General features: G+C 32.6%; 10 protein-coding genes across 12 annotated transcripts; 6 read left to right on the forward strand and 4 right to left on the reverse strand.

Annotated features, from left to right (window-relative positions):
• Positions 1-213: 213 nt before the first annotated feature.
• On the reverse strand, positions 214-30,270 carry LOC139514135 (uncharacterized). The gene is made up of 5 exons (XM_071302902.1): positions 30,075-30,270; positions 23,064-23,476; positions 21,216-21,445; positions 15,622-15,916; positions 214-2,617 (listed from the first exon to the last, which is right to left on the reverse strand). Exons 2-5 carry the CDS (start codon positions 23,296-23,298, stop codon positions 291-293), a joined length of 3,087 nt encoding a protein of 1,028 aa, XP_071159003.1. The 5' UTR covers positions 23,299-23,476; positions 30,075-30,270; the 3' UTR covers positions 214-290.
• A 12,289-nt stretch (positions 30,271-42,559) lies between these two features.
• Positions 42,560-44,979, reverse strand: LOC139514137 (ankyrin repeat domain-containing protein 50-like). The gene has a single exon (XM_071302907.1). It carries the CDS (start codon positions 44,961-44,963, stop codon positions 43,011-43,013), a length of 1,953 nt encoding a protein of 650 aa, XP_071159008.1. The 5' UTR covers positions 44,964-44,979; the 3' UTR covers positions 42,560-43,010.
• Positions 44,980-46,226: 1,247 nt separating this feature from the next.
• On the reverse strand, positions 46,227-50,319 carry LOC139514145 (uncharacterized). Its single transcript, XM_071302927.1, has 4 exons — positions 50,187-50,319; positions 48,829-49,058; positions 47,169-47,466; positions 46,227-46,725 (listed from the first exon to the last, which is right to left on the reverse strand). The coding sequence occupies exons 2-4, from the start codon at positions 49,000-49,002 to the stop codon at positions 46,232-46,234; spliced, it is 966 nt and encodes a 321-aa protein (XP_071159028.1). The 5' UTR covers positions 49,003-49,058; positions 50,187-50,319; the 3' UTR covers positions 46,227-46,231.
• A 6,985-nt stretch (positions 50,320-57,304) lies between these two features.
• Positions 57,305-72,609, forward strand: LOC139514141 (sphingosine-1-phosphate phosphatase 2-like). The gene is made up of 4 exons (XM_071302917.1): positions 57,305-58,074; positions 63,043-63,132; positions 64,917-68,225; positions 69,054-72,609. The coding sequence occupies exons 1-3, from the start codon at positions 57,412-57,414 to the stop codon at positions 65,490-65,492; spliced, it is 1,329 nt and encodes a 442-aa protein (XP_071159018.1). The 5' UTR covers positions 57,305-57,411; the 3' UTR covers positions 65,493-68,225; positions 69,054-72,609.
• A 1,101-nt stretch (positions 72,610-73,710) lies between these two features.
• On the reverse strand, positions 73,711-104,932 carry LOC139514134 (tyrosine-protein phosphatase non-receptor type 14-like). 2 transcript variants are annotated; one of them, XM_071302900.1, is made up of 20 exons: positions 104,773-104,932; positions 102,589-102,812; positions 100,427-100,605; positions 99,630-99,727; positions 98,812-98,882; positions 97,985-98,143; positions 96,821-96,909; positions 95,309-95,390; positions 94,839-94,921; positions 93,942-93,995; positions 89,535-89,559; positions 88,276-88,345; positions 86,060-87,231; positions 84,899-85,021; positions 83,231-83,449; positions 82,399-82,527; positions 81,758-81,832; positions 80,690-80,849; positions 78,378-78,535; positions 73,711-76,178 (listed from the first exon to the last, which is right to left on the reverse strand). In XM_071302900.1, the coding sequence occupies exons 2-20, from the start codon at positions 102,760-102,762 to the stop codon at positions 76,050-76,052; spliced, it is 3,249 nt and encodes a 1,082-aa protein (XP_071159001.1). In that variant the 5' UTR covers positions 102,763-102,812; positions 104,773-104,932; the 3' UTR covers positions 73,711-76,049. The 2 variants fall into 2 exon arrangements, with proteins under 2 accessions (XP_071159001.1, XP_071159002.1); XM_071302901.1 differs by lacking the exon at positions 93,942-93,995.
• Positions 104,933-105,085: 153 nt separating this feature from the next.
• On the forward strand, positions 105,086-136,741 carry LOC139514128 (centromere protein F-like). 2 transcript variants are annotated; one of them, XM_071302881.1, is made up of 17 exons: positions 105,086-105,159; positions 110,233-110,395; positions 111,311-111,523; positions 112,037-112,247; positions 112,672-112,793; positions 113,562-113,910; positions 115,065-115,216; positions 115,429-115,641; positions 118,251-118,402; positions 118,886-119,013; positions 119,539-128,582; positions 129,528-129,719; positions 130,588-130,974; positions 133,404-133,523; positions 134,457-134,613; positions 135,267-135,719; positions 136,430-136,741. In XM_071302881.1, exons 2-17 carry the CDS (start codon positions 110,258-110,260, stop codon positions 136,624-136,626), a joined length of 12,228 nt encoding a protein of 4,075 aa, XP_071158982.1. In that variant the 5' UTR covers positions 105,086-105,159; positions 110,233-110,257; the 3' UTR covers positions 136,627-136,741. The 2 variants fall into 2 exon arrangements, with proteins under 2 accessions (XP_071158982.1, XP_071158983.1); XM_071302882.1 differs by having other exon boundaries at positions 115,068-115,216.
• Positions 136,742-142,222: 5,481 nt separating this feature from the next.
• LOC139514771 (adhesive plaque matrix protein-like) lies at positions 142,223-152,757 on the forward strand. The gene is made up of 4 exons (XM_071304400.1): positions 142,223-142,285; positions 149,454-149,557; positions 151,029-151,163; positions 152,244-152,757. Exons 1-4 carry the CDS (start codon positions 142,239-142,241, stop codon positions 152,651-152,653), a joined length of 696 nt encoding a protein of 231 aa, XP_071160501.1. The 5' UTR covers positions 142,223-142,238; the 3' UTR covers positions 152,654-152,757.
• Positions 152,758-167,130: 14,373 nt separating this feature from the next.
• LOC139514147 (E3 ubiquitin-protein ligase DZIP3-like) lies at positions 167,131-185,134 on the forward strand. Its single transcript, XM_071302929.1, has 5 exons — positions 167,131-167,303; positions 172,199-172,615; positions 175,805-176,034; positions 180,118-180,412; positions 183,899-185,134. The coding sequence occupies exons 2-4, from the start codon at positions 172,399-172,401 to the stop codon at positions 180,244-180,246; spliced, it is 576 nt and encodes a 191-aa protein (XP_071159030.1). The 5' UTR covers positions 167,131-167,303; positions 172,199-172,398; the 3' UTR covers positions 180,247-180,412; positions 183,899-185,134.
• Positions 185,135-251,580: 66,446 nt separating this feature from the next.
• Positions 251,581-260,414, forward strand: LOC139514139 (E3 ubiquitin-protein ligase DZIP3-like). The gene is made up of 4 exons (XM_071302915.1): positions 251,581-251,991; positions 254,724-254,953; positions 257,826-258,099; positions 258,975-260,414. The coding sequence occupies exons 1-4, from the start codon at positions 251,775-251,777 to the stop codon at positions 259,850-259,852; spliced, it is 1,599 nt and encodes a 532-aa protein (XP_071159016.1). The 5' UTR covers positions 251,581-251,774; the 3' UTR covers positions 259,853-260,414.
• Positions 260,415-260,472: 58 nt separating this feature from the next.
• LOC139514146 (ankyrin repeat domain-containing protein 50-like) lies at positions 260,473-261,653 on the forward strand. The gene has a single exon (XM_071302928.1). The coding sequence runs from the start codon at positions 260,595-260,597 to the stop codon at positions 261,540-261,542; it is 948 nt and encodes a 315-aa protein (XP_071159029.1). The 5' UTR covers positions 260,473-260,594; the 3' UTR covers positions 261,543-261,653.
• The last annotated feature ends 26,705 nt before the right edge of the window (positions 261,654-288,358 follow it).

Genomic DNA, 288,358 nt, shown 5'->3' on the forward strand with positions numbered 1-288,358 from the left:
CTTATAACAACGCCGAAGGATTTATAACTCAGTTATATCACGATGATTTCATCATATAACAATTTTCGCATTGCATTTTTTCTTAATCCTTGGTAATTAGAAATAAATAGATGCAGTGAGAGTGCCAATGAGACGACACACCATCCAAGAAATAATGTATAAAAAATAAGCAATTATAGGTCAAAGAACCGGTCTTGAGTAAAAAGCCTTGGCTCAATCCGAACAGTAATGTTTATTTTAAATTTCAACTTTAATCATAGATATAAACTATAGTTTTACACTATTTATCATTAAGCTGACTGATCATCACATTTATTGCAGTTTGCTACTCTGTCTAACAACAACTTTTCTATTTCTGTATGACTTTGTGCACAAGCCTTCATTAAAGGTGACTGTCCCTCATCATCACATTTATTATAGTCTGCCCCTCTGTCTAACAACAACTTTACTATTTCGGTATGACCTTGTGCACAAGCCTTCATAACAGATGAATGACTTAATTTGTCACATTTATCATATTCTGCCCCTCTGTCTAACAACATCGTTACTATTTCTGTATGACCATGTGCACAAGCTATCATTAGAGGTGACTGTCCACATTTGTCACCCTTATTACAGTCTACTCCTCTGTTCAACAACAACTTTACTATGTCTGTCTTATCATGTTTACAAGACATCATTAAAGGTGAATCACCATAACGGTCACACTCATCACACTCTGCTTCTCTTTCTAACAAGATCTTTACTATTTCTGTATGACCATGTGCACAAGCCATCATTAGAGGTGACTGTCCATGTCCGTCACATTTATTAAAGTTTGCCCTTCTGTCTAGCAACATCTTTACTACTTCTGTATGCCCATGTGCACAAGCCATCATTAGAGGTGACTGTCCACGTTCATCGCATTTATTAAAGTCTGCCCTTCTGTCTAGCAACATCTTAACTACTTCTGTATGCCCATGTTTACAAGACATCATTACGGGTGACTGACCACACATGTCACATTCATCATAGGCTGCCCCTCTGTCTAATAAGATCTTTACAACTTCTGTATGACCATGTTCACAAGACATCGTTACAGGTGATTCACCATACCAATCACATTTATTACAGTCTGCTCCTCCATCCAACAACATCTTTACTATTTCTGTGTGACCATGTTCACACGCCTTCATTAAAGATGACACGCCATAAAAATTACGTTTGTTAACATCCACACCAAGATTAAAACACCATCGAACCAAACCAATATCACCAATAATACAACATTTCAAAAGAACACTATCATCATCACCATTATCATTATCGTCATCCTCGTTGTCCTCCTCCTCCTCCTCCTCCTCCTCCTCATTATTATCATCATAATTCTCATCATCAATGCTTTCCCTATGTTTGGGTTTATTACAGATGTGTGCAAGCTGTCTTTGGTGAAATTTATCAAGTTTCAATAAATGAATAAGAAATTGCTGTCTGAAATTAGACATTTTCATATTTATATTATTAAATACATCTTGAATTTTTCCATTTGACCAATCACTGATCATTCTCTGGATATATGACTGATGATACTCTTGAGGTATGACAGTAATAAACTCATCCAAGCAATCTGTTTTTTCTAGTGAAAATCTCTCCTTGATCAAACCACTGTTTGCATTTTTTATTAAGCAAGTAATTATTTTTTGTCCAAAGAAGTAAGTTAGAAAGTCAAATATTTTATCATGTATGATCTTGTATATGTTTTTTGATTTCTTAATGAATGTATCTTTAAGTGAGTTTAGTTCATCCAGTAATACAAGTCTTGATGTTCCCCTGTCTAATCTACATGCCTCAAATGTGTTCTCAAAGATAATCTTTGTTTCTTCATTTACCTCTTCTGTCAACATTTCATCTTTTAGTTTGTTGTTAAATATCACGCATAAAGCCAAAGCACAGTATTTAGTGTGATGTCCTTTTTTATGGAGCTTTTCAATCTCCGCTTCATAAACTGAAAAAGGTTTTCGAAAGAATTTTGTAACATTAAGATTAGGATTATCATGGTACAGTTTACATAAAAGAGGGAAACAATCATATAAGTTGTAATAGTCAGTAATAGCCGAGGCTTCTGTTTTCAGATATAATTCTGCAATTGACTGTTTTTCAGTTTTTGACAAACACATGTTCTCTGATAACAAATTACAAACACACGATTTGGTGAAAACTGATAACGATTCAAACTTCTCATCCTGATACACTTGCAACCGACATGCTGCTATTATTTTGGTTTGTTGTTTATCAATAATTCGGTTTATATCCTCAATGACTGGTTCCCAACTTTTAATATCATTCTGGTTAACAGAAAAATTTCCACATAAATCATCAACAACAAACAATGTTTTCTTATTTGAATTGTTAAACTTGACAATATCGCCGGGATCTGTCACCAGAAGAACATCATACTCTTCTTCTGCCATTTGTAAAGCTACATGTCGGAGAGTGACTGTTTTTCCTACACCAGAACTAGCAGTTATAGTAACACAACTGTTTTCCTTTATTGATTTAAGTACTTTTTGAGCAGCTCTTGTGGTTATAAACATCTTATCATTTTCCTTCCAGGCTTTAAGTGTTTCTTTAATTCTTTCTGAAATATAAATTAAGGAATATTTTAATCTTATAAAGGTGTAGGTTGTACATTGTTGTGGTTTATGGATATAGTTATCAAAAGTACCAGGATTATAATGGACCCTGAATATAAATTAACAAAAATCTGTATATAAACATTTACCTAAAAATTATGCGAGTTGTTTTATCATCTTTAAACATAAAAAGAAATGATTAAAATTCACAAACAGATATAATTACAAATTAACCATTGTGTTTTTACTCTAAAAATAGTAATATGCTTAGCAGAACGATGCCTGACAAGACAGCAGAGGTTGAACCCTCAACAATTGGAGCAAGTTTGGACACACCAGTCAATCTTGATACTGTCTGTATTTGGATTTTGAAACACTCATTTTTGACATGATATTAGTTTCTGACACAAAATAAATATGGTCAAAGTTCTAAACAATTTGAAATGGAACATTTAATTTACCTAGTATGACTTGATATCCGAAATCTAAACATCTAATTTAGTTTGAAATCAACTTTGTTTTTGGACCTTTGTAATGAAATATGGACTAACAAGCATGATAACAGGGCTTAAAATAAAAAAACAAAGATGCACAACTAGATTCAGCATACTATAGAGCTGCTACAATTCACTTTTTGATGAAATCAAACAGAGAGAATTTTAGATACTTTGAACCTGAATTTAAAAATGGGGTCAAATATCCATATAATACCAAAAAGTTAAACTACAAAAAAAAAAAAAAAAACTCTGAGTAAAATTCAAAACGGAAAGTCTATAGTTAAATGTAGTGAGTAATGCCGTGTAGCTCAATCAGCGCATGGCAATTTTTAATTGACAATTTCTACATTTACATGTGGTCATCTTAAAGTAAAATTGAGAATGGAAATGGGGAATGTGCCAAAGAGACAACAACCCGACCATAGAAAAAAAAACAACAGCAGAAGGTCACCAACAGGTCTTCAATGTAGCGAGAAATTCCCGCACCTGGAGGCGTCCTTCAACTAGCCCCTAAACAAATATATACTAGTTCAGTGATAATGAACGCCATACTAATTTCAAAATTGTACACAAGAAACTAAAATTAAAATAATACAAGACTAACAAAGGCCAGAGGCTCCTGACTTGGGACAGGCGCAAAAATGCGGCGGGGTTAAACATGTTTGTGAGATCTCAACCCTCCTCCTATACCTCTAGCAAATGTAGAAAAGTAAACGCATAGCAATACGCACATTAAAATTCAGTTCAAGAGAAGTCCGAGTCTGATGTCAGAAGATGTAACCAAAGAAAATAAACAAAATGACAATAATACATAAATAACAACAGACTACTAGCAGTTAACTGACATGCCAGCTCCAGACTTCAATTAAACTGACTGAAAGATTATGATTTCATCATATGAACATCAGGCACAATCCTTCCCGTTAGGGGTTTAGTATCATACCATCATAACATATATGAGAAGAACATAACCCGTGTCATGCCAACAACTGGTTTTTGAATAAATGTGTTTAGTTAAGATGCAAAGACCCTATAAGTGAATCAATATTAATGCCAAAATATGCAATCTTTAATGACCTGACAACAGTATCGTAACTATATCCCTTCTTAATAAGTCTATTCAAAGGTTTTGTTAGTTTTTGAGGTGAATACTGACACCTTTGTGCTTTATAAAGAATATTTCCATAAAAAATTCGATGTGAAATACCTGAACGTATAAGAAGTCTGCATGTTGAGCTATATTTACGAATGATGCCCTTATACCGATGATAAAATTTAGTAAATGTTTTGACTAGTTTGTGATATCGAAAACCCTGGTGTAATAATTTTTCAGTGATACATAAATTTCTCTCGTTAAAATCTAAAACATTGTTACATATACGAGCGATTCGTACAAGTTGAGATATATAAACACCGTAAGATGGTGACAAGGGAACGTCACCATCTAAAAATGGATAATAACGATAGGAAATGAAAAATCATCTCTTTTATCATAAATTTTAGTATTCAGCTTTCCGTTAGTGATATAGATATCAAGATCGAGGAAAGGGCAGTGGTCATTGATATTATTAGCTTTATTTAAAGTAAGTTCAACAGGATAAATTTCTTTAATATACATACTGAAGTCGTCATTATTGAGAGCCAAAATATCATCCAAATATCTAAAAGGCAAATTTTGATTGGATGCAGCAAGTTACGACTGAGACCAATGGCAATCATTACCTCATGTCACTGAAATTCTAGCTTATTCCGCCAAGGGTGAAGAGAAGGGGTCTCGATCGTAAACCTTGGCTAGCGAAGATGAAAAGTACCAAAACTCCAAAGAAAATTCAAAACGAAATGTCCCTTTTCAAATGGCAAAATCAAAAGCTCAAACACATCAAACAAATGGATAACAACTGTTACATTTCACTTGGTACAGGCATTTGTGTGTGAAAAAAATGGTGGATTAAACCTGGTTTTATAGCTAGCTAAACCTCTCACTTGTTTAACAGTCACATAAAATGCGATTATATATCACAAAGATATGTGAATAAATAAACAAGGATAATAGGGGAAAAGCAGTCAACATTATGTTATAATCTTAATCACTATAAAAACAAACAATTATGTAACAAAGAAACACAATAAGGCATCTAGACATAGCACATTAAAAAAACTGAAAGAAAAGAATACAAAAACTGACCACAGCACAACAAGACTATGACGGGATGTACAAGTACAGAGCCATGCCATATGTAACAAAGAAACACAACTAGAGGCTCTCGAGAGCCTGTGTCGCTCACCTGACTCTACTTGGGATTTTGAAATCATATAAAACAAGATAAAATCATAACAGATACTAAATATTGATTGAGGCAAAATTTTGTTTAATATTGCATTCCATTCTGTGGTTCTCTAAGAGATGACATTTGTACGTATTTCTTATAGTGTCCTATGTTATCTTGGATGATGGATTGGCTACAAAGTAACAACACTTGGTCAGCACCTCATAAGGAACAGTCATGCTATTTTTGGTTCCATTCCATTCAGTTGTTCTCTAAAAGAAGTCATTTGTATGTATTTCCCAAGGGATCCTATGTTAAACTAAGTCCCCAGCTGGTGGCAATCTTGAATGATGGATCAACTACAAAGTAACAACACTTGGTCAGCACTTCATAAGGGACATTCATGCTATATTTTGCTTCATTCCATTCAGTGGTTCTCTAAAAGAAGACATTTGTATGTATTTCCCGTAGGGTCCTATGTTAAACTAAGTCCCCCGCTGGTGGCCATCTTGGATGATGGATCGGCTACAAAGTAACAGCACTTGTTCAGCACCTCATAAGGAACATTCATGCCATGTTTGGTTCAATTCCATTCAATGGATCTCTTTAAAAATGTAAAACAATAATGACGACAAAACGGACGACGGACGCCAATTGATGAGAATAGCTCACCTGGCTCTTCGGACAAGGTGAGCTAAAAAGGCATATAAACAAAGCCCACAATTTAACACGAAAGACTACTAGAATAAAAGTAATACATGTAATTCAAGGGTAGAACCCCAAAAAATTTAAGAATAAAAAAAATTATCTGATTGATATTTGTTAAAAGATTTGTTATATTTTCAATTGAAGATTTCTTACTATTGCGCAAGGCTGATATTGCATAATACTGTGTCGTTGAACAATATTTGCATTTACATATCCTATTTAGTGTGCATCTCCTGCCCTATTAGTATTTGTTGCTTTATGTACAAATTCGAAATAATCAATGAAAATTTTGGTGAAAAAAAAGTGCAAAAATTATGAAACAAGGATGTGTCCATTGTACTCCCGTACGAAAAACATGACACGTACTCCGGCTGGACATTAGCCGTACTGAGAACCGTACTTATAATAATTATTTGGAATTTTCTTTGAATGTGTTATAATGGATAACCCGGCTGGACTTTCAGCGAAATTAGCCGTAAACCGGCTCGAAATATTTAAATTAGCAGGAGTCCGGTTCAGAAAGTCCAACTGGACTTTCATAAAAGTACGTCTGAAAAAATCCAACCGGCATTTCTGGAAAAAATATGGCCTCTATAAAGTTCAGCTGGACTTTACAAAGTCCGGCTGAACTTTAAGAAGTCCAGCTGAACTCATAAAAGTTCAGCTGGACTTCAAAAAGTTCTGTTTGACCTTTAAAGATGATCTTAGCAGGGGCTGATCCACAAAAAAGGGGGGGTTCCACCCCTGCAGAACCCTTCCTCTTGATTACTACTGCTTAGTTTTTCTTCAGATGGTGGATTCGTCTGTTATGATATGCATCCCTTGTTATAATCTGAAAATAAAAAAAATAAAACCAGATGGCATTATATACAATGTATATGCATATACTGCTTATTTCTTTTTCTTTTTTTTACTGTCTTACTGGCAAAATCAAGAAACGGGGAATTGTGAAGCTAAATGCTTACTCCTAAAAATGTGTGGTTATAATTATCATGATTTATATATATTAAGACTTCTGTCTAAATAAATCTAAAGTGCATAATATGCAGTAAAGCTTTGAAAATCACTGAAACTGAAATATTTTGCATAATTAAGTATTTAATGTAGTTTTTTTAATTCTTTTTACTCTTCAAAAATAAAAATTAAGCTATTTATAATGTTGTAATCATTTCATCAATATGTTGAAGAAAAAAGAGCATATCAGATTGTACTTACCAGAATATGCAATCCAAAATACATGCAAACAGCAATCTTCCTAAATTGAAATTGATGCCAGTCAGAAGGATCCATCTTCTCTAATATAATGTGAAAAGAACTTCTTCCAAACATTTTCTTAATACATCCAATTTAAATTTCTCATTTTGTTTAAGAAAGAAGACACATCTTCCTGTTTATTCCAAATTCAAATTTTGTTGTATTGCAATACATGAGGTTGTTTGAGGAGCTGTGCAAATTTTTCTTCTTATGACTTCTTGCATATGTCTTAATTTTGAATATGTGATATATTAAAAAAAAAGAAAATCGATTATTAATTTGTTCAATTATGAAATGTTTAATAAAAGTGATAGTTATTGCAGATATATGTATTTAGAAATGTGTTATCCTTCAAATGGCCTCATGATCAACCTCTGTGTAGATGCTACTTCCTGTGGCCTGTCCAGACTGCGGTTAATTGAAAACAGATGGCACTCTCTACAAGACTACTGCTATTAAATCACTGTTATGGCTCAAGTTTCTAATTGATATTAAAGAATGATGATAATTATTTATTTAATGCATTCATCATGTTCATCTTATTAAATATAAATATACTAGAAAATGTATAAAGTTAACCTATTAATAGATGTAATTTTGCTAGGGGTTTTATTTCATGAAAAAGTAAAAATGTTAAATAATTGTTGAAAACATATTTAACTGGGATATAATTCAATCAAAATTATATCACCTATATTAAATTTCAACTTTCCATTTACAGTCTATTTTAAATATTTTATAATGGAATTGAAAATTTTAGGGGAAAAGATCACATCTTATAGTTTGATCTTAAAGTATATATATTGTAAAAAAAATATGATATCATTATTATAACTTGCAAATTTTCATTTATAACTCTTTTCCATTTTGATAGAAATTGTTCCTTTCAAAGAACAGACAAACTTTTTATTTCTGTAAGGGAAGATTTGGCTGATGAAAATTTTCTAAGTCTTAATTCCTGCTCATAAATGACTGTAAAATTTTCTAAGACAAAAATCCTGCTGATCATTCTACAGAAAGAATAATTTCCCTCAAAAGTCCAGCCGTGTTTATTTTTTTGTCAGAATTACAAAAAGTGCGGTTGGACTTTTAAGAAAATACCGGCTGGCAAATAACCGAAGTATAAGAAAAAGTACGTGTACGGCTCATGTCAGACTGGACTTTTCAAAGTCAGACTGGAATACGTCTCAAGTCCAGCTGAAATCCAGTTGAACTCCTGTTGAAATTTTCGTACGGGCACGCATGCCCCACTTGCACTATCATTTTCTATGTTCAATAGGCTTGGAATTTTGGGTCAAATCTCTAATTTTGCATTAAAATTAGAAAATAATATCATAGGGAACATGTGTACTTAGTTTAAAGTTGATTGGACTTCAACTTCATCAAAAACTACCTGGACCAAAATTTAAACCTGAAGTGGGACAGACGCATTTTCTATGTTCAGTAGACAATGATATTGTAGTAAAAACTCTAATTTGGCATTAATACTAAAAAGATCATAACAAAGTGAACATGATTCAAGTTTCAAGTTGATTGGACTTAAACTTCATCAAAAACTACCTTGACCAAAAACTTTAACCTGAAGCTTTAAACAGACAAATTCCTTTTGAAAGAAAATTGAAATGTCGAAAAATCTAGAAGAAAAAAAATATCGTTCCCCAAAAAATTTGAAACACTCCCCATAAACTTTCTGAAACACCCCAATTTTATTTTTCGATTTTGAAGAATATTTTCTTTTCAGGAAGATTGTAAAATTTTAGAGAGTTCCATAAAGTTTAACACAAGTGATGGTCTAGCAACTATAAAATTAACAATTATTTTGGCCCTTTTTTCCACTACTTTTTAAACGTATGTGGCAATTACCCTCAAACTTAATCCAAACCTCCGAATTCCCTTTGTGGTATGAAACTTTCAGAGGGATCCATACACATTAACATAAGTTACTGTGTGTGAACTAAAACAAGAGGCTCTAAAGAGCCTGAATTGCTCACCTCTTATTGTTATACTCAAATCTTTCATCAATGATTATTTTTGCTTTTCAACATATATTTGTAACACTCCCAAACGTGTCCATAATGTTCAATATTATCCAAACGTGTCCGATTTCATAACCCCCTAACGTGTCCAATAATTGTTATTCGCCCAAACGTGTCCACTTTTAAACGCCAGAACTTCTCACATTTTTAAGCGCTGTATACATGTATGTCCTAAATGAAATCGATAACGTTTACGGCAATTCTATGATTGGGGACACACATTTATTAGCATTATTTAGTTTAATGCCGGTTTTTAATGATTATCATAATTCCAAATTTGATATGTAATTGTGAATTAACTTTTGACTGAAATTGCTTATTGTCCAGTTGCAAAGATTCTTTTATATTTATTCGAATATTGCACAGCTGGCTTTCAGCAGCATTGTTTTCACTTTTGTCAACAGCTTTGATATTTTACACGCTCTTCAAATCATAAACTAGTTATCTGTTTTTTTTTTAATAAATTCTAGGTTTAATTCCAGCATCACTCAATACACACGATCAAGAGACATAACGGCCAGTGCCAAATACTTCATGCATTATTTGAACATCATGTTAACAATAAATACTGAAGATAGGTTCTATTATCATACCGGGAATTTAGGATTGGGTCTAAATTTTTACAGTTATTCATGATTAACTCTAATTGTTGTTGAATTTTTAAAAAAAACAGATGCTCCGCAGGGCGCAGCTTTATACGACCGCAGAGGTTGAACCCTGAACGGTTGGGGCAAGTATGGACACAACATTCAAGCTGGATTCAGCTCTAAATTTGGATTGTGATTAAATAGTTGAGCAATTCACTATGCTGTTGAATATTAATCCTCTCAAAAAAATGTTTGAAGAAATTTTATTTTTATTTATGAAATCTGAAATGAGAAAAATTAACCCCCCCCCCCCAATTTTTTTTTCACATCCCCCTTTCCCTTATTCCAAAACTGATCTCATTTCAAATTTCTAATGGAGTTTGCAACAATAACTACTCATTTAAATACATCATAAAATATTAAAATGTAAAAAAAGTGCTTGTTATCACTGAATGGTAAAGATTATTTTAATTTATCAGTTGGTAGTAAAAGTGAATTTACATTGTATATTGTATAAAACAATGATTTAAGTTGTTTCAACTACTATTCTGGACAAAGAAAGATAACTCCAATTGAAAATTTCTTGCTATTGCGCAATTAGATATTTCTGGCTATTGCGCAAAACTGTGCAATTGAAAATACTTGCTATTGCACAATACTGTGCAATTGAAGATTTCTTGCTATTGCGCAATACTGTGCAATTGAAAATTTCTTGCTATTGCACAATACTGTGCAATTGAAGATTTCTTGCTATTACTGAATACTGTGCAATTGAACATTTCTTGCTACTGCACAATACTTAATATAATAATTTTTGATCCTGATTTGGACCAACTTGAAAACTGAGAATCTACATACACAGTTAGATTTGGCATATCAAAGAACCCCAATTATTAAATTTTTGATAAAATCAAACAAAGTTTAATTTTGGACCCTTTGGGTCCCTTATTCCTAAACTGTTGGGACCAAAACTCCCAAAATCAATCCCAACCTTCCTTTTGTGGTCATAAACCTTGTGTTTAAATTTCATTGATTTCTATTCACTTATACTAAAGTTATTGTGCGAAAACCAAGAATAATGCTTATTTGGGGCCTTTTTTGGCCCTTAAATCCTAAACTGTTGGAATAAAACTCCCAAAATTAATCCCAACCTTCCTTTGGTGGTCATAAACCTTTTGTCAAAATTTCATTGATTTCTATTTACTTATACTAAAGTTATAGTGCGAAAACCAAATGTCTTCGGACGACGACGACAACTACGACGACAACGACGACGCCAACGTGATACCAATATACGACAAAAAAATTTCAATTTTTGCGGTCGTATAATAAGAGCGAGTAAAGATTTTTATGACTTCAGTAAGAAACTATTTCAATCTCCATTATGTAATAGATATAATAATAATAAAGAAGATGTGGTATGATGACCAATGAGACATTACTCTCCACAAGAGGCCATTTTAAATAAAAATAATGCGGAAATCATAAAAAATTTTGCTATCTAAAATACAACTGATGGCACCATAAAAGAGTAAATTGCTTCAAAGGTTTTAATGCACAGAGAAAGGGACATTCACCTACATGAGGTACCTTATTTAATATCTACAACTTAACTGAGCATGGCTACTTACATTTACATCAAACATAGCCGAATGGACGCCCCCACTTTTACCCAGGTTATATATACTGCCGGTTTAAAATGACCTTAAGTGATTTATTTTAATTTTTTTATGAAAAAGTCAAATGAGTATACGTTAATGAAAAAGCAATAACAAAATAACCTACATAGTTATTATATGGACACGAATAATAGTTCCAGTAAAAGAAGAAGAAGAAAATGATACGGACTTGTTTGAGGGATTAGACATGTTTGGGCGATTATACATATGACAAGCGCTGGCGCACTTTTACAACTAAACATGTTTTGCAGTTCAGTGACATCGATATAGAGACATTTGGGGGAATCAGCCACGTTTGGGGGGAAGGACACGTTTCTGAGTGTTACATATTAATGTCAGAATGACTTAAAAATGCCATTTAATGTTCTTTGTATCAGCCATTTTTTCTTCCAAACCACCCAAAATGCAAAACTGGATTAGTACTTGTTTACTGCCCTTTTTAAGCTTCTTATTATTGTGGATTCATTATTATTCGTTGGATACAAATTTTCGTGGGTTTCGTGGGTACAGGTGAACCACGAATTCAAATGTTCAACGAATTGCAAATTTTCAATAGGCTCTGTGTATAGCTATAGAGACTGGCATAACAACGAAATCAAATATCAATGAATATGCAAGTTTTTAGCAATCCACGAAAATTGATACCCACGAAAATAAATGAATCCACAGTATTTAACAACATTTCCAATGGTCCTCCAATAATCATTCCAAACTTTCCTTTTGAAGGATGGTACCTTGAGGTAATATTCCATTGAAATCTATACTCTTTTACATCAATTATTGTCCTGAAACTAGAAAAATGCATGTTTTTTGTCTCTTCTTTGGCCCCTTATTCCTAAACAGCTAAGACAATACCCCCCCCCCTCCCCCCGAAAAAAAAAAAAAGAAAAAGAAAAAGAAGATTTGTTAGGAAGTCTTCATAACAGAGCTCCCATAATTCCTCATTCCCATAGTCATCTGACATTGGGCAAAGTCCAGTACAAATTGGTAAGGTCTAGTAAAATGAAATGCATATGTGACGCCTAGGAGATTGACCCTTTATATTATTCAAATCTTCTTGAAATGACTAACAGGAGTTAATATGGTTATCTAACTGTTTACAAGTTCTCAAAAAGGGATTTAGTTTATTGTCCCATACACGAATATATATGGTTTTAGGATGTGGGATCTAAACCGTTTACAAGTTTTCAAAAAGAAGGGGGTTGGGTTGACTCGCCCTATATTTCATTTGATTTGATTTATTGTCCCATACCTGAATATATGTAGTGATGGGGTGGTGATCTTGACTGTTTAAAAGTTTTCTATAAACGAAAATAATATTCGTGCTTGAATTCAGGTCTGAATTTGGATTGTAGGAATAGGTTTCTGACACAAAATAACTGTAGTCAAAGAACTTTGAATTTATATTCAATTATATGCTATTGTTCAAAACACCAAGCTGTTGCAAATTGACCATCCCCCCCCCCAATTTTTTTTTTATTACCCCCCCTTTTTTTTTTTTGCTTTTGTGCATACACTATGCTGTTTAGAAATGACCCCCCCCCCCCCAAAAAAAAAAAATTAAATATTTTACTCAACCCCATCCACCCTTTTTTTGGCCCAAAAAAATATTTAAAGAAATTTTCTTTTTAATTTTTTAAATCTTAAAAAAAAAAATTGTCACTCCCATTTCTTTTTTACCCCCCTCCCCCAAATTTGGGGTGAGAACTGCAACTGTTTACAAGATAAAGGCACATTTTTAAATTGAAGGGGGTGGGTTAACCCCCAGGGACTCACCCTATATTTTATTTGGTAAAAAATAAAATCCCATAGAGTTCTATAGTATGAATACACAAATGAAAGATTCATCGTTTCACTAGACATGTTAGTTTAACATGGATCCACTAAAAATGTTAGTCTAACATTTTATGTAACCCTAAGTAAATCTGACAAGCGGTCCGAGTTGTCTTCTTAGACGGTCCGAGTGGACTTGGTACATTTTGTATCAGACAAGTTGTACACATTTCTTAAAACATCCCATCAATGTCGATTTTCATTCATAAAACAACAACAACTTTTGCAAGTTCAGTGATAAATGGAATAATATATTACAAGAAAGCAATTTAAATGTACATACATCATGATTAACAAAACTTACTTTATAACACCAGAATACTTACAAGCTTACGTTTCATGTAAGTTAAAATTACCGCCAACTAAGACTACTATAATATATAACTTTATTTCCTCTATCATAGAGATTTGAGGTACATGAACAATATTCCTGCACCTTTTGCCTTTTGGGAAATGTAAACTACTTGTAATTAGAGGTTTTCGCCAATGAAATATTTCATATAATTGCTCTTGACATCGAAGCCCAAAGTATGGTGGCTGGTTAAGGCCATTTTGCGTTTTCGCCCTTTATATTCTATAGGGCGAAAACGCGAAATCGAAAATACAAACCTCAAGGTCGAAAATGCGAAACGCTATATACATGTTATTTTAACATATCATTTTAAATACAATTGGAGACAAGACTACAAAGTATGAGTCCATCAAATGATTGTCATATAAATTTCATATCTGTGATGCACTTAAAATATTTTCGTAAATTAGACAATTCCTTTACATTCTTTGTTGACTGAACAAATTTAAAAACAGATACATTTGTATAAAATGCCTTTTAATATACAATTATTAAAAAAAAAATATTTTGCCTTTTCACTTTTCCAACTTCGTGTTTTTCGCATTTTCCACCTCGCCTTTTCACGTTTTCAACTTCACGTTTTTTTACTTCGTGTTTTCGTTTTTGAGTTTTCACGTTTTTGCCCTATAGAATATGAAGGGCGAAAACACGAAAACGAGAAATAGCCTTAATCGGCCACCATACAAAAATACATGGGATAATAAACTACATACAGATTTCTATTGAGCACTACTTCCTATGTGCAGCTAAAAAAAAATTTGAGCAGTTTGACGATTATTTAAGGTTTTTCTAATAATAATTTTTGTATTCCAGAATTGAAAGTATGAAAAAAGTGCCCAATTAGTTGTTAATAACATAATAAACCAGCTAGATAACAACAATAGCACTTTTTACACCATTCAGTAGGAAGAACACAAATCTAGGGTGGTAGCATAAGGCAGCTTAACTGCCTAAAAACAATCCCAACCTTAAAAGCAAGTCAGAACATGTATATATATGTCATTTAATCTGCACGGCTTGGTAAACTGCTCAACCCAAACGACTTAGGATGTGCAGATGAAATGATATAAACTGATTTGATAGGTCAATATCTTTTTTAACGCCATCAATTTACATGAAGGTTTTGAAAAATATTCAGACAAAATTTAATCTTCTGCTCTTGGGAAAGTTTTCTTGTAGGATAAAGAACAACAAGACATTTCACTTTAAAATCTGTAACTTCCCCTGCCAGGTATTTGGATTTTTTGCATGAAATAAAAACAAAAAATGATCTTAATTTGAGGAATGGAACCTTGTACTTGAAAGTCTTACACATCCATACACTTTAATTAAAGTTATTGTGACAGTCTGTGAACCAATTTATTTCCCATGAACCAGTAAAACTTACCTTTTTTGGACCAATTATAAAAAGAAAATATCCAACCACTAATATCCAAACCATTTTTTATTGGTGTAGAAACTAATGCTTAAATTTCATAGATATCCATGAACTTAAACTCAAGTTATTGCTTTTGAACCAAAATGTGTTGAGACGCAGAAGCAGACAACACCATAACACCTTCAAGGTCATATTAAAACAACTGCCATATTCCTAACTTGGTACAGGCATTTCAAAACGAGAAAGATGGGTCAACCTACATTTGTTATTAAAGAGTGTTGTACCAATATTGTGCTGAAATTTAAAATTAATTGTTAATTTTAAGTTTGCAGTTGTATTACAACAAAGATGGTTTGCACTGTCAAATACTTCCAAAGTATAATACTTATTTAGTCAGCTTAATAAAACAATTGTTTACCTCTAACATTCCAGGGTACTGTATCATTTTGAACACTTTTCAATCTTTTCACTTCTTTTGTCATTTCTGTATGATTATTTTGAAGGACTTCATTAGATCTTTTCATATCAGAATGAGCTTTTTGCAGATCATCATGGGATCTTTTTAAACTATCAAGTGACTCTCTCAGTTCCCTGATTTCATCATTAGAACGTTTGATATCCATCATGATTTCTTTGTTTGTCTGGTCCAGTGTTTTGGTTCTTAGTTGATCACACTCCTCCTTCATATGCTGTCCTCCTAATCTTTCTATGGCCTAATTATCAATTAGAACAATCTTAATTTGTGTGTTTATCAAATTAACATATACACTGATAGATATATCATCACAAACGAAACCTGATTACTTTGCATTGCCAACAATTTCATATGATTGTAATAAATAATAAAGACGACTTCAGTATGTATAATAAAGAAATTTATCCTGTTGAACTAACTTTAAATAAAGCTAATACTAACAATGACCACTGTCCTTTCGTCAATCTTGATATCTATATTATAAACAGGAAGCTTTATACAAAAATTTATGATAAAAGAGATGATTTTTCATTATCTATCATTAATAATCCATTTTTAGATGGTGACGTTCCCTTGTTACCATCTTATGGTGTTTATATATTTCAACTTGTATGATACAGTCATGTATGTAACAACATATATTACATTTTAGGGAGAGAAATTTATGTATTACTGAAAAATTATTACACCAGGGTTTTCGATATCACAAACTAGTCAAAACATTTACTTAATTTTATTATCGGTACAAGGACATCATTTGTAAATATAACTCAACATGCAGACATCTTATATGGTCAGGTATTTCACATCCAATCTTTTATGGTAATATTCTTTACAAAGCACAAAAATGTCAGATTAACTTCAAAAGCTAAAAAAACCTTTCAACAGATTTATTAAGAAGGGATTTATAGTTACGATACTGTTGTGAGGTCATTAAAGATGGTATATTTGGCTTTGATATTGATTCACTTATTGGGTCTTTGCATCGGAATTAAACACATTTATCCTAAAACCAGTTGTTGGCATGACACGGGTTATGTTCTTCTCATTTATTTTATGATGGTATAATACTAAACCCGTCATGGGAGGTATTGTGCTTAATATTCATATGATGAAGACTTAATCTTTCAATCAGTATAATTGAGGTCTGGAGCTGGCTTGTCTGCAACTGCTAGTTAAGTCCTTTGTTAATGTATGTATTATTGTCATTTTGTTTAGTTTCTTTTGTTACCTTTTCTGACATCAGACTCAGACTTCACTTAAACTGAGTTTTACTGTGCATTTTGTTGTGTGTTTGATTTTCTACATTGGCTAAAGGTATAGGGGAGGGTTGAGATCTCAAAAAACATGTTTAACCTGCCATATTTTTGCGCCTGTCCCAAGTCAGGAGCCTCTGGCCTTTGTTAGTCTTGTATGATTTTAAATTTTAGTTTCTTGTGTATAACTCGGAGTTTAGTATGACGTCCATTATCACTGTACGGGAGTTTCTCGCTACATTGAAGACCCATTGGTGGCCTTCGGCTGTTGTCTGTTCTGTGGTCGGGTTGTTGTCGCTTTGACACATTCCCTATTTCCTTTCTCATTTTTATCATAGACTGTGCCACTCACCTTGGTCTATTGCATATTTAATAAAGGACAGTAAAGTTGACAAGAATAGAATTCATGACAAAAATCTCTGTTTTGTTAATATTGTTTTACTAATCAATGAGTGATTAGTTTCTCTTTATCTTCTTTTGTCATGTAAGTTTTTGCTCAAAACACATCTTCTTTTGTATCGTATATTTCCACCTTTAGAGTAGATCCTGTCTTGGTGATCATTTTTCATTTTGCTCATTCTAGTTTTTTTCCTTTATAATTTTTAAAGTAAAAGGCAAAAAACACCAAAAAAAGGTCATCACAGGGCAAACACTTCAGGGATGAGTTTCCTCCAAATTGTCTCAATAGTAAATCTTGTCTTGCTAATCATTTTTGCTTAAGTTTCCTGTTTTCAATTATATTTTTTGAAAGATAGAAGGTAAAACGCAAAAAAATGTTAAAATTGTGATCAAAGGGCAATAACTCTTATACATTTGTAATATTGAATCTATATACTGTTACAGGTTACAAGAGCGCAATTATTCGTAATGCATTTTCCATAGGGTACCACTAGTGTTCCGTATTTTTTTCTCAAAGACTACGCAAACTAGCGAAAAACGGGTGGCAGTTCCTGTTACTAGAAATACCAGTGTTGCATTACAACCAAAAAAAAATATAGGGTCATGCGGCTCAAATTGCCTTAAAATGCAGTTGAAAAAAATCGTCTACTTTTTTCGCTTAATGAAAAAGGCATATTTTTAATGGCTCCGACGTGCAGAAATTGAAGATATTTTCTATACTTCGTAAAATGTGAATATGATTTTCGGCAATTTTTAAACCTAATTGGATAAGCTTTCGATTAAATGTAATTCCAATCCTGTATCAACCAATCAGAAGCCGTATAGGATTCTATTCTGAGTACCATCTTGGGGTAAAAAACTCTCCAGTTAAATGTAAACAAATAATTGCGCTCTTGTAACCTACACCACTGTCCCAGGTAAGGTGAGGGTTGGGATCCCCTTAACATGTTTAACCCAGCCACATTATATATTATGTATGTGCTTCTTCCAAGTCAAGAGCCCGTAATTTTTAGTGTTGTCCTTTGTTGCTGTTTTACAAATTTTGTTCTTTCATTTTTTTATTCATTTATTAGGCCATTAGTTTTTTCATTTGAATTAATATTGTTTTGCATTTGTGATTTCATGGCCTTTTATAGCTGACTTAGCGGTATGGGCTTTGTTGAAGGTCATACGGTGTCCTGTAGCTATTAAATTCTGAGCTATTTTAAGTCTCTTGTGGTAAGTTGTCTCATTTGCAATAATGATATTATACTGGCTAGAATAACATCAGTACCTTTATAATCATCTTATACACTAAATATAGTTGACCAGATACTTAAAGAACTTAAACAGACAAAAACACAAATGAGTTCAAGGTCAGATGATACCTGCCAGACAGACATGTACACCTTATAATTATTTCATACACCAGATAGAGTCCTATTGCTTATAGTAATTGAAAAACAGACCAAAACACCAAAACTTAACATTGACCAATGAACAATGAAAATGAGGTAAAGTTCAGATGAAACCTGACATACTGACATGTAACCATTATACAGTTATTCCATGCATCACATAGAGTTTTCCTACTGCTTATAGAGAAATGGACCTAATCATGCAACTTTAACCTTGATCACTGTTCCATGAAATGAGGTCAAGGTCAGGTGAATCCTGTCTGATGGACATACAGACATTGCAATTTAATAACCCATATACCAAGTACATTAATTCTATTACTCATTATAAGTGATGGGGAATAAACTAATAAACAATGGTTTGTTATAATTAAAAGTTTTAAAATTTTAAAACTGTTTCAAGCCAATTCCTGATAAAAAAAAAAATAAGTGAACTAATCAAAATTGTTGATTAATTACAGATGATAATAGGAAATTTATTTTAGTAAATTATAGGCCTTACTTGAATACCATTTAATAATGATTTATATATTCATATTTATATTCATATTTCATTTTTTTTTAAAAAGATCTTGTTAATCCATTAATCGTTATAAATCTTACAGACATAATTTGCAGAATCCCCCAAGGGTGACTGGGGTATAGAAATATGGTCACTTGGTCTTCTCCCGACCGACAGTAAAACGCTTGCCGAAGTGGGGCGTCCTTTTGGCTGTGCGGGCTGTATCAAGTTTGTAGTCACGTCCGGTCAGAAGGGGGACGTTAAATCCGATGCCTCGCGTAAGGAGAATGCCACGCTCTTTGCACATTAAGAACCCTTGCAACAACTCTTTGAGGGGTCCGTAGGTGGCCTGTTGCAAGGCCAAAATTCTGTCCCTATCCAATATACCCTCATTTTCCAGTGGCAGTCAAATTTTCCTGACCATCATCCCAGATGGCCTCTATTGTATCAACCTACATATTGTATTTATTGTGAACTTGTTCTCGTCCTGAATATGCATGAAATATTTGCCACTGGACATTAAGCAACCAACAATCAATCAATCAATAATTTGCAGAATCACTTTATGTAACGTAGATCAAAAGAAATAGGCAATAAATAAATCTATCATCCTTATATAAGTCAAGCATCTAATATATACATTTGTGTATTCAATTATAAGGTCAAATATTTGTATATTGAATTGTATATTGATGGGTATGTATAATTATGTAAGACAGAGGTTGAAAGGTAATGTGGTCAATTTGATTGACAGTTTAGGAGATGGGGCATTGTAATTAAAGGTCTACCTTGTCTCTGATTGTTTGTTGAAAATCACAGTTGTCAATCATACTAGTACTGTATCAATACCCAATTACCTAATCAAAATGTTTTTTAAAAAAGCCTGCACATCAACACACCTTTATGACATACATTCTTAAATGAATTGCTCTAAAAATATACCCATTTTGTCAGTTTATACAATGTTATATGTGTATTATGTGCACATACATGGAACTATAGGGAACTATATTTCAGTGTGAATACATTTAGTAATAGTAGCTAACCTGTCATGTTGTTAGGGAGGCCAGTGCCTAAGTAAAGATGTAGAACAAGTTTTAATCTTTCCAAAAACCCATAACTCAGAAATATATAATATTAAATTTATAAAAAATAAATGTCAATAGATATAAACCATATACCAAAATTTCCCACTTACTGTCTGACATGTCGAAGACGGAGGGACAGACGGACAGACAAAGGTATACCATACATGTAATACCCCCAGTAAAGGGGCATAAAAAATTAACTTCTACTTAGTTTTTATACCAATGAGAAATTATAGGTGGCTCTGTTTCCACAAAATGGAGGCTTAAGGATGTTTGCTTGTCATGTTTTGGAATTTTTGGCAGATTTTCAAAATCTTCTGGTTTTATCCATTTAATTGCCTTAAAAAAATTTGCCCATGAACCCCTATTTTTCTTTTTATAAATCTTTTACATGTATAATTATAAGCCATTTGAAAAAGTCTTATAAAATCTAATTTATTTTTTAATAGTGTTTGGGAACTTTAACTGGTCAATGATAAAGCTGTAAAAAATCAAGAGAGGACATTTTCCCGCCAAAATTCTGATGGCTTATATCTCGAAAAACAAGCACATTGACCCCTATGTTTTTCTTGTTTTTTTTATTCCTCAATTAATCCCCTATCAATATACTAGTTTTATGGAAAGTTATTTATTTTGAAACTGAGCAGCAAACATCCTTAAAGTTTGAAGTGAGTTCTTTATATTTAAACACATTTATGCCATGCCGCTATACATTACATTATTACATATCACATTGCAGACTGTTGTTAGTGATGATAAAAACAAATTCTTAATAGCAAAATGTTTATCAATTCAGGAAAATACTCAGCTGAACAAAATTCAAACCTGTTTTCTCAAAATTTAATTATCTTCAAGTTTGATTAGCGTTTGTTGTAGACAGATTGATAATACCTACCCCAGATATAATGTCCCATGCTATGTTGAAGTATGTAGTTCCTACTTTTACATCATGCAGGTGAGCCAAGTAGTTCCTGTAGTATTTAATTCTAGCCAAATCGGCTCCTGGTGTGGTTTCGATGTCAGTAGGTAAACAGTCAAATCCACCATGAGGATGGGTTATATTAGTGAAGTTTCTAAGAAGTGTTATCATCAATTGAATGTCAAATGTCTTGGAATCTGGAACATCTGAAAAAATAATAATTTCAACATTGATGACTGGTAGTTTAAGGTCACAATGTAATGTTTATTAACAGTCATAAAAAATTCTAATCTAATAATATTAATCTAGTTATGTTAATCTAGTTATGCAATAATCTTTCGGTGTTTAATCTACTTTTCTTGTGGTTTATATTGCTCTTTTATTCACTTTTCTTGAATCTACTATTCATACAGCAAGAATGTAAATTTATATCATAATACTCCAAGAAGACTGCGTCCCTAGAAAAGCATTTAGGCATAACAAAAATGCAGGGTTTATTGTGCAAGAATTGAAATTTGAAATTCTATAAGAACAGAAAATGTTTAAATATTTAGCCTACACACATTACAAAAGATGCTTTCTAAATATTAAGTTACATTTTAGTATGTTCAGTAATACTAGCGAAATGTTTTTATTTTAATAAAACATATTGAAAAATTCAAATTTTGACACACAACAGCTTTGTTTTCCCCCCTTCTTTATTAACATTGACTTTTTTTTAATGGTAAGAGCAGGGATTTCAAAATCTTTCCCAAACTGTGGTATCTTTAAATTTGTGACGGAGACAGTGTACTGTGGATTCATTTTTTTTTTCATGGTTGCCAATTTTCCTGGGTTGATGAAAATGTATATTATTGTGGATACTTGAATTAATGAGATAACTGTATTGTATTTTAAGCTCCGACGGCATCAATTGGGGATTTGATGGTCGTAAATTAAGTTTACTGGTGACGTGTTAGCGGAGACAGTAAACGTGTATTTGCAACCATCAAATCCATAATTGATGCAGTCGGAGCTTAAAATACAATATTGTTATCACCATCCTAATGAAACTGACAGAAAACAACGTTAAAACATGCATTTAAAATCTGTCATATGCTGTCTGCGCTTGCGCTTACGTCCCATAGCATCAATTGTCAATTGATGCCATGTATAAAAGTGACGTTATCCAATCAAAATTAACGTTACAAACGTTGTTGCATTAGAACTATGCTTTTACTTATCAAGCTTATGTCTGCAAACCTATAGAATATTTGAACTTCATTGAACATTTAAATTTTAGAATTACCAAAGAAATTAAAAAAAAATGGTATCTAACTGTGTTTACACAAATAATAACAATTCCACAGTATTCACATGAAAAATATGGCACAATGCCAAATAAGTGCAAATTTACATAGCATAGTGTAGATATGAATGTTTTTAATAGTGGAACATATAATTTTTGACTTGATAAATTTCATTGTAGTATGTCCTAAATAAACTCCAAACTGCACGACTGTCTTAGTTACTGTGATTACCTTTCAATGAAGTGACACCCAAAAAATGTCTTTAAAAATATAACAGTAGCCAAGAATATTTCATGTGCATATATTTAGGAGATAACTGTATTGTATTTTAAGCTCCGACGGCATCAATTGGGGATTTGATGGTCGCAAATTAAGTTTACTGGCGACGTGTTAGCGGAGACAGTAAATAGGTATTTGCGACCATCAAATCCCCAATTGATGCCGTCAGAGCTTAAAATACAATATTGTTATCTCCATTCTAATGAAACTGACAGAAAACAACAGTAGGTTATAAGATTTGGCTTTCTGTACTAACCAGGATATCTTGGGAACATGTGATTCCATTGTGATTGGTTGATTCTGTGTTTGCTTTTTAAGTCCTTCAAGTTGCAATGCTCTTTTTTCAGTGAGGCATATAAACATGTTGGATCAAATTCACTATCGAAGAAAGTTCTAGCTGCCCGTGGAGAAATTCCTGTTAGTAACAAACTCATTCTAACATAGTTTTCTTCCTCTGTTGAAAGCGAGGCCATCCTGTTGGATGTGCTCATCAGAGGAATGAACTGGTATAACAAAGTTATAGACTGGCTCCTTTGGCACAGGAGATTGGATGAGCATTAGCTGATATTTAATTAACAGATACTGATCTATAATTGGCTGTCATGATGAAAACTGTCTAGATGAACTGCACCCTTTATGATGACATCTGACAAAAATCTGGAACTATTCCTGAAAAAGAATGTTTTGAAATTACTTAACTGATGGCTATATGATCTCCTTCATAATTTTTAAGTCTTCTTTTAATGGAAGTAGCTGTATAGACCATACATAAGGAGGTCTTATCCCAAAATCCTCAGTTTATCTTTGCTTTATCTCTAATTTTTTCAATTTTAATTCAAAATGTGCCCTCTTTAGGTTTGTGGTATGAGTGATCACTGCCACAGTGACTGGCATTATTCTGTAAATGAATTGCTGACGGACCTTGTTTCATTCGGTATTGTTTCTGTGTAAAAATATCCTCTGGTTTATTGATTTTTAATTTAAGGGCATCCGATACAGTTTCTCGATATAATGTCATTTTTATAATTTTGAAATATGTTGTAGGCCTTGGCGAGTTATAAAATAAAACACAAAATAAAACATAGGTTACCGTGCTTGTTTTCGAGAAAATTGAGGCTGAAAATTGGGGATTTGTGCAATTTTGTAAAAAAATTAGGTAATGTTATAAAATTTTTGGAGCAGATATTCTTCGTCGTAAATTATTAAGATCGGGTTCAATCTGAAGCTGTGATAAGTGGCAATAAGGAAAAAAATAAATCACTATACGAATAACTATAAAATTATTCAAGTCTTGCTTGACATTGCGGACCAGATGCTCAAAGTGGTATTTTTCTAAACCTAAAAAAATGGAAAAAAACTGTTTCTGAAAATGTCATTTTTATCATTTTTCTGCATAAACTGCATTTTGTCATGCTTTCTCTAAATCTCAAATAAAAAAATATAGGTCACCGTGCTGGATTCCATGATAATCACGATTTATCCTAAAAAATTGCGTCACCCCTTTGTAACCTCAACGTTAGCGCTAAAGTGCATGACGTGGCTGGCAGACAATTTCGACGTTATCGCTTCAAATTACCGGCGATATTTTTCAGATGTATAAATGTTACTTGTAAAGTACTATCTATAAATTGGTAACATTGTTTTCGGAAGTAAAATCATGTGAATAACAAATACCTCTCTGTGTTTGTGGTCTAAGTGAGAAACTTCTCAAGAAAAGTTATTACGGACTGTTGATTATTTTTTACTGCTTTCAAAAATTTAAGACTCGGCAATTTAGAACATGACATACAGGTACATTTACTGTACACACTCGTATATTATTTCATACTGTATGATGACCTCTAGATGTTGTTCTTTGTTTTGTTTTGTTTGGTTGGCTGCTGTTTCATTACACATACTCCTTAATTAATATCCTTTAATTCACGTTTTTATCACTGAGAAAATCCGTTTTTGTTGATACGAATTTTAAAAAAGTTAGCGTCGTTTGGACAGTAATCAAATTTGCCGTTTCTTTTCTCGTTTGAGTTGTTTTACCTTGTCATTTCGGGACCTTGTATAGCTGACTATGCGGTATGGGCTTTGCTCATTGTTGAAGACCTATAGTTGTTAATTTCTGTGTCATGTTTGTCTCTTGATGAGAGTTGTCTAATTGGCAATTATACCACATCTTCTGTTTTATGTGGTCAGAAAACAGAAGCAAAATCTTACAAAGGAGAATCTTCAATTTGCTAATGGATGCTTTTGTCCAGACAGAAAAACTATAATTTTGAAATTTTTGATTTGGCAAAAAATGACTGAATTAATAGCGAGAGGACTGGATATATTACGGTTAGTTGCAATTAAAATCATTCTCTCATAGCGTAATTTTATTGGTAAATAACTATATATATTTTTCACCACAGCGCGTACATAAAATACCGCATGTCCATTCCCCTGTCTGTCCTTCCGGACTTCTGGTTAATCAGATTTTTCAAATGTACAATTCTTGCCAACTTTCTATAAAACTGATATCGTATGGACACGTTCGAAAATCAGTGCATATCAACTATTCTTTAAAAGAGTTATGCCATTCGGAAATATTAATTATATTGAAAATTGCATTGTATTTTCTGTCATTCCGTCATTTCTATAATATATCTATAAAAAAAAATAAAGAAAAAATAAACAGCTGCGCTAAGAGCGCATGATACGCCCTTCGTCTCATGAAAAAAAAAACCAACATAATATATGTTTTTAAAATATAACACGGGGGTTGTACGGAAGTCATGCTAGGTATATCCTGACTCATTCATTATTCTTGCTCAATAATAAGTTTATATATCACAACATGTTTTATATGATCCCCAAATTGAAGCTCAATAAAAATTCAAGAACTCAAAAATGAATTAAAGAATCATCACAAAAAAGTATACAGATCTTAAGAATAATTTAACTAAAAAGTATGTGAAGTTCTATGCAATTATTATAGATAGTTTCTGAGATACGGCGCGACATGTGAACCCCCAGCCCCTTTTTGTCATAAACTCAATAACTCTAAAATCAAATTCTGAATCATTCTCAAAAGTATATACAAGTTCTTCAGAATTATATAACTAAGAAGTGCGTAAAGTTTAGAGCAATAGTCATAAAACGTTTTCTAGATGCAGCGCAAACTGTAAAAAAACCTGTTCTAGTTACAAAGTCCTGTAACTTATAAAGTTCACCAAAAATGATACAGACCGTTTGACCATCATGACTGAAAAAAACAACCATGTTCAGTTTAATGATAATATGATGTACCATATTTACGACGGACAGACGGACGCGGGCATTTCTATACCATTTTACGTCCCGTAAATTTTTTTACGGGTGCATAAACATATTGTTTGCTATTGCCTTTTGTTAGATAAACTACGTGCAACGTGGAGGAAATAGAAACTTTATTCTTTTATAAAAGTTGTATCATATTGTTTGTATTAGCGGCAGTCCATTATTTTTTGTTTACATAAATAAATTAAATAAATTTTTCAGAAAGGAAATTGACTTCTTCGTGTACATACATTTTCGGTATTAGTTTTTAAATATCATTGGTTTTCTGTGCTGTAATAAAAAATCGGATCCGGACCAAATCCGATGCATGATAATAAAATTTTAATTGACATGCATGATATTAGGAACACCAAAAGGGTCAGTCGTCTTGAGATTGCTCACTATACGATATTTGTTGAAGATCTCAAGGAAACAGTAATGTGTTTTATTTCTTATTATGTTATTAGACTGTTATCCTGGTATAATCAAATGCACTGACTAATATTAATGGCGTAGAAATTAGCATGCGGGAGAAACAGAAATTGGAGCATGGAAATTCCACATTACGTTTCGTATTACGGAAAATGACACGCATTACGTCCCGCAAAAAGTGACGTTTTGCGGGAATTCAAACGCTTAACGTCGCGCCAAGAGTTAACTCCCTTGAAACTGTATCGGATGCCCTTAATGCTTTATTACATTTATAACTTTGATCAAGATGTACAAAATTATCTTTGGAGTAATCCATAGACTATAAACCACAGCACACACAATGTTTGACAAAATAGAAAATAAAACACAAACTTTATACAAGATACCCTAAGGATCATTCGGCTCAAGTTTGGTTAGAATTGGTTAAGTAAGTAAGTAAGTTATGAAGTTATATAAAGAGGGTGACTCAATTACCATTCACTTTGAGGTCCTCACTAAGAACAAACAGTAAAAATATTATAAAGCTTAAAGTTTTTAACATATTTACAGATGCAATATTTATGCTAACTATACATGGTTTGTAGAACAAGAGAAAATTTAATCACATATATAATCATAAAATACAAAATCATTAGAATATATATATTTATATGAGTGAGTAAATTGTTATAAATCATTAACAGTAAAGAAATCTACACATCTTTGTTTAAAAGTGTCAAGGTTTTCACAACATTTTATTTCAATTGGTAGTTTATCTCAAAGTATTGAGGAGCTATATCATGTATATGCAAATGATTTCTTCATTGAATGTTTTTGGTCGCACAACAGCCAAATTATTATTTGCAGATGACCAAATATTTTTCCTATGTAGGCTAACAATTGGACAACAGAGAACCTTTTATGAACAAGAAATTATAAGTTATGAAATTAAATTATAGATTTGAAATATAACCACTTTAGATCTAGGTATTAGTATTGGTGCATCAGGTATAATCCTTGCAGCTCTTTTCTTGATTTTAAGAATTTTTTAGAAGAGATTTCTTAAAAATTAGAAAACATGATAAACAAATATTTAAAATAGTCCTTAAAGGGCTATAACTCCTTAATGGGTCAATTGATAATTTTGACCATATAAATTCCACGAATTTAAAGAATTTGCAAAAAATGCTCCTCTGGCTGTGTTGAAGATGAAATACATTTTTTAACTTCATGTGAAAAATTTGAGTCTGATAGGGATGATCTCTTTGATTTTGTTTGCCATAATATACCGAATTTTATTTTACTAAACAATCAAGATTCGGATATTTTGACGAATCACAGTAAAATTAATCAATTTGACGCTAAATGTAGCCGAAAATGGCTGTTTGACGCCTGACGGTAAAGGGCATTACTACCCTCCTATATGGTATGCGTTTTCTCATTATTGAAAGCCATAGAGTTGCAAATAGTTACAACTGGTTACATCCACTACATTGAAATTTGGAGGATAGTTGTCTCACATCTCCTTGTTTTTATTTACTGGATTTTTTTATTTTTGCTGGGCAATATTTTCATTCCTACAGGTGCAAAGAGGTTTGAGATTTCCCCAAAAGTAGTGATATGAACAATGAGGGGGGATAGAACCTTGATCGGGACTCCAGAATCAGGTGTTTTTAAGCTTGGGATTTTGGGATTGACCCTTTTGGGATCCAGGAGTTCTTTTTCAAATTTCGGGATGTCAGGATTTAAATTTATTTAACTTCGGGACCTCGGGATTTCATGTTAATAAGCCCAGGATTTCGGGATCAGGACTCCTCCTACCTCCTTTAACAATAGATAGAGGAAGGTTCATTGACTGATACAATTAGATCTACAGTGGCGGATCCAGCCATTTTAAAAAGAGGGGTTCCCAACCCAGAGTAAAGGGGGGGTTCCAACTATAGGCTCCCATTCAAATGCATTGATCGGCCAAAAAAAAGGTTCCAACCCCCCGAACCCCCCCTGGATCCGCCACCGATCTATATGACCTGGGAACAGAATAATTGGGGTGGGGGGTCAATCCCAATCTTAATCCCAATCCCAGACTTAAAAACATGAAATCCTGAGATCTGAATTTAAAAATTAATTCTGACTCAGCCATTTGAACTTTTGATGCATACAACAATCACTTTTCCATTGGGGCGTCAGATATTTTGTTTTATGATGTCAAAATTTTATGGGGAACCTGTGTGATATTCAGTAATGGCAGACAAATAGCGATAAAATGTTTTATTTGGACTAGGGGTCAGTAGTTAACCGTATATAACGAATTAATCGCAAACTGGATTTTTTCTGCTGCGTTTTGTTGTAAAATATACAATGAAACACAACAACATAAATAGATGACGTCACCATTAACGCATCATGAACCCCCTTATGAAATTTACTAACCCCCTACGGTCTCATAGGGGGTCCCCACGTGACGGCTTTAAACCAATCACAATGTGATAATTTACCAGCAGTGCGATTGTAAAGCTAAATATTGTCCTCTGAAATATTGTACCACAAGACAATATTTCATAACTATGTATCATGAAATATTGTCCTTGTCTATGGAAAAATGTCCAGAGAAGGACAAATTTTCATAGTGAAATTTTGTCTGTATATAGACAATTTATTTCACAGATGAAAACTGTTGAACTTTGTCTTGTTAAAGGGAGGTTATATTTTGTGTGAATTGAGACAATATTTCACAGATGTATATTATGAAACTTTGTCCTGTTAGAGGGAGGTTATATTTTGTAAGTATTAAAACAATATTTCATACAGATTGCATTGTCATGGAATTTTGTCACATGAAGGGGAGTTTATCAACATATATTCATGTTAGAGATTTTCTATAGGAATTTTTATGTATATATTTACAAAATAAGTAATTGTCAGTATATTACTTATATTTGTTCAGTATAATGTAATATAATACAATGAAACATGCGATGGAGAGTTGTCTCATTGCCATTCATACCACATCTTCCTTTATCTATTTGACAATTCTTTATTCTATAACATGTATTAATTCATTTGTAAAGTATCTATGCAAATTTGAAACTCACTATAAGTAATAATATACATTCCTTACAAAACCATTTTAGTTATAAATGTAGAAATGTGCATGATGCATGCTTGTGTACTATTTCTAATTGTGTAAAAAATTCGATTAAAAAAGATTTTCAAAGCCAGAATTAATCAGTATTTCATAGTGAAGTATTGTCATGAACAGAATTTCATAGTGAAATATTGTCCAGAAGGAGGTGACAAAATTTCATGGACAAGGACACTATATATAATCATAATAAAATATTGTCATATGAAATATCCGACAGACAATTTTTCATGGAGGACAATATTTTATGTTACACGATAACAACGTACAATCAAGGATTTGTATACTATACAAATCCTTGGTACAATATATATTTACTGACTGACAACAGTCTTTTTTATTTACACAGGTTGGACTTTGAACAAATAAAAAAAAATCACTACGCTACAAAGGGTCTTCAAAGGTTATGATGAACCTTAAACCTACCAGAGCGTCTCCATTTCAATTTAAAATTATTTTGATAATTCCTTGAGACTCAGTGTTTTGTTAAAGTTCTCAAAAATATTATATAATCAATCAAACGACCTGGATAACGACATGTTTATTGTTACATAACATACGGGCCGTTACATAACATTTGATTTCCTCCTTTGTTTCGTCTCTGATCAAAATACCGAAAAGTAATAACAGACTACAATGCAACGTCACGATACCCAAATTACAGAGTACCCAAATTGCACTTTAATATTTAGCAAAAATAGCAGCAGACCGGCGATGGCGGAGTTAAAGTTATTATTCTTTTTTTCTAGAACAGTTACACCTTATCTTATTAATCAATTTAACTATTGTCAGTTTATTGTCTTAATTTTGTATGTCATAACCATTTAATGTAAAATAAATGTGTTTGTGCGAATAAAATATTGTCTATTGTCTATATTGTCTATTGTCTATTTATTCTTTTTCTTTCTTTCAGAGACATCACTATTTTGTCCTTTGTTTGCATGTTTATATTTATTATGATTTTCAAGATATCAGAAAAAACCTGGTTTAAACAAAATTAAACATGAAACAAAGTCTCAGTTGGCCGGAGCAGCAGCAGTAGTTGGTCCGTAAAAAAGTCTGTTGTAGATAAAGTTGTTCTTCATCCTGTTGTTATAGGCTCTAGCATACTGATTGATCACTGCACTCAAGTTTTGTAAATTTCTGTGCTCCTATGAATATGCAATAATATTAATGCAAGACCATTGAGTTTATCGCTTGTCATGGTTGATCGCAAATAGGTCTTAAGAGTTTGAGAGAGCTGAAAGACCTTTCACATTCTTTAATTGTAACTGGTAGTATACATGAAATTTTAAGAAGCGCAAAAATGTTCGGATAAAATCGGATAAAATCCCCAGTATTCTTATAGGAGTTTTTTTTTTACAACTGAGTCTTATTCTCATTACAGGGTCGGCAGTGAAATTAAAGAAGATAAAGCCTTTAAGAACACAGTTCTTTCATCGGGATAGTTCTTACAATTGGCTTTCTTAGATATTGTTGCCACCTCTGAAGTCTTCTAATGACGCCCTTGAAAACTCAGTACCAGAATCTATGACAAACGAGACGATTTTAATTTTTAAATTATCAATAACCCCCACCTTAGGAGCAATATACCAACTTCACTAAGCTCACTTGTATATCCGATATATACTTCCAAACTTATTCGGTATTCAAGAGCTTGCAGTTGCTACTCAGACTTTGTTAAACGTAATTAGTGTCTGATCAGAAAATTGACAAACCAGGGGTAAGTCAAAGAACGTCTCGTCCTTTTTCTAGAAAAAAAATATCGCCGGTACCAAGATTGTTTTGATAAATATTCTGTATCAACCTCACAAATAATACACGATGGTCTTGACGTAAAGATTCTGGGTACCAACATTATTTATTATCTTAATAACGTGTTATAGTATTCTTTTATTTGTCTTTTTGAATATTACTTTTATTGTTTAGTCTGTTTTTGGTGCTATCCATTTGACGTGGTTCTGTACTTATACTATGATACATCCCGTCATTGGGTTATTGTGCTATGGTTAATTGTGTATTCTGGTGTTTCATTTTAGCGTACATGCTTTGTCTATATGTATTTGTTTCTTTGTTACATACTTTTTGATTTTATAGAGATTAAGACTATGACACAATGTTGACTGATGTATCCATATTTTGACATGTTTACCAATAATGTCTGTTTGTTTTGATTACAGATCGATTTTACGTTTTCAATATAATAGAATTTTATGCGACTGTCATATAAGTGAGAGGTTTATGTTGCTATAAAACCAGGTTTAATCCTCCATTTTCTACATAAGGAAATGCCTTTATCAAGTCAGGAATAAGACAGTTGTTTGATGTGTTTGAGCTTTTGATTTTGTCACTTGATTATAAGAAACTCTTCATTTTAAATTTTCCTCGGAGTATTTTTCGTGGTTTAACATTTTTCTCAGTTGTCAGTTTATTTTAGATCTATGAATTTGAAAGTCCCCCTCGTATCTTTCGCCCCTTTTTTACTATAACTCACATGTAAAAACTTTCAAATATTTTTTTTATGCATATTTACATCATGTAAGACTACCATGACTATCGTGGTAATAGTTGTCATCAGCCAAGGCCTCTATGACTTTAATTTGAACTGCTCTCTCCAACAAAAAACTTTAGAATGACTTTTATAATTGTTCTCAATATTAATTATTCTCAATCGATTTATGAATTGCGAACAGCGGTATACTACTGTTGCCTTTATTTATAATATTCTTATTGGAATTTTTCACACCAATAAATATAGAAAAGAAGATGTGGTATGATTACCAATGAGACAACTGTCCACAAGAGACCAAAATAACACAGACATTAACAACTATATGTCACCGTAAGGCCTTCAACAATGAGCAAAGCCCATACCGCATAGTCAGCTATAAAAGGCCCCGATATGACAATGTAAAACAATTCAAACGAGAAAACAAACGGCCTATTTGTGTACAAAAAATGAATAAAAACAAATATGTAACACATAAACAAACGACAACCAATGAATTACAGGCTCCTGACTTGGGACAGGCACATACATAGATAATGGGGCGGGGTTAAACATGTTAGTTGATGCAAACGTTCCGAGAGGCCACGAGGAGACCTTTCGGATACCTTCTGGTGGATCTGAAGGCCGCTACATCCGAACACTTGAGATTACGTAGCGACGTCTTGGGCGGAGGCGAGGACGACGCCGAAGCCGAGGACGAAGACGTCGATTCCACCGGAAGCGAATCGAACACCATGGAACTCGGGGAAGAAGACGTCGGAAGCGAATTGGACCTGATGGCTTGCCGCGCATGCGGACTGGTATTTGCGCACGCCCGGGGACTCGAGATCCATCAAGAGAGGGACTGTGGCGACGAACCATCCGCCAAACGATGCAGAACGGAAGACGACGGCGTGGAGGGAACCTACGTATACGAACTGGAGTGTTATCTCGAAGACCTGCCGGCAACCGTGTGTTGTATCGATGAACTGCCGGATGAAGTTTCGAACAGGCCCCGCAGTTTCGTCGTCAACACGGACGACTGCGACGGCAAGGGCATTCACTGGGTGGCGTTCCACTTCCCGCGAGAGGGACCCGTCGAATTTTTCGATTCGTTCGGACGTTCTCCGGAGTATTACCTTCGTCGCTTCAGGAACGTGCTCATCGCCAATGGACCTAAATACAGATTCAGTACGACTCAAGTGCAACCGGGATCATCCGATACGTGCGGACTCTATTGTGTACATTTCGTGAAGATGAGACATAGAACCATTAGCATGGAAGACATTGTGAAAGATTTTCGTCTAGAGACTTGATGAGTAACGACGACAAACTGCTTGCATTGTACGAATGAATGTAATAAATATATATGAAACTGACATCTGCGTTGGTATTTTTTCTATTTGCCCCGAACACGATACGATTAATCGGTGATTGATGTTCACATCATGAAGAGTTGCTTCCCTTTTTTGTATCAGAGTTCCTCGATACGATCACGTGACCTTGCCTCGTTGAATTGTCACTCCACGAGAGATATATATATGTTACAGGCATTTTTCTAAATTTAGGCATTTTGTAAAATGACTGAAATTTTTAGGCATTTTCTAAAATGCCTGCATGATTTAGGCATTTTACAAATTGACTATTTTTTTCAGGCATTTTATAAAATGCCTGAAAAAAATGTAAGGCATTTTACAAAATGCCTAAAAGACTAAAAACTGAATGGAATGCACTCAAAATTTAACGACTTGAAATATCAAATAGATAATTCTATTATATCATTTAATATAGCATGCAATTTAAACAGTTGCAGTTTTATAATTGTAATTAAATCATTTACATAAACACTGAAGATGACAATTAGTGTTGCTACATGTAATGTTTGGGTGACAGCGACTGTTACATATTTGTTCTGACTTTTTGCAAAGACAACTCTTAGTGTTACATCTAGTCTAACCACTAGCACTACAGCCACATTTTGTGTAACCCTGACCATCACACAAAGAAACTTTACTGAAAGCTTTTTTAAAGGATATTTCATTATCATAATTGCAGATTGAATAGCAATAAAGTTCCTGCCAGACAGTTCAAACTGAATCCTGGTGTAACTTGAGTCCACGTAGTATTCCCAGTTCAATGAATTGGTGCATGCTAAATTTCCAGTGGCAAATATGTCATGCATATTCAATAGGCCTATGAGACAACTTAATGGTAAAAGAAGTTGTTAACTCATTTTTTATGTGATTATGTCCTTGTTTTTACTTGACCAATTGTTAAAATATTACTTGAGTGCATCATATTTTTATTTTCAATATTTTGCAAGATGAGCAATTCAGGAGTAGTTTCACAAAAAAATTACGACTAAGATTGATCGTAGGTCATGAACAATCCAGTATACTTACGATCAATCTTATTAATAAGTTTTTTGGTTGTGAAACCGACTCCTGGCTCCTAGGAGTCTACAGAATTGACACTTGTTTTGAAAACTTTTAAATAAGTTATAGCTCAAGAGAAGAAATGCACCTATTTTTGCATATGATAATAATCCGAGGAATGTCCTTTTATTCCAATCTTAACTTTGTTCAAAATAGTTTCATATTTTTCTCTGTTCCATATAACACGTTTCAATTAGTTGGTTTATAAATCTTTGTTCTGGTGTAAGAACAACATGCCCTTCTGTCATAATGAAAGAAGATCATTAATGAAATACAGAGTGAGTACTAACTCATAGTTGTTGCTCTATGGAGTTTCTAATTACAGACATTAAAACTAATAAAACATGAAAATTTAACCTGCAGACTACATTTTTAAAGAATAATCTTAACTTTATTTTACTCAACCCTTCTTTGTAGCTTTACAATATATTTCTATCATCTATTTCATGTATTTCATATTTACACAATTTGGTTGGATAAGGCAATTTGTGAAATTTTCATTAAAAATTTCAGGCATTTTACAAAATGACTAGTTTTTTTTAGGCATTTTCTAAAATGCCTGTCAACTTTAGGCATTTTAGAAAATGCCTGAAAATTCAGTCATTTTACAAAATGCCTAAATTTAGAAAATGCCTGTAACATATATATACAGAGTTGCTTTCCTTGTTTTGTACCAGAGTTAACGTTCCTCGATACGATCACGTGACCTGCTGTCCATATATGGTCATATATGTTTATTTTGATTTTTGAGTGAAAATAAAAGTGTTTTTTTCCAAATTTGGTCATCATTTCCATATATGATCATAGGGTATCTGGTCGGTTTCCATATATGGTCATGTATTTTATTTTGATTTTTCAACGGAAATAAGGTTTTTACCAAATTTGGTCATGATTTCCATATATGGTCATAGGTCGTTTTGTCGATTTCCATATATGGTCATGTATGTTTATTTTGAGTGAATATAAGGTTCTTACCAAATTTGGTCATAATTTCCATATATGGTCATAGGGTATTGTGGTCGCTTTCCATATATGGAATTCATCATATGGTGTCCAAGAGTCATAATCCGACATCTGGTGCTTCCGTTTTGATATATAGCCCTTCATACTAGAATTGGCAAAGATCTACGTGAGTCATACTGTTCATATGACGTCAGCGCCTTAGCGCCTTGCGTTTTTGTGGTTGCATAAAACATCATAACGAACAGAAAAAATACTTCTCGAATTTTCATACGTACATCATGGTATTGTCATGTAGTGAGTCATGTCCTGATCTTGCATCCTGATGATTCATGGTTGCGTCATGACCAAATATGACCGGCGTCCATCCGTCGTGATTCATCTTCCTTACTTCCGCTGACGTTATTAGGGCTAGTATATGCCCATATATCATATTGGGGGCGGGGCATGCGCATATGACGTCAGCGCCCTAGCGCCCTGTGTTTTTGGGGTGGCTCAAACTGAACCGTCCCTACTACTTGTGATGAGATGATTGAAGCTGTTAATTTTCTCCTTGTTAATATTTATGTACCTTTCGGCAACAAAGTTAATTGACAGGTTGTAGGTATCCCCATGGGCACTAATTGTGTCCCTTTAATAGCAGACTTGTTTTTGTACAGTTTATGACTTAACTCAGTAAAGACCCGTAAAAAAGGCATTTAATTGATAAATTCAACAACATTTACCGTTATCTTGATATTTTTTCGTTAAATATTCAAGAATTTTCTCAATATACCGCTAAAATTTACCCCAAGGAACTTACTTTAAGTAAATCAAATTTATACGGGAATAACTGTCCTTTCCTTGATTTCGATATTTCGGTTTTAAACGGGAAACTCAACACTAAAATTTACGACAAAAGGGACGATTTTTCGTTCCCTATTGTTAGTTTTCCAATTTTAGATGGTGATGTTCCTTTGGCACCATTTTACGGTGTTTATATTTCACAGCTCGTTCGCTATGCCTGTGTCTGTTGTGACGTTTTTGATTTTAACGAACGCAATCTATGTATTACTCGTAATCGATATTGGATATCGTTACCAATAAATTACTTAAAACTTTACTAAATTTTTCAATAGATATAAAGATTTGGTTTTGAAGTTTGGTTGTACCTGTAGAAAACTTATTTCAAACGGGATAGCACAACCTCATTTTTACGGAAATGATGCTAACCGTGCCCGGAAATTTAGAAATGATCCTTGTAAACTTATCGCTTTTTAAAATAAACTTATTCTTAAAGGTTATCAATCCAACACTGTAATAAGATCATTGAATATTTTTTTTATTGGTATATATATTGATTTTGTTAGGGACGACATCAAAAGTTCAATGTAGGATAAAAAAAAAAACTTAATTCACATAGTTTTTTCACTGACCCCCCCCCCCCCCCCCCCCCCACCACACCCCCTTCTTAACTTAATTTGGGAAAAATTGATTTACCAATAGGGATATATGTATAAATCGATTTTAGATATACAAAACAGAATTTTACCCCCCCCCCCCCCCCACCCCCAAACTATTTGATTTAAAGTTTTTTTTATATTTCATCGATCTTTTGATGTCGTCCCTTATCAGTAAATTGAAAGCAAACTAAATCTTACTAGTATGTTATATGCATATACACATTCATGGATCTACAGTCTGTCGATACCTGTCACTTGGCATTGTACAAGGTCATGTTTTTCTCTGAATATTTATGACGTCTTTACACTAAATCAATTGGATGTTGGATGTGTACCTATTGATAGTTTAGTCTTAGATGCATGATTTTTTTATTAGTTGTTAGTGGCTTTGAACTAGCTGTCAGATAACTGCGAACACTCTCAGATCTGTTCCTAGTGTCTTTTTGTTGTCGGGATGTACAAGTACCAGGCCACGTCCAATTGTATTTTTGTCATTCTGATGAGGTAAGCCTTTTCAACTGATTTTTATAGTTCGTTTTTATGTTGTACTGTTATACCACTGTCCCAGGTTAGGGGAGGGTTGAGATCCCACTCGGATATATCTGTCTACCTAGCGTGGCGACGGGCTGGCGATCGACCACAAATATAATATAATACAACTATAAGAACTAAACTACATAAAGAAAGTAATTAGTGGTAAGGAGAGGGACTCTTTTCTATGCGCATGATATTACTTTCAATTATACACTTCGTGTTATTTTGGTTTTATTTTTATATTATAAGTTTTTATAAAAGATTTTAAAAATACAAACAATTATAAATCAAATTCTAACAATTCATTCTACTGTCTAGTTTAAATTGAGTTTCAAATATCATTCTTTAACAAAATCTATATTATCATACATATAAAGCAAGTTATTTGGGGTGAGGAAAGGGGACTCTCAATTCATATGCTATGTTTTTTTAATTATTAACGCCACGCCATTTTCTAAACTCATAAAAAATACTAGGTTTATAAAGTTGTTATAAATATTATAAAAAAATAAAGATTCAATTGTAATTAAAGTTCTTTCCACCATTGATATGAAAATATTAAATTTTGGATTTAAAATATTAATTTCAGCGTCAAATGATAACTTTCCAAAAAATATAAGGTGTCTATACAAAAAGATATAAATAACGGAGATAATTTTCTACTTCCGGTTTAAAATATGTTACTTCCGGTTCTGTCTTATAGTTTACTTGACGCCGATTCCAAAAATATATGGTTTTACATACTTTTACAATAATTTATTACAACAATTAGCTACTTCCGGTTTACAAAAGGTCACTTCCGGTTAGATTTTTCAACGTCATATTGCTTGCAATCTAATCCTACATGCCTTACACGTGTTGCTTAGTTCGTCTCCAAAACTATGTTTGACAGTTTCCCAGAGGACCAGGTAGTGACAGTTTCTCCTCTGAGTCGGATCTTTCCCGAAATACAGGTTCTGATTCACAGCCACCACCGACAGGTTCTAATGATGCGATCCTTCCGTGAACAAGTCGTTGATGCGACGGTCTTTGGCCGAGGTCGACATCAGGTCGTCCAGCACGAGTAAGTTTCTGGTCCGTGCATCGAAGAAGTGGTCGGCTTCCAACTTGGTCGGGATACCGCGAACGAATTCCACGGTGGGCACCACCGTCTTTCGAATCTCGTCGTAGAGGGGTTGCCATCGTCGGTACAGCCAGACGATCCTCTCCGGCACCGGGTTGCACATGGATCTTCGCAATGCTTCCTTCACGAAAAACGTCTTGCCGCAGGAAGTCGGACCGGAGACGATCATGGTGAACGGGTGTTGAAAACGAAATATTTCTTGCGTCGCATTTTGCGGTGGCGGCGGCGGCGGTGGTGGTTCGCCAGTACCATGCTTATTTCGATGATGTCTCAACATGACGTCTCTTTCGAAAACATTCTTTGACAGTTAGGACACTCCATCCTCACTTCAAGGGTGGAACTTTCCCTCTTATAACTTTTGTCGGAAATGAAGCAAGCAGAACACGTGATCATCTTTCAACGGCACACGCGAAGTCGATCGTCTCTCAAGGTGATTTCCAATATTTCCGTCTCGCCTCCCCTCGACGCGAGGTAGAGCGGTCTCTCGAAAATTATCTCCGTGGTCTCTTCTTTTCTGATGGCTACGGATTGAAGCAGGGGCAGGTAAGTGTCTCTGACGTAAGATTCATCCCTTACCAGATCGCAACACACGTACATCCTCTGCGTAGACGTTTCAAAAGCCGGTACAAAGGTCATCTCCAACAGAGCACACTCCCACGTTCCTTTCATTAAGTGTGATCTAGGTAAACGTATTCTGAACTGTCCTCCCCTATTCTGGGGGAAAAGTTGGAGCGAGTCTCCACTATTGACGAATAAGTAAAACTCGTCCATGGTTTTGATTAAGCATTCGATCCTCTTCCTCTTATAACCATCGCCGCCGCCGCCGCCGCAACCGCCGCAGCCACCTCGGACGTTCTCCGGAGTATTACCTTCGTCGCTTCAGGAACGTGCTCATCGCCAATGGACCTCAATACAGATTCAGTACGACTCAAGTGCAACCGGGATCATCCGATACGTGCGGACTCTATTGTGTACATTTCGTGAAGATGAGATATAGAAACATTAGCATGGAAGACATTGTGAAAGATTTTTCGTCTAGAGACTTGATGAATAACGACGACAAACTGCTTGCATTGTACGAATGAATGTAATAAATATATATGAAACTGACATCTGCGATGGTATTTTTTCTATTTGCCCCGAACACGATACGATTAATCGGTGATTGATGTTCACATCGTGAAGAGTTGCTTCCTTTTTTTGTATCAGAGTTCCTCGATACGATCACGTGACCTTGCCTCGTTGAATTGTCACTCCACGAGAGATATATATACAGAGTTGCTTCCCTTGTTTTGTACCAGAGTTAACGTTCATCGATACGATCACGTGACCTGCTGTCCATATATGGTCATATATGTTTATTTTGATTTTTGAGTGAAAATAAAAGTTGTTTTCCAAATTTGGTCATCATTTCCATATATGATCATAGGGTATCTGGTCGGTTTCCATATATGGTCATGTATTATATTTTGATTTTTCAACGTCAATAAGGTTTTTACCACATTTGGTCATGATTTCCATATATGGTCATAGGTCGTTTTGTCGATTTCCATATATGGTCATGTATGTTTATTTTGAGTGAAAATAAGGTTCTTACCAAATTTGGTCATAATTTCCATATATGGTCATAGGGTATTGTGGTCGCTTTCCATATATGGAATTCATCATATGGTGGTCCAAGAGTCATAATCCGACATCTGGTGCTTCCGTTTTGATATATAGCCCTTCATACTAGAATTGGCAAAGATCTACGTGAGTCATACTGTTCATATGACGTCAGCGCATTAGCGCCTTGCGTTTTTGTGGTTGCATAAAACATCATAACGAACAGAAAAAAATACTTCTCGAATTTTCATACGTACATCATGGTATTGTCATGTAGTGAGTCATGTCCCCGATCTTGCATTCTGATGACTCATGGTTGCGTCATGACCAAATATGACCGGCGTCCATCCGTCGTGACTCATCTTCCTTACTTCCGCTGACGTCATTAGGGCTAGTATATGCCCATATATCATATGGGGGCGGGGCATGCGCATATGACGTCAGCGCCCTAGCGCCCTGTGTTTTTGTGGTGCCTCAAACACCTCACTCCCTACTACTATCACACCTCCAGTAAGTATATCTACCATATTTACCTTTCTCATTAGAGAAGAAGGCTTTAAATGAGTTGCAGCAAATATATTTGCATTCAGATTTACCAAACGACCATTTAATTAAATAGGAAAACTTTTGTGTAATAAGATAGTGTGGAATTGCAGTGTAAAGAGTAGAAAAATCAAAACTGTCAACCGAACAAAAAGGACCATCAAAAACACGTAATTTATCTAAAACATCCAAAGATTTTTTTACACTCCAAAAAAGGTTTATATCACTATGTTCATATATTTTTGCTCTTCTACTTCGCACTTTATTTGACCTTTTTAACTTTTTTGGATTCGAGCGTCACTGGTGAGTCTTTTGTAGACGAAACGCGCGTCTGGCGTATATACTTAATTTAGTCCTGGTATCTATGATGAGTTTATTTATTACAATAGTTTATGATAAGCTCTTTAATAGTAGTTAATGAACTTGTTAAAAGCACTGAAAGATTAGTTGTAGATAAAGGCAACAGTAGTATACGGCTGTTCAAAACTCGCGTAAACGATGGACAAAAAATAAAATCGGGGTAACAAACTAAAACTGAGGAAAACGCATTAAATATAAGAGGAGAACAACGACACAACATTAAAATCAAACACACACAGAAACGGACTAAGCATTAGACAAAATCCGATGTAGAACACTTACTAGAGGCCGAGATGAAACGATATTTAAATGGTTTTTTGTTGTTGTGTAGTTTAGGTAGCCAATACATAGTAGAAACCTTCAAATGTTCAGAAGAAGTCTTAAGCTTTGATGTGGTTGTGATATGTTTGTTTACTATATGACTCTCTGTGGAGCGGATGGACTTCAATGTAGATAAATTTGAAATTTCATTCTTAAGAACGTCCGTGTAGTAATTACGGCATACCACCACATTGTTGTCTGCTTGGTAGGCCGGTACAAACACAACCCGCTTTGAAATTTCTTTAAGTTTATTTCTTATTCTGGAAATCGGTGTATTATGTACTCTATTATTTAATTCTAAATTATTTTCAAAATGTAATATTCTCTTATCTACCACATTCATACATTTATTTAAATAAGAATCGAGAGGTTTTTTTTTATCAGATTTTCCTTGTTTACACCACTTTTTACAAAACGAGGAAAGAGCATCGTTGGTGACTTGACTACACTCTTTCCAATCTATTTTAGATGGAAAACGATATTTTGGTCCTTTTTTCAAAACGTTTTTAACCTCTCTGTCCTGGACGATATTGAGATCCCCTGTAATAACATGGCCATAAGGGACATATCTAAATTTCGACAATTCACAGTTTCAAGTTAAGGGAGTATTATTATCTATATTCACGTCTGATGTAACCGATGTATAATTAAAAATTAAACTTCTGCTGGTTTTTTTTGTATGTGTATAAAATTATAGGTGGTTCATCAAACAACTTTAGTCCTTGTTATAATAGTTATCAAAGTTACCAGGATTATAATTTAGTACGCCAGACGCGCGTTTCGTCTACACAAGACTCATCAGTGACGCTCATATCAAAATAGTTATAAAGCCAAACAAATACAAAGTTGAAGAGCATTGAGGATCCAAAATTCCAAAAAGTTGTGCCAAATACGGCTAAGGTAATCTATGACTAACATTGGAATTACTCTCATTACAGAAGACCTTATGGAAACTCAAAGGATAATTTCTAATGAAAAAAGACCTCACCATTACCCTTATAAAGGGCTTATAATGACTGGTGCCAGTGCTACATATATATCTACATTTCCCCTATATTCATATATTGGAACAAACATAAAAAAATCTTTCTCAAAATAAGAAAAGTACAAATATTTTACTGATAAGACAACAAATACATAGTAATATATGCTTGACATAATAACATAAATAATGTGATCATTGAATACGTTAAACATTTACAGGACAACTATATTTTTGAAAACTATTCCCTCCTCTGTTTCAAAATAAGAAGCTTGATAAAAGACTTTTAACACTGGAAGGTCGTCAGTATCATTGTTTTTGCGATAAAACTAATTGAAAATTTGGCGGGAAAAGATTATCTCTGGATTTTTTCATTCATTTGATAATGGCACTTATTTTCTTTCAAACACAATGATTAGTTGGTCTTTTGAAAAGTGGCGGTATTTCCCTTCCATTTTTTTCAACAGCAATATAATCCTGTTTAACCACAGGTATCTATAGTTTCTACACAATTTTGCCTGTAAAATAGGAGATTATTTGCAACTTCCACCTGATCGAAAGACATTATTTCACATTTTTTTCTGACTTGAATGTTGATTAATAATATTAACTATATCTTTGTAACCTTTTCTAGTAGCAAAAGTTAAAGCTGATTGACCCTCAGAGTCACATCTATTATAGTTTATCCCTCTTTCTAGCAACAACTTTACTATGTCTTCATGTCCGAGCTCACAAGCCTTCATTAAAAGAGACGCACCCTCATCATCAAATAAATTCTGGTCTCCACCTCTATCTAATAATATTGATACTACTTCTGCATGACCATTATCACATGCCTGCAATATATGTGATTGGCTTATCCTCTCACATTTATTATAATCTGTGCCTCTGTCTAACAACAACTTTACTATTTCTATATGTCCCTGTTCACAAGCTATCATTAACGGCGACTCATGCCAATCATCACATTTATTATAGTCTGCTCCTCTGTCTAATAGCAACGTTACTATTTCTGAATAATCATTTTCACAAGCCACCATTAAAGGTGATTTACCGCCCCTGTCACATTCATTACAGTCTGCTCCCTTGTCTAACAATATCTTTACTATGTCTGAATGATCATTTCCACATGCCTTCATTATAGGTGACTCAGCCCACATGTTACATCCATCACAGTCTGATCCTCTGTCTAACAACATCATAACTATTTCTGTCTGACCATGTTCACATGCCTTAAGTAAGAGAGACTCACCATCATCGTCCCATATATTATGGTCAGCTCCTCTGTCCAATAACATCATAACTATTTCTGTATGGCCTTGCTCATAGGCGATCATTATCGGAGATTGACCCAACCTGTCACATTTGTCATAGTCGGCTCCTTTGTCTAACAACATTTTGGCTACTTCTATTTCACCACGTTCACAAGCTTTCACTAAAGTTGGCTCTTCCGAACTGTTACATTTATTATAGTCTGCTCCTCTATCAACCAACATCTTCACTATTTCGGTATGACCATGTTCAAACGCTTTCCTTATAGGTGACTTATTAATATCATCGCATTTATTAAAGTCTGCTCCTCTGTCCAACAACATTTTTACTATTTCTGTGTGACCATATTCACAAGCCTTCATTAAAGGTGACTCGCCGTCATTATCACACTTAGTATAGTCTGCTCTTTTGTTCAACATTATCTTTACAATTTCTGTATGACCATTTTTGCAAGCTGTCATTACGGGTGACTCGCCATATAAACTGCATCGTTGACTGTCTGCTCCACTGTCTAACAACATCATTACTATTTTTGTATGCCCATTTTTACAAGCTTTCATTGCAAGTGACTGACCATAATCATCATATTTATTGTAGTCTGCTCCTCCTTTTAACAACATTTTTGCGATTTGCGTATGACCATATTCACACGCCACCATCAAAGGCGACTGTCCCCATATATCACATTCGTTACAGTCAGCTCTTTTGTCTACCAATTTCTTTACTATTTCTGTATGACCAAGTACACAGGCCTTCATTAATAGTGACTGGGCCAAGTTATCACATCTAATAAAGTCTGCTCCTCTATCCAACAGTAACTTTATTATTTCTGTATGACCATGCTCACAAGCCTTCATAACAGGTGACTTCCCATCATTATCACGCACATTACAGTCTGCTCCTGTGTCTAATAACATCCGTACAATTTTTGTATAACCACGCTCACAAGCCTTCATTACAGGTGACTCATTTTCACCATATGTATTATAGTCTACTCCCCTGTTTAACAATATCTGTACTATTTCAGCATGATTATGTTCACAAGCTTTCAATAAAGGTGAATGACTATAATCATCTGTTTTATTACCGTCTGCTCCTCTTTCTAACAAGATCTTTACTATTTCTGTATGACCGTGTTCACATGCTTTCATTAAAGGTGACTGGCTATCATAATCGCATATATTAAAGTTTGCTCCTCTTTCTAACAAGATCTTTACTATTTCTGTATGACTGTGTTCACAGGCTTTCATTTAAGGTGACTGGTTATCATAACTGCATCTATTAAAGTCTGCTCCTCTTTCTAACAAGATCTTTACTATTTCTGTATGACCGTGTTCACATGCTTTCATTAAAGGTGACTGGCTGTCATAATCGCATATATTAAAGTCTGCTCCTCTTTCTAACAAGATCTTTACTATTTCTGTATAACTGTGTTCACAGGCTTTCGTTAAAGGTGACTGGTTATCATAACTGCATCTATTAAAGTCTGCTCCTCTTTCTATCAAGATCTTTACTATTTCTGTATGACCATGTTCACAAGCCTTCATTACGGGTGACGCACTTTCATCATCACATCTATTAAAGTCTGCTCCTCTTTCAAACAAGATCTTGACTATTTCTGTATGCCCGTGTTCACAGGCTTTCATTAAAGGGGACTCATCAAAATAAATATAGTTGTTAACATCCACACCCAAATCACAACACCATAAAACCAAAGAAATGTCACCCATAATGCAGCATTTTAAAAGAACATCATAACCGTCATCATGAAGAATATTTGTTTTAAGTTTAGGCTGATCACAAATATGTGCTAGCTGTCTCTGGTGAGTTATATCTAATGTATCTAAATGAAGCATAAAGTGTCGTCTGAATTGTTGCATCTTCATATTGATGTTACTAAATACATCTTGAACTTTCCCTTTTGACCAGTCATCAATCATTCTCTGTATGTACATTTGGTGATATGTTGGTGGTATAATAGTTAAAAACTGATCCATCTCATCGGTGCATGCTAATAAAAACCTCTCCTGGATCAGACTACTATCTGCATTCTTTATCAAACATTGTATTATTTTCTGTCCAAAGAAGTAAGCAAGAAAGTCAAATATTTTATCATGTATTATCTTGTACATGTTTCCGACTTTCCTGATGAATGTATCTTTAAGCGAGTTCAGTTCATGCCGTAATAAAAGCCTTGGTGTTGTCCTATCCAGTCTACATGCTTCACATGTGTCTTCAATAATAATCCTAGTTTCTACATTTACCTCATCTACCAATATTTCATCGTTCAATTTGTTGTTAAATATGACACATAAAGCCAGAGCACAATATTTAGTGTAATGCCCTTTCTTGAGTAGCTGGTCAATTTCTGCTTCATAAACTGTAAATGGATTCTGGAAGAAATCTTTAACGTTAGGTCTAGGACTATCATGGTATAATTTACATAAAAGAGGAAAACAATCATATAAATCACTATATCCAGTAATCTCAGGAACTTTCGTGTTTAGATATAAATCTGCTATTGATTGTTTTTCAGTTTTAACAAACATATATTTTCTGACAAGAGGTTACATTCACATGACTTGAAAACTGACAAAGATTCAAATTGTTTATCCTTATATACGTGTAAGTGACAAGCAGCAATAATTCTTGTTCGTTTATTTCCAAGAAGCTTTTTGATATCCTCCATGACAGGTTCCCAACGTTTAATGTCACGCTGTTTAACAGAAAAGTTTCCGCAGAAATCATCAATAACAAACAATATTTTTTCTCTAGGATTGTAAAACCTCACAATGTCACATGGCTCTGTAACCAGAAGAACATTAAACTCTTCCTCGGCCATTTGTAAAGCTACATGTCGGAGAATGGCTGTTTTTCCTACACCAGAGCTAGCAGTAATCGTGACACAGTTGTGTTCCTTTATACATTTGAATACAAGCTTGGCAGCTCTTGTTTTTATAAACATCTTATCATCATTTTCCTTCCAGGCTTTAAGCGTTTCTTTAAATCTTGCTAAAATATGAACAAGGAACATTTCCTTATAATTTTCATTTATACAAGTAATAGCCCGAGATTAAAATATTTGTATTGACATATTCATGTGCCAAAAAAAACCCTTAAATAATCAATGTCGTTCAAAAAATAATCTTCTAACAATTTCAAAACATTAGCACATTAAGTTAAAACATCTAACATTCAAAATATTAACCTGTTTGACTGTTTACGTTTAACAGTTTATTCTCTTAGCGTTAACCTTCGACATTCAAAAAGATAATATGTTCTCACAAAGTCTACCTTTATAGCTCCTTCATTATTACCCGACTTGAATTTAAAAGAAGTAAATCACCTAAAACTATACTATTTTATTTCTTGTAAGACTTCATAGAACCTGCAAATTCAACCTTCATTTTTTTATATATATAAAACACATGTCATAAAAATAATCTCAAACTTACCTCTTATATTACAAGGAACTGTATCATCGTAGGACGTTTTCAACCTTTTAATTTCATCTGTCATTTCAGTATGATCCTCTTGGAGTTCTTCATAAGATCTTTTCAGTTCTCTATGGTCTCCTTCGAGTAGAAGTTCATGATATATTTTCAAACTGTTTAGTGACTCTTTTAGATTCTTAATTTCATCGTTAGAGCATTTAATATCCTCTATTATTTCTTTGTTTGTTTGATCCAGTGTTCTGATTCTTAGATGATCACAGTCCTGTTTTATTTTCTGTCCACCTAATCTCCCAATGGCCTATAAAAATAGAATCCAAAAAAATACTGAACTCCGACGAAAATTGAAAAAGGAAGTCACTTATCAAATGGCAAAATCAAAAGCTCAAACACATCAAACGGATTGATAACAACTGTCATATTCCTGACTTCGTACAGGCATTTTCTTATGAAGAAAATGTGGGATTCTTCCTGGTTTTATAGCTAGCTAAACATCCCACTTGTATGACAGTCGCATCGAATTCCATTATATCGATAACAATGTGTAAACAAAACAAGCAGACATAAATAAATGGGTAACAATGTAAAATAATAGGCATATAGCAGTCAACATTGTGTTATAAACTTAATCACTGTGAAAACAAACAAATATGTAACAAAAGAGCACATAAAGGCATATAGACAAAGCACATAAGCAAACATTAAAGATTAGAATACAAAAATAAATCTAAAGTACAATAACACAATGACGGGATGTATGAGTAGTTTGTGGGGTTCGTATTGCTTATTCTTTAGTTTTCTATGTTGTGTCATGTGTTCTATTGTTTATCTGTTTGTCTTCTTTCATTTTTAGCCAGGCGTGATCAGTTTATTTTCGATTTATGAGTTTGACTGTCCTTCTGGTATCTTTCGTCTCTCTTTTATTAATCTATAATTTTCACAAAAAATAAAAACTGTCTTTGCATGTCCTATTACTAATAATAAATTTCATGTCAATTTATAGACAATTTAAATGCATGATACAACTCCGTATATGTCTTTTTTTGTACATCTGTAAATAAAAAGTTCATTGCATTGTTTTGTATACAAGAGTATATATAAACAAAAAAACGATTTAGTATATCTTTCCTTTATGAATAAAAGTATAACAAAAGTTTATGAGAAACTGGTGTTAATGCTGGTATCACATAAAGTAAAACTTCACATTATTAATAATCTATAAAAACGAGGCCAGGGTCAAAAACGCATTTTAGCGACAGTAAGTGCATACGTCTATTTACTGTGGGTTCATTTCTTTTGGTGGATAGAGGAAAAACTTGCATGTTCGTGGATATTTGATTACGTGGTTTTGGCGAAATCTGCATTCACACCGTCAGCAAATTTGTAATTCGTTGAACTTTTAAATTCGTAGTTTCCCTATATACACGAAATCCACGAAAACTGGTATCCAACGAATACTTCTAGTACAATTAATCCACAGTAGATCCCAGCAGTTGGCATCATAATTGTTATCCAGTTGAAAAAAATAATTCTGAAAACCTGTATTTGCAATCAAGAAAAACAAATGTTTAATCATGAACAAACTGGAAACTTGTCTATAACAGAGCAGATCTGATAGCTTTAATAGCACTTAATGGAAACAGGTTTCACTAATATATCTTACTCCAGTTATAATGTCCCACGCAGCGTTGAAGTCTATGCTTCTTACTTTCCCACCATCCAGTTGAGCCAGGTAGTTCCGATAGTATTCGATTCTAGCTAAATCTGTACCTGGTGTGGTTTCCATGGCAGTGGGTAAACAGCCAAATCCACCCTGATGATTGGTTATGTTCTTCATGTGTCATAGAAGTGTAATCATTAATGTAATGTCAAATGTCTTGGATTTCGGATCATCTGAAAAAAATCAATAATTACATCATTCATAAGTGTTTGTTCTTTGTATTGATGAATTAAGTATTTACCAACTGATTTTTTTTTTGGTTTGTTGTTATGTTGTGCTGTTACACTACTGTCCGGGGGTTGATTGCTCCACACATGTTTAACCCCACTACGTTCTATATGTGTCTGTCCCAAGTCTGTAGTTTGGTCGTTGTCATAGGTTCATGTTTGTCATATTCGCTTTTCGTTAATTGTTTTATTGTTCAATTATGCCGTTATATAAAACATGATTTTAGCATGATTAAATAATTTCTCTTTCGATCATACTACTGACTCAGTGGTAATTGTAATTGTATGAGCTCTTATCTAGTTTATTTGTTCATGCTAATACAATAGAGCATTATTCATTTGTTGAGCTAAGTAAATCTCTTACTTGAAATTCAAAATAATGAAAACAGGAAGTAGGCGTCTAAAAGGCTTTTTTTTTATAGCTGACTCTGCGGTATGGGCTTTGCTCATTTTTAAAGGCTGTACGGTGACCTATATTTGTTAATTTCTGTGTCATTTTGGTCTCTTCTGGAGGGTTGTATCATTGGCAATCATACCACATCTTCTTTTTTTTATATCTCCATCAAAGTCACAATGTATCAAAGGTTGACAATTACAGGATAAAGTGCGGTCGTCAACTCAAGCCTTAACTCACACCGAACAGCAACGTTTAAAGGGTCCCAAAATTGAGATTCTTACACAAGATCTTATAAAAAAGTAAAATCACAAAAATAACTTCCAGGAAAATTCAACAGGAAAGTCTCTAATCAAATGGTAAAATCAAAAGCTCAAACACATCAAACGAATGGACAACAACTGTCATATTCCTGACTTGGTACCGGTATTTTCTTGCATAGAAAATGATGGATTAAACCTGATTTTATAGCTAGTTAAACTTCTCACTTGTATTACAGTCAAATTAAATCCCATTATATAGATAACAATGTGTGAACATACAGACACAATAGGTTAAAATGTCAATACTAGGGACCCGAACAGCAGTCAACATTGTGTTATTGTCTTATTCACTTTTAAAACAAAAAAAAGATATTAACAAACATTAAAAAGGTGATTAATCTTGCTTTGTGAACTTACGAGGATATCTTGGAAACAGGAGGTTCCACTGTGATCGGTTAATAAGGTGTTTCGTTTTTAAGAAAAGCAATTTGTTGTACTCTCAATGAAGCAGATAAATATCTTGGAGAAAATTCACTATCAAATAATTTTCTAGCTGCTCGTTTAGAAATTCCTGTTAGTAATAAACTCATTCGAATATAGTTTTCTTCCTCTACAGAAAGGGAGGCCATCCTGTTTGAGAAATGAGTTAGATCAAGAGATGGTATATTTAACTATGGTAGGTACTCGGTTAACAGTTTTGGATTTATATTTGACTTTCATGCCAAAAAACAATTAAATTACTGTCCATTTCATGATGACATCTGATCAAATCTGGAATATTTCCTGAAAAAGATTGAAAAAATCTAAGTAATTAAGGTTAATGTGAACACACCTTCTTTATTTACTTCATATGGAAATGGTTGTAGAGCCTAAAGTATATCAAAAGTTTCCTCTAAACTAGCTGATTTAAAAATAAAATAATGGAGTGCCTTCGTACAAAATTTTAATCAAGCTAAATACTGTTTTAAATGTTAATTTGAGCTTAGTATGGTTGATTCTAACGAGTTTTATGTAATACAAAAACCTCTTATTCTCAGAATATCGTCTATGAAAAGTTAAAGATGACTGAATAAATTATATGCAGAAAATATGTGATAAAAACTACACGTACCAAACTAACAGAGGGAGTTAGCTATGGCATATACCAAACAATACTATTTTTTCTGAATATTTCACAGCTTCACAGCAATCTCCTCCCTCCCCCCTCCCAAAAAAATCACATTATCAAACAAACAAGGGTCTAAAAGTTTTTACCAAACAATTGATATAAAAACTTAGGAAAAACAATAAAATAGAACTCTGAGATCTTTGATTCTACAAATTAAGATTGTGTTTTAATCTACTCCTCTTCAACTATAACTTATTAGACAAAATTGATATTTAAGAGACAATTGAAAAACCAAAAACCTTTGAAGCAATTTGTGAGAAGTTATCTTTGATTTAGTTATACAGGGACAAAAATACATTTGGTTTAAATCACCTTAAATTCCTGTTTTCTATTCTTTAGAAAAAAGAGGACTCTATAGATTCTTTATACCTACAAAATATAATTAGAATTGCATAATTATTCTCTAAGAAGATTTTTTAATAAAAATGACGATTTTCTCAAGGAGCTGTATATGGTTAGTCTTTTTTGTATTTATTCTATTTCTAAGATATCTTATAAACTAATAGTATGCTTTATACTGGAAGATGAACAGTACTCAGAAGTTGACATTTTTGCAATTAATCTGATTTCGTCAATAAACAATGCTGCTTAGGGAACATGCATAAACATGACACCAACACTTTATGACATATGTATCTATATATTTAGCGATCAAACATTAAACTTCAATGGGAAAAGAGGGGGGTATGTTTTTTTTTCTCTCGCCAAAAGCGGGAACGTATTTTTTTAAAATTTTCAATGCTATCCATCAAATTACAAAAATATAATACTTTAATGTATGATGAAAATCTGGATTCAGAATATTTTTTATGGCTTGAACAGAATATTTTTTTTTCAATTTGGAATCAAAATATTTTTTTAGAAAACACAATACCCCCACTACTTTTAAAGTTAAATGGTTGTTGCCTTACTATTTACAGACAAAGTTATCATAATATAACCATTAAAGGTATTTACACCAATTGTATCATACATCAAGATAAAAACGAAAAATGTTAAGATAGGTAAAAGTCTTCATTTGTTGGCAAATAAAATTCCAAACAGAAATCAGTCTTGGAGAGATCTTGTATTGCTACTGAATAATTGGAGTATAGCCTATTTACTTTTTCTGTTCCCCTTTTATACTTTCCATGATAAACCCAAAAGCATTTAAATTTTTTGTTTACTCTGCTTATTATCCCCCCTTTTTACCCACTTGCAACCAAGGATTTCCACTGTATAATGGCTTATCCAGTGAGATGGTTCTTGTTTTAATCCCCCGTTTTTACGATCATTGCTTTGGCATGGGTACATTTGGTTGAAGCCCCCATTTTTTATCTTTAGTTTGAACACCCATGCAGCTCCCTTCTTTTTTTTTAAAGTATAAATCCTTGTTGCAACCCAACCAAACAACAAAAGGCCACTTGTGTTTTGAGAGATTGTTAAAATTTATCAATAAAGCTAAACACATACAGATAACAGTAAACTTAGTCTTCAATCAATTCGATCGACTGACCATACATACATATTAAATAAACTGCATTCCTAGTGCATTCCTATACCGTACACTGCACTTCAGTCAAAGAATAAAATCCCCCAAGAATGTTTCCATTTGAAGCTTATTTCTATTCTAATCATTCCTAGAAAATAAGTGTTTTATTAACATAAAAACTGGAAATATAGTAAGCACAGTGGATTGCGAAATCCTTTGTTTATCTTAGTTACATTTCCTACTTTCGTTTCTGATGGTCCGTTCGCCCTAATTACACGTTCGCCCTAGATCTGTTCGTCCATAGAATCCGTTCGCCCCATGAAATAAAATATGTATATTAAGAAATACCTAAGTATCATATGCAAATTTATTTTGTAAATATCAAAGAAAATACCAATAGTTTTAAGCATAGTGTTTGTTAGCGGACAATGCACGACTATGCAATTGTTACATTTTTTTTTAAATTTAAAATTAATTTTGAATAATGTTGATCTTTAACGCTGATTTATAGCCAGAGACATGTATTTATATGTCTCTGTTTATAGCTAAACATTTTTTTTTTTAAATTATTTTGACATCGATAGTAGGTGTGATTATGTCTGTAAATGTGTGGGGTGACACGCTTTTAGTTTTGGGGATGTGGTCTATGTGTTTTCTGAGCACTGTTTTAAACTTAGTATGGTTTCGAGACGTTTCGCTCTGGCATTTCAATTATATTTATGTAACTTTATTGTTTTGCGAGAACTAGTAATGCATTCAATAAATAGGGCTCCTTGGCTCCTTCACAAATTAAGTTTCAATTGTAAAGTAGCATTTCGTTTCAAAGTCATTTCGTTTACTTTAAAACTTTATTTAAATCAAACTTAATAAGCATGTGACAACAGTAGTTTGATATTTCCGTAAACTAAAAGATATTGGCTTTCAGTTTATTAAACAATATAATAAAAAAAGCTCTTTGTACCGCATGATCTTAATAAATTGTGGCAGAGATATTTCATGCGAATTATCTATATAATGCCTCTCCCTTTTCTATTTCAAAGTTGTGTTCACTGAATAATTCTCGTTTTAAGTGATTGTTTTCCCTACATTTAAAAGTGAGTGGGTCTTCCGCATCTTTCAAATTAGAGTTGTCTCTCTTTACACATTTTACCAACCTTGACGAGACAACCCCCCCCCCCTTTTTCCATCTTTCCATTACAACCCGTTTATATATAATATAGATAATATGTATAAGATTAGATTTCAGATGTGTGCAAATTAGTGTGAATCAGTGATATTTCAGTTCCATGACATGATGAAAAAAGACGACGACATCACAAACACTACATCTTTTTATTCATTAGACCAAAGATCCTTTGATGAAGAACTCACTCATTTAGGACCTGCCTGGGTCGCAAGAGATAGCTTACATCTATTGACAGCAATATGCTTAGCCTACTGGTATGTTAGAAATCGTGGATTCTTGCATCGTTATTTTGACGGCTATGTCATGTGCTCTTTGTTGTTGTTTGGGGTTAGTGTGGTCAATTCACGATGTTGTCAATCCCCCCGACTAAAATTGTAATTTTAGTTATGTACAACCAGTGGTCAAAACGTGTTGCACCGTTCGCAAATTCTAATATATTTTTGATATAAAATACATGCATTTTTAAATAAGATTGCAATGAACTTTTAAAAGTGTCTTAAGATGTTTATAGTCATATTATATTTAATTAAACTCCGAAAGTATCATTTCAAACAAAAAATGAAATAAAATGTATGCCGTTTTCATATTGACAAGTGTGGACACAAATCAGTGTGTATAGTATGGTAAGATGTTTGACAGTGTGTTCTGACTAAAAGAGTTCTCTATTTCCCCCATAGGTTTTTTTTTAAACTGGTTTGCTCAGTGACAGTCAGCCTGTTCCAAATACTCAATAGCAGTGTGGTGAATATAATATTTAGTTACAATGTTCATTTTTGTAATAGTGGATGATATAACAATTGCATTTGTTACCAAATGATTCTGATAGATATGTTCGACAACTTTGAATTTGGTTAGCAGCAAAATCTTAAAATAAGGAGAGGAACACATTGGGTACATGATCACACATTTCTGCCTGATGTGATTTTAATATGAGTGATAGTATCTGCGTGAATGTACTATTTGTATGGCTCTATCTATGTTCCTTCGTGGTGGTCATTTCTAACTTAGTTTGTTCACAAAAACTGTAAATTAGGTCTCCCCAATTTGATTCCTAGTTACTTGCATTTTTTTATATGTAACGATGCATATTGATTTGTGCAGAAGTTCCCTTAAGATTAAATCAAACAAGCAATGACAGAAGGAGAAGATCCAGATACATGCCAACATCATTGACTTCAGATCTGACGTTTATAAAGCATTTTAATCTTGAATCTAAAAGTATAAAACATGACCCAATAAAGGAAGTATCAGTGACAAGAATATTTCACCCTTTTGAGTGCATTATGATATGACCTAACATAATAGTCGAAAAGGTTCACTTCAAGCAAATTTTAATGCAATGTGTATTTTGAACTTTTGTGTAGGAGCTCTACGGATTGACACATGGCGACAATAGAGAGGCGGAGTTTCAGTCTGAAAACATGGTAAACATAATAACGCCCTGAAATTATATCAATTCATTGATATGATTTGATCTTGAAAACTTTTAGGATTGTTTTGTAAGAAACGATTTGAATTTTCGTGATATTAGAAATTACGTGGTTTGTAATGTTAACATGGTATGTGCAGAATAGCAGAAAAAAGGAAAGGAGGAAGATATCAAACGGACACTAATAAGTCCTAGACAAACTGACGGTGTCATAGAAGAAAATCATGATACCAAAAGACAAACCCATTAACATGAGCAAGTCAAAATATAAATAAAAATCCACAAGTGATATTATCATGAAGACAAAATTTTGTCACATCAAATTAGAAATGACGAAGTATTTACTCCTTACGTATGCATTGTTTGCGTTGGAACGTTTGGTCAAATTTTGTATAACTCTTAACAGTTTTTAGCATAATTTACTTTGGCCGTCACTCATGATCTAGAAAGTTTGGGTTTCTATGGATTCAATATCATCATTGACAACTTTTGGTTATGAAACATTTTGGATCCTAGGTTGCGACATTTAAGGGTTTTCTCGAGCGTTTAGGTTAGAAAAATGCACAACATTATAGTATTTTGACAAGATCTAAAACAAATGTGCTGATTTTGAAGACACGAACGTTCTTACGAAGATATTTATTAAACCAAGAAGTAGGGCTCAGTTTGAAATAGGTCCATTTTAGAACCAAATTCTAGCCACTTTGAAATATTCTGATAAAGTTGAAATTCCAAGCCTTACTAGGCCTAAAGTGAACCTTGTCCTTTAAACCATCGGTCATTTACATTTTCTAATCTTAAAACCTGACCGATTGTGAAATTTTTAGATACAAGCACATTTAGCATGACAAAGGATACACAAGACTTTTCAGGTTGTAAACAAAACCGACATTAAGAAAACTAAAACCAAAACACACACACACACAATTGAAAAACAATACTAAAGCTAAGCCAACACGAACAGCTCTTAAAAAACAGGGGTCGTGTCAGGCGCTACGGAATGGTGAGCAGAACATGCTCCACATATGTCACCTGTCGTGTTTCTCATGGAAATACACATCCGCGGTGATCGGTCTCGGCAAAATTCGGTTGTATTTTTTGTCAAGGTAACTGTAGTTGTCGTCTGCAATAGTTAAAGTGATAAAGGACAATTTCCAACAAATCTGAGACTAACTTGACAAATTATTTTCCATATAGGATATATGTGGTTTTAATAGGGTATTTATCATTAAAAAGAAAGCAAATTTAATTAATTTGACGTCATCAGATTTCAAATAAAAAAATGCCCCTGCTTTAAATTGTTAGTCACATGCACTTGACTCTGAAGGTTGTTTTAATTCCATAGTCACAACTGTATGTTTTTTTTTAAATAATTATTATTACTGCAGGAATCTAAATTATATATTTTTCTTTTATTTTTATACATTTTCTTCTCATAATTATCCACTGTCACATCTTCAATGTACATGTATATCTGCATATGTTATTGTAGTATTTCTGTAATTTGTTGCCATAACCATCTATTCACTCACGTTAATGTGTTAGATATGTCAGATACTGCTAATAGATGGTCATAGATCATATCCTAATAAGAGGGTGGTAAAGGGTTATTTTCGTGCAACGTGATCGTCGTTTTTTATTTCACGTTCAACGTGTTTTCACTTTTTTATTTGACGTTCAACGTGTTCTGCTTATTTAATTTTACGTGCATCGTGATTTTTAAAGTCTTATTTTGCGTGCTCGGTATTTTTCAAATAAAATTCAAACACTTGGCAGGGATCGTCAAGAAATAATTTTTTAAAAGCCGTAAACCAATTATGTCATAAATGTGTATACTAAATCGGGAATATCAAGTAAAACAAAGAGTTAATATATACAAGAAGACAGTGACTCAGTCACCAAAGGTTCAAATAAAAGTATTTATTTTTCGTGCAACGTTCATTACAGAAATTATTTCACGTTCAACGTGAAATTATGTTTTATTTCACGTTTTTTTCGTGCCCCCCCTTTACCACCCTCTAATAAGTTATCTTAGCTATAAATTTGGAAAATAAAAATATTGTATTGTATTGTATTGTATAAAGCCTTTCAACCCTTTAAGTATGTTTTAAAACTAATTAGTTTGTGAAATACATATCTTTTTTATTGTGCACATAAAATCATCGATAAGAGTTTAACACGTTAAAGATCGTTAAAGATTCATATTAATATTGAACCACTAACTGAGCACAACGCGCTGTAAAATTGAATGCCCCGATTATCAAACAGAGTTATCTCCCATATTTATGAATTGTCGCTGTTGCTTGGGTCAAGATTAGTCACATCGGGACCTACACACAGTTTACATTGTACACTCCTGCAAGGGAAGTATATATTTACAAAGTGAAAATGGGTTCCGTTATAAAATATTTATTAGGACTGAAAAACCCATCTCTTGTGGCTAATTTTCAGAAATTTTGTCAAATAGAAATTTTACCTGGAACTGAGTCTGAAAAAAAGGATTCTGAGTCTGACTACCTGTCATCCTCATCTCATGACAGTCATGTGCCCAATGGAGATTTACACCAAAGACTTGCCAAAACCAATGGGTTTGTTCAGAATAATAGCAATAGTGTCATTAATAACGAACACTGTAGTCAAAATGGCTCTATACACTCAAATAATGTTGACCACATGGAAAATGTGCAAAAAGACTGTATACAATCAGAGGATAAACAAGAGACCAAGTATATTGTGCATAGCAAATTTCTATATTGGACTTTTCGATTGGGAGCAGGATTTGGAAATGAATTCTTTTATTTGACATTTTTCACATTCTGCTTATGGAATCTCAACAGCTTAGTAATGCGACAAATGGTCATTATTTGGAACGCCGGAATGTATTTAGGGCAAGCAGCAAAAGATATAATTGAATGGCCTCGTCCATCTTCACCACCATGTGCCAGGTTAGAGAATAGATACTTGGAAGAATATGGAATGCCGTCAACCCATGCGACTGTTGGGGTTATAATTCCCTTTGGACTAATTATTATTGGCCATAGACATTATGAGGTAACTATAGACAACTTTCAAGTTTGTGCACTTTCCTATATAAATTTCCTACATGCATGTCACAATGCATATGTTATTAGGTTACAGTAAGAACATGAAGAACGTTCAACGTGTTCAATGACGTTGTTTTTGCCGATTAACATGATTAAGTTGTAAATCATTCATAAAAAACAACTCGAGATCGGTCATGGTAAAAATGTACAAAATGTAGCTATGCATACTTTAAACATGTGTAACTTACAAATGTAGCAACCTTAATTGCATGTATTGAGTAAAAGCCCAGAACATCATAAAATGGCCAGCACTTTAGTTTAGAATTTCCTTAACATTATGTCGTTATGAACCAATTCAACTACATTTTTGTACAATGAAACATACATTGTGCATCAGTATGTATATATATAAAGACCAATTAGGCAACACATCTTTGTGAACAATATCATTACATGTAGGTAAGGTCTAAAAGCCCAAAAGTGGGCTTAGTATAAAAAAAAGTAGCTACAACGTACATGTACATGTACAAGTATTTTGTTTTTATGAGCTGCTGATTTATATATAATATATAGGTGTCTTCAGAGAAGTGTCTATTTTTCTTGATACATAACCTACAACTGCAACTGTAATGTGTTTTTCTAGGATGTGGAAATTTCTTTTCACCAATTGTCATGGAGTCGATTCTTAAGTTGCTGAAATGTCTAAAGAAAACGTGCTAAAAAACACATTACCTCCAGCATTTGTACATGTTCTTACATGTACAAAATGTACAATATACATGTACTTTACATAAATTTGTAATGAATTAAATATTACAGGTCAAAACATACATATGTACATGTATGCTACAGTTTCATTTTTTAATTACTCAATGTCCATGATGTCTGTTGCAGATTTACAAAATGTATACATGTTACAAATTGTATGTATCAGAAAACAAGTTATTAATCATACTACATGTACATGTACATTTATATAAATTTTGTTTAGAGGCCAGCTGAAGCCCAACTCAACATGCTCAAGGTGTTGGATTTTCTTGCTGTGTTGAAGACCCATTGGTAGCTTTCAAGGCCTTTTTAGGGCCTTTGGTCAGATTAATGTTGTTTCTTAGACCCATTCTCCATTTCCATTCTCAATTTTAAGGCAACTACAATGTGTACTGATCTTATTCTTGATTTTTAACATTTTCAAAGGTCTTCTAAATGAACATTGTAATTAAAAGACCTGTCAAATTAGATGCAAAGTTGCCTGTAAAAAAACCATGGTCCTCAGGTCCTAGATTGGATTTGACCATCATGATGTTTATGATGTTGGAGTCTCATTATTGTTTGAGGAAAGATTTCTTCAGTCATTTGTTTTTCAGTGTTTCTTAAAAATAGCACTAATAAATCATGTTCAATGATGTAGACTAAAGATTGTTCAGTGAATGGGATAAGACCATTGGTTTTCCAGTTTGAATGGTTTTACACTAGTAAATTTTTTAAGCCCTTTATACATTTTGTAGCTTGCTGTTAGTTGTGAGCCAAGGCTGCGTGTTGAAAACTTAACTTTGACCTATAATGGTTTACTTTTACAAATTGTGACCTGGATCATGTGGATAGAAGGTTGTCTTGTTGGCACTCATACGTCATCTTCTTAAATATCTAATTTATAGATATTTAAATTTCATTTCATGGCTCAAAATTTCTTCAAGCCTTCAAAAAAAAGATTAATTTTTGTTGAAAATTCAAATGCATAAATTCTTTGTTGACTTGTGACCCATCAAATCCCCAAAAATTGGTATCCCATGAAAAATAAGGAATCAACAGTCATGACAGTCCTGCATCATTATTTTGATATACTGTTGTAGAAAATCTTAAATAAAAAGCAGAACACTGACTGTCATGACTGGAGAACAAGATTTCCCACTTGTTGAGGAAATAACAGAAAGTTTTGTCATCCACTATACCTAAAGGGTTTAACATCCTCTTCCTATAATAATGGAAATTACATATAGTTTTCTGATTTGTAATGCAATCACAACAAATCTCCTTATTTTGATATTCAAAGAAACCAAAGTAAAAGATTGCTTGTTAATTCAATTCAAAACTGGAAAATAAATACTGAACGGTCTGACCCAAGTTTTAAATGCAAGACAAACAAACAAAGAATTATGAAGAAAGTAAGGCAGTCACACATGTTATGCATGTAGAAAATTTTCTTTCATGGGTTATCGGTATGTCCATACATAACAATATTAGGTATACATGTTCTAACATTAAATGTGAAGGATAAACTCTCTGAAGTGTAGCATGCTGTAAGAGTACAAAATCTTCAGGAAAAACTTTGTCACAAAATATTCATAAAAATTAGTAGTAATATTTCAAACACCCACATGGGGGATGATACAATGCACTTGTATAAGTACAACATATGAATAGTACTAGGAATTAAATGTGAAATAATGTCAACATAATTTAAATGCCACAGACAGTATTAGCATTTTTATCATTGTGATCAATATGGTGAATTTTAAACCCATGATTGATCAAATTTTATTGATAACAATATATCGATGTTTTGTCCTTGGTGGTTCTTTATACATGTATTTGCTTTCTTTGAAAAAAAGAAGTGCATGAATATTTTATTCAGGTCATACCCTCTCTTTTGTGTTACAACTGACACAATTTTTGATAATGAAATAAAAAGTAGGAAACCAATGTAGAACCCTAGTTTACAGACACTTAATATACATATTTTATACCTGTAGACAGTTGACATAGATTTTGTACAAATGTATATATAACTGTGTATACAAACAATATAAACAATTGATATAGATTTTACATATAGGTTAGCATAATTAATTTAATTTTCCATTTGAACATGTTATAAACCACTTTCAATAATTGATTGATACTTGAGTATATTTAATAGTTATCCCTTAAGGACGCGGTGTGTCAGTGTAAGATCACCCCGATGGCCGGAGGCCAGAGGGTGATCTAACACTGACACACCAAGTCCGAGTGGGATAACTATTTTACATCCCAGCTGTTTTAGATTAGACGAAAAAACATTTACAATTCATAAAATCTAGTTTAGAACGCCACACAACCATTAAAAAATACTTTCTATATTACTTTATGATGTATACCCGTTATGACCCCAAAACACGATGAGTAGATATCAAACAATATCAACTCGCCCCACTTGCCAATTGGCCCACACTGTATCGCCACTTTATAAAAAAAAATCTCCCCACTCTTGTTTACCGACTCGCCCCACTTTTGAAAAAGTGTAAAATTAAATTGAACAATCAGTCTGAAAACTCACTTATTAACGAAAAAGGTTAAAACCCCACTGAATAAAGGTATGACAACTCGCCTCACTTAGAAAAAGATATTGCTTCCTTTAAGTATGTCAAATTACTATTAGTTCGTATCCAGTCGTCCTGGTTTAGTGGTATGTGTCGTGGCTTGATATGCTAAAGGTCTTGAGTTCGAATCCCAGCATATACACTGGATTTTTTCTACGTGAATTTTGATAGATAGACTGTTCCGTGTAGTTGTATGTTTAATTATAAGTTTTATAGTGGATTTGACATTCCCGCCAAAATGTTACAGAACAAAGGAAAGCATGCATAACAAAGAAACTCAAACTGGGGTGATCTGGTAGGGGTGATCCGGCTCAGATCACCCCTGTTAGAACAAAGGAGCTGGGATGTAAAAATAGATATCATCAGGCTGTCTGTGGGTGATGACCAACTTCTGTTCACACAAAATTAATCATGATATATATACAACATAATATTTACAAACAGGGTCAAGGATTAAAGTCTTCTATTAGAGTATATAATAACATTATATATATATATAAATTGAAATTATAATCATGATAATACATTTTAGTCCACAGAAGAACATGTATAAATCTGCTTTTGCAGTTGGGTGCTCTGGAATTGGGTACATGTACATGATGTGAATATCGTTTTTGTCAATTTTAGCCTAAAATATTAAATTTTCTATGCTTAAACCACATTATCAATTTTGGGAATGTACATGAATCACCTAGTTTCAAGTAATTTTACTATCTCTGATCGATACAAACCCTTATTTTACTACATTTGTTCATGCACATCCATAATGATATTTTTTATAAATAAGGTTGTATCAGAGTTGGTAGATTCACCTAAAACTACATATGTCATGTATGTAGGTGAGGCATGCACATTAGTGATAGATACATACATGTACATGTACATGCTTGTTGCTACTTTACATGACAGTATTTGTCATTAGCTGGGCCAGATGGGCAGCGGTAGAGATCTCTAGAGTTCTCTGTCTATTCCCTAAATGCAGTGTTTACTAATTATTGGTCCTGAATTGTGCTAGATAGGTTTCTATAGCTAAAGGGGTTCCCTATTTTGCTTATGTGGAGTTTTTACTGAATTTGGTATATATCAAGTTCGTAACCCTTAGCTAGCAAAAATGCCATATATGTAGCTTCATAATGGACATGATGGAGGGGAACTTCCCCTAAGCCCCTTTAAATTCACCTCTGGTATACTGTAAATTCAGAAATTGTTGCATGGCGTCAGAGTTGTAAACACAATAATTTAAACTCGCATTTTCAAATATTTTGTATGAATTAAACAGGATTTTTCTCAAATTTGTAAAATTAAAATCACCTTTAACTCTAAAATGACAAAATCGCAATAATAAATGCACACAATATTTTCAAAATTTTAGAGTATATTATCAAGTAATTTCAACAGTTCCACAAAAAATAGAAAATTTCAAACAAAAACAACTATAGGAAACAACATTGATTAGGTCAAAGACTCTAAGGTGATATTGACTTCTCAAAAACTGTAGAGTACATGTATGTTTAGTTAGAAACAATGTGTTTATATGAAATTGAATGTTTTATAAATTTATGTTATCATAGTTGTAAAAGTTAAAAATAATCTAATTGCATGTGTTGTTTTTTTTTCAGTTTGATTTCCCCCTTCCATTAATAGTTGCATTTTTTTGGGCAACAGTTTGTGGACTGAGCAGAATTTATTTGGGAATGCATTCAGTTTTGGTAAGTTTCTGGTCAAATAACAAGTAATAAAATAAGTAGTTGTGGTATGATTGTCAATGAGACAACTATCCACCAATTTGAAAGTTAAAATGAAGTGGATGTAGGCAATTAAAGGCAACGGTATGGCCTTCAGAAAAATTCCGATATGGTATAGTTGCCTATAAAAGGCCCTGACAGGAAAAAAAAAAGAACAAGTCAACATGTTCAACTGAGAAAACTAATTTTATGAAAAACAAATATGATGGACCTAAACCAATGACAACAGCTGAACTACAGGCTCCTGTCTTTGGCACATAAAGAATGTTGCAGGGATAAACATGTATGTGAGTGGTCAACCCTCCCCTTTCATTATTATTAATATTGTGTTAGGAATCCAAAATTATTAGACAGCAATAATTAATAATAATGGTGTAATTTTGTATATGTTTAAAAAGAAGAATAAAGTAACATACTTTCCCTTATGAATAAAAGAATGAGTTGGGAATTCGCCAGTGAGAGAGCATAAAGTACCTGTGCATACATGTATCATATGCAGCTTCTATACATATTCTGTCACAGTGTTTGTGAGTTCCAACCCTGAACATGGCAGGTGGGAATGACTCCAAACAAGATAGAGTAGTTTTCTAGCCTAGGGTTACTTTTTCTCTCCTTGCATTCTGGCTTCCCTCATCAATAAGAAACCACCAAATATTCAAAAGTAGTGTAAAACACCAATAAGGAAATGTGGTATTATTTTCATTGAGACATGCAAACACATGTCTGTTTGGTTTGTTGGTGTTGTTAAGTTACTGCCTTATGACACCATATAGTTTGCCTTATAATTGTAATAGGATACATGTGAAAGCATAAGAATATAGTGTGCCAATGTAGATTTAGGACCCTAGTTGTGTGTGGCGTTTTATACATACATGAAATGATTAGTGTTTGTTCATGAGAGGCTTTAATAATTAGCATAATTTTTGAACAATTTAACATAGATAGGAAGATGTGGTGTGAGTGCCAATGAGACAACTCTCCATCCAAATAACAATTTAAAAAAATAAACCATTATAGGTCAATGTACGGCCTTCAACACGGAGCCTTGGCTCACACCGAACAACAAGCTATAAAGGGCCCCAAAATTACTAGTGTAAAACCATTCAAACGGGAAAACCAACAGTCTTATCTATATAAATAAACGAGAAACACTTATAAACTACATAAACAGACGACAACTACTGTAAATTAGATTCCTGACTTAGGACAGGTGCAAAGATTTGCAGCGGGATTAAACCTTTTAACATGTTTAATGGTACCAAACCTTCTCCCTTTTTCTGAAACAATAGCATAACATCACAACATAGAAAAACACACGATAAAATATCAATTGTCAGGCTTAACTCAATCAAAAAACGTAAATTAATACATTATGAACGAATAAATTTGATCTGTGATATCTGAATGCAAATGCACAGTTAATAAAATATTAGGGACAAACATTCAAGGCCAAAAACCAAACAAACAAGTCCAAAAAAAGCCATGGCAAGACACCACTGCGAAATATTTAACCCTTCGAAGTTTTCACTTTTGTTTTAATAATACAGGTTAATCTTGAAGTTTATACAAATGAAGTAAGAGAGAATTAGAAGATATTCCAAATAATCAAAGCTGGTATATAGACAAGATCCATATTACATGTATTAATATAAAATATGCCTAGAATTTTTCTCTACAATTATACACAATTGCCATACCATTGACTTTTGACTATTTAAAAGTCTGTAAACATTTGTATTTGTTTTCAGGATGTCATTGTTGGAGCAGCCATTGGAATAATCCTGATCCCACTCATGTTACCATATGTAGAAGCCCTGGATAATTTCCAGGTTACCAGCATGTATAGCCCTCTAGTTGTGGTGGGAGGAGAAATATTTTTATTGTACATATACCCAAATGCAACAATTTGGAACACAGCCAAGGGGGATACGGCTACAGTGGTCGGCATCGGAGCAGGTATAGCGGTTGCCACATGGTTGAACTATCAACTAGGTTTTATGATCCCGTCGGAGGTGGCTAAACCATATCATATACCATCGCTATTTACAATAATTTCAATGATACCTTTAGCTGAAGTCAGACATTTAATAGGTATCCTAGTTCTAGTCATTACAAGGGCTGTTGCCAAGCCAATCACTCACAAACTATTCTGTCTATATTATAATGTAGATAGCAAAGACGAAGAAACACAGAGGAAAATAGGCATGGAAAAACCACAAAAATTTGTTGCCTACTTTTGTGTGGGTTTCGCCGCTATATTTATAGTCCCTAATCTGTTGCGGCCTTTGGGCTTAATGAGAATGTCATTTTATACAGAAATGTAAATGTGTATTGAAACAGTGCAATCAATTAGTTTGTGTTTTTATTTTTTACTTGTAGACTTAGCTGTTTATATATTTGCATTAATTTTTTAATGTTTTATAATTATCTAGAGCCCTGATATTAATGCATGATTAATGTTGGACTACTGTGACTACCCTTATAGGAATGATCAAACTGTGGATTCATTTATTTGTGGATTCAGGAAAATTTACAATTGTGGCTAAAAGTAAATTAATTTAGTGGTTCACCTTTATCATGTTTACCAGCAAAATCCATAAAAAGAGGACTCTCATGATAAATAATAAATCCATACTATAAGTTGTTTAGCTTTTCCTGGGTAATCCACTAACAATTGATATCCCCTGAAAAGAATGCACATTGTACAAATGTTGTATTAGACGTAATGGCTAGCACCATTTGATACTTATATTATACCCTGACAGAAGGGTTTCATATTCAAATTTGTTAAAGAAATTTTACCTCATCTGCACCAGTTGTGGTACAAAGTCCATTTAATTTAGAATAACGATGATAAAGACAATAATCAGACTTGAGGTACAATTTCACAGATAATCTCTGAAATTTTTTTGGAGAACCAATTTAAAGTGGATTGACATGATTGAAGAAAATTTTCTTTGATGTCCTGGTTTTGCAAATATAGCCTTAAAAAAATTGTGTACGTCCTTTATCAATTGAATTCATAGTTCACCTTTTACCCTCCATTTCTGTGAAAATAGGGTATCATAGGAATAATAAGGAATCCCCAGAACAAGTAATTGAAATGGTGATTTATCATTTTGAAAAATTTTGGACGAGCTAAAAGGGAGTTTTCTATGTTGAAAACACTCAAATGCTGCATGCCCAAGGCCAGTATATTCATGTCATGTTTTAATAGGATTTATGACTAGTAAAATTAAATTCATTTTAATTCATCAGATCAAGGATTTCATACAAAGTATCTGTTAATGATCCTTTGTAAATTATTGTATATACTCAACACAGTACACACAAGTGTAGTAGAGCATTGAACATATTTTTCATAAATAAAGACTTATTTTTAGAATATATGATAACGGGATACTTTGTATAATTATAAGTTATTTTTCAAACATGAAAAAGTACTGTAATGAAATAAAAAAATTAAAAATAAATTGAAATCCCAAATTCAAAGTTCCATTTAAGAAATTTCTGTTTTACAATAACAACATGAAAGAGCTAACATAAAAGTCTTCAAAGTTAAACAGAAAGAGATCATTTTCCTGGTAATACTCAACAAGTTCATGGTTACCTGGCTTGTACAATGAATTGGAACAGTTATGTGATATTAATCAATTTAAAATGATCTGGTTTAAAGACCTTCAAATAGTACTACCTGAACTTTGAGTTTAGATTATTACAAAAACTGTTTTAAATTTCTTCCTGTTATTTAATAAACTTATATAAGACAGTTGAGTAATTTCTTTGTAAAGGTAACGTTCTTTCAATGAATACTTCCTTTCAATGCTAAGTAGCTTGATTTGATAATTTTTTCAACAATATATACATGTACAAAACTGTCACAAATACTATGAAAATTTTATATAAAATCATAAATAAATATACACATGTATCAAACTGTAATATACTGTGATAATTTTTATGTTTAAATTCATGAAGAACTAGATACTGGTATAAAATTTTCAAAAATTAATTAAATCTGGAGGTAGATGCTGGTTATTCAAAAATTTGATTATTTTGTGAGCCATTTTTATACTACATTCCTTCTGTTCTGATAGCAATTGATATTTCACACTGTCCTTTTTCTAGATGTGTCAATTGTTGACTTAGATTTTGTTCAATAAATGTGATATAATGTTTCTCATTTGTGTATTATATACATGTACATTTGTACCATGACCTCATAAACTTGATCACATGCTTAATCCTGAAAAAAAATAAAGAACTGCATTAACATTTATAAGTTATTTTTTATGTTGCTTGTACTTATAAGGTCATATATATTTAACACAAAACACATTAAATTAAATATTAAAATATATTTTCCTCAAGTAACTGTAAGATGTATTTTACATTTTTTTAGTCTGGTTGCTGTCTAATAGATATATAATTAACTATACAACCCATTTACTTGGCACAATGGTGCCATTATATGTATTTGAATATCATGCATTTGTCATGCTTTAATCATAATATCAGGTAAAATTGCTATAAGCACCCCCTTCAAAATTAAATGGATCATTCTGTTTTCAAATAAAAAAAAAATTATATTGAATATCTCTGTCATAAAAGTTAATGTCACCTTGGATTTTAAATTGGTTTTATTCACCCAATGTACTGATAAAAAGTTACAACAGGTGAGGTACTATGGGCTGACTTTAGTAACCCAGTTTTGTAATCAAAACTGTTATAAACTTTGCACATGGTGTCATTACTTAACTTATTGAACTTTGAACCTTTGTATGTAAGCTTTGATTTGCTATGATCAGGTGATATTCAACACAGGTATTTGCCTCACCTTTGACCTTTAGGTTATATAACATGACATGATATATTTCTGTGTTATATTGTTATAGATAATAGAAAGTAGGTCTATTGGAAACATCGGAAATCTGATTAAAACAATTTTGATTTGATTATTGTAAAAACTCATTCATAAGTACATTTAATAAAACCTATTAGAGAAATGTTTTGCATGTCCATAATTCCTAAATATTCATTAGATAATTATGCAGTTTGTGATCTTCCGGTGATTATTCCTATAGACATGATAGATATGCATGTGTACATAAAAATTAGGACCATATATATTTGCCTGATAGATAAGTGTCATGAAACATGGACAAAAGATTGTATTCGACCAATTTGTTCTTGATAAAGAAGAGCCATAAAAAGAAGCATCTCATGAAAAATACTGAATCCACATTATAAGTTGTTTATCTTTACCTGGGAAATCCACTAACAATACACCTTATCGCTATTTGTCCGCCATTACTGGATATCACAAAGGTTCCCGTAAAATTTTGACGTCATAAAACAAAATATCTGACACCACAATGGAAGAGTGATTGTTGTATGACGTTAAAAGTTCAAGCGGCCGGGTCAGTCGGGATTAGCGATAAGGTGTATTGATATCCCCTGAAAAGAATGCACATTGTATTAGACGTAATGTCTAGCACCATTTGATACTTATATTATACCCCGACAGAAGGGTTTCATATTCAAATTTGTAAGAAATTTTACCTCATCTGCACCAGTTGTGGTACAAAGTCCATTTAATTTAGAATAACGATGATAAAGGCAATAATCAGACTTGAAGAACAATTTCACAGATAATCTCTGAAATTTTTTTGGAGAACCAATTTAAAGTGGATTGACATGATTGAGGAAAATTTTGTTTGATGTCCTGATTTTGCAAATATAGCCTTTAAAAAAAATTGTGTACGTCCTTTATCAATTAAATTCATAGTTCACCTTTTACCCTCCATTTCTGTGAAAATAGGGTATCATAGGAATAAGAAGGAATCCCCAGAATATTCCTAAATATTCATTAGATAATTATGCAGTTTGTGATCTTCCGGTGATTATTCCTATAGACATGATAGATATGCATGTGTACATAAAAATTAGGACCATATATATTTGCCTGATAGATAAGTGTCATGAAACATGGACAAAAGATTGTATTCGACCAATTTGTTCTTGATAAAGAAGAGCCAGTGTAACAATAGTTGTATGGTCAAATTAGACTTGTATCTTTTATGTAACATATAAGCTCCTTATAGAGATTTTATGTATTAATGAGGTCAGGTGATAAATGGACAAAAGATTATATTTGACTAATTATTTACTGAGAAATAAGAGCTAGTAGACGGACTTAGATGTATCTTTTCCGTAAGAATTAAGCTTCTTATAGAGATTGTGTTTTGAGGCCATGTGAAATTAGTTCCTTGATTTTTTTCTAACTCATCAATGATGTAAAATTTTAAAATAAGAACAATTTTTTTTTCAAGCATAAAAGTGAATAATTGATAAATACACATTACTTTTTTTGGGGACGCCTGTTTGCGTTGAAGGATAAGTTTCTCATAAATGATTTTAAAGAAGAGGTTATAATGAACAAGTAGTGAACTGGAATTTTATTTTAAAAAGGTATTATTCCATGAAATTATACATGCATATATATATATATATGGATTTAAGGCATTATTGAACATGTTGAATGAAATATAAAAAGACCTCTCCCAATTTTTAATTCTTTGAAATAATTTTCACTTAAGAACAAATAACAGACATGAACTATTAAAACATATACATATATTATAGAATATATTGATGTAAAGTCTTTCAGTCAGAAGATACTCATTATAAATTCATCATTAATAATTTTTGCTTTGAACCATGTCTTATTTATGGATTTCTTTTTTACATGTTTGTTTTGCTATACAAAATGTAAATATATGAAGTAAGACGGGAATGTTTCAGTTTCAGCAAGTATACATTCAAATGTTTGATTGATAAATAGCTTAACAAGATGGCTGCCATCAAGGTTAATGGAGGCCAGAGAGTTTGTGATAGGAAAAAGGGAGGGAAAACAAAAGCTTGCTTTACGGTTAGATGCTTATTGTCCAGGTACACATGTTACATCGTAACATGGTAATTTCCAATCAAAACCTTTGTTTCCAATTACAGGGTATATGAAGAGCATATAAGGTCCACTGGAAGAAAATGTTACCCAACATGTTCACATTATTTTAAAGCCTCCAAGTTTTTGGCAAAGAAATAGCTAATTTTAAAATCTTAAATGTGATCCTCAAAGTTTGCAAACAACAGCCTCCTTGCACTTGAGTTAAGCAGGCTATCACAAAACCAAAGAAGCAGTTCATAGATAAATCTGCTTTGTTTGATACCTTGTTTATTGCCAGTATTTTAAAGTAAAAAATGCTTGAAGCTTTTCATTACTATCAATTGATCAACTTAAGTCAAACCTATATATAAAGTTCATCCTTGGGACAAGAGAAAATTGACATGTCCATGTGATTGAGGTTCAAATGTATAAAGATTACTACAGCGGGACAAGGAGAGTATGACCTGACAAAACAAGTTTCAACTATATGTTAAAAGAAATTGAAGTAATTTCATTCTTTATAAGAATTTCCTTCTTCCCAAAGAAAGAAAACCCAGTTGATATTGAGTGTGTTTTTGCTTGTTATGATCTTGACCAGTTATTATATATGTATGTGAAAGTCTATTGTATGTAAATTTTACATTGTATATTGTTCAGGCTTATGATTGTACAAATTCATATGGTTAATTCATTTATTTATTTTTGTCTCTGTCAAAAAATGTCTCATTGATTTTTCATTCCCAAAATAACCTTGTGTTTATGTCAATTTTTTTATGAAAAGAAAATGAGTTGTTATATTTAGAATTATTAAAGTCTAACACAGGAAGTAGATATCAGATAATTTTTTTACGGTTTTAAGTGCAACAAAGGAAGTTAACATTGATAAGGCCGTTCTAAATTATTTCTAGGTTTAAAAGTTGACACGGCAATACCCGCAATTAAAGGTAGAAGCTAAACAATTTATAAAAAATATTAAATCTGGAAAGAATGACAAAATTAACTGTTGAATGACATTACTTTTCATTTTTTAATTTGAATAAAACCCAAGTAAAATAGTTTTTAAATGAAATATAAATGGATTTTTTTGTGTTTTTATGTTTTTAATATTTAACCTTTTTTTTAAAGTCTAAAAATTGAATTTATTAAGTGACATTTTAAACTATTATGACTGTGTAAACAAGTAATTAGATATAAATAGTTCGACCTTATTTAAGTTCAACATAATATCATTTTTTCTTTCTTTCTGAACCCTATTATGACAGGATTTTAAACATAGAATTATTTTTGGGTGATAATAATTATTAGGTAATAGTATGTGAACCTTATCCTTCATTGTTTACATACAACATTAGTACATATAACTCCCAATATTTAAGTCAATCAGGACACTGACAGGGAAAAGGACATCCTAAATAGGTTTATATGTTTTAGATCAACATATTTCTTTTCTGTTATTTCTTTTTTTTTTAATTTTTTTTTGGTACATGCAGCATTATGCATGATCAGGATAAACAGTAAAATTTTGAAAAGCAAAATAAAATGTCTATATCTTAATGAATTTTGATTGGCTATTTTCCTGCTGAAAGTTTGGGTGTCGCCTACCAGTACTCGAGCATCCTCCATTAATAAAATCTTCCCACCATAATAGACAAGAGTGCAATAAATTGTGTTAAACTCCAAAAATCAATCAATCAAGCAAGTAAACCAGTTACTTTTAAATTGTAAATGTTAGTCTTCAAATGGAGGTTTTTGAATTTTCTGCTAAGCAAGGAGGATAAATGTCTGTGTAAACAAGTCTATTATATAATGTATAGCTTGAAAGGCAAAAGTTAAATGACAATTATTTTTTTTTTTGATTTCAAAAGCGTAATAAAGTTGTTAAAATGAGACGTTTTTTAAATTTTAGAATTGTGTGGTTTCATGACGGCATTGAAAAAACCAAAGAACATAAAAATGAAATATTAGATCTTGAAAAAAAGATGAGATTAAGATCCTAGAGGTGCCCTCTATGATGGGCAAATAACCTTTGGATATTTTTGTGGTGAGAATAGCATGATTGTGAAATAGATGATGTTCCTGAAAGAGAGTGGCAAGAAGAAAAATAAAAAAAGAAAAAAGTTGATTTAAATATTAATGAAAAACAGTTTAAGGTTGAATGATACTTTTGTAATTATTGGCAATCAAAATATGCTATAAACATTAAGCTTTACCATCCTAGTATTAAAATCAGAACACAATTATTTTCTTTTTAAATATTATTTGACTTGGTCAAAGTTCATAATTTAAAATTTATTGTACATTGTTTCATTTAAATAAATTATACTATAAGGAACAACAGACACTATAGAGAGGTTATGTATATATATAAGAAATCCTTTGTAGTAAAAATGCCTTGAAGAAGTAAGAAAGATATGTCAATACTTCTTGCTGTGATATGTGTGACTGGCAATGTATTTGTTTTTACTGTGAACAAAGTTAATAAAATTCATATCGTTGTTTCTTACTTGATTATTCTTTTCGCCATGAATGAGATATGATAGAAAAGTAGAAAGATAGTGATGATGAATTTGATGTCCTGATGAGAACATGTTATTGTCATATAAATATTGACCCAACAGACAGCATCAGTGTTCTCTCCAGGCTGTCGCTCATCCAGATTTTTAACATGCTAGTTTACAAAATACAGTCTGTAAGAAGACATGCAACCTACGAGGTGGAGTTGTTATGACTGAGCCTCAACCACCTTTAATCTTATCATTAATTGCTGTATGCTTAGCTCATAAGAGGCAAACACCAATTTTCAAGTTTTTTTTTAATTTTCACTTCAGTGATGCTGAAGTCTGAAATATTTGAAAGTCCAAAACCTATTACATGTTGGAAAGCTTATAAGATTCTTATAAAACTTAAACAGACCAAAAGTAAGGCCAAACTCAAACAAGGAATCAGAGCTATGCGTAAGAGAGATACATTCCTTTATTTAAAAGGTTTTGAAATTTTATAAAAGCAAATCTATATAGAACACAATATCCATAGTTTGAAGACTGTACCAAAAAAATAATATATGTGCCTCATTGGGGGACATTGGGATGTTGTTCCTTTATATGTTTAATAGTGAAAGATGGTCAAAATCAAAACCCTGAATTTACTGCATTTAAAAATCTTGTAAGTTATGAATTTATCTACATCGGGAAAATATGGAGCAAATCTTTGAAGATGTCTTTATGAACGAATACATAATGAACAAAGGGATCCACAGAATTTTTTTAAAAGGTCTCAATGCCATTAATTAAGTTTTCTTGTCCTCTTGACATGCATGAAATATTTGCAACTGGACATTAAGGAAAGCTTCAATAAAATTGAAACTATTAGACCACTCCTTGATCTTCTCATGCCTTTGGTAAATTATATTCCTAATTGCACTCATACCACTTCAGCTTCATACTTTATTTGGCCTTTTAACTTTTTTTTATTTGAGCGTCGCTGATGAGTGATGAAACACATGCCTGGCATACACAATTTTAATCCTGGTTACAGGTATCGATGATCATCTTATTTAACCACATTTCTGTCATGCAATGAAGAAAGACACATAATAAGTATTTTAAATATTTTATTTCAACAAGAACAACTTATTTATTAAAATAAGAATTTAAAATGTGTATTACACAGTAAAACAAGATCTAGCACCATAAATCAATTATGTTTTGCATGAATAAAGCATATATCTACACATGTGTAAAGCTTAATAAAAAACGTTTATACAAATAAAATAGTATATTGGAATAAAAAATCTATATACAATTACAACCTATTACAAGTTCTTGTCGTGACCTTCATTACCGAAAATCTACTGGCCTTGACCTTCATTACTGAAAATCTAAGGCCTGAAATAAGAATCTTTTAGTACCGGTATGTATTTTGCTTGTCAGGCTAGACATTCAACCTTTTTTTCTCTCTCAAAAATAAATTCTATGTGAAAAATATATAAATATTTACAATTACTGACCATAGATGAATGTACAATACAATTGTGCAAGAACTAAAATACATATTGAGTACATTTGTTAGTCAAAATTTATATATAATTTAATTTCAAAACCATTTCACCCTCGAAATAAAGTTTACTGGTGGTATATATATATTTCTTTAGAAAAGATAAACACATGTTATATATATAAACACTATAAGTAAAGAGCTCTTGGCACTAAAAGCCATGTATTCCATGAAAAATTGCATACAATCAAATGGACTCATATATGTTTTCAGTGTTTTAAAATTGATTGTTGTATTGTATATAATTGAACCCTTTGCCGTCTATCAACTACACATTCTTATTTCAGGTGAAGAAAAAGTAAAAATACAAAATAAACAAGAATGTGTCCATTATACATGGATGCCCAATTGGTGCTTTCATTTTCTATGTTCAGTGGACCATGAAAAACTCTTATTTGGAATTAAAATTGAAAAGATCATATCATAGGGAACATGTGTACTAAGTTTCAAGTTGATTGGACTCCAACTTCATCAAAAACTACCTTGACCAAAAACTTTAACCTGAAGAGGGACAGACGGATAAAAGAACAGATGGATGAACGGATGCACAAACCAAAAAACAATGCCCCTCTACTTTCGTAGGTGGGGCATAAAAAAAATGTAACAATTAAACTAAGTATCACATTTCTCGCACTGTTTGCTTGAACATGGATATATCACATTCTTTTCTTACCCAAATAACTATACTTGCTGAACGTTAGACAAGAATGTAAAATTAATTCAAGACATTTTGGAAATTACACAAAAACATAATGATATCAGCTGAGCATTACAATGCATTCCTTTTTAAAGAAACCTTTCCAGACACAATTTCTGCAGTCATCAAAATGATCTCAAAAAATTTATAAATTTACAGTATAGATTATATTCTATGCCTCTGAAAGTAGTAAATGCTAAATACAATACAAGCTGTTGCCCTGATAGCATCATTTCAAATATGTAACCAGTTATCTAAGATATAATGCTGATACTAAAGGATGTAACAAACTGAAAGTTCAACATGAAAAAGAGTCAAGGTTTCTTGCTACATTGAAGACCCATTGGTGGCCTTCGGCTGTTGTCGGCTCTATGTTCGGTTTGTTTTGTCACTTTGACACATTCCCCATTTTCATTCTCAATTTTATCATAGAAAATATACATATAGAGATTATAATGGAAATGCACAACATAATCATTCATATATATAGTAGTAATAAAAAAACATTTAAAAATTTAGACAGCTTAGAGATTCATTCAATAGCATGAATATCTATAATATTTTTAAATTATTATGACCTCTTGACCTCTGACAAAAATGCGAAATATACTTAATGTGATTGCAATATTTTATGAAGCAAAATCACTTCTGAAATCATAAATGCCAATTCTTTTTATTGTAAAACCGTTAGTCACATCTTATCCTTAATAAAAACATCAACAAATTTCTGAATTTACAGTAATTTTAAAAATGTCATTTCTGTTTGTAACTGCAGTGATTAATTCTTGTAAATGTCTAAATCAATGTTGATAAATTTAAGACTTTTTGTGACGATTTATATATGTCATTTCTATTATTCTATAATATTAAAAAAAATGAATTGCTTACAAATTTTAAATTTTTTTTTTTTTTACAGTACTAGCTTCCTTACAAGCTAAGTTCCAGTGGGTGCCTTTATGTCAATGCTAAATAATCCAATTATACGAAAAACAAATCCAAGACTACATGATTATTTTCCACGTATTGTATTTACCTTCTCCAACATTATGAGGTTGTTCTTTCTAGTTTAATGTATGGAGTATAAATTCTATATATTATCACTGGCTTAGATCAGATCGATGATTTAATTTATGGAATTTTAATCTTCCATTGTAAACACCATAGTAAATGTTTTATACAAATGTCTCAAATCAACCTTGTGTTTTTAAGGTACTGTATTAATGTTTTATGTATAAAATTATATTGTCCTAAAGTCTGCACCATGAACATTCTTTGGTTTCGGATTCCTGCAAGGGCTTTTGGCAAATCAATATCCTGAAAAAAATAATTTATACAAAATATAAAATTAAGTTGCATATCTTTACAATGTACCTTTTTTCTTAATAAACTACAGTCAGAGTATTTTAAAATTATTAACACAAATTCCCTGCAACAACTAATAAATTATTTCATACATCTTTCAGTTAAGCAGATAGTTTTTTGCCATACTATAAATAAGGTAATACATTTTTATCCATGTAAAATTACCAATTTAATTTAAATTTTATCAAACAAGAATGTGTCCTCAGTACACGAATGCCCCACTCGCACTATCATTTTCTATGTTCAGTGGACCGTGAAATTCAGGTAAAATCTCTAATTTGGCATTAAAATTAAAAAGATCATATCATAGGGAACATGTGTACCAAGTTTGAAGTCAATTGGACTTCAACTTCATCAAAAACTACCTTGACCAAAAACTTTAACCTGAAGCGGGACAGACGGACGAACAGACAGACAGACAGACAGACAGACAGACAGACAGACAGACAGACAGACAGACGGACGGACGAACGGACGGACGAACGGACGCACAGACCAGAAAACATAATGCCCCTCTACTATCGTAGGTGGGGCATAAAAATTTATTCAAATTCAAATGTATATCAAACATTCAGCTTTATATACATATCTAAAGACATCAGAGGATTATTTGTGGACCCTCCATACCCCTTTCTATCTCTGTTCACAGATTAACATCAAGTTTGAAGTATTATTCTTTTTTTTTTAAATACAGTCTACTAGTTAAATGATAGGTTTTCAATCTTCCTACCATTTCACTGGACATATATCAATTCAATCATTATTTAGAATAATGACTGAAAATGGCTAAACAATTTTTTCTAATTTCTGAAATACTTTTTTAATGAGATAGGGGAGATAATCATAACATTTTTTTTTCTCCAAAATTCTGTTTTAACATACAGTCGACTCTCGTTATGTCGAAGTCAGCCGGACCAGAGAAATATTTCGAGATACACGTAGTTCGACTCAAACGAACACCGGAAGTTCGACAATCTAAGGGACACAACTCTTGCTTAGCTTGGTAAAGCTAAAATAAATCCGGGTGAATATGACAAGGGGATCGATATCCTAGTATCGGATCGATGTATTTGTATGTCACAGTCTTTTATTATTATAATGACTGTTATTTTTACTTATTCAATTGTTTCAATTAAAAAAAAATCCTATGGCTTTTCCAAGAGAGTAATTTCCAATCGACAGTTTCGTAATTCAGGTCGCTAATAGCTGACAAAATTGTTTATTCTCGGATACAAGAGATTTAAGAAAATTTTGATTTCTATTCATTTTGTTTTATCTCACTCTTTGTTTTCAAAAGAACATATAATAAGATTAAAGACGCCGTTTGAGTAGTTTTTAGGTGATCATCAACGGAAGCCATAATCCTCACTTTATACACACCCAAGCTCATTAGTGTAAATCACAAATTAATTGTTTTGTAAACAATTTAAATACTTTTTCATGAACATTAACAATTTATCACTAATTATTTATAAAAATTCTATAAAAGATAATCTTAGGTAAACACTCATGGAAATAGCATGTCATAAATCAATACAGTGGTCAGTGACCGGAAATTTAATTACACGTGTATTGTCAGATTAACTCTTCAATCCATTTAAATCCCGGAGGTCATGTTTTGACATATGTGTATTAGTTCGAGATAAAAAATGAATTTGAATGCTTTTGTTAACCTTGGGACCGTAAATTTAGTTCGACTCAACCGAAATTTCGACTCATCCAATTTCGACTCATCAGGAGTCGAATTACATACTTTTGTATGGAATAAAGTTTGGGACCACGTGAAAACTTCGACTCATCCGAAATTTCGAGTCAACCGAGTTCGAGACAACGAGAGTTAACTGTATCTCAACATCTTGAGGCAAACTGAAGTAACAAAATGGAAACTATAACTTTTGCAATTTTTCCATTTATAAAGGGGCATTACTCTAAAACAATTAAAGTGACACCACCAAAATTCAAACTTGATTTGTGTTTTGCAGTAATAAGCATTGTGTATCAGTTTCGTAACATTTAGTCAAGGCATACTCAAGTTAAAGAACCGAAACCAATTTTTCGGACAAATGTATGTACAGACAGAAAAGGGTAAAACGTAATGCCCCCTTCGCTACAGTGGGGGCATAAAAATTCAAACATTGAATGTAAACTTACATGATTATGTTCTAAGCACCACTTCATAACCTGTGTAAGTATGACCACGCCTGTTCTCCCTACTCCAGCACTACAATGTACCACTATGGGGGATTTTTTACCACTACCCTCCTCACTTTCTGCTAATCTTTGTACTGAGTCAACTTCATCTAAGAATCCTGTAATAAAGACAAGAAAATGATATTTTTCTCTAATTATCTCCCCTGAATTTTACCTGTCAGCAAAACACTTGGAGACCAATGCTTATAGGGTATATGTAGAAAATAACAACAGCATTGCTGTATGCAATGTTTTTTTATGGAATTCAAAGAAAACAAAAACATACATAACTTCATCAACAATAAATACTCATTTATATTTGTTGAGTTTGGAGGTAGACTTTTCCAACAAATTGTCGGCATTCCTATGGAAACAAACTGTGCGCCTCTTCTTGCCGACCTCTTCTTATTTTCATATGAATCGGAGTTCCTCCAGACACTTGTAAAAAACAAGAGAATCAAAGAAGCCAGATTATTTAATTTCACTTTCAGATATATTGATGATGTTCTTTCCATAAACAATCCGAACTTTTCTGATTGGGTTCCATTAATATATCCCCCAGAACTAGAGATTAAAGAAACAACAGACACGGCTTCCTCCGCCTCATTTTTAGACTTATATATCGAATTTGACTTACACAGTCATCTCAGTACCAGAATCTATGACAAACGAGACGATTTTAATTTTGAAATCATAAATTTCCCCCACCTTAGTAGCAATATACCAACTTCACCTATGGGATATATATTTCCCAACTTATTCGATATTCTAGAGCTTGCAGCTCCTACTCAGACTTTGTAATACGTCATCAGTGTCTGAGTAGAAAGTTGATGAAACAGGGGTATGTCAAAGAACGTCTCGTTCTTTTTCTAAAAAAGTTCATCGGAAGGTACCAAGACCTTGTTGATAAATATTCCGTATCAACTTCTAAAATAATACACAATGGTCTTGATGTATAGATTCTTTGTACTGATGTTGTTTATCATCTTAACAATGTGTTTTATAGTTCTTTCATTTGTCTTTGTTCTATTATTAATATTACTTTTACTGTTGAATGGTTTCATGTGATATCCGTTTCACGTGGCTCGGTACTTATACATCTCATCAATGTGTTTGTATTGGCTTTCATTTTTTTGTGGTTTGTTTTGTATTTGCGACTTTTTGTATTTCTTTTGTTCTTATAACGTGACTCTGTACTTTAAAAGATCCCGTCAGTATGATATTGTTCTATTATATGTCATTATGATATATTTCTATTATGAATTACAACATACGTTGAACCACAAACGTCAAAATCATTCAATCGCGTAGTGGAATTAACTATTTTTGGATTCTTATAAATTCTATATATAACTTTTGGACTAGTTTAAATCTCGGTCTATTTCTTAAATTTATTCTTACATACTTTTGATTTTTTAACCCTGTATGCTAACATTCCCATGAAAATTTTAAAATTGTTTGTACGCACATTGAACGACAAATTTATGTGACGTATAAAATTTTCTGACGTCAGACACTCAAATCAATAAATGTGTTCGTAGATAGTAGATGTTTTTGTGTTCTGTTAAATTGTTCCTTTTTAAATTGTTAAACGATGATGACTGATGTACCCATATTTTGACTATTATATTTATTGTGTCTGTTTATTTAACGCATCAATGTAAAAATATCGGAAATTGATGAGACTGTCATTAAAGTGAGAGGGTTAGCGCTATAGAACCAGGTTTAATCCACCATTTTCTACATTTGAAAATGCCTGTACCAAGTCAGGAATATGACAGTTTTTGTCCATTCGTTTTTGATGGGTTTTGTTATTTGATTTTGCCATGTGATTATGGACTTTCCCAATTGATCTTCCTCTAAGTTCAGTATTTTTGTGATTTTACTTTTTCATGGAATATATGTTGACAGTTTTTGCTTTAAATAGCAGAGATAAGAAAACCTTTAGTTGATAACTTCTACCTCATTTGATCTCTGGTGAAGATTTGTCTCATAAGCAATCATACCACATCTTATTATTTTTAAATAGAAACTTAATGCATGGACAGTAATTACAATTATTTACCCCCTATTCTCAACCTAATAAATGGGATTTGTATTCTATCTTTTGGTGTGTCAGTTACTTTTTGGTTTCTAGTTGGTTTTTAGTACTGTGTGACTAGGTATTTTGAATTCATGTCACATCCCATACATCTTCACCACAAAATCATTTGACCACTAACATGAAGAAGTTAGATAAACATGCAAGATTTGTCTCCCCTTACTTCACTTACCCAGAAATCCATACATATCGTCAGGACAACCATGATCTGGCCAATCAGTGTACTGTAAATGCCATATCTGCCTTTCCTTTTTAGAATTAGTATGGACTACAGAAATTCTGTTTGTGATATAACACAAGGAATCATTGCAAAACAACAGGGTCACCTCAAACTGAAAAAAATAAAACAGCTCATTATAAGTTTTGTTTTCAAATATTATTGAAACCTTTTCATGTACAATGTATTTATTTTAAAAGCAATCCTTTAAAGTCATTTTAATTTGTTTTGTTAGATTGTAAATGTTTAATGCAATATTAAACTCTAGAAAAATAATCAGATTGACTGAGCAAACCAACCATGCCGAATCAAATAGTTGAAAAAGTAAAGAACATCAGCAGTGGTTCAGACTAATCATGTCATAATTATAGTATTTGTCAGTCTAAGATATCCTGGATAATGAATAATATTCACAATGTTGTGTCCAAACAAGAATGTGTCCATAGTAAACGGATGCCCCACTCCCACTATCATTTTCTATGTTCAGTGGACCATGAAATTGGGGTCAAAACTTTAATTTGGAATTAAAATTAGAAAGATCATATCATAGGGAACATGTGTACTAAGTTTCAAGTTGATGTAACTTTAACTTCATCAAAAACTACCTTGACCAAAAACTTTAACCTGAACTTTGCACTATCATTTTCTATGTTCAGTGGACCATGAAATTGGGGTCAAAACTATAATTTGGCATTAAAATTAGAAAGATCATATCATGGGGAACATGTGTATTAAGTTTCAAGTTGATTGGACTTCAGCTTCATCAAAAACTACCTCAACCAAAAACTTTAACCGGACGGACGAATGGAGGCACAGACCAGAAAACATAATGCCCCTCTACTATCGTAGGTTGGGCATAAAAAAATGACTATAAAGCATAACCTATTAATGTTGTATACATGTCTACTGTGGAGAGTTGTCTCATTGGCAATAATACCACATCTTCTTATTTTTATATAACCTTAAAATTTTTAACTGTAAATCATATTTTATATCAAATCAGTATTAGTAATCATAACTTACAGGTCCAAATGTAATTGTATGCTCTGGTCCAACCTCTTGTGGCCAGTAAGGAAAACATTTCTGTCTACCCATCTCCTGCAAAAAAGTTAAATACTTTATTTTAATTTATGCAGAGGGCAGAACATTGATTTGGGAGTATAGATAATAGACTAGAGTTATAACGACCAGGCTGTTCAAGAATTGAATGCATTTAGGAGAAGGCTTTTTTTTGTTTTTTTTATCATTATCAAATTTATATTACATAATTCTATTTTACTTACACTATTTTAACCAAATTTGATTGAAAATGCAACCATTCACAATTAATCTACTTGAGTGTCTCCAAACAACCCCAACAATGAATTTGGAAAAAACCCTTATGAAAATTGGTCTAAAGTATTATTTGTAGAATATGCAACCATAATATGAAATTTTAAAATATTACTGATTAGGTCAGCTCAACCTGTGTCCATAAATGGAACAAATCACAAGAGATAAAATTGCAGACTTACATGTATAAAGGAGTTTGCCGGAAAATTTTATTTACAGCGCTAAGACATACATATTCTGCACATGCAATTTTTTTTTAAGAATCATAATTCATATAAAAAGGTTTAAAAAAAAATTCTCCACTGCATAAATGTGAAAATCAATCAGCTTACCACTAAATCTGTCAGCATGGCTATTACATCAACTTCTTGTTCCCAAATCAGCTGCCAGAAATCTATACAGGTGTTCGGAAGTGGTGCTTGTGTGGCTATATACCACCAGACACGATCCCCAACTGAAAGCTGAAACATAACACAAATTTGTTATAACTTGTGTGGAACTTCATGTAATGATATATGAAACAGAAATAACATAGTCAAAACAACTGAAGTCCACAAATTTTTCAAACATGAGTTGAACTGTCTTCGACTGCTACATTGGACAGAAAAAGTTATTAACTGACCTCTGATTGGTAAATTAAACATAACTTTATATAGTGTTATTAAAATTAGCTGTTACAAAATGATAGCAATTATTATAAATTACAGAATGTATCTCCCTCATGCAAAGCTCTGATTCCTTTTACGGATTTGGCTATACTTTTTGGACCTTTTGGATTATAGCTCTTCATCTTTTATATAAGCTTTGGATTTCAAATATTTTGGCCACGAGCATCACTGAAGAGACATGTATTGTCGAAATGTGCATCCTGGTGCAAGAAAATTGGTACCGTTAATTTTATTGCATTCATAAGACTTGTTGTTTTGTTTGCTTTATCCATACTATGCATATCACATAACAAGGATATAAATTTTAGCATGAAAATTCATTCTCTGTAAGAAAGAATACTATTGTTTTCCCCATCATATCATCACTTTTTTATGAAGTTTTTCCTTTGATCTTACTGACTGACAATTTCCTTTCTCAGCAGAGTAGAGTGATATGAAAAATTATCGCTACAAACTAAGGACACATGTGTAGTTGTCAATGTTAACATGTTTTTACCTTTATATGAGAACCATTAACATATCCAGAGTGATTGTCTTTCCTTGGAGCAAGTTTTACACGGGATGCATCATAAGGTAGAACATCTTTAAACCGATTTCTTGGCCCATTTTCTGGAAGTTTGGCCACAGAACAATCATTGTTTGGATTTTTCTTCGGAATTTCCTCAAATTCTTTAAAAACTAAATTTTCAGATAATTTTGTTTCCAAAAGTTTTCTCTGTAAAAAAAGCAGAATTCATTAACATTTAAATGGCATTTCCACATTAAATAAGTCTACAAATGAAGTTAATATAGTTTAACCATAATTTAAATGTTCTACATATATAGATTTGCATGCAGATTTTGGAAAACAATAAAATAAAATATTAACAAACATATAATTTTTGCTCAATCTCTCTAAATTGCACCAATGATAGGAAAATAATTTTATACAGTGTAATTTAATTTATTACTTATTACACTAAATAAACCCGAACTTTTCGGGGAAAAAGAGATTCAATAATTTATGAAAATATTTAACATAAATCTACTGTAGATACATGTATTTTCGTGTGTACCAATTTCAAGGATTACACAAAATTTGCATGTTCATGGATACTTAAGGAAATTGGCTTGGCATGTTTTGGAATTTTGGTCAGATTTTCTGAATCCTCTGGTTTTATCCATTTTAATGCCTTAACAAATTTTGTCCAGTGACCCCCATTTTTCTTTTTATAATTCTTTTAAATGTATAATGATAAGCTGTCTGATAAAAACTTGTAGAATTTTTATTATTTTTTGATAGTTTTTGAGGACTTAAACTTGTCAATGATAAAGCTATGAAAAGTAGAGAGAGAACATTTTCCTGCCAAAATTTCAATGGCCAATATATCAAAAACAAGCACGGTGACCTGTATTTTTTTTATCTCTTTGTATTCCTTTATTAATCTCCTATCAGTATAAACTAGTGTTTTGAAGAGTTAATTACTTTGAAACTGAGAAGCGAACTCCCTTAATTTTGGAGTTTTGCCTAGGTGAACATACATGCTTTAAGAAATTTCTTATTTGTTGAACATTTAATTTTGTGGTTCACCTGTACCCCTGAAATCCAAAGAATAATTATGAATGGACAGTATTAAATATAGATTCTACCATTGCATCGAGTGTAATACGATATTTATCCACTTCAGACAGTTAAATTTTCAAATTTAAAATGTGAGGCTTGCCCGAGCGTTTTAAATATTTGAAATTTAACTGTCGAGAGTGGATAAATGTGGTATTACACAAGATTTGGTGGTGGAATCTGTTTCTCTAATGATTTTCTAACATTATGCAGGCAAACTTATTACTTCTTTTCGAATGAACTGCAAAAAGATGTGTTCTTTCTATGTGACGTCATCAGGCATGGTCGCCTTTTTCATGCCATCACAATAGGAATTTCAGAGGAAAGCAAGAAAATTTGACGTCATAATCGGATTTTAACCAATGAAGTACTGAGATCAAACTAACCACATGTTGATTAAATTTTTTTTATACAATGGGTGCAGAAAGGGATAAATTGACGAAGAATTAGAGAAATGTAAATATTACATTGCACAGTACTTTATTGAGAAGTTTAAAATTATTTATTATGGCTTTTTTTTATATTGCTTTATATTTTTTACTCAATACATGTAAGTAAACAAACCCTTTCATCCTTTGGTGCTCTACTTTCATCATTCATCAAAGCTAGAACCATTGGTCTTGACATTGACAAACCATTCATGGCAGCCATCTTTAATGGTCCCATTCTCAACTTAATAGTACCATCCTATATAAACAATACAAATTATTCATTTTATACAGATTTTACAAAAACACTTTATTGATTACCTAAGTATGACAGTGCCAGACCCACTTAAAATACAATATATATAAACAGCTCAAATGGAGCAGAAACTGCTAACCCTTATGAAGCACTCACAGTTTCAATGAGGTTTAATTGACATTTTAATTTGGTGTTTTGTTCATTGTAAAAGTCATGCTTTCAATTGAACACTTATGATTTTTTAATTTTTTTTCAAAGACTTCCTCTATTATTTTTTTTTTGATAATGTGAACACTCAATTATTTCATTTTTAATAAAAAAATAAAATCTGACATCAATCTTTAGCCATTGGTTAACTTGTACATAATTAACTTTGATCAGATCTGTATGTATTTTTCACGATTATATAAATGTGAACTAACACTCAAGTTATTCTTAACGCATATGTATATGAAATGACATACACATTTCATTCATAGAATAACTTTTTTTTATTGCATAGCAATATAATATTTCCCACAGAAAGTAACTAAAAGTTAGCATGCAATAAATTCCAATATTGCACTAGTGCAATAAATCTTTTAAACTAATGACGTCATCAACGACAAAATTTTAGTTTAAACCAATTTTTTACTTTCAAATATTATATTGCTATGCAATAAAAAGGTTATTGCATGAATATTGGGGAATATTGTCTCTCATAGAACACATATTGCACTCGCAAACTCGTGCAATATAAATTCTAATCGGGATAATATTCCCCAATATTCATGCAATAACCCTATAATATAAATAAGGCTGTTAGTTTTCTCGTTTGAATTGTTTAACATTGTCTTATCCGGGCCTTTTATAGCTGACTGTGCGGTATGAGCTTTGCTCATTGTTGAAGGCTGTACGGTGACCTATAGTTGTTAATGTCTGTGTCATTTTGGTCTCTTGTGGACAGGTGTCTCATTGGCAATCATACCACATTTTCTTTTTTTATATTTACCTTGTACAATTTTTGAGAGACTAAACATCATCAAATAAACAATAAATTACCTGATCAGAATCAGAATCTGTGTCTCTTTCAGCTTCTTGATCTGGTTCCAGCTGTGTGCTATCACTTTTAACCAGAGCATCAACTGGATTCTCTAATCCTAATGCTTTCTCTGCTGTAACTTCAGGTATAACAGATTTATCAGAGGAACCAGTTGCAGAGTTGTCAGCAGAACTCAATGAATTAGGATTAAACTGACCAGACCTATTAGCAATCATTAAACGACGGAAACTCTCTCTCCGTACCACAACCTCTTTAGACGTAGAAGGAGGAGGTGCTTTGTTAGGGGCCACATATTTTATTTGGATGGGTGTGTCCTCGGCAGGTTTATTATGAGCATCTTCTATTTCACTGTCCGTCTCCTTCATATGAAATGTTGTTTCTGAATACTCACTAGAAGTGTCATCTGTTTCCACATGACTGATTATAATCGGAGGTGGATTTGTAATCGGTTCACTTGCAGGATTTATTTCTTCCACATTCTCTGTAGGAAAGTCATGATCTCTGACCTCTTCAATAGATTCTGCATCAGGGGGAGGTAATCCCATATTTTTGCGAGAAATAAGATCGGGACTATCACTAACATTAGTTCTGATTGTCTGAACTGCCAGATCTGGTGTACTACTACTTGTCCTTGGATATGGGGGTGGGGGTTTATATTGAAAAGGTAAAGGGTCATGGAATATATTTTCTGTAGGATATTCCTGTGGAAGTCCCGTAAGTTCTGGAGAACTGTATGTGGGCTGTATTATAAGATTACTAGTTCGTTCTCTATATTGCATGTAATTCTGTTTTTCCTCTTGAAACACATTTGCATATAATGTATTATTGTTGTAGTTGTGTATCGTCTCACTATTTACATAATCACTTTCTTGCCGACTATAATTAGAAACATCTGACCCAATGTCAGGGTGACTGTATGTTATATTTTCCTGAGGGGCAGAATACATTTGTGAGTTAGATATATTTCCTTTCTGTTGTTGCACACGGTGTCTCATGACTTGATCATAACTAGGACTTGGCCTATAAGCTGGTAACATTGCCTGTCGTGGATCAGGCTGTGTGGGACTGTTCTGAGATTCTGCACTATTGTATTTACGACTGCCTGTCTCTAAACTTTGCTGTGATTGTCTGAAAAAATCCTCTGCTGATGTCGTTGTTGATTGGGACAATTCTGTAAAAAAATAATAATGAGCATTTTTGAAGCCTTTTATATGCCAAAGTATAACCTGAATTATTTACTAATCGATTGCTACTAAATGTCTAGCAGAAAATATAACATACATGTTCAGGACAAAAATAAAACATATTTTATATCCTGAAATGTTTCTGATTGACAGGCTGAAGTTCTGTTTAATACATATTATTATGCACCATTGTTTGTAACATTCATTTTGATTTGATAAAATTACCATTTTCATGACATCAATTCGCAATGCTATGAAAATGTACGCGGCAGCACAGACAACGTATGACAGATTTAAATGAATGATTTGATGTTTGTTTTCTGTTATTTTTATTAGAATGCCAATAACAATATTATGTTTTAAGGCATCAATTGGTGATTTGATGGTCGCAAATACCCATTTATTGTCTCCGCTTACATGTGGTCATTAAACTTAATTTGCCACCATCTAATCATCACTGATGCCATATGAGCTTAAATACAATAGTTATCTCTTAAAGTCACAAGGTAAAAGTCAGCTTGAAATATGTTACCCTTCTCAGGTAAATTATATCATATTTCATGCAATTAAATTGAGAATAGAAATGGGGAATTTGCCAAAGAGACAACAACCCCAACCATTGAAAAAAACAACAGCAGAAGGTCACCAACAGGTCTTCAATGTAGCAAGAAATTCCCGCACCCGGAGGCGTCCTTCAGCTGGCCCCTAAACAAATATATACTAATAATATAAACCAACTTTAGCTCTTACTCTAAATGCAGCATGCTTGGCAGAGAAGCAGTGATTAACTATTTTAAAATTTTACCCAATCATGACATTTAGCACTAAAGGCAAGCATGGTACATATACTGTAAGACCACTGAGTGACTTGCCTAACATTTTTGAATCATATAGCTTTAAGATTCAAAACTTTTTATAAATTGGTGACAAAATTCTTTTTTTCTTTAAAAACTTATACATGTAAACTGTTAAAACATCATTATCATATTACTTTAAAACTGCTCCAGTCCACCCTCTGACAGCTAACTTACCTTGATCAAATCTTTGGTCCTGTGATTGATAAGAAAGCTGTGAATAGGTTAATGAAGTCTGTGATTGGGTCTGCAATGAAAATGTCAGATTTTTTCAAACAATATTGAGAAAATTGGTCTAAAATGAGTAAGTAAAATACCTTTGTCCTTTGAGTTATCATAATATCACATTTGTAAGTAACATTTTAATTTAACTAAGTCAAACATAGTGATTAAATTAAAACATTTATTTCTTCTCCAATCATTCCTATTTTCTTTAATGATTGTATAAAAAACAAGTGAATCTGTGAGTAACTGCTCACTAATGATACCCCGGACACTTAAAGTTTACAGTAAACAGCAAGTTATTGAGTGATTAATCTGAAAAATGCATGACTTGGTATAGCTGACTTATATAAACCCTGAAACCAAATTTCAGAAATCCTTGTATTGTATTTACTGAACATCATTATCATATTACTTATCATATTAAAAAAATGTGACAAAAATGTTCAACTTGGCTATCATATGTGTAGAAGATACTGTGTTTGGTAAAAAGGAAGTGTTGAGTGATGAATCTGAAAACCCATCACACAGTATAGCCAACTTACATAAATCCTGAAACCAAATGTCAGAAATCCTCATGATGTAGTTCCTGATAAAGATGGGACAGACGGACTGACCGTTGGACTGAATATTAGATGAACTGATGGACAATCAGATAGAGGTAAAACAGTTTACCCCCACTTTTTTACAGCAGGGAATACAGAAATGATGTATGATGGCTTATGAGACAGCAGTGGTGTAGTGGTTAGTGCATCGGACTACTAACACAAAGGTTCCTGGTGTGATTCCCATTCAGGAAGAAAATTTCAGGAACTCAATTTTCGGCTCTCCCTTGACACCATTTGCGAGTATGGTCTTGAGGAAACGATGATAGTCCGTTGGAAGGGGACGATAAATGGCTGACCCGTGTTAAGAGAGAGCCATATCTCTTGCATGTTAAAGACACCCTTGTAGATTTCGAAAAAGAGTAGGCTAATGCCGCTACAAGGCAGCATTCACACCCGAAAAGTGGAAAGGGATTAATATAAGTTGCAAAACTTGTTTCCCAATCTACTATAAATAAATATGTTTAAACTAATGAGACAACTATTAGTTATCAAACTGTCATAGAATTAAAAGTGTCAGTTTTAATATTCCTCTTCAATCAAGGAAAAAGTAAACAAAATACAGTCAAATGATATACTATTAATAATTAATAAAAACACAAATCTTACCAGAGGGTCCATTGGAGGTAAATCTCTGAAAAAGATAAAACAGAATACTAAAATGGGACATAATTTATAATTATGATCACTGAAAAACTGGCTGAAATTTTTTAATCTTCACATAAAAAATCACAAATATGAAAACTACAATGTTTATGTACTATTTATTAAAACAAGAATAATAGAATGTACTTTATTGAAAAAAATCCATTTTCCAAATTACCTACCTTTGTTTTAAATAAACACATCAGTTTTATACATTATATAAAGTATCATAAACCATATTGGGTTATTTCCCCTTTTTAAAATGTTAAATTTTTTTTAAAATCTTTTATAGTTGACATTTAATTTAATATAGTTTTCAAGTGATTCTCCAAATTTAGTCATTTCCATTTATTTAATCTCCTTTGAAACTAAAAATCAAAAATAAGTTTGAGGGTAACTTTGTGGATAGTGTAACAGGTTCAAAATCTAGTGCTAAAAAGATTTTTTTTAAAACACTTAGATACATCATATTGATTCAACTTTCTTAGAATCCTATTTGTCAACAAGAGGCTCTCAAGAGCCTGAATCGCTCACCTTAATTCTTTTGGTTAAATCTCTCATCAATGATTATTTTGGCTTTTCAATTTATTTAAATGTTTTTTGGATCGTCCTATTTTCTTCAAAAGCCAAAAAAAATAATCATTTTCTCCTATGTTCTATTTTAGCCATAGGAGCTGTGTTTCTTGACATACAAGGAAATAAAATATAAAATTTATACTAGATACTCTGAAACTCATTTAGCCTAAGTTTGGCTGAAATTGATACAGCAGTTTCAAAGGAGAAGATTTTTTAAAGTAAGTCAACATGATGAACAAATTGTGAAAAAAGTCTTTAAAGGGCAATAACTCCTTAAGGGGTCAATTGACAATTTTGGTCAAATTGACTTAATTGAAGATCTTACTTTGCTGAACATTATTGCTGTTTACAGTTTATTTCTATCTATAATTATATTCAAGATAATAACCAAAAACAGCAAAATTTCCTTAAAATTACCAATTCAGGGGCAGCAACCCAACAACGGGTTGTCTGATTCATCTGAAAATTTCAGGGCAGATAGATCTTGACCTGATAAACAATATTACCCCTAGTCAGATTTGCTCTAAATGCTTTGGTTTTTGAGTTATAAGCCAAAAACTGCATTTGACCCCTATGTTCTATTTTTAGCAATGGCGACCATGTTTGTTGATAGATCACAACTTCGGATACAATTTACAAACTAGATACCCTAAGGAACAATCAGTTATAGTTTGGAAGTATTTAGCCCAGTAGTTTCAGAGGAGAAGATTTTTGTAAAAGATTACTAAGATTTACGAAAAATGGTTAAAAATGGACTATAAAGGGCAATAACTCCTAAAGGGGTCAACTGACCATTTCCGTCATGTTGACTTATTTGTAAATCTTACTTTGCTGAACATTATTCCTGTTTACAGTTTATCTCTATCTATAATAATATTCAAGATAATAACCAAAAACAGCAAAATTTCCTTAAAATTACCAATTCAGGGGCAGCAACCCAACAACAGGTTGTCTGATTCATCTGAAAATTTCAGGGCAGATAGATCTTGACCTGATAAACAATATTACCCCCATGTCAGATTTGCTCTAAATGCTTTGGTTTTTGAGTTATAAGCCAAAAACTGCATTTGACCCCTATGTTCTATTTTTAGCAATGGCGACCATGTTTGTTGATAGATCATAATCTCAGATACAATTTACAAACTAGATACCCTAAGGAACATTCAATTAAAGTTTGGAAGTATTTGGCCCAGTAGTTTCAGAGGAGAAGATTTTTGTAAAAGATTACTAAGATTTACGAAAAATGGTTAAAAATTGACTATAAAGGGCAATAACTCCTAAAGGGGTCAACTGACCATTTCCGTCATGTTGACTTATTTGTAAATCTTACTTTGCTGAACATTATTCCTGTTTACAGTTTATCTCTATCTATAATAATATTCAAGATAATAACCAAAAACAGCAAAATTTCCTTAAAATTACCAATTCAGGGGCAGCAACCCAACAATGGGTTGTCTGATTCATCTGAAAATTTCAGGGCAGATAGATCTTGACCTGATAAACAATATTACCCCTGTCAGATTTGCTCTAAATGCTTTGGTTTTTGAGTTATAAGCCAAAAACTGCATTTGACCCCTATGTTCTATTTTTAGCAATGGCGACCATGTTTGTTAATAGATCAAAACTTCCGATACAATTTATAAATTAGATACCCTAAGGAACATTCAGTTAAAGTTTGAAAGTATTTGGCCCAGTAGTTTCAGGAGAAGATTCTTGAAATAGTTTACGACGACGACAGACGACGACAGACGACGGACGACGACGGACGCCAAGTGATGGCATAAGCTCACTTGTCCCTTTGGGACAGGTGAGCTAAAAATCAAGTGCTTATAAGATTGAAAAAACTATATAAAAATATATATATCTATATATATATATATTGAGATAAACCATGTTTTTCTAACTTTCTTAGGATTTGATGTTATACTATGTAAGCATCTTATTTAATAACCTGACAATAAAACTACTACAAAATTAGATAAATGTAACAATGACATATGAGTGTTAACATTCCCCATGGATATAAATGAATTAAAAATGTTCCTGTTTAATATGGTTCAATTTGTTTGTATCTGACATCACCAAACCTATCTGTTAAGCATTTGCATGGCAATTCAAATATTAATATCTTTTCCTATAAAAATTTAAGATTCAGATTTAACAAGAATGCAAATGTTCAAATGTCTTGTACATTTGATTTATGATAAGTCTTTATGATGAGGATCTATTAAGTCTCACAGTTTGAAAATCTCATACCATGCAAAACAAACATCTATTTTACTTATTACCTCCCATTGAGTTGAAAATAATATTGGAGAAAACAGTATCAGAAAGAATATACATGGAAGAAATATAAAAGTAGAAATTTGTTATAAACATCATGTAGCAGTTATAAGTAAATTAAGGATTCAATAATATGTATGTAGATTAAAGTAGATGTTAGACTGATAAATCAGAGATATATAAACATGTTTATACGTATGTGAAAGACTCAAGTCTTTTGAAAAAAGGCATTATCATTTTCTTTAGAATAGAGCTACAGAAAGTTGTATTTAAAATGCTGTTGTAAGGATACAGACAAATTAAAATGTAGGTTTCTTTGGAAATAAACACAAAGCTAAGTAATTTTTGGAAGGGTAAAAGTGTAAGGGTGCAAGTATAGTTTCCTTGAACTAACTTAACCCTTTCGCCGATGAGTCCCGGTTTACCGGGATTAACGCTTCAGACAGCTGACGATGAGTCCCGTTTTACCGGGATCGGAATACCTCTTTTATGTTTCCCGCTTAAAACAGTGCAAACATGAGTTATCTTTCTTTGATGAATACCCGGATGAAAGTGTAAACATGACGCTTCCGTTTGTTGAAAACCGTGTCAAAATCAGAGGAAATTTACGGAATTTACGAGAATTTGAAATGAGGGAACATTTTTTTTGAAAGAATATGGAAGAATTGAAGCCAAACTAGTATACTTTTTTGACAAAAAATGTCGTTTTAAGTACAAAACACTTGCAATGGACATCGTTCAGTGTGAGGAATTTGTACAGCCTCATAAAAATTTTCAAAATTTTGCCGTTTTGGGTTAAAAAATTACGATTTGGGGTCAAAGAGCAGAATTTTGAGAATTTCACCTAGAAAATGCCGAAAATATGAAAATTTGAATATTTTAAGAAGAAAAAATTATTAAAACATGAATAAAACTGTGAACATGGTGTTAGTGAATGAAATAAATACACAAATAACTACAAACAAGTTTTTATTGACATTTATTATGAAGATCTCCCACTTGAGTAATAGTAGCCAGGGAAGCCATCGTCTCAGAGTAGCTTCTGTCTGGGCAGCAATCGGTGAAAGGGTTAATAAACCTGAACTTCTTGAATACTGGCCTTGGATTTTTACACAAACATTTTCTATAAAAATTTTAGAAGATTTTACCAACATTGAAAAGACTTAGTGACAAATATAATTCCCTTATAATCTTAATTTTATTCTAGCTCTGACTTTTAAGATAATAAACTATAAAATAGAAGCTGTCCCTTCATACTGAGTAAAAAAAATAATTTAAAACACAATTTTTTTTAATTTAAAACACAAAAAAAAATATTCTTGTCTATGGTACCTTTTTTTTTATATAAAAAAAAATTCAATGATTACAATCCCCCACCATTTAAAAAACTAAGTGTTGGAATTCTAGTGTTCCTTAGTAAAGGAGATCTTAATACTAGTATGTATATAAAGCCAGATGATGATATAGATGTTAGTCTTGTCACCTGTTGAATCATGCGTGAACTATGCTTACGATATATACATGTTGCTCGTCTCAGGAAATTCATTCAAATCTACAACACTTGAACTACAATCATAAACCATACACAAGCAGTGAATAGGTGTTTTGAAAACTCAGCAAATAATTAATGGAGAAAAAATAATTTTGTTGTTCAATTTTGAAGTAAAATTGTTGTAATTGTAGTTTGTAAGTTGTGTTCAAATCAAAATCATTGTTATAATAATAATTTTTTGACGAAAAATAGACTTTCATTATAGGTTGATAATTTCATAATAAAAGCCTATCACAAGCTGATACTTATTTCAAAAATAAATTTGCAAATTTGTGCATTTAATTTAGAATACTTTTTCCTTGATATACAACCACCCTATTTTTTTTTAAATCAATTTCACTTGTTTAAAAGGAGGCTGTATAAAGAGGATATACCAAATACAAAAATTGCACACAAAAACAAAAACTGAAAAAAATAAGCTGTGAATAGAAGATATTGTTATTACTTGCAAAATAAAAATAAAATACTAGCCATGGACCAGGTTTCAATTTTTGACATTGTGTATTGTAAACACTCAAAAATGTAGATTTTTTAACATAAACATAGGAACTTTTGCAATAAAATAACAATCTGTATTGAACGTGTTACATTTGCATGTGTTTTTTATTTATTTTTTTTGCTAATTTTAATAACATTCATTCATTCTATTCACTCAATTGATGTGTAGTGAAAAAAATATTTCTTTCTTGCAAATGAAGATTTTTTTTTATTGTAAATGCATGTCTCCAATTGAAAATTCAGGTGGGATGAGCTAAAGCCAATCAAAATGTGGGAGGAGCTAAAGCCAACCAAAATATGGGAGGAGCTAAAGCCAATCAAAACGTGGGAGGAGCTAAAGTCAATCAAACTTCTATTACCTTGGTGTTGTTTTATTCATCCTGTAAAACTTTTGTTGCAATAGACCAAATCTTCTCACATATTTTGCTGTATCACTATCTTCCTGTAAAAAGTTGAAGGTAAAAAAAATCTTAGTATTTCTTCCATACAAATTTGAAAGTACATATATTTCTTTGGGTTCTGTTATCTTGGTAAGGGGTTTCCCTTGAAGTATAAAATAACAAGAATGTGTCCCCAGTACATGGCTGCGCCACTCGCACTATCATTTTCTATGTTCAGTGGACTGTGAAATTTGGGCCAAAAAAAATTAGAAAGATCATATCATAAGGATCAAGTGTACTAAGTTTCAAGTTGATTGGACTTCAGCTTCAATGAGTTTAAAACTATTATTTTTTCCTGTACTGTCGGTACTTATTATACTAAAATAAGTATCCTATGAATTAACTCTCAATTATATAACACAAAATCTAGATAAGAATAATAAGATTACCATATGGTACTGAGATGAACTTTTGGATGTGTCTATTTCTAATGTTTTCTTACTCTGGTTTAGACGAGCTATTTCATTCCACCTGAAATAGTAAACAGAATTACTATAATCAAATAATGTAAGAATGATAAAACTTATGCGGAGAAATCATCATTGAGACAGCAACCAGACTTCACAATCAAAGTGCTTGTGAGCACTTAAGGTTTTTATTTTGGTATGTGAACTTAAGCTCCGTGTTGAAGGCCGTACTTTAACCTATAATGGTTTACTTTTTAAATTGTTATTTGTATGGAGAGTTGTCTCATTGGCACTCACACCACATCTTCCTATATCTATTAAATTATATTTAGCAGTGAATCACATTGTATATTTGGAATTGGAGTTATCTTCCTTTGTTTTACTTATTTTTTATATCTGACAGATAGATGGAAAACTTCATGGAAATTTTACATGAAATTAACTTTTATGGTAATAGAGACCTCCATGGTGGTCTTGTGGTAGTCTGTTTGCCTGGAGTGCTGGAGGTCGTGGGTTTGAACACAGACCATGTCAAACCAAAGACTTTAAACTTGATATTTGCTGCTTTTTAACTCAACATGCAGCATTAAAGAGTAAGAGCAAAGGCTTATCATGATAATATGTCCAGGTAAAATGACATGTCCTCATGCAGACTGTGAACTAGCACATTAAATCATGCAGACTGTGAACTAGCACATTAAATCATGCAGTCTGTGAACTAGCACATTAAATCATGCAGACTGTGAACTAGCACATTAAATCATGAAGACTGACACTGTGAACTAGCACATTAAATCATGCAGACTGTGAACCAGCACATTAAAGTTCCAGCTCAGTGTATAGGTCTAGTACAAAACAAGGTAAATATTCACATTACATTATTAAATATGTTCTCGTCCTGAATCATCAAGTGCATGGGCTTTGCTCATTGTTGAAGGCCGTACAGTGACCTATAGTTGTTAATGTCTGTTTCATTTTGGTCTTTTGTGGATAGTTGTCTCATTGGCAATCATACCACATCTTCTTTTTTATATATTAATTTGCCACTTGAAGTTAAGCAGCTATGCTTCATCAGCAAAGGTGGGAGATCTTTTTATAAAACAAATCACTGATAAATAGTAACAATACATCTTTTTCATATAACCAACTTTTGACTCCGGGTTCTACAATTTTTCGACAGGTTACCTGGTATTTGGTAGAACATCCTGGTACTTGGTCAATAACAAGCAACCAAAAGAGGTAAAATAAAATATATGATCTGTTCAATTTTGGGGGATGTTTTTAGATGATTAAGTCATGCATAGAAAGAATTTAAACTGTTAACCTTCCCTCAAAATTGTAACGATTAAAATCTTGCTTTCACTTATTTACGTAGCTCTTGCTTGACAGAGTACCAGGATGTCATACCAAACAGAAGGTAAACTGTCGAAAAAATATAAATTCAGAAGTCAAAAGTCAGTAATATGAAAATGGACTATTTATAGGGAATCATACCTGAAAAATACTGTTGCCTCTCCATGGAGATAACGAGCAAACATTCCCTGATAAAATGTTCCTAGATAAAGTTCTCTCCCTTTTTCATCCTGCAAAAAATACAGCAAAACATAGTATACATAGTAATGTGTTATTTGACTTGCAGTTTGTGCATTTGTGGATTTCTCTGAAGAGTTTTGTTAGACATTTTCTTACTTTTTCATAGCAATTTCTTATAGAATTCAATAAATAAAAAAAAAATGCTACAATACCCTCAATAGGTATAAGGTTATACCTTAAAATTGCCTCAGGTAACTTGAGTTAACTTTTAAGCAAGTGGTTTAATACAACAACAATCAACATAACAAATTTAAAAACATTTTTTAAAGGTCACATGAGGCATCAGGTAGCAAGGTTGCCTGCCAACTTAAAGTTTGTAGGTCAGATTTGACCATGTTGAACTTATAACTTCAACAGTTAAAATGCTGAATGTAAAACTGATTATGGATTGAAGAGTGAACTTGTAATCAGTTCCGGATTGTAGAATACATAAGAAAATCTGCAATAAATTCACAATCAGTTTAATCATTATTTGTAATATCTCATTGCTCAGTTTGCCTGTCTATGAAATGAATAATGACTAAAATAGAATAATTACTATTTTATAACAAACTCAAACAAATCTGTCAGGTTATTTGACTCTAAGTATCAACTACCATATATGTACTTTAGTTTTAAATTCTAACATGCTGAAACTAATGACAACAAAGGGACATAATCTATAACCTACAAGCAGTATTTTGGTGTCAATCCTTTTAATGTTAGAAACTTTTTTCCATGGCATTTTACTTGATATCTCATGAATATCCTTCTTCAATCCAATCTATTTCAATCAGGAAAAAAGATTAGCAGAGCCACAGCAGAAAATTATCTATGCCCTAAAACATTATTTGCAATTGTCAGTAGTGCTTATGTTTGTTTATCTTTTAAAAATTGTGGGCAGTTGTGCCTCTTGATGGAAAATATTAGTTTTTACCCTGTCAAATCAGTTCTTAACAGAAAAACAAAGGATATGGGGTTTCCATCCATGAAACAAAATCAGTAAATGCACAAAAAAAACACAAAAAGCAAAAAACCAGTGCTTTTATTGCTGTTCTCCATCTCAATAAGCCTAATTGTAATTACCTTAGCAGCGTAGTAATCCATTCCATACCCATCCATCATTTGTATATCCTTGATGTAATTGATTTCAGCTTTGACATGATGTACACCATGTAAATTAATGTAACAATTCAAAGCTTCATGCATCATTTCTGTAACTGTGGACTCATCCTTACACATGGTCTGTTAAAAATAAATATTTATTTAGTAAAAAAAACAGGAGATTAGGTATGATAACCTATGGGATAACTATCTAAAAAATTTCAAATAAAGTGGATGCAAGCAATTAAAGGCATCTGTATGGCCTTCAACAATGAGAAAACACATACTGTATAGCCAGCTATAAAAGGCCCATTCATAAAATTATGAAACAATTCAATTGAGAAAATTAATGGTCTAATTCATAAAAAAACAATTAATGAAAAAATATGACAGACACTAAACTACAGGCTCTTCACTTTGGACATTCACATAAAGAATGTGGTGATTTAAACTAAGCTGGGACATTGGTGTTACAGCTCAACATAAGAACAATCTATAATCAAAAGCTCAGCATAATACAACTGCAGAAGTGGCCAAAGAAGCTATTTTTTCAAAATTTTATTCTATTTGAAAACTAAGGATATACTGTGATATGTTTCGAACTGTTGAAAAAACTAAAAAGTTTAGCAGTAGCTGCTGCATTGATTATAATAAACAAGAGATAACCAATTGCATTTTTCTCTGATTATAAAGATATACATGCAAGAAGTATGATAAACAAAATATAACCCAATATCCTATGCATTTTACCAGATAAATATGACAGCTCAGCAGTTTGTGACTTAAAATTGTAGTTACACAAAAATTACCTTAGGAAACAAAGCGTTATCTTTGAAGTAGTCTTGGGCATTCTTGTCTTCTTGATAATCATCAAACTCAGCTGGAAATATAATAAATAACATTATAGGTAAATAAGATTCAACAAACCTTAGTGTTAACAAGTTCATAACATCCCATGCCACACATTTATTCAAACAAGCACCATCTCTATAGTAGAATTACATCAAACTTTAATTCTGGTTAAAAATCAATTCATCTAATGCCATGTACATAAAAAATATCTCTCTATTTCGATGCTTTGTAAAAGAGACCTCTCTGTCGCTGAATGAAATCTTTATTTGTTTACAAATTTCATTCCACTTTCATTAATAATAAGCTTAACTCAAGAAGAAATCATCTTAAAATTAATAGTGATTCCCCTTCCTCTTATTTAATACCATATTTTTATGAGTTTTTAGTCCATCCAATGAAATCATCCTGTTATGATATCAATTTAGAACAAGGAAAAATCATTTTACTTGTAAGTCAAAATCATTTCAGTAAAACTTACAATCAATTCACAGATTAGTATATACATTTATTGTTGTGATAGTTTACAAAAATGCAAGATTCATGATTATCTCAATGCAGACATTTTTATCAGATATCAGAATGCAAGTTGTTTTCATTGAGATACATACCCAATTGCATTAGTCTCAATAATCAAAACCCTGAAATAACTTTATATATTATAACAAATCTTCCATTGGATTTTACCTTGTAAACTAAGAGTAGAAAGACGAACAGAACAGCCTGATCTACAGACAATGGAATTTTTCCATCTACAATATCATGAAGTAAACTTTACCTTGTAAACTAAGAGCGGAGAGACGAACAGCCTGATCTACAGACAATGGAATTCTTCCATCGACAATATCATTCTTCAACTGGAGGAAATATTGAAATCTACAATGTAAAAATGTGCAAAGACTTTTAATACTATTGTTCCTTTAATAACATGAATGATATTTTTGGGGACCTTTATAGCTTGTTGTTTTATGAAGCAAAGGCTCTGTGTTGAAGCTGTTCTTTGACTTATAATGGTTCTTTCTCAAATTGTGACTTGAAAGGAGTTGTCTCACCTTGTAAACTCAGTCTTCACGCCGAGTGGCAGCCTAGGCAGCCCAGGCTGGTAAAATTGCTCTCGGGCCTGTAAAAATCAGACCTACAGGCCAACAGAATCTAACTAAAACTTTTCAAAAATTGAGCTGCGGGCCTGTAGATTTAGCAGTTCAGCGTGAAGACTGTAAACTAAGAGCTGGTGTGAGAGAAAGCCTGTGATTCAGTGGTTGTTGTGTGTTGCTGTGGTACATATTTGTTTTTCATTCTTTTTTTTGTACTTTAATTAGCCTGTTAGGTTTCTCGTTTGAATTGTTTTAAATTTGTGATTTCAGGGTCTTTTAATTCTGACTATGCTGTATGGGCTTTGCTCATTGTCGAAGGCTGTACATTGACCTATAGCTGTTAATTTATGTGTCATTTGGTCTCTTGTGGAGAGTTGTCTCATTGGAAATCATACCATATGTTCTTTTTTATATAACAATAAACATTGAACAATTTTATTTTCATTTTTGGCCTAAGATATAAATTCTTATTTTTGATTACCTTGCTACTTCATCTGCCAGTTTATGAGCTCCAGGTATATAAAACATAACTCCAAAATATAACCTGGGTGAATTGGAGGCTTGGGCATGTTTGTCTAACTGTTTCTTCAGAGGTTTATCCAACTCGATCCAGTGAAACTGTAATTTTTTAGTCACATAGCGTAATCCAAAATACTGAGTCTGGAAAAATATAAATAATTTTAACAAGGAAGATATCATGACAATTTGATATCTTGTTTATCAATGCCCTTTAGTGTATTCACTGATAGTAACATAATAACTAATATGTATTAATTTTAAGAAAAGTAAGAGAGTTGCATGTCACTTTCAGATGAAAACAGCAACAAAAGTGTTGTTCCTTTGTTTTTGTAATTTTTCATATATATATGTAGTGATTTTGATTTCAAGAATTGATACACTATTATCATTATGCTTTATTTTTCTTATTATAATGTAAAATTCAAGACAATTCTGCAAATGTTTAGCTAAAAACAGAAAAGATTGCATACGGCCATTTAAATTTTTAAAGTAAACATCACAGATATCAAAATAAAAAATGCATTTCAACAATTTGTAAATCAGGGCAACAAAATTAAAGGAAGCATTAATTTTTACTGTTGAATTTTTTAAAAATTAATAACAATTTTCAAGGTCTTTGTCCTTTGTCAAATATGCTTTAAAATTTCTATACAAATAATTCAGAAATGACATCTTTATCATGTTTATTGTGAAAAAATTATTTTAAAAATCTTAAATAACAATCCATTTATACTTTTGTATACATTTGAATATAATTTTTTTGTTATTCATATTGCCAATCATGATAAAAACATAATGTACATTTGTCTTTTTAATCTCATCTATATTTACACATAAACTTCTTTGTCTGAATTATTTACAGATAAAGATACGATCAGATAATTCTGATAAGACAATCATGTTAGACAAATATGTGGTAAACATTTAAAACAGATATTTAAAACCAATCAAAGGTAAAAAAAAAAATGTAACAAAGGTTTTTTGAAGTCATCAATAAAACAACAAACAAACGAGTCAATGACGAATAATAAAATTTGTCTTTTTTTACAAATGTTACCTGGTTACATACATGTATATCACTGACCATGCATACATGTAATAAATTTTAAAAAAAAACATGCAATAAAAAAAATAATAGATCTTTGTTACTGATTAGACAAAAAAGAGCGTAATTCATCATAAAATCTGTTGTCACAGTAACTTTTTATAACAAATATTTTGTATAGTGTATATGTGTCAGAATTAAAAAAAAAAAAGTTTGGTTACAAAAAAAATCTAAATATCTCTTCACCAAAGAATATTCAACAGAATGATACATTTAAATCTTTGTCATTTAGTTCATCCCCTTTAAATCTTTGTCATTTAGTTCATCTCCAAATTGTTGACATGGTGAAATTCCTACTCTTCTAAATAGATATAGGAAGATGTGGTATGGATGCTAATGAGACAACTCTCCATCCAAATAACAATTTATAAAAGTAAACCATTACACTAAATGTATGTTTTACAAAAGCTACACGCCCAGACTGAATAAAGACATAACATTTTAAGTCTTTTTAAAAATAAACTCCATAAAAATCCTAACCAAAGCAACTCTATAATATTGAGACAAGAAAACCTAACTTAGATATTTATTATATTCAACCATTTCCCCCTGAAAGCAGGATGAAATATTGCAAAGGTATATCTATGACCTTTAAGAAACTACAAAATGTATATCATATGATTATCGTGGAAAATATTTTGTAATGATATTTTTGACTAAACATGCTAAAGAATCATTAGTTTCGATTTAGACAAATTAATTATGATATTTTTATTCAAACCTAAATAGAAGTGGTATTTTGAAATGTTACTTCACTATCGCATGTAGTTGCCATTTGATTTTATTTTGTTAAATAAATTGATAAACAGTAGCTAATATAAAATTGTACTAAATGATTTCAAAAGAAACATAAATAAATACTGAAAGGTTTTATTCATACATTTTGTACATGTATTTGATTAATGGGTTGCTGTCTCTTGATGTTTACAACTGGGGTCAAAATCTCCTTTAATTCTATTAAACATGTTAAACGGCACAAATCAATATCATAAAAAGAAAATGATAAGAGGTCCATTTACCTCCTCAAGTTCAATCCTTTGAGCTATACTGTCCAAACACTGTTGACCTGTACTCTCTGAGGTCAGTGTACACTCTAAATAGGAATTGTCCAGCATATGTACACCAACAACCAACGCATTCTTTGATGATATTTCATAACGTCTTGTTCTTTTAAATTTTATTCCAAACGGCATTTTTTTAAGTAATCATTAGTTCTTTTCTTTTGAATAATACACCACAAAATCTGAATATAAAGCAAACAGGAAATAATGAGTAAATACAATGTATAATAAACTCCAATGTTTTTTTAATAAAACAAACACAAAGGTCATTAGGAATCATTTCCAAAGTCAAAATCTTAATACTAAGAAAAAAAATATGTCATTGTGATAGACCAAGGAAGTAAACTCAGGAAAATGAAACAGATATATTGTCAGATCTGTTACAGTATTAATATATTGCAGCTAACAAAACCTTTACTAACCTCTGGTCTAGTGATTGACAGTACTTAATAAACTTCATCATCATTTAAATACAAGAATGTGCACACTAAAATAACTTGCATGCTTTACTTATAAATGATTAAATTATAATGAAATATTTGATTAAAAATTGAAATGTATCGCAAACTCTAAAATAAATTGACTGTCCCATCAAATTTTTATGGTCAAGGGTTAAAAAAAAATATTCCCTTGAGCTTGAGTTGTTGAAAATTAATCCTACATTTCAGGAAGTTAAAAATTTCAGAGTCATATAACCATAGGCATGATAGGTGTTCGAATTCAAGCCCTATTAAATGTACATGTATAATTTATTTGGTTTTTCTATAATTTATTTTGGAAAGTTGAGGTTACATTGATCAGGGCCTAATCTAAAATTTTGGTGAGGGAGAAATTACTCTCCTTTCATAAGACAGTAGGAATAAGTGAAATTCCATTATTGTTTAGGTTGTGTAGTGTTTTCATGCTTATCACTTAACGAAATTGTTTTATATAGGCAATAAAAAATATAATTGGAGTGATATTATATCATAGATGATATTGTACAAAATGTGTATACCGAAATTTTTAAATAAATAAGTTTAGACAATATTGTTACTATTTATCATGTTTATCTGTTCATATCAGTTGTATGGTCAATTTGAATTTAAGGTTGGTTTAGTTTCTCCACAAAACTTCAAGAATTCCAAAGTGCCCACTAGCAATGACTAGATTTTTTTTCTATCTAATAACCCTATAGAGTTTTGTCCCTGGATTATATTATTTGGATAACGCACATCCTTACAAAACTCATAGCCCCTCGGCATTGCCAACCCATATAATACCTGGATGTTGCCATCCATTACCCCGGGAGATGTCATGTTAATTTTCCTTAGCTCAATGGCTGTTCCTTCTGACATATAGAATTCTGTATATTATTATGTCTGTAATTAAATAATGAATCAACTAACAATTTTATCTTATTTGGTCGATCATTTGCACTCATTTAAGTAAATGCATCACTTGGCTGCCACCTTGTTTATGAATGGGACTGCTGAACTACATGTAGCCATGTTGACCGTGACGTCACAACGTCTATGATGTAACTCTCACAACATTGAGCGCTAAATTCGACCCATTCCAGTTTCTCTGTATTGAAAAAGTCTTATATTTGACTACCAATAGGGTTCTACCATACACCCCGTAAAAGATATGTCAAATTATGACATAATACACCATATCGTTATTTGGAAATCTGCACTGGAAATTTGACCAAAAAATCTGCGCCTCTAGAACTTTTGACATCATACATGTCATACAACAATCACTTTCTATTAATGTGGCTTCAGATATTTTGAATTGTGACGTAAAAAATTTACGGGAACCTTTTTGTTGTCTTTAATTAATGATGGACATCTGACAAATAGCGTTATTAAGGTGAAATTGAATCATGGATTAATTTAATGATGATTAAAATACAATGTCTGTCAATGAGGGAAAAATCAAAGTTGTGTGTGTATCCCTTATGAAATACATATTCTATTTGATTGACTATTGATTTGATAACCTGAATAGAAGAAAAAGCCTCATAGTGTGAAAAAATAAGAAATTTGGTTACATGTCTAAGTAAAAGTAAGTTATAACTCAGTAACTGCATACAAATATTTTTACCCCAAGACCTTCGTGTTTTACTTTTCGTTTCTAAGAGTAAAATAAACAGCTTACCTATGTTCACTTAGCTGTGCAATAGATGTATTTTTAAATAACGCATCTTTTATAATAAATAACTAAATGATCGAATGCAAATTAGTGTATCATTGATGCAGGTGTGCCCAGGTAGAAAAATTTGTCAACATTTCAAAATGTCGTAAATCGTGTCGTGCCACGGATGTCGTAATATCGATGTTACCAAATTATCGAATTATGCTAAAATAAAAAATATTTAAAACAAGAAAAAAATGTTAAAATTATAGTTTGTACGTATAAAGTGTGAAGATAATTTTCAAATACCTTCAATATTTTACGATAATGTATTTTTGGCATATTTGCGCACGCGCACTTAATTAATGAGGGAAATTTGAAAATATAAACAGCAACTTGTTGAGTACCTAGGTATAATTTGAAAGGTTTCCACCCATCTTTTATTCTTTTACATTACCAAAAATAACCCTATTCTATCCTTTTCATTTAACACTAATCGAACGAAATAATTATGAATAAAGATTAAAGTGAAATAGAAATTAGAACAGAATATAATTTTTATTTCCCAAAATTAAATTTGAAATAATTTACAAGAGAAGAAGGACACATAATTGGCATAATTTGCCATAAACTGACAAAGGCTTAACTGGGCATGCTTAAGTGCTAATATGAGGCAGGCATTACCTGTAAATGGGGACGAAGTCTGTATGAATTATTTTTTTGTAGCTTAATTATTTGTCAAAAAAAAAAAAGAAACGGAAATACCGTAACGTTTCCGAGTTTGGTTCTGTTGTTAGGGATTTTAGTTGTGACGTTATTTAAATTATGACGTCATATGCAATGTAAACAAAGAAACGCTATCATTAGGTAACGTTTTTTCATATCAAGGAATTATTAAAAATGAAATTGGTATTGCGCGTTTCTTCCTATTTTATACTAGACTGATAAATATATATTTTACTCAAAGTTTCATACAAACGAGACCGGAAAAAGGAAGTATATTGTACATTTCTGCGCAGGTCCGGGATTTCAAAACATGACATAAAAAAAATTGAACGATTTTGAGTTCATTAGTACAATGAAAAATTCGGGAAATTTTCCCGAATTTTTTTTTTAATGAATTTTCTACTGTTATTGGGGACTTCGTCCCCATATAATCATGATGAAGGACATACAAATTATCTGTTGCAAATGATAGTTATACATGTTATACCTACATGTACAAAATGTACATGTAGCTACCCAAGTCTACCTAAGGCGAAGTGTATCCAAACGCAGGAGATCAGCTTGCTCCTCTATATTTGGCTCTATTTCACTGTCACTATCACTGTTGATTACTGTGCTACCTCAGATCGTGAAGTTGTAATCTACTGTGTAGTCATAAATCATAGGATGTTCTTTCCAATACTGTAGTCTAAAATCGGTCATCTTGTTGGTTCGTTCTGTATTTGTGTTTGAACTCATCAAGCGGGGAAACTACACATTGACGTCACTACGCTACTTCCAGCGTAGAAAATTAGTGCAGAATACGTTTTTTCTACTCTTTTAAATAAATAAACATGTCTTCAGGGCTCACACTACTTCAGAATTATAGGGAGAAGTGACTTCTCTTTTTGAAACTGATAGGGAGAAGTGGTGAGATTTGAAGGCCTTGGAATTATATAATTAAACTTACATTAATGAAGAGATAAATGAAAAATAAACAGATTGATGCCCGATTTATATAATTCCAAGGCCCTCATTTGGCACCTGAAGCGACGAAGCAGCGCATCTATTTTGGGTGGGCAAATATCCACTTTTTGATATGGGAGGAGCTCTGACGTCCCACAGCCCTCAGCTTGTCTGGCAAAACAGCCGTTGGACGTCAGAGTAATCTCGGACTAAGGTCAAGCTATTCCTATTTTTAGGAATTTCAAAATGACATGCTCCTTACGTCTTTCGCGATTTTCCAAAATGAAAGGAAAACTATATGAAAAAACGATGTCCATGCCATAATTTTGTACAGGAATACAGAGTAGGTTAATCATGTTAATAAAAAACAATTTACATATATTTTTCATAGAAAAAAAAATTATTCATTATAAAAAGATAGATATTCTGACCATCATGACTGTAGGTAAATATTCATACAAAATTCCATTGATGTACAGTACATTCCGTGACATGGTCTGAAAAATGTCGCAGGTTTTAAAAAGGCTCAGCATCAGCGACTTAAATGTCGATGATTGATTACCTGTTGTCAATCAAATCATCAGCTGATAATAGGTGCAATAAAATCAGCCAAGCGTGCATGGTCGGCCGCACATGCTACTTAATATTATGTAATTAGTTATGATAATGTAACAGGTAAAATCGATAATTACATAATAGACATTTAAAAGGCATGAACGGTTTTCAGATTGTTTCAGTTCTAATTATTTAATTTACCAATATTAAAAAGAAATATGGTTTTTTTTCAGGTCTGTCTGCATGGTCTGAGGAAGAAACATTCTACACATTATTGTTCTCTTATTTATCTTCTCAGTTTTTATTTACGATTCGAATATAAATTAAAATATCTTTTCCTTTCCGTTCTTTTCTCATTACTTCTACATTTCGTCCCGAGTTATATGTTCTAGTAATTTCGTAGATTAGTTTTCTTTTAAAAAGACATGAGTTTCCCATCTTTATTCATATTTGAAAACGTCATGTGAGGGAGGGTAAGAAGGGGTCCTGATCCCAAATGCCGGGCTTAAAAAAACAAAATCCCGAAATCCCGGACTTAAAATCACGAAATCCCGAGGTCCCCTAATTCGAAAAAGAATTTCCGGAACCCGAAAGTGTTACTCTTGAAATCCCAAGCTTAAAAACACCCGATCATGGAGTCCCGATAAAGGTCCTATCCCCCCTCTTATATATTCTCAAAACGTGAAATATTACTGTAACAAGAAATACCCGAATGAAACAGCTGCTGAAACGTCTATTATTGAAAACTAGTTTTTCGTTTGTAAGATACGATGGTTATTTTTATTGTAATAAAATGTTTGGATTGGAAGAGAATTTGACCGAACATTTAAATGCATTGCTGGTGAAAGCGGGGTCAAGGTTGACACGATAATATCACGTGTGTACATGTGTTTAAAACTTTAGGGGTTTCCTGTTCAATTTCATGGATATAATCATCAATCGGAACTACTCGGCCGGCTTTCTGTTTGCACGAAGAAATAACTCTTCAATAATTATTGTACTGTATAGCGAGAGTAGTTACGATTGATAAAATTATAAAAGATATTATTAGCCTAGCATGTAACTATGTCCAGTGTGTATTCTTTGTAAAAAAAACACAACGTCATATTCAACTGGCTTAAAATTCTATGATAAAAAAATAAAAAAAATCGAGATTTTTTTCTCAATAAAATAGTTTGCAGCAAAAAAAAATATTTTCGAGATTTTTTCTAGGTTAAATAGAAGGCAGCAAATTTTCTCAATTATAATATAAAACTTACTGAATAGCGTAAATATGTGTTTACAAAAAAATTCGATATTTTCTTTTGTTCTTGAAGAACAAGAATATGTAGGATAAAAAAATCTATACGTTTTAGAAATCAGTCACAAACAGTAGAGGGTCACTACTTGATAAGGCAATGGGTATAATTAGTAAAACTCTTTGAAGCCCCCCTTTGAGTGTACAACAAATTAAAGATATCTTTTTGAATGATTTGTGTAGCCTTGAAAAAGACTGTTATGAAAAAGTTTCTGCTGCATCTCTCGTAGTTCTTGACTTGGTTTTCTTAGTGTGGTAGGAGGTGTTCGATCTTCTTGGTGAAACTTGGGTCATCTAACTTGGTTTTGAAGTAACTTATCGATTTACCATAAGACCTTTCAGGAAATATTTTGCGAGGTACATCGGCTGTTGCACGTCCTTCTAATGCTATTACTACTGGGACAACTTTATATAAATGGTCAATAAAGCGGTTGCAGTACTCAATAGTAAGATCTCTGGTCCAAAACTCTTGTAGAGCTGTCTGAAGGTCATCTTTAGTTTTAAGGTTTTTTTTAGCAAGTCTGCGTTTCAGCATATTCCATACCATTTCAATTGGGTTGATATCGGGAGATTCGGAGGGCCAGCAGTCCCACCACTGAATGCCATTGTCGATCATGAAACTTTTGGCAAGCTTGGAGCGATGTTTTGGGTCGTTGTCTTGTTGAAAACGGTGACCATCTGGATAAACAGATTTGATAAAAGGCAGAAGAGTCTTTTCTAAAATGTTTTCAACGAAAAACTAAAAAAAAAAGGAAGAGCTTTAACCTATAAAATATGACAAGTCGGCCTTACAAGATTAAAAAAATAATATAACTTACAAATATTTGGTTTACTGGTGAAACATAAAAAACAAGACTAAATCATACCATGAATGCTACAAAAAACTGAAGAAAAACGAACAGCTTTTACCTATAAAATCTGACAAGCCGGCCTTACAAGATTAAAAGAAAATAAATATTTAACAAATATTTTATTTACTGGTGAAACATCAAAAAGAAGACTAAAAAATACCAAGAATGCTACAAATAACTAAAGAAAAAAAGGGAGAGCTTTAACCTATAAAATCAGACAAGGTCACAAGATTAAAAAGAAGGAATTACACACATACAATGTTCATGTACCAATTCAAAACATATTCTGTTATATATAAAACCAAAATCCTTTAAAATGACAAATCGTTTTAGAACGAACAAGAGACATAAAATAAAAAAATACCATTATTTTTTTTTATTTACTGATTTCCTTAAAAAAAATTCTTTTCAATAGATATTAATCAAATTAATAGGAAGATGGTTATGAATATATATTACATTTAAAATTTAGTTTTATTAATATTTGAACAAATATTAGATTTAAAATTAATTCTTTAAGATACAGCAGTTGAAGAATATAAAAAAAATATATTCTTTAATGTTTTATTCTGACAGACAAAATAACAGAAAAGCATAATAAAAGTTGTATTTTTTCTTAATAATGCAAAGACAAACACAGGTAAAATTTACCTGTACATCTAAATATTATGTAATCAAGACATGAAACCTTCTACCTGTTAAAAGATTTAAAACACCTGGTTGATCACCTTTAATTATCCCAGCAGGTAGTCTGACCATCAGCCAGTGATTTATGACCCCCAATAAAAGCCCAGCATTTAATGCCAGGCATACAAGATGCTGATGATTTTTCAGACCATGTCACAGTGTGTACTGTAGAAAGGGATGGCAAAAAATGAGGTTTCCTGTTGAATAAAACCCCAAATTATTGCAAACTATTTTTAAAGCAATATCCCACAAACAAATAACGTAATTGCCGTAGACTGAAAAATCACCTAATTGACAATAGAGCAATTTGATTGGATAGATCGATTTTACATCACATGATTTTGACGCCATTGGAATTTGAATGTTAACAAAACAAGGTCAGTAACCTGGGTTTTATTGTTAATTTTGATTTTGTCATTACAGGGGGGAGCTTGTACCCACATACGCCATGAGTTGGGTTCAGGATGAATGGAAGGAGGGTTTGCCTTATAAGGCATTGCAAAAAGTCAATCAACTTGAACAACAGTTTGAACGCTTGAAGAAAGAAAGAGATCAAAAGCAGTTTCAGCTTGAAAGCTTAGAACAGGTATGTTAAACATAAAGATAAACATAAGCTAAGTTGTATAATTTCCAATGAGACAAATGTCGATGAGAGTTATAATTTTCCACTCTCTGAAAAGTTGTTGAATAAATGTTAAATTCTTAATACATGTACATGAAAAGGATTGCAGGAACTACTATAAACATTGGTTTTTTTTCACATTTACACACTATAGCTTAAAAAATGTAAAAACAAAGACAAACAGAACATAGTACAGATAACCCAAAGTTGTAAACACACAAAATGTGATTGGGTTAAACCAGCTTTATTTCTAGCTTTAAACCATAATAAAAATTAATGACTACTCCTGAACAAAATAAAATGAATAAATTTGATAAAATTAAAATGCAATATATCAGACAACTTTATCTTTTATTAAAAAGATCTTACCAGTAAACACACTCCAAAAAAATGTTCTTCACATTTTGTGCTTAAAAACCTACAGAACAACTATGACAAATAAATCTTCTTCAATGTTCCGTGTAATATCTTATTTTGCAGCACATTGATTATTTTCAAAAACTTGTTTGCAATAAAAGAGAAACTTTATATGGTCATTTGTAGTTGAGTTTAAATGTTTTCAATGATAATTTAAAAAATAATGCCGAAAGTTTGTATTTATATGTTTTACCTCTCACTGTTCCTGGGATATTATTTTTCTTTTATTATCTGTGCAATGGTTGACCACAAATTTTAGTTTTCAATTACATGTTAATAAAAAAAATCATAGGTTCGAATGCTGTATTTGTTTAAATAAATGGATCAACAGTAATGTTTTTTACTGAAATGTTTTCACTTTACTTTTCTACTGTCTCATGACAATTTGAACACTGATTATTTTCATTACTTAAAGAAATCGTGTATTAAATAAGAAGATGTAATCTATTGTTTGTATTTCAGGCTCTTCAAATTCAGAAAAGAAAAGTAGATGAAGAGAAAAATCAGTATTCAGGACTCAAAAGAGAAAATCAGAATTTATCTGAGACATGTCAGGAAATAGAGAAAAAGAGAGAGAAATTAGCCCATGATTTGACACAGAAAGAGAACCAGTTGTCTTGTCTGGATGGGAAACTGTCCCATACAAAGTCACAGTTAGATGCTGAAACTAAAAAAGTACTTGAATATATTTTATTGGAATTCTCTGTTTTTATTATCATGATTATATCAATTTTTAATTGAAGTTAAAACAAAAAAAATATAGAATGGAGATTAAAAGAACATGTTCAATTTATTTGTTTTCAAAAATAATATTATTTACCGGTAATCATGTTAGTGATGATGACCATGGGGCAGTATCACAAATAAATATATTCTAAAACAGAAATGTATTTATGATTGACATAAAAATGAGAAAATGATATCTGGTGGGAGTGTGGGGCAATAATCTTGAGTGGAAGAAAGACCCGTACACTGTATCACAACAATCCATAAAATATTACATGAACTCACAATGTTTAGAAAACTTTAGGTTCATGGCAAAAAAAAAATCTTAACAAAAAATGAAAGAAAGTACAAAACAACATCACATGTCCTTTAAAGGTTTTCAACAAACATAAAAAGTTTGTGTAAAAGCGTCAGGGTAGAACTTTTTGTACTAAAATTTTATGTTCAATGATGTTTTCTCAGTCAGCACAGACACAGACAGAGTTGGAGAAGATACAGAGAGATCACCAAGAGACAGAAAAGAAACTAGAGAAGTTAACTAGTGACCACAATAAGTTACAGGAGTACAGTAACCAACAAAGGGCACAGATAGATCAGCAGACAGACAAAATTAAGCACCTGGAAAATGACTTTAAAAAAATAGAAGATAGTGCTTGCAGTGTATCTACTTCAGGTAAACAGGTCAACTGTATATAGTACAACTGAAGCAAATTTAGCTTTTTTTCAATCATCAGGTTAAGCATGTTAAGGGTCAACTGTAAGCCATTTGTTTTTTTACCGATATCAGATTAAACATGTTAAACTATACCAGTAAGGGGTACTACTTGTACAAGTAATCTTTATTTATTTTAAGAAGTAAATCAAATATACTTATATAAGTTAATTATAATGTTTAAATGATCTCCCCTAAATTTTCTAAACAAATGTACTTGTATGGTTGAAGGGCACTAGGAATCCCCAATTATGTACGTTGCTTTCCAGTGACCATGAAAGCTATCTCATGTTATCAGTTTATAAATATTTTAGTAGAAAGAGCAGGTACATGTACATGGAAAAGGCCTTCACATATTCATGATATTAAGACATTTAATTTCCAGGTGTAAACAGTGGGTCTGATTCAGGACTTCAAGAAAAACTGCAGCAGATAAATGTATTACGAGAAAGAGATGCTCAAGAACTGAAGCAACTAAAGGAAGAGTACAATAATCTTGAAAAGAAGGTAAATATTTTGTAAATAAGATCTATGATTCAGATTGCAGCTAATCATGAAAGACATTTAGTCCATTAGGTCTGTGTACACAGTTGTCCTCCTTTGATTTTCGTTGTCCACGAATGTAATCCCTAGTGGGGACAGTGTGTTGCTTGGCTGCCAATTTTTTTAGTACCTCTTTGAAATGTATTCCTTCATGTTGTAACTTGTATGCCTCAAATAGCAAGTGGAGGGATGAAATTACACTAAAAAAATTTAGGTCATGAATTTTAAAGTAAAGCAGTGGTTTGGTCCAGCTGAAAAAGATTTAAAATTAGCACTTCAGAAGCTGTCGAAAGATTTCAAGACCCCCTTAACATAGAATTGCCCATATTTTGAGTTAAGAGCCGATGAAGTTTTCTATAATTTTGATATAATTTGTCCCAAAAGTAGTACAACACACACTGTAAAAATATTATTGAGAAAACGCAGGTGGGATTTTTTAGTTACATTTATTGTCTAAAAGAAATGCACTACGAAATAACTGTGTACTCGGACCATTTTACATAGCACCAATTGGATATTTAGTCACATCAATATTTTGCATCGTAGTGTTTGGAAAAAAATTCCATTTTCCACCTATCTTGAAGGAAATACACATAAAATAGCACATGTGTAAAAAATAATTTACTCCTGTTAGGATTTAGTTAAATTTGAAATGTACTAATACTGATAGAATAAATTTGTTTTTCAGAATATCAATCATGGAAAATAATATATTTATTTTTTTGCCAACAGACAGCACAGGAGATTGAGAGATACCAGACAGAGTTGGCCAAATTGAAATCAGAATCTTCAGATCAGCTGATCAAGATAGACAACTTTAATGCAGCTAATACCAAAAAAGAACAAAGCAGCTTTCCAGGCCACGGAACTGCTACACAAAGCATGGTTCAGAATAGGAACCATGTTGATAATGATCCTTTTGGATTTGGAATTGGAAGTACAGGCAATAATAGAAATAAGACGAAAGATAATGATGCCTCAGGGTTTGGACTTGGATTTGGAAACACGTCGGCCCCCAGAAATCGATTTGGACAGGGAAATAACCAGAATTCAGCTCCTCCTGGTTTTGGCAGTACAAATGGTACAAATATTAAACATGGACAGAAGCCATTTTTGTCTTAAATTGTAAAAGTTGTGAAGATATTAAAGTTTTCATATAGTCTGTCATTTAAGGGTCGTCTTTCAAAGCAAGCTTCAAATAATTCAGAATTTGATGATTTTTTAGACATTTACTTTTTAGTGACATAATTTCTTGATGGCTGTGGGGCATGAAATTTTCTTCTTTTTTTTCCCCTATCTTTATTATCTTAGTTATGGCTAGCAACATAAAAATGAAATTTAATTAGGATCAAAAAGGTAAAGCAGAATGTTTTTTTCATTTTTATAGATTGAAAGTTGTTTTGGAATCATTATTTAATCTAGGGTGTTGAATGAGTATTTATAAAACTTCAGACCACCAGAAATTGTTGTTATATACCATCTCACATAATTATACCCCCGCTTTAAAAAAGGGGGGGTATACTGTTTTATTATACCCCCGCTTTAAAAAAGGGGGGGTATACTGTTTTACCTCTGTCTGTCCGTCAGTCCGTCCGTCAGTCCGTCCATCAGTCCGTCAGTCCGTCCGTCAGTCAGTCCGTCCCATGAAACTTTCGTCACATTTTTCTCAGGAACTACACATCCACCCTTTCTGTAATTTGGTATCAACATTTATATATGTCAGCCATACCGTGTGATGCGTTTTCAGATTCATCACTTGACAACTTCCTGTTTACCGAACACTTGTCTGATTTTACACATTATAGCCAAGTTGAAAATTTTCGTCACATTTTTCTCAGGAACTACAATACAAGGATTTCTGAAATTTGGTTTCAGGATTTATATAAGTCAGCTATACCGTGTGATGCGTTTTCAGATTCATCACTCGACAACTTCCTGTTTACCGAACACTTGTATGATTTTACACATGATAGCCAAGTTGAAAATTTTCGTCACATTTTTCTCAGGAACTACAATACAAGGATTTCTGAAATTTGGTTTCAGGATTTATATAAGTCAGCTATGCCGTGTGATGCGTTTTCATATTCATCACTCGACAACTTCCTGTTTACCGAACACTTGCATATTTTTACACTATTAATATTATCCACTTGCGGCGGGGGTATCATCAGTGAGCAGTAGCTCGCAGTTTCACTTGTTTTGTATTAATTCCTACCTGTATTCTTCCTTCCTTAGCAGGTTCTGAAATAAGCAGTTGGTCATCAGGAAACTGGCAGGATGGTTTGTCATCTGCAGCTTCAAAGCATATATCACAGTTGGAGACACAGGCTGATAGATTAAAGAAAGAGAAGGATCAAAAACAATTTCAGTTGGAAAGTTTAGAACAGGTATGTATTATAGAGAACGGTTAGAACCATTCCATATGGAAATTGATACCCACAATAATACATAAATCTACAGTATTTGCCATTTTGTATGTACATGTAAAACCATCCTGTCTACTTATTTTACCAGAATATGCAAGAGCATCAATAAACAATGATTATTTCATGTAATAAAAGGAACCTCAAAGATGATAATGACTATACTTTTATTACAGGCACTGGCCAACCAAAAGAAGAAAGTAGAAGAAGAGAAGAACTTAGGAGCGTCACTACAAAGAGAGATACAGAATTTATCTGAATCATGTGAAGATGTAGAGAAGAAAAGACAGAAAATAGCACAAGAACTTCAGATTAAAGATAATAAGTTATCAATAGTGGAAGGACAGCTTAGTCATGCAAAAGCACAGCTAGACACAGAGTTACAGAAGGTAAAACAGATGCATATCACATAATTATTGGTCACCACTTTGCCTATTTCTTGTAGTTAAACATGTTTACCTTTTCATGTTAACATTTTGTTAGCTTGCAAATCAAAGAGAAGCTAACATTTTAATCTTGAAAATCCAACCTCCAGAGCTTTAGGCTGTAATAACTCACTGAAATCTTCTTTTTATACTTAGTCGAGAGGTTTTTTTATACTTATAATCCAGGAAAGTGATATTGGTATATATTATAAAAATAAGGAGATGAAGTATGATTGCCAATGACACAACTATCCACCAGAGTTCAAATGAAAAGCAATTATCTGCAACCGTACGACCTAAAACAATTAGAAAACCCCATACCATATGGTCAGCAGTCATCTATAAAAAAGGTACTGACATAAAAAATGGGAAACAATTCAAATGAGAAAATTAACAGCCTCATTTATAAAAAAACAATTTAGGCAAACAAATATGTGACATGAACCAACAACAATCGCAGAACTACAGGCTCTATCTTTGGGAAAGGCACATTAAGAATATGGCGGGATTAAAAAATGTTTGTGAGCGCTCAACCAATCCATTAACTTGGTACAGTAGTGAAACAAGACAGCATACAAATCATTTGTAATTGGCTTAACTAAAAAGATCAGTACATTGCACAAAATTGCTATACTAGCAAAGAAACAAAGCCTGAAGAGTATTCACAGATAGTGAAATTTAGTTCAAAGCCAATTATTACAATCGATGAATAAACCATGTTCTCCCAGACTTAGGTATTAACCAGTACACATCCAACTGACTTGCATTATAGATGCAGTGTTCCAGCTAGCATGAAATGGAGGGGCGCCGCGCCCCGCCCCTGAAATTTTGCGCCCCTCTGCCTTTTTGAAAAAAGTTTAAAAAACAATCTTTTTTCCTCATATCGTCGCCATATTGTTGAGTTCTTTATACACACACTTCATTAAGACAACAGATTAAAATTGTTGACACTTGTTACCTGATTATAATCACCTATTTGATTAGAGTCAATTACTTAATCAGGTGAAATTTACGACCCTGTCTAATCCCTTTACCCTGAAGCACCAAACATCGAAGTTAAATGAATTGATTATTTTAACACCTGACGATGCAAAATATAATTTATAAAATAAATGTGAACGAAACATGATGTAACTTTGACCTCCGTAGCAGAGTTCAAAAAATTTATGGGTCACTGAATATTCATAATTCAGATCGTTTTTGTTTTGATGTTTTTATTTTTTAAACTGATCGATCTTTCAAACTAGTTTTAATCCAGAAGAAAGTAAAAACATTGCTTGACTGTACCTTAAGTTGAATATCTATATCCAAATTAAATTAATTAAAACTGTAATCCATGATCACAAATTGAATGCTTTGTTTACAATTGTTGAAAGCCATGTGCTTTTTGGCGGGAAAATTCGGGAAACCCCTTATTAACAGGAAACAGTTACATTTCATTGTTATTTATAGACAGTAGGAATTTCATTTTGGAAATCATTTTGATTACAACTGCTAAGATTCATTCGTGAAAAATTATAATAATTACTTGGAGTGAAACTGATAATACTTTTTTTTATTAAAATAATTTACATCTAGGGATATGGAAAGGGGGGCTTTTTTTTTTTTTCAATAATATTACAAATATATATTAAGTTCACCAGTCTGAAAATACATGGTTAAATGGATTTTAATTCTGAAAAACTCATGTTTATTTAATTCCTTTATTATTTCCATCATAATAAGAAACAAGCTACATGTATAAGGTATTTCAAACATATATTTTTGGCTTTTATATAAGAACATTCAAGACTATTAATATGTATGTGCCTGCAGTAAAAACAAACCTGGTAAGGCCTAAAAAAATTCTACAGGGCCCTTGAAAAAACTTTTGGATCCAGGCTGGCCTTCAGAGAAAATGTTAAGTATTGTTCCTGACTGTATTGCAGATTTATGTGAAGTTTTTAAACTGACATGCACAATTCATTTCACAAGTGTAATAAAAATAATTCTACAAAACAACGCAGCGCATTGCGTTGCAAATTCATCTTAGACCCACCATGCATCAAGAAATATTAAGTATTTGATTTTTTTCAGTGAGAACGCGCTAAAGTGCCCTTTTTAAAAACGCGCCCCTCTATTTTCAAATCCTAGCTGGAACACTGAGATGTTTACACCTGTCCTAAGTCAGGAATCTGATTTAAAGTAGTTGTTTTTTGTTTATGTAATTTATATGTGTTTCTTGTTTCTTTTTTTTTTTTATACTTAAATTAGACTGTTGGTTTTCCCGTTTGAATTGATTTACACTAGTAATTTTGGGGCCCTTTATAGCTTGTTCAGTGGGAGCCAAGGCTCTGTGTTGAAGGCCATACATTGACCTATAATGGTTTACTTTTATAAATTGTTATTTGGATGGAGAGTTGTCTCATTGGCACTCATACCACATCTTCCTATATCTAAGTTCTAGAATTGTAGGCTCACCTTACAATTTATATGATGTCCACTGTCCTGAGAATCTTGGGATTTTATAAGTTGTGAATACAGTTGCCTCAAGCTAAGATAAAACATTTGATATTGATTTCTTTTTTTGACAGACTGGTAAGCTACAGATAGAACTAGATAAAAGCCAGAGAGAACACCAGGATTACATGAGAAAGACTGAGCAGACTGCTGCAGAACAGAGTAAACTACAGCAGAGAGCTCAGATGGCTCAGCAGGAATTACAACATACTCAGGAAGCTATCACGTAAGTCCCTATAGTCAGTGATATCTTACAGTGCTTTTATTGTTGTTCTTCATCTCAACAGTAAGGACTTCACGTCGGCCTGTAGCACCGGCTGGTGCAGAATTCTTTGCAATACTAATTTGGATAGACTTTTGAAAGACTTTACATCATCTAATCATACCTGGTTGTTATATAACATGAGTTGGTTTTTGCTGTTTTATTTTAGTGGTTTTCTTGTTCCCACCTCTGATTATCCTTATACAGAAAATATACTGTATATTCTTAGTTGACTTGTGTTGCTGTGTTTGAGCTTTTAATAAACACATTTAGATAAGAATTTTTGCTTATATAATCAAAAAAAAAAAAAAATTAATGAAAAGAAAATTTGAAAATAACTGATTGATTCATTATTTTAATTTTTGTATCATGTTGATAGTACAAAATGTTAAATTAAATTTTTTGTTCTTCTATCAAAATTTATGTAAAATTATATATTTTTTTCAGTGCACTGAAAAAGTCAGAAGCAGATCACCAAAAGAAGTTGGAGTTCAAAACAGAAGAGCTAGAAAAATTAAAGGATGAACAGAAAACTATTAAAGATTCAATTACAGAGAAAGACAGAATGATGCAAGGTATTATAAAGGGAAATATTATTTTATTTTAAACTTTTAAAGGACAGATCAACCTAAAAATCATTAAAAAAGGTGAAACCTGGGATAAAAAGCCTACACATATTCTCCAAATTTAAAGAAATACACTGGCCACCTCCATTAGTCTCATTGAGAAAAAAAAATCTGTTGTTCATGTATATAACTTAAAAGTAAGGGATCTAAATTGTGAATTTTATTCCTGGAATCACCAACATCTTTTACAGTAGCTGAAAATGAAGATTTTCTAAATAAATTAAAAAAAAAAACACTTATGAAAATAAAACATTCTGCAAGAAGTTTGATTACTAATGTTTCTTACTATAGTTACATTTTGTTCAGAAAGCAAAATATCAAAACCTACCTTCTATTTCTAATTTATTTGTTATAGCTATTATTGTTATCAATAATAATGTGACTACTGCGTTAAAATATGCCTTTGATTTTTTTTTTACATTTTCCTCCTTTGTCAAATGTTTGTATTAATGTTTTTTCATTATTTAATTACAGAGGCTAAGAAAAACTGGCAGCAGACAGAACAGAGCTTAAAAGGAAACCTCCAGGAAAGGGAAAATGAGGCAAAGACAGCTACAGAGAAAATGTTATCTATGGAAAAAGAGTATAAACAAATGCAGAACGAGTATCAAGGATTAAAGAACCAGATCAGTGATAACAAAGCTACAATAGATAAAAAGGAGAAAGAATTACAGAATGTTAATCATCAGTTAAACCAATGCCAGGAAGAGTTGAATACTCTACAGGGTAAACTCACAAAGAGTACAGAGGATTATCAGTGTCTCACCACAAAACATGATCAACTACATTCTAGTCATCTGACTATGACCAGTCAGATTCAGGACTTCAAGAAACTTGTGGAAAGTAAAGACCAGACCATTGAGGAGCTGCAGGGTAATATGGATAAACTAGAGAAAGAGAAGGAAGACAGAGAAAATGAATTGCAGGCAGAGATTACCGACCTCCATCATAAACTTCAACAGGCTCATACAGCAACGGAAGAGAAAATCAAAGAAACAACTTCCCTAGAAATGCAGATACTTTCCGTTCAGATGCAGGCCGATAGTTGTACATACGAGAGCTTGGAGAAAGTCAAACAGATGGAAACTGAAGTGAACCAGCTGAAAACAGACTTAGAAAAGAAGCAGGATGTACTTGTTTGTAAAGAAAAAGAATTGTCCGAGTTTGGTGAAAAGTTTAACGACATGAAAAAAGACCATGATGAAAAATGTCAACAAAATGGAAGTCTGCAAGAAAGTGTTGACTCCCTGACTGGTAAAGTTAGTGATTTGACTTCTCAAATTGATCAGATTAAGGAAGCATTGACACAGAAGGACAATGAATTGACAGAATTGAAGCAACAGGTGGCGACAGTTGAAGACAAGGCTTCACAAGATTTGCAGATCATGTCTACTGAGCTAGAAACAGTCCGATCGCAGGCCAAGGAGGTTTCTGATGAGAAGGAAAAGATTACTGATATACTCACACAGAAACAATCGCAGATAGACGAATTAGAAAAAGCAGTTTCTGAGTTAAGAAGCGAAAAAGATGACCTTCATCGCAAATCCATCCAGTTGACTGAATCATATGAGGATCTCGCAGAACAAATACATACCAAGACTGCACAGTTAGAACAAGCAAATGATGCTGTATCTCAAACAAATTCACAACTGGAGATAAAGAAAGAAGAAGTTCTGCAATTACAGACAGAAGTTGATAGTCAAATTTCTAAGAAAGATGAGACTATTAAAGAAATGGAGAATCATGTTAAAGAACTAAAGGAAAAATTAGAATTATCAGAAAATACTGTTGCTATTAAAGAAGATGAAATCAAATCCCTGAAGGAAGAGGTGATTGAATTGCAATCTCAGACTACCAGCTTTGGGAAACAGCTCCAGAGCCTTACTGAGGAAGTAAAAAGTCTGAAATCTCAAGTGGAAAATTTGACAGAAAAACTTGCCAATGCATCTGAAACTGTAGATGCCAAAAATTCTGAATTGGAATCGGTGATCAATGAACTGTCTCAAAGTAAAGAAGAAAGTGGGAACCTTGTTAAAGGACTGGAGGACAAAAATGGAGAAATTAATGAACAGCTAAAGACATTGTTAGAGGAAAAGGACACGCTTTCAGAAATTGTAAGCTCAAAAGAGAAACAAATTGAAGACTTGGAGAAAAGAGACATTGAAGGAAAAACAGACATTGAAAAGATGATGAAAGATTGTTCAGTATTACAAGAAAAGAATGAGGCACTAAATACATCAGTGTCTGATTTGACAGCTAAACTTCAACAGGCAGATGAAACAGTAACCAGGATGACGAGTGAACTTCAGGAAAGCTGTAAACAGTTGGAAGAGGTCAACGAACAAGCAGCTGAAGAACATTTGTCCTTGAACAAGGAAGTCTCAGATCTGAAGCAGGAACTAGAGGATGAAAAAATCAGCAAAAATAAACTTGATGAAGTTCTAAGAATAAAAATGGATCATATTTTGTCATTGGAAAGTGAATTGCAGGAGGCTAAAACTGAAAATGAAAATATCTCAATTCAGTGCAGTGAACTGACAGAAAAAGTGGCAGCTTTACACGAGGATTGTGACAAAGTGCATGAGCAGCTTCAACAAGCCAGTGATGCTTTAGAGTCAAAAACTAGTGAACTTCTGAAGCTGACAACTGAAATGGAGGATTTAGGTAGGGAATCTGGAGAATTGAATATGAAGCATGATAATGATAGAACAAATCTTAGTCAACAAATCTCATGTCTAACAGAGGAGAGAGACAAACTACAGAATCTATTGGAATGTAAAGAGGAATCCTGCAAGGCTTTGGACAAGACTTTGTCAGATCTTAGAACAGAACATGAACAGTTAAATGAAAAAGCTGGAAATCTTCAGAGTGAACTGACCGATTTACAGCAAGTTCACAGCAATGGTCTGACTCACATGCAACAGGCAGAGGAAACTGTATTACAGAAAAATCAGGAATTGTTGGAAATCAAAAAGCATCTTGACAAGCTACAAGAGGAAACTGCATTGACTTTGGGAAACATTTCATCTGAAAATACAAAACTAACGGAGGAAGTTGAGAAGATGAATGTTGAAAAAGAGAAACAGGGAGATTTGATTAGAGCATTACAAGAGGAGAAATCATCATTGATAAAAGAAAAGCAAGCTTTGAATGAGCAGTCTCAACAAATGCAAACAAAACAGGACATGTTACAGATGGATTTGGAGGACCAAGAGGAAGGCATGAATGGAGTCCAAGAAAAGGTGGAAAAATTAGAGGAGATAATCAACAACCTTAAAGATACATTACAAAGTAAAGACGCAGATTTAAAAGCTGCTAAAGAAGAATTGAATAATGCAATGTCAAAGTTAGATAATCTTAACCAAGAACATGAAGATCTTACAAAGAAACATCAAACCATTTCAGAACAATTTGACCAGCAGACGACAGCAATGAAAGAACAGATGACATGTCTCCAACAAGAGAGAGATAACCTGAAATGTCTCCAGGAAGAATCTCAGACACTTAAAAATCAAATGGAAACCCAGAATGCTTCTTATGGAGAGAAAGAGCAGGAACTATCAGAGTTGACAACAAAATGTGAAGGTCTTGATGGAACTGTGAATAATTTGAAACAAGACCTTGAAACAAAAAGTCAAGTTTTACAAGACATGGAATTGAAATGCATGCAGCTGCAGGAAAAACTAGAATCTCATCAGGATAAACTGAATGAAGGTGAAGAGAGAACAAGTCAGATGTCAAAACACATGGCTGAATTAGAAAGTCAGCTGACAAGTTCTAGGGCACAGTTGTCTATTAGGGTAGAGGAGACTGAGTCACTCAATAATAAATGTTCTAGTCTGATGGAAGAACTTGATGATAAAAACAAAGCAATGAATGAATTAGAGTCCACCCTGGCCAAACATCGTGAGGCTATACAACATTTAGAGAACAAAGTGATGAATGTAACATCAGAGAAGGAGTCATTGTCTGCCAGTACGTGTAAGGATATTGAAAACATGAGAATCAAACTTGAATTCAAACAAGATACCCTGGAACGTAAAGTTAATGAACTACAGAAATTACAGATAAACATAGTTGATATGGAGAAAACAGTACAGAAATATAGAGCTGATTTGGAACAGAGAAATGCAGATTGTAAAAATATTTCTGATAAATGTGCTCAGCTACAGGAGTCATTGGACAATTTAACTCAAGAAATGTTAGAAAAGAACGAATTTAGTCAAACAATGCAGGATTCTTCAACATTGATGGAAAGTAAGTTGAAAGAAGTCTTACAGAAATGTAACGACAAAGAAAATGAATTTTCTACTGAATCTAATACACTCAAAGGGAAATTGGAAAAGATGGAATTAGAGATGGATGAAAAACAAACTCATATTGAAGAACTTAATGACAGAATACAAAACATGCAACAGAGCTTGGATGTTAGTAAAGCAACATGTGAAAAATTGACACCAGAAAATGAATCTCTGAAGCAGGAACTCAATCAGTCTAAATCAGAAAATGTTCATTTGAAGGAAAGACTAGAAGAATTTAGTGAAACTCTGAACATTCATAAAACAAAAGGCACTGACATGGAAAATGAATTAAAACAAAAGATTGACCAGTTATTGAAGGAGAAAACTGATCTGAAAGATGAAATGAGTAAACTTAGTATGGAACTAGACAGTGCCAGTAATTTGTGCTTAGAAAATCAGGATGAAATAGAGACATGTAAGAACACTGTTTCAAATCTAGAAAGCCAGCTAAAACAATTTGTATGTAAATTGGAAGTTCAAAATAAGGAAATTCTTGACAATTCTGGTGAACTCAAATCACTGCAAAATCAGTTCACAGCATTGAATGAGGAGAAGGACAATTTAATGAATTTAAAAGATCAACTTGAAAATGACCTCAGTGTCTGTAGGAATAAACTTAATCAGCAGGATGAATTGTTGGGAGAGAAAACTACTGAAATTGAAAAATTGAAAAATTTAGTTGGAATGATCGAAAAATCTAAAGAAGACTTAGAGAATGACATTACCACACAAAATGAACAGTCAGGCATGCAGGAAAAATCTTACAATGAAATGATTCATGAACTTAATTTAAAGGTCGATTCACTTCAAGGTCAGCTAGAAAATTCTAAAAGTGAGATTTTAGATACACAAGGTCAAATAAAGGAACTAAGTAGGGAGAAAGATGATCTGGAGATAGCAATGTCATACAAATTGGAGACCATCCAAAATAGACTGAAGAAAACAGAAAATGAAAAGTGGCAACTACAACAAGAATTAAACTTATCCAAAACAAAGGAGGCAGAACTTGGTCTAGGAATAAGCAGTAGTCAATCAGAATCAGACTCACTCCAACATCAGTTAGTAGAGATGGAAGAAAGTCTTACAAAGGCCAGGTCAGATGCAGAAAACAAAGATAGCAAGTTCCAAGAAGAGACTAAACAGTTAAATGATCAGCTGACTTTTGTCAGGATGGAGCTGAAACACAAAGAGGAACACTTGTTTGAAGTTGAAACAAAACTGGAAGAGATGACAGCAGAAATCGCCAGTAAAGAGAAATTGTTTAATGATACCAAAAATAAATCTGAATACAAAAAATCTTGTATGGCAGATAAAATTACCAAGTTGGAAAATAATCTGAAGGAAAAGGAGGATGAAGTTGACAGTTTACAGAAAGAGATTCATAATTTCTCTATTCAAAAAGAAATTGACGACTCGGAGCAGAAACAGATGATCGACATGCATCAGAAGGAAAAGAACAGCATGATGACTGAATTTGAGAATCAGCTGAGTATAACAAAGAATAAACTAGAAGAGGAAAAAGATGAACTTAGATTGATGTTGTCTCAGGCTGAAGATGTATGTTCACATTCAGAAAAGGAGTTAGAGTCGGTCAGATCACAGTTGAATGACTTGAAAAATATATCTAATGTCAAGAGTGTTGAGGAGTCACAGTTGGTGGCTGGTCTGAGAAATGAAGTTGGTGAACATCAGAATATGAAACTTGACTTTGAACAGCAAATAGAGAAATGTAATCAAGAAATAGCAAGTTATCAAGAAAAGGTGAATGGTATGGACCAACTGATTTGTAATCTTCGGTCACAAATAGAAGAATTACAAGTATCTGTTACAAAAACTGAGGAGGAATGTAGAATAAAGGTTATGGAGATGGAACAAATGTCACAGAATCTTACTTCTATCGAGGAAAAGCTTGAGGAAGAGATGAGTAAAAAGCAGAGGGAATTACAGAAAGTTCACAGAGACCTTGAAGAAGTTAGATTATCTGTTGTAGAGAAAGACAAATTAATTGCAGATTCTCAAAGTGAAATTAATTGTCTCCTCGCTGAAAAAGATCAGTTTGTTGAAAATATTTCTAGACTAGAGAGAACAAATGAGACATTGGAAGAAAAACTATCAAATCTGCAACAGAACCTGTCATCAGTGGCCTCAGAGAAGGCAAGTACAGAGATGACTGCCAGTGAAACTACATTTGCCTTGGAAACAGTGCAGAATGAAGTCCAATTGCTTCAGGAGAAACTTGTGACATGTGAAACAAAGATTTCATCCATGGATGATGAGATAAATAAGTTAACAGTGGAAAGAGATGATCTGAAACAACAGCTGCTTTATATAACAAAGGAGACGGAGTCTACAAAAACATCATATGATGAACTTGAATCTCAATCTGAGCAGGAAATTACTGACTTGAAGGAGGAGTTATCTACCTTGAAAAGTAAATTGATGGAGGAAGATACTAAATTAAGGGAAAAAGACAATGAAAATATTTCTCTTCAGACTAAGATAACTGATTTGGAGAAAAATGTTTCTGAACTTCAATCTGAAACAGAACATTTAAAACAGAAAATAGATTTTCTTTCTTCCGAGTCAGGTGAAAGAAAGCAAGAATCCTTTGGAATTGAACAAAATCTAAAAGATTTACAGAGTGATCTGGTACAGTGTGAAAGAAAATGTTCAGATCTGGAGTCTGAAAAGACATCTTTAGAAGAAAACATTACAGCAATACAACAGGATCTGGCAGTGTCCAATGAAAATCTACAGTTAATGAAAGATGAATTGTCATTGGTGAAAAATGAACTTATTTCAACCAATAGTACGCTGGAACACAAAAATGAAGCAATAGAAGAACTCACCAAAGATATAAATAGTTTGCATGAAACAGTATCAACAAACGAGATAGAAATTCAGGATCTGAAATCAAGTATGTCTTCTCAGAACATTCTTGAGCAGAACCAAATGAAAGAAGTTACAGAAGTGCAGAGAGAGGTGGAGCAATTAAGACTTCAATTGAAGGAGAGAAATGAGGAATATGACCAAGAAAGTGCAACTAAGTCCAGCAGATTATCTGACTTAGAGTCTGAACTCGATTCAGAGAAAGAAAGAGTATGTTTACTTACCGATCAAATTGAAAGTTTACAAAGCGATAAGGAAATGAGTGAAAGGAGTAAAGATTTACTGGAAGAAGAAATGTTGAGTCTTCAACAGGAGAAGGAAGATCTAGAAAATAAACTTATAGATAATATCTCAGAAGTGAATGAGCAGAAAGATCAATTTCAACAGTTACGCAATCGCATTGAGCTTCTGGAATGTGAGAAAAATGATTTAGCCTCACAGATTACAGAGTCTCAATCTCAGCTTATGTCAACACAAACATTCTCACAAGATGTTCAAAGTCAAATGGATGACCTTTCTAATGAAAACCAGGAAGTAAAAAGTCAACTCACAATAGCCAAAGAGGAAAGGGACCAGTTGCAGGAACGTTTCCAGCAATCGGTGGAGGAGTCAGAAAGACAGAAGGAAGAGCTTGAAGGAACAGTACAACAACTTCAGCAAGAAATTGACAATTTTAGTACTGATAAATCTGATCTAAATGACAAATGCAGAGATCTGGAACAGAAATATAGTCAAATGTTGATTGAAATTAAGAATCTGGAAAATAAAAATCTTGACTTCACTGATCAGCTAAGAGCAGTTGAAAATGTTAAGTCCGATTTGGAAGTCAGACTGAATGAAGTTCAAAGTTCACTGAGGGAGAAAGATGTAGAATTAAAGGATAGTGAAAGAATGATGAAAGACTTCGAAAATGAGGCACAAAATTGGAAAAATCTCCATGATGAGCTAGTGAGCAAAGATGAAGAAAAGAATGTTGCTGGAGGAAGATTAGAGTCGGAACTTTGTGAACTCAAATCTGACAATAAAACACTGAAGGTAGAAAAATCTGAGTTGTTGGAAAAAGTGAAATATTTGACAACAGATTCAGATAATTTGAGAATGGAAATTGAAGCTTTGAACATGGAATTGTCAAATGTACGAACTGACAAAGACAATTTACAAAGTGAATTTCAGCATTTGAATATGGAATTCGAAGAGAGTAAAAATCAACAAAGTAAATTATTTGAAGAAGCCAATATGCTGGACAGTAAACTGAAAGAGGCTATGAATGAACGGGAAAGACTTTTGTCAGATGTAGAAACGATTGCGCAAGAGAAAGATGTTTTGATTGAAACAGTAGAAACAACAACAAAAGCTGGACTCACAGATTTCAAAAACACACTGGAAAAACTTCATGACACCATTAAGAAATATGAGGAGTCCCTTCAAGCTAAGAGAGCAGTTATTGTAGAAAAGGAAAACCAACTATTGGAAAAGAGAAAAAATATTGAGATTTTAACTAACCAATCAGAACAGAAAGATGGTGAAATAGAAAGATTGACAGAACAAATAGACGGATTAATAAAGGAGAAAAAGGCAGCCGATTCTGACATTGAGACATTTAAAGACGTCATTGAAGGATTGGAAATGGACAATGAGGCTCTTACAGCAGAAAAGTCTTCTTTGGAGTCAGAACTGAAGATTGCCAGTACTGAACATAATGACCTTATTTCAAAGGTTGAGAGGTTGAATAAGGAGGTGAGAGAAATCGAGTCTCATAAAGACTCTCAATATCAAGAGGAGAAATCAGAATGGGACACGCATAAAGTTGAACTAGAAAATAGAATAGAAAGTTTAAACGCTGAACTGATGGAATTACAAGACAAACAAATGTCTCTATCGCAAGAGGAGGATGAATCAAAAGTGGAGATCAGTAGATTGCAGCAGAATCTTACAGAATCCCAAGACCAGTGTAAAAAGTTTGAAAATCAAGTTATCTCCCTTACTGATAGAATTGATATACTGAACGCTGAATTTTTGGAATTGAAAGATAAATATGAAGTATTGCAAAAATCTGAAAGTGAACTGAAAACAGAGAAAAATCAAATACTTGCAGAGTTAAAGGAAAATTCTGAAAACAGCTCTCAATCAATTGAAAAATATGAACAGGTGGTTGAGGAAGTTAAATCTTTACAGAAAGAAGTGCTATCATTGACTAGTGAGAATATCAAATTAGAACAACAAAATGCTACCCAGGAACGGGAGAAAGGTGAACTTCTATCACAGTTCTTGAGTCTTGAAGATCAAAAAGCAAGCCTTAAACAGACTAATGATGCCTTACTGTTAGAGGTAAGTGTATAGAGTCCAAGATTACTAATGAAGTACAGCGTGTGATAAATTCGTTATAAGGTTAACTACTGACCACCTACGGATCCATATAGGGTTTGTAAAATCCATAGGGGTGAGGACGGAAGCCGTATCCCCTCATGGATTTTATTCCCCTCTATGGATCTGTAGGGAGTCAGTAGCGAACCATATAACTTATAATGTGGGATAGTTGCCAAGGAGATAGAAACCCTATAGATAAAAAACATCTAGAGATCAACATACAGTCTTCAACAATACTGTCAATACAATATATTGTGCTGTAAATCACATTGATTGTAAACAAAACTTATGAATGAATTTTAATAGAGACTTAGAAATATCAAAACAAATTCCGAAAGGCTAAAACATATACTGGCATGACCAAATACAACATCTAAATTTTTCTGATTTTCATTTCATATGAGCAAAAACTGAATAAAAAATAATATCAGGAATATTTTAAGCAGTATAATTGTGAGTTTGATTCAATTTTGTACACGGCTCTACTGTCCAGTAATGTCACCTTTCTGATTCTATACATTTCCATGACATGATGTTGCATAATGGACATACTAGATGAACAGAATTTCTGGCCAATATTATATGAATACAATGAGACTTTAATGATAAACTTTCAGGGGATGGGTTAGTTATGGGATAAAAAAGAGGGGCAAAAGATACCAGAGGGACTTTCAAACTAATAAATCAAAAGTAAACTGACAATGCCATGGCTAAAAAAAGAACGAGACAAACAGACAAACAATGGTACACAAAACCCAACAAAGAAAAATAAAGACTTATCAACACGAACTGAACAGCTTATAGTGCATCTGTTTATTCAATAAGGAACAGTTAATTTTAAAGTTTAAAAAAACATTGTTTTCTAACGCATTTCACCATTCTGTTTATTCATAATGATTTCTGTAGGTGAAAGATGCAGAAAATGAACTGAAAAACAAGTTTAGTGAGTTAGATACCTGTAAAACTGAGCTGATAACACTGGAATCACAATTATCAAGTAAAGATGACATTCTGTGTTCACTCAGACTGGACCTGACAGAAGCACAATCTTACCAAGAGAGATATACACAGTCTAAACAGCTACTAGATTCTACAAAGGTAAGTGAACTGATGAATATGTTATATGTATTGGAGTTTAGTATGACGTCCATTTTCAATGAACAAGTACACATTTTTGTTTAGCTGAAGCAAGCCTTTGGGTGCAGGATTCTTGCTGTGTTGAAGACCCATTGGTGGCCTTTGGTTGTTTTTTGGTAATTGGTCGGCTGTTGTCTCTTTGACACATTCCATTTCCATTCTCAATTTTATATTCTCAAAGACGCAAAGGGCAATTTTTTAAACAATCAAAGAGCACTATTCATTTATTTGTTGGGGCTGACAATTTTTATAGATTGAGGAAACATTGTATATTCCTGGATATTTAATTTCATGGTTTTGCCGAAGTCTGCATACAAGCATTTAGTTCTTTGTTTACCAAAGACATAAATTTGTGGTGTACATATACTGATGAAATCAATAAAAACTATTATCACTTGAATTTTAATTAATCCGCAGTATAATACCTGAACAGAAAAAGTGAAATTGTCAAAACTTCAAACAATTTTAAAATCTATTTTGGACTACAACTGCTAAAAAGGAAATGGTCATTTTTAAACTTGACCTCCGTTTTCTCATCAGAAACGACATCTTAAAGTTTAAACGATGTATTGAGTGTGGTTCTTAAAAGTTTCTTTCAAATAAATTTATTGTACAAAAAAATATTTCTTAAAAATCAGTTAATTGATTCTTGGTCATCAACAGGAATTCATCTAGGAGGGCGAACAACTCCAATTTCTCTTCCTATAGAGTACCCAAAACTTTATTTCAAGAAACAATTTTAATTTTTAAATTCAAAAATAGAATAGGCAGTTTTATTTACTAGAATGAAATGATTGTTGAAAAAAATGCGTTTGTTTTTTTTTCACAGGCTGAAATGCACAAGAAGACAGATATAATGGAGAAACAGATAGAAGAAAAGAACAAAGAATTGCAAATCTGTGTTAAAAACCATGAATCAGAAATCAAGAATTTGTCTCAAAACTATGAAGCACAAATCAAAAATATTAATGCGGAACATAAAACAGAGATAAAGAAACTTGAGGAGACGAATTCTCAGGAAATGTCTAGACTCAGTTTGGAACATTTAGAGGAAATATCTAAATTGAAAAATTCTTTGAGTAAGATAGAGGAAACACAAGCTGTTAGTAATGAGGCGATGGAATTGAAATCTTCACTGGAAAAAATGGAAGAAGAAATAAAAGAATATAGAGGGAAAATCCAGGCACAAGAAGAGGAAATACAAAAATCTTCTGAGGTATTGATTCATTTTATGATTCGTCCTGAACATGCATGAAATATTTGCCACTGGACATTAAGCAACCAACAATATATCAATTAATCATTTTATGATTCATCAATCCACAACCATATCTTTACTGTTTCTTTTTAGGAGAATTTACAGAATCAATTTAAGTACATATGATTTTTTTCCAATTGTTAGAATTTATCTATTAAATTTAATTGAGCTTGTTGGCTCCATTTTTAGCTCACCTTTCCTAAAAGGAAATGTGAGCTTTTGCCATCACTTGGCATCCGTTGTCTTCGTCGTCGTAAACTATTTCAAAGATCTTCTCCTCTGAAACTACTGAACCAATTCTAACCAAACTTCATCTGATTGATTCCTAGGATATCTAGAATAAAGTTTGTGTTTTAATTCCCATTTCATTAAAAAACATGGCCGCCATGGCTAAAAATAGAACATAGGTGTAAAATGCAGTTTTTGGCTTATATCTCAAAAACTAAAGCATTTAGAGCAAATCTGACATGTGGTAAAAATGTTCAATAGGTCAAGATCTATCATCCCTGAAATTTTCAGAAGAATCAAACAACCCATTGTTGGGTTGCTGCCACTTAATTGGTAATTTTAAGGAAATTTTGCAGTTTTTGTCATTATCTTGAATATTATTATAGATAAAGAGAAACTGTAAACAGCAAAAATGTTCAGCTAAGTAAGATTTACAAATAAGTCAACATGACCGAAATGGTCAGTTGACCCCTTTAGGAGTTATTGCCCTTTATAGTCAATTTTTAACCGTTTTTCGTAAATCTTAGTAATCTTTTACAAAAATCTTCTCCTCTGAAACTACTGGGCCAAATTAATCCAAACTGGTCCACAATCATCATTGGGGTATCTAGTTTAAAAAATGTGTACGATGACCTGGCCAACCAACCAAGATTGCCGCCATGGCTAAAAATAGAACATTTGGGTAAAATACAGTTTTTGGCTTATAACTCAAAAGCCAAAGCATTTAGAGCAAATCTGAAAGGGGGTAAAATTGTGTATTAGGTCAAAATGTATCTGTCCTGAAATTTTCAGATGAATCGTACAACCTGTTGTTAGGTTGCTGTCCCTGAATTGGTAATTTTAAGGAAATTTTGCTGTTTTTGGTTATTATCTTGAATATTATTATAGATAGAGATAAACTGTAAAAGCAATAATGTTCAGCAAAGTAAGATTTACAAGTAAGTCAACATGACCGAAATGGTCAGTTGACCCCTTTAGGAGTTATTGCCCTTTATAGTCAATTTTTAACCATTTTTCGTAAATCTTAGTTATCTTTTACAAAAATCTTCTGCTCTGAAACTACTGGGCCAAATTAGTCCAAACTTGGCTACAATCATCATTAGGGTATTTAGTTTAAAAAATGTGTCCGTTGACCCGGCCAATCAACCATGATGGCCGCCATGGCTAAAAATAGAACATAGGTGTAAAATGCAGTTTTTGGCTTAAAACTAAAAAACCAAAGCATTTAGAGCAAATCTGACATTGATTAAAATTGTTTATCAGGTAAAGATCTATCTGCCATGAAATTTTCAGATGAATCGGACAACCCGTTGTTGGGTTGCTGCCCCTGAATTGGTAATTTTAAAGAAATTTTGCCGTTTTTGGTTATTTGTTTTTACATGAAATGACACAATACAAATTTATGAGATTGCTGTAAAAGGGGGTTAAGCCTGTGAAAAGTTGCAACCATAATTGATATATCATTTTATCGGTCGTCCCACTGTCTATATCACTCTGTTCAGCTCTTAATATTATTCCGTATCATGTCTTTGTGACGTCAAATACGTTGACCCGGCCTTAATAACTTTGACCCGGACATATCAGCGACGTCATAATGTTTGAACCGACGTTAATAACTTTGACCCGAACTTATCAAGTCATCTTTTGTGTGCTGGTGAAACAAAGAAAACACTTCTGAAACACGCAAATATAGCCCGATAAATCAATTATCAGATTATCTGCATATTGATATTGTAAAATATCAGCTGCTTGACATTATATGAAGGCTTTTTGATCTCGTTCGCTACGCTCACTCGACAAAAAGCTTCATATTATGTCTCGCAGCTGATATTTTACGATATCAACATGCAGATAACCTGATAATCGGTACATCTTCACATATGGCTTCTGCTAAACCATTATTAAAGTTATAAAGAATTGAATTGATTGCATTACACATACAATGTTCTTGTTTAAATTACTCTTTAGAATATAAAAAAAAATGTATTAATCAACATGATCAATTGAATATACATTTATCAACTGCAAAAATGTGAAAAAACACCATATAAAACGAAAGATCAAGTGAAAAGAGAATGTCAAATTCATACAAAAATGCATTGTGGTTACATACTTATTTGAATTGAAAAATATAACATTACTATGGTATTTTTGTTAAGGTTTTGATCAAATGGGAAAGCAGATGTTCACGGCTCCAAACAGAACTCACAGCAGAGAAGTCAAAATATATGAAGTTACGTCAACAGTTAGAAAGAAAATCTCAATCCAGTGATGAGACAGTAAGTTCACTTTGTTTTATATACAATGTCAGGGATGCTTGACCAAGTACCAGTATGTCCTACTGCCAAAAAGTTAATCTGTTGAAAAATTATAATATCCTGAGTCAAAAGTTGGTATAAATATGAAAATAATCTATAGTATATATTTGATCAATAATGGTACTCTGTCTTCTTCATATGTCATTTCTTTATGAACAATGTTAAAATAGACAGAATAATCTATTTTCATTCAATTAAATGCATGTTTCTTTCTAGCATGGAATATTTTCAATGACCCATCTGCAATAGTAGATTGGATATCGTGTTCCAGTGTGTGTGTGTCATTTATACAGTATAAAATCTATTGGTCCCTCCCCTGTCAGGTTAAAGAAATGAAAGAAAGGTAACCGTGTCTTATCTTCAAGGAAGGAGACATTATGTTTTGGCAGTATTTAATCTTCTCTTCATACACACAGGTCTGGGCGAAAATTTTATCTTTTGACACTGGAATGTTATATTTACATGAAGGTTTATTTCAATAAGACTCTGTGTAAGACTGTTTTGCATATTAAAATGACCTTCCTGTGACCTCAAGGTCAAAATGTTTTATTTATTTTGATAATAACTTTTTTGTTTCACAGAAAAATTACTTATCCTTTGACATGGCTATTGCTAATTGGAGCACTGAACGAAAATTTTAACCTAGATTCCGATGTTGATTTACATTTGTGGTAACTGTGGATTCATTTATTTTTGTGGATTGCTGAAAACTTCAATATTTGTGGATATTCGATCCTGTGTTTTTGCCAATCTTTGTTTACAAATCCTATTGCAAATATGGTATTCATTGAACATTTGAATTTGTGGTTCACTTGTTCCACAAAACCAACAAAATCCGTATCCAACGAATAATAATGAATCCACCGTATTCATATTTTTTGTTCAATATTTCAGAGTATAAAAGAATTAGAAGCCAAAGTGACAGAATTAACAGAGGAGAAAAACAAGGTTATTGAGGATTGTAAACAGGCCTTTATTAAAAGGAATTCACTGCAGGCTGAAAACAAACGTCTGACTGCCACAGTCAAAGCTTTGTCTCATAAATTAAAAGGTAATTGTAATCAAATAAATAATGCCTCATTACATGCAATTTAAACATCAATGAAAAATAGAATTAACCTAAAGATGCATTCCATATGTTTGTAATGTAATGTAAAATTAGCCCAGTGAAATTAATGAAAGCTTTTCTTCATGCAGTACAGTGACAATACAAGCAATTCCATGCGGAATGAAAAGTATCTTGGACTGAGAAAAACTGTTCACTGTGCTAAAATCATGCCTACATCTGGACAGAACTATTTAATATTCATTCATTTATTAGCTTGACAAAGGAGTTTAATACATTGTATGAGCTTTTTTAAGATCTGTACAACAAACATTTTCTGTTAGCATTTTATTTGAATTTTTCACTATGTTGAATTAACTAACTATTTTTACTGTTTCTATTATTTTTACATTATGAGAGGGGTATGCTTATGATAACAACACATGTATTTCTGTTCAGATTGTTGTGGGGAAACAGTCAGATATTGACAGTATTGTCTTTTGAAAGATAAATGATTGGTATATGAATTGTCACTTCTTTCAGTTCTTTGGTTGGAACATCTATGTCATTTGGTCTAGAGTTGATAGTTGTCTTATTTGCACATCTTTTTATTTTGCTTATGCTGAATTTTATCAAACAGAATTATGTTTTATTTATAGGAGACCATACAAAGCCAGTATCTACTTCAGAAGAAACAAAACACTCCATGGGATCTACTGTTTTATCTACAAAGACTGATATCTCAGAGACAAACTCTTTACTTAGTGGGAAATCTAAAATTATAGATTCAAGACAGTTACCATTATCAAATTCTAAAAACAATCATCCAACTATATTTAGTACAACAGATTGTGCTATAATTAGACCTACTCCTAAACATCCTGTCGTTGGTCAGGAAGTGACTATGTCTTCAGTGCAGTCAGAGTCTAGTCGTAGAATGAGTATTTCCAAATCGACTAGTTCTTTACCTGGAGGTGAATCTAGTCAGCGAATGACTAGATCACATAGTGTTGCTGCCGTTCAACAAAAAACAGTTTCTCCTCTGACAAAAATATCTGAAAAACGAAAATTACCACAAGATATAGAGAACAGCCAGAAGAAACTTAAATCAGGTTTGTATTCCTTCATTTAAATAATTTAAGATAAGAGATACATGCTATACCTCTGTTATATATTTGGCATATAAGTAATTTGTAAAATAGTTAACATGTTAACAGTTTGAATTCTGCTATCTAAATGTGTCACAACCGTTTAGGAACTGTTTGAATGTAATTTTTGTAATGACCACCTGTTTGTTTCTGTAAAAAGTTGTGTATACCTACATATTTCTTAATGAAAGTTAGATTTTCATAGTTATCTCCCCTTATAATGCTAAGCTTGAAACAAAATTTGAATCAAACAGAAAATATTCTGTATTTTTAAAATAAAAACCCACCTAAAAATGAAAAGATAAAACTCATTTAGATGAAAAGTAACATATTTACTTTCTCAAAATTTTGATGTTTTGGGGATCTGGACTAATTGGTGTCTGTTATTGTTTCACTTCAAGATGGTAGTAGACACCCAATTTACCACAATGAGGCTTCCTCATAATCTTAACCTTATTATGCCATTGTGCACCTTCTATTTTTTTTTTATCAGAATTGATTTTAAGGTTTCCTTTCAGTAGCAAATCATAGTGTTTGCAGGGGTCGTTTGTATCATTTTGTTATCTTAACTTTCAGTACTGCTACTTCAATTAATATTACATGTGTATCAGAAAATTGTTGACATTGTTTTTAATAAGTGGAAATTAACTGTACACAATTCTTTTCTTCAACAGATTTCCATGTAGAGAAGAAGCCACTCAGTACGATAACTAATAGTCCTTTAAAGAAGATACGGGAAGAATCACCTCGTGCTTTACCCAAACGTACACTCAGTTTAAAACGATCTCCAGAGGTACGGAAAAATCTAAGACGTCCAAATAGTCCAGAAGAAAAAAATAATACTGACAATCAAGACTGCAAAGTATCATAGCAAACTTCATTTCAGGATTTATTTTGTGTTCAATAACTTTTAAGGACTTTACGTGGTATAGTTTGTTTAAAAGCGTTCAAGGACTTTACGTGGTATAATTTGTTCAAAAGCGTTCAAGGACTTTAAGTGGTATAGTTTGTTCAAAAGCGTTCAAGGACTTTACGTGGTATAATTTGTTCAAAAGCGTTCAAGGACTTTACGTGGTATAATTTGTTCAAAAGCGTTCAAGGACTTTACGTGGTATAATTTGTTCAAAAGCGTTCAAGGACTTTACGTGGTATAATTTGTTCAAAAGCGTTCAAGGACTTTAAGTGGTATAGTTTGTTCAAAAGCGTTCAAGGACTTTACGTGGTATAGTTTGTTCAAAAGCGTTCAAGGACTTTACGTGGTATAATTTGTTCAAAAGCGTTCAAGGACTTTACGTGGTATAATTTGTTCAAAAGCGTTCAAGGACTTTACGTGGTATAGTTTGTTCAAAAGCGTTCAAGGACTTTACGTGGTATAGTTTGTTCAAAAGCGTTCAAGGACTTTACGTGGTATAGTTTGTTCAAAAGCGTTCAAGGACTTTACGTGGTATAGTTTGTTCAAAAGCGTTCAAGGACCTCATGTAGTATTAGAATTATTTTTATACTTGTAACATACGTGTAGTTTAGCATTATATTTTTACTTTTGTAAAAAATTATAAGAATATATCTCTGTGCTTGTTTTCTAGTTATTGATATGTTAAAGTTTCATTTTGACAGGATTATGCATAGAATAATCACAATTATATGAATAGCATAAAAAACCATGGTAAAAGTTTGATATTGAATAGAATACAAGACATTTTACATTGAATTAGTTGACAAGAGAAATAGAATTTTTCACATCTTCATGCTATCATGAAACTATGTATTCTATGAAATTATTTAATTAATTATTTATTATCTCCCCTTCTTAAAATTTTTGAAAATAAACAGACCATTATTTTTTGGGGGCAAATAATTTTTTTTAATGCAATCAAAGATGGCAGCTGTTGTTGTTATTTAAAGGATTGTAAAAGTGCTTTATAGATTTTTAATTGACCTATTTAATCTGTGAAAAGCCTTATCACATATTATATATTTCCTAAACAAAACTTACTTTATTTTGTTGAACAGATATTATGAAGATATGTATAGATCTTTTCATTATATTTTGACCAAAATATGTACCAGTAGTTCACTTATATAATGTGTTATACATTAAATTTTACATGCAAATGTAATGCTTAAAGGGAAAATAGTTTATTTCCAAGTATCCAAATCTGATAATCTATTTAAAAATAGCTGATGTATTTTGATTGTTATAGATTCTGTTATTACTAGGTTAAGTTTCAGTGGAAGGAAATAACTAAGATTCTAATAGGTATTTATGTTTAGCGAGAAAAACGAAAAACAGAATAAAACTTATTTCACTGTTAGCCTTTTTTTAGTTTTTGGAGATTAGTTCTTTTTTTGCCTTCTTCACAATTTTTGTAAATTTGTTACTGTATTCATATATGAAAAGATCCAAGTTTTGAGTAAGTTAGTTTGTTATTTAATTGAATATTAAGTTAATGACGCATAATTAATCTGTAATAACACTTTCATATGCATCTAAAATAATGTCTACCATATGCATATGAACCAAAGAAAATGTGTATTCAAACTTTATAGCAAACTATTGTTATGAATATATGTTATAATATACTTTTGCTTTGGTTGAGTGTAAGTTGTCCTTCATTATAACTCATCTACATATACAAGTCTCAAGGATGGTACATATAAGAAATTTTTCAAAGAATGTCTTAATAGATAGATAAATAGGTCATTTGTTATGCAGAAATATTTATCTATGTCAATGTCATTGAATTTTGAGAATTCTACCTGTATAAAACACATATATGTACCAGTATATGTTTCAACTATAAAAGCAAAAGAAACCATATCAAATTGCTAAAAGAGAGTTTTTTTCGATACACCTTTTTTGGTCTGTTTAGAATTTAGTTTGGGTTAATAAGTTTGTTTATGGGTTTGTGGTCACATCAAATTGGAATTTAGTACACATGTTCATTTTGCAATTAACCTGCACATACAAAAATGTGATTGTATGTGCAGGGCATTATGTCTTATAGACAAATATTCTTTCAACTAATATACAATTGGATCGAATGAGGTCATACAACTGCCTTTGTTTGTTAATTATTTTAAGTGTGTTGAATTAGTTTTTGTTTATCACATATGTGTATAAAGCTCTTCTGTGTGGAGATTTTTATACAAGTAACATGAATATTGTAAAGTCACTTTTTATCATGTGAAGAAAATTTATGTATATATTTTTGAATCATTGTTGAAGCCATGAAAGTATAGATAACTTGTTTGAGAAAGCAATTACTTTATTTTCAAATTGTTTTACTTATATGGAAGAATCCATAAAGTTACAAAAACAGATTTACTTCTTGTTTATGGAATATTTTGTCTATGGAATGATTTTGAATTTAGTTAAAATTATAACATATATTATCTTTGATTCTACATACGGTTTAAGAAGTATAAATTATCTTTTTTTATTAAAGGATGTAAAATGGTAACGTTGTTAAACCTCATTTATGATTATCTGTTTTTAACTTTAAAAATGAGCATCTGTGTGTATGTTGCTAACAAAACAGTGAAAATTGTATGTAACTTAACATTAATACTTTCTCATTCTATTCACCTTGACCTCTGTCTACAGTCTATAACCTCATTAGAATTTTAATTGTGCATGTATATACCTTGTATTAGAAGTGCAACAAACAATATTATATAAATTACAGATGTTTTGTATATAATGTTCCCCACCCAGTGACTATATTGAGTTAGTACATGTTAATGTTTTGTGTTGTCATATTTTTATTTTGATGTAATTATTATTTATAATACCGACTAAAATCCTTATTTGTTTTTATGTTTTTTATTTGAGGCCGATTTGTAAGAAAAAAATGGCCTTATTATTGGAATGAGAATATAAATTTGGCTTTAATTTTGTTTCTTTGTTTTTAGGCTGTTATTTTGCACACAATAGTGTGATTTATCTCAACCACTGTACTTTGGTTCCTTGTTTATTAACTTTTGCTTTTTCATTTTCTGAAAATCTAAATGAACAACAGCAATCTGCAACAGAAGTTCCTTATTTTGTTCCAGTAAAAAACAGGAATGTTACAGGCAATAATAGATTCTCTGTAGTCAATTTTCAAAAGTGTATAAATTAAAAGGTATGGTACAATCACCTATGAGATAACTATCAACCAGAGACCAAGAAGAATAGATGCAAGAAACTGTAGGTCACTGTATGGCCTTAAACAACGAGCAAAACCCATACTGTATAGTCGGCTATAATAGCCCCTGGAATGGCAAAATGTATAACAGTTCAAATGAGAAAACTAATGCCCTGCTTTATGTAAAAAACAAATATGATTATCAGCAACCAATGAAAATCACTGAATAACAGGACTTTACACTTGACAGGCACATATAAGATCAAATGGGATAAAACATCTTTGCGAGTGCTCCAGTCTATTAAACTGGGACTGATGTAATAAATAGAACAACATAAGAACATGAAAAAAATCAGTTGAAAAAAGTTTGACTCATCAGATTGACACCAAACACAAAAAAAGTATATTATACTAAAAAGGAAAACACAACTAATGAATACATCATCTTCCATTGGAGGATCCAGGGGATGGGGGTGGGGCCCTTTTGTGGGGAAAATTTGGTTGATTATATAAGGAATCACTGAAGCATGACTGGAGCCCCTCCCCCCATCCCCCTTTACGAAAAGTTCTGGATCCACCACTGTGTTCTCAAGACTAAATCAATCAGCATGCATCCGATGGATATTTTAGAAACAATTATATGAAGTCTGTTGTTAAAGTTGTTAAAACATCAAAATCCCTTTTCAAACCTTCAAGGACATTGTGGAAACATTAGCAGAAGTTTCTTCATAATTGAATGATACCGTCTAGGGTATGAAAACAAAGTCAAAGTTAGGTGCAGTTTGTTGTTTACGATTTTTAAAGTTCAATAACTTTGTCAGACCTTCATAAAGTTTTCATGGGGGAGTTTATCAAACTTGGCCACAGGTTTATTCAAAAACCAAGATAGCACACTGAGTAATATATAGACATTTTCGTCATTTTGTAACACCTGCCATCAAAGTAACAAAATGCGATACCGAGGGATTACAATCCGGGCAGCTACATATACTAGTTTAAAGATTTTTATACTGCAATCAGCTATTTTACTATACAGATAAAGCTATACGTATAAACGTAAGCTTTATACGTCAATGACCCCAACTAACCTATAAGCCCCGCCTCCTTATTGTATTTCATCAACAACGATACGTCACGACCATGACAACGTAAAGTAACAATGGTCAAACTTTTATGAATTTAAACTTTTATGTCTTCAAATTGGTTATTTATATACCATTGTATACCATGGTTATCAAATGTTATCAATTAAGTTCATTTTCCCTTTCTAATTCCTTAATATGTCAATGTTTTACCGCCTGGACTACGCTCTTAGGGAAATACCCCAAAATGGTACCCCAAGAGGGAAATTCCAAACACTTTTTTTAACAATTTTTGTTACATAGTTTTTTCATTTTTAAATATTTTTTTTCGATTTAGTATAAAAACAATATACGTATAGTGTCTTGAAATATGAAATTTATTTGTATTCGGCACGAAACGGGAAAATGCTCGGTAGAACCTCGCATTTTCCCGTTTCTAAGCCTCATACAAATAAATTTCATATTTCAAGACACTATACATATATTGTCTAAATATATAAAAGGTAGAAGACCAGTCCTTATCTTGTTTGCAGATATATACCTTATTTTACACTATACATCCAATGGATTAAGTGTAAAAATGTCAAAATATTATTTTCGACAGGATGTAAGAACAAAAACCAAAACTTTAGAAATAATATATATTTAAGCTCTTAAGAACGTTTTGGGGTGATTGAATCCCATACCTGGTAGTTATGATGATTTATACATTCTCGTTTTACGTTTATTTTAGAGACTACAATTATATACAGTTTGGGGTTATAAATGTGTTATTAAACCATGTTTAATTCACCATTTTCTACCTAATAAAAAGTCTGTACCAAATCAAGAATATGACAGTTGTTTCCCATTTGTTTGATGGGTCCGAACTTTTGATTTTGCCATTTGATAAAATATTTTCCCTTTTGAATTTTGGGTATTTTTATTTTTTTACTTTTAACAAAATCTTTCATATGTCCATTTTACTTGACCTCATTTTTAATGTTTGATGAATGCTTGAAATCATATAATTTACTATGAGTAATGAGATAACTATATTTGGTAAATGAATTTTACATATCTGGCAGACATAGCTTTGTTACCTGACCTCAACCTTATTCTAATGAATCAGTGATCAAGATCAAGATCAAGTTCGCTCAGTGCAAGCAAAATGTCGAACATATCTATGATTAAGTAAATATTAATACAGGGTAAACAAAGCAAAAAAGTTCATTTAAGCAATGGAATTATTGTGTACCTATGTTTAAACCCCACAAGTGTACTATCCGATACTGATGGAATCGCATGGAGTTCAAATGCAGTGTTCAGGATGCCGATTTGGGTAAGTTTCTACTGCTATACATCATGCATATATCACCCACCATGTGATAAAAAATTAAAACAAAATTACCGAACTCCACGGCAAATTCCAAGGGGAGGTCCATAAAAAACTTACAAAATCAAACGCTATCAAACAATGGAAAGAAGTGAAAAACAACTGCAATATTGCAAGTTTGAATCAAGGCATAATACAATGTCTCAATCATTTACAGATTTGACGATTATTCTGGTATCTATAAAGATCGAAAACTGCGAGAACATATGTCGCAAGTGAGCCGAGACACACGTTGATAGTAAAAAGTAAAAGAAACCAAAATACCAAACTTAGAGGTAATTCAAAACAGAAAGTCCCTAATCAAATAGCAAAATCAAACACATCAAACCGATGGGTAACAACTCATATTCCTGACTTGATAGAGGTATTTTTTTGTGTAGAAAATGGTGGAATAAATAGAATAAACCTGTTAATAGCTAGCTAAACATTTCACATGTATGATAGTCGCATACAATTTCAGTATCTTGAAAATATAATTACCCTAGCACACGGATGAGCTCATTTGGTGTGAGCAGGAGATCGGAGAAAACATTTTCTCTAATTTTTGTTCTATTTTCAAATTTCCTGACCGGTGTGAGAACAATGTTTCTCCTCACTATAGTGAAAATCTGTTCTCGGCAAATGACTGGTTGAAATCTAATTGTGACGTTAAATTTTCGTTTTTTCTTATTGTGACGTCATGAAAAAAGGCGACAATGCCTGATGACGTCACATCAAAAGTACACAACTTTCCTCAAATCTTTGAAAGGAAGGATAAAAACATACGAGAAACAGATTCCACCACTGTAACTCGTGTATAACGATATTTCTCCACTCTCAACAGTTAAATTTTAATTCTTTAAAAGCTCGGCAAAATCATGTAACCATAACGACAAAGACACAGAGCGACGGCGGCAGCTTAAACAGACGAAGAGCCTTAATTGATAATACATATGAATAATCCTTTCATTGCTAAGTAATGATTCACCTGGACACCAGATTTCCAGAAGAAATTTGAACCATGTCCTTATATTTTAATTTTGATGCTATTTTATCTAGACAAAAAGAAAGAGGATTTATTGTATCTGTTTTCTGCAATTTGGCAACACAGGCACAGTTTGAAGCCCTAAAGTAAGTGTGTAAGACAAACAAAGTCAAAATTACAAATACAAAAACCTGACAAGCTAACGTTTTATAATGGGTTTTTTTTTTATTTTTCATGGTTCATGGGGCCACATTTTAAAAAGAGGCCTCATCATATTTACTCCTATAAGTTTAACGTAGTTTTATATAACTGTTCATCTATCATAACAATAGCATATTTTGATCGAAGAATTGAATAAGAATGCACCGGAAACTTTTTTTTTTTATCGAATTCTTATTTAAGCCAAATCTAGTTATCAGTATCATACAATGAAATTAATACGTAATACTGTTGAAAATCGTTTGTAGTCGTTCATGTAAAATAAGAATGAAAGTGTTTACACGCATTGTATTTAACACATCATACTTTGATGTAATGTACCGAACATATAGTTAAATCAAATGAAGATATTGCATGTAGATTACACGATATTGTGAGGTAGACAAATCGGTCTTAACAAGATCAAATTGACTATGTATGTGTAAAACTTGACAGACTAGTCATATTTTCACATCATTCTTCATAAGACCAGAAAACTTATTTTCTGGTAAGACGCACACAGATTTGACCTTGTATTTAAATAAATTTTCCTAAAAGAAATTAGATTATTTTTGTACAGAATGAAAACATATGATCTATAGAGTTTCTCATATTTCTATTGTATGTGCGTATTACGGAAATTTTGTTAAAAATTAAGAACTGGCAAAAAGAAACTGTCATATCACCTCCTGTTTCATTCATAAAAATAGCATAACTCATCCAGTGCCTGGTTAGATGTACAAAATTAAAATAACGAAAATACCGAACTCCGAAGAAAATTAAAAACGGAAAGTCTCTTAACAAATGACTAAACGGAAAGTCTATAAATTAAAAGTCCTCTATTAAACTACTGAACAAGTGCGTACTAAAAATGCAAATTAATCTGTTTTCAGATAAACACAATATGAATGAATAATATTCCAAAGGCATTAAAATGTGGAACTTCAAATTAAGTACATATTAAATTAGTCTTGAGGTATAGATTCCAGGTACTGACTTTGTTTATCATCTTAATAACGTGTAATAGTGTTCTTTTATTTTTCTTTGAAAATCATTCACTTTTACTTCTGTTTAGTTTATTTGTGGTAATATCCTTTTGATATGGCTAGGTACTTATACATCCCGCCATTGTGTTACTGTGATATGGTAATTTTTGTCGAGCCTTCGACTTTTGTCGAAAAAGCGAGACATAGCGATCGTGCATTCCGTCGTCGTTGCAGTAGGCGGCGTCCACAAATATTTACTCAGTAGTTAAAGTTTTCGAAATTTTAATAGCTTCCTTAAATAAAGGCAGCAGTAGTAAACCACTGTTCGAAATTCATCAATCAATTGAGAAAAAAAAAAGATGAAAAAATCCGGGCTACAAACTAAAACTGAGGGAAACACATCAAATATAAGAGAAAAACTATGACACAACAGAAACACAACATTAAAATGTAACACAAACAGAAACGAACGATAATATCATGAATATAACAATGACCATTTTCCAGATTTGGTAAAGGACATTTAAATAAAAAAAACAATGGTGGTTAGAACTAAACTATCCTGGATTTCTACCAAAATTGTTTATGATCAAAAGCTAGTATCTAGAAATATATTTTGTAAAAATATATCTAGTTTTTCCGTATGTTACTTATAAATTGACTTAGTTTTTTCTCCCAGTTGCCATAACATAAAGTCTGCAGTAATAGTTCTAAAACATTTATTAGATTCATGAAGTAGGCGAGACACATTGTTCCGCGGAACCTTGATGATTTTTTTTATTCTTGTCTTTCATATGTGCTTCCGTGTATATGCCATTTTGATTTTCTTAGTTGACATATTTATACACAATGACTGCTGTACCCCTATTTTTTAAAATGTTACCTATCATGACGACAATGGTTTCCATTAACGACATCGACTAACCCTAATTGTCTTGCACGGCCGGTTACTGTTTGTGTTTTATGTTCCCACATTGTTGTCAGCATAATGCAATTTTATTCGACTGTCATACATATGAGAGGTTAATTCATTATTGGTATTTGTCGTTATTATAGGGTTAACATATCGAAATGTACCATTTTATTACCATAACATGATAAGGTGCGATTTGACTAGCCACAAAACCAGATTCCCCCACCACCATATTTTCATTAAATTTCCTGTACCAAGTCAGTAATATGTAGTAGTTATCTAATAATTTGTTTCTATGAATGTTGCATTGTCGTTTTTTTGTCGTTGTATTTTTTTTGCATTTTAGTGTTTATGTGGTTTCGTTATTTTTTTCTTATAGTTGATGTGTTACCCTCGGTTTCAGTTTTGTAACCCGAATTTTTCTCTCTCGTTCAATTTATGTCTTTTTAACAGCGATATACTACTGTTGCCTCTATCTTTACTCGATTTCATAACAATATGACTTTAATAATAGTAAAAAAACTTTTTAAAACAAGTATATTTTCCTTACCAGTGATAAACTTATATCAATAACTGAATCAATTATATGGTAATTTTTATAAATTTCTTGTTTACAAAATAATGAATTTTTCCAAACACTTAGGATTTTTTTAATTCCAGGCATAGGTTACCTTAGCTGTAATAACTTTTTTTGGAATTTGGGGTCCTCAATGCTCTTTAACAACATTGCACTTGTTTGGCTTATTACTAGTAACTATTTTGATCTCAGCGTCACTGATGAGTCTTATGTAGACGAAACGCGCGTCTTGCGTATTAAAATATAAGCCTGGTACCTTTGATAACTAATTATATGATTTGTCAATTATGTATAATGGGCACTGATGATTGTATTGCATTTTAAAGTCTGCAGGCCAGCAATCTTACACAATTAGTTATCAAGAAAAGACATATATTGGCTGTTTGCGATATACAAAGATGTGGTATGATTTGTAAAAATTAATTATTAAAAAACTATTAATCATGTGTTTATTTGTCTAATACATTCTCCTATTTATTTGTATTGTAGTCCTGTATTATTATGTTGTCATTTCAATGTTATATTTAACATTGCCATTAAAGTGCGAGGTTTGGCATGTCACAAAACCAGGTTCAACCCACCATTTTTTCCTTTAAAAATGTCCTGTACCAAGTCAGGAATATTGCCATTGTTATATTATTGTTCGTTTCTGTGTGTGTTACATTTTAACGTTGCGTCGTTTGTTTTCTCTTATTTTTTTAGTGTTAATTCACATTGCGATAAGACGTGACACGGTACTTGTCTATCCCAAATTCATGTATTTGGTTTTCATATTATATTTGTTATTCTCGTGGGATTTTGTCTGATGCTTGGTCCGTTTCTGTATGTGTTACATTTTAGTGTTGTGTCGTTGTTCTCCTCTTATATTTAATGCGTTTCCCTCGGTTTTAGTTTGTTACCCCGATTTTGTTTTTGTCTATGGATTTATGAGTTTTGAACAGCGGTATACTACTGTTGCCTTTATTTTCCAATGAGACAACTCTCCACAAGAGACTAAAATGACACAGAAATTAACAACTATAGGTCAACGTATGGCTTTCAACAATGAGCAAGCCCATACCGCATAGTCAATTATTAAAGACCCCTTAGTAACATGCTAAACAATTCAAACGAGAAAACTAACGGCCTTATTTATATAAAAGTTAACGAAAAACAAAAAACACTAGGATCAGATCTGAGAGTACTCGCAGTTAACTGATAGCTAGTTCAAAGCCACTAACAACTAATAAAAAAATCATGCATGTAAGACTAAACTATCAATCCAACATCCAATGAATTTAGTGTAAAGACGTCACAAATAGTCAGAGAAAAACATGACCTTGTGATATGCCAAGATACAGGTATCGACAGATTGTAGATCCATGAATGTGTATATGTATATAACATACTTGTAATATCTAGTAAGCTTTTAATTTACTGATAACAAAATTAATATTTATACCAATAAAAACAATATTCAATAATATTATTGCAGTGTTGAATCGGTAACCTTTTAGAACAGTTTAATTAAAGAAGCGATATGTTTACCAGAATCATTTCTAAATTTCCGGGCACGTAGTGTATCTTGGCATTGCACAAGGTCATGTTTTTCTCTGACTGTTTGTGACGTCATTACACTAAGCTCGTGAAAGAAACTATTTCTGACTTATTTAGCTTCTGCATTAATTTGATATCCATCAAACTGGGACCAAAATTGCAGCTTTAAAAAGATTCCAATATTCTGCTTTTCTATCTATTTTAATTAACTAAGTTTGATAAAAGTTCAAATACATCAATATATCTTTGTCTAAATATCTTAATTGTCAATTTTTTAATACTATTGACTATTTGAGCAGCTTGCCATATAAGTTTAGACGTTTTTAATTATTTTAAGCACGTTTGTTCGTTTCATGAGTTGATGCAAGTGTGCGTTTATATTCATATTAGAGAATGAAATGACTTAAAATCTTATAATTAAAGCCAATTTTCTCTAAAATGTTTATTTAACATTATGACCATTTTCAAAACGTGTTTCCATTTTGACTTATATTCAAACAAGCGTAATAACGAAATGACCGCGTTTTACTTTAATTGCCATCTTATAATTATTATTATTCTATCACCAATTTATGTTATGGAATTTAACCTTTGAATGACTTTGAAGTCGAATCAGTTATTGAGAAGTAAGACCTGGTTCATAGCAGACGAGACATTGTGAAAAACAACGGAAAAAAAGTTCGCGCAGGCGTAATGTTCTGGGGGGGGGGGGGGAGAGGGGGGGTTTCTAGTATGTAAACCTGTTACAAAATAACAAGAAATAATTCGGATATTCTGTTAGATAGCATAATTTCGAATTTCCTCAAGGTCATCCTTCAAAGGTATTGATTTTTATTTTACCATTCTTTATACTGATATTTATAGAATACCTATATACGGACCAGAATAGAGCGGATCATACTTCTTGTAAAACATATTGTTGATTGGTTTCCTATTTGTAATTACATTCATAACTACGGGATTAACACCTTTCATAACAGGCTTTCTATGCATGTTAATTCCGTTTTTATGAATTGCTAATGTTTTGTAAAATACGACATCATTCTTTATTAATCTGTTTACACATCAATAAATTTGAAATTGGAAAAAATGTACCAACAATGTAATAATGTACGATCATGTAAGCTCACCTGGGAAAAAGGCCACACGAGATATGATTTCTTGTCCGTCGAAATTATGGTATCTTTATTTTTTCTATCCCGCATCATTCAAATCTCACTGGTGATAAAGATTATATGTACTCCAAAGGAAACTCTGTAATTGTCAAAATGTTTTACGTGTCATTTATTTAATCCAGGTATCTATGGTGAGTTTATTTTCAGAGCCTCTTATATCTTTCTATGCGATACACGAGTTAAGAACACATAAGAAAAAAAAAAGTAGGAAATTGTTTGACTCGCTTATAATTATCATGCTCACTTGTAGCAACGAAGCCACAGTAACCATTAATGGATTTGCATGTTTTGTACTATTAGCAAAATCCTGTTTAAATTTGTAATTGTGAGACCATGTACATAGACTATTGGTCTTGTGATGAAGGGCTGGTATTCAAAGTGATCGTCGTGCCACGCAGGCCCGTCTATACTGAGCTATTTAGAACTTTCATAATCATTTTTCTGAGTCACACATGTAGACGGATTTATCGTCAAGCAAGGCCGATTTACAAAGTACCGACTCTGTTGAAGTACATGACGCAAGCAGCAATATTTAATTATAGTTGGTAAGCCAGGTGAGCTGTACAGACTCAACGGAGCCTCTAGTTTTTAAACGTGTTGTACATTTTCCACAATTTTATTATATATTTTTTTTAAAGTCGGAATTCATCTATTGTGCGTGGTTTTATATCCTTTTAATTCCATTTTAAAAACATATCTTGCGAAATCTTGCATGTAATTAGCGGCACATCTGTTTAAAAATCAATGTTTCGTTTATATTTAAAGCATCGTCTTCAACACAGATACCACAACCGTACTCTTCAGCACCAAGATGATCGCAGCCCAGATACTCTTCGGAACTTTAGTAATCGCCGCTCTGTGCGGTACAGGTAAGTTCTATGTTTATTAAAAAAAAAACCGACTTTCTTTTATTTCTAGAGAGGTAGTTTTAAATTAAAAAAAAAGGAAAATAGACCAATAACTTCAACTCTCTTTCATTTGAAGGGTTCATACTTTGTTGTGATTAGTAATCATTGTATGCAGAAGTGCATTAAAGTTTGTATTTAGGAAATTGGTATAATGGTGACACATTTTTAAAGTTAAACACAATGAATTAATTAAAATTTAGTACTAAATAGTTTGTTTCATATTCTGAAATCATAATCTTTCAGTCAGTTTAATTGAAGTCTGGAGCTGGCATGTCAGTTAACTGCTAGTAGTCTGTTGTTATTTATGTATTATTGTCATTTTGTTTATTTTCTTTGTTTACATCTTCTGACATCAGACTCGGACTTCTCTTGAACTGAATTTTAATGTGCGTATTGTTATGCGTTTACTTTTCTACATTGGCTAGAGGTATAGGGGGAGGGTTGAGATCTCATAAACATGTTTAACCCCGCCGCATTTTTGCGCCTGTCCTAAGTCAGGAGCCTCTGGCCTTTGTTAGTCTTGTATTATTTTAATTTTAGTTTCTTGTGTACAAATTAGTATGGCGTTCATTATCACTGAACTAGTATATATTTGTTTAGGGGCCAGTTGAAGGACGCCTCCGGGTGCGGAATTTCTCGCTACATTGAAGACCTGTTGGTGGCCTTCTGCTGTTGTTTTTTTCTATGGTCGGGTTGTTGTCTCTTTGGCACATTCCCCATTTCCATTCTCAATTTTATCTATAATTATTATTGTCATCTACAGTGTACGAACATTGATAACTTATGTTTTATTATATACATGTTTAATAATCTCAAACATATGGTGATAATATAAACAGTAAAGAACTGATTGATTGATTCATATAGTCCAGTCCAATATTTCATAAATGTTCAGGATGATAAAACATTAACACTACATTTAGATCCGACCTGTAGAGGTTCTGGGTTGACCAGGAGGAAGGGGGATACTTTTCAACAGCAAATCGATCATGAGTTTGTGTAGAAAAGGGACAAAATTTCTATATATCCCATAGGCTAGTTATCGGCTCTTCAAAGAGTTGTCGCAAGACCTATTCTAAGAAAATGCAGATCAGGAGATACGCAATCTGAAAGGGTTTGAAGTACGTAATTTTTACAATTAGAAAAAGTCTAGCGCCTTGTCTTTTCTAATTCATAGTACTATATATTGTTTACATTGACTATTTGTGTTTCTTATCATTACTTCAGTCATCATAAAAGTATTACAAATAGGATATCATCAACAATAAAACAAAAATAAGAGAGACCAAACACATTTTGATATATTTCTATTTATTCATTCTTAATAGAAAAACAAAGGATATGGGTTATCCATCCATCCATGACTCAATTAGTTTGTTTTCTTACATGTATATTATTTCTTAACTAATTTAATTTTAATTTCAATTATTAGGTTACTCGTTCCATAAGTGTGAAAGTGCAGGAAATGGTTATTGCACCCGTCATTATTGTAAATATGGTTACTATCTGGAAACGGACCCAAAACTCAGTGATTGTAATGACTATAAAAATTGTTGTCGACGTAACAGTAAGTATTAATACTAAGTTGATCATCCTTCATTTACAATCAGTATAAATACAACATTGAAAATTCCTTGTATGATTGATTGTTGGTGTCTAACGCCACTTTCCTCAATGCTCTTCAACTTTGTACTTGTTTGGCTTTATAACTATTATGTGCGTCACTGATGAGTCTTATGTAGACGAAACGCACGTCGGCGTATTTAATTATAATCCTTGTACTTATGATAACTATTTACACCACTGGGTCGATGACACTACTGGTGGACGTTTCGTCCCGAGGGTATCACCAGCCCAGTAGTCAGCACTTCGGTTTTGACATGAATATCAATTATGTGGTCATCTTTATACATTTCCTGTTTACAAAACTTTGAATTTTTCGAAAAACTAAGAAAACTTGTCCCAGGAATAGATTTCCTTAGCCGTATTTGGCACAATGTTTTGGAATTTTATATCCTCAATGCTCTTCAACTTTGCACTTGTTTGGCTTCATAACTATTTTGATATGAGCGTTACTGGTGAGTCTTATGTAGACGAAACGCGCGTCGGCGTACTAAATTATAATCCTGGTACTTTTGATTACTACTATCAGCACTAAAGAGAATTTGGTTGTCTGTGTTTATCTAATGGACAAACTAACTATAGACACCGTTCACATTTTTATTTTGGGGCCAGCTTGTTACCATCTCCGGGCACGGGATTTTATCCCTGCGTTGAAGACCCATGGTGACCTTCAGTTTTATCGACTGTTTGGGCGTATTTTTATCTTTTTGACATACAACCCATTAACATTCTCAATTTTATTATTAATTCTGAGTATGTTTGCGCCCGTCCATCGCTGAAGTTTGAAAATCAAAGTTCGTTTCCTTCATGTTGATATTTGTAGGCCAATGAAATGAGTACATTTATTATTTGGAATACAAATTTTTTCATATGTTACTTATAAACATGTTATAGAACTATATGACCATCAACAATTTTAAAAAAATGTGTAGTTACGAGTTTAGAATGTTGCGATATTCAAAAATTTTCACAGTTATGAAATTTTCGCCCTCACCTCATTCAATTCATGCTAATTTTTTTCCAGGACCTGGATATGGAGGATATAATGCAAAATATGAACCTGAATATGCACCAAAATATGCACCAGAATACAAGTCAAAGTATGCACCCGAATACAAGCCAACATATGCACCAGCATATAAGCCTACATATAAGCCAACATATGCACCACAATATAAGCCAACATATGCACCAGAATATAAGTCAAAGTATGCACCCGAATACAAGCCAAAATATGCACCAGCATATAAGCCAACATATAAGCCAACATATAAGCCAACATATGCACCAGCATATAAGCCAACATATGCACCAGCATATAAGCCAACATATGCACCAGCATATAAGCCAACATATGCACCAGCATATAAGCCAACATATGCACCAAAATATAAGTCAAAGTATGCACCACAATATAAGCCAACATATGCATGAGAATATAGGCCAAGCTATTAAAGAACGGAATGTCTGCCACAAGATAGGCTGAAAACGAAATCTTCTATCATTTTGTTTTTCAAATAAATTTTGAGAAATAACAATGTGTCTCTGTTTTTCTTGGTCTCAAATGATTACATGACTAGTAAATGATTCAAATATATTTATTCTAAAATGCACTTTACCTGTGTCTTCTGTTGCATTTGCTCTGTGTCTGTGTCGCCTTGCTGTTTCGGTATATAGTAATGTCTGCTACAATGAAAGATGACGTTAAAAAATGAAAGATTCATTGTCAGTGATTACGTATATAACCCCTTATGTCAACAAAAAGTCTTGCTTTAATATGAGGTACCATAAAATCACATACAACAGCTTTGAGTACTCTAACGACTATCAAAGTATTGAAACTCTGCAGTTGTGATTTGTATTAAATCAGAAAACAATTAAAACAATACGTTTAATAATTTTATGCGTCCGAAGCGCTCTTTGGGAACGCTCAAAACCAAATATTTGAAAGCCGAGGATGTATAAGTACCGAAACAGTTGTAGAGCTATATGACAAAAATAACTTTAAAAAGAGTCAAATCCATCCAAAGTGAACTTTGCCCTAGGGAGTTAAAACCTTAGGTTATTCATAATTTCACAATTTATAAACTGAAAAAAAAAAAAAAAAGTTTGTTATAAATCATGTCAGTACCGAAGTACTAACTACTGAGTTGATGATTCCCTCGGAAACTGATAGTCCACCAGCAGCGTTATCAGAGATGTGCTGTAAACAAAAAATGAAAACAACACGTTTAAAAATTTTATGCGACCGAAGCGCTTTTCTTGATTTACCTGCATTAGGAACGTTTAAAGTCAACTATTTGAAAGCCTTAGAATGTAAAGTACCTTAACAGTTGAAGAGCTATATGACAACACATACATATAAAAAGGGCCAAATCCGTCTAATGTCAACTTTGCACGAGGGAGTTAAAACCTTAGTTTCTCTATAATTTCAAAATTTGTCAACGGAAAATTAAAAACAAAAGGTTTGTTATAAATTATGTCAGTACAGTAATTCTGACTACTGAGTTGATGATACCGTTGGGGACTGATAGTCCAACAGCAGAGTTATTGACCCTATGCTGTAAAAAAATAATTAAAACAACACGTCTAATAGTTTTATGCGTCCGAAGCACTTTTTTGGATTGGCCTTCATTAGGAACGTTCAAAGTCAAAACGTTGAAAGCCGAGGATGTGTAAGTACCGAAACAGTTGTAGAGGTATAACACCAAAAATACCTAAAAAAGGGCCAAATCCATCTTGCCGACTTGTTTCTTCATTATTATGAGGCTGACTTCATACAGGAACTTTTGAGGAAGAAAGATAAGAAGTTAGCAATATCCTTTAACTCTACTTTCCGCTAAGTTTGTGTGTTTTGGTCTGTTTTTCTTAAACTACATGCATAAGCAATAGCTCAACTATATTTGTTGTACGGAAGAAATGTTAGCTGTACAGGTTTTCCTGGCATTGTTCATCTGACCTTGACCTCATTTTCATGGTTCATTGGTCAATGTTTAGTTTTCTTGGTTAATGTTAAGTTTATGCGACATTTAATAAAGCTTTATAATGAGGACTACCAACATAATTTCAATGATTATTTAAGAAGGCGAAACATATTAGCGTGTGTACTCTTGTCTTGATAGATGGTTGCTGCTTACAAGGAATCTATTAACGCAAGAGTTCCAAATGTTGAAGTTGAAATCATCCCTTCGTAAATTTTACGGACGCCATCTCGAGTTGGTTGAACGTTATGGAATAACCGTTTCACAAATGATATCGGATATGTTCCTTACGTCGTAACTACAATCCCCTTTCCTTTCATGAATGTGACCTACCGAATTAGACTATTTACCGGATTTGTTATCACATAAGCAACACGACGGGTGCCACATGTGGAGCAGGATTTGCTTACCTTTCCGGGGCACATGAGATCACCCCTAGGTTTTGGTGGGGTTCGTGTTGCTTTTTCTTAAGTTTTCTATGTTGTGTCATGTGTACTATTGTTTGTCTGTTTGTCCTTTTTCATTTTTAGCCATGGCGTTGTCAGTTTATTTTTCGATTTATGAGTTTGACTGTCCCTCTGGTATCTTTCGTCCCTCTTTTATGTGTAGTGATGTTAAACTATTGTTTCAAGTAATGGTGAAGATTAGTACCCATAAAACGTTTAAACCATCTACGTTTGTTAACAGCTATTCGAAGTCTAAAACTTGATGTTCAGTGGTTGTCGTTTGTTTATAATGTTTGTCGATTTTTATATAGATTTGACCGTTGGTTTTCCTGTTTGAATGGTTTTACACTTGTAAATTTTGGGGCCCTTTATAGCTTTCTGTTCGGTGTGAGCTAAATATGCAATATTCTTTAGAAATATTCATACGACACAAGTTTGAAAAGTAACCGTCTCTCAATTTTGTTATATCTGTACGTCGTGTGCTCCTCCTACTAGTAATCTATAGACTCAGTCCTACTAATGGTGCCGAATTTGATATAACACGTGTAGTAACTTCAGCCGCACAAACGGTAATGACAGTGTCTGTTTCAGAATTTTCCACATTATATATATTTAAGTTGCATGAAAAATAAACTCATCATAGATACCAAGACTAAATTTTGTATATACGCCATACGCGCGTTTCGTCTACAAAAGACTCAACAGTGACGCTCGAATCCAAAAAAGTTAAAAAGGCCAAATAAAATACGAAGTTGAAGAGCATTGAGAACCAAAATTCCTAAAGTTTTGCCAAATCTAGCTAAGTAAACAATATAAACAATATTTATTTTTGTATTACCATAACGTCCTTTGACCTTGAAGGGAACTAAGAGAGAAGAATATTGCAGATCTAACATCGATCTCAATCTTTTAAAATAGGGCCGCACAACCACTTATAGATAATTTGATAAAATTCCCTATGATTTGTTTGGATTTGAAAATGTTTTGATTTTAGCGCCAGTGATCTTTATAGTTATCCTTTCCTACTTTCTTGTATCCAAAAACGGGAAAATTAGAAAACATGTCTGTGCGAAGTTAAGAAAAAACAAATGTATGATATTTTGGATTTAGAATAACTTTAATTTTATCGAGTATTACTTACTGCAAGTCACTATTAATTTCAAATTGAACTGATACCATCCGTTCCTTGTAGATTCAATTATCCAATACCCGTCATATCAACTCTGATAATGATAGAAATTATTGAGCATGGAAATACATTGGGGATGTATCAAAGAGACAACAACCCGACCACCAATATGTCTTCAAAACGACGTACACAAATGTGTCTTCAACACAACGAACATAAATGTTTCTTCAACACAACGAACATCAATAGGTCTTCAACACAACGAACATTAATGTGTCTTCAACACAACGAACATCAATGGGTTCTCATCACAACGAACACCAATGGGTCTTCAGCACAACGAACACAATGGGTCTTTAACACAAGGAACACAAATGTGTCTTCAACACAACCAACACCAATGTGTCTTCAACACATTGAACACCAATGGGTCTTCAACACAACGAACACCAATGTGTCTTCAACACAACGATCGCCAATGTGTCTTCAACACAACCAACACCAATATGTCTTCAACACAACGAGAAGATCCAGGAATAAGCTGAGACCTAAACAAAAATGTGTCTTTGTTCAGAGGAAATGGATGTACACTTAACTCCTATATGCATATTTACATATCAGTCCCCGTGGTTATCATCAGCTCAGTAGTCAATACTCTGGTACGGACATGATTGAACAAACCTTTCTAAAATTATCCGTTTATAAATTTTGAAATTATGAGGGAACTAAGGTTTCAACTCCCTCAGGCAAAGTTGACTTTAGAATAATTTGGCTATTAAATTGGACATATAGCTCTTCAACAGTTTCGGTACTTTACATGTTCAGATTTCAAATGTTTGGCTTTGAGCGTTCCTGATGAAGGTAGACCCATAAAAGCGCTTCGGACGCATGGAATTATTAAACGTGTTGTTTTCAATTTTACACACAAAAACAAGTACCCGTGTGTATTTTAATTGGTTAAAGCTAAGCCTATAGGTATCGGGTAATAAAACAATACGTTTCTTTATCTTTGATTTGACAGAGAGGTGATGAAACATAAAGTTCAAACAAACGCATACAATTTTATTGCAATGAAACTTTACCTTCCGTTCTTTTTAGGTTACTATGGACAAAATATATAAAAAAAGTATAACGATTTGTTCTTTTTTAACGGAAACATGGGGAAGCAGCCTACTATGCTTCTATATATTTAAGGTCATGTTGGCATTTATCTATTTTTTGGAAATTTTGGCGTTGATGGCAATTCCTTGACGTGGGGAGATTTAAAAGCTCAACATACATTGATAAGTTGTTGAACCTTGTGTGGTGTCTTTAAATATCTTTGGCTATAATTGTCAAAGGGTTGCTGTCTCGTTTTCTCTTTTTATTGGAAAATATATCTCTACATTTATTTCGACATAAGTAGAAAGTATCCGAGTAATTATCCGGAGAATAATTCTTCAACAGAGATTTCAACACATTATTTACAATATCTTAACATCGCTTCTTTGGAAAGTTTTTGATTTTGTATATTTCGTTTAGATTGTTTTAATCGTAGCACACGAAAGTATCGAATTACAGTTTTCATTAAACTTTGGGTTAAGTTCGATATTTGAACCGTTCATAAATATCATCTAGTTAATATTAAACATACATTCGGTTTAGTGTCATTATAAATTTGTTTATCTGTAGTTTCCTTGAAAAACAGAACACAGAATACAAAATTAAGAAGTTACAAAGATGGTTATAACAACAAATGTTTGCGATAGACATTACAACACTATAGATTATAGAAAAGATATGCAAATGTCGATAAAACAGAACAGACACACAGAAAAGTGAAAAATTCAAACCAACCAACAAATAGGAAAGATGATACGTCCATGCTCTTCAAGAGTCCCCTTTCATCTTGCTAATGAAAAGTAGAGATACAAACCACATTTGGTGATGGCATTTATTTCGGAAACATGATGAAGTTAACTGATGTCTAAATCACATAAAACGACCAAGTGTACAAATTTAAGAGTCAACTCAGCCAATACAGAATAACTCGGCCAATATTGATTTTTTTCGTATGACCGAGTTTTGATCCGGTCAATACAGGATTTCAAAACATATCTAGTAGACCGACAGTCATGATAAGCACAAACTTAAGATAAACAGGACGTTTGGAAAACGCAGATTTATTTATTTATAATAAACATGCCGAAATGTTTAGCGTGGCATAAATCTCAAACTGAAGACGGTCACATTCATTTTAAGAGTAATTTTGTAAGCCGAAAATTATTTTTTTCAGCTTTTGTCAACGACGAGATTATCAAAAAATCGCTTTCTTGTCGACCTCAGGTACAAAATTATCGATGTTCTATTTACTTTTACTTCTCGTGTTAAGTAAGTGTCATTTATTTTTCAAACCGAACTAGAAATATAATGAAGTTTTACCTGTATTGTTAAAGTTTTTCGGTCAGTTGCTTTATGGATGGCTGAAGCTTTTTCAATCATACTATTATTCAACTCTTTTTTTTAAATAAATACTAGTAATCCTTTTGTTTCTGCAATACTCATGTAATGGCAGTGCCTTTCCAATTACTCTCCATGTGTTGTGTCTGAATATGAATGTTACCTTTATAGTGACTTACAAGGGTATAAAGAAATCATCAGAACATGTAAAAGACACCTACTGAAACAGTACCAGATCAAAAATCTGATTTGGGTAGCTTAACTTCAAGGTAAAACATGTTATTAACACAATTTCTTGTGAAATGAAATGCAAAAAATATGTTAACACTGAAAACGGATGTCATTCTGTTTAACGAGATAAATGATCGTGAAATAATATCTAACAGTGGTCAAGTATTGCGAGACGATCGTAAAAGCTCTGGTACCGGATCGTGAAAGAATTGAAATGTAAATTAAAGTTCAGAATTTGTGAAAAAACGCTTAATTTTTAAAACGCGGAATAAATCCGAACAAAAAATTATGTCTGTCAAAATGGTTCATTTTCCTCAAAATTACTGTGCAATAAGACAAAGAAAATATGGAGTACTTTATGAAAAAAACACAAAAGGTGCAATGCATGTCTATTAAAGTAATTAGAAAAAACACACTAGTTGTACCTATAATGGTCATATTTCAATATAGCATGATTTATTTGAAATTTATTCTTTGATGTATCTGATAGTTTAGTAAAATAAAAGTGTGCTCTTCCCTTAACAGTGTTAATCTGTTTATGAAAACCTTGAATTTTGTTGAATTTTCATCAAACTTGATCGTGAAAGATCCGACAACGCATTATTTTGATCATGGAAGATAATGCGTGACCAGACTATATACTCACTGGGGTAAAGCTGATGACCGTAACTGCATTCACGGTCATCCCAAGATGTCGGACGAAAAATTAGGTCAGTTTCTGTATTGTCTGTTAAAGTGTTTCTATATCATTTTCTTTACAAATCATACATTGAAACGATGTAAATTTATAAAAGAATCACTCGAAAATCACTAATTACTTCCGAGAAATGTGCATGAAACGGGAAATTCGATTTGAAAAAATCGTTAAGATGACCGTAAATCATAATAAAAATATTTTCAAGATGACCGTAACATAAAACAAGGATGACCGTGATTGGTAAAAAGATGACCGTAACTTGTAAAGGATGACCGTAATTTGTAAAGACTGACTGTAATTTATATAGGACGACCGTAACTTTTATAGGATGACCATCAATTCTAAGAAATATCCGTATTGTATTCAAAGCATTTTTGTTGAGTTTGTCGATCTCAATAAGGGCTCGGTTAGCGGATATAAATATGTTTCATCAATTTCTTTTTAACCGGATTTTTGTGACAAAAATGTCGGTTATTGATTTGGGGATGTTCGGCGGGCGGGCGGTCGGGCGGCAATCAAATGTTGTCCGTGCATAAACTCATGAACCGTTCAATCAAAGCTTTTAAAATTTTAATATGTTGTTACTAACAACTAAATGAAGGTCAAATTCAATAATGGCGATTTTGACTTTTACCGTTCAGGAGTTATGGTTCTTGAAAGATTGAAAAATCGAGTTTCCAGTCGTGTCCGTGCATTTACGCATGCACTGTTTATTTAACTTGAAGCTGGACAAACGGACAAACAAACAGACGAACGGACGAACGTACGCACAGACCAGAAAAACATAATGCCAATAAATGGAGCATTAAAAACATTAAAAATACATACGAATATTTGGTAATCGAGCCCATGTGTATGGTTCCAGAGGAAGCAGATTAAAATCTTAATTTGTCTTGATATATGCAGGCGGAAACACTTTTGAAATAGAACAAAAGAATCGAGGCTCTGTGTTTATCGAGAAAGCGATAAATGTTAACTGTAATGTTTGATATAGTAACAAAATTTTAAAAAGTTAATAGAAACAAATAAAACGACAATTTTCTTATAATAAAAACACCATTTGCATAAGTTTTCAATGTATCTATTACATAGTAATGCAAAACAATAAGATATCAAGTCGACGACATGGTTCTTATCGGGGCCTTTTATAGCTGACTATGCGGTATGGGCTTTGCTCATTGTTGAAGGCCTTACGGTTACCTATAGTTGTTAATGTTTGTGTCATTTTGGTCTTTTCTGGATAGTTGTCTCATTGGCAATAATACCACATCTTCTTTTTTATATATAGTATCTAAAGTTGGATGTAGAAAATGCATAACCTCCGATTTTTTTTTATCACGGACGGAGAACATATCAATCTATTAGTTCAGAAATTTTCGTGTCTGTCCTCTCATTATGTGAATCAAGAAAAAATTCCCCAAAACAGGTAACGATTGTATCGAAAAGAGAAAAATCGAGTGCACCTTTTTATGTTAGGGCATGTTTGGGGTGTATATTTTGTCTTTAAAACGTACAAACCAAGAGTATTTTATATAGCATCTCGCTTCAGATTCTATCATTATTATATATTAAAGCTACAGGTTGACTTTATAACGTAAAAAAATGACAGTACGAAAAGATGAAATATATGGGTCAAGTGAGATACCTATCTAATGAATCACAAAAACAGAGTAGGTGTGTTCGAATAGCTATTTTTTCTAAAAGTACTTGACGACAGTCTTTTAATTTGGATGATGAAAATGGATATCTTCGAAAAAATATGATTTTCTTGTGCGTGTTAACTAGGGTTTATAATCTTCAACTTCTGAAAATGTTTAGTCTGCCCTTCCACGAAATATTTAATTAGAAATTTTTTAAATGCTTAAGAATTTTCAAAAATTCCATCTGACATCCGAACAGACAATATTTTAAGTTGAATCAATGCAGACAAGATCATTAACTAATGCTCATTAGCTAGTAGATACATTTGTCTTTTAAAATATAACTGACATATAACGATCGATCGTAATGGTGCTATGTGGATAAATTTATCAGTTTTCAAGAGCAAAATTAGCAGAGCGTCATCCCTACAATGGCTTCCATTTCTACGATTGTGAGCATGAACTGGCGTAATGGGGAGATAATTTTGAAGAAGTAGAATCCTGACTGTATGAATAACATTTCTGTATATATACAAATTGACACCGTTCCGCCTTGTGATACGCTTTTCGTACAATACTATTTTAAGAATCTACTTTGCTGGAGCTCACCTTCACTAGTGATATTTTCAAAATATTTCTGTTATTTTATTTGCACGACAAAATGAAAGACGATATAATATCAATGGGTGTACATGCAATTTTTTGGCATTTTTAAAAAGGTGTATTTATTATATGTCATTAAAAGGAATCCCAGAAACAAACAAAAGTCTTTTGTCGAGCAGTTGAAGGCTGTGCACCCCATTTTTTTTATTATGCTTGTAAGGTGTCATTTTATCGCGCTTTTGTGGCATGTTTTCCCTTCCTGTTCATTTGCATGTCTTTTGGCAATCATTTGATACAAAAAGATAGTTATATAATTACGGATATTTCTTAGAATTGAGGGTCATCCTTTAAAAGTTACGGTCATCATTTACAAATTACGGTCATCTTAATAGCAGTTACGGTCAGCCTTGTTATGAATCGCTGATTCTGTTACGGTCATCTCGATTGTGATTTACGGTCATCTTGGCGATTTTTTCAAATCGAATTTCTCGTTTCATGCACATTTCTCAAAAGTAATTAGTGATTTCCGAGTGATTCTTTTATAAATTTACATCGTTTCAATGTATGATTTGTAAAGAAAACGATATAGAAACACTTTAACAGACAATACAGAAACTGACCTAATTTTTCATCCGACATCTTGGGATGACCGTGAATGCAGTTACGGTCATCAGCTTTACCCCAGTGATACTATTAACTAGAAATCAATATTTCTTTTGCCATTAGATAAACCTGCAACTGGTTGAAGCCTGTCATGTCTTTTTTTTTATAAGAATGAACATTAAAGCTATTTTTTTTTTATAATTCAACACTTTACCTCGAAAGTAAAAAACAACTATGAGTCTAAAATTCAGCTCTCAGAATCGGTCCAGTACATTTCAGGCAGACCGCCACCATTAAGCCAATGATATGGGTATGCATCGTTTAAACCAAAATATTAACCAGCAACCAAAAAAATTATAGCAAAAAAGCATCTTTCTGAACAATTTCAGATTGAACGATAACTAATATTTTGTGCAACAGTTCTTTCTTAAGTTCTATGTATCTTTATATAAAACGTAGCAGATGTTGAGTGATTTCCAATTAAATAACTATATACTACAGACTAAAACATATCAGAACGCAAATGCTGAAATGTATCGTCTGCTTTACTTATGATAGTATATTTGTTGAAGTCTGAAAAATTAATCTAAAGATTGTGAATGGTTCATAAAAATAGGTCAAGGTCAGATGAACCATGCCATACAGATCTCTACAAACATCATGTACACCAAATATAGGTGTTCCGATACTTACAGTACCTTAAAAACTGACAAATGTAAAAGTTTTGTTTGGCCAATTTATTCGGAACATAAGGTCGAAAGTATCTGAACCCTGACCGACAGCCAAACAAAGACATCTTACTTTCATTCCACATATCAAATAAATTTGAAGTTATATATGTAACATGCAGACAGACATGTACACCGTACACCAAATACCAAGGCGCTATATCATACCTATAATGTATATAAGCAAAAGTTCAATCAACATAAAACGAACATTGCCAAATGATGCATGATAATGAGGTCAATGTTATTTGATACCTTGCAGAAGCCGAAAAAGTTTACCTTACAATCATAACAACAGACAGATATCATAAAGCTAAACGAATTCGCGATACGGACTTGTCCACAAAACTAAATCTTTATCCTTGAAATGAGGCAAAGTCGAGGTCAGGTGAAAATATTAATAATTTGGAATGCTTAAATGTATTGAGGATCTTGGCCAATCTAGTTTTTTTCAATACCAATAGCAAATATCAATTGTCATATAATTGAAAAATAATTTGAACGTCTTTGTAGCATTATATCTTTCACGATCCCTTTTCACGATCTTCAAAGTGGTACGTGATCTTTCACGATCCGAAAAATCAATTTTATGTAAATATTTCTTTTTTTTAACAAGTTTCAGATTATGTTTATACAAAATAACTATGAGAACTATTTGATTCATTCAAATAGAATGCCCTTATTCGTATAAAAGTAGTTTATTTTAATCGAATTTGTGAAAAAATCATGTTTGTTTACATTTTTTACATTGAAATGTCGAGAAGCAATCTGCCTTTTAATGTTTTGTGAAAACTATGTACTTTCAAAACTGGATTTTTCTCACACACTGACCATAATGTTGAACCATTTTGACAGACAGCTTTATTTTGTTGTAAATTAGTCTTAGTAATTAATTAAATTACATTATTTAATGACCTTTCATATATATTCCCGATTACATTTCTTTCACTATCCGTTACCACAGCTTTCACGATCGTCTTGCAATACTTACGCGATCACGATCATTTCTCTCGTTAAACCGAGTGACACCCGTGGTGAAGTTAATAAATAAAAAGTAAAATTACAAAAGTGCTGAACTCCGAGGTAAATTCAAAACGCAAAGTCCCTAATCAAATATATAAACCAACAGCTTAAACACACCAAACGAATGGATAAAATCTGTCATATTCCCGACTTGGTAAAGGCATTTTCTTCAGTAGAAAATTGTGTTTGCATGAAAGTTCAGAGGTTTTCACAGTATTTCTAATCATCTTCGTGTAAGATTGCATTATTATTGTTTGAACAACTTATATCTCATTGGCATTTGGGAGCGAAACTTTATGGTTTATTTTTCATGTGTTCGAGAAACTGAATATTTTTGGTTTTGTTTAGGGGTCCACATGTGATTCGAAGCGACAATAATTGAAGCTTCTAAATTGTAAACTTTCCATTTCTATGTATCAGCATTCCAGCAGCGCCTGCATACAGAGTATATATCTCCGAATACGATATTCCCGGGCTTGTATTTCCTATCAAGATTTCCTTGATAAAGGTTGATGCTCACAAGGAAGCTCTTAAACCAAGAGTTTCAAATGGTGAAATTGAAAGTTACGGATGCCATCACGAGTTGGTTAATCGTTATGTCTTAAACGTTTCACAGATGATATCGGATATGTTCCTTATGTCGTAACTAAAGTCAACTTCCCTTTTCACCACGAATGTGACTACCGATTTAGACCATTTACCGGGTTTGTAATAACATAAGCAACACGACGGGTGCCTTCCGGAGCACATGAGTCCACCCTCAATGTTTGGTGGGGTTCGTGTTATTTAGTCTTTAGTGTCCGGTGTTGTTTCTAATGTACTATTAATTGTCTGTTTGTCTTTTGATTTTTTAGCCATAGTTTTGTCAGTTAATTTTCGATCTATGAGTTTGGCTGTACCTCTATTTTCATTCTAAACCAAATTACTTTAACAACTGAGTTTAATTAAACTTTTCTTGTCAAAGACTTTATAGATATAAAATATTTGTGAATTCATTCTTATCAATTTGTATTTTAACGACAATGAATTTGGAATATAAATGTATACTTTCAGCATTGTCAAATGAAACGATAATAAAGGGGACATTTTAATTTTTTGAGGATTGGTCTTATCTTGCATTTAAACACTAGTTTCGTTTCGATCTATCAAAAAACAAACATACTAATGTAACTGCATTTTGTTTCAACATTATACATATTTATTTAGAGAATAAAAAAATCACGCATGCAATATTTTGAAACAAGTGAAGAAGGATACCTAAGAGATATTAAAACTCATAAATCAATACAAAGTAAAGACTTAGCAATAAACTCATCATAGATACCAGGACTAAATTTCATATATACGCCAGACGCGCGTTTCGTCTACAAAAGACTCATCAGTGACGCTCGAATTCAAAAAAGTTTTTAAAAAAAGCCAAATAAAGTACGAAGTTGAAGAGCATTGAGATCCAAAATTCCTAAAAGTGTTGCCAAATACAGCTAAGGTAATCTTTGCCTGAGGTAGAAAAGCCTTAGTATTTCCAATTACAATTGTACACTCTAGCATTCGGCATCAGTTAGAAGCTTCTGGAATGAAATGGTGGCTATGGTGTACTGTTTTGTGTTTGTGCGTATGCGTGTTTGCTTTTTTTGTGTGAGGCGTTATTACACTTCTTTCATGCATTTGTCTTAAGGAATCGAGTAAAGTAGATAAGTTACATCAGCTTTCTGCTTCGTTTGAGTTCTGGCATAATGGTATACACCATACCGATCTTAGAAACAAATGTCTTTACGAGTAGAATGAAGAATGCTGTTGGACAGTTTTTCACACAACTTGAAACAGTGTATTCTTGACAGCACAATAAATGTTTTTCACCGGCATATTGTACCTCAAATTAAAAGTAGGAAAAAAGTGTGTTTTTTTTTAATAATTTCCAGGATATGGCTTTAATAGAGAGCAATTTCATGAATACTGGGAAGATGCTTTTTCTGTGACATAGTCACTTGTTTCAGAATATTTTCCCTTATATACCTTAATGGCATATTAAGGTATAACAAAGGAAAGTTTTTAACGAGTGCCTGTGATCTGTGATTTAAAGCAGTTTTTCTCATGCTGTAAGAAAGTTAGTGATGATGAAGGCATATTTGACCTTGCTTATTTTTGACGTATGAAGGACATGGTATGAATACTTTCAGATAACAATACAATATTTAAAAGATAACAGAATAATTCTTTATATTGGTATATATTAATTTTAAACATTTCAAAACAAATAAAAGAAATTATAGATATACATAAATGTTTTTGATAAACTAATGAAAAATACGAGTATCTAGTACATTACAGATTTTGTAACGATTTCAAATTTAATAAACAAAACTATATTTATAAGATAAAATTAAAACCCTGTTCAAGGTAGACAATCAACATATTGACTTTAGGAAATTAAACATAGACTCATAGTTCAAAGGAATATAACTCTTGTATACGAATGACACATCAATTGAGTTATTTAGCTGCGAATTTGTGCGCAACCTAAAAGGAAGATTCTAAATTATCAATATAACCACAAGTTGTTAATCTATAGATACTGACGACTAATGAATGCTAACCACAGTAAAGAATATTTGTTTGAAATTTTTTAACACTTACTCAGAAAAATGCTCGAACTACTCGACTTTCAAAGCTCACAATTAATATTCATTTCAAGCCTAAATATTTCGACATGTTATTTACATTTAATAAATTTTAGAATACTAATTGTGTCACAATTTCCGGTTAAGATTTGACTAAATACCAAATTCCTGATATCGTCTGGTAAATATGCTAGAGAACGGAAATGTATCTACGACATTTGGTACATGTACGTGGTCAGCAGAACTTCCATAGCGGTCAATCAGCTCGTGATTGCATCCGTAAAACATGACAACAACTCCAAAACGTGGAACCTTTATTCAATAACTTCTATTCAAAATTCCATTTTAACTTGAAGACACATTGTTGGGATATTACGGTTTTCCATTGTAAGAAATAAGTACAATGTATATCAATATGGCATAAATGTATGAGGATAGAATGCATTGCTAATTGAATTTTATTAGCGAAGTTTCATAATGTTTCCAAAACGTAGATTCTTAAGCTTTTTCAGTAATGAGATATTACTATGCGTGTACAATTTTATAAAATAGTAAGGTAGTTTTTAAATTTAGCGAGCAAGCCATTTAAATGATAAGCTCTGATTTCAGTATGAGGTATAATGTTTAAATATCGTCTTTGTATAGGGCGTTTTTTTAAATAACGTAGTATCGTAGTAACGTAGTATCGTCTAGCTCCATTTCACTTTAATAAAGAGTTTAAAACCGGTTTTGAAAAGCTTATTAGTACAATTACTATTTATATGCATTTAGTCATTCTACATCTGATGGTTTTAAGACAAACAGGGATTTGGAGTTTGATAAATTCAAGTACAATATTTTCAATAGAAATTATTAACTGGATATGCAAATGTTTAAAACTTGGTTGACATTATAAAATCCATTATAATATCAGGTTTTCGATTCGCACTATCGAAAAAGAAACAAAGTAAGTTATTTTTTTATTCGTTGTCAATATGTTATACTACTATAGTATTATCTGATACAATCATTTAACTGTCATGGTTATTATTTTGACTATGGTATCACAAATAAATTATTCTATAATAAACATTAAATATTTATTATGAGTTAGCCTACCCATTACTCGTTCTTTTTATTACATTGACGTGAGACTGGAAACTGCATCTTTGTCTTTGCTTTTTGTGTGACAACACATTTCGGTATACATAAAAAGTAACATCTGAAAGAAAAAGTATGGAATGCTCGATTGTATCATAAATAACGACATATTTCGTTTTTAAGGTACTTATTTCTCGAAAAATACTGAAATTGTATTTCTTTTTTATATGTATCAGTTTTAGTTGTTAATTTTCGAGTACCTTTTAAGGTTGGCCTTATATGGGTTGGCTATTGTTTATAGGTCCTTGTTAACAATATAGCTCTTCAAACGTTTCAATTTTGTACATCATTGTCTTTCAAATATTCGGTTTTTTTTTGGCGTTTCTAATGAAGATAACTTTAGAAAAGCTTTTCGAACTCATGAAATGCATAAAGAGTTGTTTTCATTCTTTTTAATTGAGTTCCAGATACATTTTCATTAGCGATAAAAAAAAAAAAAAAAGAAAAAAAAGCAAGAAATTGAGAGTTGCGGAGAGGTGTCTCAATGACAAACCCTCCCAAAATGAGAAGTTATCGCAGATCCCGCAGAAGGACAAAATTATCTTGTTTCTTTTATTGTACCTATCATGTTGATAAAACAATTACACATTTGAGGATGTTACATTTGAGGAAAAGGGAACAGGCTTGTGGTCAAGACAATTTGAACAATATACGCTTTCATCTGTGACACAAATAATCCGTTACGGTCAATCAGTTGTCAACAACCGTGACAACATATTTTCTTTAGAGCTTAGAACCCTTGATTCAATATCTTATTTTTTTAATTTACACTTGGTGATACCTGATTTCGGAAATCACAGTTTTTCATTGTAACAAATATAAAAGATTGTTTTGAATGAACGAGAGTCGGAAAGGTAAGCACGGCTACATTTATTGGCGTAGTGTTATAATGTTTGAATTACATAGACAGTTGAACATTGAGACATTAAAGCACTTTAAGTAGTGACACATTCTTTTTGTGTATACTTTAATAAAAAGAAAGGTCGTATTTAAACTTTACATCTAAGCCATTTAAAAGAATTTCTCAGATTACAACACGAGCTATTATGCATTCCTTTGTGTCAATGGTGTAATTGAAAGCGTCTTTTTATTAAATGATTTTCTTTCAGCACCATTTCACTTCATCAATTTGTTTAAAACCAGTTTCGAAAATGCTTTTCAGTACAATATCTTTTTAAAAGAAACTTGTTGAAATGAAAAAATTAACATGACTAAAAGTGCAAAAAAACTATACAGCAGTTTGTTTCCGACGTTTGCTACCTGTATTTTGTATCTGATTTGTTTCAAGAAAGAAGTAGTACAACATTCAACAAATTGTTAACTTAAATGGCCACATGCAAGTTAATGTAAGTTACAGTCTAAACACAAAATGTTATCCCTTAAGACAAATGTTTTTTTGTCTTCTAGTTTTGACCACTGGAAATCAACGATGAGTTTGAAAAGTTTCTGTCCATGAATGTTAAACTTTTAAAGTGTACAAAAATGTTGCAAATTTCTAGTGATATGTGTAGTATTGAAAAAGGTGTGTATATTTCAAAATCAAATGTGAATAGGTATCTTCATTTTATGAAATTATTTCAAAGATAGTATCACATTAAGAATGTTCAATGTTCCAATAAAGTGCACTTGATAGGCAGCATTCACATATACGATACACTTACAAAACAATACATTATTATTTTGTAAAATATTTCATATTGAAATGCAATATTGTATAGAAAAATAAGTAATTGTGTGCATATACACAAGATAAAACATTTTGGGAATGCACAACGTTCCCAAATGTTTTATCTTTTGTATATGCACACATTGACTTTCGTATTTATATGATCAAATGGGTTTATATGATGTTCCTAACTGGTGTGAAATCTTAAGATACAAAACCAAATTATTTTTCATATATATTTTAAAATATGTGGAGAGCATTTACTAAAGTACATAAAATACTAGAAATTCATTGTCTTTGAAATCCTATCCTAGAATTCGCACAATTCACTTTAGTTACACTTAAATTTTTTAGAAGTTATATTCGACGGATGTATATTTTGTAACAGTCTCTCATAAGTGACTCAATATTCATCGTTTTGGTTTGCTGAAGTTATCCAGATATACTTGTCAGACATTGTGTGACCAACCCCACTCTCTATTCCGAGGGTAAAATAATGTTTTTTTTTTATGGCAGTATGAAATTTTGGTAATGACCCTCCTACCATGCTCTGACCCCCTCAGCTTACAAATAATGACTGTTTCCTTGGTCGACAAATTGATTGGGCATTAAGTTTTACCCTTGTTCGTATGTAAGTACATACGTACGTCCGAACGTCAAAGAGTTTATTTGTATAGATTACATTAAATCTCTTCGAGTTTAATTAATATTGAATGCAATGTAAGGAAGTCAATTAACAATGAACAAATGAATGATCAGAAAAAACTGAGTTCAAGGTCAAAGGTCAAGGTCATATTCTAAATTTTGACCTTTCCTTGTTTTATTATCTCCTCTGTCATTTTTAAAGATACGTTTAAAATAACTAGTGTAAAATATTTTCCTGATAGTGATGAAGATATGAAACATTTGGTCTTAAACAATCAAATGAAATCTCATAGAATTTGTTTTCCTTGAAATGATTTAATTTAAGGTTAATTGATTAATAATCCAACTTGGTTCATGATAAAGCCATCGCCTCTTTTGCAAACTGTTGGTTTACATAGATCCTTTACAAATATAAGCGGGAAGTGTCCTTGAGTGAACTGGAAATTGTAATTTTTGCACTAAAAAGTACCTAGAAACTATATATTTTTCAAATACGTGTACATTTTTGGCATTATAAATATTTTGATATGAGCGTCACTGATGAGTCTTCTGTAGACGAAACGCGCTTCTGGTGTACTTAATTATAATCCTGGTACATTTGATAACTATTGAGACCAAAATGATCTTCAATAAACCAGGCAAAAGTACATAGAAACCATATATTTTTTTAGAATCAGTGTAAATAAAGCTATCATGTGATACCAAAAGTGACCTTTTTAAAACGGAAGCCAAGTATATAGACAAATTTATTTATAGAATCAGTATGAAGAAACATATGCTTGGACTTTAATAATAACTTTGAGTAAGCCGATAAAAGCTTCTCATCAATTATTTTGAAAATTGATGTGCTAACCCCTTCATTTGTTCTCTGAACAATTGGTTTTTAATTACCTTTTTTCATTTTGCTACTTATAAATAGTTTTTTTTGTCCAATATTTAGTAGTTTTTCAAAATTCTTCCGGTTCATCAAAGGGAATTGAAAAACATCACAATCTACTACTATGAGTACAGATAAACTGATGCATCAAAGAAAGTTTTCAGGCATGGCAAGAGCTTTAAATATATATTTATATAAATTAACATGTCGTCTAAGTTTCATAAAAAATGTAAAACTCATCTGTAGTTTAATTTGTAAACACATTAGACATTTGATACAGTCCAATCAGTTACTCAGCTTAAATTAGTTATTGTTTGCATATGTCTATGATCCAACTATTGTCCATTTAAACAATACTCCTCAGAATAATTAATATATGGGCTTCTTAAACTTCTTTCCCAACTTAGTTAATATTTATGCGTTCTGCAGGGACAAACAAAAGTAATAGCAAAATTCAGAAAAGAATTTAATTTTCTGAAACATAAAATGCATTTAAAGTTCAGTTATATAGTTTCTGCTATGCATTATTACTTATCCAGGTGAACGGGTTGATCTGTACTCAATGTGAAATATGTGTTATAAAAGGTTATGATAAACCGTACCAGAATATGAGACCATATAGCACTTATTCATCCAAATAAAAGACCAATATCAACTACTATGCTTGATTGAGATAACCCTACTTCAGTGATGTTTTAACCATTGTTTCTATGATATTAAACCAATCTGATTGTTTATCATGATTAGGGTAAATTGTTATTTCTCTATTCAGCTTAATACAAGTTTGAAAAACAAATCATCTTTTTATCTTTTAATCTCCTTCGTTGATAATGCCCCTTTAAGATATTTAATCTTTTAAAATCATAAAGATAAAAGTATATATATATATATATATATATTGAAAATATTATCATGGTCATGATGGTAATCAGCAAAACTTATCATTAATACCTAAAAATAAACAAAAATGCTCAAATAAATATGAGGACTTAGGGGACTACCATTTCGTTTTAGGGGTGGGTGAAAGGGGGATGACTAGGATGAAATTTGGAAAAATAGGCATGACAGGAATTTTGAGTAAAAAAAAAGTCAGGATGATACACTTTGTAAAAAAAGGCACTCCCCCAGCCCCTCAACCCCAAATAAAAGACAGGATGACAATTTATGTTAAACAATTCCGGATAACCTTATAAAAGAAGGCAAGAACGTATAGAAGTGAAAAATAAAAAGGCAGAACGGAGAGTACAAAAAAAAAACGCAGGACAAAATGTTTATCCTAGCCCTCAGATCTTGTTATCTATTTTGACAAGATCTTTACATGTACCATCAATTGTTATTGCCTTGTAAATGATGGTTTTCGTGAAGTTTTAATGTGTTTTTAGAAATTACTTACTTTGTAATATGCAAAATACACTAAAAGGAGATACAAATATCAGTATATTCAGGAACTATACAATAAAGCATACAATTGACCTGTTCAGACATTTAAATTCAGTTATATCTTATTTTTCAGTAAACAAATAGTATATACCAGATTTCAAAGTGGTTGTCTGCATAAGAGGGACAACAACCAATATTTAATCCAACTTGAGTGCCAGGAATTATTGTCATATACTTTGTAGTGAATATACTCTGACTTAAAAGTTTTAACCAATATCATTTGCTTGATACCATTCTGTCAACAGTAAGGAAAATAATAAAGGAGACTTAACTATGGCATCCCTTTCTGTAGTGGAAGAAAACTTTGTTCGAATGAGTTTGTTATTAACAGGAATTTCTCCTCGTGCAGCTAGAATTTTCTTTGATGGTGAATTTGCTCAAGCATGCTTAGATGCTACAATAAAGAAGGAGTATAACAAATTGTTTGACTTAAAAAAGAAGCATATAATCAACCAATCACAGTGGAACCTTCTGTTTCCAAGATTTCCTTGTAAATGCAGAAATTAATATTTTATAATATCCTGTTCTTTCATAGATTCATAGAAAGTGTACACAAAACTTCGCTTAAAGATGTTCATATATATATATATATATATATATACATAGTGTCTAAAAATAGCAACAATCAACATTCAATCTATCTAGGTGTGGATCAGTTTGTAAATAAACTGATGCAGTTACTAAATTAAATTATATAAGTGTCTAAGAATGTAACTTTAACACACTAATGAGTGTTATAAAATTATATGTTATATTTTATATATTATTCACGCAATATTTCGCTAAACAAATTAGCTTCATCGGGCGTGTGCATCTATCTAGTTGAAATCGGATGCATGACAAAAAATATCTTTGTAGCGTGACGGCTACACAAATTTTTTTGTAAAAGTTTAACATATTGATTGATGGGGTATATAAAACATATGTTCGCCGTTTATTGTACATAACAATTTTTAAATCTAAACAAATAGTTGTTTTAGTTAAATAGAATGAAATTCATGATTTATTCCTTTGGTTTTAGGTAGAACTGTTTTTCATCCCTCTCATTAAGTCCATCAGGTTCAAGAGTACGTAGCTGATGCATCCAGAACCTTTCTCTCTGTTTTCTCCTTTCGGAGTCCCAATTTTGGTTTACCTCAATTATTTGAAAGGTGATATTATCAAAAGTATGTCCTGTTCTTAAGAGGTGTTTCGTAATTGGACAGTTTCTTCCTTTTGTATCGAACGACCGGTGATTGTTAAGTCTGATGTTGAATTTAGTTTCTGTTTCACCAACATACTGCAGCTTGCAAGTTCCACAAGTAAGAATATAAATACTATTTTCCGTTTTGCAATTAGATGTAACATAGATGTTGTATCGCTGCTTTGTTACTGTGCTGCTGAAAGAGTGGTCAGTGTTGGCGGCTTTACAGCACTTACAATTGCTTCTACCGCATTGTTTGTAACACCCAAATTTAGAAGTTTCTTGTTTCTTTACTTTTGATGTCACAAGTATGTCTTTGAGATTTTTCGGTCTGCGATAGGCAATAACAGGAGGTGATGGAAAAATTTCTTTCAAGGAAGAGTCATTTTCGATAAGACGCCAGTGCTTTCGGATAGTAGATGAAATATTTGTCAAATCGGGATGGAAGGTTACAACAAACGGAATTCTATCTGCACGGGTCGTCTTATCTTTGTATTCCATGAGGCTAGCTCGATCTTTTTCTTGAACTTTATCAGCCATCCCACCGAAAAAATTTCAGAATTTGTTGATTACCACCTCAATCCACATGTTAAAGAACTATTATCTCATATTCAAGATACGACTGACTATTTGAAGAAAATGAATTCCTTAAGTCCTTTACCTAACAACACAATTTTGGTTTCAATGGATGTGTGTTCTTTATACACAAAAAATTCCAAAAGATGAAGGAATTGCGGCGTGTGAAAAAGTATGGAATACTCGAAAGGATAAACATCCCCAAACTGAGTGTCTAGTTCAATTGCTCAAGCTAGTGCTTGAAAATAACAACTTTATTTTCAACGACAAGCACTTTTTACAGATTGACGGAACTAGTATTGGAACAAAAATGGCACCTTCTTTTGCCAACATTTTTATGGGGGATCTCGAAGAACGCATCCTTTTGAGTGTGCCATACAAACCCTTGTCATGGCTCCGTTTTATTGATGATCTTGACATGAAATGGAACGATACTGCAGAACATTTGCAAGATTTCCTAGATCATTGTAATCAGTTCCATCACTCAATTAAATTTACATCTGAATTTTCAAGCGAGAAAATTTCTTTTCTCGACACCACCATATTTGTAAAAAACGGGGTTATCACAACTGATCTCTACACAAAGAAAACTGATAAACACCAGTTCCTTTCTTCAAAAAGTTGTCACCCGAAACACTGCTCGAGGAGTATACCTTACAGTCAAGCCATTAGACTAAAGCGAATTTGCTCCTCGGAATCCAAACTTAACTATCGTTTGGGACAACTAAAAACACAGCTGAAATCAAGAGGATATAAAACCAAAAACATCACAGACGCTTTCGATAAAGCCCAAGAAAAAGATCGAGCTAACCTCATGGAATACAAAGATAAGACGACCCGTGCAGATAGAATTCCGTTTGTTGTAATCTTCCATCCCGATTTGACAAATATTTCATCTACTATCCGAAAGCACTGGCGTCTTATCGAAAATGACTCTTCCTTAAAAGAAATGCTTCCATCACCTCCTGTTATTGCCTATCGCAGACCGAAAAATCTCAAAGACATACTTGTGACATCAAAAGCAAAGAAACAAGAAACTTCTAAATTTGGGTGTTACAAACAATGCGATAGAAGCAATTGTAAGTGCTGTAAAGCCGCCAACACCGACCACTCTTTCAGCAGCACAGTAACAAAGCAGCGATACAACATCTATGTTACATCTAATTGCAAAACGGAAAATAGTATTTATATTCTTACTTGTGGAACTTGCAAGCTGCATTATGTTGGTGAAACAGAAACTAAATTCAACATCAGACTTAACAATCACCGGTCGTTCGATACAAAAGGAAGAAACTGTCCAATTACGAGACACCTCTTAAGAACAGGACATACTTTTGATAATATCACCTTTCAAATAATTGAGGTAAACCAAAATTGGGACTCCGAAAGGAGAAAACAGAGAGAAAGGTTCTGGATGCATCAGCTACGTACTCTTGAACCTGACGGACTTAATGAGAGGGATGAAAAACAGTTCTACCTAAAACCAAAGGAATAAATCATGCATTTCATTCTATTTAACTAAAACAACTATTTGTTTAGATTTAAAAATTGTTATGTACAATAAACGGCGAAAATATGTTTTATATACCCCATCAATTAATATGTTAAACTTTTACAAAAACATTCGTGTAGCCGTCAAGCTACAAAGATATTTTTTGTCATGCATCCGATTTCACCTAGATAGATGCACACGCCCGATGAAGCTAATTTGTTTAGCGAAATATTGCGTGAATAATATATAGAATATAACATCTAATTTTATTTTAACACTCATTAGTGTGTTAAAGTTACATTCTTAGACACTTATATATATATATAAATATTGTTCATGGCCAAATTTTCTGTTTCGGCTAAAAATGTATTGATTAAACTTGCAATTTGTTTTACTTCATCACTTTTATTATCTTATGAATATTCTAGATGTACCAGATTCTAAAACATTTGATGTGACTTTGGTGATATTATTACTGAGGAATTTGACTCCAATCACCCCTCCTCTTTGTGGATTTGACCGTCTACCTTCTGCAAGGGAAACCACACCAGCCTCAGACTTAGCAAGGATCAAACACTACAGGAATTACCTGGCTCATTTAGATGATGGCAGACTAGACACAGGGTTCTTCAATACTGCTTGGAATGATATAACTAATGTATGTATATATATAGGTTCATTTAAATTATTTTATGTCACCTGTTGGAAGATACCTGAAACAAAATTACGAACAACCATATTAATTTGCCTTACACACACTTGTAAAATTTATTTATGGAAAAAAATGGTTCTGAATTTGCAGAATGTGAGACGTACATGAATCTTGTAACATGATGTAGAGATGCCTGTTCCGGGTAACTGCATCAACAGTGACAGCAACTGCTTTGCTTACTATTGTAAATGACACCCTTTATATTTTGCAAGCTAGAAGATCTGGATCTTCATACTTTGTACACAGATGCCTTATAATTCAATGTTTCCATCTGTCATATATCAATTTTGCTTACCCTCATTTTCCTATTTCAGTTAGTGCTTGGGAAAAAATTTAGTTTTTGAGGAACCTTTAAATTCTGTCACAGAAAGCTTGACAAAGGGATGTTGATCCAGCGACAGTGGCAGCGTTAAAAAAACCTCTTAAAATAGTTATCGAAAGTACCAGGATTATAATTTTATACGCCAGACGCGCGTTTCGTCTACATAAGACTCATCAGTGACGCTCAGATCAAAATAGTTAAAAAGCCAAACAAATACAAAGTTGAAGAGCATTGTGAACCCAAAATTCCCAAAAGTTGTGCCAAATACGGCTAAGGTAATCTACTCCTGTGGTAAGAAAATCCTTAGTTTTTCGAAAATTTAAAAGTTTTGTAAACAGAAAATTTATAAAAATGACCATATAATTGATATTCATGTCAACACCGAAGTGCTGACTACTGGGCTGGTGATACCCTCGGGGACGAAACGTCCACCAGCAGTGGCATCGACCCAGTGGTGTAAATAGTTATCGAAAGTACCAGGATTATAATTTAATACGCCAGACGCGCGTTTCGTCTACATAAGACTCATCAGTGACGCTCAGATCAAAATAGTTAAAAAGCCAAACAAATACAAAGTTGAAGAGCATTGTGAACCCAAAATTCCCAAAAGCCTTACCCTGGACTTGTCATACTTTGTATATAGATGCCTTATGTTATAACATTTTCGTCACATGTCCATTGTTCTTGACCTCAGTTTCATCATACATGGTTCAGTGACTACTTGAAATAGAGTTAAGATTTTGAGTATTCATTATTCTCTTGTTATGAGTAATAACAACTATCTTTGGTGTGTACATACCTTGTAAGGTCCTTTTGACTGTCAACCAATTTTCACTTGAACTGCTCCTCATATCATGAACCAGTGAACAAATCATAGTTTATGTGATAGTTGTATTGAAAAAAGTAGCCTTTTTGTCGAGCCTGCAACTTTTGTCGCAGAAAGCTCAACATAGGGATAGTGATCAGGCGGCGGTGGCGGCGCCTACGGAAGTGTTAGCTGACTTCTTAAAAACTTTATATTTTTCAGAAGGTGGAACACCTGGATGCTTCATACTGTGTATATGGATGTCTCATGTAACGAAGTTTTCGTCAGTCACATGCCCAATGTGCTTGACCTAATTTTCATGGTTCAGTGACTACTTGAAAAAAGTTAAGATTTTTTGTAATGTTAGATTCTCTCTTATTATACGTAAAAGGATAACTATATTTGGTATGTGCGTACCTTGCTAGGTCCTCATGCCCGTCAAACAGTTTTAACTTGGCCTCGACCTCATTAAATGAATCAGTGAACAATTAAGGTAAAGTTTTGGTGGTCAAGTCCATATCTCAGATACTATAAGTAATAGGTCTAGTATATTTAGGTGTATTGAAGGACTGTTATGTGTACATGTTCAACTGGCAGGTGTCATCTGACCTTGATCCATTTTCATGGTTCAGTGGTTATAGTTAAGTTTTGTGTGTTGGTCTATTTTTTTTTTAGATCTTATACTGTTTGCAATAGGTCTACTATATTTGTTGTATGGAATAATTGTAAGGTGTAAATGTCTAGCTGGCAGGTGTCATCTGACCTTGACCTCATTTTCATGGTTCAGTGGTCAAAGTTAAGTTTTTGAGTTTTGGTCTTTTTTTCTAATACTATATGCAATAGGTCAACTATATTTTGTATGGAAATATTTAATGATCTATATGTCAGTCGTACAGGTTTTATTTGACCTTTACCTCATTATCACGGTTCATTGTTCAGTGTTTTAGATTTTAACGAGAGAAATTTATGTATTAAGATGATACACTCAGTTCGTGCACTTTTGTTTACCCTCTTTTGTGTTTTGAGCTTAATCTAAAATATGACAAATAGATTAACAATACAAAGACAAACAAAACAGAGATTTTTGTTATGAATTCTGTTCTCGTCTTCATTGTTGGAGAGTGCTGTTGAATTTGCACATAATCAAATGTGAGTCACAAAGGCCCATTAGAGCCTTTAGCATATGTTTACTTTTAAATATAGATAATAGATTATCAAGTGTATGATAATCTAATCTATGCTTAAGTTGTCAATTTGTATTGATATGTTTGCAATAAGACCTATTATTACCTTGACTGTTATCAACAACATTAATGGAATCAACAGAGGAAGTTTTAGAGATGTTATCTTTTCCCATTATCTTAATTAAGTCGACTGCAGCAGTAGGTTCATCTAAGAAAGTTTTCAAATTTCATGGAAGTCTTCAAATTGTTTATAAGCTAGATTGTCCTTGTTTTGTTTGAGTTTCAAGTGATTGAAATACCATGAAATAATTGTAATTGTGTTGTCCAAAATTTTTATAAAGTCAAAATTTTGAATTTCAAAGGTTTTGGAAGGAGTATGGATGTTCTTGACTGTTGTATATATTTATTACCACACTTTCGGCTTGTTTCATCTAACCATATACGTGAGGCTTTTCCAACTAGCATATGCACATTACAAAAAAAGCAAATCATAGAGAAATCCAAAGGGAGCAAACTCAAGTTTAAAATAATAGTGAATGAGTTATTTAACAGCATGGTCGTCTTTTAACATCCTTAGGATTCATTTATTAAATTTAGTTTCATGGTTGGAGATTTTTGGCAATGTTTCTGGATGCGTTATTTTATAATTTTTGCATTTTCTTTTATCAAAGTTACAAGCACTTTGAATTGTTCCAAGCATTTCAATGAATGGTGTATAAGTATAATAATAAATCCATAGTACTTTACTGTCTTTCAGATTTGTTTGAGCTGTTAGATAATTGCCATTGCTCATTGGTTCTGATTGAGACAAAGTATTACAAGACTCTCTTATGAACCTGCAATTTTTAGCTCACCTGTCGCAAATGGCCAAGTGAGTTTTTCTCATCACTTGGCGTCCGTAGCCGTCGTCTCTCGTCGTTGTTAACTTTTATAAAAAATCTTCTCCACTGAAACTACTGGGCCAAAATAAACCAAACTTGACCATAATCATCATTTTGGGTATCTAGTTTCAAAATATGTCCGTCTGGTGACCCGGCCAACCAACCAAGATGGCCGCCATGACTAAAAATAGAACATAGGGGTAGAATGTAAATTTGGCAAATATCTCTAAAACCAACGCATTTAGAGCAAATCTGACATGGGGTAAGATTGTTTATCAGGTCAAAATCTATCTGCTCCAAAATTTTCAGATGAATCGGACAACCTGTTGTTGTGTTGCTGCCCCTGAATTGGTATTTTTAAGAAAACTCTGCATCTTTTGGTTGTCATCTTGAATATTATTATAGATGACATAAACTGTTAACAGCAATAATTAATTTACAGCAAAGTAAGATCTACAAATAAGTCAATATGACCAAAATGGTCTATTGACCCCTTAATGAGTTATTGTCTTTTATAGACAAATTTTAACAATTAATTCATAATTTCGAATATTTTTGTAAGTTTTTACAAAATATTTTCCACTGTAACTACTGGTCCAGGTTCATTATAGATATAAATATTTAGCAAAAATGTTCAGTAAAGTAAGATCTACAAAAACATCACCATCACCATAACCCAATTTTGTCATGAATCCATCTGTGTCTTTAGTTAAATATGCATATAGACCAAAGTGAGCGACACAGGCTCTTTACAGCCTTTAGTTATTCAAGTTAACAAGAATGACAAAAGGGAAAAACTTAAAGGATAACCAAAAATAATTATTGTATATTTGACAGGCCTTAGATAGATTAGGTGGACAGCAAATGAAGCAGGAGTGTGATCATCTGAAAAGCAAACCATTAGATCAAACCAACCAAGAAATAATGATGGACATCAAACATTCCAATAATGAAATCCGGGGATGAAAAGAAACATTTGAAAGTTTGATGAAATCTCATGAATTACTTCAAGAACACCACACAGAAGTGAAGAACTCCCATGAGATATTACAGGATGACCATAGGAAAATAACACAAGAAATGGAAACAATAAAGATTTCACAAAAGGATACTGTACCATGGAATATAAGAGGTAAACAGTTTAAAGAGACTTAGTGTACATCTACTCAATGCATTGAGAGATAAGATTTTAATTGATTCTTAGGAATGTGATTAACAATCTGTATGGTTGATAGTTTGATTTCAAGATCAGAGGTCAGAAAAGGAGGTCTGTTGATGATATTAGTTTTTAGAGGTTTGGTTGCTAAAGATAAATTCTGGAAAGTCATCTAAACTTTCCATTAAAGAAGTCAACAGGTGGGTGAATTTCATACCGTGAAATGTCAGAGGTTAGTTAACACAGTGAGGTCAGGTTGATATCTTGAAGATTAATATTTAACGAATTCTTTGTTGGACTAAGAGGTAGAAACCTTTGGATTTTCAAATTCATCAGAATGTCAAATCTGGTAATTCGGTTATGTAGTAAGTATTTTGCTTCCGCGTTTTATAGGCTGTTTGTACCTTAACGGTTTTGCATTGCACAATATTGTAAATTATTCTGGTAGATGCTTGATTTGTAACTTTCTCATTACTTGGCATCCCTTGTACTTCGTAACTCGTCGTAATTTAACTTCTGTCGCAGAAAGATCGACATAGTGATAGTGATCTGGCACGCTGTTAGTTCACTTCTCCAAAGCTTTATATTTTAAAAGTTGGAAGACCTGGATGCTTCATAATTTGTTTATAGATGCCTTATGTTACAAAGTTTCCGTTTGTCATATGTCCATTGTCCTTGACCTCATTTTCATGGTTCAACGACTACTTGAAAAAAAGTTAAGACATTTTGTAATATTAATTTCTTCCTTATTATGATTAATAGTACAACTTTATTTAGTATGTGTATAACTCGCAATGTCCTCATACCCACCAGACAGTTTTTATTTGACCTCGACCTCATTTAATGGATCAGTGAACAAGGTTAAGTTTTGGTGGTCAAGTCCATATATCAGATACTATAGTAATAGGTCTTCTATATGTGTTGTACGGAAGGATTGTAAGATGTACATGTCCAACTGGCAGGTGTCATCTGACCTTGACCTCATTTTCATGGTTCAGTGGTCAAAGTTAAATTTTTGAGATTTTGTCTTTTTTTTTTCTTATACTATATGCAATAGGTCAACTTTATTTGGTGTATGGAAATATTTTATGATGAACATGTCAGTCTCGCAGATTTTATTTGACCTTGACCTCATTTTCAAGGTTCATTGCTTATTGTTAAATTTAAATACTACCGCAAAAGTCGTATAATGCTATCATGTCGTCTGCGTTGAATGCTATCATTTCGTCGGCGTTGTCGTCCAAAGATGCATTTAGTTTCCGGACAATAACATTAGTTTAAGTGAATGGATCTCTTAAAAAAGAACCCTAAGGTTCAATACCACTAAAGAAAGGTTGGGATTGATTTTGGGGATTATGGTCCCAATAGTTTAGGAATTAAAGCCATTTACAAACAATAACTTGTGTTTAAATGTTTGAATCTCTCTGAAATTATACCACAAGTTTCCATATCATGAAGGGTTGGTTTGTATTGACTTTGGGGTGGATGTTATGGCTCAAAATGTTATGGAATTAGGGGCAAAAAAGGAGAAAACAAGGTTTTTCGGGTCAATGAACAATTAAGACAATTTAAAAGCAGTGTAAGGGAGGTAATTAAAAAACGTTTAACATACAATGTTGGGTATGTTCAGATTTACCTCCCTTACACTACTTGTAAACAATGTATAAAGAAATGTCAGGTTTTGGACTAATTGCCAAAAAAGTGGGGTGGTAGTAGTTTTTAATTGTTTTTCCAAATTCCAAATTTCAAAAGTTGGAAGAAGAAATCTTTAATTGCACAATATTGCTTAATAGATTTGTAAAATTTTGACATTTGTTTTGTATCAGAAACCCATATTATGTCAAAAATTTAATCACAATCCAAATTCAGAGCTGTATCAAGCTTGAGTGCTGTGTCCATACTTACCCCAACTGTTCAGGGTTCGACCTCGGTGGTTGTATAAAGCTGCGCTCTGCGGAGCATCTGGTTGTGATTTGGTCTGTTTTTCTTAAACTATAAGCAACAGGTCAACTATATTTGTTGTATGGAATGATTGTAAGGTGTCTATGTCTGTCTGGAAAGTATCATCTGACCTTGACCTCATTTTCATGCTTCATTGGTCAATAGATATAGAAAGATGTGGTATGAGTGCCAATGAGACAACTCTCCATCCAAATAAGAATTTATAAAAGTGAACCATTAAAGGTCAATGTACGGCCTTCAAAACGGAGCCTCGGCTCACATCGAACAACAAGCTATAAAGGGCCCCAAAATTACTAATGTAAAACCATTAAAATGGCAAAACCAAAGGTCTAATCTATATAAAAAAAACGAGAAACGAGAAACATGTATAAATTACATAAACAAACGACAACTACTCTACATCAGATACCTGACTTAGGACAGGTGCAAACATTTGCAGCGGGATTAAACGTTTTAATGGTACCAAACCTTCTCCCTTTTTCTGAAACAATAGTATAGCATCCCAACATAGAAAAACACACGATAAAATATCAATTGGAAGGAAAAAATAAAAAAAAAATGTTTAGTTTGTTTCTTAGATACTATAAGTAATAGGTCAACTATATTTAATGCATGTATTGATTATAAGGTATACATGTATTTCTTGTTTGGTTTATCTGACCTTGTCCTCATTTTCTTGGATCATGTTAAGATTATGTGATACTTGTAGTAAAGCTTTATGTTTAGGACTATCAACTTTAAATCAATGGTTAGTAAAGAAGGCGAGACATTCCAGCGTGCGCATTCTTGTGTTTTCCCTATTTGTGTTTGGGAAAACAGAAAAAGAAAATAGAGTGACACCGTAAACAGAAAAAAATATCAACACTACCACATCAACAATATGTAAATGAAGTTTTGGATTTTGTAATGGAAACATTATTGGAAAGAGAGAAATTATAAACAGCAAAAAAAATAATAAGAATGAATTATTAAGAAGGTCATTATATGTCTTAAAACAAAGAAGGTTATAGACGTTATCAGGAGAACTTTGATTTTACATGTGATAATGCATACAGATGTAAAACAGCGGTCCACTGATTATTCCTGTAATGAAATGATGAACTACTGTGGATTTATTTATTTTCATGGGTACTAATTTATGGTGATTGTATATTATCAAGATATTTCTATGTAAGTAAGGATAACATATTTTTATGCCCTACCTGCCCCACCTACGATAGTAGAGGGGCATTATGTCATCTGTGCTTCCGCTCGTTCGTCCGTTGTTCGTCCGTTTGTTCATCTGTCCTGCTTCAGGTTAAAGTTTTTGTTTTAGGTAGTTTTTGATGTAGTTGAATTCCAATCAACTTGAAACACATGTTCCCTATGCTATGACCTTTCTAATTTAAATGCCAAATTAGAGTTTTTACCACAATTTCATGTCCACTGAACATAGAAAATGATAGTGTGAGTGGGGCATCCGTGTACTGTGGACACATTCTGGTTTTATTTATATTTCAGCAAGAATTAATGATACACTTAAAGATTGGAAGGACAAAGATGGTAAAATGTTTATAAATACAAGAGCGGCCCAGTACGTACTAAAATGTATAAAGGAAAACAGTTGTGTAACTATAACGGCTAGTTCCGGTGTAGGTAAGACAGCAACACTCAGAAATGTGGCTTTACAAATGGTAGAAGGAGAAGAATATGATGTTCTTATGGTGACAGAGCCAGGTGACATTCTGAGGTTTTACAATCCAAATAAGAAAACTTTGTTTGTTGTTGATGATTTGTGTGGAAACTTTTCACTTGACCAGAGTGACATTAAATGTTGGGAACCAATACTAGAGGATATAAGACAAAATCTTGAAAAAAACAAACAAAAATACTTGCAGCATGTCGGTTACAAATTTACCAAGATGAACAGTTTGATTCTTTATCACTTTTTAAGTCATGTGTGTGTAACATGTTATCCGAGAACATTTGCTTGTCAAAAACTGAAAAACAATCTATAGCTAAATTTTATCTCAATGCAAAAGCCTTTGAGATCATTGATTTTTATGACAATTTTGACTGTTTTCCTCTTTTATGTAGATTGTACCATGATAATCCTGAACTTATTATAACAGATTTCTTTCAAAATCCATTTTCAATTTATGAGGCAGAGATTGAACAGTTTCTGAAAAAAAGGTATTACGCTAAATACTGTGCTTTGGCTTTATGTGTCATTTTTAACAACAAATTAAAGGAAGAAATATTCACAGAAGAGGTGAATGAAGAAACCAGGACTATTATTGAAAACACATGTGAGGCATGCAGATTAGACAGGGGAACATCAAGACTTGTCTTACAGGATGAACTTGACTCACTCACACATACATTTATAAAGAAAGTAAAAAATATATACAAAATTTTACATGATAAAATATTTGACTTTCTTGTTGAGATCTATGGACAAAAAATAATCTATTGTTTGATTAGGAATGCAGACAGTGGTTTAATCAAGGAACGATTTTTATTAGAAACAAAAGATAACATGGATCCGTTTATTACTGTAGTACCTAAAAAATATCATCAGATATACATACAGAGAATGATTGATGACTGGTCAAAGGGAAAAGTTAAAGATGTATTTAGTAACATCAATATGAAGATACCTCAGTTCACACAGACATTTCTCAACTATTTGAATACACTAGATATATCTTACCAGAGACAACTGGCAAATATCTGTGATGATGGTGAACTGTCTAATTATGACACTTCCTTATTACATTCTTGTTATTTAGGAGATATTTCTTTAGTCAAGTGGTGTTGTGATCATGGAGCAAATGTTAACAGGAGTAAACATAATGGTCAGTCACCCATAATGATTTCTTGTGAACACAGTCATTCAGAAATAGTAAAGATATTATTAGACAGAGGAGCGGATTACAATGAAGGTGACTGGTGTGGTCATTCATCTATAATGACAGCTTGTAAACATGGACATACAGAAATAGTAAAGCTGTTGTTAGACAGAGAAGCAGACTATAATAAATGTGACGGATGGGGTCAGTCACCTGTGATGAAGGCTTGTGCACATGGTCATACAGAAATAGTAAAGATGTTGTTAGATAGAGGAGCAGACTGTAATAAATGTGATGAAAATAACAGATCACCTTTAATGGCGGCTTGTAAACATGGTCATACAGTAATAGTCAAGATGTTGCTAGACAGAGGAGCAGACTTAAATAACTGTGACTGGTATGGTCATACATCTATAATGACAGCTGGTAAACATGATCATACAGAAATAGTAAAGATATTGGTAGACAGAGGAGCAGACTTTAATTCATGTAACATTTATGATAATTCACCTTTTATGATTGCTACGCACATGGCCCTACAGAATTATTTGCATGATTAAGATGTTGTTAGACAGAAGAGCAGACTGTAATACATGTAACATTTGGGAAAAGTCTTCTGTCATGGAGGCATGTGAACATGGTCATACAGAAATGATTAAGATGTTTGGTAGACAGTGGAGCAGACTATAATCAATGTTATCTATATGGTCAGTCACCTTTAATAAAGGCGTGTGAACATGGTCATACAGAAATAGTAAAGATGTTGTTAGATAGAGAAGCAGACTGTTATAATTGGGATAAAGATGACAGTTCACCTTTAATGAAGGCTTGTGAACATGTACATACAGAAATAGTAAAGAGGTTGTTAGACAGAGGAGCAGACTGTAATAAATGTGATGAAGATGAAAGTTCACCTTTGATCAAGACTTGTGAACATGGTCATACAGATATAATAAACATGTTGTCAGATAGAGGAGCAGACTGTAATAATTGTGATGAAGATGACAGTTCACCTTTAATAAAGGCTTGTGAACATGGTCATACAGAAATAGTAAAGATGTTGCTAGACAGAGGAGCAGACTGTAATAAATGTGATGAACATGACAGATCACCTTTAAAAGAGTATTGTGAACATGGTCATACAAAAATAGTAAAGATGTTGTTAGATAGAGGAGCAGACTGTAATAATTGTGATGAAGATGACAGTTCACCTTTAATGAAGGCTTGTGAACATGGTCGTACAGAAATAGTAAAGAGGTTGTTAGACAGAGGAGCAGACTGTAATAAATGTGATGAACACGACAGATCACCTTTAAAAGAGTCATGTGAACATGGTCATACAGAATTAGTAAAGATGTTGTCAGATAGAGGAGCAGACTGTAATAATTGTGATGAAGATGACAGTTCACCTTTGATGAAGGCTTGTGAACATGGTCATACAGAAATAATAAAGAGGTTGCTAGACAAAGGGGAATCAACATCCAAGACAGAAAATAGTTCAAAATTAAAGTTTACTTAGGTTTTTGTTAATGTTTTGCAGGCTGTCATTAATGCTTTGTTAATATTTAAACTTGTGTGTGGTATTTGTTTATACTTGTTATATTGCACGTTCGACATATTACCTTTTTTCTTAGATACTTTCTTGTTATTGTTTACAGTGCTTAAGGATGTACTTATGTCAAATATAAGAATTTGTGCCAGATTTTCGGGTTATTCCTACAATATAGGGTAAAATATTTTGCCCAAACACGCCCATTTTTCTTTTCAAATAAGACTTCAATAGCTCATAAAATGTCATGTACCAAAATTTAAGCAGATTATAAAGTTCTTTTCTTTCAATATAAAGCCCAAATAATACCAATGTAAATATAAGATAAAAGTCATACGTCAGCATTTCCCTTCCATTTTTGTAAAACTGAATACACATATTTCGAAAAGGAACCCATAGCCTATCAATATTTTTAGCTAATTTTGGGTCTTAACTAATACTCTTCTGACTTATAGTATCAATTTTAAATTCCAAATTTGTTTTTTGATTTCACCTAAGTACATCTTTAACCTATTGAAGATATATGTATTTAAATTCGTTGTAAATACTTATAAGTCCGTTTCATTTACAAAATACAAATATTATGACAAGACATTTTATAGTCATTGCTTCCATTGTTAAAGTCCTATGAACTTCAAATTGAAAAAATATTAAGTATAACTAACTTTCTAGTTTTTATTATAAACTTGTGTACACTAACTTTTTTTCTGAAGAATATTCTTTAATGTGTTCAAATGTAACACAAATTTACTTTTTTAATTTAACAAATTTATGGCCGGACATTTTTACTGAAAATGGTTCCCTCAGTTTGGTGCTTTTAGTGTTATCAGTTGAACTAACATCAGTGTCATTCATTATAAGGTATACAGAAGTGATAACATGCCATTCATTATAAGGTCCACAATAAGCAGAATATGACAGTCATTATTTGGTTAACAGTATTTAGAACATGCCGTTCATTATACGATCTACAATAAGCAAAACCTGACAGTCATTATTTGGTTAACAGTACTTAGAACATGCCATTCGTTATATGGTCTACAATAAGCAGAACATGACAGTCATTATTTGGTTAACCATACTTAGAACATGCCGTTCATTATATGGTCTACAATAAGCAGAACATGACAGTCATTATTTGGTTAACAGTACTTAGAACATGCCGTTTATTATATGGCCTACATTAAGCAAAACATGACAGTCATTATTTGGTGAACAGTACTTAGAACATGCCATTCGTTATATGGTCTACAATAAGCAAAACCTGACAGTCATTATTTGGTTAACAGTACTTAGAACATACCGTTCATTATAAGGTATACAATAAGCAGAACATGCAATTCATTATAAGGTCTACAATAAGCAAAACATGCCATTTATTATAAGGTCTACAATAAGCAGAACATGCCATTCATTATAAGGTCTACAATAAGCAGGATATGCCATTCCTTATAAGGTCTACAATAAGCAGAACTTGACATTCATTATAAGATCTACACTAAGCAAAACATGCCATTCATTATATGGTCTACAGTAAGCAGAACATGCTATTCCTTATAAGGTCGACAATAAGCAAAACATGCCATTCACTATAAGGTCTACAATAAGCAGGATATGACATTCATTATAAGGTCTACAATAAGCAAAACATACCATTCATTATTAGGTCTACAATAAGCAGAACATGCCATGCAATATAAGGTCTACAATGAGCAGAACATGCCTTTCATTATAAGGTCTACAATAAGCAGAATATGCCATTCATTATAAGGTCTACAATCAGCAGAACATGCCTTTCATTATAAGGTCTACAATAAGCAGAATATGCCATTCATTATAAGATCTACAATAAGCAGAACATGCCATTCATTATAAGGTCTAGAATAAGCAGAACATGCCATTCATTATGAGGTCTACAATGAGCAGAACATGCCTTTCATTATAAGGTCTACAATAAGCAGAATATACCATTCATTATAAGGTCTACAATAAGCAGAACATGCCATTCATTATAAGGTCTACAAATAGCAGAACATGCCATTTATTATAAGGTCTGCAATAAGCAGAACATGCCTTTCATTATAAGGTCTACAATAAACAGAATATGCCATTCATTATAAGGTCTACAATAAGCAGAACATCCCATTCATTATAAGGTCTAGAATAAGCAGAACATGCCATTCATTATGAGGTCTACAATAAGCAGAACATGCCTTTCAATATAAGGTCTACAATAAGCAGAATATGCCATTCATTATAAGGTCTACAATGAGCAGAACATGCCTTTCAATATAAGGTCTAAAATAAGCAGAATATGCCATTCATTATAAGGTCTACAATAAGCAGAACATGTCATTCATTATAAGGTCTACAATAAACAGAACATGACTTTTATTATAAGGTCTACAATAAGCAGAACATGCCATTCTTTATAAGGTCTACAAATAGCAGAATATGCCTTTCATTATAAGGTCTACAAATAGCAGAATATACCATTCATTATAAGGTGTACAATGAGCAGAACATGTCTTTCAATATAAGGTCTAAAATAAGCAGAATATGCCATTCATTATAAGGTCTACAATAAGCAGAACATGTCATTCATTATCAGGTCTACAATAAGCAGAACATGACAGTCATTATTTGGTTAACAGTACTTAGAACATATCGTTCATTATATGGTCTACAATCAGCAGAACATGACAGTCATTATTTGGTTAACAGTACTTAGAACATGCCATTCATTATATGGTATACAATAAGCAGAATATGACAGTCATTATTTGGTGAACAGTACTTAGAACATGCCATTCGTTATATGGTATACAATAAGCAAAACCTGACAGTCATTATTTGGTTAACAGTACTTAGAACATACCGTTCATTATAAGGTATACAATAAGCAGAACATGCAATTCATTATAAGGTCTACAATAAGCAAAACATGCCATTTATTATAAGGTCTACAATAAGCAGAACATGGCTTTCATTATAAGGTCTTCAATAAGCAGAATATGCCTTTCATTATAAGGTCTACAATAAGCAGAACATGCCATTCATTATAAGGTCTACAAATAGCAGAACATGCCATTTATTATAAGGTCTACAATAAGCAGAACATGCCTTTCATTATAAGGTCTACAATAAGCAGAATATGCCATTCATTATAAGATCTACAATAAGCAGAACATGCCATTCATTATATTGTCTAGAATAAGCAGAACATGCCATTCATTATGAGGTCTACAATGAGCAGAACATGCCTTTCATTATAAGGTCTACAAATAGCAGAACATGCCATTTATTATAAGGTCTACAATAAGCAGAACATGCCTTTCATTATAAGGTCTACAATAAGCAGAATATGCCATTCATCATATTAAAGGTCTACAATAAGCAGAACATGTCATTCATTATAAGGTCTAGAATAAGCAGAACATGCCATTCATTATGAGGTCTACAATAGGCAGAACATGCCTTTCAATATAAGGTCTACAATAAGCAGAATATGCCATTCATTATAAGGTCTACAATGAGCAGAACATGCCTTTCAATATAAGGTCTACAATAAGCAGAATATGCCATTCATTATAAGGTCTACAATAAGCAGAACATGTCATTCATTATAAGGTCTACAATAAACAGAACATGACTTTTATTATAAGGTCTACAATAAGCAGAACATGCCATTCTTTATAAGGTCTACAAATAGCAGAATATGCCTTTCATTATAAGGTCTACAAATAGCAGAATATACCATTCATTATAAGGTCTACAATGAGCAGAACATGCCTTTCAATATAAGGTCTAAAATAAGCAGAATATGCCATTCATTATAAGGTCTACAATAAGCAGAACATGTCATTCATTATAAGGTCTACAATAAGCAGAACATGACAGTTATTATTTGGTTAACAGTACTTAGACCATGCCGTTCATTATATTGTCTACAATAAGCAGAACATGACAGTCATTATTTGGTTAACAGTACTTAGAACATGCCGTTCATTCTATGGTCTACAATTAGCAGAACATGACAGTCATTTTTGGTTAACAGTACTTAGAACATGCCATTCATTATATGGTCTACAATAAGCAGAACATGACGGTCATTATTTGGTTAACAGTACTTAGAACATGCCGTTCATTATATGGTCTACAATAAGCAAAACCTGACAGTCATTATTTGGTTAACAGTACTTAGAACATGCCATTCGTTATAAGATCTACAATAAGTAAAACCTGACAGTCATTATTTGGTTAACAGTACTAAGAACATATCGTTCATTATAAGGTCTACAATAAGCAGAACATGCAATTCATTATAAGGTCTACAATAAGCAAAACATGCCATTTATTATAAGGTCTACAATAAGCAAAACATGCCATTCATTACAAGGTCTACAATAAGCAGAACATGCCATTCATTATAAGGTCTACAATAAGCAGGATATGCCATTCCTTATAAGGTCTACAATAAGCAGAACTTGACATTAATTATAAGGTCTACACTAAGCAAAATATGCCATTCATTATAAGGTCTACAGTAAGCAGAACATGCTATTCCTTACAAGGTCTACAATAAGCAAAACATGCCATTCATTATAAGGTCTACAATAAGCAGGATATGACATTCATTATAAGGTCTACAATAAGCAGAACATACCATTCATTTTTAGGTCTACAATAAGCAGAACATGCCTTGCATTATAAGGTCTACAATAAGCAGAACATACCATTCATTTTTAGGTCTACAATAAGCAGAACATGCCTTGCATTATAAGGTCTACAATGAGCAGAACATGCCTTTCATTATAAGGTCTACAATAAGCAGAATATGCCATTCATTATAAGGTCTACAATAAGCAGAACATGGCTTTCATTATAAGGTCTACAATAAGCAGAATATGCCATTCATTATAAGGTCTACAATAAGCAGGACATGCCATTCATTATAAGGTCTAGAATAAGCAGAACATGCCATTCATTATGAGGTCTACAATGAGCAGAACATGCCTTTCATTATAAGGTCTACAATAAGCAGAATATACCATTCATTATAAGGTCTACAATAAGCAGAACATGCCATTCATTATAAGGTCTACAAATAGCAGAACATGCCATTTATTATAAAGTCTACAATAGGCAGAACATGCCTTTCATTATAAGGTCTACAATAAGCAGAATATGCCATTCATTATAAGGTCTACAATAAGCAGAACATGCCATTCATTATAAGGTCTAGAATAAGCAGAACATGCCATTCATTATGAGGTCTACAATAAGCAGAACTTGCCTTTCAATATAAGGTCTACAATAAGCAGAATATGCCATTCATTATAAGGTCTACAATGAGCAGAACATGCCTTTCAATATAAGGTCTACAATAAGCAGAATATGCCATTCATTATAAGGTCTACAATAAGCAGAACTTGTCATTCATTATAAGGTCTACAATAAGCAGAACATGACTTTTATTATAAGGTCTACAATAAGCAGAACATGCCATTCATTACAAAGTCTACAAATAGCAGAATATGCCTTTCATTATAAGGTTTACAAATAGCTGAATATACCATTCATTATAAGGTCTACAATGAGCAGAACATGCCTTTCAATATAAGGTATACAATAAGCAGAATATGCCATTCATTATAAGGTCTACAATAAGCAGAACATGTCATTCATTATAAGGTCTACAATAAGCAGAACATGACAGTCATTATTTGGTTAACAGTACTTAGAACATGCCGTTCATTATATGGTCTACAATAAGCAAAACATGACCGTCATTATTTGGTTAACAGTACTTAGAACATGCCATTCATTATAAGGTCTACAATAAGCAGAACATGCCGTTCATTATATGGTCTACAATAAGCAAAACATGACAGTCATTATTTGATTAACAGTACTTAGAACATGCCATTCATTATATGGTCTACAATAAGCAAAACATGACAGTCATTATTTGGTTAACAGTACTTAGAACATGCCATTCATTATAAGGTCTACAATAAGCAGAAGATGCCGTTCATTATATGGTCTACACTAAGCAAAACATGACAGTCATTATTTGGTTAACAGTACTTAGAACATGCCATTCATTATAAGGTCTACAATAAGCAGAACATGCCGTTCATTATAAGGTCTACAATAAGCAAAACATGACAGTCATTATTTGATTAACAGTACTTAGAACATGCCATTCGTTATAAGATCTACAATAAGCAAAACATGCCGTTCATTATATGGTCTACAATAAGCAAAACCTGACAGTCATTATTTGGTTAACAGTACTTAGAACATACTGTTCATTATAAGGTCAACAATAAGCAGAACATGCAATTCATTATAAGGTCTACAATAAGCAAAACATGCCATTTATTATAAGGTCTACAATAAGCAAAACATGCCATTCATTATAAGGTCTACAATAAGCAGAACATGCCATTCATTATAAGGTCTACAATAAGCAGGATATGCCATTCCTTATAAGGTCTGCAATAAGCAGAACATGCCGTTCATTATATGGTCTACAATAAGCAAAACATGACCGTCATTATTTGGTTAACAGTACTTAGAACATGCCATTCATTATAAGGTCTACAATAAGCAGAACATGCCGTTCATTATATGGTCTACAATAAGCAAAACATGACAGTCATTATTTGATTAACAGTACTTAGAACATGCCATTCAATATATGGTCTACAATAAGCAAAACATGACAGTCATTATTTGGTTAACAGTACTTAGAACATGCCATTCATTATAAGGTCTACAATAAGCAGAACATGCCGTTCATTATATGGTCTACACTAAGCAAAACATGACAGTCATTATTTGGTTAACAGTACTTAGAACATGCCATTCATTATAAGGTCTACAATAAGCAGAACATGCCGTTCATTATAAGGTCTACAATAAGCAAAACATGACAGTCATTATTTGATTAACAGTACTTAGAACATGCCATTCGTTATAAGATCTACAATAAGCAAAACATGCCGTTCATTATATGGTCTACAATAAGCAAAACCTGACAGTCATTATTTGGTTAACAGTACTTAGAACATACTGTTCATTATAAGGTCAACAATAAGCAGAACATGCAATTCATTATAAGGTCTACAATAAGCAAAACATGCCATTTATTATAAGGTCTACAATAAGCAAAACATGCCATTCATTATAAGGTCTACAATAAGCAGAACATGCCATTCATTATAAGGTCTACAATAAGCAGGATATGCCATTCCTTATAAGGTCTGCAATAAGCAGAACTTGACATTCATTATAAGGTCTACACTAAGCAAAACATGCCATTCATTATAAGGTCTACAGTAAGCAGAACATGCTATTCCTTATAAGGTCTACAATAAGCAAAACATGCCATTCATTATAAGGTCTACAATAAGCAGAATATGACATTCATTATAAGGTCTACAGTAAGCAGAACATGCTATTCCTTATAAGGTCTAGAATAAGCAGAACATGCCATTCATTATGAGGTCTACAATAAGCAGAACTTGCCTTTCAATATAAGGTCTACAATAAGCAGAATATGCCATTCATTATAAGGTCTACAATGAGCAGAACATGCCTTTCAATATAAGGTCTACAATAAGCAGAATATGCCATTCATTATAAGGTCTACAATAAGCAGAACTTGTCATTCATTATAAGGTCTACAATAAGCAGAACATGACTTTTATTATAAGGTCTACAATAAGCAGAACATGCCATTCATTACAAAGTCTACAAATAGCAGAATATGCCTTTCATTATAAGGTCTACAAATAGCTGAATATACCATTCATTATAAGGTCTACAATGAGCAGAACATGCCTTTCAATATAAGGTATACAATAAGCAGAATATGCCATTCATTATAAGGTCTACAATAAGCAGAACATGTCATTCATTATAAGGTCTACAATAAGCAGAACATGACAGTCATTATTTGGTTAACAGTACTTAGAACATGCCGTTCATTATATGGTCTACAATAAGCAAAACATGACCGTCATTATTTGGTTAACAGTACTTAGAACATGCCATTCATTATAAGGTCTACAATAAGCAGAACATGCCGTTCATTATATGGTCTACAATAAGCAAAACATGACAGTCATTATTTGATTAACAGTACTTAGAACATGCCATTCATTATATGGTCTACAATAAGCAAAACATGACAGTCAGTATTTTGTTAACAGTACTTAGAACATGCCATTCATTATAAGGTCTACAATAAGCAGAACATGCCGTTCATTATATGGTCTACAATAAGCAAAACATGACAGTCATTATTTGGTTAACAGTACTTAGAACATGCCATTCATTATAAGGTCTACAATAAGCAGAACATGCCGTTCATTATAAGGTCTACAATAAGCAAAACATGACAGTCATTATTTGATTAACAGTACTTAGAACATGCCATTCGTTATAAGATCTACAATAAGCAAAACATGCCGTTCATTATATGGTCTACAATAAGCAAAACCTGACAGTCATTATTTGGTTAACAGTACTTAGAACATACTGTTCATTATAAGGTCAACAATAAGCAGAACATGCAATTCATTATAAGGTCTACAATAAGCAAAACATGCCATTTATTATAAGGTCTACAATAAGCAAAACATGCCATTCATTATAAGGTCTACAATAAGCAGAACATACCATTCATTATTAGGTCTACAATTAGCAGAACATGCCATGCATTATAAGGTCTACAATGAGCAGAACATGCCTTTCATTATAAGGTCTACAATAAGCAGAATATGCCATTCATTATAAGGTCTACAATAAGCAGAACATGCCTTTCATTAATAAGGTCTACAATAAGCAGAACATGCCATTCATTATAAGGTCTTGAATAAGCAGAACATGCCATTCATTATGAGGTCTACAATGAGCAGAACATGCCTTTCATTATAAGGTCTACAATAAGCAGAATATACCATTCATTATAAGGTCTACAATGAGCAGAACATGCCTCTCATTATAAGGTCTACAATAAGGAGAATATGCCATTCATTATAAGGTCTACAATAAGCAGAACATGCCATTCATTATAAGGTCTACAAATAGCAGAACATGCCATTTTTTATAAGGTCTACAATAAGCAGAATATGCCATTTAATATAAGGTCTACAATAAGCAGAATATGCCATTCATTATAAGGTCTACAATAAGCAGAACATGTCATTCATTATAAGGTCTACAATAAGCAGAACATGACTTTTATTATAAGGTCTACAATAAGCAGAACATGCCATTCATTATAAGGTATACAATAAGCAGCACATGAGAGTTATAATTTGTGAAATTTATACAGAAAAGATAACATATAAGAGTCATTTCTAGGTTTATAAATCGGAAAACATGGGAGTCATTATAACGTCTAAATTAGTGATAACATGAGTCTTTATTTGATGTACAGTAATGATAACATGACAGTTATTATAAGGTCAACTGAAGACCGAACATGAGAGTTCGTATTTGTTCCACAGAATAGATTACATATGAGAGTCATTTCTATGGATAAAATGAGGAGAGTATAATGGTCATTATAACGTCTTCAACTCTGAGAACATGACAGTAATAAAGGTCTGCAGTAATGAAAATAAATTAGTCCTTATTAGGTCTACAGAGCTAAGAACATCAGTCAATATTATGTCAACTGTATTAGGAACAGGATAGTCATTATACAGTCTCCATAAGGGCGCAAATGAAAGTCTGCTTACTACTACATAAGGAAGAACATGACTGTCAATATTACGTCTACAATAGTGAGATCAAAAGATTTATTAAGTCATTATTAGGTGTCAGTAGTGAAAACATGAGAGTCATTATAAAGTCTGCAGTATAAGAACACGAGAATTATCATACGATCTACAGTACTTACGCCATTAGTCATTATTAATTCTACATAGGTGAGAACATGAGAATCATTAGGTCTGATGTAATGAGAATATGTGAGTCTTACAGGGTCTACAGTAATGAGAGCATGACGGAAAATATCAGGTCTACTGTACTTAGATCTTGAGAGTTTTAATAAGATCTTGAAAAATGAGAACATCAAATTAAATATTAGGTCCACAATAATAAGAAGACGACTGTCATTATAATGTTTATAATAGTGAGATCAAAAGGGCCATGAGTTCACAAATAGCGAGAACATGAGGGTTATTATTAGGTCTTAAATAGTGAAAATATGGCACTTGTATAAGGTCTTCAGCACAAATGACATAATTCGTTACGTTTACAATAGTGAGAACATGATAATCATAATACGTTCTACAATATTGGGAACATGAAAGTGATTTTAAGGTCTATAATAGTGTGAATATGAGAGTCATTATAAGGTCTACAGGAGTCATAACATGAGTCATTGGTTGGTTACTAAGTACTAAGAACATGCCAATTATTATAAAAGAGGGACGAAAGATACCAGAGGGACAGTCAAACTCATAAATCGAAAATAAACTTTTTTTCCAACAGACAAACAGACAAACAATAGTACACATGACACAACATTGAAAACTAAAGAATAAACAACACGAACCCCATCAGAATCTAGGGGTGATCTCAGGTGCATCGGAAGGGTAAGCAGATCCTGCTTCACATGTGTCACCCGTCGTGTTGTTTATGGGATAACAAATCCGGTAAATAGTCTTATTCGGTAGGTGACATTCATGAAAGGGAAGGGGATTGTAGTTACTACGTAAGGAACATATCCAATATCATTTGGGACACGATTCTGTAACGGTCAACCAACTCGTGATGGCGTCCGTAAAATTAACAAAGAGATTATTTCAACTTCACCATTTTGAACTCTTGATTTAATAGCTTCCATGTGAGCAGCAACCCTCTATCAAGAAAATCATGATAGGTAATACAAGCACGTTATCTCGTATCAATATATATACACCATATGCAGGTGCTGCTGGAATCTTGCTACTTAGAAATGGAAAGTTCATAATTGGAAAGCTGAAATCATCTCTTTTGTCGTAAAGTTTTGTTTTCAATCGACCCTTTGTCAATTTCTAGATGTAAGTCAAGATATGAGGCCGACTTAACTGTATCTGTTGTATCCTTTATCTCTAGTTCAATGGGATAGACGCATTCGACATAGTCACCAAATTTTGAATTATTTAGTGAAAGAACATCATCTATATAGCGAAAATGAAAGTTTTAATAGAAAATTTTAGGTTTTTGACGTACTTATACGTAACATACTTTAACATTTACAAAAAATGTTCATTGCTATCTCCCGTTTATTATTTAACTTGTAAATTAAACAAAAATCGTATAATTTGACGTACGTAATACACCTTTATAAACTTGTTTGTTGTAAAATTGTGGTGGTTTCCCTTTCTCCATTTAGTTCAAATCTATTTAAAATAGCGTATTCAACGAGCGAGTGTTTACACTTTTCTTATATCTAAACCTACGAAAAGGCAAACTTTGTTCGTTTGGGACACATGTATATTTTGAATGATATACAGTTAACAATGTTTCCTATTTTCGTACACAAAGAGTTTCATTTCAACTGATTTGGAATATGACGTAACGCGTTTAAAAAGGATTTTTTGATTATCAGATCGGGTTTTTTTTGGCTTTTTTTGGCGGGGAAGGGGGGGATTTTATTTCTTTGTCATTTACATGAGTAAGGGCCTTTGTTCATATTTGTAAAAATACCAGACATAATTATATGTCGTATTGATAACTTGGCTTTTCTTTTTTTTTAACGATTTCTCGGTGTCTTGTGTACCATTATCTATCAAGAAAAGCTGTTTGAAAACATTTACCTTGAAAATTCATTGGCAAATGAAAAAAAAAGTATCGCGATGTGATAAATTTGACATGTTTAGAAACCCTTAAAGGATGCAGATCCAAGAGTGTCAATAGGGGTGTTACGAAAGGACGGACCGACGGACAGACAGAGCGATTGAGAGTAACATTGTGTTACTAGTATCCTTCAAAGCATCGCTGGGGAAAGGTGATTACTCTGAAAAATACAATGCTGTCGCGGGAAAAAAAAAGATTGGCATTTCGACAAAAAAAACCAATGCAAGATACGGTATCAAATGACGTAGATTATGTTATAATATCTCAACCATTTATGTCAAAGAAGCGTGACTTGATGCTAAGAATATTGGACTCTTTACCACGATCAGCGTATATACTTTAGAAATTGACTGTCTCATGGCAATGTTGTACTTAGTACGGTGACCAAGTAAGGAACAGTCGTATATTTAAGGAGTTTAATCGTCATTCGGACTATATAGCTACAAATCACAGTATTGGTAGTTCAAAGGTTAAACTTTACATTTTGACTTGTCGTCAAAAAATCGTACTGTGCAATTTTTTGTAAAATGGGCTTTAAGTAAGTTAATTTGCTTGAAAGGAAAATCGACTTTGAAAAATTTTGAGGTTCACATTGTAAAAGAACATTCGTGATATAGTTTCTGTTAATATATACTTTGTTGTTACACCTTATTTTAACGATTTCAAACAAAGTTTAGCAAAATTAATCCGTTATTAAAGATTTTTTGTAAAAGTTTGACACTACGAATATTGGGCGTTTACTAGAGTACGTTTCAACTCAATTTCATCATTTGTTTTTACGCAAAATGTAAAATAATCAACATTTATATGATATTTCATACCTTTAATAATCAATAATATCAAATTCATTTATCTCAGAAGCATTATTTCAGCAATTCAAGCCAGACACAAGTCATAACGCTCATATGAGGGAGTTATTCGAAGCCCATATACATGTACAGCCTCTTATCGATACATATAAGCCATTTGATTGTGTTGTATCACTTATATTCGAATACTGAAATTTGTTCCTTGAAGCAGTAAACAGTTTGCTGTCAAATGTTAGAGCAGAATAAAGGCAACAGTAGAATACCGATGTTCAGAATCATAAATCGATAGAAAAAACCAAATCCGGGTCACAAACCAAAACCGAGGGAAACGCATTTAATATAAGAGAATGACGACACAACATTAAAATGTAACACACACAGAAACGAAATAAGCACTAGACAAAATCCGATGAGAATAACAAATATAACGAGAGAGTAACTGTTTGAGATCGTCATTTCAAATTTTACCGTATTTTTTGTAACCAATCGTACCAATTACTGAAGATGTAGGCCAGTTTACATATTCGATATGCTTCAACTTTCTGACAATATTAACCCTTTCCCTTTCAGGCATTTTTGACCTTTACTTATCGAAAAGACATTATCGAAGTTTAAATGAATACTACATTTGCATCAATGGTCATACACATGCCATGTTGGGCTCAAATGAAAGATAATTGGTAAAATATTTCAAAAAAATTAAGTTTGAAGATAATTCGTCATTTTTTGGTCACGTGGTATATTTCCAAAAGTCACGTGACTGTTGGAGAAAAAGTGCAAAATACGAAATCCTTGGGCAAAACGTCGTGCAGAGGCATATTGGTGGGCTAATAGGGTCAGGTTTTGGTGGAAACACAATGCCTCGAGTCTGTTGAAGCCATATAAGTTATCATAGTGGTATAAATAGACGCATAACGTGCTATAGGCCTTGAAATATAGATGGCCGTAAAATTCAAAATAACAGATTTTAGACGCCCTTTTTGTCCGATCTGAAACTTGGACCCTAGTTATTTGTCTAATTTGTTTTGAATCAATCAGCAACCTTAACTTTGTTTTTACAAGGGAAAATTCATTGAATTACCAATGCTAGCTTCATCTGACACCCTTGACCGAGCCCGATGGAGCAAAGGGGGTAAAAAGGTGGTGGGGGGGGGGGGGCAATTTGGCACACACATTCTTTTAAAAAAAATTCGTAGGTTTTCTTTTTGAAATTGAAAGTAAACTTAACTTAAGTTAAGTTAAGTTACATTTAATATCTTAGGAAATTATTTTTCCAACTCCGGCAGTGATATTCGAACTCAAGATAAGTTACATTTAATATAGGAAATTATTTTTCCAACTCCGGCAGTGAGATTCGAACTCTCAATCTTAGCGCCTTGGGATAGATCAGCATACCCCTGCGCCACTGGCATTGTAATGAATTTATTGAAATTTAAGTACTTAAGTCTACTACTACGGAAGAAATTAAAAAAAAAAACAATAATATAAAGATTCTCACCAAGTTTGTTTTCTTTTTGGAATTATGTGTTCAGATGATAATTTTTTGTTGCCAAATGCATGATTTTTACGCAAATCTAGGAGGAATCCACTCTTTAAAATGTCATTTTTTCATTGAAATATACATGTTCCTTTATTCAAACAAAAGTGTTTTCAACTTTATCATACCGCAACACTTACGAAACCATGTTTTGTTACATCTATTTCAACTTTGCCAAAAAAAAAATCAGAATATTTTAGTGGTTTTTGTTTCTTTTCTCATAATATCTTTAAGAAATGACTTCGGATTTTTAGCGCATTTTAAGTTTGTGATTGCGCTGCTACACTAAAAATTGCATTTGCAACTAGTGTACAAGTCAGAACTATCACTTTAATACTATTCTTCAAAAACTCACTGCACAGTTATTGAAAAAAAAGTCATTAATCCTCTGAAAAGAGCAGTGTTCTTTTCACTTCTTTTTGAGAATATTCCTCAAAATTCGAAGAAAAATAAATGGTTTTTACAGAAAAATTACACATCAGTAAGGGGCGACTTGTTTATCAGCTAATAATGAAAGAGGCTTGATGCACATTAAATCGCATTGCTGGTTATCTGAGGATTAATTTGAGCCCTTAACCACATCTGTACGTCAGCAAATGGCGATGGAACAAGTCTAAATGCCCCCAAAAAATCTTGAAATTGGCTTCACCGGTAAGCTGTACCGGTGTGAAAGGGAAAGGGTTAAGCACCTTTTATAGATGGTGACTTTCCTATTAGACAGACTCTTAGACATTTCAACGGTATATGGACTGACATGGCAACAAAATAGACCGTTATAATATCCTCAAGGGGATCCAGTGGCGATGTATAGGCATAACATATCAAAAGAAGTCTGCGCTATTAGATGGACCCTTACTAGACATTTCCTAAAAAGTCTCAGTCGTGTAATGCTGAGAAGATGCAAATTCACATGAGGAAATAAAACCAGCAATGAAAGGAGATGAAAGATAGATATAGGACGATGTGGTATGGGTGCCAATGAGGCAACTCTCTATCCAAGTTACAATTAAAAGTAAAGCATTAAAGGTCAAGGTATGGCCGTTAACACGGAGCCTTGGCTCACACGGAACAGTTTAGTTACAAAGGCCCACAAAAATTACTAATGTAAAACCATTGAAACGAGAAGACCATGGATCTAATTTATATTCAAACGAGAAACGAGAAAAACTCATGAACCACATGAACAGACGACAGCAACTGAACATCAGATTCCTGACTTAGGACAGGTGCAAATAGTTGCAGCGGTATTTAACGTTTTAATGGTACTAAACCTTATCCCTTTTGGGAAAAAAAACATGTTATTGCCATTTTAAACCATCTGAATGAACTATGACTTATCCCTTCGAAGTGGTAACACATCCTCAATGTCTTATCAATATCTCTTCTGGAATGCATGCTACAATAGATATTCAAGATTTTTTGCTCACAGCTCGTGCACTTTCTCGAACTTCTTTTGTACCATCTCTCAAACTTACCTCAGAGATGGTATGGAATTGTTTCAATGTATTGATGTTAAGAAAAGTAAAACATTCGGTGACCTTGCAGCTGGCAATCACAAAAATATGTCCCAATACTTTTTTATAGCGCACACAGTAGCAGATAATTTTGACCGCTACGACATGAACAACCCTATAAAGTCTGCTGAAAGGAAACTACGAACAAAGACTACAGCTTTCACCAAAGTGTATCAGATTACTAGTATTTAAGGGAAAAGTATTACTGATTGGAAGTTTCTTTCTGTTAAAGAACACAAGCAGGCTCTCCTTAATTTCTTTGGTAGTTTTATTCGTCAAAACTTTGGCAAATCTCCTATGATTCTACTTGATTGTGACCTTTACTTAGCCGGAACGTTTGTAAGTCCCGAAATTGTCAAAGTTATTTTAATCAACACTGTTAATGACTGTTGAAACTTGTTTAGCACCCAAGAGGAGGACGATTCGCGTATGATACTCAATGGCCGAAACTTTGACAAGAAGTTTAAGGAATGGGAAAGAGCGGAAGAACAATCATACGAACGAATGTGATTGTATTGTGCGTTTACTATATTACAAACATATGACACATACAAATGAGCCAGAATAAGCAGAGTGAAGGGTGGGGTGATATTTTTTCTCATATTCCAACTAAGTGACTTTCTCCAACCATTTGTAAACTATTGCCTCCTGTACATGCACTTACCTGATGCCACATAGCTTCGTCTCTGTTTTGAGTAGGTAAACAAACTGTCTTCAAGACGTTGAAGAACACGCAGGACTATTTCAGTGGTTTGCAGAGCTTCGTTAATATTGACAGAGATGAAGCCTTTGTTTGGGCTTGAAAGTTAATTTCAAAGCTTTATTATCAGAAAAATCTCTTTAAATCATTCCATCATGATATTTATACAATGTGCGTCAAACTTGCCACCAGTGGAGATGTATGTTTAGTCAGGTTACCTTCCTGTGAAGCGGAATTGAAACAGCATGTGTTACGTGCTTCGTTTCAAACTAATATTTTGACCGCATTACACATTGCTGAACCCCTATTCCGTCACGCTTAAAATATAATACGATCGGCACGAGTTATATGATTCATTACACCCCGTGTATTTTAAAGGGCAGGTGTCAGCAGAATTCTTGCAGAATCTTGTGTCTTCATGTGAGGGAAAATCTTTATGTAAAAGTCATTAGTTGGTTCACAACAAAACCTTATGTATATGTTCAGAGCTTCGCTTCTGTAAGGGATTAGAATAATGTAGAAATAATTTCGTATCATGTTACTTGACAGACGAACCAGAGCATACTACGGCTTAATTTTGTTGTGTTGATATCTTTGATTGGATTTTTAGATTGTAACTTTTTTTGAGGTATTGAGTGTTTTTTAATTCGAATGAACTACATTAATGAGCTTTTGCAAAATACACCTTCATGATAGTAGGCTTCAAGTAAAAATGATATTTATTATCTAGTGCTGATGTGTAATATCAGCCAGCAAGGTAACAACTGCAACTTTAATAGAATATGTGTTGATCTTTTATAATAAAACAAGTGTTTGAAAAACGCCAATTTTCAGAATAAATCAACATCCTTATTTCTTTATTTTTACATTTTCGAGATAATTCATTGCTAATTGATTTGAAAAAATGTCTGTTTCTGAAATTTAACCTAAATTGCTGTAGAAATCAAATTTTGAAAATATGGGGGAAAAATAATAACGGAACTTGATCTTTGACCTTATTTTATGCAAAACTGTTACCACATTTTCTTTTGACGACATCGATATTTCAAAAGTACTCATTTTACCGAATCCATTGATATATAATATAGCCATATAGTATGTTTGCCGATTAAATCTAAAAAAATATTGTGTCTAGTCACCGTACTAACTAGCTTAGCTGTCAATCAAACTGATACATTACCCTGCTAAGTAAGGTTTCTCGGAAATAGTAATATTGTTGCATTGCCTCGAATACTTCCGCCAGATTATGTATAAGCGACAATCAAAGCTGAATGAAGCAGCATATTTGTGTTGTTTAAAATCATGTTGTTTCAATTTGGGTAACTTTCAGACTAAATATGCTCCACGATACTCCAGAAAACAACAAACTTAGATATATAGCAAAACTGTGGTTCTAAAGTGTTAGATTAGTAACAGGCACGAATCCAGACATTTCAAAAAGAGGGGTTCCAGAATAAAAGAAAAAAACAAATTGTTATCTCCTTTTCCGTAATATTCACGTATTTGTTTTCTACTTTTCCGGGGGGGGGGGGGGGGGAATGTAGTATCCAATCACAGACCCCCACCCCTGGTAAAGCCAATGAGTATATCATTCGTAACTTTATATCTGATGTAAATGGGACATGATCTGAAGGCAAACTACAAAGTATTACCAACAATATTTTTCTGTCTTGTGATCATCTGAAATTGATGCGCAGAATTCCGTAAATAATTACCCTGACCTTTGCAGTTGCTTTCTAAGTTAATTTTCTTTTCGGAGTCATAATTTTGGATTTGTTTCTTTATAAATAATATATCATTATTTTTCAGTATATCTCTTTTCCTCGATGTATCTAACAATTATTGTGTTTCAAGTCATTTAATTATGAGATAAACGCTAAGTTAAACTTGTTTAACTTTGTTCTTACTTAAACTTAATGTACAGAAATGTTTTCGTACTGACGACGTTAAACTTGCCACTTGTTACTGACTGAAACAAAAATATGTTTTGATTTTTCAATTTAAACACTCCAATTTTCAGATCATAGTCCTTGCTGTAATGTATATATCAGTTGAGTCTGTTTACATCTCACTCACCTACACGACTTGGTATGAAATAATGAAAAGGAATCCTCCAATCTTAATTTACCACAAGGAATGTTTAAAAAATGGACGTTTGTAAGTCCCGAAATTGTCAAAGTTATTTTAATCAACACTGTTAATGACTGTTGAAACTTGTTTAGCACCCAAGAGGAGGACGATTCGCGTATGATACTCAATGGCCGAAACTTTGACAAGAAGTTTAAGGAATGGGAAAGAGCGGAAGAACAATCATACGAACGAATGTGATTGTATTGTGCGTTTACTATATTACAAACATATGACACATACAAATGAGCCAGAATAAGCAGAGTGAAGGGTGGGGTGATATTTTTTCTCATATTCCAACTAAGTGACTTTCTCCAACCATTTGTAAACTATTGCCTCCTGTACATGCACTTACCTGATGCCACATAGCTTCGTCTCTGTTTTGAGTAGGTAAACAAACTGTCTTCAAGACGTTGAAGAACACGCAGGACTATTTCAGTGGTTTGCAGAGCTTCGTTAATATTGACAGAGATGAAGCCTTTGTTTGGGCTTGAAAGTTAATTTCAAAGCTTTATTATCAGAAAAATCTCTTTAAATCATTCCATCATGATATTTATACAATGTGCGTCAAACTTGCCACCAGTGGAGATGTATGTTTAGTCAGGTTACCTTCCTGTGAAGCGGAATTGAAACAGAATGTGTTACGTGCTTCGTTTCAAACTAATATTTTGACCGCATTACACATTGCTGAACCCCTATTCCGTCACGCTTAAAATATAATACGATCGGCACGAGTTATATGATTCATTACACCCCGTGTATTTTAAAGGGCAGGTGTCAGCAGAATTCTTGCAGAATCTTGTGTCTTCATGTGAGGGAAAATCTTTATGTAAAAGTCATTAGTTGGTTCACAACAAAACCTTATGTATATGTTCAGAGCTTCGCTTCTGTAAGGGATTAGAATAATGTAGAAATAATTTCGTATCATGTTACTTGACAGACGAACCAGAGCATACTACGGCTTAATTTTGTTGTGTTGATATCTTTGATTGGATTTTTAGATTGTAACTTTTTTTGAGGTATTGAGTGTTTTTTAATTCGAATGAACTACATTAATGAGCTTTTGCAAAATACACCTTCATGATAGTAGGCTTCAAGTAAAAATGATATTTATTATCTAGTGCTGATGTGTAATATCAGCCAGCAAGGTAACAACTGCAACTTTAATAGAATATGTGTTGATCTTTTATAATAAAACAAGTGTTTGAAAAACGCCAATTTTCAGAATAAATCAACATCCTTATTTCTTTATTTTTACATTTTCGAGATAATTCATTGCTAATTGATTTGAAAAAATGTCTGTTTCTGAAATTTAACCTAAATTGCTGTAGAAATCAAATTTTGAAAATATGGGGGAAAAATAATAACGGAACTTGATCTTTGACCTTATTTTATGCAAAACTGTTACCACATTTTCTTTTGACGACATCGATATTTCAAAAGTACTCATTTTACCGAATCCATTGATATATAATATAGCCATATAGTATGTTTGCCGATTAAATCTAAAAAAATATTGTGTCTAGTCACCGTACTAACTAGCTTAGCTGTCAATCAAACTGATACATTACCCTGCTAAGTAAGGTTTCTCGGAAATAGTAATATTGTTGCATTGCCTCGAATACTTCCGCCAGATTATGTATAAGCGACAATCAAAGCTGAATGAAGCAGCATATTTGTGTTGTTTAAAATCATGTTGTTTCAATTTGGGTAACTTTCAGACTAAATATGCTCCACGATACTCCAGAAAACAACAAACTCAGATATATAGCAAAACTGTGGTTCTAAAGTGTTAGATTAGTAACAGGCACGAATCCAGACATTTCAAAAAGAGGGGTTCCAGAATAAAAGAAAAAAACAAATTGTTATCTCCTTTTCCGTAATATTCACGTATTTGTTTTCTACTTTTCCGGGGGGGGGGGGGGAATGTAGTATCCAATCACAGACCCCCACCCCTGGTAAAGCCAATGAGTATATCATTCGTAACTTTATATCTGATGTAAATGGGACATGATCTGAAGGCAAACTACAAAGTATTACCAACAATATTTTTCTGTCTTGTGATCATCTGAAATTGATGCGCAGAATTCCGTAAATAATAATTACCCTGACCTTTGCAGTTGCTTTTTAAGTTAATTTTCTTTTCGGAGTCATAATTTTGGATTTGTTTTTTTATAAATAATATATCATTATTTTTCAGTATATCTCTTTTCCTCGATGTATCTAACAATTATTGTGTTTCAAGTCATTTAATTATGAGATAAACGCTAAGTTAAACTTGTTTAACTTTGTTCTTACTTAAACTTAATGTACAGAAATGTTTTCGTACTGACGACGTTAAACTTGCCACTTGTTACTGACTGAAACAAAAATATGTTTTGATTTTTCAATTTAAACACTCCAATTTTCAGATCATAGTCCTTGCTGTAATGTATATATCAGTTGAGTCTGTTTACATCTCACTCACCTACACGACTTGGTATGAAATAATGAAAAGGAATCCTCCAATCTTAATTTACCACAAGGAATGTTTAAAAAATGGACTGAAAAGGTTTTTAAAAATTGACATTTTTATCTTGTAAGAACGAAATAAAAACACATCTTGCATGGCCTTATTCTGCAAGCGTATGTACATCGTGTTCTTCATCAAGATCATTTCTAAATTCAGCCCTATTCTTTCAAGTCAAACACATTACTCAACCATACACGAGAGTTAACCTTTACACTTGTCAACCTGTCGACTTATGCATTTATCGACTTTTCAACATGTCGACCTGTCAACCTGTTATCCTTCACACTTGTCAAATTGTTGACTTTTACATTTATCGACTTTTCAACATGTCAACCTGTCGGCGGTAACACTTGTCAACTTTGTAGACTTTTCTAGTGTCAACCTTTCTAGTGTAAACCTGTGTCGACCTGTTACTCTGTCTCAACTTATGTATGTATTATAATCCGATTTACTCCTCCGTTTTTCGAACTATAGTACCGTTTATCTTACTTTACCCAAACTCGTGAGGTAAAGTCAGATAGTTAAACTCCTTTCTGTCTGTTTGTATTCTGGTGTATATATAATGAGGTCAATAATTCCTGCAGTCCCGAGAAGACGGAAGACGGAAATGAATATAGTGTTATTGACTTGCTGTTTCTGTATTGGCCCTGTGATAGATTCTAGTTTAGCTGTATCGGACCCGTATTAGCACACGGGCCAATACAGCTTTTTTCCGTATTGGTCCTTGTTTTTTTCTGTTTCAAGACTTCAAGACGTTACAAAACATGTACATCATTTAACCTGTTTATTTTATGATTTTTATTTTAAAAATATAATACAAATGTTTTTATGCATATCAATACCACCAAAGTTAAGTAACGTTGCAAGAAAATTGAAACTGGAGGTGAACGTCCCGTATTAGCTCATTGACCAATGCGGCTTTTTCTTGTATTGGCCCTGTTCGAAAAGCAATGTTAACTCTTTATTTATTTCGACAGTGGAACATTTTCAGTATTGCACGTTGATTTACTCATATCATTTAATAAAAAAAAATATTGACTTTCAAATACCAAAAACGTTTGTGGTAAAATATATTTATGTAGTCCTAAATGTGTTGTTTCTATTTTTTGTACACATTTTTCTTTCGTTCAGCTAAATAAATGTCTATGTGCTTGATATGGGAATAACCCTTTTATTTTTAGGCGAGGGGGCCCCGCATGGATATTTTTTTTTATTTCTTACTTTTTTTTGGCGTAATTTTGATTGAGCCTATTTTGTCCTAGCTTGCCAACATATTTTTTTCTATATTTCAATCATCTTTTTTTTTGGCAGACATTTTTTTATTCTGCCTTTTGATTTTGAACTCTTCCAAAATTTGTTTCACCGTAAATTCGAGGGTCATCTCTGATTATTTTAAGTTTGATTTTGGCCCCTCTTAAATAGATATGTTTGTATAAAAAAGAACCTTATGTGTAACGTATAAACCTGTTTGATTTGTTATTAAGCCATCGATCATTTAATTCAAAGGGGGCAGATTTTGTTTGGAATTTATTTTTAATATCTAATCGGCTGGACAATCTTTATTTTAAATGACCGGTTCAAAGACCCCACTCCCCTGAAAATTTTGTTTTGAAAATTATCTTATCTGCTGAAATATCTTCATTTTGAATTCACAGTTCACAAATCCCCCCTCCTCCGCCCCCGAAAACAGAATGTCTGATACGTGATTGATGAATGTTATTTTAAGATTAAAACATATTATAATAAATATCCGACTTATAGAGTAAAAATATGACAGTGGTATCTTACCTATAGAACATAAGGTTAACAGAAGGAAGAACAATGAGTCATTGTTGTCGAGCCGGCGACATTTATGTCGCGAAAGCGAGGCATAGCGATCCAATATTTCGAGGTCGGCGTAGGTGCCGGCGGCGTCAACATTTAGGTTCAGTTTGTGGTTTTTTTTAAGACATCAATAACTTTGTCAAACCTTCATGAAATTTTATGAAATTTGGACAGAAGCTTGTTTGCGACCAAAATACAGCATCAAGAGCAAAATATTGAAAATATTAATTTTTATTTTCCCGTACTTTATTGATAAAGGGACTTAGTTTATTTTAACAGTTAACAAGTAGATACAGTCTGCGGTTAAAGTTTTTTCACATCATATACTTTGTGAGACCTTCATAGCATTTTATAAAGCTTTTTAATGATAAAGAGAAAATGTTTGAAGCAAACTTTTGAAAATACATTTTTATTTTCAGAATTTTTCTGATAAATGGACTTAGTTTTTTAAGTTCAAAAATTTACAGACAGCCAGGGATTCAATTATTTAGACATGATAAATTTGAAAACCTTCATGGATATTTTAAAAATTGGACAGACTTAAGCAAATCGTCCTGACCAAAAGAAAAAGTTTGATTTTTTGTTTTTATTTTTTTATTTTACCGATTAATGGACTCACTTGTTATCAGTTTTACACTTTTACACTGAAAGAGTAATCGTAGGCGAGACAATAGGTTCCGTGGAACCCTTTACGAATATGTACGTCAATAGTAGCGAGAACATGAAAATCATTATTATGTCTGACCTACTGTTCTACGATAGTGAGAACACATTAGTCACTATAAGGTCTCTACAGTACAGAGAAAACGAGTCATAAAAAGTTCTACAGTAGAAAGAACATGCGAGTCAGCATAATGTCTACAGTACTAAGAACATATGAGTCATTATAAGGTCTAAAGGATTTACAACATTAAAGTCATTAGGTTTACATTAGTGATAACATGAGTCATTACGAATTCATTAATTGTGTAAACATGTTTCGGTCTACAATAGTTAGAAAATGTCAGGAATTATCAGGCCTACAATACTTAGAACACGACATATATGCTTACGTCTACAGCTGAGAGAACATGTGAGTCTTTATTATGTCTAGATAAGTGAGAACATGACATTAATCATAGGGTATACTATGTTGAAAACATGAAATCATTTAAAGTCTACAATTGTGAGTACATGCCAGTCATTATAATGTCTACAGTACAAAGTGAATAAGACTTGTTCTTATTTCTGAAGTTGTGAGAACTTGAGAGTCATTACTAGGTCGACAAAAATGAGAAGCTGAGATTCATTATAAGGTCTACAGTACTCAAAATCTAAGAGGTATTATAAGGTCTACAGTATCAAGAATATAAGAGTTATTATAAGGTCTACTGTAGGTATAACATGAGAGTCATTATTTGACTATAATAGTGACAAAGTAAGCGGCATTAAATTGTCTAAAGTACTAAGAATATTGGAGTTGTTATTAGATCTACAGTAGGTAGAACAAGCCCTTTGTAGCTAGCTGTTCAGTGTGAGCAAATGTTTTGAGTTAAAGACCATACCTTAACCTGTAAATGGTTTACTTTTATAAGTTGTAACTTGAATGGAGAGTTGTCTGATTGGCACTCATACCACATCTTCCTAGATCTATGTTTTAATTCTTTGAATGCTTTTTTTTTGTTTCCCCCTATTTCAAGTTTTCTGTTCTCTCTTAATATTTTCTCTTTGGTTTTTGGTTTTTGACAGAAATCATTTGGCGATCTGGTTGAAATGATGGTTTGACTCATTGATTGATTGGTGTTTAATGTCACATTTAGTAGATAAATCTCCAGATATATCCGGAAAAATCAATATACCTTCTTAACTCGATCTGTGTTGTTGAAAATGTCGTTCACGAAAACGGTTTGTCTATTTCTATTTTAAATTATTACCAATAGTCATAATGTTAATGGATGGATAAAGTCCCCAATTATAATTTTAAAACTTAATTCCATATGTAAAAAAACTTTCGGGTACAGTTTGGTCAAGGAATTGTGACAGAGATATTCAAATGATATCTAAAAGCAAGCGACTATTGTTCTCTTAATTGTTAGCTTGCATGTTAATAAGTTACTCCATTTTAATCCTAGCATTGTCCATTTCTTGTGTTATCATATATCAGTTTTTAATTGTATTATTTGTTTACAGCATGTCGTGACAACTTTCATTATTACATGTAGTTATGATTAAGTAAGATTATGTAATTCATATTATATCGTTTTGTGCGAATGGTCAGTTGGATACTAGTGGTCAAGCTGTACAGATGTCGTCCATTGCATTTACAGCATTAACTGTAATCAGTATAGAACATTTATAAGAATTACCGATGGCTATGGAATATTAATCGTTGAACTTTTATTGTAATTGTTTTGCACTATTGATGAAATTTGATTGATTGATGATACTTTTTGTTCGTTTGTTTTATTTCTAATCTATCGGTGCCAATTCTTCATATAATAAACCATAATTTATAATTTTGTTCAGAGGAAATAACATCAATGTTTTGAAATAAACCACACAGGCATCAGCGTTAACTCCCGAATAACAAAAACAATGTTATAAAGTTGTACACCTAGGAACATATTTGAATAAGAAATTTAAAAAAAGTTTATTTATAAAGATAAAAGCAAGTCTGGACGTCAAGATTCGAAACAGTCGAAAAATCCATTGCCATAATTTGACTTTTTTTCTTTTGCAAATACATTTGTAAAACGGGTTTAACCTGGCATCAAAAGTTATATTTTAAAAAAAGGCACAATTCCGAGCAAACAAGTATTTTAGATTTTTTCAAGTACTTCATTACTGGTGAATGATGATTCGGGGGTTTTCCGGCAATAATTAACTCAAAGACAGAATACCAATTGTTTTTAATTGTTATTAGCAAGGTAAAAGACCTACGATTTTATTAATTTACTGTTTTCAAAAGTATTAATATTTTCTAAGTACTTATCCCAGACAGATAACCTCACCGTATTTGGCATTACTTTTTGGAACTTTGGGGCATCAATGCTCTTCACCTTTGATTTTCTTTACTCTTTTGACATGAGCGTCACTGGTGAGTCTTGTGTAGACGAAACGCGCGTCTAGCGTATTAAATTATAAGCCGGGTACCTTTTTAATAACTATCATCGTGTCGTAATGTTCTACTGTATTGATTATTTGTGTATTTTTCTGTCCTGAAGGTTGTACTTTGTAAATACAGCTGTTTCACAAAACACGCCTCTTTTGGGGAGTAATTGAATATTCACAGAAAATTAATTTTGTTTACATACTGGTTCCCAGTTATGCTCTCTGTGTTCCATATCGCAGAGACAGAACTTGGGAATGTTACCAGTAAATAAACACATGCATATTGTTTACATTGAAATCTGTGGTAACCTTTCATTCGAGGAAGGGGTAGTTAAGAAAATTAGTGTAAGTTTAAAATCTGAGAAGTTCAGGGCATATAAACGTTGAAAACATGCCGCACAGCCCTATATTTTGACCTTTGAAAAAAACTGTGGTGCATATGAACTTTCAATTATAGGATAAGATTTTTTTCAAAACTTCATAGTAAAAGTGGTACAGTTTTAGCCGTAAAAGGAGTTCCTATGGGAAATTGCATTGTCAATATTTACAGAAATGCAACCTATATAGGGTGAAAAAGGGGAACATTCAGAATTTAACCAAATTTGCTTCATTTCATAGATTTTAAAGAAATTAACTCAAATAAGAAGTTTTATAAATATTTAATGGAGATTGATAGAATCCTGGGCCTTAAATATGATGACTCAGCATAAATTCACAGTTTACAGTATGCAAAGTTTACTTAAAGTCCTGGATACAAAATTAAATCATAATATTTGCATATTTGTAAGTTGAATTGTTAAGAAGTGCTTATATTTACATTTTGCAGTCATTGAAACTCATAGATCCTTCCTGAATATTATTTATGGGGTATTTGTATCCTTTCAATAACCCAAAAGTAAGCCGCAACACCTAAATCTGCTTTTTCGCCACCACGGCATAATAAATACAAGCTAGAAAAACAAAAATATCTCAAGAAAACTTACAATAGTGTGTTCTATCCTGAATATGTACAAAATATTCCAAATTGCCAGAGACAGCCGAATTATTTAGGAAATTTGAGGCCCCAGGGGCAAAAAAATATAGAAAAATTGCCTACCCCCTGGATCAAAAAACAAATAATTTAACTTGTAAATGCTATAATTTTATGATTTTAAAGTTCTTGATATAGAAAACAATAACTATGCTTGGAAGTTATGCAAAAATCAGATGTTAGCAGTCATCTCCACAACATTTTAAGTGAATTTATATCTCAGACTGGTATCTGCATGCATACAACTATTGCAAATATGGCTTTGTTTGAACACTTCTAGTATATATAGTAGCTAAATTGTGTCAGATATATGGTTACAGATGATACTGTTGTGACAAGAATTCTAAATTGACCATTTGAGGCAGAAAATATGTTCTTTAATTGACAAATAGGCATACAGTAAGATGTGGACTGAAGATAGAGGCTGGATTGGATACTTTATATAATCTTGAATGTTGTAATGATTGACTTCTAAACATTACATTTATGATATCTGATATGCTTTCAATATGTTATCAAAACGGTTATAAACAGGTTCTAGGCATTTTATATCAGAAAATATGCAAATAGGGTAAGCTGGCAATAATTAAAGTCTTGTTTTCAAATTCTTTAAAAAATTGAAACAGGGGAGGGGGTATAAAATGTATAGTAAAGAAAAAATAGAGTATACACATTGATTTCTTTAAGACTTTAATTCTAATAAATGAGTATTAATGCGAGAAAAACAGATTTTAGAGAGTTTTCTATTTGAATAAATGTCTGTATAATTTGCACTTTGTAAATACAGCTGTTTCTCAAAACACGCCTCTTTTGGGGAGTAATTGAATATTCATAGAAAATTAATTTTGTTTACAAACTGGTTTCCAGTTATGCTGTCTGATCCATATCGCAGAGACAGAACTTGGGAATGTTACCAGTAAATAAACATGTGCATATTGTTTACATTGAAATCTGTGGTAACCTTTCATTCGAGGTAGGGGTAGTTAAGAAAATTAGTGTAAGTTTAAACTCTGAGAAGCGCAGGACATATAAACGTTGAAAATATGCCGCACAGCCCTATATTTTGACCTTTGAAAAAAATTGTGGTGCATATGAACTTTCAATTCTAGGATAAGATTTTTTTCAAAACTTCATAGTAAAAGTGGTACAGTTTTAGCCGTAAAAGGAGTTCCTATGAGAAATTGCATTGTCAATATTTTCAGAAATGCAACCTGAATGTTCTTCCATTTACTTGTATATTGTAGCCCGGTCATGTAGTGTTGTCATGTTAGTGTTAAATTTAACATTGCCATATAAGTTGGAGGGTTTGGCAGTCACAAAACCAGCCATTTTTTCTTAAAATGTCCTGTACCAAACCAGGCAAATGACAATTGTTATCTTATAGTTCGTTTCTGTGTGTGTTGCATTGTCGTTTGTTTTTTTTTATTGCATTTTAGTGTTGCTTTTGTTTCGTTGTTTTCCTCTTTTATTTGATGTGTTACTAGCAGTTTTTGTTTGTCACTCGGATTTGTATCTTCTCAATCAATTTGAACAGCGGTATGCTACTGTTGCTTTTGATGTTTGACCTAAACTTTCTTCAAAATAACAGACAAAAGTGTATATGAAAAAAAGTGTCTATAGAAACGGATCAGTGTCCAACGGTTTAATTTGTTATCGTAATGGTTGTTTCCATTAAGACACACATATATTTAACAATAGAATTTATTATATACAAAGACAGTCATGTAAAATGTTAGATAAAAAAATCACCTTAGCACTTATATATACAACGTTACGGTACCCAATTGCACCGAGTACCCAAACTGCACCTATATAGCAAAATTAGCAGGGGACATCTTACAAGATATCATAGAGACTAAACAATTTGTATTTTGATGATGCACGTCTTTCAACATTGGTAAAACTATTTAGATATACACAAAAACGTTCACAGTATTTAACAACTGATGAAGTGTTTACTGAAAAAAGTAAAATGTACGGAAACGTCGCTATGCGATCTCATCAAAACGTCATCTTTTAAAAATAAGCAAATACAATAAGTTACAAGTATCCATTTCTTAAAAAAATGAAGAATAAGCATTAACTAATATCCAATTGTTCAAAATATTTGAAGAAATTAAACAAAAGCTCTGTTATTAGCTCTGTAGACGAAACGCGCGTCTGGCGTACTAAATTATAATCCTGGTACCTTTGATAACTATTTACACCACTGGGTCGATGCCACTGCTGGTGGACGTTTCGTCCCCGAGGGTATCACCAGCCCAGTAGTCAACACTTCGGTGTTGACATGAATATCAATAATTCGGTCATTTTTATAAATTTCCTGTTTACAAAAGTTTGAATTTTTCGAAAAACTAAGGATTTTCTTATCCCAGGCATAGATTACCTTAGCCGTATTTGGCACAACTTTTTGGAATTTTGGATCCTCAATGCTCTTCAACTTTGTACTTGTTTGGCTTTATAAATATTTTGATATGAGCGTCACTGATGAGTTTTATGTAGACGAAACGCGCGTCTGGCGTACTAAATTATAATCCTGGTACCTTTGATAACTATTCGACTGTTGACGATGCATATTTAAGAATGGATGCAATTTGGTACTCCTCACAGAATCCTTGATAGTTTAAAGGTCAGTATAGACCAATTTTTTTTATGATTCCATATGGATTTAAAATTGAATTTGTGAATCAATATAGCAAATAATGATACATCTTCAAAATAAACACATAATAAAAACTTTTGTCTGAAGCATAAACAAATGTAGGTTACAAAACTGCCAAAATATGTGCAATTTGGGCTATTGTCTGAATTTGATTTATGATTTATTTCTTATTTACATCTGTCAAAAGTTTCTGGGTTATATATATTAAAGATAAAACAAATAACCTATGACACAAGGGTTTTACATTTGTTTCAGTCACATATTCTACTATAGAAAGTTGAGAATTCAATATCAATTAACTCATCATAGATATCAGGATTGAAATTTTGTATTTGCGGTAGACACACGTTTCGTCTACAAAAGAAATACCAAATACAGCTTAGGTAATCCTTTAAAAATTCTTATTTATAATTATATAAAAAAGGAAGATGTGGTATGATTGCCAATGAGACAACTATCCACAAAAGACCAAAATGACACAGACAATAACAAATATAGGTCACCGTACGGCCTTCAACAATGAGCAAAGCTCATACCGCATAATCAGCTATAATAGGCCTCGATAAGACAATGTAAAACAATTCAAACGAGAAAACTAACGGCCTTATTTATGTAAAAAAATGAACGAAAAACAAATAGGTAACATATAAACAAACGACGACCACTGAATTACAGGCTCCTGACTTGGGACAGGCACATACATAAATAATGTGGCGGGGTTAAACATGTTAGCGGGATCCCAACCCTCCCCCTAACCTGGGACAGTGGTATAATATGACCATATCAATCATAACTCGTGACTACTTGGCTGGTGATACATTGTACCCTTGGGGAATAGAAACTCCATCAGCAGTGGCATCGACCCAGTGGATGTAAATAAACTCATTTTAGATACTAGGATTAAAATTTGGATTTGCGCCAGTCACACGTCTTATCTACAAAAGACTCATTAGTGACACTCGAATCAAAACAAGTATAAATTACAAAATAAAAAACGAGTTTGAAGAGCAATGAGGACCAAGAATTCCTAAATGTTCTGACAAATACAGCTTATGTAATCTATTCCTTCTATAGAAAAGCGTTTGTATTTCAAACATTCAAAGTTTTAAAACAGTAAATTACTTATATTGACCATATCAAAGATAGTTCATGTAAGCACCGACGTGCTGACTACTTGGCTGGGGGAATATAAACTCCACAAGGAGTTACATCGACCCAGTGGTAGTAAATACCCTCTTCATCGATAAAACATCATATGGACCAATTTTACGCCTCTTCTAGTCTTTTTATTTCGTGCTCCTCTTCTCGCCGACTTGTTCATATTGACCGGGAAGCAGAATTTATACAAGGGATTCTCTAGAAGAATGAAAAGAAACATGAATTGTCTTTAATAAACACTGTTCCCTAAAGATAATTCAAAATTTGGTAAAAATGTGAATGGAAAGTTATAAATAAACTCATCATAGATACCAGGACTAAATTGTGTATATACGCCAGACGCGCGTTTCGTCTACAAAAGACTCATCAGTGACGCTCGAATCCAAAAAAGTTTAAAAGACCAAATAAAGTACGAAGTTGAAGAGCATTGAGGACCAAAATTCCTAAAAGTTTTGCCAAATACAGCTAAGGTAATCTATGCCTGAGGTAGAAAAGCCTTAGTATTTCAAAATTTCTAAATTTTGTAAACAAAAACTGTATGAACATTGATAATGAGAGTCGGCTGAGAATTAAACTTTATGCTTAGTTATAGTGGCATGATTTAAATAACCCATATTGCCGGAATATATATGGTATTTTCTTTTATCAGTTTTACAGTTAGTTGGTCTTAAGGTAGAGTTCTCCCGTGTAGTTTGCCTTCAACCTCCTACTGGATTAATTGTATATTATTTCAGGTCTTACTTACTTTAAACAAATCAAACATGAACACCAATAAATGTCAATTTTTAAATTTAGATATTTCTGTTTTACACGGGAATCTAATCACTACAATTTACGAAAAAATGGACGATCTTTGGTTCCCTATTGTTAATGTGGTTTGTTTTTGACAGAGATGTGTATTTGACACCCTCTTACGGTGTTTTTAGATCACAACACGTTCACTATGCCTGTGTCTGTTGTGACGTTTTGTATTTCAATGTGCTATGCATCACTGACAAATTATTCAATCAAAGATTTCGTCATCAAAGATTTGTTCAAACATTTGCTAAATATATATAAAGATTTGGTTTGAAAGTTAAGTTGAAATTTTAAACAGAATACCACATTCACATCTTTTACGGAGATGCTATTTCTGAGCATGTAAATTCAGGTTTGATCCAAGTTAACTTATCGATCCTTTAAATAGATGGATAAGTCTGCCGTCTTCCAAATGGGATATTGTTCGAGATAGAATTATGTAGTTATTGTGTCCAATATTGCTGTCATTTGCGTTATAAAATCCTGATGTACAATTAAATTTACATGATAAGGTGCAAATATGTTAAATGTTGGTCAATGAAGTCAATTAATTATGTTATACTAGCCATCTTGATGTATTAACACTTCTGAGTTTTTGTTACAAGACAATATTTTGAACAAATGGAGGACATGCTGGCACTTTAAATTGATGTAGACAACATTTTGTAGTCATTGAGTTCCAATATTTGGATCGTTTGTATTATGCAATTCATCCCGACATAAAATTATTACTGAATTATTACGCGGCTTTACAAAATTACATACATGTAATAAAAAACAAAAAAAATAATATAGTCAGGTTTGGTTAATGCCATAAAATAATTTGTTGTTATACAAGCCAGCCTGAGGTATTAAAACTATTGATTTTTTGGAACGAGAAAAAATATTGGAGTAAAAAAGAGAACATTCTGGCACTCTGATTTGATGCGGACAAAACTTTGTAGTCCATGACGTTAATCATTGTATAATGTAATCTATTCAGACATAAATCAAAAAATTAAAATTACTGATTTATTCAGCTATACAATTATAGATAATAAAGTGGAAATATCATCAGTTTAGGTTAATGCGGTCAAAAAATTTTGATATACGAGTAAAGGTCACGACACGGCACTTATCTGGGTCAAATCAATAACACATTTAATAAAGATTGAAAGCGCAACTATGAAAAATATATTTACACTCCAACTAACCTTTTCGCAATATTATTCCAAGCTTTCAAAATCACATCTAAATAAATTATCCAAATTCTCGAAACACTTAAAAAATTATTGTCCAAACACGAGGAACAGCCAAAAGTCGTGTAAGGTCACTTGACCGCAATTCGTTTCTGATTAGATAATAAAAGAACTCCAAAAGTCATTTCGGATGAATGATCAATTTCCGAAAAAAAATTATTGTGTAGATATTTTTTATAAATATATCTGAAAATACTTTTTGTGAAGTAGCAAAGACTATTTGTAACAACTATATTAATAGTTTAATGTGTTAATTAAACCAATGTAATTTATTATTAGGTAATTTTACTGAATATGATCCCTGGGTATTCAATAGTAATTTAACAGGGAAACTTGATGAAATGCTGTACACCAAGTTTAATTGTTAAACAGCAATATGTGCAATAAAGAATCAATTAGAGTGTTAAAAAAAAAGATATACGAGGCGGCTGAGATATGAAAACTGATGATTTTTTATGATAGTTAAATTTTCTAAATGAAAAGAGGTCATGCTGTCACTTTAAAATGGCGCTGAAAAAGACACATTAGTAATGTTGTCACTCTGAACTGTAGCCGACTATAAACATGATAAATATAGGTAATTGAGAACCAAAAACGGCTTTCATTTATCAAGATTATTTTATACAAAATCTAATTGCTATGAGTAAGATACACATATATTCGACTTTGATATTTATTGAAATATAAATTTTTGCACATAAGACGTGTAACAAATATCATTTACAATTTATAAAAAGGTAGATGACGAAAGAAATTTATATAACTAGCAAAGTTTTATGTGTACTTTATTTACAAATGTATTTAATCTATTTTGTTTGTCAAGAAACAAAGACATATTTAAAAATTTAGAAAACAAAACTATAACTGGTTTTGGCAGACCAGCAAAAAGTTACCTTGAGATCAGGTCTGGTTAGATCGGCGTTTTAACTTTGACTGGTAAAAGGTTTACTTGCTGTTGCATCCATCTGTATGCACATGTTCTTAAATGTTGGATATCCAAAAGGTACTCATTAAACTTTAACCTATGCAATTGTACATGATTTCTCAATAGAAAATTGGCATTCTCATGGAACAAACTCTACTTCTCTTCTTACCAACGTGTTCCATAATTCATAGAATTCTTCCTACATTAACTTCTTATGAGCATATAAAAGAAGCTAGCATTATCTTTTAACTTTACTTTCCGCTGTATAGATGTTTCCGCTGTTTCAACCAATCAAATGTTGATTTCGCTATCACAATCAACATGCAGTGGAATAATATATTACGATGACCTATATATAAGTCACAGTTATACCTAATGAATTTGCTTACTCTGTACTCTAAAACTATTAGCAAAAATATATTGAAATTTGTAATTGTAAGACCATCTACATAGATTCTTTGTCTTGTGCTGATATACAAATAGACCGTTGTCCCTCACAGGTCCGTCTCTTCTTCGCCTTCTAGAACTGTTATTTTATTTTTTTTAAGCCACAGACGTAGACGGAATTATCGTAACGCAAAGCTGATTTGTAACATATCGACTCTTTAGAAGTACATGACGTAGGCAGCAATATCTTATCATAGTCAGTAAGCCAGGTGAGCGGTACAGACTCAATTGAGCCTCTTGTTTTTAAATGTAATGTACATTTTCCACAATCTTATTATGTATTTTTTTTTTAAAAGTCGGAACTCATATGTTGTGCGTTGTTGTTAAGCATTTTAATTCTATTTTAAAAACATTACTTGCGAAATCTTGCATGTAATTTGTGGCACATCTGTTTAAAAAATCAATGTTACGTTTATATTTAAAGCAACGTATTCAACACAGATACCACATCCGTACTCTACAGCACCAAGATGATTGCAGCCCAGATACTTCTTGGAACTTTAGTAATCGCCGCTCTGTGCGGAACAGGTAAGTTCTATGTCTAATAACAAAAAAACTGACTTTCCTCTATTTCTAGAGTGGTTGTTTTAAATACAGATTTTTTTAAAGCTGGAATATATATGTAAAATGATCTATATTTTACATTTAGAAAAAATCTGGCGCCTTATCTCATCTTAATCATAGTACTATTTATTGTTTACATTGACTATTTGTATGGCTATCACAACTTCAGTAATTATAAAAATATAACAAAATAAGTAGAATATCAACAACAACAAAACAAAAATAAGAGAGAGCACAATTATTTTGATTTATTTATATTTATTCTATCTTGATAGAAAAACAAACCGTTAAATGATATGTGTTATCCATCCATGACACAATTAGTTTGTTCTCCTTATATGTATATTATTTCTTAACTTACTTCACTTAAATTTAAATTACTAATTTTCTCGTTCCATAAGTGTGAAAGTGCAGATAATGGCCATTGTATCCGTCACTATTGTTAATATGGTTACTATCTGGTGATTGTAATGACTATAAAAATTGTTGTCGACGTAACAGTAAGTACTAATACTTAGTTTATAATCCTTCATTTACAATCAGTATAAATACAACATTGAAAGTTCCTTGTGTGTTTGATTGATTGATTGAGTTATTGATTGATTGAGTAATTGATTGTTTATTGGTGTCTAATGCCAATTTCAGCACTGCTGGCTATATCATGACCGCGAGTTTTATTTGTGGAAGGAGTGTCCAGAGAGAACCTACGACCATCAACAGAAAAACTAGATATCCTAGTTATTCAAGACAGGTATGCTAATTGGTTTTTTCATATGATACTTTAGAATACTATCTGTGTTTTTGTTTCCTTGATTAACATTCTCTTGTTGGTAGGTTTTATAAAATAGTCATTAGTTCAAAACAAAAACACAATAAAACAAATATTTGAAGAAAAAAAACACAAGCGAAAGAAAAATCTGATCTCTAGTCAAGTTTATGTCAATTTTTTAGTTAATATGCAATAAGATTTTCACTGTTATAGCGTTTCTATTCATTATTATATTTTATGAGAAAAAAAATCAAGGCAATTGTCAATTATACGAATTATAAAAAACACTTTAGTTATATCCAGCATTTGTTATTTTATACACTCAATGTGTTTAGTTGTGCTTTGGACTTCTACAATATGGATATGAAAAAACTGGGCGGAGACAAAGTATTTACTATTTCCGTTTCCGAGTCGGGTGTATCAATTTTCTGTGTTGGTCTTCAATGCATTATGTATTATGGTTTTGTTTTCTGTAATTAGTTAACGTCAGTTTGACCATGTAAATCTTTTATATTCATTTGATAAAATTTACTGTTTGCATTAGCATAAATTGTTCTATATAATAAGGATGTTCTTATCACAAGCAAAAAACCCTAGCCGTATTTGGCACAACCTTTTTCAACTTTTGATCCTCAGAGCTGTACAACTTTGTCCCCCTTTTTTTTACTTTCGAACTTTTATATCTGGGCGTCACTGGTAAGTCTTGTTTGGACGAGGCGCGTTTTTGACGTAATGAATTTTAAACCTGATGCCTTTTGTTATCTATTATTCATGTGTTTCTATGCCTAATACGTTCTGCTATTTATTTGTATTGTAGTCCTGTATTATTATGTTGTCATTTTAATGTTATATTTAACGGTGCCATCAAAGTGCAAGGTTTGGCATGCCACAAAACCAGGTTCAACCCACCATTTGTTTCTTTAAAAATGTCCTGTACCAAGTCAGGAAAATGGCCATTGTTATATCATAGTTCGTTTCTGTGTGTGTAACATTTTTACGTTGTGTTTCCGTTGTGTCGTTTGTTTTCTCCTATTTTTGAGTGGGAATTCACATTACTATACGACGTGTCACAGTACTTTTCTATCCCAAATTCATGTATTTGGTTTTGATGTTATATTGGTTATTCTCATTGGATGTTGTCTAATGCTTAGTCCGTTGCTGTGTGTGTTACATTTTTATGTTGTGTCAATGTTCTCCTCTAATATGTAATGCGTTTCCCTCAGTTTTAGTTTGTTACCTCGATTTTGTTTTTTTTGTCCATAGATTTATGAGTTTTGAACAGCGGTATACTACTGTTGTCTTTATTTTACAATGATCCACATAATCGACGTCGTTGGTTTTGTTGTCTCTTTTCGTATCTTTAATTGAATGAGAATTAGTTTTTGGAGTCAGGAATTTGGTTGTCTGTGTTTATATAATGGGCAAACTAACTATAGACACTGAACAAGTACACATTTTTACTTAGGGGCCAGCTAGTTACCACCTCCGGTTACAGGATTTTCTCGCTGCGTCGAAGACCCATTGGTGACCTTCAGCTGTTATCGACTGTTTGTGCGTATTGTTGTCTCTTTGACATACAACCCATTTACATTCTCATTGTATTAACAATTCTGAGTATGTTTGCGCCCGTCCATCGCTGAAGTCTGTTTGTTTCCTTCTGTTGTTGGTTTCGTACATGTTGATATATGCTGTCTAATGAAATGAGTACATTTATTATTTTGAATATTTCTTTCATATGTTTCTTATAAACGTGTTGTAGAAATATGACCATCAACAATTAAAATGTGAAATTGCGAGTTTTAAATTTTGCGATATTCCAAATTATTCACAGTTATAAAGTGTGTGCTATTGTCGCCCACACCTCATTCATTTCATGCTACTCTTTTTCAGAACCTGGATATGGAGGATATGATGCAAAATATGCACCAGAATATGCACTAGAATATAAGTCAAAGTATGCACCAGAATATAAGTCAAACTATGCACCCGAATACAAGCCAACATATGCACCAGCATATAAGCCAACATATGCACCACAATATAAGCCAACATATGCACCAGAATATAAGTCAAAGTATGCACCACAACATAAGACAAAGTATGCACCAGAATATAAGTCAAAGTATGCACTGCAATATAAGCCAACATATGCACGAGAATATAATCCAAATTATTAAAGAACGGAATGCCTGTCTGCCACAAGATAGGCTGAAAACGAAATCTTCTATAATTTTTTTTCAAACAAAATTTTAGAAATAGCAATTAGTCTCTGTTGTTCTTGGACTCAAAAATGATTAGCAAAAGGATCAAATATTTTTATTCTAAAATGCTCTTCAACTGTTTCTTCTGCTGCTTTTGCTCTGTGTTTGTGTCGCCCTGCTGTGCGCGGTTTCGATATATAGTAATGTTTGCTACAATGAGAGATGACTTTTCAAAATAAAAGATTCATTGTCAGTACAGTGATTACGTATATGACCCATTATGTCAACAAAAAGTCTTGCTTGAATTTAAGGTACCACAAAATCATATATAACAGCTCAGAGTACTCTAGCGACTACTAGTATCAAAGTATTGAAACTCTAAGGCTGTGATTTGTATTGAATCAGAAAACACTTAAAACAATACGTTAAATAATTTTAGGCGTCCGAAGCCCTCTTTCGGATTTACCTTCATCAGGAACGCTCAAAGCCAAATATTTGAAAGCCAAGGATGTATTAGTACCGAAACAGTTGTAGAGCTATCAGACCAAAAATACGTTTCAAAAGGGCCAAATCCATCCAATGTCAACTTTGCACTATTGAGTTGAAACCTTAGTTTATTGATAATTTCACAATTTACAAACAGAAATTCAAAATTAAAGAGAAAAGGTTTGTTATAAATCATGTCATTTCCGAAGTACTGACTACTGAGTTGATGATACCCTCGGGGACTGATAGTCCACCAGCAACGTTATCAACGATGTGCTGCAAAACAAAAATGAAAACAACACGTTTAATAATTATATGCGACCGAAGCGCTTTTCTTGATTTACCTTCATTAGGTACGTATAAAGTCAACTATTTGAAAGCTCTAGGATATAAAAGTACCGAAACAGTTGAAGAGCTATATGAAAGCAAATACATATAAAAAGGGCCAAATCCATCTAAGGTCAATTGTGCACGAGGGAGTTGAAACCTTAGTTTCTTTATAATTTCATCATTTCTGAAATTTTAAAAAGTTTTGTTATAAATCATGTCAGTACCGGTTTGTTATAAAGCAAAGTTCATTTGCTTTGTGTACGATTTCTTTTTATTTGTCAAGAGTCTGTCCATTGTGATTTAGAAGTCGTGTCGAAGTGTCTACTATCGAGGTTCATCTGGTTTCATAAAGTGTAAACAGACAAACACCGTTTTTGTAGATTAAAAAATATGCTTCTCCTAGTCATACAAGGTTATAGTTGCCTTTCTGATATCAACCACACAATCTTTACAATCTCACCCTTTATGTTATTGATATTATATTTACATTGTGTCATAGATCAAATTAATTCGTCAAGTGTATGTTTACTTGCTTGTGTTGATATGTCTTTTGATTGAGTTAAGCCATTTAATTTGATATTTTATAGTTTGTCTTTCTATGTAGGGATGTTACACTATTGTTTCAAGTAAGGGTTAAGTAATAACTTTAATACTTTAAACCATCTGCATTGGTTTGCACTTTTTATAAGTGTAAAACTTGATGTTCAATGGTTGTCATTTGTTCATAATGTTTCTCGTATTTTATATAGATTTGACCCTTGGTTTCCCTGTTTGAATTGTTTTACACTTGTAAATTTTGGGGCCCTTTATAGCTTTCTGTTTCTGTAAGCACAAACTTAAGATAAACAATACGTCTGGAAAACGCAGATGTATTTGTTGATTTATAATAAACATGCCGAAAAAACATACTTTTGCAAGTTTGCATAAACTTTGACAAAGTATACACTTGCTGCAAATACGTCTACAGTTTGTCGTTCGTCGTTTGTTAGTTCAAACGATGCATTTCTTTCTAAAAGAGGGACGAAAGATACCAAAGGGATAGTCAAACTCATAAATCTAAATCAAACTGACAACGCCTTGGCTAAAAATGAAAAAGGCAAACAGAAAAACAATAGTAAACATGACACAACATAGAAAACTAAAGAACAAACAACACGAACCCCATCAAAAACTAGGGGTGATCTCAGGTGCTCCGGAAGGGTAGGCAGATCCTGCTCCACATGTGGCACCCGTCGTGTTGCTTATGTGATTACAAATCCGGTAAATAGTCTAATTCGGTAGGTCAAATTCATGAAAGGGAAGTGGATTGTAGTTACGACGTAAGGAACATATCCGATATCATTTGTGAAACGGTTATTCCATAACGGTCAACCAACTCGTGATGGCGTCCGTAAAAGTTACGAAGGAATGATTTCAACTTCACCATTTGGAACTCTTGGTTTAATAGCTTCCTTGTGAGCAGCAACCCTCTATCAAGAAAATCATGATAGGAAATGCAAACACGGGAATATCGTATCAATTGGGAGATATATACCCCGTATGCAGGTGCTGCTGGAATGTTGCTACTTAGAAATGGAAAGTTCACAATTGGAAAGCTGAAATCATCTCTTTTGTCGTAAAGTTTTGTTTTCAACCGACCCTCATTGTCAATTTCTAGATGTAAGTCAAGATATGAAGCCGACTTAACTGTATCTGTAGTATCCTTTTTCTCTAGTTCGATGGGATAGATGCGTTCCACATAGTCACCAAAGTTTGAATTGTTTAGTGAAAGCACATAATCTATACAGCGGAAAGTAGAGTTAAAGGATATTGCTAACTTCTTATCTTTCTTCCTGAGAAGTTCCTGCATGAAGTCAGCCTCATAATAATAAATAAACAAGTCGGCAAGTAGAGGGGCACAGTTTGTTCCCATTGGAATGCCGACAGTCTAACTTTAACATTAAATCAATTATATAAACGTGTTCTTGCTTGTCAAAACATTGTCTAAAGTTACTCGAAATTTGAATCCCCTCTTACCAAACGATGCATTTGTTTCTAATCGTATTACATTTAACAAACTATATATAGCTTGTTGTTCAGTGTGAGCCAAGGCTCCGTGTTGAAAGCCGTACATTGACCTATAATGGTTTACTTTTTTTAAAATTGTTATTTGGATAGAGGGTTGTCTCATTGGCACTCACACCACATCTTCCTATATCTATAAAACAAACATCACACAACTTTTACCCAACTTTGGTAAGAAAAAAATGCACTTTTGATCTCTTGATAGATATATGCAAAGTTGTAAACTATTTTAGAAAAGGTATCACTACAGGGGATTGAAATTCTACTATGGGTCAAATTTTGGGAAAATATGTGACATCTTTGCCCTCTTTTTGCAATATGTTTTTGGCAAAGACGTACAGGTTGTTGCCATACAGCAAAAAAAAATCTTTAACCACTCAACTTCTGGATAACAAATCTATGAAAATACTGCTTACATACTTATGCACATATATTTGATAAACAGTACGCTTTTATTTGTAAGAAATCAAGGAAATGGGGATGGTAAACTTTGTGCATATTGCTATCTAACATAAGCACTAATCCAGTGACAAATTTCATTTTGTGGTGTCATTTCCAAAAAAAAAAGCAATAAAACATATCAGTGTCCACTATGAGGAAGTTTTTATAAGCATTGGGTTCCTCTTTATTGAGTTATTGCATGTCTCTCTAACTGCCCACACAGTGGTCATCGTGTCAGCCACTGCCTCACCTAGATTTCTCGGCGCCTGTTGATGTCTATACCATCTTCTTCGTCTTCTATGCACTCTACAAGCTCCATCACAGCTATTTACCTGTCTCTCTGAAACTTACCACCTTGCCCACAAATCCATGCTTTATTTCTATGTAGATATTTTAAATGTATGATTTTACTAGGACCTTCTACTGAATATAACAAAATAAACGGATAATGTGTCGATATGACACCAATAATGTCCCAGCTAGGATAAATAACATTATAAAGGGTCATGTTGGGACGTACGTGCGTACGGACGGACAGGGGTAACACTTAATGCCCATTCCGACGCGGCAGGGAATAAAAAATTCGGTCGTTTTTATACTAAAAAATGTGCATACTCGACCAATTCCCGACTATCACTACGACTCATATACGATCAGGTCGATCTGGTCTGGTCGAGATCAAGCTGAGATCGTGAATAGTTGATTTGGTCTAGCTAGTCGAGTACAGATCGTGTAAAGATCGTGAATTGATCGGAATTATCGAATAAGTATTTTTTTTGTTGTCGGGATGGAGTCGTGATGGAGTCATTAAGGAGTCGTGAATGGTCGGGTTAAGGTCGTGTATAGTCGGATGGCGGTCAGGTAGAAGTCGTAAACAGGCCCAATCAAGAATGTGGTGGAGCTTGGTCGTGGAAATTTAGACAATAGGTATCATCGAGTTGATCTGATCGGCAGTGTGAACATAGCTTAACACTGTCATTCTAAAAGTCCACAATCAACTGACAATATCAATAGCTCAAACATATCAAACGAGTGAATACCACTGTCATTTTAAATGTCTATAATCAACTGGCAATATCAATAGCTCAAACACATCAAACGATTTAATAGCACTGTCATTTTAAAAGTCCATAATCAACTGACAATATCGATCAATAGCTCAAACACTTCAAACGAATGAATAACATTGTCATCGTAAAAGTCCATAATCAACTGGCAATATCAATAGCTCAAACACATCAAACGAATGAATAACAATCTCATTTTAAATAAATAAAACAAAAAAGTATTTCTTTTTTAAAACGACCCCTGATGTTAAAACATGCTGTTACAAATAACGGACCATTATTTCCATTGAAAAACATACATGTTTAAAAAGTACTTATATATTACGAGAGTTAAAAATTTCGTGAACATAATAAAATAACTGCACTCCTAATCAATGTAAACAAGAAATAAGTATATATTATACATCATGTTATATCTCATGTCAAATCCATCTATAGATACAGAAATGATAGATTTATTTAAAAATGAATGCACTGTTTAAAAATCCCATATCTCATATATTCCATATAAATGGCCCTGGATACGTTTATTGTATAAAATATGAATACTCTAACGTACTAAATTATAATCCTGGTACCTTTGATAACTATTAACGATCAGGATATTTAAAAAGTTGCTAAAGTCAGTTTAAACTGCAGTTACTTCTTATAGTACAAACCTTGATACGTCATTGTGCATATTGTCTTCCAAAAATTTTTGGAGTGATATTCGATGATTTACGTCTAAATCTAAAACTACATTCATTTTACTAAAATATTCCGAATGTAATGAGTTCTAATACTTTGTCGACGTTAAAGTGTAATTTGGTAAACTGTAGTTATGATCGGGCACATGGTGTTAAGTGGTAGTTAAGAAAGGTTTTTAGTCGAAAATGGTTGACGTCTTACATATAGAATATTACATGTATTAAGTCTTAGATGCATGATTTTTTATTCGTTTGCTTTGAACTAGCTGTCAGTAAAAAGTAAAATCACAAAAATACTGAACTTCGAGGAAAATTCAAAACGAATAGTTCCTAATCAAATTGCAAAATCAAATGATAGAGCACATCAAACAAATGGACAACAACTGTCATATTCTTGACTTGGAACAGACATTTTCAAATGTAGAAAACGGTGGATTTAACCTGTTTTTATAGCGCTAAATCAGTCGCATCAAATTACATTTAGTCCGGCGGCTACAAGCATATTTCAGACGAAGTGTGCACATCCTGCTACAAGCATGAAATTTGGCATAGACCTTCCTCAACTATTACTCTTTTATTTCAGATAGGGTGGCATTTAAAAAAAATGTCTCACTTCCGGTAAAATCCAAAATGGCGGACTTCATACTTAAATCAGCCCAATATCAAAGGCTAGTCTTTGAAAAGGTGTTATTATCATGCTACAACCATAATATTTGGTACAAAACTTTGTTTTGTACTACTTTTGGATATATTATATTGTTTAGATGTCTGCAAAAATCCTACTCCCGGTAAAGTTCAACATGGTGGACATTGTACTAAAATAAGCTTACTTTTAGGGAGGGTAATTGAAATGTGTTTAAACGTATTGCTACTGTCATTACATTGTGCAGGAACCTTTTTTTGGTGCTTCTAATGGATACAATGTATAAAAAATCTGTCTTTAAAACCCCTACTTCCGGTAATATTTAAAATGGCGGACATAGAAATATCAATTCATTATTTAAATATTCAACTTTTTTTCAAAATGTAAAGAAAATGTTGTTTTTTGTGCTGGTCATTAATATTTTGGCTTAAAGTTATCCTCAAACCCCTAATTCTATTCTGTTGTAAATGTTTAAATACAAAATTGACACTTCCGGTAAAAAATATGGCTTCAATTTCAAAGATGAGTATTCAATCCATTTCTTCGATGAAGAGTTTTGGATAGATTGATTAAAAAAAATAATCAGTATAATACTAAAACATTTTTTAAAATTACTACTATTTGGCCAAAAATACATGTTTATTCACAGTCCCTACCACAGAGCAGTGCACTGGAGACCCGATTTTCCACATTAACAACGACCGAGACATCCTTTCTTACATCCACAATGTACAAGCTTTTGACAAAATGATGAGACCTCAGAAAGAGTTTTTTAAAAGGGATCCTCTTTGTCCCTTCGCCATCCATTAGCGCCTGAACTGGGTAGCATAAGAGCCGATCCAATGATCGTCCCCCTTAATACCTTCCCTAGTATATTGCACGTTTTACATGCTGGAAAAGAGAAGACCAAGTTGAGGAAATAGCCTCAATTAGCCTTCCCTTTTGTGCAAAAAGTTATTTTCTTACTTCGATAACCATGTTGGCCCCATCTGATAATTTTGTGCGATCTTACAGTAAATTTCGGTTGACCAATCATCATTCTTTATGTTGAAGTCACATCTTCAAATGCAATCAATGACTCCCACGCAGTCTTTTTTCTTTCCAAGCAAAGAGAGTACCATATCACAACCGGTAAAGGCATTAATCACAATGAGTGTGTGTGATCACTTATTGTCTAGTTCATTTGAAAGACCATTGATAGATAGTAATCAAAAGTGTTTTGCCTTCCCAAATACAATCCATAGTTCGTCTACCCCTATGTCACGGAATAGCGAAACAGTAATGACAGCATCATCAGTAACGACTGTTCGAATCATGACTCGTTTAACTTCGTGTTTCAATGCATCAGACACATGCACCATGATTCTAGTGTCAGCCTCTGAATGTGAACATGGTGCTAAATTTGAAATACATCACGTGGTGGATAACACTGAAAATCCTGAGCATTTGTTGCTTTAACTACTATACTCATCAAAAATTTCATCCACTCTTGTTACAATTTCAAGGTATTTTATTAAGGTAAAGACATAATAATCAGAATACTCGTTAGGAAACACCTTGAAACTGTAACAATAGTGGATGTAGTCTCGGATGCGTACATAGACAATACTGGTAGTTTGAAGGCTGCTACAAGAAGCAAGAGCTACATTTTGGGGAAAGAGAATACACAGACGAATCCAGGGTCAAAACAAATTTCTCAAAATTGGCAAAGTGTTTTGAGAGATGACGACAATATGAATGATTTTTTTAGTTTTCATTCACAGCAGCTTGCTCAATAAAATTTTGAGGAAAATTAAGGTAGTTGTAGCAACAAATGCTCAGGATGTTCAGTGTTATCACCACTTGATGATGTTTCAAGTTTAGCACTATCGAACAGTCGATACTGATGTCACTGCTGTGTCGCTATTCCGTGACATAGGGGCAGACGAACTTTGGTTTGCATTTGGAAGTGGGAAAAACTATAGATATATATCTATACATGACCTTTCGAATGCACTAGGCATTGAGAGATTACAAGTCTGCTGGGAAAGGAACTGTGTTGGTGACATGGATGGCGTTTGAAGATGTGACTTAAGCATTTAGAATGAGTACAAGCAAGAAAACATGCGTTTTTGGGAGAGGAAAGACTTATTGAGGCTATTCCCACGACTCGGTCTAGTCTTTTTCAGCATGTAAAGCGTGCAATATACCATGGCGGCTATGAATGAGTAACAAACTTGGAATTGGTTCCTATGCTAACTAGTCCAGACGCTTATGAATGGCGAAGGAACAAATATGATCCATGGGAACCCTTTTGAACTCTTAGTGAGGCCTCTTCATCTTATCAGGAGCTTGTACATTATGGATGTAAGAAACAATACCAGTCCTTGTAAATGTGGAAAATAAGTTCTCCGATTGTGAATCAACATGTATTTGCGGGCTAACGAGTATGCTGATTGGGTATTATGTCCTTACCTCAATACAATACCTTGATACTGTAACACGAGTGGATGAATTCTCGTATGCGTATGGTAGTTGTAGCAACAAATGTTCAGGATATTCTATCTTATCCACCACGTTATGTATTTCAAGTTTAGCACTATGTTCACATTAAAAGGCAGACACTAGAATCATGGTGCATGTATCTGATGCAGTAAAACACGAACTTAAACGAGTCATGATTCGAACAGTCGTTACTGATGATGCTGTCATTACTGTTTCGCTATCCCGTATCATAGGGGTAGACGAAGTTATGGATTGTGTTTGGGAGGGCGAAAAACTTTGAATTAATATCTATCAATGACCTTTCAAATGCACTAGGCAATGAGTGATCACACACACTTATTGTGATCCATGCCTTTGCCAGTTGTGATACAGTGCTATCTTTGCTTGAAAAGAAAAAAGACTGCGTGTGAGACATTGATGGCATTTGAAAATGTGACTTTAACATAAAGAATGATGATTGATCAACCTAAATCACCAGGGTTTTACTATAAGATCGCACAAAATTTAACAGATTGGGTTAACATGGTCAACGAAGCAAGAAAATAACTATTTGCGCAAAAGGGAAGGCTAATTGAGGCTATTCCCTCAACTTGATCTAGTCTTTTCCAGCATGTAAAACGTGCAATATACTAAGGCAGGTTTTTAGGGGGACGAGCTTGGAATTGGCTCTTATGCTACCCAGTCTAGGCGCTAATGGATGGCGAAGGGACAAAGAGGATCCCTTTAAAAAAAACTCTTTCTGAGGCCTTATCATTTTGTCAGAAGCTTGTACATGTGGATGTAAGAAAGGATGATGTGAAAAATCGTGTCTCCCGTAGACTGCCTTGTGTGCATGAGGTAGTGATTGTGAATGAACATGTCTTTTTGGCCGAATTGTAGTAGCAGTTTTAAAAATGTTTTAGTACTTAAGTAATTTTACTTTGTTTTAATCAATCTATCCAAAACTCTACACCGAAGACTCATCTTTGAAATTTACGCCAGATTGGTTTTTTTTTACCGGAAGTGATGACTTTGTATTTAAACATGTACAGCAGAATAGAATAAGTGGTTTTGATGATAACTTAAAGCCAGCACAATAAAAAAACATTTTCTTTACATTTTGAAAAAAGTTGAATATATAAAAAAATAAATTGATATTTCTATGTCTGCCATTTTGAATATTACCGGAAGTAAGGATTTTAAAGAAACATGTCTTATACATTGTATCCATGAGAAGCACCAAAGAAATGGTTTCTGCACAATGTAATGATAGTAGCAATATGTTTAAACATATTTCAATTACCCTCGCTAAAAAGTAAGCTTATTTTAGTACAATGTCCGCCATATTAGATATTACCGGAAGTAGAATTTTTCAAGACATCTTATCTATATAATATATCCAAAAGTAGTAAAAAAACAAAGGTTTGTACCAAATATTATGATAGTAGCATGATTATAACACCTTTTCACATACTAGCCTTCGATATTGGGCTGATTTAAGTATGAAGTCCGCCATTTTCGATTTTACCGGAAGTGCGACATTTTTTTCAAATGCCTCCCTATCTGAAATAAAAGAGTAATAGATGAGGAAGGTCTATTCCAAATTTCATGCTTGTAGCAGGATGTGCACAATTTTCCACAAAGCCGCCGTACTAATTATATGAGGAAGAGATATAAAATAATTTTGTCGTTCAAAGTATTTTCAAAATTATAAGAGAACAATCGAATAATGCGAGTACCCTCATATCATTACTTTGTGTCTTGTTGTTGTCGGGATATACAAGTATCCGGTCCCGTCCACCCTGTGTAGTATTTTTACTTGTATCCTTTTATGAGTTTAGCCTTTTTCAACTGATTTTTATAGTTCGTTCTTATGTTGTAATGCTACACCACTGTCCCAGGTTAGAGTGAGGTTCTGAATACTGCTTACATGTTTAACCCTGAACCATTCTGTGTGTATGAGTCTGTGATTTAATGGTAGTCGTTAATCGATATGTTACATATTTGTTTTTTGTTCATTGTTTGTACATACATTAGACAGTTAGTTTCCTCGTTTGAATTGTTTTACATTTATCATTTCGGGGCCTTTTATCGCTGATTTTGCGCTGTGGGTGTTGCTCGTCGTTGAAGGTTGTGTGGTGACCTATAGTTGAAAATTCCTGTGTCAGTTGGTCTCTTGTGGAGAGTTTTCTCATTGGCAATTATACCACATCTTCTTATGTATTACTTTAATTTGTTGAGTACGTATCCGATTACGCTCTCATCCCAACCGTGTAAAAAAGGCAAGTGCTAAACTTTATTTAAACAAAACTATTCTTTTTGATTTCCACATGTTTAAGTTAAAATTTGCGTCGAAATCTGCATTTGGTCCATTTAGCAACACACGTGTTCATGTTTGAGAATATCACAGGCAATAAACCTTATCGCTATGTGTCTGCCGTTTCTGGACATCATACAGGTTCCCGTTAAATTGTGACGTCATAATGTGAACTTTCTGACGCCACAATGAAAAGGGATTGCTGTTTGATGTCAACAGTTTAAGCGGGACAGATTCTCGGAAATAGCGATAAGGTGTATAGAAAGGAAAGCATTAATCAATCTTTTCCCCTTCTCAAATTTATTTCCAACTTTTCCTTTTCAGACTTCTTATGATAAGTGCAAGGCGCTAATTAATTTTGAGTGTTGACTCTTATATTACCATGAAACAGTGTCTGAAGTTATTTGAATAATTGGTAAATAATAATATCTTTTTTACAAATTTGTGTCGATAAATTTGTTTATGAACTATCTAAAATAATTAAGACTCTAGCTCTGTAATTTTAGTTTGCCCCTAGATGAATTTGATTATTTGGTAGGCACTGTTTTGTTAGCTAGTTTCAAACGCGTTTACTTATTCATACATAATTTATGTTTAGATTTGAGAGGTCGTGATGAAATTAAATTCAGAACAGATCATCGGACGCATGACATTTTAAGTGTATTTTTCTCATATATTGTACTGGAATTGTATGGTAAAAAAAACAGTTTGTAATCCTATATTTATTTTATCATGTATCGTCAATATTTTATGTGATATGTCTGTAGACGGTTTTGTATTCCACGTTAATGAACTGTGTGTACAATTATTAGAAGAGCAGTTCATCACTGCCTCGTTTTGAATAAATGTTAGCTTCCTGCTCTTCTATTCATTATGAGGAAATGCATTAAGTAGGCGACGAAATTATCTTTAACCAGCAAGATGTAAATGTTGTAGCAATAGAAGGTCAGTAAGCTTTTCTTGTTCTATATATATATATATTTATTCATTTTTTATCCAAGCTCACTCATTTAACGACATAGATAACTGTTAGACGAGCTTCACTTTAATTTCATCTCGCCACTTCGGCCAACCCTTTAACATTTAACGATGTTTTTAAGAGGAATTGAAAGATTAAACTAACATTAGAATAGGAAAGGTGAAAAACAAAGGTTGGTTTGGAATTATATCAGTCCTAGTCTAGACCTTTTAATAAAACATCGATATGTTAAAAAAATATTTAAAAAAAACCTCATACGATATATTGGTCTTTCATTCTTATAACGCTTATGCGAAGAAAACAGAATAACTTTATCGTGTACAATTCACTTTGCAATAACATTTGGCAGACAGTGTCGAAATACTAGTTTGCTAAATATATCATGTTTGATAAACCGTAAACATGGTTTGATACATGAATATGAATCCATTTAACTGATTTTTTTAGTGACCTGTTAGTTACGTAAAAATTTAAATATAAAATGTAATCAAAATGACTGATCAATACAAATGAGGCTTATAATATGTTAAATAAAACAAGACATGATGGTTGTATATCAACATATTGAAATGGGATCCAAATTTATAAACCAACGACAATTTAATAGTAATCATAAAGCAAGACCAATAAACCTACAATACAATTACCAAACCTAGATGCATAATGATTTACTCCTTAATGTAGGAATATAAGTAGTAATGGTGTTATTGTTCATTGTTTAGTTCAAAAGGGTAAATTGTTAAAAAGGTTTCAGAAATTACCATTAAATTATAATCCTGGTACCTTTGATACCTGTTACCATATTACATCGTTTGATACATTTCACCAACCAACATGTAATACAATCAACCTTGACTTTGATGTCTGTCTCAATGACGTCAGACAACAAAATAGATCCAACCAATTGATAAGATTGTCTCTCTTGACAAAATGTAATAAAATCCATCAATTGGTTGACATGTGTGTCTCAACGATACCATACAATATACAATAAAATACACCAACTGATTATGCTGTCTGTTTCAATGACACCAGACATAATATGATATAATCATGGATGTCTCTATGACGTCAGGCAACATGCAATACAATCCTCGGACTGATTAACATGTATATCTCAATGACACCAGACAATGTGTAATACAATACACATTTTGGGGAAGACGTTACTATGTCTTATACGTTTGTCATTTTTGAACAATAAATGATGTTTAAACTAACAAAATACATCGATTGATGACCACGCTTTGGCTAAAAATTAAAAAGACACACAGAAAAATAATAGTTACGACGTAAGGAACATATCCGATATAATTTGTGAAACGGTCAACCAACTCGTGATGGCGTCCGTAAAATTTACGAAGGGATGATATCAATTTCACCATTTGGAAATATTGATTTAATAACTTCCTTGTGAGCAGCAACCCTCTATCAAGAAAATCATGATAGGAAATGCAAGCACGGGAATATCGTATCAATTGGGAGATATATATCCCGAATGAAGGTGCTGCTGGAATGTTGCTACTTAGAAATGGAAAGTTTACAATTGGAAAGCTGAAATCATATATTTTGTTATAAACTTTTGTTTTCAACCGACCCTCATTGTCAATTTCTAGATGTAAGTCAAGATAAGAGGCCGACTTAACTGTATCTATCTATATAATATATATATATCTTCCTGTTATGATGAGTCAACATTCAACTTATAATGTTATCGCGTATACGTAGTACTTATCCTGTTTATTTCTAAAACCCTGTGTTCAAGGTCACACTGTATGTAATATGACAGAATATGTAATGGTCAAAAATAACTTATACATTTTTCAAGTGGTCATTTGTAGTTTGGCCGAGTGTCATTTCCTATATTTTCCTTGTTGTTATTTTGTAGATTAACTTAAAGTTATCGTTTATAACATGTACGTTATACGAGTGTTCTTGTTGTTTATTGTCAGAGCTTTAAAAACTATTTAACACGAGTAGTCATTTCGTAGATTTGCAAGTAGTTATCTCATATAACTCGAGTAGTATTGTTTGTATTTTTCCGGTGTTTCTGATTAATTTTCCAAGTGGTTATTTTGTATATTGATCTGGTGTTATTTATTATATTACCCAACTGGTCGTTTTGTTTGATTGTTTTACCTAAGTGGTCATTGTGTAGATTGGCCGATTGGCATTTTTGTAGATTTGCCGAGTTTGAACTAATATATTTACCGAGTGGTACTTTTGAAGATGGGCATAATGTTATCTTTAATAGTGTACGACTGTTTTTTTTTTGGTATTTTGGCTGTTGTCTTATATATATTATCTAGTACGAAGTCGTGTTACAGATGACAACATGTTACCGCATGTATTACCATGCAGTTATTTTGGACATTGGCCGATAGTTCTCTAGAATATAACCTCGGTGGTCGTTTTGTAGATTGAATGTTTGTGATCCTATATATCACTGTAAAATGTATATTGCATGATTGTTCATTTTGTTGATTAGTCAAATGTAATCACCTTTTAAGCAAATTGGAATTCAGTTTTAATGATCGACTTTCTCTAATTTATTACCCGATTGGCATTGATGCAGACTGACCGAGTGTTACCTTACATATTTTTGTAGTTTGATCTAGTGTAAAATTGGATATCCCCTCAGCTGTCATTTTTGGTATTTAAGTTTGATATTATAAACCAAAGTAACCTAGCTGTATGCTCTGTAGTAAAGTCGAATGCTATAAAATGTATAAACTGAGTTTATTCTTTTTTTCAAATGTTAACCGTAAAAATTTCGTATATTCGTCTGTAATTTGATATCTCTGGACCAATGTGTTTCTTGTTTGTTCATTGATTTGTTTTCAAATTGTTTGTTATCGTGGATTTCATGATGCGTAATGTTGCGTTGCTATCTTTACAATTCAGTTAAAGAATTAACTCGAATTCATTGTGTACATTTTCGATAATAATACATGTACACATGTTTTTTTTTAAATTATCGCATGTACGCACATGTTTTTAGGTTATTAAATGTTCATACATGTTTTAAAAGATAGTAAATGTTCACACATGTTTTAAAAGTTATTACATTTACACATATGTTTAAAAGTTTTAGACATTTTACCGACCATAACATGTGTTATGTCGTTAGAATCAAAACTGGAGGCAAAATCTTCTAATACAGTTTTCATCTAGACTTTCTTTCTGTGAATTAGTTTACAGAAATGTGTTGCATCATGATCTTGAAAATGTCTATGACATATTTGCTTCGGATGAAGCGAATCTGCATATGAAGGCTTCAATGATTAAATTAATTAAAATATTGAGAATCGTTGTCAATGACGTCGTTATTAATTTTTCATCAATGAACCCACTTCGGTTTTTAAAACGTTTATTCGTTTTACTCATCCATATCTACTTGAAAATATTAGTCATATATGGATACTCGAAAAGATTAGTCATATCTGGAAACCATATGGCCTGATCAACAATTCTAATTATCGTAGTTCCTAGACTAGTTCGAAGTTTTATTGATATTGAGGCGTATTGGCCCTTCCGAGAATGAACTGCTCCAGTTTGAAAACAGCCCTTTTATATCTTCAAGTATATGATCCTAAAACTGTGTTGATCTATGTTTTTAAATAACCGTGACGCTTTGACAAAAGCAATTTGACACCAGTGAACAGAATAAAGGCAGGAATATGAAAGTCGACTTTAAATTGCAAGCATTCCCAAATAAACAGAAAACGAGTGTTTTGAAAAATGAAAAGACTAACGTGGAATAATATCGGAATACAAAAAGTTCAATTTTCAAATAAGTATAAAGATATTAGACCTTTGGTTTTCCATTTTGAATTGTTTTACACTAACAATTGTGGGGCCCTTTATAGATTGCGGTTCGGTGTGAGCCAAACCTACGTTTTGAAGGCCGTACCTTGACGTATAATGTTTTTTCTTTCATAAATTCATACTTGGATGGAGAGTTGTCCCATTGACACTCATACCACATCTTCCTATATCTATAAAACATCATCAAAACACTTTCGAGAAATGAACAAAACAATACAGGTTGAATTGTAGTGAAAATGATCATACAACTTTTACTTAATTATGTAAAAATGATTGTTGTGTTTTCAACTAACTATCAGTATCTGTGAGTTCTCTTATTTAGAAATAAAGATGCTTTGTTTTTGTGATAATTGGTTTATAAGTGCTTCGAACCAATTGACCAAGTTAATCAATTAGCAACAGTGTATTATTTTTTTGCGTTGTTACTCCTTTTTTCCATGTGAATGAATTGTGAAGCGATAAAATTCATGGTTTCCCCTTCATTCACTTTATATACCCATACCAAGGCAAACTCCTGTCAATCAAATGTTAGATGAGTATTTCTAAATAATTGTTAACCTCGTGTGAAAGGTCAAACACTAGTTTTTGTGTGGTTTCCTAGGCCTTGATAGCTTGCTGTTTGGTGTGCACCAAGGCTTCGTGTTGAATACCGTACATTGACCTATAATGGTTTACTCTTATAATTTGTGACTTGGATGGAGAGTTGTTTCATTGGCACTCATACCACATGCTCCTGTATCTATTGAACTTTTGATTTTCTTATTTAATTAATCACTTTTCGATTTGAATTTGCGTTGGAGTTCGTTATTTTTGTTATTCTACTTACTACACAACATTGGAATTTTTTTTCAACAACGGTTTAATAAGACACCTAAGTAGCTTTATTGGAATATTTGGACATTGTTATATGATATAAAAATGTGTACAGATTATCAGTCTATCTCGAAAATAATTTAGTAATATATATTACGCCCTAAATTGAAACAATTGATAATGCAGGGAATATAATGTATCCACTTGTAACCTACGGAAACCGTCTCGTATTTACACCCTCCATCTTCCTGTTATGAAGAGTCAGCATTTAACTTATAATTTTGTGACGTAGTACCTATCTTGTTTATACATGTTTTCAAGGTCGACAAAAATGCACAACATTAACAACAATGTTACAGTCCGAATTATTACAAATACTATCCGAGTATGGTCTCTTTATTGGGAGACTGGCCATCTTTATATGTTTAAATATTTCGTGTATTCGTCTGTGATTCGAAATGCTTGTGTTTTTCTTCCTGATAAGACATTTTAGATTGCTGATGGCTGTTGCTTTCTGTTGAAAACTTTGTTATGCAATTCAGTTTAATAGAATAAATCGCTATTATTACATAATCATGATAATAACAAGGGTGTAATTCCCTCCCCCCCCCCCCCCCAAACATATTGTGTTTGTAGTAAAATATGGAGGACACATACTCACAAAACAATCATAATTTCAAATATGCTTTTGATTTGATCAAAATGTATTATCACAGAAGATAGCTAAACGTTTGTTTTAGATCGAATTTATATTTGTAAGAGGCGGTACCAAATTCATTTTCAAAAAATAATTGCGTAGTGACTTGTTGATCTTTTTGTCTACTGCAAGGTTTTTTTAAATAAGAATATATATATTTACATATGGTATGTGTGATGAGTATGTTTACTCGTATATAACGTATTACATATTCTGACTGGAATAACTACTAGCCATTGTTTGTCCTAGCTTGGACGTACGTTTTCATAGTATACATTGTGAGTTGATGCCATGAAAATTGGTGACATTATCCAACTGAACGTTACACATGATGTTGCATTAACATACTAGTATTTGATATACATTCATTTGTTATGTATTCCTTCATTTAATCTCGACATACATACCTACCTGCAAATATTGCAATCTAAACTGTAAATATTTTGTCTCGAATAACAATTCAGATCATGATAGCTCATGATAGACTGCATTGGGAAAAAATTCAAGGAGAAACCCATCGAATGTTGAAAGTATCACGTTTCTACTTGATACGGAAGATGTCAAGTTCAAATCGTTTATATTTACAATCTATATCTTCCTGTTATAATGAGTCAACATTCAAGTCACAATGTTATCAAGTAGTACATGTAGTATTTATTTAAAATATGTTTTCAAAATTATAATTACTTGTTTTTAAAATACATTTCTAACATTCTTCAATGGGGTTTGTTTTCTAGTTAAATATACTGCTATATATAACTGCGTGTTAAAGCGCCCTGTTAAGCTGTTTACGGAACTCCACCAAATGATTAAATTATATATTCTGATCCCATCACATGTTTATAATTATTACATGAAACAAACATTTTTTATAAGTACATTCAATAATTCATTTTTATGTTCTACCTTTTCAACTCAATCACATGTTAGGAAGATGCCTTTTAATTTGTTTTATCCCAACCCGTTGTTAATGAGCCTTTTAAGAAGTGAGAAGACTTTAGTTGATGTATATAAAAAACCGAAGTGGTATGATTGCCAATGAGACAACTCTCCACAATGGACCAACATGACACTAAAATTAACAACTATAAGTTATCGTACGGCCTTCAACAATAAACAAAGCCCATACCTCATGGTCAGCATTTTTTTACTTTCCTATGAGGTGAGTCTTCATGTGAATATGTTCACGCATAAAGGGAAAATATAATGTTCATTTCACAATCTGGTCGAAAAAAGTTTTTCCGACGTAGTCGGATTAGTTTCGGTTTGTGCCATTTGAACTTAAGGACGCTTAACTATGGCAACAGAATACGCATGCTCGAAAATCCTTTCTGTGATTGGACAAAATGCTGTCATGGTGGGTGATTTGGTTGTGTTTGAAAAAACGTCTCGTTAATCATATCGTGATGGAAAGCAAGTGGAAAACTATAAATATTTGAACTAAATCTTACAAAGATTTATATTTTTATTAAAATAATTGTTTCTCCAATAGCTCTTTGCATCCATGACAGCTGTTTATTCGGGACAATTATATAATTTTTATGTAAACTTTGTTGTACATGACTTTTAGAACGCACCTACGCATGTGAAATTTCCGCGGGGTTTTTGGTGAATATACTCAAATTCAAATACGTCGGATATCTTTTTTAAAGATAGTTCTTGTTTGAAAATGTGAAACATTGAAATGATGTGTGGGGAAAAAATCCACTAGACTTATATTTAGAAGTTAAAATTGGGATATAGTTTATGCTTAAAATTATTTTTATATTTTTATTAGAAAGGTAATAATGATAGATATCTACATAGATGAACGGGAAATAGAATAACCGATACATTATAAACACAAAAATATATGTTTCTCATTTTTATTTCAACTGGAATATTCATAACAAAGCATAAACGGTTTAACCACAAGGGGTTTATGTCCTCGTTTTCTAAATTTGCACATTATTATATGACACGGACATATACATAGACTATCACAATTAACTCATAACGTTATTATATGACACGGACAGATACACAGACCATTACAATTGACTGATAACGTAATAATATGACACGGACAGATACACAGACTATCACAATTGACTGATAACTTTATTATATGACACGGACAGATACATAGACTATCACAATTAACTCATAACGTTATTATATGACACGGACAGATACACAGACTATTACAATTGACTGATAACTTTATTATATGACACGGACAGATACATAGACTATCACAATTGACTGATAACTTTATTATATGACACGGACAGATACACAGACTATCACAATTGACTGATAACTTTATTATATGACACGGACAGATACATAGACTATCACAATTAACTCATAACGTTATTATATGACACGGACAGATACACAGACCATCACAATTGACAGATAATGTAATAATATGACACGGACAGATACACAGACTATCACAATTGACTGATAACTTTATTATATGATACGGACAGATACATAGACTATCACAATTAACTCATAACGTTATTATATGACACGGACAGATACATAGACTATCACAATTAACTCATAACGTTATTATATGACACGGACAGATACACAGACCATCACAATTGACTGATAAGTATAGATTATTACATGGCATTTTTCATATCAGACCCTTTATCGGCCCAAGCTTATGATATCAGCCCAAGAGCCGCAGGCTCGAGGGCTAATATCATGAACGAGGGCCGATAAAGGGTCTGATATGAAAAATGACATGTAATTATCTTTTTATCATATACTTCAGCAGAAGAAATACAGACAAGAACTATTAAAATTTTATTTTGTTTGTCTTTGCGCTTTCAGATAATATTTACAGCCGACAACCAAAAAAAATCTTATCTTTAATTTTTTTTATTGATATTACAAGCATTTTATTTATCTTGTCACAACAACTATCATGTTCTTCAATAATATTGTTACCTCATTTATGTCTTTCAAAACATTTTTAACTTAATTTATTTTTGCTCCTCAACCATTTTGTGAAAAGTCTTATCACTTGCCGTTTTCCGCGTTCTGTTGTCGTTTCAAACAAATTTCCGGAAATGCACGAAGTTGCATGTGATAAACGTCACGGAAATTAACGGAAAGGCATGTGATAACATTCCGGAAGCAGTCAATAAAGGTACCTTTATCAGCCCGCTATGGAGTTTCTTAGGAATCTGATCAATAAACCTAGTAATCCTTTCATAGCCTTTTGATATTTTCAAATGTTATTGAACTGTAAAATTTTAGTAATATTTTATACAAGTATATGCTAATGTAATAATATGACACGGACAGATACACAGACCATCACAATTGACTGATAATGTAATAATATGACACGGACAGATACACAGACCATCACAATTGACTGATAATGTAATAATATGACACGGACAGATACATAGACCATCACAATTGACTGATAATGTAATAATATGACACGGACAGATACACAGACCATCACAATTGACTGATAATGTAATAATATGACACGGACAGATACATAGACCATCACAATTGACTGATAACTTTATTATATGACACGGACATTGATAACATTATTATATGACACAGAAGATACACAAACTATTACAATTGACTGATAACATAATTATATGACACGGACAGATACACAGACTATCATAATTCATTGATAACGTTATTATATGACACGGACAGATACATAGACTATCACAATTGACTGATAACGTTATTATATGACACGCACAGATACATACACCGTAGACTGAGTTACAAGTTAACTTAGTGTTGAGCAGACCAGGGAACAGGTTTGGTTTCGATCGGATTTGTCAAAGCAAAAGTTAACTTATGTTAACTTTTTAGTAGGTCTGGTTTTGAATTTAACTCATGTTAACTATTTGGTAGGACTGGTTTCGAAGTTAACTTATGGTTAACCTATGACAGGACTGGTCCGAAGTTAACTTGTATCAATAGCGGACCTTTTTCCAAGTTAACTTTTTGGCAGACATAACAACAGTCCTAGGACAAAGTCCACTAAATTATGCATGTTTGCTGATGACACTCAGCTTTTTAACAAAAATGAGAAATCAGTAGAAAAATCTTTTGATGTCCTAACGCTATATGAAAAAGCTTCGGGATCTAATAACAATTTTGATAAAACCAAAGGTTTACTTATAGGATATCTTTAAAGGAAAACACTAAAATTATATAAAAAAAAATCACAAAATACTGAACTTAGAGAAAAGTCAATTCGGAAAGTCCATAATCACATGGCAAAATCAAATAACAAAACGCATCAAAAACAAATGGACGAGAACTGTCATATTCCTGACTTGGAACAGGCATTTTCAAATGTAGAAAATGGTGGATTAAACCTGGTTTTATAGCGCTAACCCTCTCACTTTAATGACAGTCTCAACAAATTCCGTTTATTTACATTGATGCGTTAAACAAAATATTCAAAACATGGGTACATCAGTCATCATCGTATAACAATTTTAAAAGGAACAATTTAACAGAACACCAACACATCTACTATCTACGAATACATTGATTGATTTGAGTGTCTGACGTCAGAAATTTTTATACGTCACATAACTTTGTCGTTTAATGTGCATACAAACAATTTTAAATAGGCAATGTTAGCATACAGGGTAAAAAAATCAAAAGTATGTAAGAATAAATTTCTGAAATAGACCGAGATTTAAACTAGTCCAAAAGTATAATTTATAAGAATCCAAAAATAGTTGATTCCACTACGCGATTGAATGATTTTGACGTTTGTGGTTCAACGTATATAGTACTTCATAATAGAAATATATCATACTGACAAATAATAGAACAATATCATACTGACGGGATCTTTTAAAGTACAGGATCGCGTTATAAGAACAAAAGAAATACAAAATGTCGCATATACAAAACAAACCACTAAAAAATGAAAGCCAATACAAACACATTGACGAGATGTATAAGTACCGAGCCATGGATTACAGGTAATGTAAAAACACTCGGAGTAAATCAAGGATATGATTTTGATAATGATGCTATATGGCAAAGCGTTATAGAAAAGATTAAAAATTATGTCCACGTGTGGAAAAGCAGGAAACTTTCATTTTGTGGTAAAACCTTAATAGTAAAAAAATCATATTGCCCATGTGAAGTTATGAAATTGAAATGTGGGGAATTCTTGAAAAATATTCAAAAGAAATAGACAATTATATTGTTTGGAATTTTATATGGGATGGGAAAGTAATAAAATAGAAATAGAGGTTTGTTGTCTTAATATAAGAAAGGGTGGGATGGGCATGATTAGTATAACCTTATTCATTAGAAGTAAGCAAATAAAGTATCTTTATCGCATTCTTCATGAACCGTTAGAAAGCTGGAATGCGATAGGTAAGTATTGGCCTCGACAATTTATAGTATAATGATCAGTATTTGTTTATGTAAATGTTCAAATATTAAAGGACTAAGTTTTAAAAATAGTCCTTTATTTTATCAGAAATTTAATTACATATGGTCTGATTTTCTAAAAATTGGAGATTATCCCAAAACTAAGAACGAGGTACCTAATATGAGACTATTTGGTAATTCAAAAATTTCATTTCAAAATAAGCCATTAGTTTTTTTCTTCCTTTCTAAAAAGTAACATGAAATATATCAAAGACATATGGAATGAAGAAACCAACGAATTGTACAGTTGTTGTTTTATATTTAAAAACTTGTGGATAAAAGAAACTGTATACCGGAATTTTCAAGAGTTAAAAGTTCATTACCAATCGACGTCTTACAAATTTTAGAAATTGATAATGAAATTAATGAAAAAAACCCATATATTTGAAACTATCTAATGAAATGGTCGTATTAAATAGAAATGGGGAAAAAAATCAAACCTAAAGAATTAAAACTCAAATATATTCGTGACATGATCAATAAGAATATATATCCAAAATGTCAACAGAAATGGCAAGAATTTTTTGGGCACGAAATTAATTGGAAAATAGTATGGGGCAATCTTTAAAAAAATAATATCACCAATTAAATGAAAGAATTTCAATGGAAATGCATTCACAATATCATATATACCATGTATACGGAAAGTAGACTTAAAAAAATGCAATGTTCAAACGGAAAATGTCATATTTGTCAAACTGTTAATAATACGGAAAATTTCCAACATTTATTTTTCGATTGCAATACTACAAAATTAATCATTAGTAAAATCAAAGATATTTTCATATTATGGAATGTTCAATAAGATGATGAAAATTTAAAACTTTTTATGCTTTTGGGAGATAGCAGTGGTCAATCGAACCAAACTTTACTTGTAAATCTCTTTTTTATTTTTACAAAATGGTCCTTGTGGAAAATTAGAAACAAGATAAAATATGATGGGATAAAGATGTCATCTACATATATTTTGAATCAATGTATAATCATACATGATAACACATCTGAAATCTGTATTCTGTTATTTATCGAATAATACATTAGACAAAGAAAAAATAAACACATTAATTAATTTTATATTATAAGTACAAACCTTGCAGGAGATAACAGTCACGATGTTATGTGGTCTGCCTTTTAAATCTCTTTAATTTATATTGATTAAGGTAATCCAAAGTTGAGAGATGCACTCGACTATGTTATAATGTTATGTTATTCTGGTTTAGAGGTGCACTCGATTATGTTATAATATTATATTATTTATAACTAGTATTACATTCAGGAAAAATGTTCTTTTTTCATTCATTGTCATATAAGAGAATACAAGTATTATTACACGTGTACTATTGTTTTCTGGTAATACAGTGCACTTTTTCGGCCTCCTGCTTCCCGGACAGTTGGTTGAAATGTAAACGGGAATCCACAGTTTGCATCCTGGGCAACTGAGGAAATTGTAAACAGGAACAGGAAATATTTTGAATAAACAAGTATCTATTTTTTTTAAAGCTGCCGACTGACATTACTAAACGTAGAACATAGCCCTTGGTTATATGCACTTTTTGTCAATTACATCATGTACCTTAGAAACTTTTAGAAATGGAGAATATTCTTACATTGGATCGTCTGAACATGCATGAAATATTTACCTATGGACGTTCAGCAACCATCGATCATCATTATCATCAATCAATCATTTTCTTACATTGGCAAACATGTTTAGAATGTTGAGATTTGTACTAAATGCAAATTTACATCAAAATTGTCAAAGAAATATTCATAAGAGTTATTTCCCTTATATGATGAATTTTACCATTTTTTGGCTTGCTTGACGGAGTCAAAAAGTGAGACATAAGTATGCTCAATTTATGATTTATTGGAACCACTCATTAGTGGTATTTAAATGTTATTTGGTATCCAGTGATATGATCATTGACACCTCCTTAAGTCATATTAGTCATGTTAGTCAGCATGTTAGTCATGTTAGTCAGCAAGTCAGCAAGTCTATTGACTTTAAAACTTTTGCTTAGTTTACAATACATGATATTTAGTATGCAGTTGTATTAGAATTTGAACATCTTATTTCTATATAGATTATTTGTCCCTGTCCCAAAGGTCATGGTCTATTGACTTTGAAACCTCTGATTAGTTTACATGTTAAAAGTATTGCTATTTTAATTTCATCATTTATATTTTACTATCAACATAACAAAAAGGCAAGACATACATTTGTATCTTTTTGTGTTTGTGAACTGTTTGTTTTCATTTTTGCCTAAAACCTATGATGGATTAAGAGAAACTTTGATTAGCAAAAGTGATCTGACAGCAAAACAAGATCACCAAATAAGTTAACACATGGTCGAAATCATTAACGACACATTATTAGAGTAAACATGGTTAATTCTCTTAAATGATGTTTTACAATTTGTTTTTGTGTTTTTATTAGCTCACTTTGCCCAAAGGGCCAATTGAGCTTTTCCCACCACTTGGCGCCCGTCGTCTGTTGTCGTCTGTCATCGTCAGTTGTCGTCGTCGTCCTTAACTTTTATAAAAATCTTATCCTCTAAAACTACTGGGTCAAATTTAACCAATCTTGGCCACAATCATTATAAGGCTATCTAGTTTTAAAAATGTGTCTGTTGACCTGGCCAACCAACCAAGATGGCCACCATGGCTAAAAATAGAACATAGGGGTAAAATGTAGATTTAGGCTTATATTTCTGAAAACAAAGCATTTAGAGCAAATCTGACGGGGTCAAATTGTTTATCAGGTCAAGATCTATCTGCCCAGACATTTTCAGATGATTCAGACAATCTGTTGTTGGGTTGCTGCCCCTGGGGAAATTTGACGTTTTTGGTTATTATCTTGAATTTTGTTAAAAGATAGAGATTAACTGTTAACCGTAATAATGTTCAGTACAGTAAGATTTACAAATGAGTCAACATGACCAAAACAGAGATGGGTCCGATTACTTTCAATGTAAATTACATGTAATCAGATTTTTGGCTGATTAATGATTACACTGATTACTTGAAAAATAGTAATCAATTACAGCTGATTCTGGACCAAAATGGTGAGTTATTGCCCTTTATACATGTTATAGTCAGTTTTTAACAAATTTTCCGCAAACCAAGATGGCCGACTAGGCTAAAAATAATACAAAGGATAAAATGCAGTGTTTGGCTGATATCTCTGAAACCAAAGCAATTAGAGCAAATCCGACAAGGATAAAATTGTTCAATAGGTCAAGATTAATCTCCGACGAAATTTTCAGACTAATCAGTTTGGTTGCTGCCCCGGAATTAGTAATTTTAAGGAAATTTTGCTGTTTTTGGTTATTATCTTGAATATTATTATAGATAGAGATAAACTGTAAACAGCAATAATGTTCAGCAAAGTAAGATTTACAAATCAGTCAAAACGACCGAAATGGTCAGTGGATTCCTTTAGAAGTTATTGCCCTTTATAGTCAATTTTTAACCATTTTTCGAAAATTTTAGTAATCTTTTACAAAAATTTTCTCCTCTGAAACTACTAGGCCAAATTAATCCAAACTTGGCAACAATCATCTTTGGGGTATATTATTTAAAAAATGTGTCCGGTGATCCGGCCATCCAACCAAGATGGCTGCCACGGCTTAAAATAGAACATAGGGGTAAAATGCAGATATGGGCTTATCACTCAAAAACCGAAGCATTTAGAGCAAATCTTACTGGGTACAATTGTTTATCAGGTCTGAAATTTTCAGATGAATCGGACAACCCGTTGTTAGGTAAATGTAACTACCCTGAATTGGTAATTTTAAGGAAAGTTTTTGTTTATTATCTTGAATATTATTATAGATAGAGATAAACTGTAAACAGCAATTATGTTCAGCAAAATAAGATCTACAAATAAGTCAACATGACCAAAATAGTCAATTGACCCCTCAAGGAGTTATTGCCCTTCATAGTAGATTTTAAACATTTTTCATAAATTTTTGTAAATTTTTAGAAAAAAATATCCAATGTAATTACTGGGCCAAGTTCATTATAGAGAGAGATAATTGTAGCAACAAGAATGTTCAGTAAAGTAAGATCTACAAGCACATCACCATCACCAAAACACAATTATGTCATGAATATATATGTGTCCATTGTTTAATATGCACATAGACCAAGGTGAGCGATACAGGCTCTTTAGAGCCTCTAGTTAAGAAACAAAATGCACATACACATGATAAAGGAAATTTAAATAAATCAGTACAAATATTAAACTGGTCAACAAGCATCCAATTGACCTGTTCAGACATTTTGTTTCATTTATATCTTATTTTGCAGTAAATATACCAGATATCATAGTATTTTCTTCATAACACTCAAGATTCAAGCAAACTTGAATGCCATGTATTAGTGTCACATAGCACATAACAATGATTAAGAAATTGTAGTAAAGATCTTTTGCTTGATAGAATTTTGTTTAAAATAAGCAAAGGAACAAAGTAGACTTAAATATTGCATCTCTTTCTGTAGAGGAAGAAAACTATGCATGCTTTATAATGTTTGAATGAGTCAAATATAACTGAACAATCAATTGTTATTCATACTGCCCTGAAAATAATAATTTTCATGAACTTGAAGTCTTTAATTGGGTTTTTAAAAATTACTTACTTTGTTATACATGTTATATATATGTAAAATACACTTAAATATCAGTATATAAAGGAATTTTACCAGAAAGCATCCAATTGACCAGTTCATTCAGACATTAAAATTAATGTACAACTTATTTTTCAGTAAAAACATGGTAAATAAATAGATTTCCAAGTGGTTTTCATCATCAGAGGGGCAACAACCAAGACTAAATCAAACTTGAATGTCATGATTTATTGTCATATAGTGAATAACTATCATTTTGACAATTAGAATAAATATATTTTGTTTGAGAGAATTCTGTCTAAAATTAGTAAAGGAATAAAGAAGTCCTAACTATGGCATCTCTTTCTGTAGAGGAAGAAAACTATGTTCGAATGAGTTTGTTATTAACTGGTATTTCTCCTCGTGCAGCAAGAACTTTCTTTGATAGTGAATTTGCTCCAGCATGTTTAGAAGTGACAATAAAAAAGGAGTATAACAAATTGCTTGACTTAAAAAAGAAGCATAGAATCAACCAATCACAGTGGAACCTTCTGTGTCCAAGATTTCCCGGTGAGTACAGAAATTGTTATTTTAAATACAATGTTTCCCTTTCGTAGATTCCTAAAAGAAAGTATACACAAAACTTTACATGATGTTTATATATATTGTTCATAGCCAAACATTCTGTTCCAAAATATTTGTTATTGCAGATAATTTAAATATCCTTTTTCTAGTATCAGTTTTTATATACGTCCAATTTCAGAACGCATTTTGGTATACCGTTGTCTTTCCATGTCAGTCTGTACATGTATGTCCTTCCTTTCATCCGTCCCTTCATTCATCCCGAAATTGGTTTCAGTACTCTAACTTTATGTTATGAAATTTATACAAAATGCTTATTACCACAACAAAATAGCTCAAGTTTTATTTGAGCTGGTATCCCTTTATAGTTCTAGATTTATGCCCCTTTACCCTATCTAATCTTAGTTTGCTTCAACCAAATGCTATTAAAATTATGCACAAAGCTTAGAACAACAAAATACAGATCAAGATTGAATTTTGGTGGCATCTTACTATTTATTTAGAATAATTGCTGAATTTTGAGTTTCTGTTCTCTAACTTTAGTTTGTCTCAACAAAATGACAGACAATTTAGACACAATGCTTATTACTTAAAAACACAAAGTATGTTTGAATTTTGGTGATGTCACTTTTACATTTCTAGAGTTAACGTTATGTTTAAGTTGACGAAAAGATATATGAGTAAACTAAATAGAAGTTTTTTTGAAAAAGTTTTATTCTAGAGTGATGAATTTTACATCCCAAATAGGGCAAAATTTTACAAAATCGTACAGATTTCAACCAAATAAACGCATCTATGGAAACAAAGTGTGCAGGGGTTGACAAACTAAATATTTGTGCAAGATATGTAAAATGCCATAACAAAGATTATGCTAAAAGTTTTTCTTAGTCGACGCCTGCTCTCTCTCGATATGTTTCCTATCCGATGCAAGAAAGTAATGGTAATTAATCCATTTTCATTGAATTTTTGTCTATAAAATTCAAAATGAGTGCAAATAATGTGAAGTCCTGAACAAAGTCAAGTATGTAAAATTTCAACAACCAAAAATTTGATATTGTCATTGTACAAGCTATGATTTATTTTTGCATTGGTCAATTAATCCTGATTTTGACTTTTTGCCAGAAATTGGGGCCATTTTAGGAATTTATCCAACATACTCCTTTTGCTGTATCTCTAGAAGCTTTTTCAAATGAAAGCATTATAAAATGAAGATTTTTATCCCCCCCCCCCTGCTGAATTATTCATTTCGGTTTTCTAACTTGCATGTAAGTTAGCCTCAACCAAATCTAATGAAACTTATACACAATGCTTATTACCATGATTACCACAAAATACATATCAAGTTTGAATTTTGGTGGTGTCACTTTTACCAAAGTACCAAATTCTAGAGTTATGATTTGATGATTTTTTTCATTTCTGTTCTCTAACTTAAGTTAGCCTCAACCAAATGTTATGTCAAGAAATATGCTCTTTATAGATGGAAAAAATTGCTGGATTTTCGTTTTTATTCTCATGGTTCTCTAACATAAGCTTTCCTCATCCAAATTTTTGAAACTTAAACATAATATTTATTTCCACAAAACTCAGATCAAGTTGAAATTTTGGTAGAGTCACTTTTACCATTCTTCGGTTATGTCCCTTTATAACTTTATATGATATGCAAGCAAGGGCATCATCTTTGTTCTGTGGACACATTCCCCATTTATTTCACAATTATCTGTAATAACATTATTTATAACAAGAACCTATTAATCTCCCTCCCCCTGTTCAAGTCACACTTAGCTGAATATGATTCGAAAAGTGAAACAAAAATTGTGTTAGCTTATCAATTGCAAGCATCATGAAACCATGTTGCCATATTCCATAATAAGCAATAAAAGTTCTATGATAAAAAAAATGGCAAAGAATTTAAAAGAAATAGTAGCAGCTTTGTTCATATTCTTGTTCCTGGCTTTTACAGAGGGTAAAAATGTTTGTGAGCATGGTGATTCCCAGTTACTCACCTCTGACTAGTGGTATTACATTGTGCTTTTTAGCTCACCTGGCCCGAAAGGTCCAAGTTAGCTTTTCACATCACTTGGCTTCCGTCGTTGTCGTCGTTAACTTTTACAAAAATCTTCTCCTCTGAAACTACTCGGCCAAATTTAAATAAATTTGTCCACAGTCATAGAGATAAACTGTAAACAGCAATAATGTTCAGCAAAGTAAGATTTACATATAAGTCAGCATGACCAAAATGGTCAGTTGACCCCTTAATCATTTAAGGAGTTATTGCCCTTTATAATCAATTTTTAACAATTTTTCGTAAATTTTGTAAATTTTTACACAACATTTTCCTCTGTAGCTACTGGGCTATGTTCATTATAGATAGAGATAATTGTAAACAGCAAGAATTTCAGTACAGTAAGATCTACAAACACATCACCATCATGGAAACAAAATTTTGTGATAAATCCTTCTGTGTCCTTTGTTCAATATGCACATAGACCAAGGTGAGCGGCACAAGCTCTTTAGAGTCTCTAGTTTTTCAAAATTGCTAAATTTATGTTCCTTTGAATCACTTATTTACAACTGAAATCAATGAACATGATGGACGCACTATACAATTTTTAGGTAAGAATATTTCCAAGTTATTATTGATTTGGCTAAAAATGTATTAATAAACAAACTTGCTATTTGCTTTTACTTTTATAATCTTTATTATATAATGTATTTTCTAGATGTTCCAGATTCTAAAACATTCGACGTAACTTTGATGATACTTTTACTGAGGAATTTGACTCCAATCACCCCTCCTCTTTGTGGATTTGACCATTTACCTTCTGCAATAGAAACCACACCAGCTGCAGACTTAGCAAGGATCAAACACTACAGGAATCACTTGGCTCATCTGGATGATGGCACACTAGACACAGGGTTATTCAATACTGCTTGGAATGATATAACTAATGTATGTATATAAATATTCTGTAATTATACTGAAGAGATGAGTAGATGTTCATTTCTGTACACTTGAATATACTTTTTGTATTGCGTTTATATGTTATTGTTTAATACATAACAGAAGGTTACACCTCCTGAAACGAATGCTGATTTTATATCAGCTATAGTTAGAGGAGGGGATAAGGCATCTGCGATGTTGTCATAAGAGTATGAAATGAAAAGTACTGGTTCCAGCCCCGTCCATATCTCAGATATTATAAGCAATATGTCTACTTTATTTGGTGTATTGAAGGATTGTAAGGTGTACATGCCCAACTGGCAGGTGTCATCTGACCTTGACCTTATTTTCATGGTTTAGTGGTTATAGTTTTAAGTTTTTGTGTTTTAGCTTTTTTTTGTAGTACTATATGCAATAGGTCTACTACATTTTGTGTATGGAATGATTGTAAGGTGTGCATGTCCAACTGGCAGGTGTCATCAGACCTTGACCTCATTTTCATGGTTCAGTTGTGATATTTAAGTTTTTAGGTTTTGGTCTATTTATCTAATAATGTATACAATAGGTTAACTATATTTGGTGTATAAAAATATTTCACAATGTACACTTCAGTCTGGCATGTTTTCTTTTAACCTTGACCTCATTTTTATGGTTCATTCATTGGGTCATTGTTCAAATTTAAGTTTTGGTTTTTGGTCTGTTTTACTAATACTATTCTGCTATTAGCAATAGGTCAACTATATATAATGTATGAAATGATTGTAATGTGTATATGTCTGTCTGGCAATTATTATCTGAAAATTACCTCATTTTCATGGTTCATTGGTCAATTTTAAGTTTTCCTGGATAAGTTTGTTTCTTAGATACCAAAGGCAAAAGGTCAACTATAGTTAAATCATGTAATAATTGTCAGGTGTACATGTCTGTCTGGCATGGTTCATCTGACCTTGGCCTCATTTTCATGGTTTATTTAGCAATGTTAAGTTTTCAATGTTAAGTTAGTTTTCTTAGATGTGCAATAGCTGAACTATATTTAAAGCATATTTGATGTATGGAATGATTGTAAGGTGTACATGCATTTCCAGTTTTATGTATCTGACTTCTGCCTCATTTTCTTGGATCATGTTAAAGAAGGCGAGACATTTCAGTGTGTGCACTCTTGTTTAACTTCTTTTGTGTAGTGAGTAAAAACTTAAGAAGATAGATAGAAGGTGAACAGAAAATTATTAGGGATACCAAGATAAACAAAACAGAGACTTTTGTCATGAATTCTATTCTCGTCTACATTTTTAGAAAGTGTTCTTTGTTGAATATGCACATAGACCAAGGTCAACGACACAAGCTATTTAGAGCCTCTAGTTTTAAATGTAGATGAGGGATTTTCAAGTGTATAATGTAATCTATGCTTTATTCATTGATTTCTATTTATATGTTTGCAACGCGACATAGTATTACCTTGTCTGTTATCAACAATATTACAGTAATGATATCAACAGAAGAGGTTTTAGAGATGTTATTTTTTCCCATTACCTTATTTATTATGTCTGCAACAGTAGGTTAAGGTAGATCATTATTATATATTTTTTTTAAACAGAATGTTCTTGTAATTTGCGAAAATGAAGATTTTACTATGCTTTTTTCAAAAATATAATAAAAAGTATGGGTCACCGTCTTATTTTTCAAGCTATGAATCGTTGAATATTGCCTAAATTTGGTTAGTTTGTTCATGAAAAATCACATTAGTGTGCATAAAAAATTTCCATGAGATAGAATTTTGAAATAAATTGTGAGAAGATAGGTTTCATAATATGTTTTAAGAATATAAAGAATAAATGGTGTCACCTAACTTGTTTTCTTACTACAAGTAAAAATTTAAAATGTCCCTATTAGTCCAGTATAAATTTGGTACTAAAAGAGTTATCTCCCCTTAAATGGTTATTTGAAAAAAATGATTTTAAAAACCGAAAACATTGATATTTGTTAAAATATTTTGAATAATACAATAAATCAACAAGGTTTTTTTTTATATAAATAAACAGTCTAACCATTAAATTGCAAATCTGTCTCCAAATTTGCAGATTTGGGCAAATAACTAGACCGATTTTGTACTGTGATTGTACATTCCAAGATGGCAGTATACCATGAATCTACCTTAATCCAAGAAATATCATGGAAGTATTCGAATTGTCTATGAGCTAGAATGTCCTTGTTGTGTTTCAAGTTATTGGAATTTTCTGAAGTAATTGTAAATGTGTTTTCCTAAATGTTTGTAAAATAAAACTTTTGAATTTCTTAGGTTGTGGAAGTTGTTTATATGTTCTTGTTTATTGTACATATATATTACCACACTTTGGACTTGTTTCATCTAACCATATGCATGAGACTTATTCCAATTAGCATATGCACATTAAGAAAACAATAATTCTTAGAGAAATCCAAAGGGAACAAGAACAGGTTAAGAAAAAATCAAATGAATGAGTGATTCAACAGCATGAACAGTATGGACTTTTAATATACTTAGGATTCATGTATAAAATTTAGTTTTCATGATCGGAGGGGGTTTTGCAATGTTTTTGGATGCGGTATTTCCTTATTTTTGCATTTTCTTGTATCAAAGTTACAAGCACTTTGAATTGTGCCAAGTATTTCAATGAATGGTGTATAACTATGATAATAATAATCCATAGTTCTTTACCAAGGTTATTGCTGTCTATCAGATTTGTGTCAGCTGTGAGATGATTGTCATTGCTCTTTGGTTCTTATTGAGACAAAGTTTTACAAGACTCCCTCCTGAGTCTGCAATATATTTTCAAGTTATCAAGAATGATTTAAGGGAAATAACTCATTAAATAAATCAAAATACATATTGCATAATTTACAGGCCATAGATAGATTAGGTGGGCAGCAAATGAAGCAGGAGTGTGATCATCTAAAAACCAAACCTTTAGATCAAACCAACCAAGAAATAATGATGGACATCAAACATTCCAATAATGAAATCCAGGAACTAAAAGAATCACTGAAAAGTTTAAAGCGGTCACATACTGAAATGATGAAATCCCATGAGGTATTACAGGTCGACCATAGGAAAGTGACAAAGGAAATGGTAGTAATGAAGACCTCTCAAATGGATACTGTGCCTTGGAATATAAGAGGTAAACAGTTAAAGGTGATGTGATGTTGGTACATCTACTCAATATATCTTAAAGATCAATATATAAAGGATTCCAGGTTGGTAAGAGGTAACAAAACCTTTGGATTTTCAAATTAATCATAATGTCTTATCTGGTAATATTGTTATCGAATAAGAATATTGCTTCACGTTTTTGAGGCTGTTTGCATCTTTGTGGTTTTGCATAGTGCAATATTTTAAACTATTCTGGTAGATGCTTGCTTTGTAACTTTCTCATTATTTGGAATCCCTCATACCTCATCGTCTGTTAACTTTAAAAAAAATCTTCTCTTTTTTCAAAGTGATTCATTCAAACATGTTAAATGACGATTTTGTTTATCCTTTTTGTGTTTGGGCAAACATTAAAGAAAATAGAAAGACAATTTAAACAAATATCAGCCCTACCAGATCACCAAAAAGAGATTTTTCTCATAATTTCTATATCAGCTAGAATATTGGAGAGTGTCCATTGTTGACGATGCACATTAACCTTGATTAGCGACACAGGGTCATTTGAGCCTTTAGTATAAAAAACATTGATTTACAAGAAATAAATTATTCACACAAATGTTTTACATCAATCAGCTACATATTCCTGTAATGCAATGATGTACTACTTTCGTGGGTATCAATTTATGTTGATTGACGAAATCTTTCATTTTCTTGGATATTTAATTTCATTGTTTTACATTTAACACAGTAGAAAATTTGTATTTCATTGCATTTAAATTTATGAAATCACCTTTACCCACAAAATCCAGGAAAATTGGTATCTCACGATTAATAACGAATCCACAGAATATAATCTATATATTTCTATCTGAGAAATGAGTAAGTATTCCTGAATTTATCTTTCAGGAAAAATTAATGATACACTTAAAGATTGGAAGGACAATGATGATTCGATGTTTATAGATACAAGAGCTGCCCAGTATGTACTCAAATGTATCAAGGAAAATAGTTGTGTAACTATTACGGCTAGTTCTGGTGTAGGGAAGACAGCAACACTGAGACACGTGGCCTTACAGATGACAAAAGAAGAAGAATATGATGTACTTATTGTGACAGAACCAAGTGAAATTGTGAGGTTTTACAATCCAAATAAGAAAATATTGTTTGTTGTTGATGATTTATGTGGTAACTTTTTGCTGGACCAGAGTGACATTAAATGTTGGGAACCAATACTGGAGAACATAAGACAAAATCTTGAAAAAAAACAAACAAAAATACTTGCAGCATGTCGGTTACAAGTTTACCAAGATGATAAGTTTGATTCTTTATCACTTTTTAAGTCATGTGTGTGTAACATGTTATCAGAGAACATTTGCTTGTCAAAAACTGAAAAAGAATCAATAGCTAAATTGTATCTCAATGCAAAAGCCTTTGAGATAAGTGACTTTTATGATATTTATGACTGTTTTCCTCTTTTATGTAAATTGTACCATGATAATCCTGAACTTATTATTACAGATTTCTTTCAAAATCCATTTTCAGTTTATGAAGCAGACATTGATAAATATCTGAAGAAAGGCCATCACGCTAAATACTGTGCATTGGCTTTGTGTGTCATGTTTAACAACCAGTTAAAGGAAGAAATGTTGACAGAACAGGTGAACGAACAAACCAGGGCCATTATAGAGAACACATGTGAAGCATGTAGATTAGACCGTGGAACATCAAGACTTGTATTACAGGATGAACTTGACTCACTCACAAATACATTCATAAAAAAATAAGCAAACATGTACAAAATTTTACATGATAAAATATTTGACTTTCTTGCTAAGATCTATGGACAAAAAATAATCTATTGTTTGATAAGGAATGCAGACAGTGGTTTGATCAAGGAAAGATTTTTATTAGAAAGAAAGGACGACATGGATCAGTTTATCACTATTATACCTCCAGCGTATCATCAGATGTATATACAGAGAATGATTGATGACTGGTCAAAGGGAAAAGTTCAAGATGTATTTAGTAACATCAATATGAAGATACCTCAGTTCACACAGAAATTTCTTAGCTATTTGAATACACTAGATATATCTTATCAGAGACAACTGGCAAATATCTGTGATGAACGTAAACCTTTTCCTTTCATGTCTGATGATGACGATACCTATAGTACTTCTTTATTACATTGTTGTTCTTTAGGAGATCTTTATTTGGCTAGATGGTGTTGTGATTATGGGGTAAATGTAAACAGGTGTACATATAATGGTCAATCGCCCATAATGATTGTTTCTGAACAAGGTCATACAGAAATAGTAAAGATGTTGCTAGACAGAGGAGCAGACTGTAATAAATGTGACTGGAGGGGTCAGTCACCTATACTGAAGGCTTGTAAACATGGTCAAACAGAAATAATAAAGATGTTGTTAGACAGAGGAGCTGACTATAATAAATTTTAAATGTGACTGGAGGGGTCAGTCACCTGTACTGAAGGCGTGTGAACATGGTCAAACAGAAATAATAAAGATGTTGTTAGACAAAGGAGCTGACTATAATAAATGTGACTGGAGCGGTCAGTCACCTGTAATGATTTCTTGTAAACATGGCCATACAGAAATAGTAAAGATGTTGTTAGACAGAGGAGCAGACTGTAAAAAATGTGACAGGTTGGGTCAGTCACCTATAATGAAGGCTTGTAAACATGGTCATACAGAAATAGTAAAGATGTTGTTAGACAGAGGATCAGACTGTAATAAATGTGACGAGTGCGGTCAGTCACCTGTAATGATGGCTTGTGAACATGGTCATACAGAAATAGTAAAGATGTTGTTAGACAGAGGAGCAGACTGTAATAAATGTGACAGGTTGGGTCAGTCACCTGTAATGAAGGCTTGTGAACATGGTCATACCGAAATAGTAAAGATGTTGTTAGACAGAGGATCAGACTGTAATAAATGTGACTGGGGTCAGTCACCTGTAATGAAGGCTTGTGAACATGGTCATACCGAAATAGTAAAGATGTTGTTAGACAGAGGAGCAGACTGTAATAAATGGCACTGGAGCGGTAAGTCACCTGTAATGATTGCTTGTAAACATGGCCATACAGAAATAGTAAAGATGTTTTTAGACAGAGGAGTAGACTGTTATAAATGTGACAGGTTGGGTCAGTTACCTATAATAAAGGCTTGTGAACATGGTCATACCGAAATAGTAAAGATGTTGTTAGACAGAGGAGCAGACTGTAATAAATGTGACGGTAGGGGTCAGTCACCTGTAATGAAGGCTTGTGAACATGGTCATACCGAAATAGTAAAGATGTTGTTAGACAGAGGAGCAGACTGTAATAAATGTGACGAGTGGGGTCAGTCACCTGTAATGAAGGCTTGTGAACATGGTCATGCCGAAATAGTAAAGATGTTGTTAGACAGAGGAGAGTCTGTAATAAATGTGACGGGTAGGGTCAGTCACCTGTAATGAAGGCTTGTGAACATGGTCATACCGAAATAGTAAAGATGTTGTTAGACAGAGGAGCAGACTGTAATAAATGTGACTTAAGAGGTCAGTCATATGTAATGATGGCTTGTGAACATGGTCATACAGAAATAGTAAAAATGTTGTTAGACAGAGGAGCAGACTGTAATAAATGTGACATGATGGGTCAGTCAGTTTTAATGATTGCCTATAAAAGAGGATACAATGATATAATTGCTATGATTCATCAACATTCCAGTCAGAAAATTGTTTGAAATAAAGTTTAAACAATTTTTTAATGTTTTAAAGCCTGTTGATGTTTATACCTGTTATATTGAAAGTTTGATATTCGACCTTTTTTCAAGAGACATACTAGTTAATGCTTATATTGCTTAAGGATGTACTTTGGTCAGGTTTATGAATTTTTGTCAGATGTTTGGACTCCTTGGTTTTTACGCCCCGCCGTAGTACGTACGTACGTACGTATGTTTCAAAGTTGGTTTCCGTTCTCTAACTCTAGTTTGCCACAACCAAATTTTATGAAACTTATACACAATGCTTATTACCACAATACACAGATCAAGTTGGAAATTGGGTTGCGTCACTATAATCGTTCTAGAGTTATGCTCCTTTACAAATGGAAAAATTCCTGAATTTTACGTGGTTTCCGTTCTCTTACTTTAGTTTGCCTAAACCAAATGTTATGAAACTTATACATAATGCTTATTACCACATAATACAGATCAAGTTTGAAATTTGGTGGCGTCACTTTTACCGTTCTTTAGTTATGCCCCTTTATAAACATAAAAATTGCTGTATTTTTCGTTTCCGTTCTCTAACTTTAGTTATATTAAGTCATTATTAGGTGCACAGTAGTGAGTACAGGGGAGTCATTGTTAGCCTACATTATGAGAAAATCAGTCATTATAAAGTCTACAGTATTAGAAATACGAGAGTCATTATGAGGTCAGAAAATAAAAATCCTCATAAAGTCCACAGTACGACATGAGTCATAATTAGGTCTACAGAAGTGAGAACGTCATTATTAGGTCTACAGGAATGAGAATATGTGAGCCGTTACAAGGTCACATGAGAACATGAGAGTCGTATAAGATCTTCGATAATGAGAACATCAGAGTAATTATCAGGTCAACAATAGTAAGAAGACGGCGGTCAGTATTACGTATAAAATAGTGAGATCAAGAGAGTCATTATGATTTCATCAATAGCGAGAACGAGAGGGTCATTATTAGGTCTTAAAAAGTGAAAATATGTGTGTTCAGGTCTACACATTAGAACATTAGAACATTAGTCATTAGGTTACAATTGGAGAGAACATCAGTCATTATTATGTGTGACCAACTGGTCTACGATAGTGAGAACATATTAGTCATTATAAAATATACACAGTACAAAGAAAACAAGAGAAATTATAAGGTCGACAGAAGGAAGAACATGAGAGTCAGCATAATGTCTACAATAGTGAGAACTTGCTCACTCATTATAACAACGTCTATAGTACAAATAGAATGAAACTCATTCTAATTTCTGAAGTTGTGAAAACTTGAGAGTCATTACTAGGTCTACAATAGTGAGAAGAGTCATTATAAGGTCTACAGTACTAAGAATATTGGAGTTATTATAAGGTCTACAGTAGTTAGAACATGAATATTGTTATAGGGTCTACAATAGTGAGAACATTAGATTTATAATTAGGCTACAATAAGGACAAAATGAGAGTAGTTATAAAGTATACAGTATTAGGAACATATAGGCATTATGAAGCCTACAGTAGGCAGAACATGTGAATCATCATAAGGTCTACAGTACTTTCGACATGAGTCATTATTAGGTCTACAGATGGATCATGAGAATCATTATTAGGTCTACAGTGATGAGAATATGTGAGCCATTACAAGATCTACAGTAAAGAGAACACGACAGTCTTTATTAGGTCTACAGTACTAAGAACACCAGTCATTATAGGTCAACAGTAGGGAAACATGATGAGTCATTATAAGGTCTACAATAGTGCAAAACTGTGAGTGTTGATGAGGTTTATATCAAAGAGAACATGATGGACAATATCAGGTCTGTAGTACTTGGAACATGAGTGAGAACATGAGAGTCTTTATAAAGTCTACAATATATTGAGAAGACGACGGTTCTAATTACGTCTACAATAGTGAGAACAAGACGGTCATTATGAATTGATCAATAGCGAGAAAATGACGGTCAATATTAGGTCTTAAATAGTGAAAATATGACAGTTTTATCAGGTCTACAGAACAAAAAACATAAGGCATTAGGTTAACAATAGTGAGAACATGAGTCGTTATTAGGTGGGATCTACTGGTCTACGACAGTGATAACATTTCAGTCATTAAAAGGTCTTCATAGTACAAAGAAAACGAGAGTCATCATAAGGTCTACAGTAGGAAGAACATAAGATTCGGCATAAGGTCTACAGTACTAAGACTGAGAACATATGAGTCATTATAAGGTCTACAGTACTAAGACTAAGAACATATGAGTCATTATAAGGTCTACATTATTAAGAACATGAGAGTCATTAGGTTTACAGTAGTGTAAACATGAGTCCATATCAATTCTTTTAATGTGCGAACATGATAGTCAACATACGGTTTACAAGAATAATAAAATCAGGTCTACAACACTAAGAACATGACATATATTCTTATGTCTGCAGTTGAGAGAACATGTGAGTCATTATTGTGTTTGCATTAGAGATAAAATGACATTCATTATAAGGTATACGATATTGAGAACACGACAGTCACTATTAAGTCTACAGTCGTAAGAATATGAGAGCTATTATTAGGTTTATAGTAAGAGAAATATGACAGTCATTAGATGGTCTGTAAAAGTGAGAACTGTCTCACTCATTATAATGTCTACAGTACAAATAGAATGAGACTCATTCTTATTTCTGAAGTTGTGAGAACTTGAGTCATTACTATGTCTACAATAGTGAGAACATGAGTCATTCTACGGTACTAAGAACATTGGAATTATTATTAAGTTTACAGTCGGAAGAACATGAAGATCTTTATTGGGTCTGCAGTAGTGAAAGCATGAAAGTTATTTTTTAAGTCTACAATAGTGAGAAAATGAGGTCTTTATTAGGTCTATAGTAGTAAGAACATGAGGTCTTTATTAGGTCTATAGTAGTAAGAACATGAGGTCTTTATTAGGTCTATAGTAGTAAGAACATGAAGTCTTTATTAGGTCTATAGTAGTAAGAACATGAGGTCTTTATTAGGTCTATAGTAGTAAGAACATGAGGTCTTTATTAGGTCTATAGTAGTAAGAACATGAGGTCTTCATTAGGTCTATAGTAGTGAGAACTTGAAGTCTTTATTAGGTCTATAGTAGTAAGAACATGAAGTCTTTATTAGGTCTATAGTAGTAAGAACATGAAGTCTTTATTAGGTCTATAGTACTAATAACATCAGGTCTTTATTAGGTCTATAGTAGTAAGAACATGAAGTCTTTATTAGGTCTATAGTAGTGAGAACATGAAGTCTTTATTAGGTCTATAGTAGTAAGAACATGAGGTCTTTATTAGGTCTATAGTAGTAAGAACATGAGGTCTTTATTAGGTCTATAGTAGTAAGAACATGAAGTCATTATTAGGTCTATAGTAGTGAGAACATGAAGTCTTTATTAGGTCTATAGTAGTAAGAACATGAGGTCTTTATTAGGTCTATAGTAGTAAGAACATGAGGTCTTCATTAGGTCTATAGTAGGGAGAACTTGAAGTCTTTATTAGGTCTATAGTAGTAAGAACATGAAGTCTTTATTAGGTCTATAGTAGTAAGAACATGAAGTCTTTATTAGGTCTATAGTACTAATAACATCAGGTCTTTATTAGGTCTATAGAAGTAAGAACATGAAGTCTTTATTAGGTCTATAGTAGTGAGAACATGAAGTCTTTATTAGGTCTATAGTAGTAAGAACATGAGGTCTTTATTAGGTCTATAGTAGTAAGAACATGAGGTCTTTATTAGGTCTATAGTAGTAAGAACATGAAGTCTTTATTAGGTCTATAGTAGTAAAAACATGAAGTCTTTATTAGGTCTATAGTAGTAAGAACATGAGGTCTTTATTAGGTCTATAGTAGTAAGAACATGAGGTCTTCATTAGGTCTATAGTAGGGAGAACTTGAAGTCTTTATTAGGTCTATAGTAGTAAGAACATGAAGTCTTTATTAGGTCTATAGTAGTAAGAACATGAAGTCTTTATTAGGTCTATAGTACTAATAACATCAGGTCTTTATTAGGTCTATAGTAGTAAGAACATGAAGTCTTTATTAGGTCTATAGTAGTGAGAACATGAAGTCTTTATTAGGTCTATAGTAGTAAGAACATGAGGTCTTTATTAGGTCTATAGTAGTAAGAACATGAGGTCTTTATTAGGTCTATAGTAGTAAGAACATGAAGTCTTTATTAGGTCTATAGTAGTAAAAACATGAAGTCTTTATTAGGTCTATAGTACTAAGAACATCAGGTCTTTATTAGGTCTATAGTAGTAAGAACATGAAGTCATTATTAGGTCTATAGTACTAAGAACATGACGGTCATTATTAGGTCTATAGTAGTAAGAACATGAAGTCTTTATAAGGTCTATAGTACTAAGAACATGAAGTCTTTATTAGGTCTATAGTAGTGAGAACATGAAGTCTTTATAAGGTCAGTAGTAGTAAGAACATCAGGTCTTTATTAGGTCAGTAGTAGTAAGAACATGAAGTCTTTATTAGGACTATAGTACTAAGAACATGAAGTCTTTATTAGGTCTATAGTAGTAAAAACATGAAGTCATTATTAGGTCCAGAGTACTAAGAACATGAAGTCTTTATTAGGTCAGTAGTAGTAAGAACATCGGGTCTTTATTAGGTCAGTAGTAGTAAGAACATGAAGTCTTTATTAGGTCTATATTACTAAGAACATGACGGTCATTATTAGGTCTATAGTACTAAGAACATGAAGTCTTTATTAGGTCTATAGTACTAAGAACATGAAGTCTTTATTAGGTCTATAGTAGTAAGAACATGAAGTCTTTATTAGATCTATAGTACTAAGAACATGACGGTTTTTATTAGGTCTATAGTAGTAAGAACATGAAGTCTTTATTAGGTCTATAGTACTAAGAACATGAAGTCTTTATTAGGTCTATAGTAGTGAGAACATGAAGTCTTTATAAGGTCAGTAGTAGTAAAAACATGAAGTCTTTATTAGGTCTATAGTAGTGAGAACATGAAGTCTTTATAAGGTCAGTAGTAGTAAAAACATGACGGTCATTATTAGGTCTATAGTAGTAAGAACATGAAGTCTTTATTAGGTCTATAGTACTAAGAACATGACGGTCATTATTAGGTCTATAGTAGTAAGAACATGCAGTCTTTATAAGGTCTATAGTACTAAGAACATGAAGTCTTTATTAGGTCTATAGTAGTGAGAACATGAGGTCTTTATAAGATCAGTAGTAGTAAGAACATGAAGTCTTTATTAGGTCTATAGTAGTAAAAACATGAAGTCTTTATTAGGTCTATAGTAGTGAGAACATGAAGTCTTTATGAGGTCAGTAGTAGTAAGAACATGAAGTCTTTATTAGGTTTATAGTACTAAGAACATGAAGTCATGATTAGGTCTATAGTAGTGAGAACATGAAGTCTTTATTAGGTCTATAGTAGTAAGAACATGACGGTCTTTATTAGGTCTATAGTAGTAAGAACATGAGGTCTTTATTAGGTCTATAGTAGTAAGAACATGAAGTCTTTATTAGGTCTATAGTAGTAAAAACATGAAGTCTTTATTAGGTCTATAGTACTAAGAACATCAGGTCTTTATTAGGTCTATAGTAGTAAGAACATGAAGTCATTATTAGGTCTATAGTACTAAGAACATGACGGTCATTATTAGGTCTATAGTAGTAAGAACATGAAGTCTTTATTAGGTCTATAGTACTAAGAACATGAAGTCTTTATTAGGTCTATAGTAGTGAGAACATGAAGTCTTTATAAGGTCAGTAGTAGTAAAAACATGAAGTCTTTATTAGGTCTATAGTAGTGAGAACATGAAGTCTTTATAAGGTCAGTAGTAGTAAAAACATGACGGTCATTATTAGGTCTATAGTAGTAAGAACATGAAGTCTTTATTAGGTCTATAGTACTAAGAACATGACGGTCATTATTAGGTCTATAGTAGTAAGAACATGAAGTCTTTATTAGGTCTATAGTAGTAAGAACATGAAGTCATTATTAGGTCTATAGTACTAAGAACATGAAGTCTTTATTAGGTCTATAGTAGTAAGAACATGAAGTCATTATTAGGTCTATAGTACTAAGAACATCAGGTCTTTATTAGGTCTATAGTACTAAGAACATGAAGTCTTTATTAGGTCTATAGTAGGAAGAACATCAGGTCTTTATTAGGTCTATAGTACTAAGAACATGACGGTCATTATTAGGTCTATAGTAGTGAGAACATGAAGTCTTTATGAGGTCAGTAGTAGTAAGAACATGAAGTCTTTATTAGGTCTATAGTACTAAGAACATGAAGTCATGATTAGGTCTATAGTAGTGAGAACATGAAGTCTTTATTAGGTCTATAGTAGTAAGAACATGACGGTCTTTATTAGGTCTATAGTAGTGAGAACATCAGGTCTTTATTAGGTCTATAGTAGTAAGAACATGAAGTCATTATTAGGTCTATAGTACTAAGAACATGACGGTCATTATTAGGTCTATAGTAGTAAGAACATGCAGTCTTTATAAGGTCTATAGTAGTAAGAACATGAGGTCTTTATAAGGTCAGTAGTACTAAAAACATGACGGTCATTATTAGGTCTATAGTAGTAAGAACATGAAGTCTTTATTAGGTCTATAGTACTAAGAACATGAGGTCTTTATTAGGTCTATAGTAGTAAGAACCTGAAGTCTTTATTAGGTCTATAGTACTAAGAACATGAAGTCTTTATTAGGTCTATAGTAGTAAGAACATGAAGTCTTTATTAGGTCTATAGTAGTAAAAACATGAAGTCTTTATTAGGTCTATAGTACTAAGAACATCAGGTCTTTATTAGGTCTATAGTAGTAAGAACATGAAGTCATTATTAGGTCTATAGTACTAAGAACATGACGGTCATTATTAGGTCTATAGTAGTAAGAACATGCAGTCTTTATAAGGTCTATAGTACTAAGAACATGAAGTCTTTATTAGGTCTATAGTAGTGAGAACATGAGGTCTTTATAAGATCAGTAGTAGTAAGAACATGAAGTCTTTATTAGGTCTATAGTAGTAAAAACATGAAGTCTTTATTAGGTCTATAGTAGTGAGAACATGAAGTCTTTATGAGGTCAGTAGTAGTAAGAACATGAAGTCTTTATTAGGTTTATAGTACTAAGAACATGAAGTCATGATTAGGTCTATAGAAGTGAGAACATGAAGTCTTTATTAGGTCTATAGTAGTAAGAACATGACGGTCTTTATTAGGTCTATAGTAGTAAGAACATCAAGTCTTTATTAGGTCTATAGTAGTAAGAACATGAAGACTTTATTAGGTCTATAGTAGTGAGAACATGAGGTCTTTATTAGGTCTATAGTAGTAAGAACATCAAGTCTTTATTAGGTCTATAGTAGTAAGAACATGAAGACTTTATTAGGTCTATAGTAGTAAGAACATGAAGTCTTTATTAGGTTTATAGTACTAAGAACATGAAGTCATGATTAGGTCTATAGTAGTAAGAACATGAAGTCTTTATTAGGTCTATAGTAGTGAGAACATGACGGTCATTATTAGGTCTATAGTAGTAAGAACATGAAGTCTTTATCAGGTCTATAGTAGTAAGAACATGAGGTCTTTATTAGGTCTATAGTAGTAAGAACATGAAGTCTTTATTAGGTCTATAGTAGTAAAAACATGAAGTCTTTATTAGGTCTATAGTACTAAGAACATCAGGTCTTTATTAGGTCTATAGTAGTAAGAACATGAAGTCATTATTAGGTCTATAGTACTAAGAACATGACGGTCATTATTAGGTCTATAGTAGTAAGAACATGCAGTCTTTATAAGGTCTATAGTACTAAGAACATGAAGTCTTTATTAGGTCTATAGTAGTGAGAACATGAGGTCTTTATAAGATCAGTAGTAGTAAGAACATGAAGTCTTTATTAGGTCTATAGTAGTAAAAACATGAAGTCTTTATTAGGTCTATAATAGTGAGAACATGAAGTCTTTATGAGGTCAGTAGTAGTAAGAACATGAAGTCTTTATTAGGTCTATAGTACTAAGAACATGAAGTCATTATTAGGTCTATAGTACTAAGAACATCAGGTCTTTATTAGGTCTATAGTAGTAAGAACATGAAGTCTTTATTAGGTCTATAGTAGTAAGAACATGACGGTCATTATTAGGTCTATAGTACTAAAAACATGAAGTCTTTATTAGGTCTATAGTAGTGAGAACATGAAGTCTTGATAAGGTCAGTAGTAGTAAGAACATGAAGTCATTATTAGGTCTATAGTACTAAAAACATGAAGTCTTTATTAGGTCTATAGTAGTAAGAACATCAGGTCTTTATTAGGTCTATAGTACTAAGAACATGAAGTCTTTATTAGGTCTATAGTAGTAAGAACATGAGGTCTTTATTAGGTCTATAGTAGTAAGAACATGAAGTCTTTATTAGGTCTATAGTACTAAGAACATGAGGTCTTTATTAGGTCTATAGTACTAAGAACATGAAGTCTTTATTAGGTCTATAGAAGTAAGAACATGTAGTCTTTATTAGGTCTATAGTAGTAAGAACATGAAGTCTTTATTAGGTCTATAGTACTAAGAACATGAGGTCTTTATTAGGTCTATAGTAGTAAGAACATGAAGTCTTTATTAGGTCTATAGTACGAAGAACATGACGGTCATTATTAGGTCTATAGTAGTAAGAACATGAAGTTTTTATTAGGTCTATAGTAGTAAGAACATGAAATCATTATTAGGTCTATAGTACTAAGAACATGACGGTCATTATTAGGTCTATAGTAGTAAGAACATGAGGTCTTTATTAGGTCTACAGTACTAAGAACATGACGGTCATTATTAGGTCTATAGTAGTAAGAACATGAAGTCTTTATTAGGTCTATAGTAGTAAGAACATGAGGTCTTTATTAGGTCTATAGTAGTGAGAACATGAAGTCATTATTAGGTCTATAGTAGTAAGAACATGAAGTCTTTATTAGGTCTATAGTAGTAAGAACATGAGGTCTTTATAAGGTCAGTAGTAGTAAGAACATGAAGTCTTTATTAGGTCTATAGTAGTAAAAACATGAAGTCTTTATTAGGTCTATAGTACTAAGAACATCAGGTCTTTATTAGGTCTATAGTACTAAGAACATGAAGTCTTTATTAGGTCTATAGTAGTAAGAACATGAAGTCTTTATTAGGTCTATAGTAGTAAGAACATGAGGTCTTTATAAGGTCAGTAGTAGTAAGAACATGAAGTCTTTATTAGGTCAGTAGTAGTAAAAACATGAAGTCTTTATTAGGTCTATAGTAGTGAGAACATGAAGTCTTTATTAGGTCTATAGTAGTAAAAACATGAAGTCTTTATTAGGTCTATAGTACTAAGAACATCGGGTCTTTATTAGGTCTATAGTACTAAGAACATGAAGTCTTTATTAGGTCTATAGTAGTAAGAACATGAGGTCTTTATTAGGTCTATAGTAGTAAGAACATGAAGTCATTATTAGGTCTATAGTAGTAAAAACATCAGGTCTTTATTAGGTCTATAGTACTAAGAACATGAGGTCTTTATTAGGTCTATAGTAGTAAGAACATGAAGTCTTTATTAGGTCTATAGTAGTAAGAACATGAAATCTTTATTAGGTCTATAGTAGTAAGAACATGAAGTCTTTATTAGGTCTATAGTACTAGGAACATGACGGTCATTGTTAGGTCTATAGTAGTGAGAACCTGAAGTCTTTATTAGGTCTATAGTACTAAGAACATCAGGTCTTTATTAGGTCTATAGTACTAAGAACATCAGGTCTTTATTAGGTCTATAGTAGTAAGAACATGAAGTCTTTATTAGGTCTATAGTAGTAAGAACATGAAGTCATTATTAGGTCTATAGTACTAAGAACATGACGGTCTTTATTAGGTCTATAGTAGTAAGAACATGAAGTCTTTATTAGGTCTGTAGTACTAAGAACATGAAGTCTTTATTAGGTCTATAGTAGTGTTAACATGAAGTCTTTATAAGGTCAGTAGTAGTAAAAACATGAAGTCTTTATTAGGTCTATAGTATTGAGAACATGAAATCTTTATAAGGTCAGTAGTAGTAAAAACATGACGGTCATTATTAGGTCTATAGTAGTAAGAACATGAAGTCTTTATTAGGTCTATAGTACTAAGAACATGACGGTCATTATTAGGTCTATAGTAGTAAGAACATGAAGTCTTTATTAGGTCTATAGTAGTAAGAACATGAAGTCTTTATTAGGTCTATAGTAGTAAGAACATGAAGTCTTTATTAGGTCTATAGTAGTAAGAACATGAGGTCTTTAATAGGTCTATAGTAGTAAGAACATGAAGTCTTTATTAGGTCTATAGTAGTAAGAACATGAAGTCTTTATTAGGTTTATAGTAGTAAGAACATGAAGTCTTTATTAGGTCTATAGTACTAAGAACATGAAGTCTTTATTAGGTCTATAGTACTAAGAACATCAGGTCTTTATTAGGTCTATAGTAGTAAGAACATGACGGTCATTATTAGGTCTATAGTAGTAAGAACATGAAGTCTTTATTAGGTCTATAGTAGTAAGAACATGAAGTCATTATTAGGTCTATAGTAGTAAGAACATGAAGTCATTATTAGGTATATAGTAGTAAGAACATGAAGTCTTTATTAGGTCTATAGTAGTAAGAACATGAAGTCTTTATTAGGTCTATAGTAGTAAGAACATGAAGTCATTTTTAGGTCTATAGTACTAAGAAGATGAGGTCTTTATTAGGTCTATAGTACTAAGAACATGAAGTCTTTATTAGGTCTATAGTAGTAAGAACATGAAGTCTTTATTAGGTCTATAGTACTAAGAACATGACGGTCTTTATTAGGTCTATAGTAGTAAGAACATGAAGTCTTTATTAGGTCTATAGTACTAAGAACATGAAGTCTTTATTAGGTCTATAGTAGTGAGAACATGAAGTCTTTATAAGGTCAGTAGTAGTAAAAACATGAAGTCTTTATTAGGTCTATAGTAGTAAGAACATGAAGTCTTTATAAGGTCAGTAGTAGTAAAAACATGACGGTCATTATTAGGTCTATAGTAGTAAGAACATAAAGTCTTTATTAGGTCTATAGTACTAAGAACATGACGGTCATTATTAGGTCTATAGTAGTAAGAACATGAAGTCTTTATTAGGTCTATAGTAGTAAGAACATGAAGTCATTATTAGGTCTATAGTACTAAGAACATCAGGTCTTTATTAGGTCTATAATAGTAAGAACATGAGGTCTTTATTAGGTCTATAGTAGTAAGAACATGAAGTCTTTATTAGGTCTCTAGTAGTAAGAATATGAAGTCATTATTAGGTCTATAGTACTAAGAACATGAAGTCTTTATTAGGTCTATAGTAGTAAGAACATGAGGTCTTTATTAGGTCTATAGTAGTTAGAACATGAAGTCTTTATTAGGTCTATAGTAGTAAGAACATGAAGTCCTTATTAGGTCTTTAGTACTAAGAACATGAAGTCATTATTAGGTCTATAGTAGTAAGAACATGAAGTCATTATTAGGTCTATAGTACTAAGAACATGAAGTCTTTATTAGGTCCGTAGTAGTAAGAACATCAGGTCTTTATTAGGTCAGTAGTAGTAAGAACATGAAGTCTTTATTTGGACTATAGTACTAAGAACATGAAGTCTTTATTAGGTCTATAGTAGTAAGAACATGAAGTCATTATTAGGTCTATAGTACTAAGAACATGAAGTCTTTATTAGGTCAGTAGTAGTAAGAACATCGGGTCTTTATTAGGTCAGTAGTAGTAAGAACATGAAGTCTTTATTAGGACTATAGAAGTAAGAACATGAAGTCTTTATTAGGTCTATAGTAGTGAGAACATGAAGTCTTTATTAGGTCTATAGTATTGAGAACATGACGGTCATTATTAGGTCTATAGTAGTAAGAACATGAAGTCTTTATTAGGTCTATAGTAGTAAGAACATGAAGTCTTTATTAGGTCTATAGTACTAAGAACATGACGGTCTTTATTAGGTCTATAGTAGTAAGAACATAAAGTCTTTATTAGGTCTATAGTACTAAGAACATGAGGTCTTTATTAGGTCAGTAGTAGTAAGAACATCGGGTCTTTATTAGGTCTATAGTACTAAGAACATGAAGTCTTTATTAGGTCTATAGTACTAAGAACATGAAGTCTTTATTAGGTCTATAGTAGTGAGAACATGAAGTCTTTATAAGGTCAGTAGTAGTAAAAACATGAAGTCTTTATTAGGTCTATAGTAGTGAGAACATGAAGTCTTTATAAGGTCAGTAGTAGTAAAAACATGACGGTCATTATTAGGTCTATAGTAGTAAGAACATGAAGTCTTTATTAGGTCTATAGTACTAAGAACATGACGGTCATTATTAGGTCTATAGTAGTAAGAACATGAAGTCTTTATTAGGTCTATAGTAGTAAAAACATGAAGTCATTATTAGGTCTATAGTACTAAGAACATCAGGTCTTTATTAGGTCTATAATAGTAAGAACATGAGGTCTTTATTAGGTCTATAGTAGTAAGAACATGAAGTCTTTATTAGGTCTCTAGTAGTAAGAATATGAAGTCATTATTAGGTCTATAGTACTAAGAACATGAAGTCTTTATTAGGTCTATAGTAGTAAGAACATGAGGTCTTTATTAGGTCTATAGTAGTTAGAACATGAAGTCTTTATTAGGTCAGTAGTAGTAAGAACATCGGGTCTTTATTAGGTCAGTAGTAGTAAGAACATGAAGTCTTTATTAGGACTATAGAAGTAAGAACATGAAGTCTTTATTAGGTCTATAGTAGTTAGAACATGAAGTCTTTATTAGGTCTATAGTAGTGAGAACATGACGGTCATTATTAGGTCTATAGTAGTAAGAACATGAAGTCTTTATTAGGTCTATAGTAGTAAGAACATGAAGTCTTTATTAGGTCTATAGTACTAAGAACATGAAGTCTTTGTTAGGTCTATAGTAGTAAGAACATGAAGTCATTATTAGGTCTATAGTACTAAGAACATCAGGTCTTTATTAGGTCTATAGTACTAAGAACATGAAGTCTTTATTAGGTCTATAGTAGTAAGAACATCAGGTCTTTATTAGGTCTATAGTAGTAAGAACATGAAGTCATTATTAGGTCTATAGTACTAAGAACATGAAGACTTTATTAGGTCTATAGTAGTAAGAACATGAAGTCTTTATTAGGTCTATAGTAGTAAAAACATGAAGTCTTTATTAGGTCTATAGTACTAAGAACATGAAGTCTTTATTAGGTCTATAGTACTAAGAACATGACGGTCTTTATTAGGTCTATAGTAGTAAGAACATGACGGTCATTATTAGGTCTATAGTAGTAAGAACATGAAGTCTTTATTAGGTCTATAGTACTAAGAACATGAAGTATTTATTAGGTCTATAGTAGTAAGAACATGACGGTCATTATTAGGTCTATAGTAGTAAGAACATGAAGTCTTTATTAGGTCTATAGTAGTAAGAACATGAAGTCTTTATTAGGTCTATAGTAGTAAGAACATGAAGACTTTATTAGGTCTATAGTACTAAGAACATGAAGTCTTTATTAGGTCTATAGTAGTAAGAACATGAAGTCTTTATTAGGTCTATAGTACTAAGAACATGAAGTCTTTATTAGGTCTATAGTAGTAAGAACATGAAGTCTTTATTAGGTCTATAGTACTAAGAACATGAAGTCTTTATTAGGTCTATAGTAGTAAGAACATGAAGTCATTATTAGGTCTATAGTAGTAAGAACATGAAGTCTTTATTAGGTCTATAGTACTAAGAACATCAGGTCTTTATTAGGTCTATAGTACTAAGAACATGAAGTCTTTATTAGGTCTATAGTAGTAAGAACATCAGGTCTTTATTAGGTCTATAGTAGTAAGAACATGAAGTCATTATTAGGTCTATAGTACTAAGAACATGAAGTCTTTATTAGGTCTATAGTAGTAAGAACATGAAGTCTTTATTAGGTCTATAGTAGTAAAAACATGAAGTCTTTATTAGGTCTATAGTAGTAAGAACATGAAGTCTTTATTAGGTCTATAGTACTAAGAACATGAAGTCTTTATTAGGTCTATAGTAGTAAGAACATGAAGTCTTTATTAGGTCTATAGTACTAAGAACATGAAGTCTTTATTAGGTCTATAGTACTAAGAACATGAAGTCTTTATTAGGTCTATAGTAGTAAGAACATCAGGTCTTTATTAGGTCTATAGTAGTAAGAACATGAAGTCTTTATTAGGTCTATAGTACTAAGAACATGAAGTATTTATTAGGTCTATAGTAGTAAGAACATGACGGTCATTATTAGGTCTATAGTAGTAAGAACATGAAGTCTTTATTAGGTCTATAGTAGTAAGAACATGAAGTCTTTATTAGGTCTATAGTAGTAAGAACATGAAGACTTTATTAGGTCTATAGTACTAAGAACATGAAGTCTTTATTAGGTCTATAGTAGTAAGAACATGAAGTCTTTATTAGGTCTATAGTACTAAGAACATGAAGTCTTTATTAGGTCTATAGTAGTAAGAACATGAAGTCTTTATTAGGTCTATAGTAGTGAGAACATGAAGTCTTTATAAGGTCAGTAGTAGTAAAAACATGACGGTCATTATTAGGTCTATAGTAGTAAGAACATGAAGTCTTTATTAGGTCTATAGTAGTGAGAACATGAAGTCTTTATAAGGTCAGTAGTAGTAAAAACATGACGGTCATTATTAGGTCTATAGTAGTAAGAACATGAAGTCTTTATTAGGTCTATAGTACTAAGAACATGACGGTCATTATTAGGTCTATAGTAGTAAGAACATGAAGTCTTTATTAGGTCTATAGTAGTAAAAACATGAAGTCATTATTAGGTCTATAGTACTAAGAACATCAGGTCTTTATTAGGTCTATAATAGTAAGAACATGAGGTCTTTATTAGGTCTATAGTAGTAAGAACATGAAGTCTTTATTAGGTCTCTAGTAGTAAGAATATGAAGTCATTATTAGGTCTATAGTACTAAGAACATGAAGTCTTTATTAGGTCTATAGTAGTAAGAACATGAGGTCTTTATTAGGTCTATAGTAGTTAGAACATGAAGTCTTTATTAGGTCTATAGTAGTAAGAACATGAAGTCCTTATTAGGTCTTTAGTACTAAGAACATGAAGTCATTATTAGGTCTATAGTAGTAAGAACATGAAGTCATTATTAGGTCTATAGTACTAAGAACATGAAGTCTTTATTAGGTCCGTAGTAGTAAGAACATCAGGTCTTTATTAGGTCAGTAGTAGTAAGAACATGAAGTCTTTATTTGGACTATAGTACTAAGAACATGAAGTCTTTATTAGGTCTATAGTAGTAAGAACATGAAGTCATTATTAGGTCTATAGTACTAAGAACATGAAGTCTTTATTAGGTCAGTAGTAGTAAGAACATCTGGTCTTTATTAGGTCAGTAGTAGTAAGAACATGAAGTCTTTATTAGGACTATAGAAGTAAGAACATGAAGTCTTTATTAGGTCTATAGTAGTGAGAACATGAAGTCTGTATTAGGTCTATAGTAGTGAGAACATGACGGTCATTATTAGGTCTATAGTAGTAAGAACATGAAGTCTTTATTAGGTCTATAGTAGTAAGAACATGAGGTCTTTATTAGGTCTATAGTAGTAAGAACATGAAGTCTTTATTAGGTCTATAGTAGTAAAAACATGAAGTCTTTATTAGGTCTATAGTACTAAGAACATGAAGTCAATATTAGGTCTATAGTAGTAAGAACATGACGGTCATTATTAGGTGTATAGTAGTAAGAACATGAAGTCTTTATTAGGTCTATAGTAGTAAGAACATGAAGTCTTTATTAGGTCTATAGTAGTGAGAACAGGAAGTCTTTATTAGGTCTATAGTAGTAAGAACATCAGGTCTTTATTGGGTCTATAGTAGTAAGAACATGAAGTCATTATTAGGTCTATAGTAAGAACATCAGGTCTTTATTAGGTCTATAGTACTAAGAACATGAAGTCTTTATTAGGTCTATAGTAGTAAGAACATCAAGTCTTTATTAGGTCTATAGTAGTAAGAACATGAAGTCTTTATTAGGTCTATAGTAGTAAGAACATGAAGTCTTTATTAGGTCTATAGTAGTAAGAACATGAAGTCTTTATTAGGTCTATAGTAGTAAGAACATGAAGTCTTTATTAGGTCTATAGTACTAAGAACATGAAGTCTTTATTAGGTCTATAGTAGTAAGAACATGAAGTCTTTATTATGTCTATAGTAGTAAGAACATGAAGTCTTTATTAGGTCTATAGTACTAAGAACATGAAGTCATTATTAGGTCTATAGTAGTAAGAACATGAAGTCTTTATTAGGTCTATAGTAGTAAGAACATGAAGTCTTTATTAGGTCTATAGTACTAAGAACATGAAGTCTTTATTAGGTCTATAGTAGTAAGAAATTGAAGTCTTTATTAGGTCTATAGTAGTAAGAACATGAAGTCTTTATTAGGTCTATAGTAGTAAGAACATGACGGTCATTATTAAGTCTATAGTAGTAAGAACATGAAGTCTTTATTAGGTCTATAGTACTAAGAACATGAGGTCTTCATTAGGTCTATAGTAGGGAGAACTTGAAGTCTTTATTAGGTCTATAGTAGTAAGAACATCAAGTCTTTATTAGGTCTATAGTAGTAAGAACATGAAGTCTTTATTAGGTCTATAGTAGTAAGAACATGAAGTCTTTATTAGGTCTATAGTAGTAAGAACATGAAGACTTTATTAGGTCTATAGTACTAAGAACATGAAGTCTTTATTAGGTCTATAGTAGTAAGAACATGAAGTCTTTATTATGTCTATAGTAGTAAGAACATGAAGTCTTTATTAGGTCTATAGTACTAAGAACATGAAGTCATTATTAGGTCTATAGTAGTAAGAACATGAAGTCTTTATTAGGTCTATAGTAGTAAGAACATGAAGTCTTTATTAGGTCTATAGTACTAAGAACATGAAGTCTTTATTAGGTCTATAGTAGTAAGAAAGTGAAGTCTTTATTAGGTCTATAGTAGTAAGAACATGAAGTCTTTATTAGGTCTATAGTAGTAAGAACATGACGGTCATTATTAAGTCTATAGTAGTAAGAACATGAAGTCTTTATTAGGTCTATAGTAGTAAGAACATGAAGTCTTTATTAGGTCTATAGTAGTAAGAACATGACGGTCATTATTAGGTCTATAGTAAGAACATCAGGTCTTTATTAGGTCTATAGTACTAAGAACATGAAGTCTTTATTAGGTCTATAGTACTAAGAACATGAAGTCTTTATTAGGTCTATAGTAGTAAGAACATGAAATCTTTATTAGGTCTATAGTAGTAAGAACATGACGGTCGTTATTAGGTCTATAGTAAGAACATGACGGTCATTATTAGGTCTATAGTAGTGAGAACATGATAATCAATTATATGTCTACTTTAGTGAGATTATAGTCTAATTATTCGGTACTTGATTTTATACAAGACATATGTTTTTTACTAAGAAATTTTTTCTGCAACGAAATGCAGGTTGATTTCCTACAACTGTCAAAATCAATGAAAAATTTATGTTCGACCCTTTTTCGTATGAAACCAGATTTGACGTACTATGATTTGGTGGTACTACACCATAAGACCTTCACTGGTAATATCATTTAGATCATTCAGAGGTTTTCAATGGTATTAACATGAAAGTCATTATAAGGATTTTAGTAGAAATAATTGAGGAGTCATAACTACCTGTAAATGTAAAACAATTCAAACGATAAATATAACGGCAAGATTTTTGTACAAAACAAATTTGAAATACAGCAACAAACTACTGAATTACAGGCTCCTGACTTGGGACAGGCACATACAGAATGTCGCGGGTTAAAATTGCTTCTTAGCACCAAACCCACCCCTTACCTGTAACCTTAGTGTGACAGTACAACACAAGAATAAACAATACAATTTAGTTCGTTTAACAATTCATTTTTTATCTTGTGTGATACCAAGGTTAAAGACATTTTAAGATAATCTAGAATATATATTCATCATAACATAAAATTTAAAATGCTTCATGAACTAACAATTTTCTTAAGACCTATTATGGTTTAATTCAGCAGCATATGAAAATTTTAATAGTTTTAATATCGCTGTGTTTGTGTGCATGTTTATCCTTAATTAATTATCAAACATTAAAAATATGGGATTGATTAACCAGATTAACTAACAAAGAAATAAATATATGCAACTGCGTTTTTGATATAAACAGATATGCTTGCCAGGAAATAAAGTGATATTCAATTAAAAGAGAAGTCATGAATTAAAATCTATTTGAAAGATTATTCTCTAAAAGGGGGACGAAAGATACCAGAGGGACAGTCAAATTCATAGATCGAATACAAACTGACAACACCATGGCCAAAAATAAAAATACAATCAGACAAATAATAGTACAGATGACACAACATAGAAAACTGAAGACTAAGCAACACGAACCCCACAAAAAAAACTGGGGGTGATCCCATGTGCTCCGGAAGGGTAAGCAGATCATGCTCCACATGTGGCACCCGTCGTGTTGCTTATGTTATTACAAATCCGATAAATAGTCTAATTCGGTAGGTCACATTCGTGAAAAGGGAAGAGTATTGTAGTTCCGACATAAGGAACATATCCGATATCAGCTGTGAAATGGTTATTCCATAACGGTCAACCAACTCGTGATGGCGTCCGTAAAATTCACGAAGTGATGATTTCAACTTCACCATTTGGAACTCATGGTTTAAAAAAGAAAAGTTCACAATGGGAAGCTGAAATGATCTCTCTTGTCGTAAAGTTTTGTTTTAAAACCGACCCTTATTGTCAATTTCTAGTTGCAAGTCCTAATCAAATAGAAAACGAAAAGCTCAAACACATCAAACGAATGGATAACAACAGATTATTTACAGTCATATACCTGACTTGGTACAGGCATTTTCTTATGTAGAACATGGTGGATTGAACCTGGTTGTGTAGCTAGCTAAACCTATCACTTGTATGACAGTCGCATCAAATTCCATCTTATTGACAACGATGCGTGAACGAAACAAACAGACATAATAAGTAAAAATGTCAAAAATACAGCAGTCAATATTGTGTTATAATCTTAATCAGTAAAAAAACAAAACAAATATGTACAAAGAAACACAAAATGGCATATAGATCACGCATATTAGCCAAAATTAAAGACAAGAATACACAAATTTAACATAGTACAATAACACAATTACGGGATGTATAAGTACAGAGCCACGCTATATGTATCGAAGTAACACCCAAAGGCATATTGACAAAGCACATTAGCAAAAATGAAAGACAAGAATACGAGAATATCATAAACAATAATGACAGGCATATATCAAATTTAACAACCTCATTCATTGCTTTCCTATTTTTGAATTTTATTTATGTATGTTAGATCCACCTATAAACGATTGAAAGATTTTAAGCACTGGTACTGAATAGTTATATTAACATTGACTCTAACGTAGAATCGCGCGTTTGACGTCATAATGTAACCGTCACACAGGTAGAGATATAAAATAATTGTGTCGTTCAAAGTATGAAAATTATATAATCTATTGTTTTGAAGGCATATCCTCTGCTGAATGTAAATTAGAAGTTTACCTTTCCTTGTTGCCGGTTGTAAGTTCATTTCTGGAATGTAGTAAACGAATAAGACCATCATTTTAAGGCTCCGGTTCATCTGTTGAATCTTGAGGTATATGTCTATTCGCCTCTTCATCTGTAGTATAAGGGCTTCTTGTATCACTCATAGAATCTTCTCCGTCATAATTCTGTTCTCTGGAGAAGGAATCCCCCTTGAATGTTGGTTCCTCATGGTCAGACTGATCAACATCATGACCTTTGGTCTCATCTCTGACAGTTGGGGCTGTATTATAAACTACAATTACTAGATAATATTCATCTTAATTATCATAGATATCTGCTGTCTTGTTCTAGTTCTAGTTTGAGGAACTGGGTAATTTCTTGTTACAGGAGTCCTTTTTAGCGATGTATCCAACGTGAAGTAAAAAAAGTTCCATGTTTGGTTGGTCTATGTAGCAGTCCTGTCTTCGTGTTATAACCTACCTTCTGTCAACTGTCTTAGATGCAAGTTCATAATCCTTTCCGTATCGTTGTTGAAGTTCCTTGTTTTGAGCCGTAGTTGGTGTGCGTCCACAAGGAATGTCTATGTATAGGTTATGGCCTCCTGTTTGACATCGATGGATTGAGTATTGAGACTGTCAAGTTCCTTTATGTCTAGTGCATACTTATAGTACGACAAGTACCTTTCAGTTGATTTTTTCATGTCGATGTAGTGTACCAAGCATTCCAAACAAGGTTCAGTTGAAACGATAGGTCTTTCCGTTTCCCATAGTGGAATAGGAGGTTGTTCTGGATTAGTTCAGTGTTAACTAACGTAGCTAACAAACGTAGCACCATGGTCCGAGTGTAGTCCACTTGGTATACCATTATTAACCGCAAAGCTTTTGAATAGGCCTTGTGTTGTTTTTCTACCTGTTTGATTCCTTGTTAGCACTGCTGTTGCAAATCAAGTGAAATGGTCCATAAGCACCAGTTTATTCTGCATTCTTCCTTCAGATAGTTCCAAAGTAAAAAGATGTAGACATACTAACATCATCGGTTGTTCTTCTTCTAAGACGCTTTATGTTGTTCCTTCGTAGCTTGAGTTAGTGCGACAATTGTGTTGCACCAGATGCAATTTTCGACAACGTATAACTTCTCTTCAGAGATATTTGGAATATCCCAACTCGAAAACAAATGTTCACCAGGGATCAAATCAAAAAGTACCTACGTTAAAGGCCAATTAGGACAAGGAATCAGAGCTTTGTATGAGGGATTAAAAGTAGCTTTTGATGGTATTCGAGCTGATTCAATTCTTTGAATGCTTTTATTCCTCTTCTCCCCTGTATTCTGTTATTCTTTTCTTCTTTGGTTTTTGGATTAGTTCAGTGTTAACTAACGTAGCTAACACACGTAGCACCATGGTCCGAATGTAGTCCACTTGGTATACCATTATTAATCGCAAAGCCTTTGAATAGTCCTTGTGTTGTTGTTCTACCTGTTTGGAATATTGTGATATTTTTTGCGGTTAGTTTTTATTGGAGGAGAGGATAGAGTGCCCGGAGCGAACTACATACCTATTGTGGAAAACTGACAATCCCAGTCAATCAAGATCAGAGTCGAGCGCATCTGCAACTTGCGGGAATCAAACTCACAACTATAGTATTCAGAGGCTAGTGATAATATAGTTCGAGTACTTATACCAACCGATCACAAAGGCCCCTGAAAGGATAGATAAATCTCCGGTTATATCTAGCAAATCCAATATACCTTATCTATTCGATCTGTGTTGTTGAAATCGGCCATTCATACATACGATCTGTCTATTTCTATATTATATTATTACCCACAGTCGTAATGTTTTTGGATGGACCAATTCCGCAATTATAATTTTTAAACTAGATTCCTTACAAAACCCTCCTGGTACAGTTTAATCAAAGAATCACATTTCAATCCATTTAGACAAAGTAGAAAGAGCAAAATTATCGGCAGGTGAAGGTCTGTCTACCATGCAATTTTTTGATAAAGTAGATGACCCATAAACCCCGCTCCAAATATCAATTTTGCACTGTTTGGTTTTTACCTTGATAACTGTTATAGGTAGAAAGTAACTTAAAGCAGATAAGTGACCAGCAAGAAAGATGAACAAATAAGTCTGATGTCCGAAATATTCAGTTGACTCCTTTTTGTAATAAAAGCCTGTGAATAACATTTTTTATCCATTTCATTATTTCTTTGTAGAAACTTTATTGAAAACAAAACAATATTAATAGCGAAAAAAGTCAACAAAATTAGATTAACAATTAAGTCACATGGATAAACGGGCCAATCTACTCCTTATATGTGTTCTTGGTTTTGAATGACAATTCTTTTATGCGATTTCTATTGAAACTATAGTAGACAGAAAAAAACTGAAATAAAAAATATGAGCAGCAAAATAAAATCTACAAATAAGTCAACATTTTCGATTGTATACAGAATTATTGCCCTTCAATGGCTATATTAACCTGGTTATGTTTTTGCTATAGGATATAAGCTTGAAATTTTTGAAAAATCGAAAGATAGATTTTAAAACAGCAAACACGATCATTGAGACAAGGTCTACGATTAAGTTTATTTTGTCATAATTATCAGTGTTTTCATGATAGGAGTTATAGATACAATGAAACATGAATAGTACAAGGCGACAATGATAGAATTTTCCTCTATGCCAGTCCATATCGTAATTTTGGATATGGATAATTGCTCGTTTTGAAGCTCTGACATTCTCACAATCTTTGTTAAAACTTCAGTGGACGAAGTAGAATTAAATTTTCACATCGGAAAAACTTGAAAACACATATACAATGCGGCTGCAGGAAGTAAACAGTCGCTATTTTCACTTAATGTCGATTTATGTTGTTATTACAGCCTTTTCTCTATTATTTTGTATGAACTTAGCAAATTTCTTTTGTCTTTGTGTTTGTTACTTTTTGTTCGTTTGTTTAATTTTCTACCGGTACTAATACTTTATAAAATTAACCACAATTTATAATTTTGTTTTATAGGAAAAAATATGAAATGTTTTCAAATAAACTACACAGGTAAATAGAGGTGTGCATTACATCAGTGAGAGCATGGTCTAAATCATCGTGAACTCCCCAATCTCAAAAACAAAGCACAAAAAAACGTACAATGTGTACACCTAGTAACATATATTTTGAATATAATGAATTAATAATAAAAAAAAACAACGGTTAATTTCTACAAATTTACAACATAAAACGCAAGTCTGGACGTCAACATCCGAAACAGTCGAAAAATCCATTGGATTTTTTTATTTTCCGAATAAATATGCTAAACGGTCACAGCATGACACCAAAAATAACAACTATTTTTGATATTTTCAAATACATGTATTAGAATACATCACTACTGAAGTATATTGATCCTATATATAATTTTTTATATATATATATATATATATATATTACAGATAAAACGAATGACACAATGGTTTTACTATTGCTTCAGTCACTCAGATACACCATAGAAAGTGACGAAATTAATTTATACAGTTTATTGGTATTCTAAATTGAAATTTTACTCTTTTCCCGATAATACATCATAAAGATCAATTGTACGCCTCTTCGAGTCTTCGTTTTTCGTGCTACTCTTCTCGCCGACTTGTTCATTTATAACTAGGAAGCATATTTTATACAAGGGCTTCTCTAGAAGAACGAAAAGAAGCAAAAATTGTCTTTACTTCACTCTCTGCCATAAAGTTAATTCAAAGTTTTGTGAATATGTGAATTGAAAGTAATATAAACAATCTTCTTCGTGTAAAGAAGAGTCGGTTTAGAATTAAACGTTATGTTTAGGTGTATTGACATGATTTAAATAAAACATAGTATCGGAATATATCTGGTATTTACAGTTAGGTGGTCTTGTGGTAGCGTACTCTCGTGAGTATTCAGGCCGAGAACATATTAGTTCTGGTGTAATATTAATTTCAATATTGATTTGAACAAGATTGAAACACTTTTGAATGTTCTTGTTCCCAAGGTGAGAGAACACACTCATCGAACAAATATTCTGACTGCAAGCTTGCGGGTCTATTTTCTTATACCTAAATGCCGAGATGCTGCAAATACGTATTGTCGACATTTTTCATTATTTCGGGTAGTTAACCTTCAACCTCCTACTCGACTCGTTGAATATCATTTTAGGTTTATCGCTCATTATGGTTGATTGTTAAACATTTTATGATTCGTATTTTTTTCTTTCAAGCGAAACTAACGACAAATCAGTCTACAAGAGAGGTAAAAGAAACTAAAGGGACATTCAAACTCATAAGTCAAATGTAAAGTAGCAGTGCCATTGAAAACAAAAAACGACGAAAAGACAAACAACAGTACACGAAACACAACATAGAAAATGAAAGACTGGGCAACAGTAACCCTACCGAAAACCTGGAGTGATCTCATGTGCTTTGAAAGGTTAAGCAGATCCTGCTGCTCATGTGTAATCCACCCTGTTGCTAATGCAAGTACAAATACAGTAATAAGTCTAGTTCGCTTGATCACATTCAAGAAAAATGAACGTGATTGTGGTTACAACCACTTGAACATATCCGTCGTCATCTGTATAACAGATGTTCCATATACACATATTCTGAGCACAATCGGACTACAAATGTTGGATATGAGTGTTTAAAGAAAAGGGCAGAAGAAGATTTCAAATCAACAATAGACTTTGACTCTCAGCTAAATGCTATAAGACTACCGCACCAAAAGCAGGAATAGTCTTGTATGTTTTTTTAATTTTAGTTCATTTATATGTTTTGGAGTTTAGTATGAAGTCCATTTTCACTGAACTAGTACACATTGATTGCCTTCGGCTTTATCTGCTCTTTGGTAGGGTTGTTGTCTCTTTGACATATTCCCCATTTCCATTCTCAATTTAATACTATGTATTTTACGTGCTTTTGAGGGTCCTTTTGATTCTGCTGATTGTTTTGACTTTTCAACTCTTTACACGGCTCTTTCACCCAAAATTTATCAAACAAAGTTTTCTATTTAATTAAATGGACGTTTGATAATTTCTTAATGCAAATACATTTGCTGCCAAAAAAATGAAAATAACACGTTATAAATTTAATGAGTCATAAGCGCTTTTCTGAATTGACCTTCACCAGGAACGCTCAAAGCCGAATATTTCAAGGATATATAAGAACCGTAACACCTATATAACCAAAATGAACATACAAAAAATAGTAAAATCCATATTTGCCTGTGGTAGTTGAAACCTTAGTTTCTAACAATTTCAAATTTTTTTAACAATCACTTTTAGAAAGGTTTGTCGTAAATCATGTCTGTAATGAAGTACTGACTTATGGGCTGATGATACCCTCGGGGAATGATAGTCCACCAGCAACACTTACCGTTATCTTGATGATATTTTTTTTGTTAAATAATCAAGAATTTTCTAAATATACTGCCGAAATTTATCCCATGGAAATTACTTTAAGGGGGCTCGCGGGTCTAAATCATTTTTTTTATTTAATATAAGATTTTGCTAATTTTTTGTATAAATGAACTTTATCTTATACCTAATAGAAAAATAAAATAAAAAAGAGGGGTCACCGATCATTTACGCTCACAATCTGCCTTCGAAAGAAACATTCATTTTTGTAAAGGTACTTTTTTTCTGTTGAACTAATAGGAGAAAAGAGGTTATATCGAAATAAAAAAAGAACCTAATTACAGAAATCGCTTAAATTTTACAATTATTTAGTTTATGTATAGCTTATTTGAAAACAATAATAAAAAATATAGGTCACCGATGATTAAAAAAAGATATTTCAATTTTCCAAAGGGAGATAATTTCGTGCTTTTTCAATGATATCTGCATTTTAAAAGTCAGCTGGGGCCAACACGAATTGATTTTTCGGAATGAGTTTTGTGCCATATGATGAAGTAACAACTACTTAAGGTAATTTATAAAATTTGTAATGAAAATTAAATGTTTAATTTTTTTCTGAAAATCTTATACCCGCGAGCCTCCTTAAATAAATAAAATATAAACGCTAATAACTGTCCTTTCTTATATTTAGATATTTCAATTTTACACGGGAATTCATCACTAAAATTTACAACAAAAGGGACGATTTTTGTTCTCTATTGTTTTTTGTTTTGTTTTTTTAGACTGAGATATTCCTTTGACATCATCTTACAGTGTTTATATATCACAACTCGTTCACTGTGTCTGTTGTAACGTTTTGTATTTAAATGAACGTAACGTATGCATCCCTGGTATTTTAGTAAGTCAGGGATTTCGTTATCACAGATTACTTAAAACATTTACTAATTAAAATTCTTCAATATATATAGAAAGATTTGGTTTGGAAGTTGAGATGAAATTTCAAACGGAATAACACACATATATTTTTACGGAGGTGTTGTTTCCCGAGCCTGGAAATTCAGATACGATCTGTGTAAACTTATCGATCCTTTAAAAAGATTTTTTTTTTGGCCATCTTTTAAATGGGATTTTGTGCCGGGATGGAATTATGTAAATGTGCTTAAATACATGTATGTAATTTATTCATAGGGTATTCATCAAACTTTCACCTATGCAATTTTGTGTGATTTTTCAACAAATAGTCGGCATTCTCATGGAACATACTGTGCTTCTCTTCTTGCCGACTTGTTCCATTATTCATATGAGTCTTCATACTGGAGCTTCTTATGAACACGAAATAGAAGCTGTCATTATTCTTTAACTTTACTTTCCGCTGTATAGATGATGTTCTCTAACTAGATAATTCACATGACTCGTCAGATGTTTAGCTCATAATTATCAGGCGGCATACTTATAGCAATGAAGCCACAGTAATCTGTATGAACTTTAATGTTTTATA

Source organism: Mytilus edulis, chromosome 3 (genome assembly GCF_963676685.1).
Source record: "Mytilus edulis chromosome 3, xbMytEdul2.2, whole genome shotgun sequence".
NCBI lineage: Eukaryota > Metazoa > Mollusca > Bivalvia > Mytilida > Mytilidae > Mytilus > Mytilus edulis.

Bases quoted from the DNA above. Each gene is read 5' to 3' on its own strand.
- LOC139514135 (XM_071302902.1), bottom strand. From the start codon at position 23,298: ATGAGCACATCCAACAGGATGGCCTCGCTTTCAACAGAGGAAGAAAAC. The intron at 21,446-23,063 runs GTTAGTACAGAA...TTATTTTTTCAG, and splicing joins CATGTTCCCAAGATATCCTG to ATGTTCCAGATTCCAAGACA. The intron at 15,917-21,215 runs GTAGGTATTATC...ATTGATAATTAG, and splicing joins CATGGGACATTATATCTGGG to GCCATAGAAAGATTAGGAGG.
- LOC139514137 (XM_071302907.1), bottom strand. From the start codon at position 44,963: ATGAAAGCCTGTGAACACAGTCATACAGAAATAGTAAAGATCTTGTTA.
- LOC139514145 (XM_071302927.1), bottom strand. From the start codon at position 49,002: ATGAAGAACATAACCAATCATCAGGGTGGATTTGGCTGTTTACCCACT. The intron at 47,467-48,828 runs GTAAGATATATT...CTATTTTTATAG, and splicing joins CGTGGGACATTATAACTGGA to GCCATTGGGAGATTAGGTGG. The intron at 46,726-47,168 runs GTAAGTTTGAGA...TTCATATTTTAG, and splicing joins AGTTCCTTGTAATATAAGAG to CAAGATTTAAAGAAACGCTT.
- LOC139514141 (XM_071302917.1), top strand. From the start codon at position 57,412: ATGGGTTCCGTTATAAAATATTTATTAGGACTGAAAAACCCATCTCTT. The intron at 58,075-63,042 runs GTAACTATAGAC...TTTTTTTTTCAG, and splicing joins TTGGCCATAGACATTATGAG to TTTGATTTCCCCCTTCCATT. The intron at 63,133-64,916 runs GTAAGTTTCTGG...ATTTGTTTTCAG, and splicing joins TGGGAATGCATTCAGTTTTG to GATGTCATTGTTGGAGCAGC.
- LOC139514134 (XM_071302900.1), bottom strand. From the start codon at position 102,762: ATGCCGTTTGGAATAAAATTTAAAAGAACAAGACGTTATGAAATATCA. The intron at 99,728-100,426 runs GTAATCAAAAAT...TTTACATTGTAG, and splicing joins CTGGCAGATGAAGTAGCAAG to ATTTCAATATTTCCTCCAGT. The intron at 98,883-99,629 runs GTAAAGTTTACT...TTATATTTCCAG, and splicing joins CTCCGCTCTTAGTTTACAAG to CTGAGTTTGATGATTATCAA.
- LOC139514128 (XM_071302881.1), top strand. From the start codon at position 110,258: ATGAGTTGGGTTCAGGATGAATGGAAGGAGGGTTTGCCTTATAAGGCA. The intron at 112,248-112,671 runs GTAAACAGGTCA...TTTAATTTCCAG, and splicing joins TTGCAGTGTATCTACTTCAG to GTGTAAACAGTGGGTCTGAT. The intron at 118,403-118,885 runs GTAAGTCCCTAT...TATTTTTTTCAG, and splicing joins CATACTCAGGAAGCTATCAC to TGCACTGAAAAAGTCAGAAG.
- LOC139514771 (XM_071304400.1), top strand. From the start codon at position 142,239: ATGGAATCGCATGGAGTTCAAATGCAGTGTTCAGGATGCCGATTTGG. The intron at 149,558-151,028 runs GTAAGTTCTATG...TTCAATTATTAG, and splicing joins CGCCGCTCTGTGCGGTACAG to GTTACTCGTTCCATAAGTGT. The intron at 151,164-152,243 runs GTAAGTATTAAT...ATTTTTTTCCAG, and splicing joins AAATTGTTGTCGACGTAACA to GACCTGGATATGGAGGATAT.
- LOC139514147 (XM_071302929.1), top strand. From the start codon at position 172,399: ATGGCATCCCTTTCTGTAGTGGAAGAAAACTTTGTTCGAATGAGTTTG. The intron at 172,616-175,804 runs GTAAATGCAGAA...TGAATATTCTAG, and splicing joins TCTGTTTCCAAGATTTCCTT to ATGTACCAGATTCTAAAACA. The intron at 176,035-180,117 runs GTATGTATATAT...TATATTTGACAG, and splicing joins CTTGGAATGATATAACTAAT to GCCTTAGATAGATTAGGTGG.
- LOC139514139 (XM_071302915.1), top strand. From the start codon at position 251,775: ATGGCATCTCTTTCTGTAGAGGAAGAAAACTATGTTCGAATGAGTTTG. The intron at 254,954-257,825 runs GTATGTATATAA...CATAATTTACAG, and splicing joins CTTGGAATGATATAACTAAT to GCCATAGATAGATTAGGTGG. The intron at 258,100-258,974 runs GTAAACAGTTAA...TTTATCTTTCAG, and splicing joins TGTGCCTTGGAATATAAGAG to GAAAAATTAATGATACACTT.
- LOC139514146 (XM_071302928.1), top strand. From the start codon at position 260,595: ATGTTGTTAGACAAAGGAGCTGACTATAATAAATGTGACTGGAGCGGT.